A 255,876-nucleotide genomic window follows, 5' to 3' on the forward strand; every position below is an offset into this window, starting at 1 on the left:
TATTATTATTATTATTATTATTATTATTATTATTATTATTATTATTATTATTATTATTATTATTATTATTATTATTATGATTATTATTATTATGATTATTATTATGATTATTATTATTATTATTATTATGATTATTATTATTATTATTATTATTATTATTATTATGATTATTATTATTATTATTATTATTATTATTATTATTATTATTATTATTATTATTATTATTATTATTATTATTATTATTATTATTATTATTATTATTATTATTATTATTATTATTATTATTATTATTATTATTATTATTATTATTATTATTATTATTATTATGAATATAATTATAATTATAATTATTATTATTATTATTATTATTATTATTATTATTATTATTATTATTATTATTATTATTATTATTATTATTATTATTATTATTATTATTATTATTATTATTAAAAAATACTAAAATTTCAGTGCCACCCAAGTTATGGCTATAAATGTTGTGAGACTTTCAATTTTTGTTCTAACGGTTGGTTCAAACAAGGGACCTGTATGCCAAAAACCTCTGGAAAATTTAATGGATAGTAGTAGTAGGGGTGGGTGGGGCAGAGCGGCCCCCCTGAAATTTTGATCAAAAAATAAATTTTTTTTTTTTCGACTAATTACTATAAATCCGATATGTTTGCGCATTTTTACCCCTACGCATGACATTTGGGGCAAAATGGACAAGCCCAAAATTTTGAAAAAGTGATTTTTTCATATTTTTATCGTCAAATTAAAAAAAAATTATTATAATTCCACATTTCTAGCCCTACGCATAACACCTGGGGCAAAATGGACCAGCCGAAACTTCCGCAAAAATTATTTTTTCATATTTTTCGGCCGTTTCTCCATGTAAGAGACAAATTTGGTCACTAAACATTTATAAAAATAAAATTTTTTTTTTTAGTTGATAAATTTTAAAAATAAAGTAAAACTATAGAATTGTTTTTTTTTTTTTATTAAATAACAATTAGTAATTAAGGTAATCGAGAGTGAACGATTTATCGCACCTTAAAAAATTCTTTTCGAGTAATATAAAACCAAAAATACACTTATCCAAAAAATTAAAGGAACAAAAAAATTTTATAAATTTTTTAGTGATTTTTGGAAGGCTGTATTTTCGTGAAAAATGATCGTATCGCAAAAAAAAAAAAAAAGCAAATTGAAGCTTGAAATTTCTAGTTTGAAGATCTTTCAGCATAATATTTTTTCGAGCTACGGTTTTTGCGGAATCATAAAAAAAAGGTCGAGACAAAATTTTTCTAAATTTTTGGGTTTTGTTTTTAAGGCTTACGGGGCCGGGAAAAATTTTTTCAAAAAAACAAATTCATGGCTCGCTTAGGAAATTTATTCAGCTACAATTTGATTTTTTTGTTTCTCTGTACGTCAATTTGCTGCTGAGATATCAGCCTTCAAATGAAACAGGATCCTTTTGTCTTTGATGATTGATATCTCAGCAAATAATTGCCACACAGTAATTTAAAGGTCAGTTTGAGAAACTCGAATAAATTCCCTACAAGCTCCATTTTCGATTTTTTCAAAAAAAAATTTTTTTTCATCCTTGATATCCATTTGAATAAATGAAAATTTTTTATTATTTAAAATAATTATGTAATAAAATTGAATTTTAAATAAACAAAATTTTAATTTACGAAATAAATATTTATCTAATCGATTTTTATGCATCTGATGAAAATAAAAATTCGATTGTCAAAGTTCATGTTCACGTATTTTTCTATTCAATCTAAAAATCCTAAGGTCAATGTTAGCCGCTATTACAAAATACTGTTAACTCTATTAACAAGAGAATAATAGATTAGTTCAATAAAATGAGTTATCAGGAATTTTAAATTAAATTTATCTCGGATTATGCAAACGCTTTGTTTTTACTCTTCTTCATTATTATTATTCTCAAGCATAATAATACTCGAATAGATGGAAAAACACGGGATTTAATTTTCATATTTTTCTGATAGAAGAGTATAAGTATCCTCATCTTCAGCTGCATCTGTTAATAATCCAGTGGATTGCAATTGTTGTTAAAGACGATTTGTATTTTCTCTGATAACAAAATGTCGAAATTAATTCTATTGGTTTTTTTAATCGGATTTTTAGCCGTCACTACTGAAGCCTGTTCTGCTAAAGACTCATGGGTAAATTCACTATTATAATTATTATTATTATTATTATAAAGTTATAAATATTTGATTTATAGTGTCACCCAATTGCCGGCTACAGATGTTGCGACGATTTTTGGTTTTGTAACGAAGGTTGGTTCTACCAAGGAGTATGTAAAAGAAAAGACACTGGAATTTTCAATGGTTAATGATAATAATCTTCATATTTGTCTTCACAATCCCTGTCTACTTAACGATGGAAAATAAAATGCAATTTTGGTATAAAATTTTATTTTATCCGCACGAAAAAATGATTATTGAGATTTAAATAAAAAAAATATGTTCAGAAAATTTCAAACTCTTTTCTTATTTTTATTCACTAACTACGCAAATAATTATTATCCTTTTTTATTCCTATTTACGGCTTATCAATTATCATTTCCAGAGTAAAAACTTAATCATGATAACGAGACAAAAAAAATTTTGAACTGATCGTGATTTTGAGGTCGGAAAATTTTTATTTTTTGAAAAAACAGATTGAAAAAAAATTTTTTGTCATTTATGACCTTTCCCGCCATGAAAATTTCAAATTTTCAAAAAAAGAGAAGTGTTTGGTTTCGGTCTTTTTTTTTTTGTAATCAAAAAAATGCATCAGATTTTGATGGAAAATTAATGGAAATTTTTTGACATTCGTTATTAATTTTACTACATAATTTCGAGTTCTTGGATAAATATTTCGTTTATTAAAAGACTTAATTGTCAATTGATCTCATCGAGAGTAAAAATAAACCGCAAGTGGAAAAAAAACTAAATTTTTCTGTACAATTTTCCAGAGAAAAATTATTATCATTTTGGATTTGATAAAAATTTCAAAATTTCCGATCAAAAATTCGCACTCGGATTTCCTTGATGCCTCGAGTTCATTTAAATTCTTAAAAAAATATCCGACGAAAATAATTAAATTTTTAATTATTACTAAACTTACTTCACGGAGAGAAAGTTATGGCAGCGGTTCCCATAATTTTGTGAAATTTTTTCATATACCATCATAGGAATTACGACCATAAATTATGGGAGCGGTTCCTATAATTATAGAAATGTTTCCCATAATTGTAGGAATAGTTCCTATAATTATGGGAATAATATCCATAACACTATAGGAATGGTTCCTATAATTATAGGAATGGTTCCTATAATTATAGGAATGGTTCCTATAATTATAGGAATGGTTCCTATAATTATAGGAATGGTTCCTATAATTTATAGGAATACTTTCTATAATAATATGGGAATCATTCCTATAATTTATGGGAATGGTTCCTATAATTTATAGGAACCATTCCCATAAATTATAGGAACCATTCCCATCATATTATGGGAATGGTTCCTATAATAGTATGGGAACTATTCCCATAATATTATGGGAATGGTTCCCATATTATCATGAAAAAATTAATTTAAAGAAAAGTGTGTTAATCACTTCTACAATACACAGAAATATTATTAAACATAAAAACAAAAATTCAACCATTGAAAAAAAAATCGTATTTGGCAAAAAAACATTAAAATTTTTAACAACAATTTTTTGTCAGCACAAAACATTCAAGAAATTCAAATTTTGGGAAATTTCTACACTATTGTGCAAAAAAAAAATTTTATGATATTATAGGGATGGTTCCCATAACATTATGGGAATAGTTCCCATAATATTATAGGAATAGTTCCTATACCAATATGAGAACCATTCCCATAATAATATGGGAATGGTTCCCATAATGATATGGGAATGATTCTTATAATATTATGGGAACCATTCCCATAATGGTATGGGAACTATTCTAATACTATTATGGGGATGGTTCCCATAGTATATGGGAACCATCCCTATAGTAGTATAGGTACTATTCCCATACCATTATGGGAACCATTCCCATAATGCATAGCAAAACTTCCCATAATTTTCTTTCCGTGTTTTAAATTTACTTCTAATAAATATGAAAGGTCAACATCGAAGTCAACTTAATTTATTAAAATAATAAATCATAAAAAAAATTAGTATTTTAAAATCAGAGGTCGCTTTATCGCTTTGCTCTCCGCATATCGTTACTACACTCATCAAGTTTATCCAGATTGTGTAATAATCCAGATTGCATTGTCCGTGAGAAGCTAAATAGGTTAGAAAATAAATGAATTGATGTCTAAAAATTCATCAAATTTTTATATAAATATAGCAGATATAAATTATGCTGAAAATTGAAGCGTATTCCAGTTGACAATTTTCAACCGCACGAATTTAGAACTTGAATAATTAATTGAACGACTTATTGTTAATTTCTGAACTTGCAATGTCGAAAATAATTTTATTTATTTTTATTGTTGGATTTTTTGCAGTAGCAACTGATGCTTGTGCTGCCTATAGGGCATGGGTAAGTTTATTATTATTATTATTGGAATTATTGTTGTAAAATAAAAAATTTTCAGTGTCACCCAAGTTATGGATACAGTTGTTGTGATGCTCTCAATTATTGTTCAAACGGTTACTTCAGACAAGGACTCTGTTGGAGAAGAGCTGAAGTTATGGGATAGTAGAGGCAAAGTCTAAGCCCGGCTAATTTGATCACGAATCATAAAAAAAACTGGTGACTTAGAATGTCATTTTAAATTTCAAAATCTAAAATTGAACTTTATAATGTTTAAAATAAACTATTGTAGTTATAAAATTGAAGCAATAAATTTATATAAATAAGCAATAAAAATTTTAATTTAATAAATTATAGACAAATTTAAATCTTGTATCTTTTTAATGTATGGCGCCCACTCTTTTTAGAACAGTCTCGATATCGCTAGTTCGCGCCAATTTTGAATCTAGGCGGCTTTTGTTTATTCGTACTAGAGAACTTCAAATTATAAGATTGTAATATCTCATATTGTAGTCTGATAAATATATATATGAGTAGATATAGAGACCGGGGCACCACTGCCCCTTTAAGCCGCTAATTATCTTGTGTCGCTTTTTCAGCATTGGTATGAAATATTTTGGTCCTTCTCGAACAAAGTTATCGAAATATTCCCATAATTTACCAAAAAAAGATTTCCGGCCATGACCTTACCCAAAAAACGATGAAAACTACTTTTGTATTTTTTTTTTTAAGAACTCTAGAAATTTTGCCACTAATTTTGACTTTTTGTGTCTTCATGCCCATTGGGATTTTCCACAGGAAAAAAATTCCCGCGCTTTCAATATTTCAAAAATAATAAATTTGAAAAAAAAAATTTTTGGCGCCCAAAATTATTCAAAAATTTTCCATCATCAAATGTATGACTTTATATTCTTTATATTTTTTAATTGTCATTTTTTATAAGCGCCTCTAGTTCAAGATCTCAAAAGTCAATTGTGTTCTTGAAGATGTCAATTGCATCAAAAAGTCCATCAATGATACGAAATAACAAGAAGACGTATAATTTCATCCATCAAAAAGCGTTACAGTAAATCGATAACTAAAAGTTACCGTTTCGATTTATCAGGCGGTAATATTTTGAAGTCAAGTTAAAGATAAATAAATACGCTTATTTTTGCCGAACGAAATAAATTTTATTTTTCATCATAAAATGTTACAAATAAATTTTATAAAATCATAATATAGTTTAAATTCTGGTGTTTATTTTTACCACCAGGCGCATTTTTTCTCGGGATTAATTGGAGTGCCGGCGGGACACGCGAAGTCAGTAGAAATTTCCGGGATATTCGCAAGAACTTTCATCAACGTGAACTCCAGGAGTTTTAATGAAGTGCCCTCAACATTTTCGTCATCTTCCGTTTCAACGTTGGCGGAACAAAACGGTTCGACAAATGAAATCCAGAACAACTGCTCCGGAGTGTAGGGAACTTCGGGCAAGGGAAGTTCCGCGCCATTTTCGGCCACGTAATCTTTGTATGCATTGTAGGCGGCTCGGAATCCAATATATTGGGCAGCTATACCTGATGCGCCTTCATGGATTACCTGAAACATGATCGATTGATTAACAAACGATTGCTTCCATAAATATTAAAGATAAACAGGTCGGCACCTGGTAAATAAACTAATAACTCACCGGAATATGTGTTTCAGGGTCTGATATGTTTCCAAGTATGCTACTGAAACAGATGACCTGTTCAGTTAGGACCTTATCCTTCAAGACTCCTAGATCTTGAATGCTTTCAAACATTGCTCTGGCTATACTCATACCTGCAGCTGCGTAGTTCATGTACATTGGGCGCTCGTTATCGAAAATAAGACTGTCCAATATTTTAGTCGGAATGTCTGTAACATTTTTGAGGTTATCTTGATTACTCTAAACGAAAACATTGTGAACAGGAACATCGAGAGAAATTTGCGGTAATAATTACAATATTTCGAGGGAATGGTTTCCGTATCACACGGTAAGAGGTTTTTAAAAAATATAGATTGTAGGAATGGCGCCCGTACTAATTTTGGTAATAATTCCTACACTGTGAAAAATTCCCAATAAATTTTACTGTGGGTGTATAGTAACACTGAACCATAAGGAAACTGATACAAAATTTACAAGTGTCCCATAGTAAACGTATGCGCATAGGCCACAATCGTGTAGTCTGCGCATACGTTTACTATGCATTTACTATGTAAATTTTGTATCAGTTTCCTTATAGTTCAGTGTTCCTATGCACCCATAGTAAAATTTATTGGAAATTATATGATAATAATTACCATCATCTCATGGTAATAATTACCATTGTCTTACGGTAATTATTACCACGATAGTATAGTAATCATTACAATTATATTATGGAAAGGGTTAAGACAATAATATGGTAATAACTACCATAATATCGTGGTAATAATGACCATTACCTTACGGTAATTATTCCTACGATAATATAATAATCATTGCCATAATCTTACAGTAACGGTCATCACAATTATATGATAATAATTACCATCATCTCATGGTAATAATTACCATTGTCTTACGGTAATTATTACCACGATAGTATAGTAATCATTACGATATATTATGGAAAGGGTTGAGACAATAATATGGTAATAACTACCATAATATCGTGGTAATAATGACCATTACCTTACGGTAATTATTCCTACGATAATATAATAATCATTACCATAATCTTACAGTAACGGTCATCACAATTATATGATAATAATTACCATCATCTCATGGTAATAATTACCATTGTCTTACGGTAATTATTACCACGACAGTATAGTAATCATTACAATTATATTATGGAAAGGGTTAAGACAATAATATGGCAATAACTACCATAATATCGTGGTAATAATGACCATTACCTTACGGTAATTATTCTACGATAGTATAGTAATCATTACCATAATCTTACAGTAACGGTCATCACAATTATATGATAATAATTACCATCATCTCATGGTAATAATTACCATTGTCTTACGGTAATTATTACCACGACAGTATAGTAATCATTACAATTATATTATGGAAAGGGTTAAGACAATAATATGGCAATAACTACCATAATATCGTGGTAATAATGACCATTACCTTACGGTAATTATTCTACGATAGTATAGTAATCATTACCATAATCTTATAGTAACGGTCATCACAATTATATGACAATTATTACCATAATATCATTTTAATACTGACCATTATCTTACGGAATTGTTACCATGGTTGTATAGTAATCATTACCGTAATATTATGGGAAGAGTTACAACAATAATATAGTAATGATCACCATCATCTCATAGTAATAATTACGATCATCTCATGGTATTAATTACGATCATCTTACGGTTATTCTTACCACAGTAGTATAGTAATCGTTACCATAATATTGTGGTAAGGGCTACGATAGTTATATGGTAATAAATACCATGATTTTGTTAATAGTTACCATCATCTTACGGTAATTATTACCACGATAGTATAGTAATCATTACCATAGAATTATGGGAAGAGTTACGACAATAATATGGTAATGATTACCATCATCTTATAGTAATAATTACGATCATCTCATGGTATTAATTACGATCATCTTACGGTTATTCTTACCACGATAGTATAGTAATCGTTACCATAATATTGTGGTAAGGGCTACGATAGTTATATGGTAATAAATACCATGATATCGTTAATAGTTACCATCATCTTACGGTAATTATTACCACGATAGTATAGTAATCATTACCATAGAATTATGGTACGGGTTACGACAATAATATGGTAATATGTACCATAATTTCATGGTAGAAATTACCATTGTCTTACAGTAATTATTACTACAATAGTAAAGTAATCGGTACCATAATACAATGGTAAAGATTACGACAGTAATAAGGTAATAATTACCATCATCTCATGGTAATAATTATCAATATCTGATGACAAATATTACCATGGTAGTATAATAGTTGTTACTATAATATTATAGTAATAATTACCGTATTAGTTTCGAAACATTTACGTCCCTATGAACCGTTCTAAAGTGGATATAAGATTTATTACTATGGTGACTATGGGAACTATTCTCGTAAGTATGGTAATCATTACCATACAATATTGGCAGGGAGCGCGACGAAAACGACATCTGATGGTTACAAAAAATCATGCTCGAGAATTATAAAAGATATATAAAATCAGTGTAAAAAATAAAAATTCGTTACAAAATTAAGTATAAAAAATTTTAATAAATAATAAATACTATTATTTTAGAATAAAATAATGTTAACCGATAAAATCAAAACAAATAATACATGACAACTACAATAATAAAAGTTTAAAAAATAGTAGAATAGTAACTTGAGTTTTTTCACAAAATTGAAAAAAATAATTTTATTTTAATTCATGATAATTTGCTTGTGAATCGTAACTAAGAAAGCATAATGTTTTTTTAACCTTCCGTTACACGCGCTTTTTCTAGTGTCTTACTCGTATTCACGCCAACTCTATTAGGTTGAGTAGTGTTGTGCGGAAAATCGCCGTATAGCGCGAGTAACGAAGGGTTAAAAAATAATTTTTAGGCAATGATAAAAATCATTATTCAAACCGGATATGAATCAATAAATTTTAAAATATTGTTTTAACCTCAAACGATGAGCAAAGGCAAACATTAACGACACAATAACTATTACGAACTATTTTTAAACTTAATTTTCACGTGTTTATTTTCAATGAGAGCATGATTCAACGAAATTGTGCCCACAGCGAGCGCTGCGATCGATTCAGTTGTCCCCACCATATACTAGACTCCCTGCCAATAGGAATTAATACCATAATTATAGAAATCTTTCGCATACGAACGAAAACTTTTTTCAGAAATTATGGGCGTACATTCTTAACCTCCTCAAAACGGTCACCATAATTTTCGCTTCGAATGATTTTTTAAAAAACTTACATATCTGGTTCTCGAAATTATCTGGCTCTCCTATGTCTCCCCCCTGTTCTTCGCTTCTATAAAAGTTCTTATTAAAGTCATTACTGTAGTCCAGTGACAGTCTGAACGTATTCATTCTCAATAGCGTTTTTAGATAATTGTCGGGATAAATCTTAGCATTTTCATATAATTTTTCCAACTTTGACGGGTCATCGAATATTGCGGACGGTCCGATAGTCACTGGCATATCCGTAATGATTTTAACGCCCTTTTCTTTTTCTTCTGCAGTCAATGTTGTGGAATCTTTCATCATTTTGATCAGCTGATTCTTTATAGATTGCGCAATATTTATTAATACTTCTCTGTCTTCCTTGTATTGTTCCAAGAAAAAGTATTCAACCGCTTCATTCATGTAATGTTTAGCCAATTCCTCGCAATCCTTCTCATGTGGAGCTCCAACGTAACCTATTTCGTCCCAAAATTCTTTCTGTTTTTCTCTAATTTCGGTGGTCAAGTAAGGAGCTGAGTATTGAATCATTCTCCATATTATGTAGTTTGCTTGGACGCGTTTCGGGGTGTTCTTAATAAGGTCTATTAACTTTGTCAGGGTGTCAGGGTCTGAAGCTTCTATAACAGGCACATCATCGACATCCATAAAAGATGTCAAAGTATTGACGATGAAATCATCCCAATCAAAACTTGGTACTTTTTCTTTCAACGCTTCGATAGACTTGATTTCTTCCTTCTCATCATCATCGGAATTCGCTTCTTCAGTTAAATCAGATATTTTTTTCTCAAACTCGAAGACTTTGTTTAATTCCTCTGTGACGTCGCCTTCAACATCGAGAAGTTTTACTACTTCTGCCATGTATTTTTTGTAAGTCTGATGATCATCGTCTGAGGACATCATAAATTCAAAAAATGTCGGGGCCGTCTGGAAAAAAACACATTTAATGGATATAGCTTAATATATTACTGCAAAAAACCGGTGTAAGTCCATGCTATTCTGGTGTTAATTTTAACCCCGAAATTGGTGTTAAAATAAGTCCATTTTAACACCAATTTTTTACCGTGTACATCAATAGTACACGGAAAGAAAATTATGGCAGCGGTTCCCATAATTTTGTGAAATTTTTTCCTATACCATCATAGGAATTACGACCATAAATTATGGGAGCGGTTCCTATTATTATAGGAATGTTTCCCATAATTATAGAAATAGTTCCTATAATTATGGGAATAATACACATAACACTATAGGAATGATTCCTATAATTATAGGAATGGTTCCTATAATTTATAGTAATACTTTCTATAATATTATAGGAACCATTCCCATAATATTATGGGAATGGTTCCTATAATAGTATGGGAACTATTCCTATGATAGTATGGGAACTATTCCCATAATATTATGGGAATGATTCCCATAATGCAATTGGAATGGTTCCTATACCATTATGGGAATAGTTCTCATACTATTATAGGAACCATTTCTATAATATTATGGGAATGGTTCCCATATTATCATGAAAAAATTATTTTAAAGAAGTGTGGTAATCACTTCTACAATACACAGAAATATTATTAAACATAAAAACAAAAATTCAAACATTGAAAAAAAAAAATCGTATTTGGCAAAAAAACATTAAAATTTTTAACAAGAATTTTTTGTCAGCACAAAACATTCAAGAAAATTCAAATTTTGGGAAATTTCTACACTATTGTGCAAAAAAAAAATTTTATGATATTATAGGGATGGTTCCCATAACATTATGGGAATAGTTCCCATAATATTATAGGAATAGTTCCTATACCAATATGGGAACCATTCCCATAATGGTATGGGAACCATTCCCATATCATTATGGGAACCATTCCCATAATGGTATGGGAACTATTCTCATACTATTATGGGAACCATCCCTATAGTAGTATAGGTACTATTCCCATACCATTATGGGAACCATTCCCATAATGCATAGCAAAACTTCCCATAATTTTCTTTCCGTGTACGGAAAAAAACAGTAATTTTTCCTATGTTGGCATAGAAATTTTTTCGATGGAAACATAGAGAAATTCCCTATGGAAATTCCCCATGGAAAAGTTTCTATGTTAACATAGTAAAAGTTACTGTGCTACAACATAAGAATCATTTCTACATCAGCATAGAAATTATTCCTATGTTACCACAGTAATTTTTTCTCTGTAGCATAGGAATCGTTCTTATGTCAAACATAGGAATCTTTCCTTTGTTAACATAGTAATTATTATTTGTGTGTTGCAAAGTTATAAAAGAATGAGATATTTTTTTCTTTTCAAAAATTCTAATATTCAAAAATTCAAATTCAGACAAAGTTGGTATGACGTTCACGAATCGAAACGCGTTAAAATGAACCATTAATTTGATTAATCTGGTTTAGTTTTAATGAAGCTTTCAGAAGAAGGACCTAATTTTTTTTTGTATTATACCAATTATTACAAAAAAAATTATTTATAGGGGAAGGGGGGGCAATAGGGGGTAGGGTAGGCAAAACGGGGTACCCCCAAAATTTGATAAAAAAAATTTTATATTTGAAATGATTTTTAAACATTCGAAAATCACTTCTGTAAATATAATTAAGCGTTACTTTGAATTTTTTTTTGGTAAACTTTTTCAAAAATCAATTGTCAGTTGAAAAATATTAATGACGTTTGTTTTATGATAAAAACTATTAAAAATTTTGTTTCTTCTTTTGTATCCAATAAACACGTAAAATATAATTTTTCTTCATGTAAATTACTTTCAAAAAAATTCAACTTAATCAAATTCGTTTAAAATCCCGAAATTCTTTTTTTTTACCTTTTTTAGGGGGTACCCCACTTTGCCCGCAGAAATGAAAAATTTTTTTTTTTAACGGTAACTGAAAATTTCTTCTATTTACTTTGAATATCATTAAAAAAAATCGGTCTATAAGTTGACCCTGCGGGCCAGCCCCAAAACTTCTCGCTGTTTTCGAGCTCGTTGAGCTCGAAAGCACTATTGTGAATACATTTTCAAGCTCTTCGAGCTCGCAAATACTTTTTTATGCCATTGTTTTGTAAAAAACCATTTTTTAGCATTTCTTTCTCCCACGATATCTCGCGAACGAATTAACCGATTTCGATGGTTGAGGCGGCAATCGACGCGTTTTGTCAAGTTCTAAAGCTGGTCAAATTTTGAATTCGATTTATAGAGTCGTTTTTGTGATATTTCAGGAAAAATAAAAAAAATTTTTTTTTTTAATTCTTTTGACAACGGTTTCTCTTGAACGAATGAACCGATTTTGATGGTTGAGGTGGCATTCGACGCGGCTTATAAAGCTCTAGAGCCCAGTCCATTTTGGAATCAATCTATTGAGCACATTAAAAGTTATCAAAAAAAAACATTTTTCAAAAAACTTTATTTTTGGAATATCTCTGAACGAGCCCTACCGATCAAGCTCAATTTTCTCTCGGCTTCAAGATATTGTCAATCCGCGTCGAATGACACCTTAAAGTTCAAAATCGGTTCATCCGTTCAAAAGATACAGGTATTTACATAAATACATACATACACTCGGACATCATCGTGAAATTAGTCAGAATAGTTCCCTCGGACCTCAAAACGTCGACATCTGATGGAAATTCGATTTTCGTAAATCGGACCGAAACCAATAACTTCCCGAATTTTTGAAAATTTACAATTTTCTTAGCGGGAAGTTTAAAAAAAGATTTAGCGTATTTGAGTCCTCGAAAAATTGGTATTTCCTTAAGTACCCCCTTTTGCCCCTCCCTCCCCTATAATATAATACTGTGTAGTGATCTAATTAGTTAATTTAAATAAGTGTTGATTTGACTTACGCTAATCATTTATAAGTCAATATGCATTTTAATCTAGTAAATTACGTTTTTTTATCAACCATTAATTTCATGTCGCTAACTTTCAGGTTTAAAACTAAGTTTATCTTAAAAAATTTATATTTCTACAAGTCACATTGCTTTTACGGAGTAAACGTACTGTTATAAATCCATGATTTTTTGTAGTAAGCTAGCTAATATATATGTAAGGAAGTAAGCAAATTATCTGTTTTTAAATTTTATATGCATAGAAATTATTCCTATGTTAACACAGTAAATTTTCCTATGCTACATAGTAAATTTATCTGTGTTAGCATATTAAAAATTCCTATGCGAACATAGAAAATATTACTATGCTACATAGAACAATCACCTGTTTTTTTTATCCGTGTACTGACAGTTAAATCTGTAGTATATAATGATGACTGTAGTTGGCGATACTACACGAGTTGGCATATCTTTACTCCAACTTGTAGTAACCTCAACTAGAGCTACTGCTGCAGTAACCAAAAAATTTTTCTATATACCGTTAAATTTATTATAAATAAATAATAAATATATACAACTTACAAAAAGCTTGAATATAACATGTTGATGTTCACCATCAAATACAACTTCTGGGTTCCAGTCAAGCAAATAATTAATATTGTAACCAAGTAGTTTAGATTTCTTAACCATTTCCATCCAATCAAAATCATCTTCCTTCCATTTGTCACCTTCCGCAAGAGGCCAACCGCCCAACCAAAGTATAGATTCTTTCAATGTTCCAAGATCCTGTGGTCCACGAGCACCTAAACGTGATTTAGGTTTCAGAATTAACATGTATACACATACACGGAAAGAAAATTATGGCAGCGGTTCCCATAATTTTGTGAAATTTTTTCCTATACCATCATAGGAATTACGACCATAAATTATGGGAGCGGTTCCTATAATTATAGGAATGTTTCCCATAATTATAGGAATAGTTCCTATAATTATGGGAATGATACCCATAACACTATAGGAATGATTCTTATAATTATAGGAATTATTCCTATAATTATAGGAATGGTTCCTATCATTTATAGGAATACTTTCTATAATATTATAGGAACCATTCCCATAATATTATGGGAATGGTTCCTATAATAGTATGGGAACTATTCCCATAATGCAATTGGAATGGTATAGGAACCGCTCCCATAAATTATGGGAGCGGTTCCTATAATTATAGGAATGTTTCCCATAATTATAGGAATAGTTCCTATAATTATGGGAATGATACCCATAACACTATAGGAATGATTCCTATAATTATAGGAATTATTCCTATAATTATAGGAATGGTTCCTATCATTTATAGGAATACTTTCTATAATATTATAGGAACCATTCCCATAATATTATGGGAATAGTTCCTATAATAGTATGGGAACTATTCCCATAATGCAATTGGAATGGTATAGGAACCGCTCCCATAAATTATGGGAGCGGTTCCTATAATTATAGGAATGTTTCCCATAATTATAGGAATAGTTCCTATAATTATGGGAATGATACCCATAACACTATAGGAATGATTCCTATAATTATAGGAATTATTCCTATAATTATAGGAATGGTTCCTATCATTTATAGGAATACTTTCTATAATATTATAGGAACCATTCCCATAATATTATGGGAATGGTTCCTATAATAGTATGGGAACTATTCCCATAATATTATGGGAATGATTCCCATAATGCAATTGGAATGGTATAGGAATGTTTCCCATAATTATAGGAATAGTTCCTATAATTATGGGAATGATACCCATAACACTATAGGAATGATTCTTATAATTATAGGAATTATTCCTATAATTATAGGAATGGTTCCTATCATTTATAGGAATACTTTCTATAATATTATAGGAACCATTCCCATAATATTATGGGAATGGTTCCTATAATAGTATGGGAACTATTCCCATAATGCAATTGGAATGGTATAGGAACCGCTCCCATAAATTATGGGAGCGGTTCCTATAATTATAGGAATGTTTCCCATAATTATAGGAATAGTTCCTATAATTATGGGAATGATACCCATAACACTATAGGAATGATTCCTATAATTATAGGAATTATTCCTATAATTATAGGAATGGTTCCTATCATTTATAGGAATACTTTCTATAATATTATAGGAACCATTCCCATAATATTATGGGAATAGTTCCTATAATAGTATGGGAACTATTTCCATAATGCAATTGGAATGGTATAGGAACCGCTCCCATAAATTATGGGAGCGGTTCCTATAATTATAGGAATGTTTCCCATAATTATAGGAATAGTTCCTATAATTATGGGAATGATACCCATAACACTATAGGAATGATTCCTATAATTATAGGAATTATTCCTATAATTATAGGAATGGTTCCTATCATTTATAGGAATACTTTCTATAATATTATAGGAACCATTCCCATAATATTATGGGAATGGTTCCTATAATAGTATGGGAACTATTCCCATAATATTATGGGAATGATTCCCATAATGCAATTGGAATGGTATAGGAACCGCTCCCATAAATTATGGGAGCGGTTCCTATAATTATAGGAATGTTTCCCATAATTATAGGAATAGTTCCTATAATTATGGGAATGATACCCATAACACTATAGGAATGATTCCTATAATTATAGGAATTATTCCTATAATTATAGGAATGGTTCCTATCATTTATAGGAATACTTTCTATAATATTATAGGAACCATTCCCATAATATTATGGGAATGGTTCCTATAATAGTATGGGAACTATTCCCATAATATTATGGGAATGATTCCCATAATGCAATTGGAATGGTTCCTATACCATTATGGGAATCATTCCCATAATATTATGGGAATAGTTCCCATACTATTATAGGAACCATTTCTATAATATTATGGGAATGGTTCCCATATTATCATGAAAAAATTATTTTAAAGAAGTGTGGTAATCACTTCTACAATACACATAAATATTATTAAACATAAAAACAAAAATTCAAACATTGAAAAAAAAAATCGTATTTGGCAAAAAAACATTAAAATTTTTAACAAGAATTTTTTGTCAGCACAAAACATTCAAGAAAATTCAAATTTTGGGAAATTTCTACACTATTGTGCAAAAAAAAAATTTTATGATATTATAGGGATGGTTCCCATAACATTATGGGAATAGTTCCCATAATATTATAGGAATAGTTCCTATACCAATATGGGAACCATTCCCATAATAGTATGGGAATGATTCCCATACCATTATGGGAATGGTTCCCATAATATTATGGGACTCATTTCCATAATGGTATGGGCACCATTCCCATATCATTATGGGAACCATTCCCATAATGGTATGGGAACTATTCTCATACTATTATGGGAATGGTTCCCATAGTATATGGGAACCATCCCTATAGTAGTATAGGTACTATTCCCATACCATTATGGGAACCATTCCCATAATGCATGGCAAAACTTCCCATAATTTTCTTTCCGTGTATATTTATATATCTTATCATATCCCGGATCAAAAACTCTGATTGAAGCCGATTGGAAAATTCTACTTAGATTTAATCGGAGTTTATAATCAGATAATCCGTAAAAATAAAACTCACTGTCGTTCATGCAGGTATCGTGTAATTCTTCAATGAGTTGGAAGGGTTTGTACTCAGTAAACACTGCTTCAAGACCAATCATCGTATTTAATAGCATATCTTTTATTGCTTCAAGGTATTCTGGAGATGAACTGACCTCTGGTACTTCAAAATTACCGCAAACGTATCGGTAAAAATTGTCACAGGGGTTTATAGTCGTGTCGCGGTGCTTCATAATTTGTGCGGCTGTACCGTCGAAGAAAAAAAATCTCAAATTAGTGATAAAATAATTTTACCAACACAATAAGAAATGAATCAAAAACTCACCGCTTTCTAAGCGTCCAATTACGCAAGTGGCCTCATCACATTTGTGCGCAGGGGCTGTGTAATCAGGGTTCAAAAATTAATAATGGATATATTTGATGTAATAAAATTACTTACGTTTCGGAGGAGAAACAATACTGGCTCCGTTAATCGAACAAACGAACCCGATGGCGACTACGAATAGAGCCAAGGGCAATTTCTGCCAGAGAATCGTCATTCTTAAGTTTATTTCTCGTTACTGTTCTAGACTTTTCAGTCTTAGTAACAGATTCCGAAATTCTTAATCATTATATAGTCATCAAGTAAGACTAAAAAGTAATTATCCCCTTGTAAACAGATCGAGATATGATGCAAGTCAAGGGTAGAGATCACAGTCGCTCTTATCATTCGCTGGATTTATTATTGTAGAGTAAATTCAAATGTCGACGCAACCTTGTAGCTTTGAATTTGTTTGTCGATAATAACAGAATATATAATGCTGTTATATAATCGGATCATGGAATTATATGATAAATATTTTCAGATCAATAAGTCCAATTTTTTTTATTATTCCCGTTGCAAGGAAGGTCAAGACAAGATAAGTTTCTGACTCGTTGATTAAAAATTTATAAAAAATATGAATATGGCTGATTTGCGGCCGATCTTCGAAATTAGGGTTTTTATGAGTTATCGAAATTTTGAGGCCCTAAGAGGTTTTTTTGACCATTTTCAAAATTATGACTTTGGTCAGGTATGTACTTAAGATATTAAGAATTTTTTTTTAATTTTTTAGAGATCGATTCCAAAATCTGATCAAAATTTAGTGGGTCAATGGTCAAATTTTCTAATTTTCGGGTATTGTTTAAAATTTTTAAATATAGTTTTAACTTTCCCCTATGAAAATTGAAAATTTTCAAAAAAGGGAAGTTATTGGGTTTGGTCGGATTTTCGAAAATTGAATTTTCATCAGAAGTCGACGTTTTGAGATCCTAAGAAGTTATTCTGACTATTTTCGAAATTATGACAGTGGTCAAACGTCTGTACTTCAGAAATGGAGAGTTTTTTTTTTTCTTTGAATTTTTTTGAAAGATCGATTTCAAAATCTGATCAAAATTAAGTAAATCAATGGTCGAATTTTCTAATTTTAGGGTAGTAATTAAATGAATTATTTAAAATTTTTGATTATAGTTTTGATTTTCCCCTATGAAAATTGAAAATTTTCAAGAAAGGGAAGTTATTGGTTTTGGTCGGATTTTCGAAAATTAAATTTTCATCAGAAGTCCACGTTTTGAGATCCTAAGAAGTTATTCTGACTATTTTCGAAATTATGACAGTGGTCAAACGTCTGTACTTCAGAAATCGAGAGTTTTTTTTTTTCTTTGAATTTTTTTGAAAGATCGATTTCAAAATCTGATCAAAATTAAGTAAATCAATGGTCGAATTTTCTAATTTTAGGGTAGTAATTAAATGAATTATTTAAAATTTTTGATTATAGTTTTGATTTTCCCCTATGAAAATTGAAAATTTTCAAGAAAGGGAAGTTATTGGTTTTGGTCGGATTTTCGAAAATTAAATTTTCATCAGAAGTCCACGTTTTGAGATCCTAAGAAGTTATTCTGACTATTTTCGAAATTATGACAGTGGTCAAACGTCTGTACTTCAGAAATCGAGAGTTTTTTTTTTTCTTTGAATTTTTTTGAAAGATCGATTTCAAAATCTGATCAAAATTAAGTAAATCAATGGTCGAATTTTCTAATTTTAGGGTAGTAATTAAATGAATTATTTAAAATTTTTGATTATAGTTTTGATTTTCCCCTATGAAAATTGAAAATTTTCAAGAAAGGGAAGTTATTGGTTTTGGTCGGATTTTCGAAAATTAAATTTTCATCAGAAGTCCACGTTTTGAGATCCTAAGAAGTTATTCTGACTATTTTCGAAATTATGACAGTGGTCAAACGTCTGTACTTCAGAAATCGAGAGTTTTTTTTTTTCTTTGAATTTTTTTGAAAGATCGATTTCAAAATCTGATCAAAATTAAGTAAATCAATGGTCGAATTTTCTAATTTTAGGGTAGTAATTAAATGAATTATTTAAAATTTTTGATTATAGTTTTGATTTTCCCCTATGAAAATTGAAAATTTTCAAGAAAGGGAAGTTATTGGTTTTGGTCGGATTTTCGAAAATTAAATTTTCATCAGAAGTCCACGTTTTGAGATCCTAAGAAGTTATTCTGACTATTTTCGAAATTATGACAGTGGTCAAACGTCTGTACTTAAGAAATCGTGAGATTTTTTTTTTCTTTGAATTTTTTAGAAAGATCGATTTCAAAATCTGATCAAAATTAAGTAAATCAATGGTCGAATTTTGTAATTTTCGAGTAGTAATTTAATGAATTATTTAAAATTTTTAAGTATCGTTTTAACTTTTCCGCCCCGAAAATTGAAAGTTTTCAAAAAAGGGAAGCTATTGGTTTTGGTCCGGTTTTCAAAAATTGATTATTCATCACAAGTCAACGTTTTGAGGTATTAGGAAATTATGCTGGCCATTTTTAGATGAATATCCACGTGTGCTTGTGTGTGTGTGTGTGTGTGTGCGAACTAATTTTTGTCGTACGATATTTTTGGATATCGGCAATCAAAAGGGCTCATCAAGACTTAAAATTGATTAGACTTGAAGTCTACGTTATTTGAAAAATAATAAAAAAAATTTGTTTTCAAGTTTTAGTTGCATAACTCGTAAGCTCGACCGTCATTCAGATTTTTTATTCACATATTTATTTAAATAAATAATTGATAACATCTTTGCCATTTCAATCCTGAAATAGAATTTATTATTTTTAAATATTTATTAATTATCTCAAGAGTTTGTTTTCTCAATTATTGTCACGGGTAAAGATCATTGTCATCATAATAATTATTTATTTTTCTTATCCTTGTAAATTATATATCAAAACACGGCCATGATATTTTCACGCTCTATATTCAAAAGATCGAGTAAACTTCCGTATCTTAAATTTCATGGTGATTTACTTCGAGTCTCTCCCTATAATTTCAAGTACACAAACCAGGATCACCCTCCTCGCTATTAGATACCGAGTACTAAAGAGCTTTAAATTTGAAATCTACTGCCACTGTCACTGGTATAAATCCATGATCATTATCACCATGACGTGGTAACAAATCGTTTGAAATTTAAGCAGAGATGTTATAGATGCCTTTAAAATTCCCTATTCTCTATGTAGGGATCGGAACCATTTTGATCAGGGTTCGATTCCCATGATTACAAAATCTCTATTGCAAATAATATATTCGGCTATTCATCAAATCTCATTCCCTCTTTGCCTGGTTGTAGATCAACCAAACATCAAATCCATACTACGGAAGAAACCACTAATGCCTGCATCAGGAAACCAAGTGATTGGATTCCATGGAAATGGATTCGCAGATGGAATAACTGTTGGTTCGGTTCAACACGTAGTGGATCACTGATATTAGGAAAGTGCCGCCAATGACCAGCTGCCACAACAAAGACATTTCCGGCAAATTGAATATATTCCGGATTAATCGTTTCAGATAAGCTAGTATTTAGATAAATTTGATAGCAGATTTATTGTAATTATTACGAACACATGACATAATATTGCATTTTATCAGTGGCATCCACGTCGGGGTTATGAGTTCAAGTTCTTATCATCGTGCCAGCTGGGTGCCAAGGAATAATAAGCGGTAATAAAAGTTCACGATAACAAAGTTATCAGTCGGTCTACAAAAAACGTGGATTGAAAAACTGACCTTCATTGAAAAAACTAATACTATTTTATAGTCTTCGTAAGCAACCGCAGATGAAAAATAGGCATAGACTAGTTATAACTATGAATGAAATTTTCCATGACCGTGGAAAAAAACGTCCTATTGCTGAAGGGTGGAACTGAATAATGAATCAACAAGTTGTTTATTTGAGCCAAACACAGATTTTATTTATTCTCATAATAAGAAATACAATTTAAACAAAATTATCAGATTAACATTTCAGTGGTTGATGGTGTGATTTACCACCAGGTACATTTCTTCTCGGGATTCAATGGAGTGCCGACGGCGCACTGGAAATCGGCCGAAATTTCGGGTATATTTCTTAGAATTCTCATTACAGTCGTTTCGGGCAGCGATAGTGAATCTTCTTTGTCATCATCATCATCATCATCTTCTCCTTCATCTTTCTGATTTGAGGCGCAGAAAGATCCCGCGTAAGATATCCAGAATAATTGTTCAGGTGTGTAGGGAATTTCAGGCAATGGTTTTTCTGGTCCGATTTCAGCAATTAAGCTCTTGTAGGCACGATAAGCTGCTTTGAACGCAATGAATTGAGCACCCACCCCGTGCACTGTGGCCTCAGTGGTCTGAAAGATCAAGAAATTAACCAGTTTGTAGGGATACTAGTTTATGAAAGGAGTAAGATACTTACGACATTTTGCAATTCTGGATCTTTAAGGTCGTCGAATAGGTGACTGAAGCAATCAGCTTGGTCGCTAGTGTCAGCGAGAGCTGCTACTGCAGGGTAGATTTCATGAGCCAGAGTCATACCACCCGCTCCGAAATTCATGTACAATGGACGGCCTCCGTTGAATATTGAGCTTGATAACATTTTCGTTGGTACATCTGAAAAGGAATTTCCTTTGATAGAACAGTTCTATGGATGAATGATGTGACCAGATAAAAAACTTACATATATGACCATCATGATTCTCAGGCAATCCCGGATTTGAATCATCTTCTTCTTCTTCATCGAAATGGTAGTCGCTGTTTAGTTTGCTGCTGTAATCCAGGCGCAATCTCAATATATTGAAAGTTACGAGCGTTTTAAGAAAACTTTCTTTGTCAACTTCTACCCCTTCGTATAATTTCTCCAATGCCGTTGGGTCTGACAACTTCGCAGACGGGCCAATAGTTATGGGCAGGTTCATGATCAACTTAGAGGCTTCTTCTTTGGTCGTGTCGTTGAATTTCGTTGACTCTTTGACCATTTCGACCATCGTTTTCTTGATCGCTTCTGTCATGCCGTAAATTATTTCAGTTCCATCGCTATATTGGGACATGTAGAAGAAGGCAATAGCCTCTCCGACATATTCCTTAGTCATCTCATCGCAAACTAGTTCTCGATCAATTCCATCGTATTCTACTTCTTTGTAGAACTTATTTCTCGCTTCCCGGAATGCAGGCGTCAAGTATTCAACTGCGAATTGAACTATTTTCCATATGGCGTAGTTTGCTTGCACACGTTTAGGAGTACTGTCTATGAGCTTTATCATTTCTTGAACCGCGTCCGCATCCCAGATTTTTATGAAAGGCTTGTCATCGGCATCCATAAAGGGGGTCAGGGTTTTGCTGACAAGCTTTTCCCAATCCATACCGGGTATTCTTGTTTTCAACCCATCGACCGGCATAATTTGGTCCTCATCTGAATCTGGTATACCATCGATTTGATATAATTTTTCTTCAAACTCGACTATTTTTTTCACTTCCTCATCGACGTTGCCTTCCATACCAAGAAGCTTAACTACTTCAGCGATGTATGATTCGTAAACAGATTCTTGTCCCCCTGCGGACAATATGTGTTCGATGTCATTTGGAGTCTTCTGCAAAAAAAGTTACAAAAATAAGTATTCATGAAATGAGTCACATGAACTCATACGAAACGTACTTCAAGGTTGAATATCAGTTTATTTTCTGTTCCGTCGGGTAATAGTTCTGGTTCGAATCCCATGAAATAAATAAGATCGACACCAGCTGCCTTGGATTTACCAGTGAATTCTATCCAATCGAAGTCATCTTCCTTCCATTTGTCACCTTCCAAAATAGGCCAACCGCCCAGTGATTTGATACCTTCTTTCAAAGCAGTTAGATCTTGTTCTCCAGACAATTCTACCAATGATTCCGTCAGACGTTAGTATCAAAAATCGCTCCGTTTATAGATACCTCCAAAAAATATCAGCATTCGAGTGTCCTTACCTTCATTCATGCAGGTTTCATGGAAATCCTGAATGAGTTTGAAAGGCTTGAATTCACTCTTCACATCATCGTCACCAATCAGCCCGTTGATGGTAGCATCTCGCATCCACTCGTAGAATTGTGGGGTAGCAGTGATGTCCCCGTCATTGTAAAAACCGCAAACGAATCGGTAGAAATTGTCGCAAGGTTCGACAAAGGGGTTACGGTACTTCAACATACGCGCCGCTGTAATATTTAAGAAGACAAAGATCAGTCATTAGCTAGTGGGCTATCGACCAAAATCGAATACACCAATGACTGGTAGCAGACTCACCACTTTGTAGACGTTCTACGACGCACTCATCCTCCGTGCATTTATGTTCTGGCTCTGTGATCAACGAAATTAAATGAATATTGATTACAAACCAAAGCGCAGTGACAACTTACCCTTTGGTGGAGACACAAGACTGGCGGCTTCGGTTTGGATTATCGAACAAATCGTTCCAATGATCGCTACCACGAGCAACCCTTGCATCCGTGGCGTGTTTCGCCTGATTGGTTTCATCGTGAAATAGACTTAAGATCAGTCTCTTCGACTACTCGCTATTGACGACGAGTGGTCGAATCTCAGTTATTTAAATGATCATCAAGGCTGAAAAGTTTCGATCCCACTAGACCTAATGGAGATGTGACGCGAGTCAAGGGTAAATGTCAGTGTCATTCTAATCATTTATTTGCTTCATTTCTGTACAATATAGAGATCAAAACTTGGCGATATCTTATTGGATAATACGATTTAACACAATCAGTGACATTCAATTTTTATAGAATGTCGTCCATGATTATTTACACTTTACTTACGTAATTATACTGCTGAAGATTAAAAAATACGTAAATAGACAAACAGGCACTTGATTTGTTATTGAAAACTAATAAATTTCTACGACAAGGATATGTATTTTTTGTTACTGTCCACTTATTGTTGTTATCAGCGATCTAACATTTTGAACTTTGATTGAAAAACAATTCACAATCGTGTTATAAATGGAAAGATTGAATTTTCGGATTAAAATTAAATAATATGTTTTTTTTTAATATCGAAAAATTAAAAAAAAATTCACTGTAAGATTTCGAAATTTTTAAATTTATTTTGAAAATCAGCTCGAACATTTCGTTAATTAAGAAACGCATAAGTTTAATAGTATATAACAGGGTGTATCTCAACCTTGCCAAGTTTGGCCCCTTTATTAATTGATCTTAATAAGGGCGCCACTGGAAGATAAGACTCGGCCTTCCAGAACCGGAGATGTTAATATTATAAATCAGGGTCGTTGAAAAGTATAAGAGTGAGGGAATTGAGGGATTAAATTAATTGTTTTACACACAATTTTATCGTAATTAATTATAAATTTATTTTAACTAATAATATTACCCACTAGGTTTATCTCACTATAATTTCTTTACAATGTTTGTCCACCGGACTTTTATTCTTATTAATTACTTAACTAAATTTCGTCCACCGGACTTTTATTTCTTATGACTATTTAACCGAAACTTTTCTTATTATAAATGAGTCCCCTGGACTTTATATAAAGTGGCCCCCGGCCTGATCCCCTGGATCATATAAAATAAAATTTAGTCCCCTGGACTTTATCAACGAAATGGCAACCTGCCTGATCCCCTGGATCTTTTAATTGAATTAAAATCTAGTCCCCTGGACTTTATAACGAAATGGCAACTTGCCTGATCCCCTGGATCTTTTAATTAAATTAAAATCTAGTCCCCTGGACTTTATAACGAAATGGCAACTTGCCTGATCCCCAGGATCTATTATTTAAAACCGTTTCCACAGGAAACTTAATTTTCTCCCACACACACACACACGTTTTACACTCTAGTCCCCAGGACTGTATTGCACACACACACGCGTTACAAATTTATAATTTTTTTCGATTATATTTACATTCACTTTTAACTGCTCTCAAATTTTATTTATTCTAAAACTTTTACTTAATTTTTCATAAATATGATTTATTTTCTTTTAAAATTTCAACATTAAAATTTCTCCAACCAAAATTCATTTCTTTCAAAATTTTTATACTCAAAAATTCTACGACTATAATTTTATTTCTTTCCCCAGTATTTTCACGACTGTAAATTTTATTATTTTATATTCAAAATTTTCCGACTGTAAATTTTTATTTTTCATACTTTATACTTTCAGTTTTTCTAGTATCGAGTTGTTGAGTAAGAATTTACTGACACCGAAAAACTGACGCTGACGACTGATGCTACCCTTCTCTCTTTGTATCAACAAATTTTGATTTTACAATTTTAACTGACATCAATTTACTAATAAATTTTATTACTTATTTTAATTTATCTTTATCACTAGTTCACAGCACTTTTCTTTCTATCAGTCTTTTGGATTTTATAAATGTAAAATATCCTTACGAAATAAAATTATTAATTTACTAATTATATTTTCTTAATAACTAAAATTTATTATTAAAAATTTTTGGCCCTCTTGCCGAGAAATTTGGCTTTTATATTTAATTTTAATTGTTAATAAATTCTGGCTTTCTTGCCGAGAATTTATCCGACGGACCGCGTGTAAAATTAATTTTTTGAATTCTGGTCTTCCGGCCGAGAATTTGTAATTTATTTTAATTAACCGGAAATGGCGACTGCCGACGAGTCTCTTAATTACTAATTAATTAATAGATTAATAAATTGTGGCAACCGGCCGACGATTTATTTACCTCTTTGTAATCTTCTTTCCAAACTATCCAACTGCTCGTGGCTTCCCTCGTTTCTCCAGTCCTTCCGCCGATTTCCGCTGACACGTTCTTTTATAATAATTTCCTTTTTTTTCGATTTAATTTTCGCCTCAATTTATAGGTATCTGTGGATGATTCAATACAAGTAAGTAATGATAATTGTAGTGTATCGGCTGCCGGCCGGATACACGAGTTGTTAATTTATTTAAGTTATTGCTTCTAGAAGGTTCCACGGAAAAACTCTCCAGAATAATTATAATTACCTGAATTTTATATACTTGGATGTTCGTCTGACTGCAACGCCGGTCCGTCCAACTGTGTGTGTCTTTCACCTCGTGCACGCACTAATAAAAGTGTCAGTTCGTGACCTTTCGGCAATTATCGGGTGTATCCCCATTTGATTAATTCTAATTGGTTCTGGAGGGCGAGCCTCCGAAATTGGCGCTCCCGGTGACAAGTCGATAAACTAGATCACGGGGTCTATCGGTTATTGGGTCATTGACCAACCGCGGGAAATTTATTCAAATTTAAATTTTAAATTATTGTAATTTATTAAATTTACCCCGTTACAAGTAATTAAAGTTTGAAAGGAAATTTATTTTTTAATTTCAGTGGTCAATTGCTCTGTTTGTACAAATATACGTGTGTAAACACAATATCTAAGGAGACTCGATTAATCGACCCGATTCTTTTTCCAACGGCTATAGAATCTCACAATAGAAAAATCACAAAATTTCGCTCAGAAAATAAAATCCTGGGAAAATGAAATGAAATTGAAAAAATTTTCATTAATATTTTCATTGAATTATTTTTATAAAGAGTTTTTCAATGTGTAAAAAAATATATGATAATTCCAAATGTATGAGTTACTATTATTATTATTATTATTTATTCATTAAGGCCACGAAGTCGAGGCTCCTTGCGGCCCTCCAATGCAATACAAATTTTTTTTTTTTATAAGTGTATAGAATAATATTTAACAAAATATAATTAAAAATTATTAAATGACATTAGCTATAACATCTTATCATAAATTCACTCCAAATACTATTAAAAAACACTCTCTTCACTCAACGTGAACTCATAACAGACTTGACAGAAAGTTTGAAAATTATACTGTGACGTACAGTGTTCAGGTAACCGATTCCATGCTCTGACTGCACTAACTATGAAAGATTCATCATATTTCGTCCTATGACAACTTGGTAATTCAAGATAGTCCTGACGCACATCACCTCTTCGGAGAGGAGGCTCGCAAATACGTAAGACACTGCCAATTAGTGGCTTTTGATTTAAATACAAGGCTTTATAGATGAGGCACGACAAAAAGAAATCTCTTCGAGTCTTAAGTCTTAACCAGTGCAGGTTTGTATAATACGGGGTTACATGCTCATACTTTGATATTTTGAAAATATAGCGAACACAAGCATTTAATTTCCCCTGTAACCTAATTTGCTGTTGACACGTTATATTCATGTAAACTGCCGCTCAATAATCAAAAATAGGAAAGATCAAAGTTGTTACAAGTCTCTTTCTAACTGGCAAGCAGTTTGATGTAATTTATAAATTTCCCTCCATAAAAATATTTTTTAAAATTTTCCATATATGGGGTCCGTGCCCCAGTCTCCTCCTGTGATTTTACCGCAATGGTATAAAATAATTCTTATACAAGAACCCCTGGGATTAATTCCCCATGTCAATGACTTTAAATACAAATCCATAATCTCTATTTAAAAATCTGTAGGCATCCAGCCGAAAATATCATTGAGATCTAAAAAGACCCACGTACCCTAGACCGTGGTACAAAATTTTTTCATCGTTTGAATCCAAAGATCTTGATGGTCAGATCTGATTGGGTAAAAAAAAGTGACTTGTACTTTTCCACATGAGCTGATGAAGTTTGTGACGGAATTTTGTCAGGTGTCATAATCGATGTCAGAGAAATTAAAACCAAAATATTTTTTCAAATCTAAAGGCACCTCTAAATATTCCTACGAAATTCAGTCTATCAGTTATCAGTTGTCATTTAAGCGTTGGCGTATGTCTGCCAGATTGATTACAATCGTCCTCTTAATTACGAGTATTGATCCCGACAGTCACGGCTCGAACCCCATTTCCAGTATTTTTTTTTCCTTCCCTAAGGTCTCAGTAAATCTGCCAGACGAATTTACACTTAAACTCGTCTGCAAAGACGAATAGTAATTAAAGTACTAAAAGAAAATCAATAAATTTCATTCTTAAATTTTTCTACTGTTACTTATATGAAATATTTCCAAGTAATTGCCGTTGCCGTAGCTTAGGACTTACAGCTGATTGCTAATTGAATCGCAATCGTTACAATAAAAGTAAATGATGATTGCATTATTTATTGTCATGGGTAATAAGAGACAATTTCGTGCCATCTGCTGGATGCTGGATGAATCATGAGATGTATTGACTAGGGTTGGTTGGGGTGCGCAACGAAAGCTGCGCTTACTCGGAGCTTGTGATTTTATCCCTACGACTCTGCAGTCTGCAACAAAAAACCCGTGTGTCCACCCGGCAGCATTAAGCTCGCGTTTGATCTCAACTCGTCGTCCTCGTGCTTGAAACTCAGCCACAAAAAAGTTACGCTCTAACGGTCAATGAATATTAATTTCTTCGCTTAATTAAAACCGTCTAATCAATGGAATTATGATGATAATTGATAGTAAAAACATATCATATTAATTGAAAATATGTAATTAGAAACGGCCCGTGCAATGTGAGCTCGTTGATGCAGAGAATTACAATAAATTGAGGAAAAGTAAATAAAGCTATAAGTAGTAAATAAAAACTTTTAAAATGCGTCCGCGTTCGGTAGTGCTTTTATTTTTGTTTTTGAGCGTCAGTGTAATAATTGCGGAATCAAAGCTCCAGCAAGCGGGAACAGTGGACACGAATGACGAAGACGATGACGATGATCATGACGAAGATGACGATGATATTGACAATTCGCGTCCTGAAGTAGACGACGACGGAAGAATTTACAAGAATCCGCGGAACTCACCGTCGGCGATGTGTCCGCGGGATGAAAAACAAGCCGAGGTCTTGGAACAAAAGTGTCTGAGACGATGTTCGACGGACGAGGACTGCAAGAGTAAGAAGAAAAAATGCCGATGTGATGGACCTTGTGGTATGTCCTGCATAAAACCTGATCGTGAATGTCCAGTTCTGCAGCCGGAAATCGAGCATGGCAAGATGACAGTAACAGGAAATTTGTTTGGAGATGATGCTCATTATCAGTGTGATCACAACTACTTCATTGTTGGTCTGGCTGACAGGACTTGTCGAGCCGACGGACGATGGAGCGGCACCACACCGATATGCACCAAAGATCGTAACTCGTTTTGCACAGAGCCCCCGAAAATTAGCAACGCAAAACATTATGCTCCTGTGGATCAAAAGGGCTTCGAATTGAACTCGACCATTCAGTATTTCTGCGACTACGGTTTCGAGACAACGGGCTTTCAAAATGCGATGTGCTTTTTGATGGACGGCAAAGCCAGTTGGTTTGGTCCTGACATCATTTGCAAGCCGGTCAATTGCAAATTGCCGCCAGACATCGCCAATGGTTGGCACGGAGGTAGGCTTCAAAATTGTGACCCATTGTTCTTCCGATCGACAATTCGGTCGCAAACGATTTCTGCTAACAGCTGATTTTTTTCAGGTGAATGCTACACTTACGACTGTCGGATCACTTACCACTGTGTGGATGGATACAAACTCGTCGGCAAGCCGGAAAAAATATGTCTGGCTGACGGAACATGGTCACCAAAAGAAGTTCCTCAATGTCTTCATGTAAGACAATCGCGATCTCTTAATGTTTTAGAAATACAATCAAGGATTTTTTTGTTTCCAGGGAGGTCCTGCCCAGTGTCCGATACCAGAGAACCCTCGCTACGGAAAAGCCATCTATACATCTCACTCGTACAACGCGATCGTCTCGTACGAGTGTATCCATGGGTACATCTTGGTAGGAATGACTACTCGGAAATGCCAAGCGGATAGAAAATGGTCCGATCAAGCACCGATTTGCGAGGAAATAAATTGTGGATCCCCTGGAGTCCTCTACAATGGCTGGATTGAAAACATCGAACACGGTAAGTTAAAATAACAGGCTCTGAAGTAAAAATACTCGACACTAAGTAAACTTGACATTTTAATCGATTCGACCTTTCTTTATTTTATCTCCGTCACTTATTTCGTCTATACCGCTGTCTCTTCTAGACCCTCACGCGTCAGTGAACTCACCTAAAAGCTTCTTCACAATCACCCTGCCAATATTAATCAAGCCCATTTTGACACTTCAATCCCATCCTAAAAGACATCACTTTAAGTTTATAAAAATAAATGATTTTCTGTTCCGAAGGTACTGGATTGGGAGCCAGCATAATTTTCCGATGTAAAGAACACATGAAGCTTGAAGGCAACACGTCATCTGTCTGTGAGAACGACGGTAAATGGCGTTATCCCGTGCCTCACTGCCTAGCTCCCTGTATCATTCCGCAAATAGAAAAAGGTCACATTTCTGTGGACTCCCACGAGGCGGATCACATCAATAATGTCACAGTTGTCGAGCACGGCGAGCGTATTTACGTCCACTGTATCGAGAATTACGAATTTGCTGCTAATAATACTCCAGTGACCTGCAACAATGGCACCTGGACCATTATTCCATCATGCACACCAGCGCGTTGCAAGCAGATGCCCAAGTCACCGAAAAACGGGATGGTGATTGCGCCCAAGATGAATCACGGAATGCGTGCGATCTTCAAGTGCAAGGACGGTTTCAATCTCACTGGAGGTGGTCCAAATAACTCATCCAAACACGTCGAGTGTCATTATGGAACTTGGATCGGTGACATTCCTCACTGTGTTGAAGTTTACTGCGCGTTTCCTGGCTACGTGCCCAACGGGAAAGTTCTGCTTGTGGGCAACATGGGTGTTTACGATTATCGTCCGTACGTGAAGAAAGTTCCCAATAACAAACAAATCATGTACGACTGTGATAAAGGGTTTGTTTTGAATGAAGGACCAACTGGCGCTACGTGCATCGGTGGTCACTGGAGTCCTCGCCAGCTGCCTGCATGTCTTCCTGGTCAACACCCACGAATCCGCTGGAGTCGAAGACGCAGATCTATCGACGCTCTGGAAAAGTCCATCAGTCTCAATACCAACGCGACTTTAAACTTCAAGAAGTTCATCGACTACTTCCGTCGTGTTGGCAAGAAGCTCCTACATCTAGAACTTGAGAAGTCCCAATCTCGCGAGCTTCCAGATGTTGATCCAGTCAAAATAATAAACTTGACCATTGCTGACCGTAGCTCCAGGCGCAAAGACAATTCCAATCGCACTGTCGACAATTTGGTGGTACGGAAGAAACATTATCACAAGAAATCGCGGAACAAGGACGAGAAGATGATTGAGTTTCTCAGGAGTACTTACCGTAAATTAAAACGTATCGATTCTAAGCGATCTTCCAACTCGACAAACAATCATAATATGACTATGCACGATATTCTCAACTTGATGAGCAAAAACTTCTTCCATGTAGACCTAGCAGAAAGTCACCATCCCAATTCCTCGCGTCACGACAATCTGCAAGTCCACAATCAGCGCGAATTCACGAAATTGAAGCGCGAATTCGAAAAAATAATGCGATTCTACAACAAATCATTGCGTTGGAGTGAAAAGCATAACCGCAATGCTAAAAAACATCGAAATAACAGTGAAAACAATGACGAGAGTGATGACAATGGTGATAGTGATAGTGACCAATCAAAATCAAACAAAAAACGCAGCAAGGAAAAATCAAAAAATTATTACCGCGGTTTTTACGAATTTATTAACGGGTACGTTAACGAAAAACTGTCGATACTAGAATCTGCGCAGCAGAACACATCGAATGACTTGTTGTCGACAATCGATTTGGATAAATTGGATTTAAAAAACGGCACGACTTTCACCGTCGGTGAAATTTATGCCTTTTTCAAACATATCATTGAAAATAAATTAAATACCGAGAAAATTGATTACACGAGCGAATCAAAAGCTCCTGGGAATACTGTTGCGAAAAACAAAGTCGAAAATAATCAAACGAAGGGAAATTTGAGCTCAATTGTGGAATTCGTAAGCACGGTACAAACGGCTTTGAGAGTTACCAGCTCGCCGGTACCGACAACATTGCCGAGTACTTCAATCAAAATAGAAGCTATTAATGATATTCCTTTGACGGAAAATACCACCGAGATTGCTAAACACCGAAGCAAACGTATACGGAACGCTGCTGACGTCAAAGAGTCGGATTCTCGTAAGAATCGTAAGCTGCTTTCAATGAGTCCCGATCAGGAGAATTCAAATTACGAGGGTAGAAAATTATTCACCTTAAATGGATTAGACGCACAGCAACAGAGTCGCTCTAAACGTTTTTTACCCCACGCGGAATTAGATAATCAAATAATACTCAAAAATTTATACTTGAACGCTTATGAAGACGAATATCGCGCCAACGTCAGACGCTCTGTTATGACAAATGATACTGGAGATTTGAATTTAAACAGCACGAGACGTCGCAAAGGCAATCTTAGTTTGAGTAAGTGATAGAAATTATATTGTGTGATATTTAAAAAAATCATTTGTTGATTTATTTGTTCATTGGTTTTATTGAAATTATTTATGACATATGTCATAAGGATTTTAGACTGTATACGTATTACATATTTACATATTATATATAAAATTAAATATATATAATATAGTTGATTATCATTATTCCCTTTTCCATCCTTCCATTCGTACACGTTCATTGATGTGTAATCTGTAATCTTTAAAGCTTTTTTCAATAAAAATATAAATCTTTTTTCATATGAGTTTTCTTTCATTTCTTATTTATACTCATGAAATTTTTTAAATAGCGAAATTTTGCACAACTTTTTTTTCGATCCTTTATATTCCCGTATAAAAATAACATATATTTAAAAAGATATGATTAATATCAGATAATATATGTGGCCAATTTAACTATATTTTCTGATATATTTTTTTTTATATTAAAAAATATAATATTCATCATATACGAGTCCGTATATGCTTACCATATATAAAATATATATGTCAATCATATACAAAAAAAATATTTTTATCATACATAAAAATATATATTTCTATCTTATTCGAAAAATATCTTCTGATCATATATGAAAACATATATTTATATTCCCGTATGAAAATAACATATATTTAAAAATATATGATATATATCAGAAAATGTATGTGGCCAATTTAACTATATTTTTTTATATATTTTTTTTTATATCAAAAATATAATATTCATCATATACGAGTCCGTATATGTTTAGCATATATAAAATATATAAGTCAATCATATACAAAAAAAATATTTTTATCATATATGAAAATATATATATTCTTGTCATATACGACAACTATATTTTTATCATACATAAAAATATATATTTTTATCATATACGAAAAATATATTCTGATCTTATATAAAAACATATATTTATATTGTGTACGGAAAAAAAAAGTTTCTTATTCGTATGACCAACTCCAATCAAATTAGATCTAAATTTCAATATTCTCTTTAAATTGCAGTTAAAATTTTCAAAATTAGTTAATTAATTAACTTAATTAATTTGAATTTTTCTAACAGTAGGAAATTTCGATTGGTTCTAATTTCGAATACAATATTAGTATTCTGTGACAAAAAAATTTGTTCTATAAATTTGAATATGAACTTCAAAATTTAAGGCAATTCCGAATTTTGAGTTGATTATTTTTTGAACTTGAAATATATTCAAGACCTGGGTCAAAAAAAAATCAAATTTTACCTTTCTGAGTTAAATGGATACTAAGCAGATCAGAAAAGTCAAATTTGTTATTTATTTTGACCCGGGGAATAAAATGTTCCACTGACTAATTTTTCTCAAATTTTTAAGTAATAATTCGACTCAAAAATTTTGCTGTTTTAAAGAACAAAAAAAAAAAAAGACTTCAAGATCAATTATGAACTTTTTTTGAAAACTATCCGTTTTTTTCAAATTCCAAAAATGATTGGAATCGTCTCAAATTTTGAACAAACTTTTTTTACATGGGTCTATTTGATAAAAATAAATTGTTCAGATTATTTGCACACCCCTAGTGTATATGATGCGATTATTCGAAAAAAAAATTCAAGTAGACAGATAAAATGTTAATCAGCGTAATTCTGAAAGTTGAGATGCTGTCTACCGGCCGTCGAGTGTATCAACTATATCATTAATTGCTTTGAGGAATAATTCAGTACTAAAGCTTCTGAGGCTCAAAATGACTAAAGTATGGGCGTAAATATATACAATGTATAAGGTAAGTATGTATTTAAAGTGTGTGCGTAATGCGTAAAATAAATAGCAGACGATGCATGTAAATGAGATTTCATCTGTAGCAACGCTTGTTAAAACATCACTCGAGAACTGTCACACATTTTACCCTCTTTCATTTTTTATTTTTTATTTTTTTTTCATTTAAAATACAGAGGAGTCGAGCAGAGAATCAACGGAACGTTATTTCAACATGAGCTTTCGCTTAAAGCCTCCGAGTACTTGTTGTCAAGCAGAACAGCCAGTAGCGCATTTGTCATTCTACTCACGGATTAAAGTCCGTCACAAATCCGCGTCCGTACATGCGCTAAACAAAAATATTATTTATTCACAATAATATACGTTTTTTTTTCTACGTATTCATTAATCGCACGTACACAGGCGAACTTGATTGATTAAATTCGATTCAAATCTCATTGATTATTTTTTTTCTTTCGCTCCGTACTCTTTCAAACAAACCCGAGACTTTCAGTTTAATTAACACGTTTGCGGTTCAAACAAACTGAGAAAATAAAAAAAAAGTATAGACTCAATCACCAGTATTCAGTGCACTCTAATTTATTTAGCAGTATTATTCGTTGCCTTCTGTTGAGAAAATTCTATTTACTAATAATACTAATCAATGTGCTAAATATACTTCAGGTTAAACAAACTCCAGTCTCGTTAACTTAATTAGTATCTACAGATAAATATTTTAACTCTATTTTCTCTTGATCTATATTGATTTAAAAGGTATCAGTTTCTACGAATTCGTATTAACGTGAAAATTTCTATAGAAATTTTATGGCAAAGTATGAGGTGGAAAAAATAATTTAGATCTACAAAAGATCTACAGAGATCTGATTTATTCAAAAATTAAAATCTGCTGATATCATTAGAGATCTGAGATCTATTTGGAATTTTAAATCTAAGTAGATCTGAAGTAGTAGATCTACATAGATCTGCAGTGATCTACAATGATCTATAGTGATCTATAGTAGTAGATCTACAGTGATCTACAATGATCTATAGTAATAGATCTACAGCTATCTACAATAGTAGATCTACACAGATTTACAATGATATATAGTAGTAGATCTACAGTGATCTACAATAGTAGATCTACAATGATCTATAGTAATAGATCTACAGTGATCTACAATAATCTATGGTAGTAGATTTATAGAGATCTTTGTTATTAGATCTACATAGATTCACAGTGATCTTCAATAGTAGATCTACATAGATTTACAATGATCGATAATAATAGATCTACAGTGATCTACAATAATCTATGGTAGTAGATCTACAGTGATCCATGTTATTAGATCTACAGTGATCTACAATAGTAAATCGACATAGATCTACAATGATCTATAGTAATAGATCTACAGTGATCTACAATAATATATGGTAGTAGATCTACAGTGATTTATAGTAGATCTACAGTGATTTATAGTAGATCTACAGTGACCTACAATAGTAGATCTACAGTGACCTACAATCGTAGATCTACATAAATCTACAATGATCTATGTAAATCTACATAGATCTACATAGATCTACAATGATCTACGTAGATCTACAATGATCTATGTAGATCTACAATGATCTATGTAGATCTACAATGATCTATGTAGATCTACAATGATCAATGTAGATTTACTATTGTAGGTCAATGTAGATCTACAGTGATCTATAATAGTAGATCAACGTAAATCTACAGTAGTAGATCTACTTAAATTTATAGTAGTAGATCTACATAGATTTATAGTGATCTACACTAGTATAGATTTACAGTGATCTACAGTAGAAGATCTACATAGATCTAAATTATTTTTCCTCTCAGAGCAGCAAAAACTGATTATTTTTCTATTAAAAAATTCTAATCCTCTTTTTAAAAATTTTTATAATTGATACGAAAGAATGTGGGGGTAAAATAGGCACCCAAAATTTTTTTTACAATTATGCATTAAAATTACAAAGTTACCATGGGGTAATTTAGACCACCTACTCTATGAAATTTGTCACAAATAAAATTTAAAAATTCTTTTTACACAAAATAAAAAAAATTTCGCACTATAGAATTCCAAGAATATTCCAAATATTTACTATGTATATAAAGAAAAAGTTTAATTGGTTTGATCAGAGGATAAAAATATATTTTAGCCTATTTTAAGTGCCGCTTTTAAAGTTACGATGAACAAGGTGTTAAATAGATGGTTAAGACGAGATTAGCGACGTGATGTGTAAAGGACAGGTGTGTGAATTAAGAATGAACACAAATTGGTTGAATGAACGGTATTGAGTTGTATCTTGGTCAATGAAAAAAAAAAAAAAAAAACTTATGAATGAATGAATTAAGTCTGTATTAGTTCCAAGTCTTTTAAAATAGTCAATAATAGATAATCTTGCAAGAATTAGCTTCCTGTCCGCATTACTTCAAGGGTTACTTAAATACTGTCACCGAGGATAAGGAATAACAGCGGAAAATATTTTCGACAAGTCCGAGGCGCTGGCCATTGTCATTGGGGTCAATGGGCATCATGGCTACTTGCTGTAAATTTATAATGTACATGAATAATACTCGGCTCTGAATCGTTGAGCACAATGGAGCCTCAGCAGAAAAGAAAAAAAAATAAAAATAGTTAAAGCTAAAGTAAGTCGTCCGTCTTCTGCAAGACAGCCCGGATTTTCCGGAAGCACTTGTGAGTAGTCTTTTACTTGGAGTAAGAGATCTCGTTTCTTAGATTGCCATAAAAGGAGTAAAATAACGTTTGTAGAAGAGTAAAAGAACCAGAAATGAAAAAGATAGCCAGGTGCACTCAAAAGGTTACGGTCTAAGACCCACTAAAAATAACTATTCGCAAAAAAGCTATACCGCCATTGTTGAGTTTACTTATGAACCCTGGAATTACTTAACTTTTTGAATATTTCGAGACAAATTTAATGGATGGTTGGTTTACTGGAGGTGTCAATGTAGAAAAGAGGGCTTATAAAATTATTCAGTAGGATTTTGCCAGAATGCACTTATTCACTTCACGGAAAGAAAATTATGGCAGCGGTTCCCATAATTTTGTGAAATTTTTTCCTATACCATCATAGGAATTACGACCATAAATTATGGGAGCGGTTCCTATTATTATAGGAATGTTTCCCATAATTATAGAAATAGTTCCTATAATTATGGGAATAATACACATAACACTATAGGAATGGTTCCTATAATTATAGGAATGGTTCCTATAATTAATAGGAATACTTTCTATAATATTATAGGAACCATTCCCATAATATTATGGAAATGGTTCCTATAATAGTATGGGAACTATTCCCATAATATTATGGGAATGATTCCCATAATGCAATTGGAATGGTTCCTATACCATTATGGAAATCATTCCTATAATATTATGGGAATGGTTCCCATATTATCATGAAAAAATTAATTTAAAGAAGTGCGGTAATCACTTCTACAATACACATAAATATTATTAAACATAAAAACAAAAATTCAAACATTGAAAAAAAAAATCGTATTTGGCAAAAAAACATTAAAATTTTTAACAAGAATTTTTTGTCAGCACAAAACATTTAAGAAAATTCAAATTTTGGGAAATTTCGACACTATTGTGCAAAAAAAAAATTTAATGATATTATAGGGATGGTTCCCATAACATTATGGGAATAGTTCCCATAATATTATAGGAATAGTTCCTATACCAATATGGGAACCATTCCCATAATAGTATGGGAATGATTCCGATACCATTATGGGAATGGTTCCAATAATGATTTGGGAACCATTACCCATATCATTATGGGAACCATTCCCATAATGGTATGGGAACTATTCTCGTACTATTATGGGGATGGTTCCCATATATTATGGGAACCATTCCTATAGTAGTATAGGTACTATTCCCATACCATTATGGGAACCATTCCCATAATGCATAGCAAAACTTCCCATAATATTCTTTCCGTGTAGGTGGTCTGGGTTCCGAAGCATAGTTCCCGAAGGAATAATTCCCATAATATTATAGGAATAGTTCCAATACCAATATGGGAACCATTCCCATATCATTATGGGAACCATTCCCATAATGGTATGGGAACTATTCTCATACTATTATGGGGATGGTTCCCATAATATATGGGAACCATCCCTATAGTAGTATAGGTACTATTCCCATACCATTATGGGAACCATTCCCATAATGCATAGCAAAACTTCCCATAATATTCTTTCCGTGTAGGTGGTCTGGGTTCCGAAGCATAGTTCCCGAAGGAATAATTCCCATAATATTATAGGAATAGTTCCAATACCAATATGGGAACCATTCCCATATCATTATGGGAACCATTCCCATAATGGTATGGGAACTATTCTCATACTATTATGGGGATGGTTCCCATAATATATGGGAACCATCCCTATAGTAGTATAGGTACTATTCCCATACCATTATGGGAACCATTCCCATAATGCATAGCAAAACTTCCCATAATATTCTTTCCATGTAGGTGGTCTGGGTTCCGAAGCATAGTTCCCGAAGGAATAATTCCCATAATATTATAGGAATAGTTCCAATACCAATATGGGAACCATTCCCATAATGGTATGGGAACTATTCTCATACTATTATGGGGATGGTTCCCATAATATATGGGAACCATCCCTATAGTAGTATAGGTACTATTCCCATACCATTATGGGAACCATTCCCATAATGCATAGCAAAACTTCCCATAATATTCTTTCCGTGTAGGTGGTCTGGGTTCCGAAGCATAGCTTTTACCAGTTTCATGGTTTTTCGCAGTAACGCTACTATTTAAGCTACCTTTTTACCTATACTTTTGTCCGAAACAGGTATTTCCGTTTGCCGCTCTGTAATCAGCCGAGTGTTACACCCATTAACACCGTTCGCCGGCTTTTTAACCTCACGAATTTCAATAACTCTACCTGATGCGAGCGACCGGCAAGAAGCTCCGCTTTTTAATACTTTTACCTTTTATGCAGCCACGAGAATTCGTCTGCTCGAGAGACGCCTGGCAATTCGCGGACTTAATGACCTCTGGCGTAGGCTCTGGATTTGGTGATAAGTGGATCCATTTTGTTCATTTTTGGTCCGATGTTTTGTAAACATCTGAGGACTTTTGGGAAATGGATCCTGGTGATCGTGGGAACAATTGACAGAACTGCAACGAGTGACAATATTTCAGATATCGCTTTTGGAATTCACTTAAGCCAACGCACGAACGAATTAATTATTCAAATCAATGGGCGCTTATAAGAAATTATCTCCCCATTCCAGGATCTTTCCTTTTTGCGGGCATTCTTGTTGGATGTACTGATGAGCCTTAAATGGATTTGAAGCACCCGGTAAATCTGTCGCTTGTGGGACGACCGAGTCTTATATCGAACGTATTTTAAAGGAAACCACTCATCGGCAAGGTGCAGTCACCATATTTGGATAAGACACTTCTCTTCGCTTTCGATAAATCTGTGCGTGTGAATAAATTTTTATGGCACACGTTTTTGTATCCCCAGGCAATTTCATACCATGTGGTTCTGTTTGAAGAAACTCAATCATTGATCAATTAAATTTACCGGCAATTAACATAAATTTAATAAACCACTTAATTGATTGCGTAAAAATTCAATCAGCGTTAATTTAATTTCCTGTATATATTTAAAATCCATATAATAACAATAACAATAAATGATGTTCATGAATGGGGACAATAAATTATAAATGTACATAATAGTTTATAATTTAGATAGAAGATAATCCTTGAGAAATATCTCCCTATTGGTGCACAATAACGATGATAACAATAAAAATGATGTCAAGAAAGGAATCTATAACCCCATGAGACATAGGACACCCAAAAGATATCATCATGAATCACGGGATTTTAAGTTGAATTAAACTCTTCGGGCATTCGGGTTTCAATTCGTAACACACATTGCCGGTGGTCTTTTTTTACACCACAAACCCCTTGCGTTATTATATTATTTACCATCACCGTCACACAACTACGGTCAGGACTAAACACACTTAGTGCCTGCCGCAGCATGCCTTAGTGTCTCACTCACGATAACGCATTGTGAGTGGGATATTTCTCTCGTGTTTCTCATCGTTTCCATCATCAAGGATCTCCCCTATTCTAACCAGCTATTCATTTTTCTCATACTTTATCTTGCTCATTCCTTTCTCTTCTCTCTTTTTGTCCTGGATATAAACATCGTGGACATATACTATACTACTCTTTTAATATTTTTTACCCGGCACTTGAGACGGGCACAGGTGGCACTAAAATAGTTCCACGGGTACATTGTAAGCCTACTATTCAATAGATTATTATTTATTATTATTATTATTATTATTATTATTACTTTTTTTTTAACTCATTACAGATAAACGTGTCTTATTGTTTTGGAATGATTTTATAAGGATTTAAGCCTTGTAAAAAAAGTATCCTCGGTTATGAACTAAGAGTGAGACGAAATGAGGGGAATCGAAAATAGTTTTGATGCCCGAAGGCCACTCGAATGCTTTTTACGGTTCAGCGTGAGATTGGATCCAATTTCTTATGGATGAATAGACCTCGAGAGTGGGAAATAAAAGTTTTATCATTTCAAATAATGGGTTATTATGGAGTTATATTAGTAGTAAGTATTCTGTAATTGGAATCGATAATGTCACCAATTACCCAATTTTTTTTTATGATTATAATTTTTATAAAAAAACCTCAGCTACCAGACTCTGGCGGATGAATAGTTGCCTAACGACTTTCGCGCGTCACGGGGTCCTCATACCCGCGAGTAAAGAATATTACTTGCACCAAATAATAATAACGAGAGTCATGCTGTGAGCCCGGCATGATGTGGATACGGGATGTGTCTCTCGATAGATTACGATACGGCAACACAAATGAACACGATGTCCACCTACTCAGTTCTCACTTCGTTATAACAACACGTGATCCTTTAACCTTTTCAAAATCATAATTCTTCTCATTCAATTCACCGCCAGTCATACTTATAAAAATGAATAAATAAATAAATACATTTTATTGTGTTCATAACAAGCTTCTTTTGTACACATCATGAAGCTAAAGCTTTTTGAACGGTCAATAGACACATTTTCAACCCTTTTTCCCATAAAAACCGAAAAAATCCCGTGACCTTGAATTTCGTAACAAAGAAAACTTTTTTTCTAATTAAGATAATCGATCAGACTTTTTTTCTCGTGTCTGTGGTATCGAGAGACGTCTTTTGGGCGAGAAAAAACAGTTTCAAATTTCAATGGATCCATGCTGAAGGACAAAAGTGTATATAGAGCTAAGGGGACCTCACGTAGTGAACAAGTGTGCAATGGCGACAGGATGGCGCGCGCGTGACACTGCACATTGGCCTGGGCCTGGTCATTGTCCATCGAACGTCCGAAGTACAGAATGTCCCAAGACCAACTGTAGTGGGTAGTAGTAGGCAACCACGAAAAAAATGTATTCAAACATCCGCTGGTCATAATCATGGACCGAGACCTCACGCCGAGATCGAAGAGTTTGTTAAGCTCAGCATTGCAGCCTTCTGAGTCTAAAGTCGTGATCATTCTTCAATGAGGATCCTTTTTACACACTGACTTTTACAATATGTCTTATTTTTTATTTTTTCACCAGTCAACCTAGGTGGCTTTAGTTATTATTTTAGGACCAGCACAAAACTCAGACAAACTTGGTCACGACTCCACTAGACACTCTCGTGAGGATTTATTTTGTTATTATATTACTCTGCTTGTTTTTATTATTCCTGCTGAAATAAACTTGTCCACTCAGTGAATTCGTCAGTGAATAATATTTTCCGGAAATCCTTTTTTCTGAAGAGGGCCAGTATAAAAAAAATAAAATAAACTAAAGTGTATTCACGTGAGAGGCTGAATATATTTTTGTTTATCAAGAAGTATCTTTTCTCCATTGGTAGCAAAGTATGACAAAGATATAAGGAGTATGAATATGCAATTTTGAATGGCCAGTATTGAAGATCTGTGTATTCTAAACAGTTGATATGTCTGTAGTTAACATTCAAGAGCCAGCCAGCACACAATTTACTTGTGTGCCATTGAAATGTCGAAGATGATGAGACTTGGCGCTGGTTGGATTCCATTGGTTTCCTTAACGTACATCCAACTATATAATACACAAGGATGTCTTTTAAAATGACAAGACAACTTGGCGTTGTGCCCGCTGTTGAGAACTCTATGCTCTGTGTGCATTGGACACTGCTGAGTTGTGACAATACCTTGTATTCCCACGCCTCATACTCATTGAACCAGGAATAAGTTCTCACTGAGTGTGACAACAATACTTGCACATCTACAGCTATAACTATACATATCTTCCAGCAAGTGCTGCTGGAGATATTGGAATAACTTTTGGACAACTGTGTAAATCTAATTGTCTAGACGGTTTCCTTTACACAAATTCTTTATGTCAAGAACCCACGATACGTCTTTTTTTATTTTTTATTGTAAATACTTCTTTTGTGTTTATAAACGCGTATAAATATATCGATAAAAATTTTAAAATGGGATGCGCGTGCCGATTGAAGCGTTTAAGGAATAAAATTCCCTGTAGACTTAAAATATTTAACGTTTGCCATTTTTCATGCTGGCTGACTCAAGACCACCTAACAGTAGGATTACTTTTTTTAGTCATTTTTTTAAGAATCAGAGAATGAAAAGATCTTTTTCTCTGGTCAAGGTTATTTAGATGCTTTTAAAAAGATTTTAATAAAGCGGGAGTATTTATAAGATAGTTTTTAGTGATAAAAAAAATAAGAAAGTATAAAACATATTTTTACATTCGCGAATCCTGTTACGTAGGCGTCACCAGGTGGATGAAGAGGCTGTAGATGCTGTAGATGAGGATTTAAAAGTTTTCAGTATATAATAATAATGAAAAAAGATGGGAATAGTTTCGCCTAGGCCTCGACCACCTGTCTCTTAGATCTAAGAATAGAGTCGAGTTGTGGAGAAAGGAATAAAGCAAGAGTTGCGCTGGCAAGATGCCGCTAAGCCAGTAGTAATCTTTACCACTTTAACTACGCCAGCAGACTTACCATCGTCCATATTATATGTACATACTTATATATATGTATATATGAGGAGTAATACAACTCGTTTTGTTCTCTCTGGCGTGCTGATTATGTCTGAGGTCTTTGCGCACGTTTCGCACTTACGAGCTGCGAGTAGACGAGTAATGAGTTAATAATTGACGGTCTTGTCTATATACAATTTTATAATATTCCCTTTTCATGTCGGATAAATTATAATACATTTAATTGAGCCATAAAAAATAACGGAGACTTTTTTTTTAACGCGATGTCACTTTTTACAATGGGAATACTTTCGATGTGGATCGACCCACTTCTCAGGCTATAAAATTTCGGTGATAAACCGAAAAACACGGCTAATGACCGCTGAAGGTGTAAAAAATTAGTACGAGTGTGTAAAACCTTTTTATCAAAGAGTTTCTACCAAAATAATGAAAAATACGAATGACCTTGAATTTTCGTAACAAAGAAAAGTTTTTCTGTAATTAATTTAGGCGGCTGAAATTTTCCAGAGACTTTTTTGGTACCAAGGAGAGACACGTAGTGCAGTCAAAACGTTGAAATAATATTTATGGGCGTGTATGAGAGATAAATTGGTGCGAGGCGTGGAAATGGAAATGTGACATAAGACAAAAACATCGAGTTGTCTTGAGTGACACGCGAGATTGAAGGTAGATATCGTACGTGAGGTAGAGGTACGCGGAGAGGTATATACAGCAAATGAAGACGCCACCCAAGGTGTCAGATGAGACCAGATGGCAGTTGTAGATATGAAACCGTCTCCAACGCATTAGCCATTTTACGGTTCGGTCTGTAGTCTCATCTCAGTGTGTCTGGGTGTGTACGGAATAAGTGCAGCTGAAGATCTTGATGGACTAAAAAATAAATACAAAAACAGATAGAACGATGGAAAAGATTACCACAAGTGGGTGACAATAATACACCACCGTAGCAACAAAAACCAAACGACCACTTTAATTCTCGGTGGTCCGGGTGCTTCAGCTTGGATACAGATATATATTGTGTCAATCTATCTTTCTTCCCTTGCTTAAGCTGCAGATACACTTTCTGATTAAGGCTACACAAGATCGGATTGTGATATCGAGTGTTAAATTATTCATTGATTTAAATTCAATTTAAAACTTCCAATTTCGGAAAACGGAGGCGAAAAATACGTTAACTAATCGCTGAATAAATTTGACAAGAAAAACTGCCGCTGTATTAATTAAAACGTTTTTTCGCTCTGTAAAAAAAATATATATACATATATTCTGGAAATATGTTAAGATGTAGGGAAATTCTTTTGTCAAAAAAGTCTGGGGATTTATTATTTTTTTTCTTAAAAGAAATACCGTGAATAATGTGAGCGTAAAGTAGACGTGCAGCTGCTGCACCTTTGGAAAGGTAAAAGGTTTGACGTAGTGCTCGTGCCATAGAGAGTTGGCATGCTCTCGTGTGCTATGCGCCTTACCGTGATTGTTCCAAGAAGAGCACAGAGAGCTGAACCAAGTAGAGCCAGAGTAAAGTGAGCGAACGAGTGCGCGGTTATGTAGTATTATATAGAGAGCGGGGGAGAGAAAGGAGTATTTTCAGTCTCGCTGATGTGAAGTGCACTGAGATAAAAGAAGACCTAATGTAAGAAGACTCCCAGAGAGTAAGATCCGTGAGCATAGCAATTGCAACCGTGTCATGTCGAGCTCACATTATAATCCAGTCGTTTATATCTAGCTGGCAAAAAGAGTAGTAGTATATGAGTTGAGCCTTCAAGGGCCAGTCATATAAAGAGATAATCTTAATAATACATTTTGAATGACATTTTTCATCCTACGAAATCCTCGAGAGGTTGAAAAAATTTTTAACATTCTTTTGAAATTTTTCAAAAGGTTAATTTGTGGTAAGTAATTAGCCAGAGTCCATTAGGGCTCATATGTATGGCTAAAAAAATCTATATATAATGAAAGAATGAAAATAAAATAAAAAGATGGGATGAAGAAGACCTTGGACTACCAGATGGGAACAATGGACTCGATCTCTTGGGGGCAGACTGTGATGTATGCTCAGTCATGAGGGGAAGAGTTTCTTCTCAGCAACGAGATTAAGTCTGATTGCACTCCCGCGCACTCTGCATGCTCATTACAACTACTGTTAAGACTCCTGGCTGCTGGATATGCTACGGCAGTTTATTCAACGAGGAGATTTAGCAAGAGGGCTTCTTAATGCTGCCACGAGAATAAGATACTACATGATAAATTATAATGCATTTTATACTACGCAAGGTTATTTTGTATTTAATCAAACTCGCAGGGACATGCGAAATCTATAATACAATACTATTCCATTAAGTTTTCGTTTTTTACTCATTATTTGCTACTGACATCTTGTCTCCTGCTGTAAACTCACGTGAAAAAAATTTTCACGTCTTAATATTTGTTAGAAAAAAAGTTTTCTTTGTTACGTTTTTCAAGGTCATCATTTAAAATTTTTTTTTTCCAATTATTTTCAATTTTGCTGATTGTTTGTATATTTATATGACGTATTATTGGTTTCTTTATTGTGGAACTGAAGTTGGCATGCAAATACAGCCGGAGGAAGATGAAAAATGATTATTGTAGATTAATATAATTCATAAGATCAAAATCGAATCGTAATCGATAAAAAAAAACGACCATCCCTTATTCAAAAAAGCAATTCCTTCCTGGTCCTAATCCACTCCGGGCAAAAAAAATAATAACCGACGTATAGGTCCAGTTTGCCTTCATTACCATTTGGTAGAATAAAGACTACGTCTGGCCGACATCACATCACAGTACGGGTTCTCTATTATCTCGGCAAGTTTTCGATTGAAATCAGCCGGTGAATTAAACTAAAGAATTGATGATGGAAGCATAGAAATGAGACGATGAGTAACAAGAACAAAAAATATACGTCCATACAGATGAGATATTCCACCGGCTTTAAATCAGTGTCCGTGTGACAATTAAGAGCTGGGTTGTGTGTAAGTGAATACGTATGAGGTACACGCCAAGATTTCCAGTATAGCACACACGTAGAGAGAGTAAAGAAGATCCAAGTGAATCACGCGCACGCCACCTGCCGGAGCGTGACCTCTTAATGTGCACGCTCCAAGATATATACGTGCGGTTGAAGAGAGAACTCGCAGATATGCAGCATCTCCACGCACGATTCGCAGCATCTTCTCGAGTCTCCCATAGCATACCCGGCACACAACTCGTATCCTTTCTTGCTCGAACCCAAACAATTTATCCTTTTCTCCAACCTGCGCAGCATTACACCGAACATCAATTTCATCTTCGTCACACCGCATATACGCTCGGTTCTTTCACTTCCCATCGCCTCTACATACACTATCGTCTATCTGTATCTGTATATCTATATAGATGTGTGCTTTCTCTCTTGTGTGCCTGTACTGATGCCGAAGAACGTAATGACCCTGACAGGCTTACTCCCACTATCTGGTTGCCGTAAACATAAAGGAGAGACCGGGGGCATCATCCTTACCTTGATTCTACACGGCACGAGGCTTTCTGCGCCTTACGTTGCGTGATCACACAGCGGGTTATCGCAAAACTTGACGGGATTATATTCGTAACGGTGTATTATTACTGACTTTTTTTCATTTTTTTTTATGTACAACCAATCGCTGGCTATTAAAATATAAAATATTCCTAGAACGTAATTTAAATATCGTGACAACGTGGCATACTTTTGTTCCCTAATTTAAAAACGTTGTCGATATTCACAAGGATCCAGAAAATGTTTACTAAAATTATCGGTAAATTCGGCCGAAGGATGATTGATGAGTCCAATCAAATTTCCATGTACGCTATCGTGTTATTGATACATCAGGGCTTAATGAGGTCATGCTGATCGATACCATCATCCCGGAGTCCGTCAACGGTATTGACGCACACGGACACTAGCAACATGACTCAATTTACTGTGACATATCCGGGCTCCCTTTTCACAACATGCATCAAACTTACCCCAGATTAAATAGAGCCAAATTAAAGAGCCGCGAAGCAATAGACCGTCAGCGATTGGCTCTTGATCTACAACTTAAACGAGACATTATTCCTCTTATCCAAAGTTTCCCGATCCAAAAGCTGCTCTTCATTCCATTCGACGGATCGTAAACTTTAAAACTATCCGTCTTGAGAATTCTCATCCGTGAATTCCCTGGAAGTCGAGTGAGTATTTGAATGCTAGAACCACTCAGCCGAATTATAAGATTGCGAGTAATTGCCTAGTCGGGTGTTCTCTCCTCGTTGTTCTCAAACTACTAGCATTGTCACCCTTTCCCTCCATGCATGTACTTATACTTAAATACTAGTGTGATTATCACGGTGATTTGAGACGCTTTCGTAACGGATCGCATTAAATATAAGTACACGTTTAATGACAGTAATGACGAATGCAAGAGTGAACGAATTCATTCGGCAGGTGCTGAGTCCCAGTGATTTTAAAAGATTATAATTAAGACTCGTGAATCATTAATTACTTGATGACGATCACAATAATGATGCTGATTGCTGTTGAAAATAATGCGGCAGAAAGTTTTAAAAGCTTTTTTTTTTTATCAGCTTCCAGGGGAATATTGTTGTGCAGTAAAAAAACTCTCGAGATGATTGGCAAGCGTATTTAATACTAATTACTGCGTTGCCAGTTGTCATGACAGGTTGTTAAGTGTCATTGAGATTGCGGCGTTTAACCGAGTATGAGTTCCACACTCTCACATGCACAGATTCTCATGTACACATTTGCAGATTCTTGTGGATTGTATATATAATTATATTACCGAGGTATTGAACGTAATATGCAATGTTACTTTCACGCGCACGCGTTTAAAAGGGTACGCGTGCCTTGGTTTGCCATCAGCTCTTTCATATGTAATGTAATGTACGTTATATACTAAAGGACACCTGCATTTACCGAAGCGCCTACTCTCTACTCTGGGATTTAATGTACTTGGAGTCATTGCATATATCACTGCAATCCCACATGTTGTGGTCTTTCAGATGCCATCTCGCCCGAGTGAGAAAAAATAATGCAAAAAACACAGCAGATATACAAGACACCATGTGTTACGAAATTTATCGTGAGACCGAGTCGTAGATGTTGTTAGTCCTCGGACTCTTACATAAACACAAGTAAAAACACTGGCTGATAAAAGAGGGATAAAAAATATTAATTTTTTAAGAGCGTGAAAATTTTTAATCCAACAGAGTCCTGGTCTAAGTCCTGAGTCCTGATTCAAATATTGTTATTCTTGTGGGCAAAATATGATTGATGTTAGTTATAGAATTAACAGCAAATATATCACAAATGCGTTGGAGATAAAAAAAGAGAATGTATAAAGATGGTCGTTGAATGGCACAACGCTCGGGGCTAAATATTCGGACAGCATTATTCATCTCTCGGAATCCCAGGAGTGACTGTGCGCAAAGCCACGTCTGCAACGTTTATTCGCCTTGGGTGCAGTCTCAAGAGTCTATACAGCCTCGCCACACAAGTATCCACACACGCACACAAACCTTTACTGCAAGCAAATATGTATCAACGCCCCCTTTACTTTTCTTTCTTTATATTCCGAGTAGAACTGACTTCTCCGGTTGAGAAGGCATCAGGAGACGTTGGTTCTTAGGACGCCGCGAGGCCAAAGTGAGTTTAAGTTGAGGTAAAGGCGAATCCCCGAGTACGAGGATCTCTGTAGAGTACATAAGAGTAGGCTGATCAGTATAAGGCAGGTGTTTCTCAGTCACGGCCCCGAGAGATCGTTCTCTCGCGTTTATGCGCGCACGTGCTTTATTACTCGAGTCTTTAGGGCACACCCGGTGACTTTATGTCCGACGCATCCTCGTCTCGTCAATCAACAGCGAGTCTTGCTCCTCTGTCTCATGAGACCTCGGTTATGTGGCGTGTACTCACGATTTTGCAGTGGCTCGAAGGACCAACGCCGAGTTATTCCGTATGGGGCGTGGGCCCCCGAGGTCGTGGCCCCCCTCGAGCAGGTGTCTGATACTTGTATGTACTTACACTTAACTTCGCCAAACAGTTATTCCAATCTGTGGGCCGGTCGGTCGATCAACTAAATATTAGCTATTAGCTATCTAGCCGATGTTGTTGTGTTGGCTATTGTTGATGATGATGCTCAAGATTATGATGGATTACCGGGGCCGGGAGTTATTAGAAGGAGGTGACTAGAGCAGTGATTAGTTTGACTGACTAGTCTTATGACAAATGAGTATCCCGAACTCTTTTGACGCTTCGGGCGTTCAGAACTAAAACCTTACTTATTATTCTGTTCCTCTTGATGTAGATAATCAAGTGTGTTGATTAAAGTGGATGTGGGTTGATCGATGGTACTAGAAAATGATACCAGTTTGGATTTGCATCTGGGTACAGAAAGCATTTAGGCCAAAAACCGTCCGAATACTCGAGACAAACAGCAAAAAAATATTAGCCAGAGCGATAAAAGTTTATTCGATCCATCGATCACCTTCATCGTTGGATTCTTTCAGCTGCAATTCATTATCAACTTCACCCACTACCACCACAAGCTTATATACTGACTTTTACTGGATGTAGAATGGGCAAAGCCGGCACTTAAACTTTCAGACGTCTCGCTGACCATCACTCTCGAAACCCCAAAGTCATTTGTACTTCTGTAACGATTTGGGTTTTTGTTCACCACAACAACAGGGACCGCGCATTATTTGATCATTTGGTCATTTGATTGGTAAACCACCTGAAGGCTAAAAAATCACCTACTCGCCTTAGCTTTAATTTTTTTTCAGCTCAACAGCTCAACAAAAATTAAATGCACATTTAAATTCAAGCTTACCATATATTTTAGTTTGTCATTCCTCTGAATTACACACTAAGGACCAGCAGGAGCAGAAGCAGAAGCAAAAGAAAAATAAATTGCTCTGAGAATTTAATGCCTTAGATGCTGCTGTTGCTGTTGGATCCAAGTGGATGTTTGATACTTAATGGATCGTGATACACCAAATGACTCGGTCTTGATAGCCAGCAAGCTCTTGGGATCTCGAAGCTCGAATCTCGGTCTCAACACTTTACTTGGAGACTTTGATATGATGCAATGATCGTTTCTGGTTGATACCGAGCACAGGTTGGTGTTGATCGCAAGCTGTAGTTACTGCGAGACACCGCATGACGTCTGTACCCAGTTGGCGCATGTAAAGACGCTTATCCACCAGATGATCTCCAGCTAATAAAAACAGCCATACTACTGCTCAGTATCGTTCGGACAATTCACCATGCAGTTCCATCTCGCTTTAAGTAGAGACATTCAAAGTGAAACTCGTTAATGAGCTTGAATGTTGCCGACAATTCCAATCTTCGCCACTTTGTTCTCTTATACCACGGCATCAGTAACGCAACAGAAACAAAATAAATTAGCTAATCAATATTCATACAACTTGTTTGCTCCTTGTAATATAAGCGGTTATTGGAATTCCCGTGAGTTATATATTGGATCCATGACCTCGTCCAAACTTGACTCGGTTGTTTATATTGAGTTTCGCCGACCTACTGCTTGCTTATTGTTCTTTGCCAGAAGCTGCACTAGACTTTAACCCAAAGTACTTCGCTTTGAAGTTCCCCCATCACTATACCGCGCTATCAAAGCGGTTTCTGGCTGCCAGATAATGGGCTCTAGTCTCCATCAGCCAGTAATGGAACATTGCAACCAAAAATACTGTCTGATATTTCCAATGCTGCTGAGATCTAAACAAATAAAAACTAAAAAACCTATTTGTGATTTTTAAAAGCTTGTTTAGGCTAAAAGACAAAGACCGCGCATGGCAGGTGGATTTTTACCAAACGGTAACACGCGCAATTTGCTCTGGACCATCATCAAACATGCCAGGTAGGACTTTTTTTACTTTTTAAAACCGAAAATCCCGGGTATAATAGTCCGGTCGTCTTTTGTTCATCGCTCATCGTTCTTCGCGCTGACCTTTGGACTGTCATAATGGCGATCGTATAACCGGAAATGAGAGCTGAGAGTTTGGGGTGCAATTTGTAATTGTAGTTTTGTTTTTTTTGTTTGTTTTTTTCGGTCCACTGGAGATCACTGTTGCCAGATACAATTCTTTGAAGCAGCCTTATTTATTTTTAGATACCGGTTCTGTCGACGTAATATAGCTGGCGAAATTGGAAGGACATCAGTTACAATGGCGATGTCAAGTGGACGAGATGATAGGATTTTTTTAAACAAAATTAATGATAGCATTATCACAGTTGGTGGTACATCACAAAATCAATCTTATATAAGCCTTTATACCTCACATTCTCAGATGCTGGGCGATACAATATATATATATACATATATATAGATATATAAATTGCTGAAGGTGTTTTCTGATTGCAGAAGCGCCGCAATTATATCGATGCCGGACAGGAAATTGGCTTCGAATATATATATGAATACCAGAATTATTTACAATAAACCCGCATGAAAATACAATATATATGATAAATATATATGGAAAAATGTATAATCAATATGGGACCATATAAGTGGCCAAAAACGATATATATTTTCTTATATATAATATAGTAAGTTTTAATATAACTAATTATATACGTAAGTTTATAAGTTATTACATGTATTATATATATTTATAATCATATGTGTAAACTTATAAGTCAGCACATATATGTATTACATATATTGATAATTATATATGTAAATTTGTAAGCTAGCACACATTTATATATATATTCTGAACACATATATGGGGAGACTTATATGATTCTATACATCGAAAAATATTCAAAAATTATAAGTTTTCAAATATATAAATAATATATTGAAGTTATACGGAAATATATGAAATTATACAAGAGAAAATATATATAGAAATATAATAAAATCGGCCAAAATCTATATATAGTTCTATATAAGATTTCATGTATTGTCACATATATATATCTGTAACATACATTTTTTAATATATGTTTACCATATGATATTTCCATGCGAGTTAAAACTCCGGACTCCTTATAAGAAGTGATTTTTTTTTCAACTCCAGACTTTTCACATCGCATTGAAAAATATAAAGACGCGAATTCAAAAGTTCTGCAGAATACCTCAAGTTAAAAATGAACTATTTTTGATAGAAATACATCTCAATACACAGCTTTAATGACTCGTATTCGTGGAACGAGTTCTTGCACAATGATACCGAACAATCCCAGCTGGGCAAGATCAAGTCCAGATCAACAATACGAGAGGCAAAACCGGGAATCGAATCTATTGAATCGTCAAAAGGATTGTGCGGTTTATTCGTACGTAATATCTGTTAAAGTTGTCCGTCATAATAATAATATTTCTCATCGTTAATCGTAATGATTCTCATCGGCAACACAAAGCAATAAAAGAAACAGCACAAGTATCAAAATAAAGAATGGGCATGCGTTGAAAAGAGAACTGGAAGGCTTTTGAGATGAGTCTATCATTTTAACGAGCATCATGCTTTGTGTAGTGTTTCGTCCTATTAGCAACTGTCCGGTTTGTACGATTGATGATATATGTGTCCGAACATCAGGTTCAAAGGAACGGAAAACTATCATCAGTGTATCGTTAAATCATAATTACTCGAAGAAATTTATTTTTACGGATCGAAAAACAATTTCCGTCACTTTTAGTGTAAAGTTCTTTACAAATCTGTCATAATCGTCCTCTAATATACGTAATTATAGTTTTACAATTACACTATTTTTGACAGTTTATCTGCAGCCTCTAATTACGACCGAGCCGAGCTACTCGAGTAGTTCAAATTTTGGTTCCAATATAATTTTTAACCAACGGTTACCAAAACGATTTTTTCTGTCGGTCGTTTTTTAAACTGCCGACGTGATTGCTTTACATCTTGGGGGTGGAGCAGTCTGGGATTTCGAGGATCCATTTCCAAAAATTACGCGTCCGGGTGCCATATGCTCAATGATTTTGCAAAACCTCCCGTTACTTTTAACGAACGATTATCACCGCGCGCGTGAACTTTAGCGCGTAAAAAAAAAGTATCGCCCGGATCCCAAGGGCGGCGATCGGCAAACCGCAAGATTTTTAAAACCGCCCAGAAAAAATAAAAACGTACAGTCATTTTTCATCATTAAGAATTTACGCCCAAATTAAAATTTGGTTATGGCGAAAAAATAAATGGGTGTCGATAAAGTTTGAATTATTGCTAATTATAATAAAAAATATATATGATAGAATTGGAAATTTCCCACATAAAAATATCATAGATGGTAAAAATATATGTTACAGATATAAATATATATGTGACGATACATGAAATGTTATATAGAACTATATATAGATTTTTGCCGATTTTATTATATTTCTACATATGTTTTTTCTGATATGATTTCATATATTTTCGTATAATTTCAATATATTATTTATATATATGGAAACAAATAAGAATACATATATAATTCATCATTATATAGCACGATATATGTACCATGTATTTAACTTTATATATTTTTGTATATTTTTCGATATATAGAACCATATAAGTCTCCTCATATATGTAAGAATAAATAAAATCTATTCTTTTCTGTCTTCCTCTCTTTGTTGTAAGATTCAAACATTAATGTCATACACTGTAAAAAGAGCGGTGTTAAAAATGGACTCATTTTAACTCCGCCCGGTGTTAAAATAAAATTACACCGGTGTAGGAGGAGTAATTCACCGGTGTTAAAAATACCGGTGTTAAATCGGGGTAACCGGTGTAAAAGCGGAGTAATACAGGTGTAAAAGCAGGATAAACTGCGTCCGCTTGGAGTATTAACTTTAAAGATTATAAAACACAAAAAATGTCAGTTCTTTATCTACACCGGCGGCGGCGTTATTTTAACACCGGTCTAGAATATTTACACCGGCAGCGGCGTTATTTTAACACCGGAGATTTTTTTTTAACACCGGTACAGAATATTTACACCGGCGGCGGCGTTATTTTCACACCGCTTTCGGTGTTGAAGTTTAACACCGCTGATTTTAACACCTACACCGCTTGGACTTATCCCGGTGATTTTTTACAGTGTAGATAAATTTATATTTAATAGGAATAACTTCTTTATGAGAAATATTATTATTTTAATGAATAATTTATTCAAGTATGTATTAATAATTAACACATAATATATTATGCTTTTAATTTATAAAATTTTTTAGTAACTCACTAATTAATAATTTCATAAAATGCATAGTAAAAACATTTAATTATTTAATAGTTACAGTGTCATAGTTTTTATGGGAATATTTTATATTTCGGTAGAATATAAAATATTATTTCGTGGTAAGTCACGTGACATGTAAGTCATGTGACAGTTTGTGACTCAGTGAAAATATATTAATGTAAAATGGAAAATCTATTTCTTTAACTTCATTTGCGTGAAAGTTTTCATTTCCAGCAGCTTACAATTTTTGAAAATTATTTCGCGTGAATATAAATTTCAAAATATAAAAGACGTAACCTCACTATGCATCAATAATTTTTTCCGCGAATTTTTACTACGATTTCATTCTGGATGTTCCAAAACTCCTTTGGAAATTCACTCAAAATTTTTTACAGAAGTAATTGTCAGAAATATATATATATATATATTTCTCATATTAATTCATCCCAAAGAAACCGGAGCAAACATGAGTTAAATTTCACCCGAATCCTCGGATCCTAAATCTTTGGGTCACAAAAAACGTACAGCAAAAAGGTCTTACACACGTGGCTTAGCACTGGTAGTTAAATGAAGGTATTGACAGCGCCGGAAGTAGGCGGAACTGCAGCCTGCGCGGTACATTGTAAGGAAAACGTATTTTTTTTTCCTTTTTCCAAGATAAAGACCCAGGGACTATTTCCCAAATGCCCTTTCTATGGCATAAAAAAGTGCTCTGTATAAGCAGAGACGGGTAGTTGGTAAATGAGTTCAAAAAAGACATTCGATATCCGTAATTCCACATTGAGTGTCTGTGATCATCATAACGCTTGAGAAAATTCACGAAAGCACTTGAAGTGTAGGTGAGCTGAAGATGGAAAAGAAATTCAATGAGACATTGGGCTACTAGAGTTTTATTTTTAGAGTTGAGTGAATGCCGTGACGCAAGCGACGTAAGCAGAAAATCGAGAGCAATTTCGTTCGAGTATTTCATTTTTTTTTTCCACTGACGAACTCGACGTTCAAATTTTCCATTTGAATATTTAGAGCCACTTTATAATGTAAATATACGCACCCATTTTTTTTTTTGAATGTTGTGACTCTTTCCGTTGGAAAAAGATATTTACCATCTCGCTGAAGAATTGAATCTATCGAAAAGACGTTCAATCGAGAATTCAATGACTTGACAATCGGGAAAAGCGGAGCCATGGGTTTTTTTATCAGTTTCGAGAATTGTCACTCGAAACTTAACAGCTTCTGTTAACATCTGCCTTTTCTACTGTGGCACGTGTTCGAAAGATTTTTCTATCCGAAAAATTAATCTCCAATGACAAGCGTTAAGAAACAGAGCCCATAAATTAGCCGAGGGAAAGCTAATTAAAACTGAGGCCTAACTGAAAAAAAATAAATACCCTCTATTTACATGATTCCTAAAGTTTTAATGCCAGATAAGCAGGATCGAGTCTCAATGACATCAGCAAACAAACGGGAACCAAAAATCTATTTATTTACAATATGTATCAACTTCCCGCATGGAAAAGCTATATAGGGGAGGGTGGGGCAGAGCGGCCCCCCTGAAATTTTGATCAAAAAAAAAATTTTTTTTTTTTCGACTAATTACTATAAATCCGATATGTTTGCGCATTTTTACCCCTACGCATGACATTTGGGGCAAAATGGACAAGCCCAAAATTTTGAAAAAGTGATTTTTTCATATTTTTACCGTCAAATTAAAAAAAAATTATTATAATTCCACATTTCTAGCCCTACGCATAACACCTGGGGCAAAATGGACCAGCCGAAACTTCCGAAAAAATTATTTTTTCATATTTTTCGACCGTTTCTCTATGTAAGAGGCAAATTTAGTCACTAAAAATTTATAAAAATTAAATTTTTTTTTTTAGTTGATAAATTTTTGAAATAAAGTAAAATTATAGAATTGATTTTTTTTTTTTTTAAATAACAATTAGTAATTAAGGTAATCGAGAGTGAACGATTTTTTACGCTTTAAAAAATTTTTTTCGAGTAATATAAAACCAAAAATAGTTGTAAAGAGAAAGAAATACATTCTTAATGATGAAAACAATTTAAAAAAAAAAAAAAAAAAAAAAAAAATTTTTTTTATCACTTTTTGAAGGGGGGCCACTCTGCCCCACAAAAAAAAAAAAATTTTTTTCAGAATTTTGGCAAAATGTCCATAAATTTGTTCGAAATAGGACAAAAGTAAAGTGATCCTATGGTTGAAAGCCACAAAAAATAATAATTGGCTTAGGGGGGCCGCTCTGCCCCACCCTCCCCTATTGTTAAAAGTATATAAAAAAATATATGGTGAATATGTGATAAATATATAGCGGCAAAAATATCTATATTGAAAAATATATGTTTTTTACATATATTGGATTATATATTTATCATAATATATTTACTTGTATATAATGTTTTGTATTTTTCTATATATATTATCTCATATAATGCTCAATATATTCTTATCATATATGGATAGTATATATATATAATTTATAAGTATAATATAATAAACTTGATATATATATCCATATATTTTGACTCATATAATTAGTGGTATATGGTCTCTATATAATTGATTATATATGAAAGAATTTATATGATTAAATATATGGTTCGCGGTATATTGGAATTATATTTTTCCAGTATATCAAAACTTATATTTTTCGCAATATATTTAAAATTTTATTTTTTAATATACTTTTTCAATTTCTACACAATTCCACAAAAAAAAGTCAAATTTATTATTTTTTCTCCTTCTTTTCATTGACCTTATATTTACTGGCAATAACCTAAGAAAAGTAAAAAAAGTGTCATATATTTTACAATATATTGGAAACCATATATTTTGCAATACATTGGAAAACATATATAAAAAATAGAAAAAATACTATATATTAATTAACCCGTCAGCACTCCCGTTATGAGCATTTTGCTCACGCTCGATTTTAAACATGAATAACTTTTTTTTTTCAAATGGAACGAATAGTTGAAATTTTTTCTATCTTTGAATAGTTTTATCTATTTTCAGATTCCGCTTGAACAAAATTTGTTCGGTTGTCATAGAAATTATAAAAAAAATTTTTTTTATGCTCCTCAAAAAATGTGAGCATTTTCCTCATCACGGGCGTAAAGGCGTAAGTAAAAAAATTCTACGTTCGGTTACTCTCGTGACTGCTCGTCTACCTTCGGCACTCTGCGAAGTTATTCGGTTGAATTCATTAAAGTTTAAATTACGTTTATTAATCGTCAATAAATTACAATTATCATTTATTTATTATTTATTATTCTTATAATACATAGAGTGATTAATTTATGAAAAATATTTTCTTGCTTAAAATTTGAAAAAATTTGTTTGATGCCTAGGCGTTAAGCGTGAGCAAAACTCTCATCACGGGCGTAAAGTATACCGAAAAGCTGACGGGAGTGCTGACGGGTTAATATACTACTTTCAATATAATATATCAATATAAAAAAGATATATTAAAATATATATGTAAAACATACATAAAAAGTCATATATTGATAAATATATTGATAATATATTCTAGCAATATATTTTTTTTCAATATATTATCATATATTAATACGGCAAAAATATAAATATTATTTTATATATTGTACAATATATCATATTATAATATTCATATATTCTATCATATATGTTTTCACATATAAAGTTTTTTCATGCGGGTTATCACCGGAAGTCGACCAGATAATCTGGTAGTTTTACGAAACAGTACGAAAAGTGCATTTCTTTCATGGTTCGGAAAAAAGTAGGCCCGGATGGACGGAATTTTAAAAAAAGCGACATGCAAAAAAAATCATCTCGAATGCCTGCATTGAAAAGATCTGTTTGTAATTTGAATAGAGAACTAGGCTCCATTCGTCTGCCGTCTATGCGTCAATCGAGAGATTTTCACTTGAATCCTAAACAAACAAACAGCCACACGACCATTTCCCCCTCTCGGTCGCAAGGGATCGCTCGCACATGAGAACCCTGGAGACTGGGAAGGGGGACAGGGGGAACAGTAGGATTTACGGTCTGTCTGTATTTCTGTTTCTGGTTCTAGTTTGCCTAAGTCTGGTTCTGTAATTTTGGATCCCAATATTCTATAGTCGTATACATATGCATAGACAGCATCCAGATCAGCTCTTGAACAAACAGGGCGCAACAATAGCCATCATTGTATTGAAAAATAGTGTAGGAGGAAGGCTCTGTGCCCAAAATAGACAAGACATTACTATTTCATTTTAAATTTTTTAACGTCTCTCTTCATTTGTGTGAGAGCGTGTTTGTTGTGTTGTAAAAAGGATGAATTGAAGAAAGTAAAAGGCCCTACCCTGCCCTGCCCTGCCTAGTCTAGTCTGCATCAGTGATCACAGCATCAATGCTCGCCTTCTTTTACATTACAAGTTCATTCTCTACTGTTATGTCACGTACAAGTGACAAAACGGAAGCCTTAATTCCAGCAACGTCCTAATACGAACCCACGCATCGTTACAAACAACTCTCAGGCTTTTGATTGATTGCAATCCAGTTGATCAATTTGGTGATACTCAGCAGCAACTGTAGATCTTCCGTCTCTTTTTTAGGACAGCCAATTTGTGATCAAGTGTCAATGTCACGTTAAAGAAAGTCCGGCTTTAAGTATGAGTCTGTCATCCTGACAGGGATTTTTATTGGGCCAAAAAAGTGTGATACCGGAATTCAAAAGTTGATGGACATTATTGGTTATTACTCTTGTCAGAATTGAAGCAATTTGATCTCACCGAGAAAGGATTGCCGGCTTTCTATAAAAGGAACTGCAATTTATCCGGCAGGTATTGGGGAGAGCCTTAATTGAAGACTGGTACTCTCTAAACATGAATTAGTGGAAATGTCATTGATTACATTAGTGAAGCAGTATTCACTTCATAATCAGTGTATTTAAATAACGAATTAGTGAAATCTCACTAATAAATTTAGTACTATAATTTTCACTAGCAAATTAGTGATTTTCACTACTGAACTAGCGATATTTTCATAATTTCTACAAGTCAAACTGTTATTCACTTCTTAATTTATGAATTTCACAATTTCACTAGTAACTTTAACTAGCAAATAATTAAACATTTTACTAGATATAAATATAATTAATAATTATGGTACTATTTTTAAAAATTTTAATAAAAAACTTTCAAAATAAAAAAAAATAGAAGTACAGAACAATAATATATTTATATGAAGAGTACGTCAATCATAACATCACGGATTTTTTATTTCTTCATCAGTTATTGTTTGGTATCATAACGAATATACTATTTACACTCACGCGATCACATGCGTAGGTCAGCGCAGTGGATAGCATCAAAGACTTTGAATCGAAAGGATGCAGGTTCGAGCCCAGCAGTCACCGGGATTTTTTCATCAATCAAAATCATGTATACTTCCTCTAAGTAATGATTCTAATACATTAATCACATTCCGGATCTAATTACAAGTGTCTTATATTTTTTTTCGCAATATAATATTTTTTTTCACCGATGAAATCAGTGGATTCCCATATTCACTTTTTAATTTAGTGGATTCTCATATTCACTTATAAAATCAGTGAATTCCAATATTCACATATTCATTTAGTGAATATTCACTAATTCTGCGTGGTACGATTGTAGCATTGACAATTAGTGAATATTCACTTATCGAATCAGTGAATTCCAATATTCACATATTCATTTAGTGAATATTCACTAATTCTGCGTGGTACGATTGTAGCATTGACAATTAGTGAATATTCACTTATCAAATCAGTGAATTCCAATATTCACATATTCATTTAGTGAATATTCACTAATTCTGCGTGGTACGATTGTAGCATTGACAATTAGTGAATATTCACTTATCGAATCAGTGAATTCCAATATTCACATATTCATTTAGTGAATATTCACTAATTCTGCGTGGTACGATTGTAGCATTGACAATTAGTGAATATTCACTTATCAAATCAGTGAATTCCAATATTCACATATTCATTTAGTGAATATTCACTAATTCTGCGTGGTACGATTGTAGCATTGACAATTAGTGAATATTCACTTGAAATTAGTGAAAAATCACTAATTCATGTTTAGAGAGTATTGTGCCACGGTAGCAATCGGAGTCTCTTGTTTGGGCTGCTATTTATAAACTAAAACGAACCGGAAGTTGGTCTGCAATAGTATGATGGATAAAGAGAAACAAAGTCCTTTATGTCCAAATGTTTGTAGCTCTGTAGCAGCGAGCATTCAGGTGTAATGGTCAGTTGAAGATGCTCGTGATTGTCCAGTACCGGATGAATTGATTCATGTTACAGACTACCCGCTGGGCTTCCTTGTCCAGTATTCAGTCATAACTAAATGGCTACACGATAAATAACGTCTTCGTGGCTTATGGTAATATTTAACTGACGTTTAAAATGAAAAATCAATTTGCTGTGGGATTGAACCTATTGATTTAAAATACTGGTTAAAGTGGGCAAACTGTTAAATCTTTAAATCCTAAATCAACTGAGAGCTGAAATGGTTGAAAAAAGAGCGCAAGCAAACCGTCCATGACAACGTGCACAACCTGGCGAAAGTTAAATATTAGGCAAACAAACAGACGGGATTTTTTATTCCACTTGTGGATGCTCATCTCTAATAGCTGCGTTCTCTAGGGTGGTCCAGCCCGAGTCTTTTTTCGTAGCCCCATTTGTCGAGGGAAACTTTACTCTGGCTCTACTTGATACGGAAATTCGATTTACAATCGCATCCCGCATGAAAAAACTTTATATGTGAAAACATATATGATAGAATATATGAATATTATAATGTGATATATTGTACAATATATAAAATAATATTTATATTTTTGCCGTATTAATATATGATAATATATTGAAAAAAAATATATTGCTAGAATCCATTATCAATATATTTATCAATATATGACTTTTTATGTATGTTTTACATATATATTTTAATATATTTTTTTTATATTGATATATTATATTAAAAGTAGTATATTAATTAATGTATAGTATTTTTTATATTTTTTATATATGTTTTCCAATATATTGCAAAATATATGGTTTCCAATATATTGTAAAATATATGTCACTTTTTTTACGTTTCTTAGGTTATTGCCAGTAAATATAAGGTCAATGAAAAGAAGGAGAAAAAATAATAAATTTGACTTTTTTTTGTGGAATTGTGTAGAAATTGAAAAAGTATATTAAAAAATAAAATTTTCAATATATTACGAAAAATATAAGTTTTGATATACTGGAAAAATATAATTCCAATATACCGCGAACCATATATTTAATCATATAAATTCTTTCATATATAATCAATTATATAGAGACCATATACCACTAATTATATGAGTCAAAATATATGGATATATATATCAAGTTTATTATATTATACTTATAAATTATATATATACTATCCATATATGATAAGAATATATTGAGCATTATATGAGATAATATATATAAAAAAATACAAAACATTATATACAAGTAAATATATTATGATAAATATATAATCCAATATATGTAAAAAACATATATTTTTCAATATAGATATTTTTGCCGCTATATATTTATCACATATTCACCATATATTTTTTTATATATTTTTAACGATATATAGCTTTTCCATGCGTGATAGCAGTCAGACCTAACCTACAATTTTTGTTATTCGTATCATTGTTTAAATTTTTCGCGGGCTTATTATAAAAAACCAGCAGATGTTTTTCTAAATTCACTTTTTCTGAAGGGAAAAAAAATTTACTGATGATAGCTGAGTGATAAATTAGATCGTGGGAGTCAAATGAAAATTCGAGGTGGCCCGGATTGTAACCAGACCTAAAATCCGATGTTTTTAGTAAAAAAAAAAAAAGATGGTTTATAATATTATTCTAGGGCAACTATATGCACTTGTGTGCCTGCGGGGTAGTTGTCTAGTGAAAACATCCGTCTATAAATTTAAAAACTACCATGGGACTAAAATAACAAAATATTTGTACAGATGAGGATGAGCCGGAAACCCTTTTACTCTATTTGGTCGAATATGTATAAAATTAGTTTAAATTAACCATAAAATATATATTTGTGTATTTACACTAGCGGAAGCTGCAAAAATTATGGCCACTGTGGATACAGGTGCCCAAAATAAAAGTATATTTTTTTTAAAATTTCTCAAAATGTTTTATCGTTATTCAAATTAGTTAATTTATCAATATGCTGATCCAAACTAAACAACGCCTTCTTCTAATCGGTCAATCAGTAAAAAGTTTTAAAAAATTAAAACCGGAGTATTGAGTAAGAAAAAGTAAAAAAATTAGACGAAGAGGAATGAAGAGAGTTGAGAACAAACTGAAACGAAAGTCGGTCGGTTCCGCCCTCACACTCCACCCATCCATCTCGCGGAGAATATTTTCGGGCAGTTAGCTCGCTCTTTTATTTAACGTTTTTTTTTTTTAACCTCAAAGATTTATCACACATCGGTAAAGCTCGTTATGCTGCCCATAGACTCGTTCTCTCGCTCACTTGCTCACTCCCTTTCTTTTTTAGTACTCGGATGCACGAGTTGTGATCTCTGATCATGTATTTCTGTTTTTATGGACCATGATAATTAAGAGAAAGCATGAATAATAAAAATCGTATTTTTAAATAAATTTATAACGTTAAATTTTAATGGCATTCTTACAACTGACGTTAATTATTTTTTTATTTAAACGTATTTATTATTCGTTATTTAAATTCAATTCCGTTTGTTCGTAAGCTGACGTATAAATGATTCCTTTTATTTTATTTTATTAACTTTAAGCCTTTGAAAATTCAGTGGATTTTTTTTTTTTTTTTTTTTTGAGATCAACCCTATGATTACGAGCGATCTATCAAACTTTCTGTCGACACCTTTTTGTGGTGAAAAAAATTAAGTGTGATAATAAAATGACTAAATCTAAATTTCGATCCAAATTGCCCGTTTTATAAAAATTTTTAGATCCGTTTACGTTAATAATAATAATCAGTCTATCTCGGATGTTTTTAATCCAAAAAGGGATCTGTTGATTTACAGAAGCCTGAAATTTAATACTTTTTTTTTGTTGTTGTTTTAGTTTAAATATTTTTGCTAAGCTGAGTTCTAAAAAAATTATTTGCTTATATATTTTCTCATATTTCAAGGCTTAAATGTATACACGAACAGCTGACGTGAAAAAAGTAGAAAAAAAATTTTTGAAATGGTCAAAATTCTGGATTATCGAAATTAGGACCAAAACCGAAATTAGGTTATTTTAAAATGTTTGTTATTTTCTTTTAATCAAAACGTTATAAAAATCTTAAGAATAAGCAATTTTGAAAATTTTTATTATGATCATTTTTGACAAAATCTCGACATGTAGAAATTTCGTTGCTCGAAATTCGGATAAAAACAAAAATCAGGTTATTGTTAAAAATTTTACATTCTTTTACCGAGAGATCAGAAAAAAATTTTAGAAATAAGAAGTTTTCAAAATTTTGATAAAATTTCAGTCAAAATTTCGAGGAACAAAATTTTGATATAAATGAAAAATTGTTATTTAAAAAATTTTATATTTTTTCTGAGTAAAAGTCCAGAAAAACATTTTAAGAACTAGCAATTTTGAGAATTTTTATCATGATTATTTTTGTCAAAATTTCGACGTCGAAATTTCGTTCCTCGAAATTTAGATAAAAACAAAAATCAGGTTATTGTTAAAAATTTTACATTTTTTTAGCGAGAGATCAGAAAAAATTTTAAGAGTAAGCAATTTTCAAAATTTTGATAAAATCTCGATGTCAAAATTTCGAAGAACGAAATTTTGATAATAATGAAAAATTGTCTATTTAAAAATTTTATATTTATTCTTAACAAAAGTCCAGAAAAAAATTTTAAGCATAAGCAATTTTGAAAATTTTTATCATGATCATTTTTGTCAAAATCTCGACAAGTCGAAATTTCGTTTCACGAAATTTGGATAAAAACAAAAATTAGGTTGTTGTTACAAATTTTTCATTCCTTTAGGGAGATCAGAAAAAAATTTTAGAAATACGCATTTTCAAAATTTTGATGTCAAAATTTCGTTACTCGAAATTTTGATAGGAATGAAAACTTGTCTATTTAAAAAAATTTTAAATTTTTCTCCGTGGGAGATTAGAAAAAAAAATCCATCAATATTCAAATTTTTTTTAAAAATATAAAAAAATATCGTGACAGTATTGCGCCAACGGTTATTTGAATCATAAAGTATATTTACAAAGTTAAAATGTATAGCAGTGCATAAATTTAGTGGCAGAGTAGACGATAAAGAAGAGAAGAGAGTGAATACAGCCGAGTAGAAAATCGTTTATATAAATCGATTACTCAAGTGGTGCCTTTTTTTTAAATTAAACACTTGGGGCTACAAATATATAATAAAAGACAAACGCTATTTTACGCCCTATATATATACATATATATCCTATCGTATTTTATTCTTCAAATACGGCCCGATTATATTATACCAAATAGTTTCCAACACAATGTAAAAAAAAAAAAAAAAAAAAAAATTAAGACCTGGCGTGTGAGGATCACGCGTTTAGGGTGTGCATCATCAATGTAAATGGGAGATTTTGCGAGCTGTCTAGTTTAGCTGTAAGGCGTCTTAAGTAACTTTTAACAGGCGGTCGATCTCTCGAAATCGTGAGAAAATGGATTTTTAAAAATCATAGACAACATGTGTTAACCGCGGTTAGAAAATAACTTACGAAATTAATCTAAACCACTTTTTTGCAAAAATATTTCATTCTCTTAAAAAAAAAAAACGGACCGAAATTTGTTACGAAGCATAATTTTAGCAAAACTAACTGGGCAATTTAGTTTGAGTAAAAAAAAGCGTTGAAGTGACGAAGATTGAAGTTGGCAGTAATTCATAAAAGTTAATAACAAAGTGCGTTAAAATAAATCACAGCAAGTTTTAACATCTCTTGTGTTTTTGTTAACTCTGAGATAATGCATATATATTTTTCGGTCGGTTGTGGTTATGGTGACTTATGTCGCCAGCTGCAGCTTGGCTTGACGCCTCGTTAATTCATTTGTCCCATCAGTCGCCTTGCGCATCCTCGAAAAAGGACCAAGAAAATACTCTATATCTACAGACAACTGTTACAGTTGGGCTTAGAATAAAATAAATAAATGTAAATATCCTAACAGAGTCAGCTAAACAATGAAATTGCTTTGGTGATTTAGTAAAAAGCTAAATTTATAAATTTTACAACCTACATCCGGTGATAGTCGGCGGATTCCTATGCAAAGTAAGTGTGGAAGAGGGTGAATAAGAAACCGCTTGCTTACCAAAAATCTACATAAAAAAAACCAAACCCCTGGAGGCATGTAAAATTTTATTCGGGACGAGCTGGGGCATAAGAACACACGATACCCAAAAGAAGAGGAACGACTTGAGGGATTTCGGTTCCTGGGTTTGCCGAGTGTTCGTATGATTATATGTGTCTTTTTCAACACAAAAGGCTCGAAAACCAACACCGTAATACGTCGGGACCGAGCGCCCTGTAATCAATCGAAAATCTTCGGGACTGGGCGATTCTCGGTGGGACAGCCATTTTTTAAAACGATGTTCCAATAGAGCAGGGATTCAGATCATGAGTGTGTTTATTAGACTGATTCAAAAAAATCGACTAATTTTTTTTTCTTCATTATATCGAAAATATTGTTGGAAATGACGCAAAAAAAATACTGTGAAAGTTTGAGCTCTTAATATTAATATTAACAACTGCCGCGTCGCAATTTTCTATTTCCCGTTTAAATAACATGGGAAAATTTATTTTTTAAGCTTTGGAATTTTGTAACTCACAGTGGGGCCAATACTTTTAAATGTTCAAGACATATTCTTATGGGAAATTTGACGCTCTACAAAAAAGGTCTCTTATAATTTTTCGATATTTTTATTTCTTCAAAAGTTATTCAAAGTTAAAGTTAGATTGACGATAAATTTTTACATTTTTTAAATTTTTTGACGCAACCATCAGCTTTTTTGGAAAATTTTAGAGGACATTTTTTGTAGAGCATTTTATTTCCTACAACTTATCTCAGAGACAATTTTCGATATTTCTCATAGGTCGTAAGTTATGCGCAATTAACTGAAAATTTAATATAATTAATTTTAATCAACAAAATTTAGATTATTTACGAAAATTTTCAGTTAATTGCAAATAACATTCGACTTATGAGAAATATCGAAAATTTTCTCTGAGATAAGTTGCAGGAAATAAAATGCTCTACAAAAAATGTCCTCTAAAATTTTCGGATAAAGTTGATGGTTGCGTCAAAAAATTTAAAAAATGTAAAAATTTATCGTTAATTTAACTTTAACTTCGAATTACTTTTGAAGAAATAAAAATATCGAAAAATTATAAGAGACATTTTTTGTAGAGCATTTTATTTTCTACAACTTATCTCAGAGACAATTTTCGATATTTCTCATAAGTCGTATGTTATTTGCAATTAACTAAAAATTTTCTTAAATAATCTAAATTTTGTTGATTAAAATTAATTATATTAAATTTTCAGTTAATTGCGCATAACTTACGACCTATGAGAAATATCGAAAATTGTCTCTGAGATAAGTTGTAGGAAATAAAATGCTCTACAAAAAATGTCCTCTAAAATTTTCCAAAAAAGCTGATGGTTGCGTCAAAAAATTTAAAAAATGTAAAAATTTATCGTCAATCTAACTTTAACTTCGAATTACTTTTGAATAAATAAAAATATCGAAAAATTATAAGAGACCTTTTTTGTAGAGCGTCAAATTTCCCATAAGACTATGTCTTGAACATTCAAAAGTATTGGCCCCACTGTGAGTTACAAAATTCCAAACCTTAAAAAATAAATTTTCCCATATTATTTAAACGGGAAATAGAAAATTGCGATGCGACAGTTGTTAATATTAATATTAAGAGCTCAAACTTTCACAGTATTTTTTTTTGTCATTTCAACAATATTTTCGATATAATGAAGAAAAAAAAAATTAGTCGATTTTTTTGAATCAGTCTAGTGTTTATTGTAAACCGGTCTCTGATGGATTTTTTTCTCGCTGATCTGTTTGACAGAAAATTTCCTCAGGCTGGGTGCTAATAATTATTTGTTCAGAGTGATATTGGAAGATAGTTATCAACTGGGTGTCGGATACTTCAGCTGTCGTTTGTTTATTTTGCTACGTGTCCGGTGATTGTTACCTGCCGTGACAGAACCAATTCGTCGGTTGGTTGTTTGTTTATTTGAAATTGTAGCGGCATTGATGATTGCAATGGGCTCGCACGAATTTGTTATGATGAATGCTAAATTTATGAGGACCAATTGAATCTGACTGGCGAAATTAAAGTCACTACACTTTATTTTATCTTTTTTGATAAATATAATTGATGCCACCTGCCGTGTAAATGTTGCCTCGGTTCTTGAATTTCGTGGGTTAGAATCACGCTGTTCGCTGATAGGTTTATGTTTTTAAAACATGAGACGAAATGCAATTTCGAAACGGCTGCTGGCGAGATAATTACGTGTTGGTTTTAGAAAAGGGTACTGGTTAATTGTACACTACTGAAAAGAAGTAAGCCGCCGCTGGGTTTTATGATAAACGAGATGGGGATTAGATCAAATTTAACCGGATGCTGATACTCTGAAATAACAATTTTGGGCAAATGAAAATTTACTTGCACGAAATTAATATAAGAGCGAATAATTTTATATAAATTTATGAAGAGAATATAAATCGGCATTTTTGGTTTCAGTTTGGGAGATCATGTAGATCTGTGGAGATCTAAATTTGGAATAGGGCTCAGATCTCTGATGATTTCGGCAGATCATCAATGATTTTAGAGTTTTGGTGATCTCTGATGATCTTCGAAAATTCAAGATTTACGCAGATCGACCAATTATTTTTATGGGGGCTACAAAAGTCGGTGGAGATCTTAAAAATTGTCGTGAATTTCTAAAACTCGTATCTGCTAGCAGTAACAAAGATCTCATTTTTGAAAAAATCTGATCATAGATCTAAAATTTGAATTAGATCTCAGATCTCTGATGATTTCGGCAGATCGTCAATCATTTTAGATCTACGGTGATCTCTAATGATCTTCGAAAATTCAAGATCTACGCAGATCGTCGAATTATTCTTATGGAGGCTACAAAAGTTGCTGGAGATCTTCAAAGATTTTCGAGAATTTCCAAAAATCGAAGATCTGCTAGAAGTAACGTAGATCTAATTTTTGAAAAAATCTGATCGTAGATCTTAGATTTAAAATTTGAATTAGATCTTAGATCTCTGATGATTTCGGCAGATCGTTGATGATTTCAGAGTTATGGTGATCTCTAATGATCTTTGAAAATTGAAGATCTACGAATTGTTTTTATGGAGGCTACAAAAGTCGCCGGAGATCTTAAAGATTGTCGTGAATTTCCAAAGCTCGTAGATCTGCTAGCAGTAACATAGATCTAATTTTTTTAAAAATCTGATCGTAGAGCTTAGATTTAAAATTTGAATTAGATCTCAGATCTCTGATGATTTCGACAGATCGTCGATGATTTTAGAGTTATGGTGATCTCTGATGATCTTCGAAAATTCAAGATCTACGCAGATCGACGAATTGTTTTTATGGAAGCTACAAAAGTCGCCGGAGATCTTCAAAGATTTTCGTGAATTTCCAAAAATAGTAGATCTACTAGAAATAACGTAGATCTAATTTTTGAACAAATCTGATCGTAGATCTTAGATCTCAGATCTCTGATGATTTCGGCAGATCATCAATGATTTTAGATCTACAGTGATCTTAAAAATCTTCAATGATTTTGAATCCGATGATTTTAGATCTATGGAGATCTCCGTAGATCTCTCGGATAAAATTCCTGGCATCTGTGAGATCTACTTTGATTGTAAATCTGCTCAAAGTAACCTCGATTTCTTTTTGAAAAATCAGATCTCCCAAGACCTACTTCCCGGGAATTATGTTGGCATAAAGAACAGATCCAACGATTCCAGAAGGCGCCGACATGTAAAGTGGTAATTTAAAAAAAAAGAAGAGTTATTTTGTTGCGAGACGATCTGTATCAGTATCTTGATCTGGCTCTTCAACACCTCCCTTATCGATACATCCCCCTTTCCACGCGGCGTAATGACACGTTTTGTAGCCGTTACCTCCGGGGCGTATTGGTTTTAAAAAGCGCCAGTTTGCTTAGAGTAATCTGATACATGATGGACATAAAACAGCCTCCGGCATATATTTTCGGTTCATGTCATTTTTTACTCTTTACGCTGTTCAAATACGGGCAATAGCAATTACGGTGTCAAGCTTTTTAGTGGCTATGAATTTTAAAAAACCCTCCGAGCTTTGGCTCTTAACCAACCAGAAAAATCAACGAGAGGAAATCAGATAGGACGGGATGGGATTCTTCAAGTACCGATTGGCTAGATAACCACTTGGGCTTAATAGTGTTGCGTTTCTCACCTGAATCAAAATTAGATCTGAGCAATTAAACCCCTAGAAGATGAGGGTCCTCAATTTAATTCCACTCGTAGAACCCGTAATTAACAAACGATCACGAGTCGCGAGTCATCATTTTACTAAAATAATCATTCCCACTCATTGTCTACGGTTATTTTTAATTATTGAATCCGTTCGTTCTTTAACTAACCGTTTTTTGGTCCCTTTAGGTTTAAGGTCTTGGTTTTTGTTTCTTTTTTTTTTTTTTCTTTTTTTTTGAATACTGAAGGGGCGTAGAAGACTTTAGCACTCTCGTGCAGTAGATAAAATCGTCTGGCTGAAGATACAACACCAGCATCAGAGTATACTCTGTGTTAAAAACCAGAGGCGTTCACTCGACCTTTCAAGTAGAGCGATTTCAACGTTTGATTATTGAACATGCGGTTTTATTATTTTCGTTTGTAGATCGTTATTATGAGCATTTGTTTCTCTGTGAAAGTTTTAATGAGTTATTTTTTTTTATCACTGACGATTTATTAGTGTTATGGTAAAAATTAATTGTCTTCATAAATGGAAGTCATACAAATTTTTTTTTCAAATTTTTTAATCGGAGTATTGAGAAGAAAAAATGTTGGAAAATCCAAAATTGCACACCTCAATCGCTCATTTTATTTTTAATCATTACTTTTATTTTTTTTTTATGAATTTTTTTATTCAACTTCTAAATTTTTAATTTGATTTTTTTATTTCTTAATTCCAGTTTAATTTTTTTTTTTTATTTAAATTTTTTCTAAATATCCCGCATTTTTGTTGTAGATTTCGCTCTTTTTTTTTCAATCCTACTGTTTTACGCTAGTGCTGCTGCCAGTAGTTGATGGGGAGAAAAAAAGAAAAAAAAATTTACTTTTGTAATAATAACAATAGTAAAAATAAAAATGGCCGCTAAACTTTTCGTGAATAATCAGTCTTATTATTTTATTTAATTACAATTAAACTAAAAGGATTTAGACAGTAATTTTCAATAGGGTTCTTGTGATCAAAAATACAAAGATAATAAAAAAAAAGTTAGGCCGATTAATTGTGTCTATCGAGAATTATTTGGTTTACTACTCTCTAAACATGAATTAGTGGAAATTTCATTAATTACGTTAGTGAAGCAGTATTCACTTCGTAATCAGTGTATTTAAATAACAGATTAGTGAATTCTCGCTAATAAATTTAGCACTATAATTTTCACTAGCAAATTAGTGATTTTCACTACTGAACTAGCGATATTTTCATAATTTCTACAAGTCAAACTGTTATTCACTTCTTAATTTATGAATTTCACAATTTCACTAATAACTTTAACTAGCAAATAATTAAATATTTTACTAGATATAAATATAATCTATAATTATGGTGCTATTTTTAAAAATTTTAATAAAAAACTTTCAAAATAAAAAAAAATAGAAGTACAAAACAATAATATATTTATATGAAGAGTACGTCAATCATAACATCACGGATTTTTTATTTCTTCATCAGTTATTGTTTGGTATCATAACGAATATACTATTTACACTCACGCGATCACATGCGTAGGTCAGCGCAGTGGATAGCATCAAAGACTTTGAATCGGAAAGATGCAGGTTCGAGCCCAGCAGTCACCGGGATTTTTTCATCAATCAAAATCATGTATACTTCCTCTAAGTAATGATTCTAATACATTAATCACATTTTGGATCTAATTAGAAGTGTCTTATATTTTTTTTCGCAATATAATATTTTTTTTCACCGATGAAATCAGTGGATTCCCATATTCACTTTTCAATTTAGTGGATTCTCATATTCACTTATCAAATCAGTGAATTCCAATATTCACATATTCATTTAATGAATATTAACTAATTCTGCGTGGTACGATTGTAGCATTGACAATTAGTAAATATTCACTTGAAATTAGTGAAAAATCACTAACTCATATATTTAGAGAGTAAGTTTCATACAGGACAATTGACAACTCGTGTCACTGGGATTAAAATAATTTATATTTAATTAATGGAATAATTAATCGACTTAATATTGGGTCGAAGTTATTCTTTAATAAATTGTCTCTGTGTTGGTATAAAATTTGACCCATTTTAGTGTAATCGAAAAAGTCTAGAGATAATTTAATGTGAGTGAATGAGTCAAAAAATTTAGAGCGATCATAAAGCACACCAGCGCTTTCGCGCTATGTGCAAAAATTCAGTTTTTGTGCGCGAAATTTAAAAAACTATTTTTTCGAGGTTTCAGTAAAAAAAAATTTTAAGGATAAATAAATAGTTTTTGTAATAAATTAATTTACGATAAAGAGAAACTTAAATTTAAATAAAAAGAAATGAAATATTTATCTGTGAAACGGCATAAAAAAATTTCGAAAGTGTTAAAAATTCCATCTTATAAAATTTTTATTCGCCATAAAAAAAAAATTTTGTTTTTTAACTTTTAAGTAATCGTACAACGAGGAGTAAAATGAATCATCGATTGTATTTTATTATCTTCTGAAGCCGATCGATGGACTTTTAGCGTTTCTCGTGGTTCCGTTTAGTCTGCAAGCAGACTCTTTGCATTTACATTTAAACTTTACAGTTTATTCAGTAGAACCTGTACCAGAGAAGTTGTAGTAGTTGTTGTAGTTGTAGTTGTAGCTGTATAAACAGCGAAACTCGTATCGAAAATAAAGATGAGAAAGGAGAAAGATCTTTAGTATCAAACGACCCCTATAAATCTGCGTTCAATCGAACGATCGTGCCGATTTCCACGCGCCTCTAACTTATTTTTTACGACCATCTTTAGTTTTACCTTCTCACAATTACTCTGCAATTTTATATATAGATATATAAATATATACTTACGTAAGGGTGGATAAAACGGATCACCTGAAAAATTTGGTAAAGAATTTTTTTATGTTCAAAATAATTACTGATCGTAATCGACATCTTTTTTTATCAATTTTGTAAAATTTTGAGTCTCCAAATTTTTTTCAGGAATTTTTCAAAGAATCAACTTATTGTTGGCCAAAAAAAAATATAACCCGAGTTTTCTTCTCTATATTTAAATTTTATAAGAGTTATTTATCTTAAATAATTTTTTTTTGCACATATTTATTTACTGATGATCCTAAAGTTTGAAGATAATTATGATCCTGAAGTTAGCAGACATTCAAAAATTTTTGAATTTTCGTATTTCAAAAAATCAATTGTAAAAAAATAAAATAAAAATATACACATGTAGAAAATTTAAAAAACTACAGGTGCAATTTTTTCAAATATTTTTTTTTTATCTTCTATCGTCTAAAAAAAAAATTCAAAAATTATTAGACGTCTGCTAACTTCAGTATCTTAGATAATTTGCAATTTTCGTATTTTATTTTCAGCAAATCAACTCAAAAACAAAAAATAACTGAAAATATGCACAGCTAAAAAATTAAAAAAGCTACAGGTGAAATTATTTAAAATATTTATTTTTTTATAATTCACTGATTTAAAAAAAATCAAAAAATTATTAAACCTTAGCTAATTTCAGGCTCATTATTTACCAACAGTATTTCAAATGTTTTTTTAACTTCCCGCTAAGAAAATTGTAAATTTTCAAAAATTCGGGAAGTTATTGGTTTCGGTCCGATTTACGAAAATCGAATTTCCATCAGATGTCGACGTTTCGAGGTCCTAGGAAGCTATCCTGACTAATTTCACGATGATGTCCGAGTGTATGTATGTGTGTACGTACGTACGTACGTATGTATGTATGTAAATATTCATAACTCTTGAACGGATGAACCGATTTTGATCGTTGAGGTGTCATTCGACGCGGCTTGTTAATGTCTTGAGGCCGTAGAAATTTGAACTTAATCGGTAGGGTGCGTTCAGAGATATTTCAAAAATAAAATTTTTTTAAAAATGTTTTATTTGGATAACTTCCAATTTGCTCGATGGATTGATTCCAAAATCTAATCAGCTCTAAAACTCTATAAGCCGCGTCGAATGCCACCTCAACCATCGAAATCGGTTTATTCGTTCAAGAGAAACCGTTGACGAAAGAATTCAAAAAAAATTTTTTCCTTGGTTTTTTTGAAATTTCTCAAAAACGGCTGAATAAATCAATTTCAAAATTCGACCAGCTTTAGAACTTGATAAAACGCGTCGATTGCCACCTCAACCATCAAAATCGGTTAATTCGTTCGCGAGATATCGTGGAAGAAAGAAATGCTAAAAAATGGTTTTTTACAAAACAATGGCATACAAAAGTATTTGCGAGCTCGAAGAGCTCGAAAATATATTCACAATAATGTTTTCGAGCTCAGCGAGCTCGAAAACAGCGGGAAGTTTTGGGGCTGGCCCGCAGGGTCAACTGACAGACCGATTTTTTTACTTGGACTGGATATAAAAAATTTTACTAGTCACTTTTTTTAAACGAAAAAAAAATTTTTACATTTTTTGGGGGGTGGAAATTTTGAAAAATCACTCACAGATAATCTTTTGAAAAATGAAATTTATTCGCGGTATTATAAAAATAATTAAATAAATTTACAAACAAAATTATTTACACACTTTTTTTATTTATTATTTAATTTCATCGATAATATATACAAATAATAATATGACGGAATAGTTTTTTCCCTCCTCAGAGGTTTCTCGTTTTCATCAAGAGGTGCACCAGCAAAAGAATTCAAAAACACTCCCAGTACTACCGATTGCGATAAAAAAATAATAAGAACAGTCAACAACAAAATTTTTTTTTTTTTACTCATCATTCAGGCCAATTAATTTTTATCTAAAAAAAAACAATTTATCACAAGTTATATTTTGTTTCCATGTAAGTATTTTTTAAGCGATTCCAGTAAAAAATTATTTCTGAATTTGTCACTCAGCTGATAACGATAAAATGTTTCCGTTATTTCACAGCTTCTACTACAATATTTTTATTTTTTTTTTGTAATTTATTAATTAATCAGAATCCAAAACAATTTTTGAAATAAGCAGAAATATTACCTGTAGGAATTTTCCCTTGGGTTGAAAAATTGAATTAAAACGCAATGAAGTAAATAATCAATTAATGAGTGGTATCAAAAATAATTATTGTTTTATGTCCAATGGACTCAATGACTCTGACAATTTTTTCTTTTATTTTTTATTTATATAATTTTAAAATGCTTTACTGATACTTAGGTAGTTAAAAAATATTCCACTGTTATATATATTTATATATAGGGTGACCGGGACATGACGGCCCCCTTAAGCCGGTAATTATTTTTCATGGCTTTTAATCTATAGGTCAACTTAATTTAGTCGTTTCTTAAGCAAATCTATTAAGGTTTTACCAAAACTTGAAAAAAAAAAATTTTTTCTGGGGCACGACGGGACCCCTATAAAAAAAGCTTAAGAAAAAATTTATTTTCAATGAAAAAAAAAGATTTCAAACTCAAATAGACTATTTCCGTACCTTTAGAATCCAAAGGACTTCAAATTTATTAGAAAAAAATTTATTGAGCTGATATAACCACACAGAAAAAAAAGTTATCTTGAGTCAAGAAAATATTTTTGAAGACAAACGTTTTCGGAAAACCAAGTCAAGATTTTTTTGAGCCAAGAGAATTTGTCTTGGTTAAAAAAAAATCGTCTTGGTCGGAGAAAATTTCTACTTTATTTGAAAAAATTTAGGCCAAAAAAATTTTCATGAATCAAAAATTAAAAAAAAAAAAAAAAAAAAAAAAATTACCTTCAGTCGAGAATTTTTTTTTCTGGGCAGTTTAATTGAAATTTTTATTTTTTATTTTAACCACAATATAATCGATTGACCTAAAAGATCTTTAATCAATAAATTTTTCAAATTCATTTCAGTTTGGAAAAAAAAAAAAATTCCTGTAGCAAATTTTTTTGGGTGGTCCAATTTGCCCCAGATATCGCAGATCAGCTTAAAATATTTTTAAAACATCAGAGGTATCATGATTTGACCAAAAATGTAAAAAAAAAATTTTTGAAAAATTTTTGAGGGGGGCACGGTGGCCCCTCGGTCTCCCCTATTAGAGTTACATTCAAAGAGTTAAATATCATATTTTGTAAAAAAAAATCGCGAATAAAAGTAATTTTTCATTTTTAATTAATTTCGGCACTGAGAGTTGAAATTGAAAAAAAATTCACCGCAAGTACGAAGCAAACGGAGTTTTTATTAGCAGAGGGAATATGAACTGTTTAAGTATCAGAGCGCAAGTGCACAGAGAATAAAAAAAATTTTTATCCAATTTTTTTGCACCGCATCGACTAAAAAAATATGAATATTCCAGCTATGGCGGCTTTTTATGAAATTTTCAAAAATAAAAAGAATTGCTATGACTATTTTTGTACACTTTCGACAGAAATCGATTTTAAATAATTTATTGATCCATAAAAATTACATTTAAATAATTTAATTTAAGTAGACATGACTTCAAGTGCGATAATTTTTTATTTCATCAATGAAATTTTGGAAACCGATTATTGTTCGCAATGCAAATTTTCGGATACTGTCCACTCTGCCCCAATGGAGAAGGTCTCATCATCTTCGGGGGTTTGGACACGGATGTCCATCTTGTATTCGCCACATTTGAGAGGCTTGTCAAATATTAATGTTATGGGAAATTTTTTTTTTACCATAACGGAAGTTCCCTACAATGAGATAAAAAAATTAAAAAAACAAATGTTTATAACAATGATTAAGTAACTGACTTTTTTCATTGGACATCCCTGTCCATTTAGCACCACATTGTTAAGAATTTGCCACATGTTATCTTCGATGGAATTCAATGCAAAAGGCCCGCAAAAATTTTCTTTGGCATCCGGACCAATTTTATGGATTTCCTCACCGTCGACTGACACACTCCCAGATTCCTAGTTCAATTGATACTTACATATATATAGAGTTTATTAAGATAAGTGATTTCAGTTATCATAATTTTCTTACGATGTTCAATGGTTTTGTCCTAGTGATTGATTTTTTGTAACTTATTTTCGTTTGATCGTTATCTAAGTCGTCAATTTTGACGTATGAATTACTTTTCCCGCTGAAATCGGTGACTTCGATATTTAACATGTAAATTATTCGAGGATCTAATTCTATTTGCTCTCCACTTTCATCTTCGCACTCTAATCCGTCGATCTAATATCAAAATTAGGTACATTAGTACTTCTGTGTAATCATGCGCATGCGCACTGGCAGTGTTTTTTTTATTAGGTATAAAAACTACCATTTGCATGAGCATGCGTATTATTGTAAAAAAAAGCATTGACTGTAATTTTTTTATGTACGGGCAATCTGACAAATTATTCAAAAAATTGCCTTTACATGAATGGTCATGCAAAATCATGCGTACATGACCTTTCATTTCCTTTCATACATGCAATGCATGATGAGGCATGCCTCTACATGAACTATGCAAGATTAGACATAAATTTATATGAATTATGCATGTTCGTGCAAAATCAGGCATGTATCACGCATGGTCATGCAAACTCAGACATGAATCATACATGGTCATGGAAAAACAGACATGAATTTTCATGAATCATGCATGGTCGTGCAAAATCAGGCATGGTCATGCAAACTCAGACATGAATCATACGTGGTCATGCAAAAACAGACATTAATGTATATGAATCACACACGGTCATGCAAAATCAGACATGAATTTACATGAATCGTGCAAAACAGACATGAATGTATCTAAATCATGCATGGTCATGCAAAAACAGACATTAATGTATATGAATCACACATGGTCATGCAAAATCAGACATGAATTTACATGAATCATGCAAAACAGGCACGAATTTACATGAATCATGCAAAACAGACATGAATGTATCTAAATCATGCATGATCATGCAAAAACAGACATGAATGTATCTAAATCATGCATGGTCATGCAAAATCAGGCATGTATCATGCATGGTCATGCAAAAACAGACATTAACGTATATGAATCACACATGGTCATGCAAAATCAGACATGAATTTACATGAATCATGCAAAACAGGCACGAATTTACATGAATCATGCAAAACAGACATGAATGTATCTAAATCATGCATGATCATGCAAAAACAGACATGAATGTATCTAAATCATGCATGGTCATGCAAAATCAGGCATGTGTCATGCATGGTCATGCAAAAACAGACATTAACGTATATGAATCACACATAGTCATGCAAAATCAGACATGAATTTACATGAATCATGCATGGTCATGCAAAATCAGGCATGTATCACGCATGGTCATGCATAACCAGGCATGAATCATGCATGGCCATGCAAAATCATAAGTAGTCATGTATGACTTTTCATGCATAGCATTCATGATCAGGCATGTCTACACGGATCATGTATGGCCATGCATGATCATGTATGTTTATTTTCCCGGGTAGTAACTAATTAAGTTTAAAATTAATATTGTACACGTCGCAATTTTTTTCTGGATTAGTTAAAAAAAAATACCACTTACTGTTACAGAACCAGTAGGTATTATCAAATCATCATCACTAGAAATATAAGGAATTGCGTCATCGTCAGTAAAACCTTGAACATCACCTAAATACGGAATATCTGGTGGTCCGATAGCTAAATTACCAAAAATTGGAACTTTACGTAAACATTCACAAGTCGGGTAGTCAGTATCCTGCGGCCCGTCGATGCACAAAACTCCCATTTTTCCTTGAATGTCAGTATCAGTCTGTATTCCTATCCCCGTCGACGTGACACTCTAGTAAATAAAACTTGTACATCTTAATAAATTATTTTTATTCACCTCATATAATTTTTAAAATTTACTTACACCTAATCCAAGTGATAAAACAATTTTTATGAGTAAATATTTCATTTTTTCAAATAATACAAGCAATAACGTTAAAAAAAATTAACAATGCTATATCGGTTTGGACACTAGCCAACATACGTCAGTATTTCTAGATAATTATTATACTATCAATTTTTCAGAGCAATTATTTTTATCATTAGTTCGCTATTGTCAAGGTGAGGTAGCTTTTATACGTAATTTTTCTCTAATTATTTTTATCTATTGTTGAATTTTTTTAAATCCACTAACGGTAAGTTATTTTTACAATAAAAAAATATTATTATTTATGAGAAAACAGCGTGCGGGCTGGGAATGAAATTAGAAAACTTTTAACCAGAGGAACTGGGTTCGAGCCCATTAATGAGCAGGAGATAATATATGAGTATAGAACACCGACTTTATCGATTGATCACTTCTGTCATCGATTGTGCTCTTCTGTGAACCGATACTCAGTCTTCACTTCGGAAAAATATAAGAAATTTACAACAATAAAGGAAATTTATTAATGAGAGAGAAAAAAATTTGTAACAGTTATTTCTTCCTTGAATTTATGCCGTCAAATATTCAACGTAGTAATTAGTTATGTAGGGGAGGGTGGGGCAGAGCGGCCCCCCTAAGCCAATTATTACTTTTTGTGGCTTTCAATCATAATTTCCCTTTACTTTTGTCCTATTTCGAACAAATTTATGGACATTTTGCCAAAATTCTGAAAAAAAAATTTTTTTTTTGTGGGGCAGAGCGACCCCCTCCAAAAAGTGATAAAAAAATTTTTTTTTTCGTTTTTTTTTTTTTTAAATTGTTTTCATCATTAAGAATGTATTTCTTTCTCTTGACAACTATTTTTGGTTTTATATTACTCGAAAAAAATTTTTTAAGGTGTAATAAATCGTTCACTCTCGATTACCTTAATTACTAATTATTATTTAATAAAAAAAAAAACAATTCTATAGTTTTACTTTATTTCAAAAATTTATCAACTAAAAAAAAAATTTAATTTTTATAAATTTTTAGCGACCAAATTTGCATCTTACATAGAGAAACGGCCGAAAAATATGAAAAAATAATTTTTTCGGAAGTTTCGGCTGGTCCATTTTGCCCCAGGTGTTATGCGTAGGGCTAGAAATGTGGAATTATAATAATTTTTTTTTAATTTGACGATAAAAATATGAAAAAATCACTTTTTCAAAATTTTGGGCTTGTCCATTTTGCCCCAAATGTCATACGTGGGGTAAAAATGCGCAAACATATCGGATTTATAGTAATTAGTCGAAAAAAAAAAATTTATTTTTTGATCAAAATTTCAGGGGGGCCGTTCTGCCCCACCCTCGCCTATATATATTTTTTCTCAATAATTATACATATATATATTATTATTGAACCCTACGTCATTCATTATAAATTGAAAATGTGATTTTCTATATAAATAAATAATTCAAAAATATTTTTCATTCTTTTCTATTTTCATTTTGACAAATTTTTAATATGTATATTTTTTTAATATGTACATATATATTGAATACTCATTCATTTACATATTTAATATATGCCATATCAATGTAACTCTTCACAAAAGTAAGTAATACCTGGTAATGTATTCCATTTTATTTTACGGAACCATACGTATGAAAATTTGTGAAAATCAACTGAAAAGTCCATTAAATATTCATTACATTTAAGTGGTTTTTTTTCAACAACATCCAGTATATATTTATTTATCATGGAACTCGGAATAGAGATCTATAACTGCTGCATTCGTAAATAAATATAAATAATTATTATAAAAGTATAGATGTAAAGAATTACCGCTTTTAATTATTTCGATTCACTGATGAATTGCAGGAATATATTTTTTTCTGAAAGGAATCGAAATGGAATAAAAATATATAAGAGGGTGAAGCTTTAATGAACTCATTCACTTCGACTTAATTTTTATTTACTTCTTTGGGGTTATACCTTTTCAATTGATGATACTTATTCCTATGAATGCCTTCGAATAAGTAAATTTAAAATTTACTGAATAAGTAACGGCAATAATAATAACAATAATAATAGTAATAATAATAATAATAATAATAATAATAATAATAATAATAATAATAATAATAATGTAGATGATGAGAATTAAATAGAGGACAGCCGTAAAAAAACCGGGCTCTTCAATATCTATTTAAAATTTCCACTCGAAGTCGGGGATTAATTTATAATTATTCAATAATTAACCAGCAAAAATATATTAGGCTGGTGGTTAAAAATTTAATTTTCTCAGGCGCCCTATAAAAAGCTTCTTTTTAGTGAAAAAATACCTGGGGAATTTGGTTTTATCGTTTTGAGTAAAAAAAACACGTGCCGCAGGACGATCAAAGTTCACTTTTCGATACAATCGCGTTTTTTCGAAATATCTCATAAAATATGCAGATTAAAGGAAAAAATCATAGGAACAATTTTGTAGGAAATTAAATTTTTGACAAAAAAGGCTAAGTTCATTTTTTTTATAAAACGTGTATTTATGAAGATATTTTAAAAAAACGTTTATTAGATCTTATGAATTGGGCGTTTCAAGGATAACGAATGATCTAAAAATTGTTTTTTTTAAATAACTTCATAAATACACATTTTATAAAAAAAATGAACATGACCTTTTTTGTCAAGAATTTAATTTCCTACAAAATTGTTCCTATGATTTTTTCCTTTAATTTGCATATTTCATGAGATATTTCGAAAAAACGCGATTGTATCGAAAAGTGAACTTTGATCGTCCTGCGGCACGTGTTCTTTTTACTTAAAAAGTAAAAACCAAATTCCCCAGGTATTTTTTCACTAAAAAGAAGCTTTTTATGAGGCGCCTGAGAAAATTTAGTTTTTAACGACCGACCTAAAATATATAAATATATAAAAAGTAAGTGCGAGTATTAATTATCTATAGTTACATTCTCTGATAGAATAGACAGACACCTTTGACACTTTGCCGATTTATCAAGCACACGACCGCGTGTTAATTAAACTCTGGCATATGAAATGTAGTTGTGAGAAATCTTTCGTATACGTGGAGTTCTTTACTACTGAAGCATATATATATTTGTCTCGACATCAGCGATGAATTTATCAATAGATGTACAGACAGAGTAATCCTCCAGTATCATGGAACATATTTAGAAAGGTTGGGATTTTATGTCCAAACTTTTCTGACAAAAATTCTAAATGCAGAATTAAGAACGAGGTTCAATAATTACTCATTAATTTATACTGTAAGAAAATGGTGTGTCCGCTGAAAAAATGAATCAGACGCTCACGAAGATATTGTCAGACGATTTTTTTTATTAATTTTTATTACACTCAAGAATGTACTGTAGGGCGAATTAAAAAATTTTTATCTTGTTTTTGACTGTTTTTTAATTTTTAAATTCATGTGATCGTTCAAATTGTGGATCTCTATGCTGCGACTAACCAATCAGGTTCTAACAAGAAGCTTCACATTGTTCTCATTATTTTTATATTTTTGATATTCATATGACTAAACACAATTACTGCCAGGATATAAATTCCACCAAATGTAACCATACCAGTATAAATAAGATTCACCCGTATTTATTCTGAAGTATAGCTGATAATCACCACACTGCAGTGGCTCATCGAACGTTACTGCCAGTGGTACATTAATGGTGGGTTCAAATTCATGATCCTTTGAAAAGTAATTTCGTAAATTAATAAAAAATAATTTTCTGTAACGATGGATGGCATTGTGAGTACAGTGGAATAGAAAATTTTTGGATTGAATTTAAACTTTTTCTAGTGTAAAGGTTTCATGCACGGAGAGAAATGTCGAGTAAATATGCCTATGCAGAGTGATGATAACATTACTCTATAGTTTGTACAGGCAGTCACATAAGAGCTGCGTGACACAAATTATAGAGTAATGTAATTATTACTATGCTGCATAGGCATATTTACTTGACATTTCTTTCCGTGTGAAGAGAATTATGGTTACCGTTTGTAGTACGTTTATTAAAGACCAACTCATAATGTTATGGTACACGGAAAAAAAATAGGCAGTGCAACAGCATGCAGTCTTGTCGGAGCAAAAGGATTTTTCCTGTTGCCTCTACAGGAATACATCCTGTTGCAGCACCTAATTTTTTTTCATGCATAATTTTGCAGTAAAGACTTCGAAATCGTATAGGAATGAAATCCACATGGAGAAAAATAACAAGGTTTTGCAACATGAATCAGTCTAGGTGGGGCAACATAATTTTTCATGATTCGGTAACATCACGGTGAAAAATTTCCACTAAATTTTACTATGGGTGCATCGTAACGCTGGACTATAAGAAACTGGTACAAAATTTACAAGTGGCCCATAGTAAACGTATGCGCATAGGCCACAATCGTGTAATCTGCGCCTACGTTTACTATGGAACACTTGTAAATTTTGTACCAGTTTTCTTATAGTCCAGCGTTACGATGCGCCCATAGTAAAATTTAGTGGAAATTTTTCACCGTGATGACATTCATGTTGCACCAACATGAAACAATCATGTAATGTTACTACAACATGAGATCTTCATGTTACCGCGACATGATTTTTCATGGTGACCCATTTGGTTATGGTTCACATACATAGGAATGGTTTCCACAAACAGTATGGGTGCGATTTCTGTAATCGATGTTTCAGAAAAAAAAACCTGTTACTGTACAATATGGAAACCATTCTCACAATATACTGTAATTTTTACTGTAATTTTCTCTCCGCAATTATAAGTATCAATAAATATTTCGCGTGCTTAAAGGTAAAAGGGCTTATAACAATTTATGCGCCCTTTTACCTTTGTAAAGGTAAAAGGGCGCATACTTTTTTTTTTTATTGCCAATCGAGTAGTAGACACATTCTACGCTTAAAATTGAAAAAAAAAAATTGAAAGGTAAAAGGGCGTATGTCTTTAATTATACGCCCTTTTACTTTTAAGAATTCGAAATTTTGGTGATCTAAAGGTAAAAGGGCGTATCCTGTTTTTTCGATTTAGTATCAGTTATAGGTCAGAGTAAGACAAAAAATGCCACTCCAATCAAAATTACCACTCCACAATTTAATTTATAAGAACAAATATTTATTCAAGTGAAAAAACGAATGAAAAATGAAGAAAAAATAAATTCATCAGGGTATTGGTCCTATGCCATCGCCATCGTCAGAATCATCTGTACCTAAGATTATAAAAAAAAAAGATTTTTTATTTTTTTTTTAGAACATAACTTGATAATAATAAAAAAATTTATAAACTATTATCATCGCTGAAAATTGGACTTTGATAATACCGATGAAAAAAAAAAAAAAAAAAAAAACAGAAAATAGAAATGAAACCTTGATTGAAAAATGAAGAAATGCACCTTTGAAAAATTAAAAAATCTAAAAGTACATTTTATTAATTTGGTTGAATCAATTTTCACTGCACTCATAGAATTTAAAATTTTTTAAATGCATTTTTTTCATTCTCGAATTATACATATTTTTTACATCAATTGTTGAATTAAAAAAAATATAACAAACTTAAGATTCGATCAAAATTAAATAAAGAAATTTGGTTTTTTACTTAAATAAATATTTGTTCAGATAAATTAATTAATGGAGTGATAATTTTTATTACCCTTGCAATTTTTTCTCTTACTCTGACCTATAATTGATAACAACCGGAAAAACAGGATACGCCCTTATGACTTTAAAAAAATTTTTTCTTAAAACCAAAAGGGCGTATAATAAAAAAAATTTTTTTTTTGTTTTTTCCATAGATTTTAATGTTTCCTACATTTTTACATTGATTGGATCGAAAAAATTTTTTTTTATACGCCCTTTTGGTTCTAGTAACGCGTTATTTAACATTTGGTATAAAAAATACGATTTTTTTTTATGCGCCCTTTTACCTTTAAGTAGTACTTTTCTTAAAGGTGAAAGGGCGTATGTCTTGAGATACGCCCTTTCACCTTTAGGATACCAACTTTTTTTTTTTCACAGATTTTTACGTTTCAGACAATTTCAAACCGAATGGCAAAAAAAAATTTTTTTATACGCCCTTTTACCACAAATCCCTATTAACCCTTAGCTATAAGCCCTTTTACCTTTAAGCACGCGATTTTTCTAACCTTCGGAAAATTACAACCGTTGCCATGTAAATAAGTAAAATTAAATATGCTCCAAAGCGATTCTTCTACGGAACCTTTTTTCAATGACTCACCACACATTGTACCGAGATCTTTGTCGAATTCATACAATACGGTATTATTTACTTCTAATTTCAATTTGTTCTGTAAAAAAATACGAGAATTAATTTACTTTATTTAACGAGATATGCACAAAATATACACATATATTTGTATAGGGGAGCCTGGGGCACGAGGGCCCCCTCCTCCCAAAATTAGGTAAAAAATTTTTTTTTTACTTTTCGTCAAATAATGACCTCTACACGGAAAGAAAATTATGGGAAGTTTTGCTATGCATTATGGGAATGGTTCTCATAATGGTATGGGAATAGTACCTATACTACTATAGGGATGGTTCCCATATATTATTAGAACCATCCCCATAATAGTATGAGAATAGTTCCCATACCATTATGGGAATGGTTCCCATATTGGTATAGGAACTATTCCTATAATATTATGGGAACTATTCCCATAATGTTATGGGAACCATCCCTATAATGTCATAAAATTTTTTTTCTGCACAATAGTGTAGAAATTTCCCAAAATTTGAATTTTTTTGAATGTTTTGTGCTGACAAAAAATTCTTGTTAAAAATTTTAATGTTTTTTTGCCAAATACGATTTTTTTTTCAATGTTTGAATTTTTGTTTTTATGTTTAATAATATTTCTGTGTATTGTAGAAGTGATTACCACACTTCTTTACATTAATTTTTTCATGATAATATGGGAACCATTCCCACAATATTATAGGAATGGTTCCTATAATAGTATGGGAACTATTCCCATAATATTATGGGAATGATTCCCATAATGGTATAGGAACCATTCCAATTGCATTATGGGAATCATTCCCATAGTAGTATGGGAATAGTTCCCATACTATTATAGGAACCATTCCCATAATATTATAGAGAGTATTCCTATAAATTATAGGAACCATTCCTATAATTATAGGAACCATTCCTATAGTGTTATGGGTATCATTCCCATAATTATAGGAACTATTCCTATAATTATGGGAAACATTCCTATAATTATAGGAACCGCTCTCATAATTTATGGTCGTAATTCCTATGATGGTATAGGAAAAAATTTCACAAAATTATGGGAACCGCTGCCATAATTTTCTCTCCGTGTACAATGTTTTTATCATATTTTAGGCCAACATGTGACATGTGAGGTAAAGTGGGCCACACAAAAAAAACATTGTGACGAAAAAATTATTTTCATTTTTATGTTCCGTCAAATTAATTGTTTCGTTACCACTTTTTTTCAGGTGGTTTATTTTACCCCACATATCACTTATTCACATGAAATATGATAAAAACAATGTAGAGGTCATAATCTGACGGGAAATAAAAAAAATTTTTTTTTTCGATTTTGTGCAAAATTTCGACTGGTTCTTCCGAAATAGACGGAAAATAACCGAATTTGATGGTTAAAAGCCACAAAAAGAAAAATCGGCTCAAGGGGGTCTTTGTGCCCTAGGCTCCCCTATATAAGTACGCGTGAAGAATTATAATATTTACAAATGGTCGTGCGTTTTCAGAGTTTATATCTATTTTTGTTTTAGCAACCAAGTTCACATCGTTAACAACGTAAGTAAAATAATCGTTTGGTACAGTCCCTGTTGAAAACTGGCTACTGACATGAAATACTTGAGTCGTACGACTTTTTAGTTCTTTAGTTTCACCATTTTTGACACATTTCGCATTATTGAACTGAAAATAAAAAAACAGTTTTTCGCTCTCAATATATAGACATATTGAAACATCCAGGGGCGGAACAAAAATATTTATATTTTTTTCAGCTTTATTTCTGTCACAATCTTTCTATGCCGCTGCAATTATTTCCCTTGATTAATAATTAACAAATAAAAAAATTACTTTGAGCCGCGATCGGCCCCCAAGATATAAATCTGGTTCAGTTTGATGGATTGATGCATAACCAGTCAATGCAGCTGAATTATTCTCGTTGTAATTAGCAACATGGTGATATTTTCCCGCTTGCACTGTACTTGATACCGATAAACGGGCTAAGCAATCACAGGTTGCCAAATCATCCTCGTCATTAGACTCATCGACGCCGCAGAGACGGTTTAATGAACCCGAGAGATCTAGTCGCGTTGATACTTTTATATTTTTGTAAAAAAATCCCTTAAATAATAAGTAGAAGTATTCAATTGATGTCTTATTTGTTATTGAATCTATATAGCAATCGAATATTTACTTGTATTAGAATAATTTTAGCCAGTACACTAATACTTATCATCAAATATTTGGCCATTTTGCTGAATGATGATTGAAATTTTTTTTATCCTGCAACTGAATTATTTGCGACTGTTGTACGAAAGAAAGAAGTTTATTTAGCATACTAGGTTTTTTTTGCGAGTTTGTGTGTGTGGGAAAACTTAATTGCTGTAGATAATAAATTTTTATCGAAAATTATTAAAAATGATATCTGAAGGTTAACATGCACCGATGTATAAGTCTGCATTATAGATATAGATAGTTGTGAGCTTACTTACTATTGTCATATTTTTATTTAAATTCCCATTGCTCGAAAGCTTAATGACGTCAAGTTGTGTACCAATTATGATTATATCTATTTCTTTTTATTTTTGTGGTAAAATCTGATTTTTAGATAACTTTCAAAATATCAAAGTGGTGAGGGTGCGTCTATTAGTTTAATTAATGTATTATTTGTCATTATTATTGTTATTAAAGGAAGGGGGGGGGGGGCAAAACGGGATAGGCCGGCAAAATGGGATACCCTCAAAATTTCGTCAAAATTTTTTTTTCTCGATAAACTTTCGACATCTAGTGTCATTTTATACTATTAAAAGCTAAAAAAATACAATTTTTATATTTTTTGCGAAAAGTATAAATGAAAAAAATGTACAAATTTTATCGTACTACAAATTTATTTTCGTGAAGTATCACAAATTAAGAAATTTATTTCATTAATTAACTCAAGAACAATAACAACAATAATACTAATAAAAACTCTAAAACTGTAACATTGGTAATCATCATAATTTTAACTGTTACATTGTAACGTTCATAATTTTGTATTATTTTATAACTTTAGTGCTATAATATCACATTATTAACAGTTATGTTAATTTTCTAATATTCATTTTTGTGTCCACCATTTAAATATAGTGGAAACCTAAACATGCAAACATGCAAATAACCTTCTCAATAAGACAATTTATAGATAAATTGAGAAAAATATAGATAGCCCGAACTGGGAATCGAACCCAGACCAATTCGGTATCACGCCGAGTGCTCTACCAGTTGAGCACATTCTTTAAAAATATGTTGAGAGTAAATTTTATTACTTTCATCAATTTAGAAAGACATTATTACATCAATTTTATTCACTTAAAAAAAAAAAAAAATTTACTTTTTTTTGGGGTATCCCATTTTGCCCGCAGAAAATAAAAATTTTTTTTCTGATGGAAGTCTAAAATCCGTTATATTTATATCAAATAGAATCAAAATGAAGCCAATTTACGATATTTGACCCTAAAAACTAAATTTTTCGTTAAGTACCCCGTTTTGCCCCCCCCCCTCCTTCCCCTATAGAAACAATTTTGTAGGAAATTAAATTCTTGACAGAAAAGGTCATGTTCATTTTTTTTATAAAATGTGTATTTATGAAGATATTTTAAAAAAACGTTTTTTAGATCTTATGAATTGGGCGTTTCAAGGATAACGAATGATCTAAAAATTGTTTTTTCAAAATAACTTCATAAATACACATTTTATAAAAAAAATGGACATAACCTTTTTTGTCAAAAATTTAATTTCCTACAAAATTGTTCCTATGATTTTTTCCTTTAATTTGCATATTTCATGAGATATTCCGAAAAAACGCGATTGTGTCGAAAAATGAGCTGTAATCATCCTGAGGCACGTGTTCTTTTGACTTAAAAAGAAAAAACCAAATTCCCCAGGTATTTTTTCACTAGAAAGAAGCTTTTTATGAGGCGCCTGAGAAAATTTAGTTTTTAACGACCGACCTAAAATATATAAATATATAAAAAGTAAGTGCGAGTATTAATTATCTATAGTTACATTCTCTGATAGAATGGACAGACACCTTTGACACTTTGCCGATTTATCAAGCACACGACCGCGTGTTAATTAAACTCTGGCATATGAAATATAGTTGTGAGAAATCTTTCGTATACGTGGAGTTCTTTATTACTGAGGCATATATATATTTGTCTCGACATCAGCGATGAATTTATCAATAGATGTACAGACAGGGTAATCCTCCAGTATCATGGAACATATTTAGAAAGGTTGGGATTTTATGTCCAAACTTTTCTGATAAAAATTCTAAATGCAGAATTAAGAACGAGGATCAATAATTACTCATTAATCTATACTGTAAGAAAATGGTGTGTCCGCTGAAAAAATGAATCAGACGCTCACGAAGATATTGTCAGACGATTTTTTTTATTAATTTTTATTACACTCAAGAATGTACTGTAGGGCGAATTAAAAAATTTTTATTTTGTTTTTGACTGTTTTTTAAATTTTAAATTCATGTGATCGTTCAAATTGTGGATCTCTATGCTGCGACTGACCAATCAGGTTTTAACAAGAAGCTTCACATTGTTCTCATTATTTTTATACTTTTGATATTCATATGACTAAACACAATTACTGCCAGGATATAAATTCCACCAAATGTAACCATACCAGTATAAATAAGATTCACCCGTATTTATTCTGAAGTATAGCTGATAATCACCACACTGCAGTGGCTCATCGAACGTTACTGCCAGTGGTACATTAATGGTGGGTACAAATTCATGATCCTTTGAAAAGTAATTTCGTAAATTAATAAAAAATAATTATCTGTAAGGATGGATGGCATAGTAAGTACAGTGGAATAGAAAATTTTCGGATTGAATTAAAACTTTTTTTAGTGTAAATTAAGGTTTCATGCACGGAGAGAAATGCTGAGTCAATATGTCTATGCAGAGTAATGATAACATTACTCTATAGTTTGTATAGGCAGTCACATAAGAGCGGCGTGACACAAATTATGGAGTAATGTAATTATTACTATGCTGCATAGGCATATTTACTTGACATTTTTTTCCGTGTGAAGAGAATTATGGTTACCGTTTGTAGTACGTTCATTAAATACAAATCCATAATGTTATGCTGCACGGAAAAAAAAGGCGCTGCAACAGGATGCAGTCCTGTGGGAGCAACAGGATAAAATCTTGTTGCAGCAACAGAATTTTCATGTTACAGCAACAGGATAAATCCTGTGGGAGCAACAGGATTTTTCATGTTGCCTCCACAGGAATGCATCCTGTTGCAGCACCTGATTTTTTTTCCGTGCATACACAGTAAAAAATATTGTGTATTTGTGTCGAAAACGGTTTGTGTTAAAAATTGTAGTGTGTTAAGGGGTTAGGGGCAGTCAGAGACACGAAAAAATGAGAATTTTCAGTAATTTTTTTTTGCTATTAAATCATTTTATTTAACAAAAGTAATAATATGGCATTATTAAACAATGTTTTGACTTGAAGTTACGAAAATTTGAAAAAAAAAAATTTATAATTTTCAAAGTTATAGCTGTCTGTGTTGACCCAGTTTCAAAAAAAAGGTCCTTGTCGTGACTGTCATAAGTCCTTGGAGATTCATCTAAAATCAATCGGATGAAAAAAATTAGTTTTATAAATAAATAATCCTGGGTCTGATCGAAGCTTTTTTTTTTTTTTCAAAAATTAACAAAATGGCGGCCTCAGAAATTTTTTCTAGATTTTCAGGAAAAAATCAGCAGTTAATTAAGGCCGCCATTTTGTTAATTTTTGAAATAAAAAAAAAAGCTTCGATCAGGCCCAGGATTATTTATTTATAAAACTAATTTTTTTCATCCGATTGATTTTAGATGAATCTCCAAGGACTTATGACAGTCACGACAAGGACCTTTTTTTTGAAACTGGGTCAACACAGACAGCTATAACTTTGAAAATTATAAATTTTTTTTTTTCAAATTTTCATGACTTCAAGTCAAAACATTGTTTAATAATGCCATATTATTACTTTTGTTAAATAAAATGATTTAATAGCAAAAAAAAATTACTGGAAATTCTCATTTTTTCGTGTCTCTGACTGCCCCTAACCCCTTAAACTAACACAAAGTTTGTGTCACTTTATTTTGTAACATTAAAAATGTGTTATACACTCTTTATTAATACATTTTGGGGGTTACTGTAAAATTCTTTGCGCCCTCTTGTGGCGATATTTCAACATAATCTTTGTGTTAAAAAGAGGTTACACAAAGTTTGTGTCGAAATTTCAACACAAATTTTGTGTCAACCGTTTTTAACACACAAACTGTGTTGATTTTACACAATATTTTTTACTGTGTAATTTTACAGTAACGACTTCGAAATCGTATAGAAATGAAATCCACATGGAAAAAAATAACAAGGCTTTGCAACATGAATCAGTCTAGGTGGGGCAACATAATTTTTCATGATTCGGTAACATGACATTCATGTTGCACCAACATGAAACAATCATGTAATGTTACTACAACATGATTTTTTTATGTTACCGATGTTTCAGAAAAAAAACCTGTTACTGTACAATATGGAAACCATTCTCACAATATACTGTAATTTTTACTGTAATTTTATCTCCGCAATTATAAGTATCAATAAATATTTTTCTAACCTTCGGAAAATTGCAACCATTGCTATGTAAATAAGTAGAATTAACAATGCTCCAAAGCGATTCTTCTACGGAACCTTTTTTCAATGACTCACCACACATTGTACCGAGATCTTTGTCGAATTCATACAATACGGTATTATTTACTTCTAATTTCAATTTGTTCTGTAAAAAAAAACGAGAATTAATTTACTTTATTTAACGAGATATATTTATATAGGGGGAGCCTGGGGCACGAAGGCCCCCCTCCAAAATTAGGTAAAAAATTTTTTTTTTATTTTTCGTCAAGTTATGAGCTTTATAATGTTTTTATTGTATTTAAGGTGAATACGTGATATGTGGGGCAAAATGAACCACTCGAAAAAAACATTGTAACAAAAAAATTATTTTCATTTTTATTTTCCGTCGAATTAATTTTTTCGTTACATTTTTTTTTTTAGTGGACCATCTTCCCCCACATATCACATATTCACCTACAATATGATAAAAACAATGTAGAGGCCATAATCTGACGGGAAATAAATAATTTTTTTTTTTTCGATTTTTTGCAAAATTTCGACTGGTTCTCCCGAAATAGACGGAAAATAACCGAATTTGATGGTTAAAAGCCACAAAAAGAAAAATTCGGCTCAAGGGGGTCTTTGTGCCCCAGGCTCCCCTATATAAGTATGCGTGAAGAATTATAATATTTACAAATGGTCGTGCGTTTTCCGAGTTTATATCTATTTTTGTTTTAGTAACCAAGGTTACATTGTTAGAAACGTAAGTAAAATACTCGTTTGGTACAGTCCCTGTTGAAAACTGGTTACTGACATGAAATACTTGAGTCGTACGACTTTTTAGTTCTTTAGTTTCACCATTTTTGACACATTTCGCATTATTGAACTGAAAATAAAAAAAAACAGTTTTTCGCTATCAATATATAGACATATTGAAATATCCAGGGGCGGAACAAAAGTATTTATATTTTTTTCAGCTTTATTTCTGTCACAATTTTTCTATGCCGCTGCAATTATTTCCCTTAATTAATAATTAACAAATAAAAAAATTACTTTGAGCCGCGATCGGCCCCCAAGATATAAATCTGGTTCAGTTTGATGGATTGACGCATAACCAGTCAATGCAGCTGAATTATTCTGGTTGTAATTAGCAACATGGTGATATTTTCCCGCTTGCACTGTACTTGATACCGATAAACGGGCTAAGCAATCACAGGTTGCCAAATCATCCTCGTCATTAGACTCATCGACGCCGCAGAGACGGTTCAATGAACCCGAGAGATCTAGTCGCGTTGATACTTTTATATTTTTGTAAAAAAATCCCTTAAATAATAAGTAGAAGTATTCAATTGATGTCTTATTTGTTATTGAATCTATATAGCAATCGAATATTTACTTGTATTAGAATAATTTTAGCCAGTACACTAATACTTATCATCAAATATTTGGCCATTTTGCTGAATGATGATTGAAATTTTTTTTATCCTGCAACTGAATTATTTGCGACTGTTGTACGAAAGAAAGAAGTTTATTTAGCATACTAGGTTTTTTTTGCGAGTTTGTGTGTGTGGGAAAACTTAATTGCTGTAGATAATAAATTTTTATCGAAAATTATTAAAAATGATATCTGAAGGTTAACATGCACCGATGTATAAGTCTGCATTATAGATATAGATAGTTGTGAACTTACTTACTGTTGTTATATTTTTATTTAAATTCCGATTGGTCGAAAGCTTAATGACGTCAAGTTGTGTACCAATTATGATTATATGTATTTCTTTTTATTTTTGTGGTAAAATCTGACTTTTAGATAGCTTTCAAAATACCAAAGTGGTGAGGGTGCGTCTATTAGTTGAATTAATGTATTATTTGTAATTATCATTGTTATTATTTACAGATAAAAATTTAAATAAAACTAAGAAGCAAAGTTGGACAGATGTAAGCCCAACATGAATGAAAAACACATTTGATTTTGACTTGCCTATGGCAATCTTGGCCTACTTAGTATCCATCCAAGTCAAAAAAGTCAAATTTAAATAATTATTTTGACTCCGGTGTGGTGTTAAAATAATTTTACACTGGTGTAGGGGTGCTACTTAGTGGTGTTATCTAACCGGTGTACAAAAGGATTAAATTTACTCTGATCAGACTATGAAGGTGGGGGTAGAAATGTTACTAGATCAGCAAAGCAAAATAATATTCCGTTAAAAGTACGAAATTATACTACATATTTTTTTTTTATTTATAATTGTACTGCGGTATATAAATATTTATATTTATAAGTAATTATATATATAAAGAATCGATTATTGAAGGCCCTGTAAGCCGACGAAATGGTCAGACACCTTCAACACTTTAGCAATTTATCAAGTACGTGACCGCGTGTTAATTAAACTTGAACATATGGATAAAATCTGGAATCCGTAAAAGTTCAGTTCATTACCGGATTTATATTTTATCTCGTCCCACAAAATAATTATAAATTAATATCATCAATCTCAATTTGTAATTTTTCATTCGTTTATTGCAGATGAAAGTGAGTGCACTCGGTAATTGTGAACTGATTGAAAAAATAATGAAATCCAAACTGTTTTCTCGAGAGTTTGTTCAAAAAAAAATTCAGGCTCATTCCTGTGCCAAAGTTTGTTTGGTAAAAAATAAAAAATATAATTCAAGTCGTCTGAAGGTCGGGGAAGAATAGACTCGGATATTGAATGAATTGAAAAAGACGTGTCTTTGACTCTTTGTTGACGACTTTACCACCCGGAGATGCTGTTCTGCTAAATAAAGACTAGAACGTGATTCTAAAGATTTTTAGACTCACTCTGATTTTTATTTTTTATTCTTTTATCGACTATACAAGATGCACTTGATAACATTCAATATATTTTAGCAATTTTTTATGCTGCTGCATTATATTTTATTATTCTACAAATATATTGAAGAATTCAAAAATTTGTTTGGTAAAAAGTATTCGTCAGAAAAATAAGGCCTCGAAAAAAATGGACCAAAAATTATTTCTGGCTCTGTAATTTTTTAACTGTCCATTTTACCCCAGGTTTTGAACTTAAGTTCACAGAAATTAAACCAAACTTCTAGTTGCCAGAAAAAATTTTTTTTTTCTGGCGGAAACCGGCCAAAATTTTGAAAAAAAAAACTTCTTACCAAATTTTAGGGGTGGTCCGTTTTTTCCGCCCTTCGTTTAAATTTATGAGAATATTATTGCAGTAAAAATATGAATATTATTTTTTTCGAGCTTAGTATTGAAATATCCTTTTATCGTTTGCATTTATAACAGCATTACAGAAATTTTTATATCTCAGTATTCTCGCGTGTTTATGAAACGTAAAACCGTGAAAACTTTTAAAAGAGCTTATATATAAATATATAAAGGGATAGAGAGATAAAATATGAAAAAAAAATAAGTTCGCAATATTCCGCGGTATTGCATATCCATGAAAGTTTTTATTACAAACCCAAGTAGTGGTCTTGCATCAAAAGTATATACTACATTTTATATAAACATGTATTCACATATATATATAAGAATATGATATTATTAATCCAGGTTTTTATTGATTATCATGGTACATTTAATCCAATTGACGAAATTCAATATTGGGATTGGAAAAATCGGCGGATTGACTGGATGATTACCCCAGGGGACGTATAAGCTGCGCTTTCTATCTTAACAATATTATTTTTATTATTTAAATATAACATTGTCTTTTGTAAGGTAACAAACAGAGTAGAGCCTGAGGCATCTTTTTGATCCTCCTCCAATTGCCGATACACTTTAATCCGCAAATGGTCTCACGAGAAATTGGATAGCTCCGTTAGATTGAGGTTTATTCGGATTGAATTACTTATCGGTGTGTTAATCGAGGTCGAATATTTTATCGTCAGTTTATTTTTTATATTCGACAGCTCTGAGTTACACAGGTCCCAGAGAACGCCGATATTATATTTAATAACAATAAAAATAATAATAAAGACTCTGGAGACTATAATTTGAAAATTTTCTAGCTTCATTAAATTATATGACGTGTTTAGGATTTTTTCATGACATTCTGCTATAGAAATTACTGTTCCCTATACCCCAGACCACACTCAAAATAAATTTCAAACGAATCCATTCTTTGGTTCAAAAGTTATCCACTGAAATGTGAGTATAATGAAATTAATAATGATCAAAATTTGGTTTTTTCATTTTCTCGATTTCTGAGGCCTGTAATAATTTTTATGTGCAACTGAACTGATCCTAGGACTTCACAGGTATAGTACTAGTAGTATTTAACCAAAATTAATTATTTAGTCAATAAGAATCGCATTTGGATAACGAAAATTTTTAAAACTCAATTTCCGAGATCTCAAATTTTTTTTTTCTGCCTCTTTAGATTAAATATTTTTCTAATACCAATATATTTAATAACAATAAAAATAATAATAAAAACTCCTGAGACTATAATTTGAAAATTTTATAGTTTCGTTAAATTATATGACGTGTTTAGGATTTTTTCATGACATTCTGCTATAGAAATTACTGTTCCCTATACCCCAGACCATACTCAAAATAAATTTCAAACGAATCCATTCATTGGTTCAAAAGTTATCCACTGAAATGTGATTATAATGAAATTAATAATGATCAAAATTTGGTTTTTTGATTTTCTCGATTTCTAAGGCCTGTAATAATTTTTATGTGCAACTGAACTGATTCTAGGACTTCACAGATATAGGCCTAGTAGTATTTAACCAAAATTAATTATTTAGTCAATAAGAATTGCATTTGGATAACGAAAATTTTCAAAACTCAATTTCCGAGATCTCAAATTTTTTTTTCTGCCTCTTCAGATTAAATATTTTTTTAATACATCAGGATTTCTCTATCCTCGAATTATTACGTCTTAAATTTCGGCGATCGTTAAAAAATAAAGTCGGGAAATCGTTTTTGTTGTGATGATGTTAACAAAAAAAAACGAAATATTTACAAGTTTACGTTGATCTTTTATCAAAAAATCAGCACGGATGAAAGGTTGTCTATATATATGTACGTTTGCAGGAACATCTTTCGAGCCCTCGCAGCAGGGTGTCTTCGAATAAGAAGCATAGAAGCCAGTGGAGCGTTTTCTAACAGGATTATTCAGACGCGATTGTATACGCGTCAAAGAAATAGAGTGGCATTGTGGGTTCTACGTATAGGCATAACAACATCAAAATTTGGACATATATTCACATATATTTTTAATGATAACTTTTATTAATATTTTTAAAATCAGTTTTTACCAACAATTGGCATAAAAATATTCAGTGTTCTCTGAAAATGTATTGGGATTTACGTTCCTTTTTTACACTTTCCTTGTTGGAATGGCCAAGCGTTACACACATGACCATAGCAGCACCAATGACCGCATGAAGGATGACACTATTAATAAAAAAAAAAAAAATTACATAGAAACTGCCAAAACTTATTCATTGAAAAATTCAAATTTATAAAATAATTCAAATTTTGATTATTTAGTGGAAACTCTATTATAAATTTTGAACTTACCCATCTACCGACGCAACCCTCTTCAAGATATTCTGCAACGGCCATACCGAAAATTCCGAAAAATACCAGAATGGACAGTATCAAAATTTTAGACGACATCTTAGCTTCAAATTATAAAACCGAAATAAATTTGGGAACAAAATATGAATTAAGAATAAATATATAATTACATAATTTTGGCAATTAATTATATGACGATTATTAAAACTTACGGTCTTGAAACGTGAACCAGTCGATGGAAATAAAGTTGTTGTAAAAATTAAATGCAAATACTTACTTATTTAGTCACGTGTTTAAATGCTTATCGGATACTTTTAATTGACTTTCGCAATTATTTTAATTGTTTCGATAAGTATGCGCGTTACGTAAAAATTCATCGTTGGTATCTATAATTTATTTTAATTACTCTGTCCATGAGCATGAAAATTATATTTTTTCAGAGAAAATTTTACAAAGAAACTGCTGGTAAATATAATAATTACAGTCGTACCTCAAATATTTTTAATTGTCGAAAGAAAAAATGGATAATCGAAATTTTGATTTAAATTAAAAAAAAATTATTGTAATTTTTTTTACTTGCATGTGTGTGTAATTTACATACACAGTCGGTAGATAAAGACAATTACGTATAATTACAATAATTACTGCGGTCGATAAGAAATTTTCCTTGTATGTAAAATATTTTCTATATTAAATATGAGTAAAAAAAAATTTATGTATATAATTTAAGGCACTATTCAATTTATATATTTATAATAGGAAAAGAAGAGAGAAAATTGAAAATGTTTTTCTCTAGTATGGCTAGACACCAAACTGAGCACAGCTTAAAAAAAATATGAGATCACCTGCTTTGTTAAAGACGCATACCAAAGTAATTCAATCCTTTTATATTACAAAATAAAATAATTTTATTATTGTGATGTATTCTAAAAACCGGAGCTCCCAAGTAATCCGACAACAAATGATGGGTCTAAGGACGCATAATTTTTCCTTTTGACACCCGTAATTAATAACTTCGCGCCTCGAGTCGGGTATTATATATAAATCTATGTGGACTGAGTTTTTCGTAAACTTTTTAAAAAATCATTATCCCAAGGAGCGAACACTCACACAAAAAGTGGGGAAAATAAATGGGTTTGAGAATTGAAGAGTAGAATAAGAAGCCCAAAGTGGTTTTTCTTTGATCAACTTTTGAGATGATCGGGGCAGACTATTTTTCACAGGCTTCCTATTGATAGAAGATTCTTGTCACTGGCAGGTTGAATAATTGCCTTTTTAAACGGATCAATTTTTTTTATCTTACGCAATAATAAATAGCTTAGAAACTCATTTTTTTTCTTAAAGTATAATTTTGACTTTTCAAAAATTTTATAATCCTCGGCTTTTTTTTCAAAATTTTTTTCAGACATTTTCCTGTGGATATTCTCGTTCTACAGACCCTAGACTATGCTCACAACAAATTTCAAGTCAATCCATCAATTAGTTCCAAAGTTATCCACTAAAGAGTAACTATAATGAGATTAATAATGACCAAAATTTGATTTTTCATTCAGATCACTTTTAATGACATTTTTCACAGCTAAAAAATTTTTTTTGCTCTGCTAAGTGATTCTAGAAGTTGCCAACTATATTCCTTTAAATTTTAGACTGCGCAATTTATTTATTTGAGACTGTTAAAGTTCAAAAATATAGTTTTGAAAATATTTGTTTGGCTTTTACAGTTATTCAACCCTCTTTATACCATATAAATAAAATTTATTTTAGGCATTTTCCTGTGAATATTCTCGTTCTACAGACCTTAGACTATGCTCACAACAAATTTCAAGTGAATCTATCAATTAGTTCCAAAGTTATCCACTAAAGAGTAACTATAATGAGATTAATAATGACCAAAATTTGATTTTTCATTCAGATCACTTTTAATGACATTTTTCGCAGCTAAAAAATTTTTTTTGCTCTGCTAAGTGATTCTAGAAGTTGCCAACTACATTCCTATAAATTTTAGACTGCGCAATTTATTTATTTAAGACTGTTAAAGTTCAAAAATATAATTTTGAAAATATTTGTTTGGCTTTTACAGTTATTCAACCTTCTTTACACCATATAAATAAAATTTATTTTAGGCATTTTCCTGTGGATATTCTCGTTCTACAGACCCTAGACTATGCTCACAACAAATTTCAAGTGAATCTATCAATTAGTTCCAAAGTTATCCACTAAAGAGTAACTATAATGAGATTAATAATGACCAAAATTTGATTTTTCATTCAGATCACTTTTAATGACATTTTTCACAGCTAAAAAATTTTTTTTGCTCTGCTAAGTGATTCTAGAAGTTGCCAACTATATTCCTAGAAATTTTAGGCTGCGCAATTTATTTATTTGAGACTGTTAAAGTTCAAAAATGTAGTTTTGAAAATATTTGTTTGGCTTTTACAGTTATTCAACCCTCTTTATACCATATAAATAAAATTTATTACAGTTCATTACCGATCATCACGTCTCGTAGCACGTAATAACAAACCTAAAAGCTCAAACGATGTTTTATTTAAAAATAAATGGAGCGTTACACTTTTTATGTCTACATATAATAGACTTTGTTACATCAAGAGATATCTTCTGTCTGATTTGGTGGTCCAGTGATGTGAAAATAACCTTTGTGCTGCTATTTTCTCCTCTAAACAATATATATTTATCAAAATACAATTACAATTACACAAAATAATCAAAAATTTGCAGTTTTCGGGGTGAAAGTCACCGAAAACGCGTGTCTAGCTTCTCGGGATGGAAAAACGGGGCCCATGCACTCCAGTAACAGCAAATCTTTGTCGGTCACCGACTTGGAAAAATCAGACTCGCTTATATGACCGTCACGATCGATGTCCAAATTTTTCAAAATCATTTCCACGAAATCCTGAAATGAATTGATTGATTTTTTCTTTTTTTAACGATTTCCGGTACTCACTTTGAGAGACTCGGTATGATCTTCGTCACCCAATCCAATCAAGCAGCCTCTCATATTTGAAAATATTTGCTCCCGTCTTATTTTTCCCGTCATAAGCGAATCGTAAACATGAAAAGCCGATTTAATCCGTTGATCCAGAGTTCCTCGCAGCGAAATCGACAGAGCTTTTATCCACTGCTCTAAATTTAGGCCAAGCGAATTCTGGCTCGTCATCGTCGAAAAAATTCTGTCCATCAATAAATGACGTACATTTTCCGTGAAATCGAATCCTGCGTGTAAAATATCGCGGAATATTGATCTCGTTATCGGGCCGTATTCTTTACAAATTTTGTAGTGTATCAATGCAAGAGCTGATAAAAAATGAATGTGATAAATTTATACAGCAATAAATTAATCTCTTTAAACATGAATTAGTGGAAATTTCATTAATTACGTTAGTGAAGCAGTATTCACTTCATAATCAGTGTATTTAAATAACAAATTAGTGAATTCTCACTAATAAATTTAGTACTATAATTTTCACTAGGAAATTAGTGATTTTCACTACTGAACTAGCGATATTTTTGTAATTTCTATAAGTGAAACTGTTATTCACTTCTTAATTTATGAATTTCACAATTTCACTAGTAACTTTAACTAGCAAATAATTAAATATTTTACTAGATATAAATATAATTAATAATTATGGTGCTATTTTTAAAAATTTTAATAAAAAACTTTCAAAATAAAAAAAAATAGAAGTACAGAACAATAATATATTTATATGAAGAGTACGTCAATCATAACATCACGGATTTTTTATTTCTTCATCAGTTATTGTTTGGTATCATAACGAATATACTATTTACACTCACGCGATCACATGCGTAGGCCAGCGCAGTGGATAGCATCAAAGACTCTGAATCGGAAGGATGCAGGTTCGAGCCCAGCAGTCACCGGGATTTTTTCATCAATCAAAATCATGTATACTTCCTCTAAGTAATGATTCTAATACATTGATCACATTTTGGATCTAATTACAAGTGTCTTATATTTTTTTTCGCAATATAATATTTTTTTTCACCGATGAAATCAGTGGATTCCCATATTCACTTTTCAATTTAGTGGATTCTCATATTCACTTATCAAATCAGTGAATTCCAATATTCACATATTCATTTAGTGAATATTCACTAATTCTGCGTGGTACTATTGTAGCATTGACAATTAGTGAATATTCACTTATCAAATCAGTGAATTCTAATATTCACATATTCATTTAGTGAATATTCACTTATTCTGCGTGATACGATTGTAGCATTGACAATTAGTGAATATTCACTTATCAAATCAGTGAATTCTAATATTCACATATTCATTTAGTGAATATTCACTAATTCTGCGTGGTACAATTGTAGCATTGACAATTAGTGAATATTCACTTATCAAATCAGTGAATTCTAATATTCACATATTCATTTAGTGAATATTCACTAATTCTGCGTGGTACGATTGTAGTATTGACAATTAGTGAATATTCACTTAAAATTAGTGAAAAATCACTAATTCATATTTACAGAGATTGATTAATTTTTTAAAAATACCTTTGATCTCATCGAAGTCGAAATGAGTTTCTTTGACTAATTTTTTGAACAATCGGTTATTTTTTTTCAGATAAATTATTTCTTTCGAAGGATCATTCAACATGTCTGTCATTTTTACACAGAGATTTTAATTTTGTAGAGGTTGGAATTAAACAAATGACGTCAATAAATTTTGTTATTTAAATAACCGAAAAAAAAAAGAAATGTTGAAATTTAAAAATATCTAAACTAAAGAATAAGTTGTAAAGAAGCTTAAGAGTTTATATTTTTATAACCGCATTTGAATAAACCTTTTAAAGTATAATCTTGTGAAATGGTTGATTTGAGGTGTCGAGATTTAACACCACGCGCTAAATAAGGAACCAAAGTCACGGTTAATGCGAGAGTGTTATAAAAATTTATAAAATATTTTTTAGTGCCCATGAGTCTACGTGGAGAGACTTTAAATAATATTATTACTTTGACGTAACAGCCGTATAAAGACGAGTGATTATGGACCGGATTTAACAGAAGCTACGTTAGATGAATTAAAATTACAATAATGTCTTAAGTATATCTAATGATATTTTTTATTTAAACTGCTGGGTAAAAGGCTCACAGAAAACACGTTTTTTAAATCTCGCTGATCGTATTAAATAATAAAATTTAAGTGCTTGAGAAATATGACAGAAACTGGTGGGGGATGAGTCCGAGCTATGGCCAAATTTTTTTTTGAAAGTGTGTAATTTAAGGAAATCCCGTATGAAAAAACATATGCGGTCAAAGTATATGATAAATATCAGAAAATATATGTGGCCAATTTAACTATGTTTTCTGATATATTTTTTTTTATATTAAAAAATATAATATTCATCATATATGAGTCCGTATATGTTTAGCATATATAAAATATATATGTCAATCATATACAAAAAATATATTTTTATCATATACGAAAAATATGTTCTGATCATATATAAAGACATATATTTAATTTTTGACTTTTTTTCTACCCCATCAAAAACGTTTCTCATAATTTTTTCAAATTTTTTAACCCAACCGAAAAAAAGTTTTAATTTTTGAAAAAAATGGCTTTTTTTATTTCAAATAGCTATAACTTTTCCAAAATTCGACTGATTGGGACGTTTTTTTTTTTCAAAATTTTTGTTTTTAAATGTACTTTTTGAAAAAAAATAGAAAAAAGTTATTGCAACCTATCTCCATTGTTTTTTTGTAGATTTTTAGAAAAAATCAAAAATTTTTCGATGTTCACCATTTTTGATTTTTGATTTTTTTGTTTTATGTAAAACTTTGACATTTTCTACAGATCCTCAAATTTTTTCAGTCATTTTTTTTCGACTTATATTTTTTTTTGCAATTGAAAAAAAAATTTTCCTTCAACTAGCCTTATTTTTTATAACACTATGCTTAAAATTTTCGAGAGTGCTCAGAAAACTTTCAAATTTGGAAAAAAAAAATCAAAACAATAAATTTAAATGGTAATCATCGATATAATTTGAATTTTGTTCGAAAAATCAAGTTAAAAAATAGAAGGATTTTCTGGATAATTTTTTTGTATTTTTTTCTAAAAACTACACTCAAAAACGAAGAAAATGACAGATGCTGGCAATTAAAAAAAAATTCCTTCTACACTCATTCTTTTTGGTTGAAAGAATTTTTTTTTTAGTGCGGAACTTAATGAAATTTTTACACAATTTTTTATTTATGCGAAACTTTACTTCTAATAGTGCGAAATAACTAGTTCATTTTTCAAAAAAAAAAAAAAAAAACTTGATCCAAATTTTTTCCGAAGGACGAAAGTAAACGGACTGTAAATTTTAATACAATAAAGAATGTGATATTTAAAAACACTGAGTATTGAAAAGTTTTCTCCTTTCCACGCACGCCTGAAGCTGTCGAGGCCCACAAATCATCGGCCCTTACAACTCAGTATTCGAATATTGCCAAAAATTACAGTCGTCTGCAGATTGTGGATGATGGAAAATTGGGCTGTTAACTTGCATTTCTTTCTTCTGTCTCTTTTTTTATTTTATTTTCTCATAATGTTAAATAACTAAATGCCCGCAGTAAAGTTTTACTCTCTGGTACATGATTGCACAGAATGTGGACCGTATTGTTTGAGTTGCAACAGTATGTTAACTTTTAAAAGTACACCATAAACAATATACTGCGTTTATATATTTTTTACGTTAAGTAAATGTGTACCCAGGAACAATGTGGATACAACCTGTTTACTCTACTTACTCTCTATTATATTATCAGCGATATAACATCACGTGTAATTTATCTTTATCGTTTGTAATCAGTAGGTTTCTTTAAATAAATATCCAATAAGGTTTTATTTTTTCAGTAAAAGTTATCATTATTTAAATAAAGTCAAGTTATAATTTATTAATAAATTATATGTAGATATTTTTTTTCTAATAATTAATCATTATTTTTGTGAGTAAAAATTTTAAATAATTATCATGTATGAGTTTGAATCTAATCAGACAGGGTTATATATAATCATAACTGGTATCATGCACGATCACATCTGATATCATACATGATCATACCTGTTTTCATGCATGATCATATCTGATATCATGTATGACCATGGCATGTATAATTTTTCCTGATACCATACATGATCACATCTGATATCATGCGTAGTCATACCTGGTATCATGAATCGTCATTTCTGGAAATATGTATGATCATATCTGGTATCATGTATGATCATATCATGCATACTCTTTCCTGATATCAAGCATTATCATACCTGGCTTCATGCATGATCATATCTGATGTGGTACATCATCATATCATGCATACTTTTTCCTGATGTCATGCATGACCATATCTGATAACATGTATCATCATATTAAGTATGATCATTTCTGATATCATACCTGATCACACTAGTAGCAGGCATAATTTTACCTGATATTATGCATGATCATATCTGATAACATACATGACCATACCTGATACCATGTTTGTCCAGATCATGAATAATCTTTCCTGATATCATGCATGATTATACCTGGCTTTATGCATGATCATATCTGATATTCTGTATGGTCATACCATGCATATTTTTACTGATATCATGCATGGTCATATCATGCATACTTTTCCCTGATATTATGCATGATCACACTGATATCATGCATGATCATATCTAATATTCTGTACGACCATATCATGCATAGTTTTTCCTGATATCATGCATGATCATATCTGATATTCTGTATGGCCATACTATGCATATTTTTCCTGATATCATGCATGGTCATATCATGCATACTTTTCCCTGATATCATGTATAATTTTCCCTGATATCATGCATGATCACACTAATATCATGCATGATCATATTTAATATTCTGTACAACCATATCATGCATAGTTTTTCCTGATATCATACATGATCATATCTGATATTCTGTATGGTCATATCATGCATACTTTTCCCTGATATCATGTATAATTTTCCCTGATATCATGCATGATCACACTGATATCATGCATGATCATATCTAATATTCTGTACAACCATATCATGCATAGTTTTTCCTGATATCATGCATGATCATATCTGATATTCTGTATGGTCATACCATGCATATTTTTCCTGATATCATGTATAATTTTCCCTGATATTATGCATGATCACACTGATATCATGCATGATCATATCTAATATTCTGTACAACCATATCATGCATAATTTTTCCTGATATCATGCATGATCACATCTAATGCATATTTCTTAACTTTATTTATTCCTCACCGACTTAAATTACAATTTTCTCCTAAAGTAAGCAAAAATAAATATTTACCAACTTTTTTATCCTTAACCATAAGTGATTTTTTTTCTAACAATTAATTATTTACGTCACTGACAACCATCAGGACATTTAATTTTTTCAATTTTTTTTTAACCCCAAGCTGTCAATAAATAATTATTTTTATAACTGTGCCAAGAGTCCACAGTGTATAATAAATAAGCGTTATCTTTCCATCATGTTTATCTAACAGATAATTATTCGGATTATTTTTTGTGCGCAAAATGAAACGAGAACTAAACGGGCGATGAGGGGAACGAGGGACGCGACAGGGTGAGATGTGGGCTCTTCAAACAGAGATCAAAGATACACGCTAAAAATGTCCTCCAGCCTTTTGTTTAAAACATTTAACGGGCCAGCGATCGTGGTCAACAATTTTGATTTTATTTACGACTCGGTGGGTCCACTGCAGATTCGCGTGGGTGTTGATGCAAGGGTTGAGCTGCCATTATTTCACTTTTAGCCTCAGGGTAACCGGAATATCTCTCCCACATTGATTTTTTTAAACTCAAATTATTATTTTTTCTCTTAAAATCTTTTAAATATGAAAGGCTTTTTATTTTTTTACCTGCGAATGAAATTGTCATTTGAAATTCAGGATGCGCTAATGACTTCCGCGCTCTGGGTTGTAAAATTTTTTTTCTGTCTCACGGAAAATATAAATAGAGAGAAAAATAAACATGTAAAATAAATATATGCATGCATGGTTTTTTTTTTTTTTTTGTTGAAAATTAAAAAATGACTCGGGACTTTGGAGAAAGTGATTAATTGCGACGATATGTAAGCGACACGTTTTATTTTTTTAGGCATGCACTCGGTAAAAAATGTCTTTATTTATCGGTGACGCGGGTTTATTTGTTAGACTGTCATGTTGAAATTGTTTTTATTAATTATTTTCATGTTACTTTTTACCCATGAAATTATTTTCTATTTTTAAATTTAAATATTTTCAAAAAATCACCGAATTCTCATAATTAGACCAGAAATTTTTGTAGTCAACTTTCAAGTCTATACTTCTAGTATTTTTCACTTATTTCACTAAAAAAAAATTTTTCCACTCAAACTTTACAAATTCACTCAAAAATCAAAATTCAAAAATTTTTATTTTTGACTCATTCGAAAAAAAAAATTTTCAATTCAAAATAAAAATTTACCACCAAAAACTTCGAGTCAGACAAAAAAAAAATTTTCCGCGCTATCGGTCATCAAAAAAAAGTTTCAATTTTTTCTCAACTACGAATTTCAAAAAAAAATTGTCAAAAAAATTTTTTCAAATTCAAATTATCACAGACTACAAAAATAGAGATTCCAAGCATTGAAATCAATTTTTTTTCATCCCCACAAGTCAATTTATCACCAAGAAATCGAAGATCGAAATTAGGGGCAGAGTAGCTGGCGCCCAATTTTCGGAGCGAATGAATTTTTTTTGACAAACGTGTTACCAAAACACAATAAATATAAATAGCACATGAGTTTAGAGCAGCTATGACAACATATTAAGGGCAAGAAAGGAACAGAAAATATTTGTTAGCACGTGTGTGTTATTCCCTTCACACAGTGCCCCGTTTGTGATTATGATGCGACTATGATCATTATTGTTATTGTTGTAGTTATTGGTACCTGCACTTTGTAAAATGAGCTTAAGAATGTGAAGGATATTGTATACATATGAAGAAAGCATAATATCGTGCTCTCGAGAGTTTTTAAATAACCGTAGATGAAAAAATATGAGGTTTCTTTGTGGGTAGCCGACCGTGGCCAAAAAGGATCTTCCTCGAGGGGCTGGTGAAGATGTGGCGATTGCTACTCTGACATCAATGTAATGTAGTTTAACTCTGTATAGTAGGTAGTATAGTAGTTCCCGGCAGAGTGAGAGCCAGCGGAGTTGGTACTGAAGAGAGAAGACTGCAGCGTACACGTAAGGTTGGGCGCCAGCTGAGAAAACATGCCCTGGGCAATACTGTCCTCCGTCCTCAACTCGTCGTAGTGTGTCGACATTTGTGGGTGCGCAAGATGCCGAGAAAAATAATCCACTGCAATTTGTACGATCGATTTAACCTCAGGAATTTCATCGCTCTCAGCTCCGCGTTCTGCTCCACCGTATTTTAAACCTCTTATTTACACGTTTTTTTCCTTCATTTATTTTATTGTTTTTAATTAAAATTTCATTGGGTTCAATTATTTTTAATTTTTATGTCAGATTTTTTTTTACACACTAGAGTAATTGGGGGCAAAATGGAAATTACTGAAGAAATTATTTATTTAGGTCTGGGAGATAAGGGGCAAGTTGGCCATTACAGAAAATAGGGGGAGATTTTTCAATAAACAAATGAAACTGGGGTAAAATGGCTACGGGGCAAGTTGGTCATCACTAGGGAAAAGAATTTTGCTTTAATTTTGAAATGAACGGTTCAAATGTTTGATATTCCGGCGAAAATATCGGTCTTATAAAAATAATTTTGGAACAAAAGTTGTAGAAAATTAAATTTTCTAAAAAAATGTTCCTTATGGCTTTCTTATACGACCAATATTTTCACCGTAATTCCAAAATTAAGATTCATAATGAATGATTCAAATTTTTGTTAATTATGAAAATCTTAATTTTGAAATTACGGCGAAAATATTGGTCTTATAAAAAAAGTTTTCAAACAAAAGTTGTAGGAAATTTAATTTTCTAAAAAAATGTTACTTATGACTTTTTTATACGACCAATATTTTAACCGTAATTCCAAAATTAAGATTCATAATGAATGATTCAAATTTTTGTTAATTATGAAAATCTCAATTTTGAAATTACGGCGAAAATATTGGTCTTATGAAAAAAGTTTTTAAACAAAAGTTGTAGGAAATTTAATTTTCTAAAAAAATGTTCATTGTGACTTTTTTATACGACCAATATTTTCACCGTAATTCCAAAATTAAGATTCATAATGAATGATTCAAATTTTTGTTAATTATGAAAATCTTAATTTTGAAATTACCGCTTTCTTATTAATCCAAAGAAAAAATTATAAGAGACATGTTTTTTAGATAATTGAATTTTGAACAACTTTTACTAGAAAAATTTTTCTATACGATCAATATTTTTGCCATAATATCAAAAATTTGACATCATTAATTATTAATTGTCATGTTTTTTGAGGAAAATTTGGGGAACAAAACTTGGCCTTAGTCATCACAAATAATAGGGTGAAATTTTCCAAAAAAAAAAAAAATGAAACTGGGGTAAAATGAACCAGCATGAAAATTTTTTATCAAAATTTCGCAACGATCGCAATTTTCCAAACATCAACAATTACCTGCATTAAATTTTTGTGTATAATTCTGTATCTCAAAAACTGCTGGTACAGAAAAAGAAAATTACATCAAAGTCCAAAATTTGACTTTTTACAACGACCGTCATTCAAAAAAATTCTGATTTCAAAATAAATTCCAAAACCTTAAAATAGATCTAAAATAAAAAAAAAAATCATTATTTTTTCCGAGCTTAAAAATCTTCAAATTCCCCATGGGTCGAAAATAAAAAAATCTTTTTCCATCCATTAAAAACTGTTTATATATTAAATATTCATATTTAACCTCCATTAGCATTAATTCCTTTTACTTTATACCTCTTACTCTATAATTACCACCTTATTCGTCGGCCTTCGAATTTAACATTCAAATTTGTCAATCATATTTTAACTCGCATTTACATCAACCATCAACATTCTCATAACTTAACAACCAAACGCACTCGTCTAAATACCCCCCCCCTCCCCACCCACTTAATCCCTCAACTGAGAATCGAGAATCTAAAACGCATTGTAATAAATCCCACTTGCCTGAGGTTTCATATTCAAATCCAAGTATAAATATATATACAAATATGTAATTCTACAAAGTCATTATAATATATTTTATATAATATATATTATGAGATTGTAGTAAAATATAATGCGGTGTGTACATTATTATAATGCTAGTGGGATAAAGATTGTAAGATGAAGCGGCTAAGAAATCTGACTGGTGATACATAAATTGTAATCAGCTATAAGGCCATTTTCTACATATATTTATATATATGTAGATATATATACATATATAGACGTATAACAAGAGTATACACACCAAGTAAAAGGTTGATGTAGAGGAATACCAACGATTTCAAATGAAACGTGATGAAACGCAAGGCAATTCGATTTGTGTGCCCACGCACGCGCATCAAAGGCACCGGCCCTCCGCCAAAGGATTTACGGAATACGTTTGTTACGATAAAAAAAATATAAATAAATAAATAAAAATTATACATTTTATTTATTACTATCAACGGTTTGTCAAATTATAATCCAGCTTATATACATTTGTTAATCAATAAGTATAAGTAACACATAACAAATGTATATAGATATGTTTTGTATTGTGCGTGATATATATAATGAATGGAGTGAAGGCTGAGATTGTTTGGGGTCAAGATTCCGAGGGGTGGAAAATTTCAGTGGGTCAATGGGGAAGAGATTGAGGGATCGGGATGTAAATATATATAAATATATACATATATATGTTGTGGAGGTAACAATATATGAATAAAGTGACCGGATGTGGGCTGGGGTTCATGGAAGAATGGATGATTCTCGAGATGTTTTTTAGAGACGAGAAAAAAATATTAACGAGGGACAAGAGACTTTAGTTTTGATGTTTATTTGAATTTATATATGATATAGAATATTATATATACATGTATAATATTCACTTTGAGACTCATATTTATTGCGCGGGACTTTAGAGTACAATTATAAAAATTTTAAAAAATGCACACCCTGGCGCTAAGGGTGTGCACTTATTTCTTTTATCAATATCTCATAAGATATGAGTCCTACTCAAAAATTTTATTGGGAAATTTTATAGGAAATTAAATTCTCTACAAAAAAGCATTCATTACTTTTTTCCGTAAACTGAATAATTTATTGCGCAGGACTTTAGATTACAATTATAAAAATTTTTAAAAATGCACACCCAGGCGCTAAGGGTGTGCACTTATTTCTTTTATCAATATCTCATAAAATATGAGTCCTAGAAAAAAATTTTATTAGGAAATTTTATAGGAAATTCAATTCTCTACAAAAAAGTATTCATTACTTTTTTCCGTAAACTGAATAATTTATTGCGCAGGACTTTAGATTACAATTATAAAAATTTTAAAAAATGCACACCCAGGCGCTAAGGGTGTGCACTTATTTCTTTTATCAATATCTCATAAAATATGAGTCCTACTCAAAAATTTTATTAAGAAATTTTATAGGAAATTTAATTCTCTACAAAAAAGTATTCATTACTTTTTTCCGTAAACTGAATAATTTATTGCGCAGGACTTTAGAATACAATTATAAAAATTTTAAAAAATGCACACCCAGGCGCTAAGGGTGTGCACTTATTTCTTTTATCAATATCTCATAAAATATGAGTCCTAGAAAAAAATTTTATTAAGAAATTTTATAGGAAATTAAATTCTCTACAAAAAAGTATTCTTTACTTTTTTTCGTAAACTGAATAATTTTCAAGTTATTGCTGATTTAAAATGTAATCCAAAAAATTTTTATGGGAAATTAAAAGTAATGGAGATAAAATTAACACCCGACTTTTACTTTTATAGCGAATTGAATATTTAAGTAACAAGTGTTAAAAAAGTTAATAATATGTCAGTAGAATGTCATGAGCTGGTAAATTTAACAAGTCCAATTATATTTTTTGATTTACAAGATGTCGCGAATAAATTGAACGCGTAAAAAAAAAAATTAAAAACCACATGGATAAAAATAAACAAGACAAGTAAGACAGGTAGAGGACTAGTGGAGTTTTGCACTGATATACGTCTGTCTGTCATGTCGAGTCTTAAAGTTTCACGTATACAGCAACCACCGTACGCTGTATATAATACATCAGTTGAACTGGATACGTAATACTAAAACCTATACTGCATCCTACTTCTTAGCATGTCCATTTTTGCTGTCGGATAACAGAGATCAGAGCACGTGGCGCCATTACTCGTCTCTGAATCTGACAATTCTCCTATACATCAGCGAAATTAATTCAAAATTAAAATCATTTTTTCCTTTTTTACAACAAAAAACAACCTGTTTTCTATTTTAAAATAAATAAATAAGTAAATAGGAATCATACTTTCAGATAGGACGTGAATTTCAGTGTAAACATTAAAACTGAGTTCCAGTTTGTAAACATGGAGAAATTATTTCAGTCCGAGTTTTCACTTCAATAACTTTTGCATTATCTGCAATTCCAACGAGATAAAAATAACTTCTCGAGGAAAAAATACATGTATATATTATATATAATATATATAAAGAAGAAAAGTGTATAGTAAATTTAACAGTTGGACATTTGCTTCATGAATAAAAGGCTCAACTATAACAACTGGCACTTAGTGCAGTTATTTCTACTGATCACTCTCTTGGGATGAATAACAACCGTCTAATATGACTTACAAATTGGAAAAAATATATATATGTATGTGTTTATACGAAATAAAGTTTCATATACTCAGTTTACTTCATAACTAAATTTGAATTTTTTTTATAGATAAAAATTTCAAGTAAAATTTTTACTGTCGAGTTAACTTACATATTTTTTATTACTCACAATATTGTTGCTACAGAATACTTTAGAATCAAAATTTCATCGCTAACCTATCGAATTTTCAAAAAAAAAAATTCTAATTAGTTTGTGATCGAAACCAAAATTCATCGGAATTTTTTTGAACCCAAATAACTGAGAAACTATTGAATTTACGGAAAAAACTTAAGAGTATTTTTTTGTAGAGAATTAAATTTCCTATAAGATCAATTTTGAAAATTTTTCTGTGCGACTCATATTTTACGAGTTATCGATCAAATAAATAGGTGCACACCCCGAAGGTCGGGGTGTGCATTTATTTTTCATTATTATTAAAGAAAGCGAATGAAAAAAATGAAGAAAAATGTCTGACGTGATATATTTTGGATTGTAATTGAAGCAAAAAAATTCTAATTAGTTTTTGATAGAAACCAAAATTGATCGGAATTTTTTTGAACCCAAATAACTATGAAACTATTGAATTTACGGAAAAAATTTAAGAGTACTTTTTTGTAGTAAATTAAATTTCCTATAAAATCATCTTTAAAAATTTTTCTGTACGACTCATACTTTATGAGTTATCGATCAAATAAATAAGTGCACACCCTAAAGGTCAGGGTGTGCATTTATTTTTTTTTTTATTATTGAAGAAAGTGAATGAAAAAAATTGAGAAAAATATCTGACGTGATATATTTTGGATCGTAAGTAAAGAAAAAAATTTATTTAGGACAACATATTAACCTTTGACACAACGCGGGATTAAACCTCCAATCAGCTACTCAACCCGACAATTTGCTCTCAATTTAAAAAAAATAATAATAACACAGCAATCACAAGCTCTCTTTCTCACAAAAGCACACTTAAATATTTAAAAATTACACGTCTGTTAAATTACTCCAGTAGAATTACCCGAACATTCTTTTTTGATAGATGGATTTATTAAACACTTCTTAAAAAAGCGGGCTCGAGTTTTTAGTAAAAAAAAAAAAAAAAAGATAATAAGATGACGTAAAAATAAAGTTATCGGTCAAAATAATTGTCGAGTCGAGTTACTCAGTACAGTAATAAGTAATGGAGTATGTACGACTTTCTCATGTCTAATTGGCACAGCAGCTGACCAGTTGCTAAATTTCAATCTGGAACGGCTAAATAAAAATATATAAAGGATTATTGTTGAAGAAAGTGTTTATTTTCATTTTAACAAGATGACCATTCATATATTGTTTGAATTTTTTTTTGTCCACTAAAAAATATATCCAGACCTTTCAGATATTTTTGAATGAAAGGATTGAATAGACCAGTCTAGTGGATCAAATTACCTTTTAATGATTTCAATTTACATATTTATATTTTTAATATTTAAAATATTAAATAAATCACTTACTGCTTAAAGTACATGATTATTATGCCGTACATTCATAAATTTACCCATTAACTCAAAAAAACAAATTTTGATAATGACTAGATCTCCTTTGTTCCAAAAATTTTGATGTTAATATAAAAAAAATGGTCTGTGAATTTTCTCAAATTTTGGAAAATGATAATTTTCATTTTTTGGGGGATTTCCAAAAGCGAATCAATGAAATATACATCGGAAAATATTTTTTTTATAAGCTGTTTTAGTAAAAAAAAAAAAAAAAAAAAAGTATAATGACCAAAAATTTATTTATAATGATCAAAAATATTTGATAAAAAAATCCAAACTATTGTTGATAAAAAAAATGTGATTTATTAAACTAAGTATCTGCGTTACATTTTTGAATAAAAAATTATCAATTTGGTACATGAATCTTTATTTGGCCATTATCATTATTATTATTAATGCTGTCGTGAATTTTTTGATCATTATTGACATGTCTTGTTTTCTGTTCTTTGAATAAGTCGGCTACTAAAAATACCTGAAATAAAAAAAAGTCTTTATGAAGAACTCCAAGTAGAAGCGTAAGTTTTTTTTTACTGGGGCAAAATGAACCACAGTAAGAAAAAATAGAAAAACACAAATATCAGGAAATTTGATTTTTTGAACTTTTGACCTTTACCCCCTGTCCCAATTTCTCAGTAGTAATGACAAATAAATCGAAGATTACTTACAGTTACTAAAGCATTTATCAATCCTATTAAAATTCCTACTGTGACGTCACTCCAGTGGTGCCAATAATCAGCGATTCTTGTCATCGAAACGAACATCGTTATCGATATCGAAATAAACTGAAGTAAATATTTGAACAACTTAAGATTTTTGCAGGTGATCCTCAATTGTAAATAAAGCTACGGAAGTAGAGAATTTTATTAAAGTAATTACTTGTTTATTTATTTATAATAATAGATATTATTGAACTTACAATAAAGAAGACTGCAGAGTAAGTCGTCAGAGACGCATGACCCGACGGAAATGATAATCTGATAAATAAAATAATTTTATTATTTGTGGATATACACTGAAAAAATTAATCGGTAGCAGCTACCGATTGGCAATTGGTAGCCTCTACCAATTATTTTTGGGTAGCCGCTACCAATTATTTCAGTACCAGTTACCGAAATAATCGGTAGCAGCTACCGATTGGCAATTGGTAACCTCTACCAATTATTTTTGGGTAGCCGCTAGCAATTAATTCAGTACCAGTTACCAAAATAATCAGTAGCAGCTACCGATTGGCAATTGGTAGCCTCTACCAATTATTTTTGGGTAGCCGCTACCAATTATTTCAGTACCAGTTACCGAAATAATCGGTAGCAGCTACCGATTAGCAATTGGTAGCTTCATCCAATTATTTTTGGGTAGCCGCTACCAATTATTTCAGTACCAGTTACCAAAATAATCGGTAGCAGCTACCGATTGGCAATTGGTAGCCTCTACCAATTATTTTTGGGTAGCCGCTACCAATTATTTCAGTACCAGTTAGCGAAATAATCGGTAGCAGCTACCGATTAGCAATTGGTAGCTTCATCCAATTATTTTTGGGTAGCCGCTACCAATTATTTCAGTACCAGTTACCAAAATAATCGGTAGCAGCTACCGACTGGCAATTGGTAGCCTCTACCAATTATTTTTGGGTAGCCGCTTCCAATTATTTTAGTACCAGTTACCAAAATAATCGGTAGCAGCTACCGATTATTTCGGTAGTAACTACCGATTGAAATTGTGTGTGTGTACGTAACTGATACCAAAAAAATCGGGAATAGCTACCGAATCAATCGGTAACGGCTACCGATTATTTCAGTAGCTACTACCGATTGAAATTTGTAGCAGCTACCGAAATTATCGGTAGCTGTTACCGAAAATAAATCGGTAGTAGCTACCGATTATTTTTTTCAGTATACATCTATATTATTTATCACTCGGGAAAAGATAATTCAGATCTACGTTGATCTGCATTAGATCTATAGAGATCTGATTTTTCCAAAAATTAGATCTTCGGTACTTCTTGCAAATCTACGTAAATTTAATTGATCCTATGGCCTTTTTTTCAAAAGATCTACGATTTGTGAAAATTCACGGAAATCCTCGGAGATCGTCGATCTCTGTAGACCTAATAAGAAAAATTGATATTTATGACGTCGATCTTCAATCGAATCTTAATAGATCTCTATAGATCTTTGAAGATCTGCTGAGATCTTAGAGATCTTCTGAGATCGCTATCGATTTAAAATCATCAACGATCTGATAAAATCATCGGAGATCTTCTAAGATCTATTTTAAATTTTAAATTTCTGTAGATCTAAATTATTTTTTCGCGGGTATTATTAATTACCTGGCTTCTCTTAACACATCAGCAGTGATATTAGCTGTGCAATCAAACTCATCAGGATTAAAATATTTGTTATGATTAATAAGCAAACTGCAGTCGATGCTTGGCTTACAAAGGTCTATAAAATGTGGCCGCAGTCTTCCGATTGTTAATTTACAAACGTCTCCAATTAATACAGTCGTTATTGCACCGATCAAAAAGTATCCTCCCTTGAATAAAAATGATAATTTTTTATATTAATCATAAAATTAAAATCAACTAGTATAATTATAAATTTATTGAAAATTTGATTACCTTCTGATAAATTGATATTAACCAATTAGCAATATTTACATTTAATAATTTTAATGATGACGTTCTGATTATTTTCTTTGCGTAGATGACTTCGCCGATAGCAATCTTTGGTAATAAATTAAAAAATTTTAAAAAGGGGTGGGGGGACTACTCCCTATATACATATATATAATTATGATTATTTTTGACACTTACCAAAATGAAAAATGTGACTGTCATAATCATAAGAGCTGATGTCGGGATCGTTGCGTTATTGTAAGGATACATTATTGTTTCATCATTACAAAAAAAACCTCGGGCATGGGGCTGGATATACAATTCAGTCGCACTTAATCCACAAACCACTTGAGTAAAAATAATTAATTAATATTAATAACTTACACTTACGTGGAAAGAAATTTTCATTGACAATTACGATATATTATAGGAACGGTTTCCATATCGTATGGTAACAGTTTTTTTTTTCTCGATTACAAGAATGGCGCCCAGACGTAGGGAAAGTTGGGCAAAACGGGGTACTCGCAAAATTTTATAAAAAAAAAATTTATTTTTTAAATGTTTTTTAAAAATTCCAAAATCACTTTTGTAAAAATAATTGAGCATTATTTTGAATATTTTTTGTTGGACTTTTTCAAAAATCGAGTGTCAGTCGAAAAATGTTGATGGCTTTTGTTTTATAATAAAAACCAATAAAAATTTTTTTTTTTCTATCGCATCCAATAATTGTGTAGAATTTTAATTTTCTTTATGCAAATTACTTACAAAAATATTTAATTTGATAAAATTTATTTAATATCTACACGGAAAGAAAACTATGGCAGCGGTTCCCATAATTTTGTGAAATTTTTTCCTATACCATAATAGGAATTACGACCATAAATTATGGGAGCGGTTCCTATAATTATAGGAATGTTTCCCATAATTATAGGAATAGTTCCAATAATTATGGGAATGATACCCATAACACTATAGGAATGGTTCCTATAATTATAGGAATACTTTCTATAATATTATGGGAATCATTCCTATAATTTATGGGAATGGTTCCTATAATTTATAGGAACCATTCCCATAATATTATGGGAATGGTTCCCATACCATTATGGGAATAGTTCCCATAATGATATGGGAATGGTTCCTATACCATTATGGGAATCATTCCCATAATATTATGGGAATAGTTCCCATACTATTATAGGAACCATTCCCATAATATTATGGGAATGGTTCCCATATTATCATGAAAAAATTAATTTAAAGAAGTGCGGTAATCACTTCTACAATACACAGAAATATTATTAAACATAAAAACAAAAATTCAAACATTGAAAAAAAAAATCGTATTTGGCAAAAAAACATTAAAATTTTTAACAAGAATTTTTTGTCAGCACAAAACATTCAAGAAAATTCAAATTTTGGGAAATTTCTACACTATTGTGCAAAAAAAAAATTTAATGATATTATAGGGATGGTTCCCATAACATTATGGGAATAGTTCCCATAATATTATAGGAATAGTTCCTATACCAATATGGGAACCATTCCCATAATGGTATGGGAACTATTCTCATGCTATTGTGGGGATGGTTCCCATAATGGTATAGGAACCATTCCCATATCATTATGGGAACCATTCCCATAATGGTATGGGAACTATTCTCATGCTATTGTGGGGATGGTTCCCATAATATATGGGAACCATCCCTATAGTAGTATAGGTACTATTCCTATACCATTATGGTAACCATTCCCATAATGCATAGGAAAACTTCCCATAATTTTCTTTCCGTGCAGAAATTTTTTTCACCTTTTTTAGGGGATACCCCATTTTGCCCGCAAAATTTAAAATTATTTTGTTTTAACGGCAACTGAAAATTTTTTTTATTTACTTTGAATATCATTAAAAAAAAAAGATTCAGTGCCAGTTTTCAAAAACTTGGTATTTCCTTACGTACCCTGTTTGCCCCTCCCTCTCCTAATAATAATAATTTAATTTTTACTCACGTATTATCATACAAGTAATTTCTAATAATATTCGCACTATTCTCGACTTGAAAATTTTATTCATTTTTTTTCCTTTTCTTCTTCAAATTTTGAATTAATAATTACAGTAAACGAACTGTCAAATTTGAATATGTGTATGAAAAATGAAGTTTTTCACAAAAAATTTAAACTGTTTCTGTAAGAATTTCTTAGTGATTTTAACACCTTGCAAGCTCGTAATTCACTAAACATTACTTCAATTTCGTCTGAGTCATAACTAAATATTAAGAGATAAATTTTGATATACTGTGTATATTTAGTGAGTATTTATATTAATTCAATTATCATTATAATTTCGAGGTACAAATCAGATATGAAATTTCAAGGCTAAACATCATTGACGTGAATCAATTTTAATGACTCTAAGATAACTCGATGATGTTAAAATTAATATTAATACATACATTTAAAAGTGTGATAAGTAGTTTTATGTCTGATAAAATTGATGACAAGAAAATTAGTAATAGGTGATAAGATAATACTGTTCAAATATTTTTGTCTATTTAAAGATCTCTTACATTTTGGAAACGGAATACCGTCGAATTCCATTAAGTCGGAGTCCATTACCTCGGAACTTCCCCTCAATCCCCTCCCCCCCTCGGACTTCCACTTACGCTCTCTTATACTTTTGCAAAAAAAAGAAAATTCAGTGACAAAAATTTATGTTTTTTTGGGCTCCATCCTTCGGAAAATTTTAAACCGCGAATTTCAAAATTCCCAAGTGAAAAAATACAAATTTTGAAGTAAAAAAAAAAATCCGCACTAGTGATAAATTAAAAAATCGGTCTGTCAGTTGACCCTGCGGGCCAGCCCCAAAACTTCCCGCTGTTTTCGAGCACGTAGAGCTCGTTGAGCTTGTTGAGCTCGAAAACATTATTGTGAATACATTTTCGAGCTCTTCGAGCTCGCAAATACTTTTGTATGCCATTGTTTTGTAAAAAACCATTTTTTAGCATTTCCTTCTCCCACGATATCTCGCGAACGAATTAACTGATTTTGATGGTTGAGGTGGCAATTGACGCGTTTTATCAAGTTCTGAAGCTGATCAAATTTTGAAATTGATTTATTTAGCCGTTTTTGAGAAATTTCAAAAAAACCAAGGAAAATTTTTTTTTTGAATTCTTTCGTCAACGGTTTCTCTTGAACGAATGAACCGATTTTGATGGTTGAGGTGGCATTCGACGCGGCTTATAGAGTTTTAGAGCTGATTAGATTTTGGAATCAATCCATCGAGCAAATTAAAAGTTATCCAAATAAAACATTTTCGAAAAAATTTTATTTTTGAAATATCTCTGAACGCACCCTACCGATTAAGTTCAAATTTTTACGGCTTCAAGACATTAACAAGCCGCGTCGAATGACACCTCAACGATCAAAATCGGTTCATCCGTTCAAGAGTTATGAATATTTACATACATACATACGTACGTACGTACGTACACACATAGGGGAGGGTGGGGCAGAGCGGCCCCCCTGAAATTTTGACCAAAAAAAAAACTTTTTTTTTTCTACTAATTACTATAAATCTGATATTTTTGCGCATTTTTACCCCTACGCATGACATTTGGGGCAAAATGGACAAGCCCAAAATTTTGAAAAAGTGATTTTTTCATATTTTTATCGTCAAATTAAAAAAAAATTATTATAATTCCACATTTCTAGCCCCTCGCATAACACCTGGGGCAAAATGGACCAGCCAAAACTTCCGAAAAAATTATTTTTTCATATTTTTCGGCCGTTTCTCGATGTAAGAGGCAAATTTGGTCACTAAAAATTTATAAAAATTAAATTTTTTTTTTTAGTTGATAAATTTTTGAATTAAAGTAAAATTATAGAATTGATTTATTTTTTTAATAAATAACAATTAGTAATTAAGGTAATCGAGAGTGAACGATTTTTTACGCTTTAAAAAATTTTTTTCGAGTAATATAAAACCAAAAATAGTTGTCAAGAGAAAGAAATACATTCTTAATGATGAAAACAATTTAAAAAAAAAAAAAACAAAAAAAAAAATTTTTTTTATCACTTTTTGAAGGGGGGCCGCTCTGCCCCACAAAAAAAAAAAATTTTTTTCAGAATTTTGGCAAAATGTCCATAAATTTGTTCGAAATAGGACAAAAGTAAAGTGATCTTATGGTTGAAAGCCACAAAAAATAATAATTGGCTTAGGGGGCCGCTCTGCCCCACCCTCCCCTACATACACTCGGACATCATCGTGAAATTATTCAGGATAGCTTCCTAGGACCTCGAAACGTCGACATCTGATGGAAATTCGATTTTCGTAAATCGGACCGAAACCAATAACTTCCCGAATTTTTGAAAATTTACAATTTTCTTAGCGGGAAGTTAAAAAAAATATTTTTGTGACGTAACTTTTGGTTATTTAAAAATTTTTATTAAAAATTGCGGGATTTCAGTGACGCGGTTGGCAATTACCCGGAGCCGAACCGGTAAGTTGAGGCGGGACGACCCTCGACCCTTTGAGAGCTGCGTCCAGTGCATCCGCAGAGGCTCAAACTTCAATGTAATCATGTACTCTATACTACTATACTCCCTACAGTGAATTCTTTCTCATTTTTCCAGCTCTCACCCCCCTCCCCCACCCAGCGCTTTTATATTACTTTCGATCGTGCTCTCAAACTGCCTCCTCCACTCTCATCAAAAGTATGTAATTTTTTTCTGGACTCTCCGAAATACGTCTTCGTATTTTACTGACATGCTGGAATTTTATTATTATTAGATTAATTTTCAACGGACAATTACATTAAATAGACTGTATTTGAAACTCAACAATTATTTTAATTTATAAATTTTTGGTTCATTTAAAGTCGTTACGTATAATTGGCATAAATACTTCGAATTATAAGCAAAAAAATAATTTACGGTAATAATAATAATGAAAATGAAAAATAACTTCACTACATGAGAACTTTTATTACTTTGCGCGACTTGAAGTACATGTGAAATTGCTTCTTCAAGATCGCGATGGTACTGAAGACACTTTGGCCCAGTGCGCAAACAAAAAAACGTAAATTTCGACTGTACACTTCCGTAAACTGCTCAGTCATGTACACAAAATAATACGGACTCGCGAATTTCTTTGCCCGATTGCTGTAAATTATGACACTCGCTACTTCCGCACTGAGTTTTTTCTGACCCTCAAATGACACCAGGTGCGATTTTAACCCCAGACCATTTTTTAATTTTTTAATTAAAATATGATCAAAGTCGAGGATTTTTCGTAAAAGTAAGAAAAATATTCCAGAATTTAGGGGAGACCGGGGTGCTATGGCCCCCCTCAAAAATTAGGTAAAAAAATTTTTTTTGATTTCCGTCAAATTATGACCCCTGCAATGTTTTTATCACATTTTAAGTCAATATGTGATATGTGGGGTAAAATGGACCAACGAAAAAAAAATTACGACAAAAAAAATTTTTTTTTTAATTTTCCGTCAAGTTAATTTTTTCGTTACAATTTTTTTTTTCGAGTGGTCCATTTTACCCCGCATATCACATATTGGCCTAAAATGTGGAAACTTGACGGAAAATAAAGAAAAAATTTTTTTTATAATTTTTTGGGGAGGGGGTCTTTGTGCCCCATAAAAAAAAAAATTTTTTTCGATTTTTTGCAAAATTTCGACTGATTCTTCCGAAATAGACGGAATATAAACGAATTTGATGGTCAAAAGCCACAAGAAGAAAAAACCGGCTTATGGGGGCCTTCGTGCCCCGGTTTCCCCTATTAAGAGAAATTTTCAACTCGGTCATTTTTTCACACGGGGTCAAAATTTCACCGCATGATATAAGAAATTTTACAGACGGGGGACATTAAGGCGTTTAATTAGCAATTTTTTTTTTTTAATTAGCAATCACTAATTACCATTTTTTTTTTAGTGTTTTATTAGATGCAATTTTTTTTTTTTACTAAGAATTAGTTGAACGAAAACTACTAATTTTTAAAACTACATAAGTATTTTTTTTTAATTAATTTTTTTTTGAATAATTTTTTTTTTTTAGTCAAATAATTTATTTTTAAATTACACCAGATATATAAAAATATAATAACTTACGCTAATGACATTTATTTATAAAATAATATGTATATACCTATAAATAGATAAATATATAAGTAAGCGAGTAAAAAAAAATTTTTTTTCGAATTGGTAAAATTATTATTAAAGTACATATATATATATAATATATATATTAAAAAAAATGTAAAGAAAGGCATTTTCAGTGGTCGTGCTCGCTGGAGGCACTCAGAAGACTCAGAGGTCAGTATTACAATAATCCCCGACAGAAATAAAACCCGCATCATCCCACGTTCCCATTACAATAAATTGATAATATAAATCAAAACATTATGATATACATTCATATATATACATATATATATATTCTCTTATCTCATTTAAATTCAATCTCCGCCATTAAAAAAAAATTATTTATTTAAACTTAAACTTAATGATAAAAAAAATTTATAAATCATATTTAAATTAAAAAAAAAAAAAAAAAAAAATATGTAAGTAACGAAGCGTTACATCCGGGACTAATGTAATTTTGTAATGGAGATTAGTGAACAATTCGATTCGAACACCTGTGGATATAAAAATACTTTTAATTCCCTCTGTAATTTTAAAAATCGCCGATCGTCAACAAAACGCGGGTTTTTTTTTTTTTTTTTTTTATTTGCACAGTAAAATTTTAATATACATTTGGGCAAAAAATTTTAATTATTATATTTTTAAGGTCAATCAAAAATTTGTTACCGATAATATTTTATTATTATGGATTTTAATATCGCATTGGGCGTAAAAAATTATTAGCTATTAAAATTTAATTAATTCCCCGTTAAAACCCCCGAGAAACGGGAGGAGGATTATCAGAAATTTATACATAAAAAAAAAAAAAATTAATTTTTTAATGACAGTCTGCATTAAAAAAAAATTACGACTGTCATATTAAATTTAAATTGTAAATTTATAAGCGTTCATTAATTAAAATGAAATTTATAATTTTTTTATTTAACATATTTTTCACGTGACGTTAAATTAAATTATGACGTCAAAAGTTGGGGTTAAATTTATAACTTTAATGAAAGTATGAAATGTTTTAAATAAAAATAACTTCTCTGCGGGATTATTATCCCAACTTATTATGTCCCTGAAGTTCCGAACGTTCGTGCAACGAAAAATAGATTTTTTTTTTAAAGTTCTGTTTATTATTAGAACAATCTGGATTTTTGTGTAGAGTGTTTTTTTGGGACCACAAACACCCTCAAAAAAATTCATTTTAATATTACCGCCGGAACACCCCTCTACGAACTACCCCCATCACATATTAATTTTTCAAAACCGCATTTCGAATTAGAACAATCTGGATTTTTGTGTAGAGTGTTTTTTTGGGACCACAAACACCCTTAAAAAATTTTATTTTAATATTACCGCCGGAACACCCCTCTACGAACTACCCCCATCACTTATTAATTTTTAAAAACCGCATTTCGAATTAGAACAATCTGGATTTTTGTGTAGAGTGTTTTTTTGGGACCACAAACACCCTCAAAAAATTTCATTTTAATATCACTGCCGGAACAACCCTCTACGAACTACCCCCATCACTTATTAATTTTTTAAAACCGCATTTCGAATTAGAACAATCTGGATTTTTGTGTAGAGTGTTTTTTTGGGACCACAAACACCCTCAAAAAATTTCATTTTAATATCACTGCCGGAACAACCCTCTACGAACTACCCCCATCACTTATTAATTTTTTAAAACCGCATTTCGAATTAGAACAATCTGGATTTTTGTGTAAAGTGTTTTTTTGGGACCACAAACACCCTCAAAAAATTTCATTTTAATATCACTGCCGGAACAACCCTCTACGAACTACCCCCATCACTTATTAATTTTTTAAAACCGCATTTCGAATTAGAACAATCTGGATTTTTGTGTAGAGTGTTTTTTTGGGACCACAAACACCCTCAAAAAATTTCATTTTAATATCACTGCCGGAACAACCCTCTACGAACTACCCCCATCACTTATTAATTTTTAAAAACTGCATTTCGAATTAGAACAATCTGGATTTTTGTGTAGAGTGTTTTTTTGGGACCACAAACACCCTCAAAAAATTTCATTTTAATATCACTGCCGGAACAACCCTCTACGAACTACCCCCATCACTTATTAATTTTTTAAAACCGCATTTCGAATTAGAACAATCTGGATTTTTGTGTAAAGTGTTTTTTTGGGACCACAAACACCCTCAAAAAATTTCATTTTAATATTACCGCCGGAACACCCCTCTACGAACTACCCCCATCACTTATTAATTTTAAAAACCGCATTTCGAATTAGAACAATCTGGATTTTTGTGTAGAGTGTTTTTTTGGGACCACAAACACCCTCAAAAAATTTCATTTTAATATCACTGCCGGAACAACCCTCTACGAACTACCCCCATCACTTATTAATTTTTAAAAACCGCATTTCGAATTAGAACAATCTGGATTTTTGTGTAGAGTGTTTTTTTGGGACCACAAACACCTTCAAAAAAATTCATTTTAATATTACCGCCGGAACACCCCTCTACGAACTACCCCCATCACTTATTAATTTTAAAAACCGCATTTCGAATTAGAACAATCTGGATTTTTGTGTAGAGTGTTTTTTTGGGACCACAAACACCCTCAAAAAATTTCATTTTAATATCACTGCCGGAACAACCCTCTACGAACTACCCCCATCACTTATTAATTTTTTAAAACCGCATTTCGAATTAGAACAATCTGGATTTTTGTGTAAAGTGTTTTTTTGGGACCACAAACACCCTCAAAAAATTTCATTTTAATATTACCGCCGGAACACCCCTCTACGAACTACCCCCATCACTTATTAATTTTAAAAACCGCATTTCGAATTAGAACAATCTGGATTTTTGTGTAGAGTGTTTTTTTGGGACCACAAACACCCTCAAAAAATTTCATTTTAATATCACTGCCGGAACAACCCTCTACGAACTACCCCCATCACTTATTAATTTTTAAAAACCGCATTTCGAATTAGAACAATCTGGATTTTTGTGTAGAGTGTTTTTTTGGGACCACAAACACCTTCAAAAAAATTCATTTTAATATTACCGCCGGAACACCCCTCTACGAACTACCCCCATCACTTATTAATTTTAAAAACCGCATTTCGAATTAGAACAATCTGGATTTTTGTGTAGAGTGTTTTTTTGGGACCACAAACACCCTCAAAAAATTTCATTTTAATATCACTGCCGGAACAACCCTCTACGAACTACCCCCATCACTTATTAATTTTTTAAAACCGCATTTCGAATTAGAACAATCTGGATTTTTGTGTAAAGTGTTTTTTTGGGACCACAAACACCCTCAAAAAATTTCATTTTAATATCACTGCCGGAACAACCCTCTACGAACTACCCCCATCACTTATTAATTTTTTAAAACCGCATTTCGAATTAGAACAATCTGGATTTTTGTGTAGAGTGTTTTTTTGGGACCACAAACACCCTCAAAAAATTTCATTTTAATATCACTGCCGGAACAACCCTCTACGAACTACCCCCATCACTTATTAATTTTTAAAAACTGCATTTCGAATTAGAACAATCTGGATTTTTGTGTAGAGTGTTTTTTTGGGACCACAAACACCCTCAAAAAATTTCATTTTAATATCACTGCCGGAACAACCCTCTACGAACTACCCCCATCACTTATTAATTTTTTAAAACCGCATTTCGAATTAGAACAATCTGGATTTTTGTGTAAAGTGTTTTTTTGGGACCACAAACACCCTCAAAAAATTTCATTTTAATATTACCGCCGGAACACCCCTCTACGAACTACCCCCATCACTTATTAATTTTAAAAACCGCATTTCGAATTAGAACAATCTGGATTTTTGTGTAGAGTGTTTTTTTGGGACCACAAACACCCTCAAAAAATTTCATTTTAATATCACTGCCGGAACAACGCTCTACGAACTACCCCCATCACTTATTAATTTTTTAAAACCGCATTTCGAATTAGAACAATCTGGATTTTTGTGTAAAGTGTTTTTTTGGGACCACAAACACCCTCAAAAAATTTCATTTTAATATCACTGCCGGAACAACCCTCTACGAACTACCCCCATCACTTATTAATTTTTTAAAACCGCATTTCGAATTAGAACAATCTGGATTTTTGTGTAAAGTGTTTTTTTGGGACCACAAACACCCTCAAAAAATTTCATTTTAATATTACCGCCGGAACACCCCTCTACGAACTACCCCCATCACTTATTAATTTTAAAAACCGCATTTCGAATTAGAACAATCTGGATTTTTGTGTAGAGTGTTTTTTTGGGACCACAAACACCCTCAAAAAATTTCATTTTAATATCACTGCCGGAACAACCCTCTACGAACTACCCCCATCACTTATTAATTTTTAAAAACCGCATTTCGAATTAGAACAATCTGGATTTTTGTGTAGAGTGTTTTTTTGGGACCACAAACACCTTCAAAAAAATTCATTTTAATATTACCGCCGGAACACCCCTCTACGAACTACCCCCATCACTTATTAATTTTAAAAACCGCATTTCGAATTAGAACAATCTGGATTTTTGTGTAGAGTGTTTTTTTGGGACCACAAACACCCTCAAAAAATTTCATTTTAATATCACTGCCGGAACAACCCTCTACGAACTACCCCCATCACTTATTAATTTTTTAAAACCGCATTTCGAATTAGAACAATCTGGATTTTTGTGTAAAGTGTTTTTTTGGGACCACAAACACCCTCAAAAAATTTCATTTTAATATCACTGCCGGAACAACCCTCTACGAACTACCCCCATCACTTATTAATTTTTTAAAACCGCATTTCGAATTAGAACAATCTGGATTTTTGTGTAGAGTGTTTTTTTGGGACCACAAACACCCTCAAAAAATTTCATTTTAATATCACTGCCGGAACAACCCTCTACGAACTACCCCCATCACTTATTAATTTTTAAAAACTGCATTTCGAATTAGAACAATCTGGATTTTTGTGTAGAGTGTTTTTTTGGGACCACAAACACCCTCAAAAAATTTCATTTTAATATCACTGCCGGAACAACCCTCTACGAACTACCCCCATCACTTATTAATTTTTTAAAACCGCATTTCGAATTAGAACAATCTGGATTTTTGTGTAAAGTGTTTTTTTGGGACCACAAACACCCTCAAAAAATTTCATTTTAATATTACCGCCGGAACACCCCTCTACGAACTACCCCCATCACTTATTAATTTTAAAAACCGCATTTCGAATTAGAACAATCTGGATTTTTGTGTAGAGTGTTTTTTTGGGACCACAAACACCCTCAAAAAATTTCATTTTAATATCACTGCCGGAACAACCCTCTACGAACTACCCCCATCACTTATTAATTTTTTAAAACCGCATTTCGAATTAGAACAATCTGGATTTTTGTGTAAAGTGTTTTTTTGGGACCACAAACACCCTCAAAAAATTTCATTTTAATATCACTGCCGGAACAACCCTCTACGAACTACCCCCATCACTTATTAATTTTTTAAAACCGCATTTCGAATTAGAACAATCTGGATTTTTGTGTAGAGTGTTTTTTTGGGACCACAAACACCCTCAAAAAATTTCATTTTAATATCACTGCCGGAACAACCCTCTACGAACTACCCCCATCACTTATTAATTTTTTAAAACCGCATTTCGAATTAGAACAATCTGGATTTTTGTGTAGAGTGTTTTTTTGGGACCACAAACACCCTCAAAAAATTTCATTTTAATATCACTGCCGGAACAACCCTCTACGAACTACCCCCATCACTTATTAATTTTTTAAAACCGCATTTCGAATTAGAACAATCTGGATTTTTGTGTAAAGTGTTTTTTTGGGACCACAAACACCCTCAAAAAATTTCATTTTAATATTACCGCCGGAACACCCCTCTACGAACTACCCCCATCACTTATTAATTTTAAAAACCGCATTTCGAATTAGAACAATCTGGATTTTTGTGTAGAGTGTTTTTTTGGGACCACAAACACCCTCAAAAAATTTCATTTTAATATCACTGCCGGAACAACCCTCTACGAACTACCCCCATCACTTATTAATTTTTTAAAACCGCATTTCGAATTAGAACAATCTGGATTTTTGTGTAGAGTGTTTTTTTGGGACCACAAACACCCTCAAAAAATTTCATTTTAATATCACTGCCGGAACAACCCTCTACGAACTACCCCCATCACTTATTAATTTTTAAAAACTGCATTTCGAATTAGAACAATCTGGATTTTTGTGTAGAGTGTTTTTTTGGGACCACAAACACCCTCAAAAAATTTCATTTTAATATCACTGCCGGAACAACCCTCTACGAACTACCCCCATCACTTATTAATTTTTTAAAACCGCATTTCGAATTAGAACAATCTGGATTTTTGTGTAAAGTGTTTTTTTGGGACCACAAACACCCTCAAAAAATTTCATTTTAATATTACCGCCGGAACACCCCTCTACGAACTACCCCCATCACTTATTAATTTTAAAAACCGCATTTCGAATTAGAACAATCTGGATTTTTGTGTAGAGTGTTTTTTTGGGACCACAAACACCCTCAAAAAATTTCATTTTAATATCACTGCCGGAACAACCCTCTACGAACTACCCCCATCACTTATTAATTTTTAAAAACCGCATTTCGAATTAGAACAATCTGGATTTTTGTGTAGAGTGTTTTTTTGGGACCACAAACACCTTCAAAAAAATTCATTTTAATATTACCGCCGGAACACCCCTCTACGAACTACCCCCATCACTTATTAATTTTAAAAACCGCATTTCGAATTAGAACAATCTGGATTTTTGTGTAGAGTGTTTTTTTGGGACCACAAACACCCTCAAAAAATTTCATTTTAATATCACTGCCGGAACAACCCTCTACGAACTACCCCCATCACTTATTAATTTTTTAAAACCGCATTTCGAATTAGAACAATCTGGATTTTTGTGTAAAGTGTTTTTTTGGGACCACAAACACCCTCAAAAAATTTCATTTTAATATCACTGCCGGAACACCCCTCTACGAACTACCCCCATCACTTATTAATTTTTTAAAACCGCATTTCGAATTAGAACAATCTGGATTTTTGTGTAGAGTGTTTTTTTGGGACCACAAACACCCTCAAAAAATTTCATTTTAATATCACTGCCGGAACAACCCTCTACGAACTACCCCCATCACTTATTAATTTTTAAAAACTGCATTTCGAATTAGAACAATCTGGATTTTTGTGTAGAGTGTTTTTTTGGGACCACAAACACCCTCAAAAAATTTCATTTTAATATCACTGCCGGAACAACCCTCTACGAACTACCCCCATCACTTATTAATTTTTTAAAACCGCATTTCGAATTAGAACAATCTGGATTTTTGTGTAAAGTGTTTTTTTGGGACCACAAACACCCTCAAAAAATTTCATTTTAATATTACCGCCGGAACACCCCTCTACGAACTACCCCCATCACTTATTAATTTTAAAAACCGCATTTCGAATTAGAACAATCTGGATTTTTGTGTAGACTGTTTTCTTAACATCCTTAACGACCTTTAATAATTCGATTCCAATATGGCCGCGGGAACTACCGTCTACGACCACTATTAAACTTTAAAAAATTTTTTCCAAACTTGCTATTACAACATTAAGCTGTTTATAGCGACCTTAATATTTATATTGTATATGTTTTAACCAAATCACGTTCCGCAGCAATTAATTATATCGCGTTACAGTTGCCGTAAGGGCGTATAAATTTTTTCTTCATACCTCGGTCGAAAGTACGTACTTTCGTCCTTTATAGCAAGGATGAAAGTTCAACATTTGCCCCCTGTGAGACGTACACGCGCCCCTTCTGTATCAGCGGGAGGAAAGAATTCCTCTCGCGTAATCACACACGTAACTAGGACTATTTACTCTGTCGCTATAACAAATTGTTAACCACTTTCATTTCTGTTGCTAACTCTAACCTTAAAAATAATTATCAATGTTGTTTTGTTGTCTGTTAATTGAATGTTAAAGTATCATCAAACTCAATTCAGTAACCCAGTAAAATTATTATTTATTATTAATAATTGTGATCAGTTAAGTCAAAATGAAAACGATAAAAAAATCGCAATAAGTGTTTTTATCTTATAATACGTTTTGTTTCATAAATTTTATAATAAGTAATATAATTTGTTAAACTAATGAGGATCAATACATTTTTGACAAAATGAAATTCATTTATTTTTAAAAAATATGACCAGACTTGACTCTTTGAATGTATTTGATGCCTGCCCCCACGACCAGCAGCACTCGCTTTGCTCGTGCCGCAAATGTCGGGGCAGGCATCAACAACATAGTTATCAACATTTTTAGTTAAAATAAGTAAAATTAACAAAGTACTTTCGGCCGGCTATGAAGAAAAATCGTATACACTACACGGGCCAAAATTTCAATTCCCGGTCCTTCGCGTCATCATGCCCGAGGCGAAGCATCGGGCATGATGACGTGCAGGGCTGAAAATTTAACTTTCGGCCCTTGTATTGTAATATTCTATTTTCTGGGAATTCACTTTACTATATCCTATAAGTATAATGGAAACAAAATATTTCTTCTTCGAAAATCTACTTTTTTTTATTATGCAACAATTTTTTTCAATTCTTGAGCAAGTCTGCTCTTAAGATCGATAGGTGCTAGTGTTTTTTTCTACGTATGTGTCTTGCTACAGATACTTGTGACCAGATTTAATTGCAAGCTTAGTGCAAGCTTTACACAAGAAATTCGTGCCAGATTATAACTCACTTCTGGAGGAAGACTGTAGTTGAAAATAGTTACGCGTGGCTTGCTCAAGATCTGCTCAAGGCTCAAAATTAACCTTAAGTCATAAGCAGATCGTGAGCAAGCCATGCGTAAGCACTTACTGTAAGTTATACACGGAAATAATTTTTTAATAAAAATTACTCGATAATTTCAAGTAATCTTGGGCTGTTGCAAAAAATTGGTATTTTTTGTTTTAAATTTAATATTTTTTGTGTAAATATTAATGTTGCTATTCTATGTTTTACTCTATTATTGAGTATTTTTTTAACAGCAGACAAAGTGGTATGATTATATGATTTTATACCCTCTTTAAGTCCTATATTTAATCGATTATTGTGAATATCTCGTCTTAATCTATTAATTTTCACTCCATGCGATTAATTTTTACTCCCCAATATATCATTCTTTTAAACCCATTGATTTTATGATGAAAATCTGCTTATAACTTGAATAAATTTTTTTATCTATGGAAGTAATTTTTACTCTAAGCTGCAGAGTAATATTTCAGTAGTCTCCTTTGAGGGCATTCTCAGACAGGGCCCCCCACTTTTTAAAAATATGCAATTACTTTAAATTATTATAACCGTATTAAAATTTTAATTTTTAATTAAAAAAAAATTTTAACCTTAATTGAAAAAAGGACAACGTAGTCGTAATTTCGTTGAAATACAGAATTTAAAAAAAATTACTTACAATTGATATCAATTGGGAGCTAAACAAAATTTGTTGAATAAATTTTAGCTAACAAAATTTAAAAATTCGAATTATAAAATTGACATGGCGATTTTACTGAAATTTATTTAATGAATTTTGTTTAACTCTTGATTGGTATCAAGTGAAAATAATTTTTTTTTAAATCTATATATCGGCGAAATTACGACTACACGGAAAAAAATTCTAGTTTAATTTACAATGCTAACATCGTAATTTGTCCTATTAATTATTGTATTGGTGGACTAGACTTTTCACATCGTAATTTTTACGATGTAGGGTTGGAAATTTTATTTAAGAAATAATACTTCAGACAAACAATACGAAGTATTAAGCTCTGTAATATAAATTACGATGTAACATCGTAAAATTTGAAGAGAAATTTTAAATAAAAGATTAAAATAATAATCGTTCGGCAGTTGGATTCGAACCCGAGTCCTTTCGTGTGAAAAGTGTCCGACGCCTTGGACCACTCGGCCACTGAAGGGCCTACACTATATATTGTTTTTAAGATCCATATAAACGACTTGCGGAGGACCCAGTTACTATTTAAAAAGTACGATGTAACATCGTACTTTTTATAGCTTCCATCGTATTATAACAGAGGCAGCACTGTAATATTTATTTTGTTAAAAAGTAAATAGAAATATTACATGTACGAATAAATATAGTTTTTAAAGTGTAATTTTTATTTATTTTTTTTTACGATGTTAAATTGTAATTTTTGCAGTAATTTTTAATCCTAAAAGTCTTTGTTAAAATTACGACGTTAAATAGTAAAAAATATAACCCACATAATAAATTTTGAAATGAAACATTTAAAAATTGACATTAATAAAAGTCTAGTCCGAGATTACGATGTTAACATCGTAAATTTTGGTAGAATTTTTTTTCCGTGTACGTTGTCCTTTTTTCAATTAATGTTCAAATTTTTTTTTAATTAATGGATAAAAATTTGATACGCTTATGACAGTTGAAAATCATTGAAAATTTTTAAAAAGTGGGAGGCACTGTCTGAAAATGGCCTTAGTCTTCGGTTAATATCGGCTTCGATTAAATGTCTTTCATTTTGCTCGCAACAACTTACATGTTACACACACAAACGTCGGCTTAGAAAAAATGACAATCTCTGTATCTCTCTATAACTTAATATTTATTTTAAAATTAAAAAAAAAATTGCATTTTTTCGATTTCAACACAATAAGAGTAATTTTTTTTTTATTATTTTTCAAAATATTTATTTTAAGTCATATTCTAAGGCAATTAGATGGTTTTTAGATTTCTTATAGATATTTCAGCCTATTAATTGTAATTTTTATTGTAATTCAATATAAATTTTAGAAATTGAATCATTAACTTTTCATCATAACCTACGAGTAAAAATTAAATTAGAGCGAATTTATTAAGACAGACACTAGGGGTCATTTTTACTCGTAATTGTGAGTAAAAATTGATCTGATTGATTTTTACTCTCTGAAAGAGTAAAATTTCGTTATTCAAACGTAAAAAGTCGTAATGGCCCAAGATTACTCGATTTAGAGTTATTTTTAGAGTAAATAACATGGCAATATTTATACGAAAATTCTTTCCGTGTACTGGTGCAAGAAATGCGTCAAACACTTTTTCATTACACCGTGTTCAAGATATCTTTAATATTCTTGCGTACGATACCATGAGCAAGACATACACAAATCTTGACATAGGTTTCTTGATGCACGATCTTGCGACAGACACCTGCGCAGAAGAAGACACTAACAGCTAGGGGTCTTGCTCAAGATATTTACTCCTGAATCTTGCTCAAACTCGTGTTACTAGGGTATTCACTTCTGTATCATATATGATATCAAATCATATTTAATCGTAGAAATAATCTTTTGCAGAGATGTTAAAAAACAGTCAATTTTTTATAGATTTTTCATTTATAGAGATGTTGATTTTTACACAATTTTTTCATATACATGTTTAGTTATGCAACTGTTTGTTTTTAGAATTTTTTTATTTTTTCTTAGTAATTTTCTGTTACTTTTTTTTTTAAATTACATACTTTTATTTATTCAGTTTAAGAAAATATTTTAAATATATTTAAATGATTTTATACATTTATTATTAGAGTTTTTTTTTATTTATTTACGTTTTTATTTATTTAAATTAAACCTGATACAGTAATTTTTGGGGAGGAATATATTAATTTATAGTTTTTCCTTTCATATTAATTTTTGAGTTTACTTTTTTTTAGTTAACTATTTGAATAGTGACCATATTTTTTTTAGTGATTTATAAATCTAGAGATTTTTTTTTCCCGTTGCTATACTACCCGACAAGATCTAATGGCCAATATTGTATCTATGGTTCCAGGCCAGAATATCCAATGTAAAAATATTCAGTGCAAAAATATCCATGAAAAATATCCAATAGAACAATATCCAGTGGAAAAAATATCCATTAGTCATTAATGTTCAGAATAAATGGATAATTTTTTTAATGGATATTATTGCATTGGACATTTTTCATGGATATTTTTACGATGGATATCTTGACTGGTCACCTGTATATATATGAATAACGTGTTTAAATTACGACGCATGCGCACTATACTCGTCCATTCTACTCGACTCTTCTTAACTCCTCCTACTCTTCAAAATAAATAAGACAACGCAAGCAATTCTCCTTTCCGCTTATTCTGAAGTTTCACTTAATGTTTCTCCTCTTGCGCTACCTCCTCTTTTTCGCCTGAAAACGTCCAGTTTTAGCCTCCGTAAAGAAGTTTCACTTCAAAAATTTTTTTTCAATTATTGTAATTTTAGAACATACACTGTAGAAGTAACCGGGGTAAATCCAAGTGGTGTTGGTGTTAACCCTTCAGAACATACTTTTCCCGTATCACAGGTATTTGTCCAGTCGGCCTGGAAAAAAAGGGGTTTGTTGGCAACTTTTCGACAAAATGGTCCGATTTTGGATTTTTTTTTTTTAAATAGAAAAATATTCTAAACGTTTGTGTGTATGTGGAAAGTGTTGCTTTTTTTTTTTGTTTAAAAAATAGCGTTTTAGCGTTGAGTTTTAAATTAAAATATCTCAAGATTATGCAAAAGTAGTCGAGACATGCTGCGTATGAAATTTAGAAAATTGAATAACGAACAAAATGAGTCTAACCTGATGTCTCTACGACCAATAGCTTACGAGATATTAATTTTTTTAATGAAAAAAAACGCGGTTCCGCTCGAGCGCTCATAAACAAACAGCTGTAACTCCTCAAAAAATCATTCGATTTACTTTCTTTTTTTTTTTGAATTACAGCTATTGTTGTCTACTATAAGTAAAAAAATCAGCTAAGCTAAAAAAAATTTTTTTGAATTTATAAGAATTATTTTCAGTTTTTCGAATTTATGCATTAAAAAATAGTTAAAATTCGAAAAAAAATATTTTATTTGCATATAACACTTTGACCAGCACAATAGAATCTTCGTGAAAAAAAAAATTTTTTTTTTTTAATTTTTTTTATGCAAAAATTTAGTTTACAAGTTTAAAAAAATATGAGCTCTACGGGGACTTGAACTCAACTCTGAGACAGTGCGCGTGCGCCATTCCCCTCGAACCGTTGTCGACGAAAAATGGGGGAAATAATAATAATGTGAGGCATATAATAATAATAGCAAGCGGCCGCTCAGATACTCGGAGTAATTCGTTTTTTCATTCTTATTTATAATTTATTCTTTTTTTTTAAAGACTTGATTAACTTTCAAAAAATCGTTACGACAATATAGGTATCAATCGATTCCAAATTTTATGAATCGTCCAGAAAACTTGTCGATGACAGATCGATTTTTGAAATGTTAACTAACATTTCTTATAAACAAATAAGTTAATGAACTTTCAAAAATCGTTTTTTCAATGTAGGTATCAATCGATTCCAAATTTTATGAATCGTCCAGAAAATCTATCGATTAAAGATCGATTTTTGGAATGTTAACTAACATTTTTTTTAAACAAATAAGTTAATGAACTTTCAAAAATCGTTTTTTTAATATAGGTATCAATCGATTCCAAATTTTATGAATCGTCCAGAAAACCTATCGATGAAAGATCGATTTTTGAAATGTTAACTAACATTTTTTATAAACAAATAAGTTGATGAACTTTCAAAAAATCGTTACGATAATATTGGTATTAATCTTGCAGACAAATTAATATAGTTTTTCCGACATCCTTTTATAACACACCAGTTTATTCAGAAATTCCTGTCGATACGATTTTTTAAAAGTTCATTAACTTTTTTTTTATAAACAAAAATTAGTTAACATTTCAAAAATCGATCTTTCATCGATAGGTTTTCTGGACGATTCATAAAATTTGGAATCGATTGATACCTATATTAAAAAAACGATTTTTGAAAGTTCATTAACTTATTTGTTCATAAAAATTGTTATTTAACATTTCAAAAATCGATCTGTCATCGACAAGTTTTCTGGACGATTCATAAAATTTGGAATCGATTGATACCTATATTGTCGTAACGATTTTTTGAAAGTTAATCAAGTCTTTAAAAAAAAGAATAAATTATAAATAAGAATGAAAAAACGAATTACTCCGAGTATCTGAGCGGCCGCTTGCTATCATTATTATATCCCTCACATTATTATTATTTCCCCCATTTTTCGCCGACAACGGTTCGAGGGGAATGGCGCACGCGCACTGTCTCGGAGTTGAGTTCAAGTCCCCGTAGAGCTCATATTTTTTTAAACTTGTAAACTAAATTTTTGCATAAAAAAAATTTAAAAAAAAAAATTTTTTTTTTTCACATAGATTCTATTGTGCTGGTTAAAGTGTTATATGCAAATAAAATATTTTTTTTCGAATTTTAACTATTTTTTAATGCATAAATTCGAAAAACTGAAAATAATTCTTATAAATTCAAAAAAATTTTTTTTAGCTTAGCTGATTTTTTTACTTATAGTAGACAACAATAGCTGTAATTCAAAAAAAAAAAAAAGAAAGTAAATCGAATGATTTTTTGACGAGTTACAGCTGTTTGTTTATGAGCGCTCGAGCGGAACCGCGTTTTTTTTCATTAAAAAATTAATATATCGTAAACTATTGGTCGTAGAGACATCAGGTTGGGCTCATTTTGTTCGTTATTCAATTCTCTAAATTCCATACGCAGCATGTCTCGACAACTTTTGCGTAGTTTCTGAGATATTTTAATTTAAAACTCAACGCTATTTTTTAAACAAAAAAAAAACAACACTTCCCACATACACACAAATGTTTAGAATATATTTCTGAGTATTTAAAAAAAAAAAACTCCAAAATCGGACCATTTTGTCGAAAAGTTGCCAACGAACCCCTTTTTTCCAGGCCGACTGGACTAGTATGGAAAAAATATGAGGTGTAAAATCTACTCAACGAATGACCTCGTTACGACTTTCACTTTTCAGGGGTGAGTGTATAGGGTATCCTACGGGGCACCATACGAATGCATGGTATGTATACAATATACCTATATATATATTAGGGCGTTTCAAAAAAATCAAGAATTTTTTTTTTCTCGGAACCAGGCTTAAAAGTTTCGTTTAGATACCAAAATAGGCCTCTGAAAATATGAGCCCTTAATATTAATATTAAGGTAGTCCGCATTGCACTTTTTGATTTTCCATAAGAATAACACAGGAAAAAAAATTGTTTTTTTCTTCTGATTTTCGAAACTAATGAACCGTAAATTACATTGTAATGTCCATCACATATTTTTGTAGAGAATTGGACGCTCTACAAAAAAAGTCTCTTATCATTTTTTTAAAAATTCGTCTGCACGAAAGTTATTGAAGCTGGAAGTCAAATCTACAGGAAATTTCGAGATCTTTTTACTTTTCCAGCAAAACTATCAGACTTATCAAAAAATGTCATAGGACTTTTTTTGTAGACAACTTTATTCCCTACAAATTATTTTTAATAACGTTCATTCAAATTCCGCATTGTTTTTTAGTTATTTTCATTTTAACGTTAAGTTCTCAAAATCGATTAGATAACTATTATTTTTATGAGCTTGGCATTAAAATGAAAATAACTAAAAAACAATGCGGAATTTGAATAAACTTTATTAAAAATAATTTGTAGGGAATAAAGTTGTCTACAAAAAAAGTCCTATGACATTTTTTGATAAGTATGATAGTTTTGCTGGAAAAGTAAAAAGATCTCGAAATTTTCTGTAGATTTGACTTCCAGCTCCAATAACTTTCGTGCAGACAAATTTATTAAAAAAATGATAAGAGACTTTTTTTGTAGAGCGTTCAATTCTCTACAAAAATATGTGATGGACATTACATTGTAATTTACGGTTCATTAGTTTCAAAAATCAGAAGAAAAAAATTTTTTTTTTCCTGTGTTATTCTTATGGAAAATCAAAAAGTGCAATGCGGACTACCTTAATATTAATATCAAGGGCTCATATTTTCAGAGGTCTATTTAGGTATCTAAACGAAACTTTTGAGCCTGGTTCCGAGAAAAAAAAAAAAATTCTTGATTTTTTTGAAACGCCCTAATATATATATATATATATATATTAGGGTGTCCCAAAATAAAAAAATATTTTTTTTTAACGTCTTATGGGCTCAAAAGTTACTTCATATTATAAAAGGAATCCTCACAAAATTTCAGCCAGATATCTTTGAAATTGAGCTATCACAAAGGGGGGTCCCCTTTCCCATTTAAAACACTCGCGAAAATTTTTCATTCTAGTTTTCCGTTATAAAGACTATGAAAATAATTTTTTTTTTTTAATTTTGCCTAGTATGATTTTGTAGAAAATTAAATTTTCTACAAAAAAGTACGAATGCATTATGTACGTCAAACGAACTGGGAAAAAAGTTACGGGGCTTTAAAAATCAACAAAAATCTAGTTTATTCAGTGTTCAATTTTTTTTTTTAGTATTTTTCATTTTTATGGCATCAAAAAATTTTTTTTTCAAATTTTAACGACCACGTTCTTGTAGAATATTTAATTTCCTTCAAAAAATATCTAATATCATATATACGTCAAATGAATGAGAAAAAAGTTACAGGGCTTTAAATGTCAACGAAAAATGAAGTTTTCAAGAGGAAAACTCTTAAAAAATTAGACTTCTGATTGATTTTAAGAATTTGACATTAAAATGGAAATAACTTGTGAACAATGCGGAATTTCGAAAAACTTCATTTGCAATAATTTGTAGGGAATGAAACTATCTACAAAAAGTTTTCTTGATATTTTTTGATAAGACTAATAGTTTCACCGAAAAAGTAAGAAAATCTCGAAATTTACTATAAATTTGACTTAAAGCTTCAATAACTTTTGAAAAGTGGCATTTATCAAAAAATGAAACGAAACTTCTTTTGTAGAGCGTTCAATTTCCAACAAAAAAATTTATTGTGCATAAAAATTCGTTGATTGGTTCGTGAGCTAAAAAATTAAAAAAAAAAAAAAAAATTTCTTGTGTTATTTAAATGGACAACAGAAAAGTGGATTGAGGCAAACCCTAATATCATTATGAAGAGCTCGAATTGGTACCAGAATTTTTATTTTAAGATACACTTTGAAATTTTGGATACCTGAAAAAAAAATTTTTTTTGTTTTTTTTCAAACACCCTAATATATATGCAATATTGGCCATTAGATTTTGTCGAATAGTGTAGAGTCAAGAAAAACAAATCGGTCTATCGGTACATCACAGAAATCTAGATCCAGTAGATTTTTTACTTTTCATTTTGTTTTTTTATTTTCGTTTCGCGAGAAACGTTCCGATCTTCAGGTACATATCGGTATGTACCTGAAGATCAGAACGTTTTTCGCGCAATGAAAATGACAAAAATTTATGTAATTTGACTGCAGGTTCCGGTAATTCCGGAGGTCGGGGGTGGCTGCAATTCTCGGCTGACATACTAGCACCTGTGCAAAACATCACAGAAATCTAGATCCAGTAGATTTTTTACTTTTCATTTTGTTTTTTTATTTTCGTTCCGCGAGAAACGTTCCGATCTTCAGGTACATCTATCGGTTGACCCTGCAGGCCAGCCCTAAAACTTCCCGCTATTATCGAGCTCCTTGAAATCGAAAACATTGTTGTTAATACGCTTTCCAGCTCTTCGAGCTCGAAAAAACATTTGAATGCCGTAGTTTACGGAAAAAAACGTTTTTACCATTTTTTCTCCAACGATATCCCTCAAACAAATTGACCGATTAAAACGGTTGAGGTGGCAATCGACGCGTTTTATCAAGTTCTAAAGCTGATCAAATTCGAAAATTGATTGATCCAGTCGTTTTTGAGAAATTAAAAAAAAACTGAAAAATATTTTTTTTTAAGATTCTTTCGTCAACAGTTTCTTTTGAACGAATGAACCCATTTTGATAATTGAAGTAGCATCTGACGCGGCTTATAAAGTTTTAGAGCTAATTAGATTTTAGTAGCACTGCATCGAGTGAATGAAAAGTTATCCGAAAAAAGTGTTTTTGAGAAAATTTTATTTTTGAATATCTCCGAACCCACACTGCCGGTGAAGCTCAAATTTTTACAGCTTCTAAATATCAACAAGCAGCGTCGAATAAGACCACCGATCGAAATCGGTCTATCTGTTCTAGAGTTACAGACATTTACATACATGCGTACGTTCGTACGTAGGGGAGACCGGGGCAAGACGGCCCACCTGGGGCAAGAAGGCCCACCTCAAAAATTAACCAAAATTTTTTTTTTCTTGTTTTCTTTTGATTATCACAAATTTAGATTATTTACTCATTTTTAGCCCGATACGTGAAACTTGGGGCGAAATGAACCACTCAAAAATTCTAAAAGAAAATGTATTTCATAGTATTATAACCTAGTCATGATTAATTTAATAGAAATATCATTTTTTTGGTAATTATATGGATTTGGATTGGAATAGAGCATTTGAAAAAGTTAAAAAAACCAATAATCAATTTTCTACAGAAGTGAAAAAATGACTCGTATTATATCAAAAAAGGTTATTTCGAGTAATATTTTAGTAAATACAGTTGTTAAAAAGAAAAATATAAACATTTGTTACGCGGGAAATTTTTTTACAATTAAAAACAAAAAATTTTTTTTTTCATTTTTTTTCGGAGGGGGCCGTCTTGCCCCAAAAAAAAAAATTTTTTTTCACGAGCTTCACCAAAATTTTGTTGAATTGAGTTCAAGTTGGACAAGAGTAAATCGACTTGATGATTGAAAGCCACAAATACTAATAACCGGCTTAGGTGGGCCGTCTTGCCCCGGTCTCCCCTACACCCATACATACACTCGAAAATCATCTTGAAATGAGTCAGAGTAGTATCCTAGAACCTCAAAACGTCAAGATCTGACAGAAATTCGAATTAGTCCCTCGGCTGAAGAGGGAAGCCCGTATGCACTTTTGGGTCCCCGGATTCTGATCAATGATATTTACGTATTTTTTTCCGAGGATCACGAAAAACTAGGTTATTTTGCTCGCCGATGGTAGGTTTAATTGTTAATAACAATTAAATTGTTTATAACGATATAAATCAAGAAGGACTGATTTGACGGGGAAGTTTATTGAAAAAAAAAGTTTTAAAATTAAAAAACCAACAAAAAATGTCCTTATCATTTTTTTGATAGAATGAATATTTTCGGAGATAGCGCAAAAAACAAGTAGCGGTCGAACCTCTCTCTCGCGCGCACGCATCCCACGGACTCTAGCGACGAACGACAGGCACAGATAAATACAGGGACGAAAAAAAAATTCAATTCTCGGTGTCAACTAAAGATTAAGAAAAGAAACTCATAGATATCATCGAGAAGACTCCATGCAAGATTTCCAGACCCATAATCGATGGATCCACCCCATAGACACCGAGTAACAGCCCTATAAAAGGGGGTTTTTTAATTAAATTGACGGATTTTCGACTTTAGAAATTTCAATCCTCGATGTACACCTGAGATTAAGGAAGGAAACTCATGGGAATTTTTGAGGACACTATACAGAAGATTCCCAGACCCATAATTAAAAGATTAACCCCATAGACATCGAGTAACAGCCCCATAAATGGGATTTTTTTAATTAAATTGACGGATTTTCGACTTTAAAAAATTCAATCCTCGATGTACACCTGAGAGTAAGGAAGGAAACTCATGGGAATCTCCGAGGACACTATACAAAAGATTCCCAGACCCATAATCGATAGATTAACCCCATAGACACCGAGTAACAGCCCCATAAATGGGAGTTTTTTAATTAAATTGACGGATTTTCGACTTTAAAAAATTCAATCCTCGATGTACACCTGAGATTAAGGAAGAAAACTCATGGAAATTTTCTAGGACACTATACAAAAGATTCCCAGACCCACAATCGATAGATTAACCCCATAGACCCCGAGTAACAGCCCCATAAATGGGAGTTTTTTAATTAAATTGACGGATTTTCGACTTTAAAAAATTCAATCCTCGATGTACACCTGAGATTAAGGAAGGAAACTCATGGGAATTCTCTAGGACACTATTCAGAAGATTCCCAGACCCATAATTGAAAGATTAACCCCATAGACACCGAGTAACAGCCCCATAAATGGGAGTTTTTTAATTAAATTGACGGATTTTCGACTTTAAAAAATTCAATCCTCGATGTACACCTGAGATTAAGGAAGGAAACTCATGGGAATCTCCGAGGACACTATACAAAAGATTCCCAGACCCATAATCGATAGATTAACCCCATAGACACCGAGTAACAGCCCCATAAATGGGAGTTTTTTAATTAAATTGACGGATTTTCGACTTTAAAAAATTCAATCCTCGATGTACACCTGAGATTAAGGAAGGAAACTCATGGGAATCTTCTAGGACACTATACAGAAGATTCCCAGAGCCATAATTAAAATATTAACCCCATAGACACCGAGTAACAGCCCCATCTTTCCTTAATATACAGTGGTCACCGAGAACTGAATTTTATAACACTTAAATTCGCGACAAACAAGTCAAATAACGACTTTTATGGGGCTGTCACTCGGTGTCTATGGGGTAGATCGATTAATTATGGGTCAGGAAATCTTAAGTAGGGTCTACTATAAAAATTCTATAAGTTTCTTTTCTTAATCTCGAGTAGACACCGAGAACTTAAATTTTTAAAACTCAAATTCTCGAAAAAGAAGTTAAATAACGACTTTTATGGGGCTGTCAACCGGTGTCCCTGGGGGTAAATCTATTGATTATGGGTCTAGAAATCTTTTGTATAGTGTCCTAGAAGATTCCCATGAGTTTCCTTCTTTAATCTCAGGTGTACATCGAGGATTGAATTTTCTAAAGTCGAAAATCCGTCAATTTAATTAAAAAACTCCCATTTATGGGGCTGTTACTCGGTGTCTATGGGGTTAATCTATCGATTATTGGTCTGGGAATCTTTTGTATAGTGTCCTAGAAGATTCCCGTGAGTTTCCTTCTTTAATCTCAGGTGTACATCGAGGATTGAATTTTCTAAAGTCGAAAATCCGTCAATTTGATTAAAAAACTCCCATTCATGGGGCTGTTACTCGGTGTCTATGGGGCTAATCTATCGATTATGGGTCTGGGAATCTTCTGTATAGTGTCCTAGAAAATTCCCATGAGTTTCCTTCCTTAATCTCAGGTGTACATCGAGGATTGAATTTTTTAAAGTCGAAAATTCGACAATTTAATTAACAAACTCCCATTTATGGGGCTGTTACTCGATGTCCATGGGGTTAATCTATCGATTATGGGTCTGGGAATCTTTTGTATAGTGTCCTAGAAAATTCCCATGAGTTTCCTTCCTTAATCTCAGGTGTACATCGAGGATTGAAATTTCTAAAGTCGAAAATCCGTCAATTTAATTAAAAAACCCCCTTTTATATGGCTGTTACTCGGTGTCTATGGGGTGGATCCATCGATTATGGGTCTGGAAATCTTGCATAGAGTCTTCTCTATGATATCTATGAGTTTCTTTTCTTAATCTTTAGTTGACACCGAGAATTGAATTTTTTTTTCGTCCCTGTATTTTTCTGTGCCTGTCCTTCGTCGCTAGAGTCCGTGGGATGCGTGCGCGCGAGAAAGAGGTTCGACCGCTACTTGTTTTTTGCGCTATCTCCGAAAATATTTATTCTATCAAAAAAATGATAAGGACATTTTTTGTTGGTTTTTTCAATTTTAAAACTTTTTTTTTAAATAAACTTCCCCGTCAAATCAGTCCTTCTTGATTTATATCGTTATAAACAATTTAATTGTTATTAACAATTAAACCTACCATCGGCGAGCAAAATAACGTAGTTTTTCGGGATCCTCGGAAAAAAAAACGTAAATATCATTAATCAGAATCCGGGGACCTAAAAGTGCATACGGGCTTCCCTCTTCAGCCGAGAGACTAAATATCGGAAATCGATAACTTCCCTAACATATCGAAAATTTCAATTTCCAAGCGGAAAGTTAAATATCTATAGATTTTCAAAATTAATAAGTGATAGGGGTAAGACCTGAAAGGTTGTTCCAGCGGCCATATTGGAATAAACATTTTTGAGAGTGTTTGGTGTCTCAAGAAAACACTCGACACAAAAATCCAGATTGTTCTAAGTCGAAATGCGGTTTTTAAAAATTAATAAGTGATGGGGGTAGTTCGTAGAGGGGTGTTCCGGCGGTAATATTAAAATGAAATTTTTTGAGGGTGTTTGTGGTCCCAAAAAAACACTCTACACAAAAATCCAGATTGTTCTAAGTCGAAATGCGGTTTTTAAAAATTAATAAGTGATGGGGGTAGTTCGTAGAGGGTTGTTCCGGCAGTGATATTAAAATGAAATTTTTTTAGGGTGTTTGTGGTCCCAAAAAAACACTCTACACACAAATCCAGATTGTTCTAATTCGAAATGCGGTTTTTAAAAATTAATAAGTGATGGGGGTAGTTCGTAGAGGGTTGTTCCGGCAGTGATATTAAAATGAAATTTTTTTAGGGTGTTTGTGGTCCCAAAAAAACACTCTACACACAAATCCAGATTGTTCTAATTCGAAATGCGGTTTTTAAAAATTAATAAGTGATGGGGGTAGTTCGTAGAGGGTTGTTCCGGCAGTGATATTAAAATGAAATTTTTTTAGGGTGTTTGTGGTCCCAAAAAAACACTCTACACACAAATCCAGATTGTTCTAATTCGAAATGCGGTTTTTAAAAATTAATAAGTGATGGGGGTAGTTCGTAGAGGGTTGTTCCGGCAGTGATATTAAAATGAAATTTTTTTAGGGTGTTTGTGGTCCCAAAAAAACACTCTACACGCAAATCCAGATTGTTCTAATTCGAAATGCGGTTTTTAAAAATTAATAAGTGATGGGGGTAGTTCGTAGAGGGGTGTTCCGGCGGTAATATTAAAATGAAATTTTTTTAGGGTGTTTGTGGTCCCAAAAAAACACTCTACACACAAATACAGATTGTTCTAATTCGAAATGCGGTTTTTAAAAATTAATAAGTGATGGGGGTAGTTCGTAGAGGGTTGTTCCGGCAGTGATATTAAAATGAAATTTTTTTAGGATGTTTGTGGTCCCAAAAAAACACTCTACACAAAAATCCAGATTGTTCTAAGTCGAAATGCGGTTTTTAAAAATTAATAAGTGATGGGGGTAGTTCGTAGAGGGTTGTTCCGGCAGTGATATTAAAATGAAATTTTTTTAGGGTATTTGTGGTCCCAAAAAAACACTCTACACAAAAATCCAGATTGTTCTAAGTCGAAATGCGGTTTTTAAAAATTAATAAGTGATGGGGGTAGTTCGTAGAGGGGTGTTCCGGCGGTAATATTAAAATGAAATTTTTTGAGGGTGTTTGTGGTCCCAAAAAAACACTCTACACAAAAATCCAGATTGTTCTAAGTCGAAATGCGGTTTTTAAAAATTAATAAGTGATGGGGGTAGTTCGTAGAGGGGTGTTCCGGCGGTAATATTAAAATGAAATTTTTTGAGGGTGTTTGTGGTCCCAAAAAAACACTCTACACACAAATCCAGATTGTTCTAATTCGAAATGCGGTTATTAAAAATTAATAAGTGATGGGGGTAGTTCGTAGAGGGTTGTTCCGGCAGTGATATTAAAATGAAATTTTTTTAGGGTGTTTGTGGTCCCAAAAAAACACTCTACACAAAAATCCAGATTGTTCTAAGTCGAAATGCGGTTTTTAAAAATTAATAAGTGATGGGGGTAGTTCGTAGAGGGTTGTTCCGGCAGTGATATTAAAATGAAATTTTTTTAGGATGTTTGTGGTCCCAAAAAAACACTCTACACAAAAATCCAGATTGTTCTAAGTCGAAATGCGGTTTTTAAAAATTAATAAGTGATGGGGGTAGTTCGTAGAGGGGTGTTCCGGCGGTAATATTAAAATGAAATTTTTTGAGGGTGTTTGTGGTCCCAAAAAAACACTCTACACAAAAATCCAGATTGTTCTAAGTCGAAATGCGGTTTTTAAAAATTAATAAGTGATGGGGGTAGTTCGTAGAGGGGTGTTCCGGCGGTAATATTAAAATGAAATTTTTTGAGGGTGTTTGTGGTCCCAAAAAAACACTCTACACACAAATCCAGATTGTTCTAATTCGAAATGCGGTTTTTAAAAATTAATAAGTGATGGGGGTAGTTCGTAGCGGGTTGTTCCGGCAGTGATATTAAAATGAAATTTTTTTAGGGTGTTTGTGGTCCCAAAAAAACACTCTACACAAAAATCCAGATTGTTCTAAGTCGAAATGCGGTTTTTAAAAATTAATAAGTGATGGGGGTAGTTCGTAGAGGGGTGTTCCGGCGGTAATATTAAAATGAAATTTTTTGAGGGTGTTTGTGGTCCCAAAAAAACACTCTACACAAAAATCCAGATTGTTCTAAGTCGAAATGCGGTTTTTAAAAATTAATAAGTGATGGGGGTAGTTCGTAGAGGGGTGTTCCGGCGGTAATATTAAAATGAAATTTTTTGAGGGTGTTTGTGGTCCCAAAAAAACACTCTACACACAAATCCAGATTGTTCTAATTCGAAATGCGGTTATTAAAAATTAATAAGTGATGGGGGTAGTTCGTAGAGGGTTGTTCCGGCAGTGATATTAAAATGAAATTTTTTTAGGGTGTTTGTGGTCCCAAAAAAACACTCTACACAAAAATCCAGATTGTTCTAAGTCGAAATGCGGTTTTTAAAAATTAATAAGTGATGGGGGTAGTTCGTAGAGGGGTATTCCGGCGGTAATATTAAAATGAAATTTTTTGAGGGTGTTTGTGGTCCCAAAAAAACACTCTACACACAAATCCAGATTGTTCTAATTCGAAATGCGGTTTTTAAAAATTAATAAGTGATGGGGGTAGTTCGTAGAGGGTTGTTCCGGCAGTGATATTAAAATGAAATTTTTTGAGGGTGTTTGTGGTCCCAAAAAAACACTCTACACAAAAATCCAGATTGTTCTAAGTCGAAATGCGGTTTTTAAAAATTAATAAGTGATGGGGGTAGTTCGTAGAGGGGTGTTCCGGCGGTAATATTAAAATGAAATTTTTTGAGGGTGTTTGTGGTCCAAAAAAAACACTCTACACAAAAATCTAGATTGTTCTAATTCGAAATGCGGTTTTTAAAAATTAATAAGTGATGGGGGTAGTTCGTAGAGGGTTGTTCCGGCAGTGATATTAAAATGAAATTTTTTGAGGGTGTTTGTGGTCCCAAAAAAACACTCTACACAGAAATCCAGATTGTTCTAAGTCGAAATGCGGTTTTTAAAAATTAATAAGTGATGGGGGTAGTTCGTAGAGGGGTGTTCCGGCGGTAATATTAAAATTAAATTTTTTGAGGGTGTTTGTGGTCCCAAAAAAACACTCTACACAAAAATCCAGATTGTTCTAATTCGAAATGCGGTTTTTAAAAATTAATAAGTGATGGGGGTAGTTCGTAGAGGGTTGTTCCGGCAGTGATATTAAAATGAAATTTTTTGAGGGTGTTTGTGGTCCCAAAAAAACACTCTACACAAAAATCCAGATTGTTCTAAGTCGAAATGCGGTTTTTAAAAATTAATAAGTGATGGGGGTAGTTCGTAGAGGGGTGTTCCGGCGGTAATATTAAAATGAAATTTTTTGAGGGTGTTTGTGGTCCAAAAAAAACACTCTACACAAAAATCTAGATTGTTCTAATTCGAAATGCGGTTTTTAAAAATTAATAAGTGATGGGGGTAGTTCGTAGAGGGTTGTTCCGGCAGTGATATTAAAATAAAATTTTTTGAGGGTGTTTGTGGTCCCAAAAAACACTCTACACAGAAATCCAGATTGTTCTAAGTCGAAATGCGGTTTTTAAAAATTAATAAGTGATGGGGGTAGTTCGTAGAGGGGTGTTCCGGCGGTAATATTAAAATGAAATTTTTTGAGGGTGTTTGTGGTCCCAAAAAAACACTCTACACAAAAATCCAGATTGTTCTAATTCGAAATGCGGTTTTCAAAAATTAATAAGTGATGGGGGTAGTTCGTAGAGGGTTGTTCCGGCAGTGATATTAAAATGAAATTTTTTGAGGGTGTTTGTGGTCCCAAAAAAACACTCTACACAAAAATCCAGATTGTTCTAATTCGAAATGCGGTTATTAAAAATTAATAAGTGATGGGGGTAGTTCGTAGAGGGTTGTTCCGGCAGTGATATTAAAATGAAATTTTTTGAGGGTGTTTGTGGTCCTAAAAAAACACTCTACACAAAAATCCAGATTGTTCTAAGTCGAAATGCGGTTTTTAAAAATTAATAAGTGATGGGGGTAGTTCGTAGAGGGGTGTTCCGGCGGTAATATTAAAATGAAATTTTTTGAGGGTGTTTGTGGTCCCAAAAAAACACTCTACACAAAAATCCAGATTGTTCTAATTCGAAATGCGGTTTTTAAAAATTAATAAGTGATGGGGGTAGTTCGTAGAGGGTTGTTCCGGCAGTGATATTAAAATGAAATTTTTTTAGGGTGTTTGTGGTCCCAAAAAAACACTCTACACAAAAATCCAGATTGTTCTAAGTCGAAATGCGGTTTTTAAAAATTAATAAGTGATGGGGGTAGTTCGTAGAGGGGTGTTCCGGCGGTAATATTAAAATGAAATTTTTTGAGGGTGTTTGTGGTCCAAAAAAAACACTCTACACAAAAATCTAGATTGTTCTAATTCGAAATGCGGTTTTTAAAAATTAATAAGTGATGGGGGTAGTTCGTAGAGGGTTGTTCCGGCAGTGATATTAAAATGAAATTTTTTGAGGGTGTTTGTGGTCCCAAAAAAACACTCTACACAGAAATCCAGATTGTTCTAAGTCGAAATGCGGTTTTTAAAAATTAATAAGTGATGGGGGTAGTTCGTAGAGGGGTGTTCCGGCGGTAATATTAAAATGAAATTTTTTGAGGGTGTTTGTGGTCCCAAAAAAACACTCTACACAAAAATCCAGATTGTTCTAATTCGAAATGCGGTTTTCAAAAATTAATAAGTGATGGGGGTAGTTCGTAGAGGGTTGTTCCGGCAGTGATATTAAAATGAAATTTTTTGAGGGTGTTTGTGGTCCCAAAAAAACACTCTACACAAAAATCCAGATTGTTCTAAGTCGAAATGCGGTTTTTAAAAATTAATAAGTGATGGGGGTAGTTCGTAGAGGGTTGTTCCGGCAGTGATATTAAAATGAAATTTTTTGAGGGTGTTTGTGGTCCCAAAAAAACACTCTACACAGAAATCCAGATTGTTCTAAGTCGAAATGCGGTTTTTAAAAATTAATAAGTGATGGGGGTAGTCCGTAGAGGGGTGTTCCGGCGGTAATATTAAAATTAAATTTTTTGAGGGTGTTTGTGGTCCCAAAAAAACACTCTACACACAAATCCAGATTGTTCTAATTCGAAATGCGGTTTTTAAAAATTAATAAGTGATGGGGGTAGTTCGTAGAGGGGTGTTCCGGCGGTAATATTAAAATGAAATTTTTTGAGGGTGTTTGTGGTCCCAAAAAAACACTCTACACACAAATCCAGATTGTTCTAATTCGAAATGCGGTTTTTAAAAATTAATAAGTGATGGGGGTAGTTCGTAGAGGGTTGTTCCGGCAGTGATATTAAAATGAAATTTTTTGAGGGTGTTTGTGGTCCCAAAAAAACACTCTACACAGAAATCCAGATTGTTCTAAGTCGAAATGCGGTTTTTAAAAATTAATAAGTGATGGGGGTAGTTCGTAGAGGGGTGTTCCGGCGGTAATATTAAAATTAAATTTTTTGAGGGTGTTTGTGGTCCCAAAAAAACACTCTACACAAAAATCCAGATTGTTCTAATTCGAAATGCGGTTTTTAAAAATTAATAAGTGATGGGGGTAGTTCGTAGAGGGTTGTTCCGGCAGTGATATTAAAATGAAATTTTTTGAGGGTGTTTGTGGTCCCAAAAAAACACTCTACACAAAAATCCAGATTGTTCTAAGTCGAAATGCGGTTTTTAAAAATTAATAAGTGATGGGGGTAGTTCGTAGAGGGGTGTTCCGGCGGTAATATTAAAATGAAATTTTTTGAGGGTGTTTGTGGTCCAAAAAAAACACTCTACACAAAAATCTAGATTGTTCTAATTCGAAATGCGGTTTTTAAAAATTAATAAGTGATGGGGGTAGTTCGTAGAGGGTTGTTCCGGCAGTGATATTAAAATAAAATTTTTTGAGGGTGTTTGTGGTCCCAAAAAACACTCTACACAGAAATCCAGATTGTTCTAAGTCGAAATGCGGTTTTTAAAAATTAATAAGTGATGGGGGTAGTTCGTAGAGGGGTGTTCCGGCGGTAATATTAAAATGAAATTTTTTGAGGGTGTTTGTGGTCCCAAAAAAACACTCTACACAAAAATCCAGATTGTTCTAATTCGAAATGCGGTTTTCAAAAATTAATAAGTGATGGGGGTAGTTCGTAGAGGGTTGTTCCGGCAGTGATATTAAAATGAAATTTTTTGAGGGTGTTTGTGGTCCCAAAAAAACACTCTACACAAAAATCCAGATTGTTCTAATTCGAAATGCGGTTATTAAAAATTAATAAGTGATGGGGGTAGTTCGTAGAGGGTTGTTCCGGCAGTGATATTAAAATGAAATTTTTTGAGGGTGTTTGTGGTCCTAAAAAAACACTCTACACAAAAATCCAGATTGTTCTAAGTCGAAATGCGGTTTTTAAAAATTAATAAGTGATGGGGGTAGTTCGTAGAGGGGTGTTCCGGCGGTAATATTAAAATGAAATTTTTTGAGGGTGTTTGTGGTCCCAAAAAAACACTCTACACAAAAATCCAGATTGTTCTAATTCGAAATGCGGTTTTTAAAAATTAATAAGTGATGGGGGTAGTTCGTAGAGGGTTGTTCCGGCAGTGATATTAAAATGAAATTTTTTTAGGGTGTTTGTGGTCCCAAAAAAACACTCTACACAAAAATCCAGATTGTTCTAAGTCGAAATGCGGTTTTTAAAAATTAATAAGTGATGGGGGTAGTTCGTAGAGGGGTGTTCCGGCGGTAATATTAAAATGAAATTTTTTGAGGGTGTTTGTGGTCCAAAAAAAACACTCTACACAAAAATCTAGATTGTTCTAATTCGAAATGCGGTTTTTAAAAATTAATAAGTGATGGGGGTAGTTCGTAGAGGGTTGTTCCGGCAGTGATATTAAAATGAAATTTTTTGAGGGTGTTTGTGGTCCCAAAAAAACACTCTACACAGAAATCCAGATTGTTCTAAGTCGAAATGCGGTTTTTAAAAATTAATAAGTGATGGGGGTAGTTCGTAGAGGGGTGTTCCGGCGGTAATATTAAAATGAAATTTTTTGAGGGTGTTTGTGGTCCCAAAAAAACACTCTACACAAAAATCCAGATTGTTCTAATTCGAAATGCGGTTTTCAAAAATTAATAAGTGATGGGGGTAGTTCGTAGAGGGTTGTTCCGGCAGTGATATTAAAATGAAATTTTTTGAGGGTGTTTGTGGTCCCAAAAAAACACTCTACACAAAAATCCAGATTGTTCTAAGTCGAAATGCGGTTTTTAAAAATTAATAAGTGATGGGGGTAGTTCGTAGAGGGTTGTTCCGGCAGTGATATTAAAATGAAATTTTTTGAGGGTGTTTGTGGTCCCAAAAAAACACTCTACACAGAAATCCAGATTGTTCTAAGTCGAAATGCGGTTTTTAAAAATTAATAAGTGATGGGGGTAGTCCGTAGAGGGGTGTTCCGGCGGTAATATTAAAATTAAATTTTTTGAGGGTGTTTGTGGTCCCAAAAAAACACTCTACACAAAAATCCAGATTGTTCTAATTCGAAATGCGGTTTTCAAAAATTAATAAGTGATGGGGGTAGTTCGTAGAGGGTTGTTCCGGCAGTGATATTAAAATGAAATTTTTTGAGGGTGTTTGTGGTCCCAAAAAAACACTCTACACAAAAATCCAGATTGTTCTAAGTCGTAATGCGGTTTTTAAAAATTAATAAGTGATGGGGGTAGTTCGTAGAGGGGTGTTCCGGCGGTAATATTAAAATGAAATTTTTTGAGGGTGTTTGTGGTCCAAAAAAAACACTCTACACAAAAATCTAGATTGTTCTAATTCGAAATGCGGTTTTTAAAAATTAATAAGTGATGGGGGTAGTTCGTAGAGGGTTGTTCCGGCAGTGATATTAAAATGAAATTTTTTGAGGGTGTTTGTGGTCCCAAAAAAACACTCTACACAGAAATCCAGATTGTTCTAAGTCGAAATGCGGTTTTTAAAAATTAATAAGTGATGGGGGTAGTTCGTAGAGGGGTGTTCCGGCGGTAATATTAAAATGAAATTTTTTGAGGGTGTTTGTGGTCCCAAAAAAACACTCTACACAAAAATCCAGATTGTTCTAATTCGAAATGCGGTTTTCAAAAATTAATAAGTGATGGGGGTAGTTCGTAGAGGGTTGTTCCGGCAGTGATATTAAAATGAAATTTTTTGAGGGTGTTTGTGGTCCCAAAAAAACACTCTACACAAAAATCCAGATTGTTCTAAGTCGAAATGCGGTTTTTAAAAATTAATAAGTGATGGGGGTAGTTCGTAGAGGGTTGTTCCGGCAGTGATATTAAAATGAAATTTTTTGAGGGTGTTTGTGGTCCCAAAAAAACACTCTACACAGAAATCCAGATTGTTCTAAGTCGAAATGCGGTTTTTAAAAATTAATAAGTGATGGGGGTAGTCCGTAGAGGGGTGTTCCGGCGGTAATATTAAAATTAAATTTTTTGAGGGTGTTTGTGGTCCCAAAAAAACACTCTACACAAAAATCCAGATTGTTCTAATTCGAAATGCGGTTTTCAAAAATTAATAAGTGATGGGGGTAGTTCGTAGAGGGTTGTTCCGGCAGTGATATTAAAATGAAATTTTTTGAGGGTGTTTGTGGTCCCAAAAAAACACTCTACACAAAAATCCAGATTGTTCTAAGTCGTAATGCGGTTTTTAAAAATTAATAAGTGATGGGGGTAGTTCGTAGAGGGGTGTTCCGGCGGTAATATTAAAATGAAATTTTTTGAGGGTGTTTGTGGTCCAAAAAAAACACTCTACACAAAAATCTAGATTGTTCTAATTCGAAATGCGGTTTTTAAAAATTAATAAGTGATGGGGGTAGTTCGTAGAGGGTTGTTCCGGCAGTGATATTAAAATGAAATTTTTTGAGGGTGTTTGTGGTCCCAAAAAAACACTCTACACAAAAATCCAGATTGTTCTAATTCGAAATGCGGTTTTTAAAAATTAATAAGTGATGGGGGTAGTCCGTAGAGGGGTGTTCCGGCGGTAATATTAAAATGAAATTTTTTGAGGGTGTTTGTGGTCCCAAAAAAACACTCTACACAAAAATCCAGATTGTTCTAATTCGAAATGCGGTTTTTAAAAATTAATAAGTGATGGGGGTAGTCCGTAGAGGGGTGTTCCGGCGGTAATATTAAAATGAAATTTTTTGAGGGTGTTTGTGGTCCCAAAAAAACACTCTACACAAAAATCCAGATTGTTCTAATTCGAAATGCGGTTTTGAAAAATTAATAAGTGATGGGGGTAGTTCGTAGAGGGGTGTTCCGGCGGTAATATTAAAATGAATTTTTTTGAGGGTGTTTGTGGTCCCAAAAAAACACTCTACACAAAAATCCAGATTGTTCTAATAATAAACAGAACTTAAAAAAAAAAATATATTTTTCGTTGCACGAACGTTCGGAACTTCAGGGACATAACTTATTTAACTGAGCTCGCATATAATGAAACGTGAATTACAGTATATGTGTATAGAACAACTAATTTTCATGAAACGGAATTGTCTTGTGCAGAAATTCCGCATGTAAAATAGAACCGGCAAATGCAACATAAAACTTTTTCAGTGAAAGACGACATGGAAACGTTACTGCAAACCCTTTGATCACTTAACACGTTCTTTTGTATACTTTTGTACAGAAGAAGAGGGTCAACTACATTTGGATATAAAATAATAGTAATGTTGGAAAAAAAGGCACGACGGAAAACGATGGAAATTTTAATAAAACGAAAAATTATTACTTACTCGTATAAAGTTTTATTATATTGTTCATAAAAATACAAGACTTCATTTTAAATTTATTTTATCTTGTGTTTCTGGGGTCTGTCTAGTCCTTTGTTGTGAGCGCCGAGCCAAAGGCAGACCAACTCGACTGGGAGTAATTGGTTTATATTAAAAATATCTAGTGGAGTTTAAAATTTCCTGGAGTCTCTTTACAACGGACCTTTGACCCTTTTTTATATTTTTCAAATATTGAAATATTTTTATTTGTAAAAAACCGAAGGCGAGTTGGAAATTTTTTGTTCGTTTGAAATAAATTTGAGCGCGAAGTATTTGAATTTATAAATTATTGGGAATATTACAATTTTTGGTAAATTTTCGAATTATTGGTGAGGTTCGGAGTTTTTTGAAAAATCGACTTGTTAGAGAGTTTTTGAATAATTTTTACTTTACATTTGTCGCAGGATTTTTTAAATTTTAAATTATTCAAAAAATTTGAAAAAATCATAATTTTTGGGAAAATTCGAATTATTCGTGACTTTTTTTTAAAATTCAGACTTATTTGCGAGATTTTGAATTATTTTCGACTTTACATTTGTCGCAAGATTTTTTGAATTTTGAATTATTCAAAAAATTTGAAAAATTCATAATTTTTCGGAAAATTTGAATTATTCGTGAGTTTTTTTTTAAAATCAGACTTATTTGCGAGATTTTGAATTATTTTCGACTTTACATTTGTCGCAGGATTTTTTGAATTTTGAATTATTCAAAAAATTGGAAAAATTCATGATTTTTTGGAAAACTTGAATTGTTCGTAAGATTTAAAAAAAAATCTGACTTATTAGCGAGTTTTTGAATTATTTTCGACTTTACATTTGTCGTAGGATTTTTTGAATTTTGAATTATTTAAAAAATTCATAAATTCTCGGAAAATTCGAATTATTCGTGAGTTTCTTTAAAAAATCTGACTTATTTGCGAGTTTTTGAATTATTTTCGACTTTACATTTGTCGCAGGATTTTTTAAATTTTGAATTATTCAAAAAATTTGAAAAATTCATAATTTTTCGAAATACTCGAATTATTCGTGTTTTTTGAAAATCTGACGTATTTGCGAGTTTTTGAATTATTTTCAACTTCAAATTATTCGAAGGATTTAAAAAATTTCTAATAAATCGGAAAAATTTGAGAATTCAAAATTTTTCGAAAATTCAAATCCGTGAATTTTAGAAAAATCTGAATCATTTGCAACTTTTCGTATTCGAAAAATTTGAAGTATTCGTAAATTGATCGTCATAAATATTTTATAAGCTGTCATAAGTTTCATATAAATTTTACGTTCAAAATTTTAACCAAAAATTTTCAAATAATTCAAAAACTCACGTATAATTCAAAAATCGCCGAATTCTTCCATCCAAACACTATTTGCACACTCCAACAAAATGTTAAGCCGCCAAATCCACTAAAAATGTGCGCCAATAGTTGCCAGCTAAATTTTCAGTCCGAAAAATTCCCAGACAGTTGACGGCTCAAAATTCCCAATCAGTCGCGAAAATAAATTAACCTCCGGAATTCACTTTTTAGCCGAGCCACTGCAGAATGTGATCGAGTAAGCGTTGAAAAATTATCGGAATGTTCGAAAACAGTTGAGATAAATAATAAAATTCTCCGAGTATATAAGAAATTATTCAGGCAGTTAATTCGTAATTTAAACGCGAAAGTTGGTGTAGACTTATTATCCAATTACATCGATTTAAACGGGACAAACGAGCGGGACTTCCGAGTGCCAGATGTCTGAATCTCAAAGGAACTCGCCGTGACCAGGTTCGCTCGGCACGCGATCTTACTTTTCCAAATGATAAAATTTTTCCCTTCAAAGCCGCAATTATTCAAAATATTGATGCAAGTATTTGGTGATGGCTGGATGATTTCCTTCATCTGTCTGCTTTGGCTGGCATACAGCAAAGTGAATTAAATGAGCTGATGCATTTAATCTGGGCCCTAATGGCGCGGATGTTGACGAGTCACGCACACTCGAGTACCTGGATTTATAAAGTATGTGCCAAGACATGATTTATAATACCATGTCTTAATCGCGTCGCAAATTATCACTCGAGCCAGTTGGTTTTAAGCAACACAACACTCGCTGATTGATCTTATGGGCATGATCATGCTGCCAAATGATTACTTTTTAATAAAAATATTTTCACCTTAAGAAAAATATCAATTATTATATTAATAATCACTCATTCCTTTATCACTTGGCGGAATACTTAATGACATGTGAGACGATAAAAAAACCCATTTCACAAGTCAATTACATCGATATAAACCATAAACTCTGAGGTAGCTGCTCGCAAAAAAAAAATAAGCAAATCAGTAACGTTGTCATGTGTCAGTAGCAGTGAAATATTTGCGTATAAATTATTATTGAGTACATGTACGATGAGTTTATGACGAGTATATAACCCGAGTATGTGAGAGTTAACAACAAATAAAAAGCCACTTTGCTATCCAGCTCTGGAGAAAAGTCAATACAGGAGATATCTTGCGGTGGTTATTTTTAGGCTCGGGAAGAAACCTGGACTGGAGATTGTATGAGCATCAGTACTTAACTCAGTTCATTCTGCGTGTCATGGTTAATGAGAGGACGTAAAACAGAAGCGAATAAGTTTCAACGTTACCTGTGAGCATTAAGTGCAGACGGGCTCGATCAGGATTTAATGCTCCTGCAAACGAGACCGCAACATATTTATATGTGTATCTATATGAGGATGAACTATTGAGGCTGTAGAATAATCCGGTGGAAGCGTCGATACTCGGCCGGAGGCTGGAAAGAGGCATTATGATATTCCGAATGGATCGTATCTCTTTAGAATCAAAGATGCTGACCGACGCCCGGAGCGGTTATCACGGCCAACAAAACAACACTTTCTATCTCTCTTGGGCTCACTATCTCAGAGCAAAACCACTGGATTATGCAGCTACTCTATGCATACAGAGTACCTGCTACCATCCTACTACCTGCCCAGAAAGGGGAGCTCAAAATTTATTATATCAACTAATTTCGCTGGCTGATGATGTATGAACCTGTAAAAGTGCTTTCGTTGGGATCTGAGACCTTGGGATCTTTTAGCGAAATCAACTTGTAATTACTACGTGATAAAACTTTCATTTCTTTTGTCCGACCCGTTAAAAAAAAATACAAAAATTTTTGACATGCACGGAAAAAAATAGGTGCTGCTACAGGACATATCCTAAGGGATTAAAAGGATTTTTCCTGTGGGATCGATGAAATGAAGAACAAGTTTCATTACCAATTTTTTTTGTCAGTATAGTAAAATTTCAAATTTTGAAAAAAAAATTCAGTTTAAAAAAAATTCAAATTATGAAAAAAATTCAAATTTTGAAATTTTACTATACTGACAAAAAAAATTGGTACATAAAATTTGTTACTTATTTTACTGATTCCACAGGAATAATCTTTTTGCAGCGCCTATTTTTTTCCGTGTGTGGAACTTCTAAATTTGAGGCAAATTAGAACTTCCAGTGGAACTTTCGTAATTTTTATAGTAAAATAGTTTATCTAGGGCTTTAGATAAGCGAATTTTGAGTAAAGTAACGTTTTAAAAAAACATTTCTCAAAACGTATCTCTACTGCAATTTCACTCTCGTTTCGAAAATGCCCGTGTAAAAAAAATTCGTTCCAAAAAAATTCCAAAAAAGTTCCGCATGTGGAACTTCTAAACCTGAGACAGTTTAGAACTTCGAATGGAACTTTTTTGGAATGTTAGTAATTTTGATGGTAAAAAAAAAGTTTTATGAGCAAATTTAAAGTCAAAAAAGGACGTTCTTGGAACTTTTTTGGAATTTTTAATAGACGTTTTTTGAACTATTTTGGCATGTTTCTGGAACGTCTTTAGTCAACAGAAGATGCAAAAGTAGTGATTTTTGAATGTTTTCGAATGCCTTTTTTAGTCCATAAAAAATTCAAAAGTGGTGATTCTGGAACTTTTTTGGAATGTCCATATAAAATTCCAAAAAGTTTCCAAAAGCGTCTTTTTTTTTACTCTAAATTTGCTCATAAAAACTTTTTATTTACTATCAAAATTACTAACGTTCCAAATAAGTCTCATTCGAAGTTCTATCTCACATTCAGAAGTTCCACATGCGGAACTTTTTTGGAATCGTTTTGGAACGAATTTGTTTACACGGGTGTTCAAAAACCTCTGATTTGGATTTTTTTCGGAACAGAGGTAAAATGTAGTAAAAATACGTTTTGAAAACTGTTGGAATTGGAGAAGGATACTGTGTAATTGACGTAGGGGAGGGTGGGGCAGAGCAGCCCCCCTAAGCCAATTATTATTTTTTGTGGCTTTGAACCATAAGATCACTTTGCTTTTGTCCTATTTCGAACAAATTTATGGACATTTTGCCAAAATTCTGAAAAAAAAAATTTTGTTTTGTGGGGCAGAGCGGCCCCCCTCCAAAAAGTGATAAAAAAATTTTTTTTTTGTTAATTTTTTTTTAAAAATTGTTTTCATCATAAAGAATGTATTTCTCTCTCTTGACAACTATTTTTGGTTTTATATAACTCGAAAAAAATTTTTTAAAGTGTCATAAATCGTTCACTCTCGATTACCTTAATTACTAATTGTTATTTAATAAAAAAAAAAAATAATTCTATAGTTTTACTTTATTTCAAAATTTTATCAACTAAAAAAAAAAATTTTATTTTTATAAATTTTTAGTGACCAAATTTGCCTCTTACACAGAGAAACGGCCGAAAAATATGAAAAAATAATTTTTTCGGAAGTTTCGGCTTGTCCATTTTGCCCCAAATGTCATGCGTAGGGGTAAAAATGCGCAAACATGTCGGATTTATAGTAATTAGTCGAAAAAAAAAAAATTTTTTTTTTGATCAAATTTTCAGAGGGGCCGCTCTGCCCCACCCTCCCCTATATAGAGAATGTACAGTATACTGTAATTGTTTAAATAAGGTTGATAATAAATACAACACTGACACTTTATTGATACAGAAGCTAATAATAAATGAATACACTTTAGTAGCAAAATGGACTTGAATAATGACAAAACCTAATGTCCTTATGAATGTATATATGTATACGTTACACTGTAAGTATGACCCGAACTGACCGATACAAGGCTTAGATAGACAATGACTCCATTCATAAAAGAGGTACAGAGAGTACCTGAGGGCTGTAAAATTTCCCTTCTCTAGGTACACACTTTTTGGAAACTGTATATATGACACTGTGTGGGTGTCTGTATATAGTGTAAGTGCATAATGTATGAGTATCGTTGTAATACACCAACAAAAACGTTATTTTGTAATTCAAAATTACAAAAGTTAAAAGAAGCTCCACTCAAAGTTATTTGTAACGAATTTTTTAAATCGTGAACTTTGACTACCGCGGGGTCATGACTTCGCGGATTAAATGTCATAAAAAAGTAACCCATTAAGTAAACTCGCAAGTTATTAACCGAGTTTATAGTTTTTAGTCCGTAACCATTCCGCGGGATTTATGAACATGGAGCTCGAATCAGAGTATCTCAGCACAATACCCAGTAGGAATAGCAGCAGGGCTAAATTAGTTATAAAATGAAGCGAAACGAAGAATGTATGATAAAAATGTTTATTTACGAGGTAATCACTAGCGTGATACGCAGTAAAAGTATACACAGCATAACACAGTTGAATAATAATAACAATAATAATATGGATAAAAAAAGAAAGGTAATAGCCAGCGGAATGCAAGTACCAGCAGAAGCAGCAGCTGGCCTATAAGCCCGTCCAAGTGCTCCCGTTATTGATTTACGTTGATAGTTTCTTGCTTATATTCTCCTTCTCACTCACTTTTATTTTTCATTTTTCCATCACGTACACTACATACTCATACTCATCCTCATCTTCATCCCATCCTCATCCCCAAGCTCTGACTTGTCTTACAACCGGCAGAAATAATAATGCCACCAACAACCTCTGAAACAACCAAAAACATCCTGCACGGAAAGAATATTATGGAAAGATTTGCTATGCATTATGGGAACCATTACCATAATAGTATGAGAATAGTTCCCATACCATTATGGAAATGGTTCCCATAATGGTATGGAAACAGTTCCCATACCATTATGGGAATGGTTCCCATAATGGTATGGGAATGGTTCTGATAATGGTATGGGAATAGTACCTATACTACTACAGGGATGGTTCCCATATATTATGGGAACCATTCCCATAATAGTATGAGAATAGTTCCCATACCATTATGGAAATGGTTCCCATAATGGTATGGAAACGTTTCCCATACCATTATGGGAATGGTTCCCATAATGGTATGGGAATAGTACCTATACTACTACAGGGATGGTTCCCATATATTATGGGAACCATCCCCATAATAGTATGAGAATAGTTCCCATACCATTATGGAAATGGTTCCCATAATGGTATGGAAACGGTTCCCATACCATTATGGGAATGGTTCCCATAATATTATGGGAATGGTTCTGATAATGGTATGGGAATAGTACCTATACTACTACAGGGATGGTTCCCATATATTATGGGAACCATTCCCATAATAGTATAAGAATAGTTCCCATACCATTATGGGAATGGTTCCCATAATGATATGGGAATGGTTCTCATGCCATTATGGGAACCATTCCCATACTATTATGGGAATGGTTCCCATATTGGTATAGGAACTATTCCTATAATATTATGGGAACTATTCCCATAATGTTATGGGAACCATCCCTATAATATCATAAAATTTTTTTTTTTGCCAAATACGATTTTTTTTTTCAATGTTTGAATTTTGTTTTTATGTTTAATAATATTTCTGTGTATTGTAGAAGTGATTACCACACTTCTTTAAATTAATTTTTTCATGATAATATGAGAACCATTCCCATAATATTATAGCAATGGTTCCTATAATAGTATGGGAACTATTCCCATAATATTATGGAAATGATTCCCATAATGGTATACGAACCATTCCAACTGCATTATGGGAATAGTTCCCATACTATTATAGGAACCATTCCCATAAATTATAGAAATGATTCCCATAATATTATAGAAAGTATTCCTATAAATTATAGGAACCATTCCTATAATTATAGGAACCATTCCTATAATTATAGGAACCATTCCTATAATTATAGGAACCATTCCTATAATTATAGGAACCATTCCTATAATTATAGGAACCATTCCTATAGTGTTATGGGTATCATTTTCATAATTATAGGAACTATTCCTATAATTATGGGAAACATTCCTATAATTATAGGAACCGCTCCCATAATTTATGGTCGTAATTCCTATGATGGTATAGGAAAAAATTTTACAAAATTATGGGAACCACTGCCATAATTTTCTTTTCGTGTGCCGTTATTGACGTTTCGCGTCGGCCCGATCCGATGTATGCTAAAGTTTTTAAGCCTCGTTATTTTTTTCGGGTACCCACTTATTGGGTGGGGGCACGAAAAATGATTATATTCATTGGCGATGTTGTAACTGCTAATTGAACTTTTAAATATGTATGATGATCATTGTTATTTAGATTTGCATTTAAATTATTCACCTGCTAATGGAATTGTTGATATGGAGAATTTTAAATGGGGCTTTAATAAATTTAAGTTTGTCGTAATTGGGATCCAGGGGTGGAGTGGGAACAGAATCATAAAGCCACGTGTAATGGGAGAATTTATGTTAAGCCCTCTTGAATAGACAACTAGGCGGGTAACTAGAGCACCCAGTCAGATATAGACTAGATTCGCCACTACCGACACCAGGTATTAGCATGCATGCTATGAAATTTGTTTCTGGGGATTTTGCGGCTTCAAAGGGTTTACCAGCATCATTTGCTCAGGCGCATCAGCAATTATGCAGCTCTTGAATTAATGTACACGCTGTGTTATGTTGATGCTGGTTGCTTCCGTAGTTGGTAACTACACCGTGAATTTATTTCAAATTCCTTTGGAACGGATACTTAAATAGTTGATACAAATTCACGGAATTGGATTCTTCAAGCGCAATGTATGTACTTAAGAAAAGTATGAATTCATTCGAGATTCTCCAACAAATCAATAGCAATGGCGCCCAATTCCAACAATTCCTAGCTTAAGTTGAATCCAATACTTACTGGGATTGTTATCTCCGTTCATTGAAGCGTAATCGAAAATTCCCGGGCCGAAACTTTTCCGTCCAAGGTTCCGCTTCCTGGGATAGAGGATACAGTCAGCGAAACAAGTTATGCATAAGTTTAATGGATGGAATGATGACAGAAGACAGAGCACATGGAGACTGGGAAGTGATAGGTGTTGGTGTAGGTGGAACTGGTCCAGAGCTGGTCATGAGCCCGAGGCGAGTAGAGGATAGCCAGAGAACTAAAAGAAGGAGGCTGAAGAAGGCCAGAGAAAGACTCACGGGCTTAATTAATGAGACGTATGCGGCAGCTGCAGATACCAGCATGCATTGTAAATATTGGATGGAGAGAACCGGCATCAGTAACCAACCAAGTGCTGGGGAAAAACTATTGTCCTTCAGTGAGATTTATATTTACACCAATTACCCGGTCGACTGTCGCAAGATTATTATTTTTTGACTCGATTATCAATGCAGTCACGATTCCGCGGCACACGGGAGTCAATTTAACGGGCCGTCAATGTAGGTGTGATAAAGTTAAGAGGAGTTTTTTTACAAGGGACAACAGATGTCCTGCGTGGTTGCTCGAGAATGGCGTACGGCAGGAGTAGCACCAGATAAATAATGAAAAAAAAAACAAAGTCAACTCATAAAATGCACCCACGTATATTATTCACTCGTTCATTTGGTAAAAGTTATTGTGGATCGCGCTTCGTTACCCACAAGAGAAACCCATTAACGCATGATTTATCTCCTTGGATCCAATGAATATTGCGCAATGCTTATTATCCAGGGTACTGGATGTGTGTATCTACCCCCAATCTTACTTCAATTTCCTTCTGCAGGCGGCGAGCAATCGCGATATATATCACTGGCTCGCTATTCGACATCAGTCACATCGAAAAAAAAAACAAAGATGCGTTATCCGGGCATTGGATCGTCGACACTGCCCGGATGATTCAGAGTAATGATCGCCCGTTCGTCTTTTACTCTTGACGCCTCGTGGATCCACCAGCAGCAGCAGCAGCAGCGTCGTCAGAGCCCCTGACGAATCGTTCGCGATGCATCATTGTCACGGGTTCCATATAAGAGAAACGGCACTTGCGTATAATGAAAACAACGTCTTGATAATTAATTCCCGTGGATCCAAAACCTGATGGACAATACACTGTAAAAAATTCGCGGAGTGAATGTGGATTAAATCCGGAGTGCATGCGGAGTGAATGAATTTTTAATTATTCACTCCTCTCGGAGTGAAATTCACTCCGCAAGGGAGTTTTAAAAATATTATTAATAAAATATAACTCTACTCAATAAAATCGAAGTAAAAATTCGCGTATTACATTATTGATCAGCTGATATGCACACACATATGCACATACATATTCAGGCACACACGCGCACTCGCACACACACGCACGCACACATTTGCACACATGCACACATTTGCACATACGCAAACACACACACACACACACACACACACACACACACACACACACACACACACACACACACACACATACACACACACACATTGTTTAGCAGTTTCATATAAATTAATATAAATTTATTTAAGTGTTAAAACTCCGGACCGGAGTAAATTGGGAGTGAAATAAAATCCGCGTCACTCCGAGATCACTCCGCTAAAAAAATACTCGCAATTCACTCCGGATGCGGAGTGATTTTTTTTTTAAACTCCGGAACTCCGAGTGGCGGAGTGAATGTGGAGTGAATTCGGATTTAATTTCAATCCGATTCACTCCGGATTTTTTACAGTGTACTCTCTACACATGAATTAGTGGAAATTTCATTAATTACGTTAGTGAAGCAGTATTCACTTCATAATCAGTGTATTTAAATAACAAATTAGTGAATTCTCGCTAATAAATTTAGTACTATAACTTTCACTAGCAAATTAGTCATTTTCACTACTGAACTACCGATATTTTCATAATTTCTACAAGTGAAACTGTTATTCACTTCTTAATTTATGAATTTCACAATTTCACTAGTAACTTTAACTAGCAAATAATTAAACATTTTACTAGATATAAATATAATTAATAATTATGGTGCTATTTTTAAAAATTTTAATAAAAAACTTTCAAAATAAAAAAAAATAGAAGTACGGAACAATAATATATTTATATGAAGAGTACGTCAATCATAACATAGCGGATTTTTTATTTCTTCATCAGTTATTGTTTGGTATCATAACGAATATACTATTTACACTCACGCGATCACATGCGTAGGTCAGCGCAGTGGATAGCATCAAAGACTTTGAATCGGAAGGATGCAGGTTCGAGCCCAGCAGTCACCGGGATTTTTTCATCAATCAAAATCATGTATACTTCCTCTAAGTAATGATTCTAATACATTAATCACATTTCGGATCTAATTACAAGTGTCTTATATTTTTTTTCGCAATTTAATATTTTTTTTCACCGATGAAATCAGTGGATTCCCATATTCACTTTTTAATTTAGTGGATTCTCATATTCACTTATCAAATCAGTGAATTCCAATATTCACATATTCATTTAGTGAATATTCACTGATTCTGCGTGGTACGATTGTAGCATTGACAATTAGTGAATATTCACTTAAAATTAGTGAAAAATCACTAATTCATATTTAGAGAGTAAGGAATCACCGATCCTCGCCAGATACCTCTTTAAATTTATGTTTTTTTATCAGCAAATACTGATTGTTACGGTTTTTGGTTTTACATCTCATTAATGACGACGATAAGATTAATGAGGCTACTGTATCTAAATGTTGGAAGCCTAGCGCCTAAGGGAGATTTTATCGCGATGCGGGCAGCGAATAAAAAAAAACTCGTTAAGACAACTTTTAATGCCGTGAGGTAATTTTAGATTAAATTCATCAAAATCAGACGGTGGTGCCAAAGGGCTTGAATTTGTTGCTGATGAATAATTCATTACTTACAGCGACTTAAGTTGGATCATCTTGCCGGGCATTCACGCCACCCACAATTCACTATTCTATTTGAGATGGTTTTAATCCTAAGATACTGAGAGAGGACCAGTTCCAGCAGCTAAAACCGCCATCATCGGGTACGAGCTATTTGAGTTCTTATAATTAGATTCATGAGCGCGATTCATCAAGTGTCTAGATGACGAATGAACGGAGATGATGTTCAATTAGCTGCAAACGGTAGCAGATGCAGCCAACGGCACTCGTTACCCCACAGTCTAATGTGATAGATCGATCATTAAATCCTGATTGCGATCATCAAGGTCTTAAAAATTAATTTCTGCTGAGAAAGTTGCGAGTGTTCTTATTGGTGGACGACCAGGAGATTTCTACTGTCGAGTTCATCAAGATCTTTTGAGAAAATGTACAATAGTGGACTTGAGTTCTCGCGGAATGAAATCGCGTGTGAAGGAATTCGTCGAGAGCGGCTCGTTTGTTTGACGCTGAATGTCTGACGTTGCTTCTGTTCCTGTTTCCACATCACCAACTCAACAGCCATCTCTTTATCTTCGTATCTCACATGGTAAGACAAGAGGTGTCTCAAGACGTGTGACAGCGCGAAATTGCATCAACGCTGTCTATCCATCTCCGTTTTAAGGAACAAAACGAAATATTTTCTTAAGCTTTTTTGCGGAAATTATTCTGCCGAACATTCCTCCGGACAATTTCACACCAACGATACCCCAAAAATCAATTACCGCGGATGCTTTTGCCGACCCGTATGAAAATATCATATATGGTATATATATATGTATATATATATATATATATATATGTGACAATACATGAAATCTTATATGGAACTATATATAGATTTTGGCCGATTTTATTATATTTCTATATATATTTTCTCTTATATGATTTCATACATTTCCGTATAACTTCAATATATTATTTATATATTTGAAAACTTGAAATTTTAATATATTCAAAAATAAATGTTATTTGTACATGGGATCAAATAAGATACCCCCGGGAAAAAAAATTTAGATCTGTTCTGATGAAATTAGATCAGCTCAGATCAAATTTGATCATAATTTATACTGAACCCAGATCAAAGTTGATTTGATTTGATCAGATCAAACTAGATCTGATCAGATATGACATTTTTCTTTGGGGAAAAATAGTCCAGATCTACTCTGATCAAATCTAATCAAGTCAGATTAAGTTGGATCAACCTAGATCTAGTCAGATCATAATAGATCAACATTGATTAAATGTGTTTTCTTGAGAAAAAAAGTTCAGATCTGGTCTGATCAGATTAGATCTGTACAGAATATAAAGAAATTTTTCTTCACATTATATTATAATTATAAGATTAACTAGCTGAATTTTGTCACATTTACCTAAATTTTGATATTTCTAAAAAGTCTATCGTAATTGAAATAAATGGCTTCAATCCTATACATTTTATATTATTGTGATATTTTTAATGAGACATATCAATTTTTATGAAGATAGAGATAAAAAAACCGATTGATTTAGATCTAGCGAATTAGATCACATTTTATCTAAGCAGATCTAAGAGTGTTTTCTATTTACCTAGATCTGTTTAGATCTAAGCAGATCTATTCTGATCAGAGTAGATCTAATTTGATCTAAACAGATCTGGCCAAAATGCAGATCTGTTCAGATCTAATTTGATCTGAATAGATCTAAATTTTTTTTCCCAGGATATATAATTCATCATTATATGGCACGATATATGTACCATGTATTTAACTTTATAAATTTTTGTATATTTTTCGATATATACATATATAAGTCTTCCCATATATATAAGAATAAATAAAATCTATTCTTTTCTGTTTTTCTCTCTCTGTTATAAGATTCAAACATTGTGTTCAAAATATATATATACATGTGCGCTGCTTACAAATTTACATATATAATTATCAATATATGTAATACATATATATGCGAACTTATAAGTTTACATATATGATTATAAATATATATAATACATATATTAACTTATAAACTTACGTATATAATTAATTATATTAAAACTCACTATATTATATATAAGAAAATATATATCGTTTTTGGCCACTTATGGTCCCATATTGATTATATATTTTTCCATATATATTTATCATATATAGTATTTTCATGCGGACATAAAAAATAATCGTTTCCGATTCTGGTTCTAGCGGATTTTCACTGTCATATCGAAATAAAAAAATCAGCGCTCCAGTTTAGTTTAATTAATTAAACCAGGCAATTTCCGATATCGGAAACTATGCGGGATATTTAACTGAAATACTTTTTATGATAAAACGGTGAAAAAAAAAATTCAATAAATAGTTTTAAAATGTTAAAATGCCTGCAGGTAGTAGATGAGAGCACAGCAAATACTTTATTGAAAATCCCATCCGAGTAAAATTGAATTCCGATGAATAATTTAACTGAGAGACCAGAGAATATATTAACTATAAAATGAATATAATATACGCGGAAATAAATCCATACATATTATTCAGAAGCGAGAAAGTTATTTTGTAAAATTGGATGCTCTGGCATATGAGTAGAGATAAATCGTATTGGTCTTGGTCTTAGTCTTAGTCTTGGCTTCCGGATTTAATGGGCCCACTTTTCTCCTGTCCATTACCCGTCTCGCGGCATTACCGGTTTATTGGATTGCGTAAGATGAATATTAGGTACAAAGTATAAACATTTTCCGAGTTGGTTTGTTTTCACAAGAGCTCGGGAGTTGATCATGACATACTCCAACATAATAAATGGTTAGTGTCCGCCGGAGGGGTTCGTTCGAGGCGAATATGTGTCTAGATGAAAAAACCGCGGCGTGGAATTATTTAACCAGAGTCTGTGGATGGTAGCATCAACGTAATAACGACTAAGTAGGATCTTTATATTCTACGCCCCGAGGTACTGTGCATATATTTATATATATTTATACATATGATTCGCGATGAAGCCAAGTCAACAGCCAACAGACTGCCGGTCCGAGTGAGTGAGCACATGACTTAAGTGGAGAATACTCATTTTAATTAGCATCAGCTGGTAAGACGTATACTTAACAACTTTTGATGCTGAAACTGCTGCTGCAGCAGCATTAAATAACCCGAAGAACCTCGTGGGTATCTCACGGAGCTAAACTCCTTAAATTTCGAGCTAGATGTTTTATTCAAAGACAAAAGGCCCTTCTGGCCAAAATTACTCTCTGACTAACTTTTCATCCGCGAGCCTCAAACTACGGCTCTGGTAGCCGCTACCTTAATTTACATACAATTCAGACACGGTTAAGAGAATCCGTTTTAAGAAATTGACAAAAATTTCATTATTTTTTTTCCGGATACTTCTGACTTTTTGGTCCTAAGAAAAAATTCGGTGAAGCTGTCGGCGAAATTTGAATAATCGGTATTTCGAGGAAAATTGTCAGAGCGAATGAAAGGAAAGTTTCAGAGCCGAACATGAAAATTTTTCAAAATATTTAGAGGTAAAATTAGCCTAAAAAAAATAAATTATAAATTTGAATTCCACGAGGCAGAAAAAAATGACGATTTTCGTAAAATCGAAATTAGGCCTAAGTACTAATTTTGATAATTTGAAAATATGATCTTAATTTTATTTTCGTTCTTTATTTCTGGATACTTCAGTTTGACTTTTTGCTCCTGAGAAAAAATTTCGGTGAAGCTGTTGACGAAATTTGAATAATCGGGATTTCGGTAAAATAGTCAGAGCAAATGAAAAAAATTTTCAGAGCTAAACATGAAATTTTTTCGAAATTTTCAGGGGTACAATAGGCAAAAAAAAAATTTATTGTAAATTTGAATTGCAAGAGGCAGAAAAAAATGACGATTTTCGTTAAATCGAAATTAGGCCTAAGTAATAATTTTGATAATTTGAAAATTTAATTTTTATTTTATTTCCGGATACTTCTGACATTTTGATCCTGAGAAAAAATTTCGGTGAAGCTGTTGACGAAATTTGAATAATCGGTATTTCGGGGAAAATTGTCAGAGTGAATGAAAAAAAATTTCCAGAGCCGAACATGAAAATTTTCCGAAATTTTCAGGGGTAAAATAGGCAAAAAAAATTTATTGTAAATTTGAATTTCGAGAGGCAACAAAAATTACTTTTTTAGTAAAATCGAAATTAGACCCAAGTGATAATTTTGATAATTTGTTGAAAAACTCTGACATGTTTTTATATAAATTTATCTCACCCCAAAAAATATATATAAAATAAAAATTCCACAAATAACTTGCAACTTTTTCGAATTCTCAATTTACTTTAAAAGTTATTGCAACATCTAGGAAGTTGCTCAGCATTACCGAGCATTGAAAAGCTTTTTCCAGTCAAATAAATTTACTTTTACACATTTCTTGCTTCTCGATATTAAATCACTTGACCACATTCAAACTTTTATATATATTTATTTAACGAGTATACATATAAAAATATTATTTTGAGCTCCAGCACAGACCCGTCATAGAAACACGACGTGGCGCAGGCATCAAAGGGCTTTATGACTATGAGCTGTCTGTAATTACAGACACGAGGCGTGGCTCGATCCTCAAAGAACAATGGTACCGCTCAAGATCCGATCGGATCTAAAAACTCTTAGCTTTCGGCTCCTCTAAGATGAAAATCTCACCGTCTGATCGCGACTACGTACTCAATCGATCTTGTATTATCGATCTTCGATAAAAATAAATTTTACACGCCAAATACTTTTGCGCTCTTTTCCTACCCAGTCCCTTCCCTATCTCTCAGATAAATTTTTATATATTTTTTTTTGACGAACTTAAATGTAAGTAATGTCAGTTTGATTGATTTCATACGAAGACTGACGTAGCGTCAAATTTATTTCGCAATAAAAAATTTGCTAATTGAATTTTATATGACTCGGATTGATTTATATGTTTAATTCGAGAATATGCATCATTTATGCAATTATATCTATAAAAAAATTCATTCCTCAATTTTTTTTTTTTTTTTTTTTTTGAGTAATTAAATTTGATTGATACCGACGATGGATAAATTGATACTAAAATTTACAAGTCATCGATTAAAATTACTTTTACACTGAGTATTTTAAAAATAATTTTTATGAAGATCTGGGGTAGCATGGGGTAAAATGGTCACTTAAAAAATATTTAAAAAAATTTTATTAAGGTCTAGAGTAATGTGGGGTAAAATGGTCAATTTTAAAAAATATAAAAAAAATTTTTATTAAGATCTGGAGTATTGTGGGGTAAAATGGTGACTTTCCAAAAAATTTTATGAAATTTAGAGTAGCATGGGGTAAAATTTTAATTTTAAAAAAATATTTAATAAATTTTTAATCAGATCTAAGATAGCATGGGGTAAAATGGTCATTTTTAAAAAATATAAAAAAATTTTTTATAAGATCTAGAGTAATGTGGGGTAAAATGGTCAATTTTAAAAAATATAAAAAAAAATTTTTATTAAGATCTGATGTAGCATGGGGTAAAATGGTCACAAAAAATATTTAAAAATTTTTTATTAAGATCTAGAGCAATGTGGGGTAAAATGGTCAATTTTAAAAAATATAAAACAAATTTTTATTAAGATTTAGAGTATTGTGGGGTATAATGGTCACTTTCCAAAATTATAAAAAAAAATTTTATGAAATTTAGAGTAGCATGGGGTAAAATTTTAATTTTAAAAAAATTTTTAATAAGAACTGAGATAGCATGGGGTAAAATGGTCATTTTAAAAAAATATAAAAAAATTTTTAATAAGATCTAGAGTAATGTGGGGAAAAATGGTCAATTTTAAAAAGTATAAAAACAAATTTTTATTAAGATCTAGAGTACTGTGGGGTATAATGGTCACTTTCCAAAATTATAAAAAAAAATTTTATGAAATTTAGAGTAGCATGGGGTAAAATTTTAATTTTAAAAAAATTTTAATAAGAACTGAGATAGCATGGGGTAAAATGGTCATTTTAAAAAAATATTAAACATTTTTAATAAGATCTAGAGTAATGTGGGGAAAAATGATCAATTTTAAAAAGTATAAAAAAAAATTTTTATTAAGATCTAGAGTACTGTGGGGTATAATGGTCACTTTCTAAAATTATAAAAAAAAATTTTATGAAATTTAGAGTAGCATGGGGTAAAATTAAAATTTTTATTAAGATCTAGAGTATTGTGGGGTAAAATGGTCACTTTTAAAAAATATAAAAAAAAATTTTAATAAGATCTAGGGTAGCATGAGGTAAAATGGTCACTTAAAAAATATTAAAAAATTTTTTATTAAGATCTAGAGTATTGTGGGGCAAAATGGGCACTTTCAAAAACTACAAAAAAAATTTTCAATACGATCTAGGGTAAAATGGTTACTTGAAAAAAAATTTTAAATAGATTTGACGTTGAATATTTTTCCAAAAATTTGAAAATTTTTATTCGTAATTGGGGTTGAATGGTCACTCAGAAATTTCAAGTAAAAATATTTTAAATCACCAGAGCTATAAAAAAAATAGAGGCGGGAAAACTTTAGGATTTAAAAAATCTTTAATTGACGAAAGAAAATAATTACGAGACTTGTTTATAATATTTATTAGCCGGTAAATAAAATTCTGGGAAAAACACTAGCACACATTTTATTTTTTTAAATGACAATAAAAGATTTTTTTTTAAATTTATATTATTTTTTTTTTTACCGAAAGCAATATTGTTTCTGTACTTTATGTGACATTTAATCATTGTCCGAAGTATTTTAGTTTTTGTCGAGTATAACAATAGAAATGAAATAGACTTTAACGAGAAAAACGTACTGTAGCGAAACGTGATCATCCCGCCCTTTGAAAATAATTTCTTTGTGAGTTTACGAGGGCTATAAAGCAACAGCTAAATAGGAAATAAAGTTGTAGAAAAAAAACATTAATTTAAATTAAAATTTTTTATAATTAAATTTTATTTTTTTTATGTGAAATTTAAATTTTAGACGAAAAAAATTCTTGATATTTTTATTTTTAAATATTTAAATATTATTAGCTATCAAATTGCTATAACACCCGGTAACTAATAACCGGTAGCCGTTAAAGATTATCACCAAGACGAATTTCTATCCTGGAAAGCTATTCGTACCAATGAGTCTCGAGTTGCTTGGACGTATTGGCTTATATTCGACCACGTGGGCTAAAAAAAATTTAACAACCCCTTGGGTCTTTTGATCACGCGCCGCCATTTACTACATATATATATTGGTTATAATACCTATGCTATACAATATATACTAGGAGCAGTATGGTGTAAAATGCAGTGTGCAAGGTCGACTAGTAGACACGTCTCCAATTTCAGTCGATAGTTTTTTGCGATCGTAAACGTTAACAAAATTAACTTTACCGCTTCGTTGCGCTCTAAACTTAATTTAAATTTTTATTTATTTATTATTAATAATAATAAATTTTTTAAATATAAGAAAGGGGCAAGTTGACCAGTCGAAACATTAAAATTTAAAATTGTCGGAAAAAAAAATTTTTCTATCGAGGCCCATTTTACCTCAAGTGTCTTTTAATTCTCAAGAAAAAAATTGAGGCATTAGATATTTGAAAAAAAAATATTAATGTTGAGAATTTATAAAAGATGGGGGCAAGTTGACTCGTCCAGACATTTAAATTTTTAACTTAAAAAAAAAAAAAAAATTTTCTATAGTGACCCATTTTACCTCAAGTGTCTTTTAATTCTCAAGAAAAAAATTGAGGCATCAGATATTTGAAAAAAAAATATTAATGTTTAGAATTTATAAAAGATGGCGGCAAGTTGACCAGTCCAGAGATTAAAATTTAAAATTTTTATTAAAAAAAAAAATTTTCTATTGTGACCCATTTAACCTCAAGTGTCTTTTAGTTCTCAAAAAAAAAATTGAGGTATCAGAAATTTGAAAAAAAATATTAATGTTTAGAATTTATAAAAGATGGGGGCAAGTTGACCAGTCCAGATATTAAAATTTAAAATTTTTATTAAAAAAAAGATTTTCTATTGTGACCCATTTTACCTCAAGTGTCTTTTAGTTCTTAAGAAAAAAATTGAGGCATTAGATATTTGAAAAAAAAAAAAATATTAATGTTTAGAATTTATAAAAGATGGGGGCAAGTTGACCAGTCCAGACATTAAAATTTAAAATTTTTACTAATAAAAAAAATTTGTCTATAGTGACCCATTTTACCTCAAGTGAGTCTTTTAGTTCTCAAGAAAAAAATTGAGGCATCAGAAATTTGAAAAAAAATATTAATGTTTAGAATTTATAAAAGATGGGGACAAGTTGACCAGTCCAGACATTAAAATTTAAAATTTTTATTTAAAAAACAATTTTTTTATTGTGACCCATTTTACCTTAAAATAAATTTTCTTAATTTTTCTAGTTTTCCATAAAAAAAAAGTATCAATTAGAAAATAAAAATAAATGGAAATTTGTAATTTTAATTTTTCACTGATCAACTTACCCCATTTTTCATGACTATAACGGCGAGTTTAAAAAAAAAAATGTTTCCTTAAAAATGATCTCATTTTTCTCGCGATATTTTTGTTACTAAAAAAAATTTTTATAGAAAAAAAAACGGACTAAAAAAAAAAATTTTCTTGAAAAGCTACTAAAAAATTACTGTAGTAAAAACTTGAAGTTGCTCCTAGTTTTCCTATTCAGAAACAAAAGTACTCACACAAACTTAAAAAATATATTCCCCATTATTAAAAAAAAAAAAAAAAAAAAATTAGATCGCAAACTACCCAGTAGTGGGTCGAGTAGAAAAAAAAATTTCCAAGATATTTTTAATTACCTCCTTAAACATCAAATTTTCTCCATTACTTTTTTTTTTTTATTCGTAACAGTGTAAATATAATAGCCAATATATGTTTTAGCAGAAAATATCCAGTGAATATTGATAGTGTGTAAGAGGTTTTAAAAGTTCGCCGCATCAAAGAGGCGGCCCGAGATTGGTTATCAGCTTACACAAAGTATTGATAATATGTACACGCAAGTGCTCTTGGTAAATTCACATAAATCTTGTATACACGTGCGACAGAAAGGTGGGCAAGCTCACAAGGTGGGCAAGCTCACAAGGTGTCTCTTATGTGCGACGAAACTGGGGTCGGGGCCGGGATATTATGCCTCGAGTTTGTTATTTCGGAGAACCGCGCGAGTGATGAAAAAAATGATAAAATAATTTACTTAATGATAGCGAAGTTAAAACGGTACGAGGAGACAAAATATTGGCGATATTGGTCCTGTGGAGATTAAAAAAAAATACAAATATTTTTCACATGCCCGCTAATAGACGGCATTAATTTTGTAATTAAATCCTCGGTGGTAATAACAGTGGTTGGCTGGTGAATACCATTCTCGGGCAATTCCCCATATGACGAGATTATTAAGGACCAATTATTAGCCGTTTTATTGCCGCACATCCAACCACCCTATAGATTTATATAGATGTATGCTGAACGTTATCTACCGCCTTCTACTTATCGTAGACAGTGATTTATATTATAAAGTTATTTATTAAGAAATATCACATCATGGAAATCATATTTTCGTTTATGGACAAAATATATGTAGGGGAGATTAATTGATGGACTACTGGCTGGGCAATGGGAATTTTTGGGGAGCGAGGCCGAGATATTGGGAATCGTTTCTTTATGGATTTTTAATTTTTATTAAGAAATCAAATTACTGGGGGGAGAAAAAATTGTAGGGGAGGGTGGGGCAGAGCGGCCCCCCTAAGCCAATTATTACTTTTTGTGGCTTTTAACCATAAGATCACTTTACTTTTGTCCTATTTCGAACAAATTTATGGACATTTTGCCAAAATTCTGAAAAAAAAATTTTTTTGTGGGGCAGAGGCCCCCCTCCAAAAAATGATAAAAAATTTTTTTTTTTCGCTTTTTTTTTTTTTAAATTGTTTTCATCATTAAGAATGTATTTCTTTCTCTTGACAACTATTTTTGGTTTTATATTACTCGAAAAAAATTTTTTAAGGTGTAATAAATCGTTCACTCTCGATTACCTTAATTACTAATTGTTATTTAATAAAAAAAAAAAACAATTCTATAGTTTTACTTTATTTCAAAAATTTATCAACTAAAAAAAAAATTTTATTTTTATAAATTTTTAGTGACCAAATTTGCCTCTTACATCGAGAAACGGCCGAAAAATATGAAAAAATAATTTTTTCGGAAGTTTCGGCTGGTCCATTTTGCCCCAGGTGTTATGCGTAGGGCTAGAAATGTGGAATTATACTAATTTTTTTTTAATTTGACGATAAAAATATGAAAAAATCACTTTTTCAAAATTTTGGGCTTGTTCATTTTGCCCCAAATGTTATGCGTAGGGGTAAAAATGCGCAAACATATCGGATTTATAGTAATTAGTCGAAAAAAAAAAAAATTTTTTTTGATCAAAATTTCAGGGGGGCCGCTCTGCCCCACCCTCCCCTATTTGGTGACAAAAAGTTTTAATAAAAAGTGCGGGAAAAAAAAATTTGAGTCACGAAATTTGATTTTGGGAAAAAATTTTTTAGACCTAATTTCGATTAAAACTTTTTTTTTTTTTTAATGAATTTTTTGGTCATAATTTCGATAGAGTATTTTAATTTTTCTAACAAATTTCTCTCTGTATTCAGGAAATAAAACCCGTACTTTCAAAATACGCAATAAAAAATTTCATAATTTTCTAGCATCGAAATTTAAATAAATTTAATCTCGCAATAATTTAATGGTTAAAAATAAATGAATATCATAAATAATTGCATTTATATTTGTAATTTAATTTTTCTAATCTCGTAACTTTCTCCGATTTAATTTCCTCATTGAAGCATGATCATCTCGAGGCTCAAAATAAATATGGACTTATAATAATAATAATTTACAGTTCAAACTTGCTCAATACAACAATAACCCGTAATTAAAATTACCGAACGTGACTAGACAGGTCAAAAACTCAATACCTTTCATACAATCATCACACACATACACACACACACACTCACTATATATATATATTAAAACAGTCTATCAAAGCAGAGCCCAGAGTGTACACAGTAAAATCGTGAACTATAAATTCCACGGGTGGCTATATCTCCGCTGGCTAGATTAACCACGAACTGAACCAGCATACAGCAGGTTCCGCGATTAAATTTACGGCGTATCAAATGGACTACGGGTATCGGTGGTCATAAAACGCTACGGGGCTTCTGATAGCTTTCGTGTATCTAAATTTTATTCATCAACCATCACCATCATATTCATTTATACTTCAGCAATTAACTCTCTCTCCATAATGTTAATACCCAAAATACCACACACTTGTTTTTATTTTTCATTTCAAATTTTCCCGGGAAAATAATTTAGTGTAGATCTGAAATTTGGAATAGATCACAAAAAGTCTTTGATGATTTCGGCAGATCATCAATGATTTCAGATCTATGGTGATCTTTACTGATCTCAGCAGATCTTCAAAAATTTTACAAAAAGATCAGTAAAGATCTCTTCAGATTTATGGAGATCTCTGGAGCCAATTTTTCTCATTAGGGCTACAGGCCGCCGGAGATCGACGATTTCCGTGAACTTCTACAAATTTTCATAGATCTCTTGACAAAAAGCCCATCGATAAGATCTACTTTGATCATAGATCTGCTAAAAGGAACGTAGATTTAATTTCTGGAAAAATCAGATCTGAAATTCGGATTAGGTCTTAGAAGATCTCTAAAGATTTCTGCGGATCTTTAAAGATTTTACAATAAGATCAGTAAAGATCTATCCAGATTTATGGAGATCTTTGTAGCCAATTTTTCTCATTAGGGTTACAGAAGTCGCCAGAGATCGACGATTTCCGCGAACTTCAACAAATTTTCATAGATCTCTTAAAAAAAAGCCCATCAACAAGATCTACTTTGATCAAAGATCGGTTCAAACGAACGTAGATCTCATTTTTGGATAAATCAGATTTAAAATTCGGATTAGGTCTTAGAAGATCTCTGATGATTTCCACCGATCGTCAATAATTCTAAGCTTACGGTGATCTCTAAAAATTTCGAATGATCGTAGATCTTACAAGATTTCACAATGATATCAATGGAGATCTATTTAGATTTACGCAGATCTAAGATCGATGTTATAATCATCAATTTTTTCTATTCGGCCTGCAGAGGTCACCCATCTCGACAATTTCCAAAAATTTTCGTAGATCTCTCTAAAAAAAAGCTCTGGATCGTAGATCTGCTAGAAGTAAGGTTTAATTTTAGTAAAAATCCGATCCCTATCCCAACCTCAACCTTTTGTCTCAAGACTCGACTCGCGAATCAGCCGTTTAATTGATAACTTCTCGCTATTAAAAAAAAACAGTGAAACAGCTGTAACAATTAAACTTATTAGCGCAAACAATAGCTATTTTAATCATTTAAAATTTTTGATTGGCTGTCCGTATCCCCCGTCCCTCTCCCGTCCCAGTGACCGTCCACGCATGGGAACTAAAAATCTGTCTGAAATATTTTAGCGAAACATAAAAAGCCACTTTAAACTAATTGGATCCGAGTCTTCCATCGACATCTCGCAATCCAGGTTTTAATGTTCGACATCCACATCGACGTCCACATCCATATCCACCTTTCAGTGTCTGTCCATCCACAACACAGTTCATTATTATATTCTACTGTTACCTTACGAGGTATTCAGCAAAAGTATGCGCTTTTAATCCTGGGTAAACAGAGACTTGGAAATATTTAAAGACCGCGAGGTATGCCCGCGATCCAAATCGGCCACGCTCACGTTCTGTTCATCATTATCAAATTCACGTTTAATCCGACTCTCATTTAATAAAATTTATACCCGATCGTTCCGTCAAAACGCCCCGAAAAAAGTCAGACCATTTTTTTTTAAATAAAATTGATGATTTAAAAAAGCGCGGGAGTTTTGAAATTCAAAGGATTCAAAATTTATCGGACGTGTCGAATCATAAGTGTGCAGTTCAATATATGGTACAATAAACGGCTAATGGAGAGGTAGAATGTGTCGATAATACTGTTTTGTACACAAAGTTTTGTCACAATGGGCGCTTGGGGCGACGGTGAATTGAATAAAGAAAACCATCAGGATAAATATAAGTTGAAATAAAAATAAAAAATAGTTTCTGATATGAAAAGGTTAATGGTGACAGCAAAAAGGTTACGTACGTGAGGAAGTTGTGATGTGAAATGTAAGTTAAAGATTAGCTATCACGAAAATTGATGTCGTCGCTCAGATCTTGAGCTCTTTTAATTTATATTTATAATAAACGTCTCTATTTCTCCGAGGAAAATTTTTAAGCCGATTAGGGTCTTTGATAAATCTATTATTTTATATGAATTAAATATATAACTGATACGAAGTATTAGATATTTATTTTTATTGTGAAAATTCTGAAATAGTTTTATGAAAAAAAAAAAGTAAATATGAATTCTTATGCGTGGAAATAAAAATTGTAGAGTTTGTTTAGAAATAAATAATTGGTTTTGTCTCAAAAAAAATTTATTTAACCCCTAATTGTAAGTCTGGTGCGCATGTGTTCTAGCCCAAATTTTTATATACGTCGTACCCGTGTAAAAAAAATTTGTTCCAAAAAGGTTCCAAAAAAGTTCCACGTGTGGAACTTCTAAAAATGACACAGATTAGAACTTCGAATGGAACTTTTTTGGAACGTTAGTAATTTTTATGGTAAAAAAAGTTTTTATGAGCAAATTTAGCGTCAAAAAAGGACGTTCTTGGAACTTTTTTGGAATTTTTAATAGACGTTTTTTGAACTATTTTGGCATGTTTTTGGAACGTCTTTAGTCTACAAAAGATGCAAAAGTAGTGATTTTGGAATGTTTTCGAATGCCTTTTTTAGTCAATAAAAAAGTCAAAAGTGGTGATTCTGGAACTTTTTTGGAATGTTTATATAAAATCCCAAAAACGTCCTTTTTTGACGCTAAATTTACTCATAATAATTTTTTTTTACCATCAAAATTACTAACGTTCCAAAAAAGTTCCATTCGAAGTTCTAATCTATCTTATTTTTAGAAGTTCCACACGCGGAACTTTTTTGGAATCTTTTTGGAACGAATTTTTTTTACACGGGTAGTACGAAAAATTGATCATTTTTGGACATGAAAATACGGTGAACATTTTTTAACTTCCCGCTATGAAAATTGAAAATTTTCAAAAAAAGGGAAATTTTTGGTTTCGGCCCGATTTTCGAAAATCGAGTTTTTATCAGATGTCGGTCCTAGGAAGCTATTCTGACAGTTTCCGGGTGAACGTCCGCGTGGATGTGGAAAAAAAAAATAATTTCAAGAAAAAATTCTGAAAAAATAATTGACTCATAATTTGAAAAAAAAAATTTGACTTGAAATTTTGAAAAAAAAATTTGAGACCTAAAATTTTGTAAAATGATTATACACTTTTTTGTGATAGAGGGAAGGGTCTTTTTTACCCACCCGGTCCGGTTTAGAAAAAAAGAAATTTCTTTTAAATTTTTCCATCACGTCGTTGCGTAAATTACTAATAATAAATCATATATATTTACTCATATTCATCAGATCACCCTATAAAAATGATTATTTTTATTTTTACACTCACTTTGAAACTCTTATTTTTATTCTCTCACAGATTGCCCGGAATTTTTCGTCACGTGGACAGATAAGAAGTGTAATAAACTTATAAATTACAAGCTTTCAAACGAAATGATAGTAAGAGGTTTTATATAAATATGATAAAATTAAAAGAGTCTCATATTGACCGAGAGTTTCGGAGAGATACCGTCTGTTGAAAAATAAAATTTTAACTAAATAAAGATGTACAAATTGTTATTCGTTGTGTTGTTAATCACAGTGTCAATTGTTTTGGTTAATGGGTGGTGTGGCCAACACTTTAATTATGTAAATAATTAGCAATTTTGTTTTGAGAATTAGTGCAAGTTTCTAATTATTTATCGAAACTAATTATTTGTTTGTTTTAGTGCCAGAAAAATGAGGATTGTTGTGAAGGATTCTGTAACACGGGACTTCCTGAGCCGGTCTGCGATGACAAACGGGCAAGAGAGCATCGAAATTAACGCGGCAAAATTACAAATGTAAGATTTAGTAAAAAAAAAAAATCATTCAGATCTACGACCAGATTTTTCCTTAATCTAGATCTGAGTAGATCTATTTCAGATCTTTCAGATCTACAATTTTTAAATTTTTATAAGAAATTTTAAATTTTTGATAAAAATCAGAATTTTGAGGTTTTTTAAATTTAGTGATTTTCCGTTTTCTGTCTCGATCATCGCAGATCTAAAAAATTAAAAAACTATAGATCTCTGCAGATCTTCAGGGTATGCAGGATTTAGATTACCATGGATCTGAATTATTTTGTTTCGGGTTTAATTATTTCATAATAAAAAAAAAATTACGCGCTCTAAGTTTGAATATTTCCAAAAAAATTATTTAGATCAATCAGATCTACAGAGATCAATTTTTTTCTTAATTTAGATCTATTCTGATCAAAGTAGATCTATTTTTCATTATTTCAATTTTTTTTTTTTATCAGAAATTTTTTCGTTTTTTGTCTTTTACTCAGATCTTGAAAATGGAAAAAATAGATCTCTTAAGATCTTAACTGTATGCAGGATTGATTACCACAGATCTGAATTTTTTTTTTTCGGGTTCAATTGTTTCATAATAAAAAAAAAATTACGCGCACTGAGTTTGAATATTTCCAAAAAAACTTATTCAGTTCAATCAGATCTACAGAGATAATTTTTTTTTCTTAATGTAGATCTATTTTGATCAGACTAGATCTATTTCAAATTATTCCAACTCCTTAAGATCTACAGTTTTTTTTTTTATCAGAAATTTTTTCGTTTTTTGTCTTTCACTCAGATCTAGAAAATGGAAAAAAATAGTTCTCTTAAGATCTTAACTGTATGCAGGATTGATTACTACAGATCTGAATTTTTTTTTTCGCGTTCAATTGTTTCATAATAAAAAAAAAATTACGCGCACTGAGTTTGAATATTTCCAAAAAAACTTATTCAGTTCAATCAGATCTACAGAGATAATTTTTTTTTCTTAATGTAGATCTATTTTGATCAGACTAGATCTATTTCAAATTATTCCAACTCCTTAAGATCTACAGTTTTTTTTTTATCAGAAATTTTTTCGTTTTTTGTCTTTCACTCAGATCTAGAAAATGGAAAAAAATAGTTCTCTTAAGATCTTAACTGTATGCAGGATTGATTACCACAGATCTGAATTATTTTTTTCGGGTTTAATTGTTTTACGAAAAAAAAAAAAAATATATATATATATATATATATAAATATAATTTTGATGAATGAGTACAAAATATAACTGGTAAGACGTCTTGTAGTATGTGTCCATGTAATTAATAACCAGTTATATTGAAAACTACTTCGCTCGTGTAATTTTGTACCCAACACGCTTCAATATCGATTCGATCGCAATATTACACTATTATAAATCACATTTATTTTATTTATCATTATCCCATTATTCAAGAGCATCACATACTCTCATACACACGTCCACACAGACGAAAAATATATTTAATTCAATTTTGTATCTCATTTATATAACGCGTCTCGCAAATTGATTTTTATAATCACGGTATTTTTTATCAGTGATTTATATAAACTTTTTTTTTTTTACTTCTATTCAGTACAGGGTTTTAAAATCAACCGGAAATCAGAGAATACTCTGCACTGCATTTAAATTCTGTGTAAGATCATTGTTATTCATAAAGCATTAGCGTGACAGACATTTTTATTTTATCTAGATCGTACTTTTTTTTTTTTTTCCATTGAAGTCGAAGACTGAATTTGAAAAATTTTTCTCATTTATAAAAATAATCTAGATGACGAGTTTTTTAAAATTCAAGATCTACATCCATATCAAGAGATCAGTTTAAATTTCGTTACAAAGACCCATAGATCTTAAATTTTTTCCAATTTTTTTATGTCAAAATTTCAATGATTTTTTTTTTTAAGTAAATCCGTATCCGTTCCAAAAATAAATTTATTGCGTCTTTGGATTGGACTTGGGATGACTTCGATAGAAACTTTACTGAAGTTTTTATATTAAAGATTTTGTCAAATTAATCGATTCAGAAATTACTCATGAATTTCTTCTATCAATTACTTGGCTTACGTAAACCATTAATTTAGTGAATGAACTTGAGATCATTTGGATAAAAATACATGATACTGAAGTCAGATGACGTCTAATAATTTTTGGATTTTTTTAAAAAAGATAAATTATAAAAAAAAAAAATATTAAAAAAAAATGCACATGTAGTTTTTTTAATTTTCTACATGTGCATTTTTTTAGTTTTTTTTTTTTGTCATTAATTTGTTGCAAATTTTTAATTGTCATAATTTTATGATACTGAAGTCAGCTGACGTCTAATAATTTTTGGATTTTTTTAAAAAAGATAAATTATAAAAAAAAAAATATTAAAAAAAAATGCACTTGTAGTTTTTTTAATTTTCTACATGTGCATTTTTTCAGTTTTTTTTTTTTTGTCATTAATTTGGTGCAAATTTAGGTCTTAATTTCAGAACCATAATTTTATGATACTGAAGTCAGCCGTCTAATAATTTTTGGAATTTTTTAAAAACGCGAAATTATAAAAAAAAATATTTGAAAAAATTGCACTTGTAGTTTTTTTTATTTTCTACATGTGCATATTTTTAGTTTTTTTTTTTTGTCATTAATTTGTTGCAAATTTTTAATTGTCTTAATTTCAGAACCATAATTTTATGATACTGAAATCAGCGGACGTCTAATGATTTTCAGATTCTTTTAAAAACGATAAATTATAAAAAAAAAAATATTTTGAAAAATTGCACCTATAGTTTTTTCAATTTTCTACATGTGCATTTTTTTAGTTTTTTTTTTTGTCATTAATTTGTTGCAAATCTTTAATCGTCTTAATTCCAGAGTCATAATTTTCTGATACTGAAGTCAACTGACGTCTAATAATTTTTGGATTTTTTTTTAAATAATAAATTATAAAAAAAAAAATATTTTGAAAAATTGCACCCATACTTTTTTCAATTTTCTACATGTGCATTTTTTTTTTTTTTTTTTTTTCTAAATTGATTTGATGTCAAAAAAATCCAAAATTGCTGTCAAAATCAGGATCATAAAAATTTGACTGTCAAAATTTTGTGATTATCATTGATATAAATTTATGAGTCATATTTATGTCCCAATTTGAGATTTATGACAAAATTTAGATCCAAATTCACAAGTAAATGTTTTTTACACGCGAATTAGATCTATATAGTGCTCATTTTTTTTCTAAAATAAATTTTTTTCATATTAATAAAATTCATAAAAAAAAGTATAAGGCGGGTTATAAACTGCACGAAATAATTGTCAAAAAAAAGTAAATAATTTTTTTCGTATGCTAACTATAAAATGGTATCATGTATAATTGGATGTTCCCCGCTGATTTTATTAAAACCATGACACACGTCGAATCGTAACAAACGCCTTGATATAAACTCCGACAATAATAAGACGGCTTGCAGAGATACATCCTCATAAAGTTATCAGAGTGACAACTCACAGGCAATATTCTCAGCGGGTTTATTTTTTTTACAGCCTCTTCACTTCTATACCACGAGAAAGGAGAAGAGAAGAGATCGGACACATTTAAGTCCCACTGCAACGTCTACGTCTGTTGCCCAGTTTGATCGCGTGTCCCAGGAGTCCAAAATTTTAATTGGACCTGTGGTTCGTAATGAGCACGGTGACTGTGAGAAAAACGACCTGCGCATAGTACTATAACTCTTTTTAGATATTCAAATTTACTTCTCCGAAAAAATAAAAAAAATCATAAAAAAAACATTTTTTACCTGATTATTATCTCGTATTTTGACAAGTGTTTATTATTTTATTTAAAATAAAATATTGAGAATAAAAAAAAAAATACAAAATTATTATAATTTACTTTTTTTATTAATTTAAATTCCAAAACGCCTACTTGATAAAAGGTAATAGTGACAAGGGTTCTCTGATTTTTTTAGTGTTACCTGATACTGTAAGACACTTAATTATATGAAAAAAAAAATTTATATATATATATGAATATATATATATATTTTTTTTGAAATTGAAAAATTTTTAGTTTATTTTGACACCAGGACACAGGAGGTCTGATATGAGATACCGCTGGGAAATTTGTGGCAAGTCGCGTGTCTTAGATAAAAAAAAATTTTAATAAAAAATAACCAGATAATAAATTCATACATAATCTTTATATCTCGAGTTGCGTACAATAGTTAAAACAGGTTCGCTTACACTAAAATAATTCACACGCGATAACAATCAATTTTTTTTTTTTTTTTTTTGATTAATTATTTCCAAAAAAAAAATAAATGTTTTAAAAACTTCGCTAATGAGACATTTTTAAAATGACATTTGAATGTTCAATTAAAAACAGTCATTGTTTTTTTGAAAAAAAAAAAGTTATATAATTTTTGTCGTTAATTGTAAGCCAAAGGACACCGACACCAGAAAATAACGAACTGTCGAAAAGTTTGTAAAAAATTACGTTATTTATTTTCGTAATTAAGACCTGATTAAATTTAACCTACAAGTCAACGCGACTACATTAGTTTCATTAAAACTTGGAAGGAAATAAAAATCTCGAGAGAAATTAACTGAGGACTGGAGCAAAAAAGCCGCGTTTATTTCCGCGGGTTTTTTTGAATTTCAAAAAATCAGCCGAAATTATCGGGATCTCAGGTACTGGATATTAATTACTCGGTTATTAGCTGCCCCTCCTATCCCAATGATATATATTATTTACGAACTGGTTTTGTGGTTTGGTTACAGTACAGTAAATTACACCAAGTATTCAAACTACTGGCGAATGTGGTGAGAAAGGATCAGCGTATTGTGTAGTGCCTGCCATCCGAGTTAATTCATTCGAGTCAATTGACGCGTGCGAAAATAGAACTGGTATTTGCTCATTTGCAAACTCTTGTAACCGCCGCGGTTTGTAAATATAAATTTAACGATAATTAAATTGCTGTTGACTCCATCAACATTCCAATGATATGATTCGATAGAGACAATTCCATAATTGGCGCGAAATCCGCGACTTTACAAACTGGGGAAAGTTTTACCATAGAAAAATCTATGATCAACTCACCCCTCTTCCGTGCTGTCAGGTAAAAGGGGGGGGGGAATGGGCCCTCGAAAATTTTTGTTCAATTTAAATAGTTCAAGAATAAGGAACGTTTGCAAAGTGTTTGAGATCGTGGTTTACTTAGAGGGTCCATTTTGCCCCAAATTTTAATTTTTGGATCGTATTGACACGGACACATGGCAGAAGACTAGAAAAAGTACTCTTGAAACATGAATTAGTGGAAATTTCATTAATTACGTTAGTGAAGCAGTATTCACTTCATAATCAGTGTATTTAAATAACAAATTAGTGAATTCTGACTAATAAATTTAGTACTATAATTTTCACTAGCAAATTAGTGATTTTCACTACTGAACTAGCGATATTTTCATTATTTCTACAAGTCAAACTGTTATTCACTTCTTAATTTATGAATTTCACAATTTCACTAGTAACTGTAACTAGCAAATCATTTAATATTTTACTAGATATAAATATAATTAATAATTATGGTACTGTTTTTAAAAATTTTAATAAAAAACTTTCAAAATAAAAAAAAATAGAAGCACAGAACAATAATATATTTATATGAAGAGTACGTCAATCATAACATCACGGATTTTTTATTTCTTCATCAGTTATTGTTTGGTATCATAACGAATATACTATTTACACTCACGCGATCACATGCGTAGGTCAGCGCAGTGGATAGCATCAAAGACTTTGAATCGGAAGGACGCAGGTTCGAGCCCAGCAGTCACCGGGATTTTTTCATCAATCAAAATCATGTATACTTCCTCTAAGTAATGATTCTAATACATTAATCATGTAGATAAAATGGTGTATTACCGTAAGAAGGACGGTGTGGCTCAATAAGTTTTAGATCAAATTGAACGGAATATAGTATAGGGCCGGATAGCTCAACTGGTAGAGCACTCGGCGCGTTACCGAATTGGTCTGGGTTCGATTCCCAGTTCGGGCTTATCTATATTTTTCTCAATTTATCTATAAATTGTCTTATTGAGAGGTTTGCATGTTTTAGGTTTCCACTACATAAAATGGTGGAGTTTCCACTATATAAAATTAGTGAAAAATCACTAATTCATATTTACAGAGTAAAAAGGGTAAAAAAATTTGAATACTAAAAATTTTTTTGGGGGGCCCATATTCCCCCAAATTTTAATAATTTTCAATGCACGCGAAATATTGAGACCACGTACATGATAAAGGGCTAGAAAGAAGTAAAATCCCATTTTTGAAAAAAAAAAAAATTTTTGAATTTTTTACTGTATCCCATCTTACCCCAGGACTTAGTATACTAATTAAAAGAAAATTAACCGCGTGACAGCGTTCAAATAATTTATAATTAATTGCAGCATTAAAAGGGTAAAAAATTTTAATAACAAACGGAGAAAAATTTTCGGACAATAATTATATTTATGCGGCGTTAATTGGAAAAAGCATATTAAATAAGATTAAATTCAATTAAAGCTCGCGTACTTAGTGTACATAAAAAAGAGCCAAAAGCGAGAAAGAGAAAAAGAGAGAGAGAGAGAGATCCGAAGTAATTACGGCCGGGAGAGAGTGCTCGAGACACAGCCTGGGTCCAGCTTCGGTTCGCGACTCCCTCGTTGGACCGCCTGCCAGCCATAAATCCGCGTTTTTGCTCCAGGAACCCACCTCTGATTGGCTCCCGCGGGAAAAAGACCGTCGAGAGTACTCTCTATACTCGCTGGCAAGACAAGTACACAGACAAAACATTTAATTCACTCGTTCTCTCTCATTTTATTTGAACCTCGCACAAACACTCGCTCACTCACACGCACACGCATGCCCTACCGCAGCAGTATTATCTCAGTTCAATTAGTGTCACGGACAATTGGTAAAACTTGTCTGTGCATTATGGAAGTGGGATATTTGGCGCCCAACCACTTGCCAAATTAGTTCATTTTAAATCCTGGATTTTATTCTGGGTCATCAATTCCGTCTAATTAGCGGGAGTGTGCGCCATCCCTGAGTTATGATAAGTATAAAAAAAAAAAAAATAATGATAACAGTGAGAGCATTGCGGGCAAGTTTATTGGCCGATGAACATGGAAATTCAAATGTCCTTTGCAACAGAGCCTTCCGAACAATGGGCGCCGAATAAGAGCCGAATGCGAATCCGGACAATTTAAAACCTCGAGGTAAAACGGCTGAACCATCCGACCCACGAATAATTTTAATAAATTTCGGTTTGCGGTCTCGGTTCTCGTTTCTGTGTATCGAATCGACGGCATTCTCGAATAAAGAGGCATCGAAAGCTACTGCCGATACCTCGTGGATCGAATATATTTTTGATTTAATTCGAAATTTCATCTGACTTCCGTTGCCGATCGTTTAAAAAAAGCCGCTTAGTTTATGGGTTTTCATTAATTGTCACAATCAATCGTGATGGGCAATTTAAATTGATAATTTACGAGTTGCCTCTGGATAATGCCAAGGCTTGGAGATGATTGGATCCGTGGTTGTGCCAGGATTTAAGTTATGCCTTATGTGCAAATGTATTTGGATTGCAAAGTAAAGATGCAAAGTGTCTCATAATTCCTCAGTAGGATATAGTTTTCAGACGGAAATTCATTGACGGGATATAAGAGCTGTAACTCGGTTAACTTAAATGTATAATGCCTTGGAAGTTAAAACAGCTTGTAAGTATCATCCACCAGCAAGTGATCCTCACATCAGCCAGAAGCCTCGAGCTAAACGAATAAGCTCGTGCTGTGACTTTCGAATTTAAATCCTGGTGTCTTTATTCATACACCCAGTGTGCGAATGCTTCGCGCTAGAGACCCGTCAGGCATATCCCAATAATTTATTTTTGAAACCGTTACCTTCTGTACGTATACATCATAAATGGATAGAAGCGAGACGCTGGACGCCAGGGAACCTGCAGGTGCCTACAAAATTTTTTTATCCCAAATACCTCCATGTTTGCGTGATAATTACGATCTTGTAGATAACGCCCACGCATTTGTGTCCGTGGGTACCAGTCCAGGTATTTGCTGGGTCTTAGAGACAACTTAGAAAATGTCTCGTGTTACGTTAATTAATTGAGTATGCAAAAGTTCACTTGCATTTTCCCTTTTTTATTTTTTACGGTTAAATCCTTCTGCTGGAGTCTGGATAAGGACGCGGATGGTAGACTGAGTATAACTGGGGATTTATCTTTCACATCGGGTTGGATTTCCTGTTACTGCTGATATAACGACCTACGCAAAATTACGGAACATATTGCACGGGAAAGTTTTGTTTATATTCCTGCTCCCGGTTGATTGATTTACAATGCGCGGGTACTCGGTATAAGAGCCATTAGTCTCGAGTTAATAAAAAAAACTGGATAATTAATGGAATAGAAGATAACTTTGAATGCAGAAGTGTTTCGAGATAGCCAGCATCAATTTGGCTGGTGAGACAACACAAAGGGTTGGAGAACTTTCAGATAGGGTGGGTTTAAATTTTGCATCTGACAGTGGGCGTAATGAGGTGGAAGCCCGGGGCTGGATTTTGATCAAGAATCGATACATAACCCAGTGGAGAAAGAGAGACCAGAGACGATGGAGGCACCCAGCCAGAGGTAGATGATATTCTAAGGCTCCGGCTATTGTAGGCCGTTATACGTCTCGAGCTACCGCATGTAACACACAAACCATCGCGGTTAATAAGGCCACGTCTATTCAAGCTAAGCCTCAGGTGCACGAGATCAATTACTGCCTGGTATGAGCTGCCATTAGATAACGAGCTGGCAGATGTGTGGCCTCTGATACCTGACGCAGACTCTGATATTTCTGTCCTAAACTCACTGTTTATTATAAATTATTCGCTGGATCTCTGCAAGAGGAGCCGGGTCTGCATTAGGTTTATTGCCGGTTAATTCGATAAAATATTGATATTGCTGGACGGTTATTGGCCAACTTTTGTGACTTATTGACCAGCTTTTTCCCTGGGAAAATATTATATTGAGCTTATGGTTATGGCTGTAATCACACAAATATTTATTACTATCATTCGATAGTTTTATTTTAAGATATTTTATTTCCGGGAGCATTAGGAGTTAATTGCTGGTAATTTATATCGTTACTTAGCAGTGATTATCGTAAGTATCTCGGAATAACGAGTAAAAATATTTATAACTCTATAAATTAGTAATTTTTTTTTAATGCAGTTACGAAATTTGGATATAAATTTATTTGTAATTTTTCGCCGGATTTTTGAAGACGCGTGAGTCATTTTTTTTTGCCTTTTTTTAACTTCCTGCTAAGAAAATCGATGATTTTCAAAATTTCGGAAAGTTATTGTTTTTGATGCAGTTACAAAATTTGGATAAAAATTTGATTTTAATTTTTCGCGGGGCTTCTTAAGACACATGAGTAATTTTTTTTTTCTGAATTTTTTTTTAATGCAGTTACGAAATTTGGATAAAAATTTATTTGTAATTTTTCGCCGGATTTTTGAAGACGCGTGAGTCATTTTTTTTTTGCATTTTTTTTAACTTCCTGCTAAGAAAATCGATGATTTTTAAAATTTCGGAAAGTTATTGTTTTTGATGCAGTTACAAAATTTGGATAAAAATTTGATTTTAATTTCTCGCGAGGTTTCTTAAGACGCGTAAGTAATTTTTTTTTTTTTTAATGCAGTTACGAAATTCGAATTAAAATTTGGTTGTCTTTTTTCACAGGGTTTCTTAAGACGCGTGAGTAATTTTTTTTTTTTTTAATGCAGTTACGAAATTAGGATTAAAATTTGATTATAATTTTTCGCGGGGTTTTTTAAGACGCGTGAGTAATTTATTTTTCTATATGCATTTTTTTTTTTTTTAATGCAGTTACGAAATTTGGATAAAAATTTGATTGTAATTTTTCGCGGGGTTTCTTAAGACACGTGAGTAATTTTTTTTTTCTGCATTTTTTCTTTTTTTTAATGCAGTTACGAAATTCGGACAAAAATTTGATTGTAATTTTTCGCGGGTTTCTTAAGACGCGTGAGCCTGAAAATTTCCATGCGATTGAAAAATGTCCATTTTTTTGCGGCGTTCGAAATTAGGGAGGTGATCTACCAAAAAACGTCATTAGTGTCCATTTCACCCCCAATAATTTTGAAAAAGAAAAAACTTTAAGGAGCCCCGACTTCCACATGCAATTTTTAAAAAAACTTCAGCTCCGAGCTGGAAATTATTCGAGAATCAATTTGCTGATGATTTATGATGCAGCAACATGTTGACAGAAAATGAATAAATTTAATAATAAAAATGATCAAGAGGCTGAAAATTTTCTATAAGACTATTTTGGAGTATAACTACACTAATTTCGACTATAGACCATATACCGGACTCGAGTTGAAAGGCATAAAAAGTTAAGGTTTCAATAAAAAGTGCAACTCACTGGTCGGCTGGAGGAACGAAAAAAAGTCTTTGATGATGCATGATGCGTGAATACCAATGGATCATAACTAGTCTGGCCATTAGAAACCCATTCAGTTGGTTTAATAGTTGAGGGAAGAAAAAAAAATCTATATATATAAAAATCAATCAGACAAAACTGACGAAATAAAATACAAAGTCCTGAAAAGAACGTGACGTTACGAATCAATTTGTTTGGGATTTGGAGGAGTGCCAAAACACGATGTCGTGGCCAAAAAGCAATTTTAAACCCACCAATTTCGCTCTGTCCAATATATTTTACCTTTGAATTAAACGTCTCATTGTTGGTTAACTTTAAAATATAAAAAACTATTAAAAAATATCTAGTCATCACGAAATCACGCCTAGACCTTTAGGATGTCCTCAGCTGCAGTGGACTGGAGGTTCTTCTCGTGAGAAGGTTTGGAAAAAACAGAACCCAGAGGATTCCGTCGATCGAATAGACGACGAAAAATGAGTTAGGCATTTTAGCTATCGGGTTAAAAACCAGATAAAAATATTTATAAGCTAAAAATCTGACCAGCACCTGGTACATCAACGAGTCCGAGGCATCACACGGGTTTTAGTTAAATATTTGACTCTCTTTCAGAGCAGCCGACTGCATAAGCCTTATTGCCTTATTCGACGTCGCGTATAAGAGCAATAAATTAAACACTCTCTCTCTGCTTCTTGCATACGCATCTCGGCCCCAGACCTGGCAATTCGAGATGCGAGACTAGAAAAACATGTTATGGAATGCCGGCCGGTCGTTCCCTAGCCCCGCGCAATATTTTTAATTATTTAAAACTTCATATTTCAAATTATTATAATAAATATTCAATAATTCACCTTTTTAAATCATCATGATTGATTTAATCTGCTTATTGATTCGAATTTAAACCTTCAGACCGAAGCTCTGTTTGATGGCCAATTGATACCAATTCTACTCTCATGACATATCGCTCTTTGATTTATTAATATTTATTATTTATGCACAAATATCCCATTATTAATCATCAGTTAAATATCCGGACAAATTAAATCCTCTGGCACTTAAATTTATTTATATACTTTTTTTTTTATTACAAATTGATGTGCAATTTGAGATCAATTGGGTCAATAATGAAATATTGTACAATTTTTTACTTTAATTCAACCGCCATTTTGTACTTGTATTCAAATTCAGACGATGTTTGATTTTTATTTAAACCCGGGCGCCATTTTTTTCTAAAAACTCCACCTGCGATTTTTGAATCCGTCTAATTTATTAAATGAACGTCAGATAGTTATTGTCAAATTTTTTACAGGCTCTCTGAGAGTGAATTTGAAAAAATTGACGTTATTTTTTACGATTAGAAATTTTGAAAATTTATTACGAGCAAAAAATAGTTTTCACAAAATTTTGAGATCAGTAAAAAATTTTGCTATGAAGATTTGATGATTTTTAAATAATTCTGGTAACAATCATCAGTCAAATATCCGGACAAATTAAATCCTCTGGCACTTAAATTTATTTATATACTTCTTTTTATTACAAATTGATGTGCAATTTGAGATCAATTGGGTCAATAATGAATTAATGTGCAATTTTTTACTTTAATTCAACCGCCATTTTGTACTTGTATTCAAATTCAGACGATGTTTGATTTTTATTTAAACCCGAGCGCCATTTTTTTCTAAAAACTCCACCTGCGATTTTTGAATCCGTCTAATTTATTAAATAAACGTCAAATAATTATTTTCAAATTTTTTACAGACTCTCTGAGAGTGAATTTGAAAAAATTGACGTCATTTTTTACGATCAGAAATTTTGAAAATTTATTACGAGCAAAAAATAATTAAAAAAAAATTTTTTTATGAAGATTTGATGAATTTAAAATAATTCTAGTAACAATAAACGGTAATTTTAGTTATAAAATTAAATTATAATAAATAATTTATTATAATGAAACTTTGGCGGACTTTAGTCGCGTCGAATTTAGAGTTTTGGAGGTTGATTAATGTTTCTTCAGAGGCTGACACCTTGCAAACTTTAATTGCACCTTATTCTACATGAATATGGATGTATGCCTCCGGGACACATACATTATCCTTCGCAAAAAAGAAAAAAAAAAAACCTCATCTTAAAGTTCAAAAAGCAGAAAATATAAATTTATAATCTGAATTGCCGAATCCATTTATTCGATAGATTAGGGATTAGAGAAAGTGAAAGGAACAAAAATAAACATAAATAAAAAGGATGTAGGGTTTTATAAGCGAGACCGGTTTGGTGATAAATCGGTAACACGCATGTGCTACGTTAGTCGCACCTTGTTCACATATATTTTCTCTTAGTTTAAATTAATTGAAAATTAAGTTTGTCTGACGTCGCTCGCGTGCAAAAGGTCACTTTATGATGACATTCTTAAAGTCATTTGACCTATGAGAAATAGGATACAACTTATTTTATTTATTTACATGCCTTTACACACATAAATATATACAAGTATATATTTATTTATTTTTATTGGTCCTGAGACAATGATATTAGCAGTGATCACATTCTTAGTTATTTATCGCCGGTCGTAAACAATTATGTGAATTTCATCTTATAGGCTTATTACGTTTTATTACCGAGTAGTCAATGCAGTGAATGAATTATTTTATAATTGTAATGTTGGGTTTTAACACCCAGACGGACGGATAATCGGTCTTTGTGCTCAAAATTCGATTGAGTGTCTGAAGGTCTATTATTAAATGATACGTCGATCGAGTCTCTATGTAGCACAATTAAGGGTTTTATTGATGGATTTACTGTGTAGACGGTACCTTTTTTTCATTTCTTTAATTAGATGAGCTGATTACTGGGTCCGAGCCCTTTAAAATGGGTGATAATTCCTTCACCGTTTTTTATCACGTTTTTTTTTTTCGGTTTATCAATTCTCTCGACCAAAGCTTCGTAGAATTTCCCCTTCCAAAAAAATTTCAGTCACTCCTACTATTTAAAAATGCCGGTAATTGATTTGAACATCGGCCATTTTTCAAAAATCCCCACCTGCGATTTTTGATTACGTCTAATTAATGAACCAATAGGTCGAAAATTAATATCAATTTTTTTTTGGCTTTTCGGGGGGTGAACATTGCGATTATTACGTAAATTTTTTAAAATTGAACGGAAAAAAAAAATGCGGGAAAAAAACAATTTTTTAAAAAATTTCAAGGTTAAGAAGTAAAAGTTAGATGATTTAGAAAAATAATTAATTTTCTGAATAAAGAAATTATAAATATATGAGATATATCAACCATGCAATTTAAAAAATATATATTTTTAATGTAAGAATATTATCAAATTTTTTTTTTTTTTTTTTTTTTTTTGATTGATTAATTCTCTCAACCGAAGCTTCGTAGAATGTCCCCTTCCAAAAAAATTTCAATCACTCCTACTATTTAAAAATGCCGGTAATTGATTTGAACACCAGCCATTTTTCAAAAATCCCCACCTGCGATTTTTGATGACGTCTAATTAATGAACTAATAGGTCGAAAATTAAAATCAAATTTTATTTAGCTTCTCGGGGACTGAACATTGCGATTTTAACGTTAATTTTTTAAAATTGAAAAGGAAAAAAATAAAATGCGGAAAAAATAATTTTTTAAAAAATTTCGAGGTTAAGAAGTGAAAGTTCAAATGATTTAGATAAATTCTTATGTACGTGATTAATTTTCAGAATAAATAAATTATAAATATATGAGATATATCATCCATGCAATATAAAAAATATATATTTTTAATATAAGAATATTATCAATTTTTTTTTTTTGATTTATTAATTCTTTCGACCGGAGCTTCATAGAATTTCCCCTTCCAAAAAAATTTCAATCACTCCTACAATTTAAAAATGCCGGTGATTAATTTGAACATCAGCCATTTTTCCAAAATCCCCACCTGCGATTTTTGATTACGTCTAAGTAATGAACTACTAGGTTGATAATTAATATCAAATTTTTTTTGGCTCCTCGGGGAGTGAACATTGCGATTTTTACGTAAATTTTTTAAAATTGAAAAGGAAAAAAATAAAATGCGGGAAAAAAATAATTTTTCAAAAGTTTCGAGGTTAAGAAGTGAAAGTTCAGATGATTTAGATAAATTCTCATGTACGTGATTAATTTTCAGAATAAATAAATTATAAATATATGAGATATATCATCCATGCAATATAAAAAATATATATTTTTAATATAAGATTATTATCACGATGACATTATGTACGATTTTAGTCCTAAGAAAGGACACGTAATTAATTCACTGAATTAATTATATTTATACACGCATTCAAGACACCATTAAATATCATATTAAATGAATATTTATCTTCCAAGCCCATGCCTCAAAATTATTAAAGAAAAAAAAAAATGAAAATTTTATTTTTTACCGCAAACAAAATTTTGTTTACACGAAAAATATTAGAAAATATTATGCTAATAAAATCTCGTTAGCGAATTTAAAATAAAAACTCAGCCGCGTATCTGACGTAACTCCTTAGCAAAGATGCAAACGAGAAATGAAAGGATTCTGGCATTTTAAAACGAGTATCTTTATAAATATTCATTCGAGCGCTGCTATGGGTATTTTGTGCAGCTTTATCGTCAATAAATGTAAGTAACAAAATTTAAATTTTACTTTATCTCCGTTTTAATTTTTTCTTCAACAGAATTATTAATTTAATTTTAAATAATAATAATCATAGTTCAAATAATAATAAATAGTTATAGTTAATAGTCAATAAACATGCAACGCAGTTTTTTTTTGTATAGTCAATGCATTATGCAGATGTTTATTTATTAAAATTACTTTTAATGGAACTTTGAATAATTTAATCTAGTACATTTAAGTGCGATTGCATTTTAAATCTCACGTTTACTTGCTCCTTGGGATACTAAATGCTGCATTAGTAGCAATAGTTAATGTGGGGATAAATTACAATACATATATATATATATATATATAAATTGTTTAATTAACGTGTACTTGCAATTATCGAAAGTTGTACGATCCCATTACGCGAAATCAATCTTTATCTCATCGATATCGTAATACCAGGGGTATATCGATAATTAAATTTTCTAGATTGTTCAGTGATAATTTAAAACCAGTGATCGCCGAATCACCGATTATAATGATAATGTATTGATATACATAGAGGTCGGAAGGGCAACACAGACCACCCAAAAAATTGGACAAAATTTTTGTTTGAAAAATTGATTTCAAGAGCTACTTATTCTTATCGCCATTTTTCAACAATTTTAAATGTCCCAAAATTTTTTTTGAGAATTTTCCAGTGGGCTCAATGTATTGTTCGCAATAAAAGATATATATCGTTCCCTTTCTAGGTAAACCTCGTAAATGCAAAATTATAATTTTTCAGAAAACGGTCAAAAAAATCTATTCTGTTACACATGTGTTAATGAAAATATTAAAATTCAAAAGTCTCTCGAACATACTGTTTAAATTTGAAGCTTTTTTACGCAATAGCAGTACTAAAGAATGTTTTTCACTCATTATTTTAGTTATGAAAAAAAAAGTAGTTATGAGGTTTACCCAGAAAAGGGACGATATAGTTGTCGTCTTCAATGTATTTAAATTTTACATTGATTTAAGATCTTCAATAATTTTTTTCCACCATCTTTATTTGCTCATAGTATTGCAATTTTTTTTTTTTCAATTAGACTATAGTCTTTATAAATAAAAACAATTTTTTCGGAGGGTTATCTGTTTTGATGGGAAAAAAATTTTAATACTATGGCAACTGGAAATTCGGTTTTATTCGAACGTAAGTTAAAAAAAAAAAAATCACCGTATTATCATACACAAAAATGCATTATTTTCTTAGCGGCCCATTTCGTCCGCCCTTACCTCACTAGCTATTACTAATATTTTTTCATTGTCATCAATAATAATTCCAAAACTTAAATTAATATTTTATAAATAATATATATTTCCATAGATTTATTCAGCTACAGGCAAAATGTCTGCTCTGAGTGAGGCATTATCAAATTTAAGATTCGATATGCCCGAACCTTTATTGTTACTTTAAAACCTCTAGATAATCGCCGGCTTAGAAACTCATCTTTAGAGTAAGAATAATTTGGGCGCCATTATGCCCCTTTCGGAATTTTATTAATTACCGTTTTCACGGGAGTATTACATGAAAAAAAAAAAAATCAATGGCGTACTTTAGTTAGCGAATAGTAATTTTCTAATGAGTTTAGTTCGAGTGAATCCGATAGGTGGCGTACAGTAGAAATAATTTCTCGTACAGATAAAATTCTTGTCGTTATCATTTTCGACAACTTCATTTAAATTCATTATATATATACATATATAAAATATATATATAACTTCCATCAAAGTAAAATAAAACCTGCATTGATAATAATTATCAATACATTATTAATTACCTAATTACACTGAGTTAATTAATAAATTTAATTAAACTGTAAATTGTGGTAACATTTACAGCGAAAAAATTTTTATTAAAATGTCAATTAACTCGGATAATAAATATGAAAAATATGTAAATCACATGGTGAATTTCTGGCATAGTTCGCTTCCAGTGTATCTGTTATCGATTGGACATTAATTAATTGTTGCACGAGGTCATATTAAATGTCACTGCAATACATATACACACTTGTATGTATATGTACATATATATGTATATATATAATGCTGTCCAAGAGTAATACATTGATATCTGTATCCTGTGGGTGTTTAAACTCGGTACGCAGTACGACTGCGTGATTCAGAAGCAGCAAATGCTTATCACTTTAATGGATTACACTCACGAATCTCTCTCGCAGAGATATAGGATCATTATGCATAGTGTACAAAACAGATACATTAAGTATTACTTTATTCTACATCTGCGTTATTTATTATTTTATTTTTTTACCTCCGGTTTATTTATTAACCGGCTTTCAAAAGTAAACAATTATTTATATTTTTTTTAAGAATGAGGTAAATTTATATTTTATTATTTTTTATTTAAGGGAAAAAAATTTTGAAATCGGTGGAAAATTTTTTGAAAAAGTGGGGCAAAATGACACACAATTTTTGAGCAAAAAAAAATTTTTTTTATGTTAAACTACAGCTTAGAAAATTTGAAAATTTGAAAATTTTGAAAATTTGCCAAAAAAAATTTATCATCTGAGTTATTTTATTAAAAATCCGGAAAAGTTGACTGACTCGAGGGTAAAATGAAATTAAAAAAAAATTAATTTAATTTTTTATGACATCAAAGTTAGCGGACGTCTAATAATTTTTTGATTTTTTTTAAAATAATAAATTATAAAAAAAAAAAAATTTGAAAAAATTCCACGTATGGTTTTTTTAATTTTCTACACATGCAAATTTTTATTTTATTTTTTTTGCCAGTAATTTGTTGAAAAAAAAAAAATTAAAAAATTTTCAATCGTCTATGAATTTTAGGATTTTGACCATCGGCCAAAATTCCTACAAAATTTTTTTTTGCCCAAAATTTCGAAATGGTCGCACTACTCAGTGACCAACTTACCCCATATTTTTTCTAGTGTTGATAAAATTTAACAAAAAAAAAAATTTTTTTTATGTTAAACTACAGCTTAGAAAAAATATAGGGAGGCATCTAGAATCTCGAGACCATTTTGAAATTTTGCCAAAAAAAAATTTATTATGAGTTATTTTATTAAAAATCAGCAAAAGTTTACTGACTTGAGGGTAAAACAAAATTTAATTTAATTTTTGGGGATACTGAAGTTAGCGGACGTCTAAAAATTTTTTGATTTTTTTCAAAACAATAAATTCCAAAAAAAACAATATTTGAAAAAATTCCACATGTGGTTTGTAGATTTTCTACACATGCAAATTTTTTTTTCATTTCTTTTGTCATCAATTCGTTGAAAAAAAAAAATCCAAAAATTTTTAATCGTCTGGTGATTTCACAATTTTGACCATCGGCCAAAATTCCTACAAAATTTTTTTTTGCCCAAAATTTCAAAATGCTCGCACTACTCAGTGACCAACTTACCCCAAATTTTTTTCTAGTGTTGATAAAATTTAACAAAAAAATTAATTAAATGTTTTATGACATCAAAGTTAGCGGACGTCTAATAATTTTTTGATTTTTTTTAAAACAATAAATTATAAAAAAAAAAATATTTGAAAAAATTCCACATATGTTTTTTTTGATTTTCTACACATGCAAATTTTTATTTTATTTTTTTTGTCATCAAATCGTTGAAAAAAAAAATCCAAAAATTTTTAATCGTCTGGTGATTTCACAATTTTGACCATCGGCCAAAATTCCTACCAAATTTTTTTTTGCCCAAAATTTCAAAATGCTCGCACTACTCAGTGACCAACTTACCCCATATTTTTTTTTAGTGTTGATAAAATTCAACAAAAAAAAATAATAATTTTTTTCAAAAATTCTTTCCCATTTCGCGCCAAACTGCCCTTCTATATAAAGACACAAAATAAATTTCAAAAATAAATTTTACAGAAACTCATAAATCGTGAAAATCTATAAAAATAATTTAAAAATTCCCTCGGTCTCTAATCGATAAAATAATTCAAAAGTTAAGTAATAAATTTAAAAATTAATAATCTTTTTGCCTTGTTGCCTTTCGCAACAGAGGTGAGGAAAAAATGTTAAAAAAAAAATATAAAATAAAGACAGTGGGTCGGAGTTCACGCGTGAAATTTGCCGTTGGTTCGTAAAGCTTTCAAGTTTTTGCGATAAACCAATAAAGCAAGAAGATATCGAGGCAGGTGCAACGTGGGCGGTGAGTTACCGCTCAGGTCATGGGTCATTATAAACCCACCTCGACGAGCTCCTCCATTATCTTTTCTCCTTGCTCATGGCTTCTCCTTTTTTACCTCTTTCATTTTAATTTCATTTTAATCGCCATTTTTTTTTTTTTTTTTTTTTTATTAATCCGCCAAAGCCGGGTTATTCATTTAATTATTTTTGTAATGGCGAACATGAGGTAAGCCGGGAATTTATTTATTTAATTAAATTTAATTTGAATTACGATAATAGTTAATTATTTATTAAAAAAAAAAAAAAAAAAAAAACATTAAACTCGAGCTTAAATATTTACATACCGAGTTTATATAAAGAGGAGTTAATATTAATACCCAAGTTGTCGGAACTAATAAAATTCAGCAAAAAAATTAATAATCGCGTGTAAAAAAAAAATTTAATATTCAATGTAGAGCATCCGGGGTAAAAAAAAGTTGAGATACTGCCGAGTAAATTCACGCGCCGGTTTACAAACGAGGATAAATAATTTTTTATACCAACTAACCCTAAAAAAAAATCCCGAAACTGTGGACGAGGCGTCATGGCTGTTTAATCGTTTATAAGTTGCATCCAGAATCGGCTAATGAATTTAAAATGATAGGGTTGAAATAAAGTATTTTTTGCGACACTGGAGATCAGAGTGAACCCATACTCGAGCAACGCCCTTTCCGTGCTTTTTAGTTATAACAACTCCGCCTGCTACATATGTCTGCATATGCATGTAAATATTAAATTTATTAACGCGATTCAAAAATATCAATACTGGATTTTTTTCCCGCCATTTAAATGCAAGGCGCGTAAAATTTTTCGAAACTTTTCGTAAAGTTCTCGGTAACGAAATTTGTTTTTATTTATATTCAAATTAAAATCAACTGCTCGCGGGCACGCGTCTGATAGAGGAATTTTACACATGATTTGAGTTTGTTTTTTTTTTTTTTTTTGTAAAAATATTTTCGTGCTGGGGATGCGCGATGGCAAATTTCTTTTTAACGACCTCTACCTGCCTCCGCTCGGGTGGATGATAAAATTTTTTAGCTGAAACTTTGATGCGCTTTACTACACTGTATTTTACATCATCAATTTGCCCTTTTTTCTTGGCATTAAAATTGTTTTATATTTCTTTAAATCACTCGAGAATTATATGCTGCAGAGGACGATGCTAAATGATTTTATTTTTATAACAAAAATTTTCGGGTTTAGCGAATTAATTTTTTGCAGAAAGACCTGAAATTTAGAGAACTTTTTCCGAGCTCTAATGATTCAGATGCAAAAAATTATCATATCACCGGCATGGCGAAATTTATGTAAATTGGAGAAACTGGAATTTTATAGGCATCAAAAATTTTGAAAAAAATTTCTTTATAAATATTTGAAAATTTTTTTATTTCAAGGATTTAGTTTTGAAATAGGGGAGGGTGGGGCAAAGTGGGCCTTCTTAAAATTGCATGGAGGCCCACTTTGCCCCACCCTCCTCTATTGACGATCAATTAGTAGGACAGGTAGGGGGGACCTCAAAATTTTACAAAATTGTTTTTTAAAGTATTATTTTGAATTTTTTCTGTGAAACTTTTTCAAAAATTGTAAATGTCAGTCGAAAAATTTGAATGACTTTCCAATAATTACATGGAACGTACCCAGGTAGAAAATTGTCTTAGTCGGACAAGTTTGAAACTTAAAAATAGCTTTATTTTACTTAACATCTAAGTCTTGTTTTGTAAGCTTTATTCTAGGTTGTTATTAGAATGAATTCTATGACAAGTCTTTAGAGTGTGACTAACTTTCAAATATATCTTTCTGTTAGCTTTTTTTCCACGCGTATGGTAAGATTCGTTCTAAGCTTGGATTCTAAACTTAAAACTACCTTATCTGCTAACATAACTCCAAGCGTATTGAAAACTCAAGTTTGAGGTTAATTAGGAGTTTGTGTTATTGTTTATAAGTGATAAATGAGTTCAATTTTATTTGCATTATATATAAAGAAAAATATTTACTAAGTAAGTAAGTTTTAATTTTTTAAATTATTGAATCACAAGTTTTTAATGCTCATAATAAAAAAATTTGAATATTTTAGAACGTCGTTACATTACAAGCATAAAACTGATTACGTTATAAATTACTGTTAAAACGATAAATGACAACCATAAAAGAACATTTACTGTTTTATATTTCTAAAATATATATAACACTATACATTTAATGCCCAATATCTGATGTTTGTGTACAGAAAGAAAAAATAATAAAAAATTTTTCTCTTTAAACATGTTTTCAAACTTAAATTACCAAATCTATTATAGCTAAGAATAAGATATATTTTTAACCTTATAGTAAGCTGAATTGTCACTGCTTATGCAAGCTAAAATTGCAAGCTTTATGTTAGCAATCCAAAGCGTTACCACCTAACCTTGTGTTAACCATAGTTTGTTAGCTAATTTTAGGCTAAAACTGATAAAATTAGCTTTATACAAGCTAATTCCTTTGATTACTTTCTACCTGGGTATTTTTTTTTTATCAATTAATATTGATAAGAAAATTTAATTTCCTTAAATTCCAAAAATTTCTTTCTTTACTTTTTTGGGAAGCACCCAATTTCGCCCGCGAAAATTCAAATTTTTTTTTCCAGTTCAAAATTTTTCTATTTATTTGAAATCTCCTCCCCTTACCCTAATTTTAAACGTAAGAATAAAATGCTGTAGCAAACATTGTCATTAATTAGCTAATGAATCCAAGTGGTTGGTCCCGTTCAAGTGAACTGAAAATATTTTCTATAAATTGTGAATAATCGTCCAATTATCGGTATCTGCCGGTCCGATACAAAGCTATCGTTGCGAGAATCTATAAAATCAAACCGATCTGGGCCCTGGCTTAAAAGGATGAAAGCAAACCCGAGCGGTTGTCGTCATGTCTGACTTTGGATTAATTTAAAGCTGTGTATCAAAAATGGAGTCCACTTATTCTCCTTGGCTCCGTCGGACCGAATCCCCGATTTATATCGCATTAGATTGTTATCCTTGATGATTTAACCCATTTCAATCGAAATAACGCGGACTTAATTACTTAGCGACGTAATTCATTAAATTACTGCTCAAGACCGGAGACTGGAGACTGCAGACCGGTCATCCGATCTCTATCTAGACAATTGCTCGTTTACATAATTAATTGGATCGTTTAACTTCAATGGATGCTGGCATTTCGTTCGAAAAAAATCACCGAATGACAAACGATATTTTTTTAAATTCCCACAAGGGCCTTTTTTTTACAAACCCGGACCCAAACCATTCGATATTTTATAAGCCCGTAGATTTATTTCTGAAAATAAATTCGCCATTTTAATAACAACCCAGTGAATTAAATTTACGATCGTTAATTGCTCCTTTGGTGTTTAGAAATTATCTTTTATAAATATGTTGCTATTTCGGAATATATACATATATATATTATACATAGGTTAACACCTGCGGCCGGTTTCGTACCAAGTTAAAGGATATTTAATCACCAGCGTGACGATCCCGTGTCATTTTATCAAATTGATTGGCTCTACATAAATTCCCAAAAGTTAAATCAAACCCGGGTTAAAAAAAAAAAAAAACCAAATCCTTTCATTTTATCCCCGACTAAAAAACCGGCGAATATATAAATAATTTGGTACCTGCTCATTATCATTATTGAGGGTTTAAATTGGCTCTTAAACGATTAGTCATTTCTGATAGATAGTTAACTCGTTTCCAAACAACGTATATTGTTTGTGGTATGTAATTAAAAAATGGCATAACAATTATAAACGTATTTGTCGGGCGTTAATAGCCGGTTGCATGATGCCAGATGATGAGGAGAAGAGATTTTAGTAAATAGGTACGTCTCAATTAGCAGCCCAACTACCTTTTGTTTAATTGCCTTAGTTTGGATGGAATGTGTGCGCGGTTTGTTATTTATATGCTACAATCTGTGTCGAGGGATCTGCCCTACGTTCGGATACTGGGTACTTGTCTGATAAAAATAATAAAAGACTGGAGTATAAGTACTCGCAACAACCCACTGAAAAGAGTAATTACATTGGAATTAGAGCAGGCAACTCGAGGAAGCGAATTACGCGATAAAGAACCCATGTGGGGAATGTAAAGTACTTAATATTGCATTCCTGTCTTCAACTGTCTGAAGCGGGCCCGAGTTGGGGGCTGAAACTTTGGGAAATAACGCCGGTGTGACAGGACCCCGTCAGGCGACCTGGTTAAAATTGCGACCGGTTGATAGTCGGGAAAAAACGAAATTTTGAAGGGTTTTTGGTCTTGAGAATACAAAAGCGGGGCTCTCTAAACATGAATTAGTGGAAATTTCATTAATTACGTTAGTGAAGCAGTATTCACTTCATAATCAGTGTATTTAAATAACAAATTAGTGAATTCTCGCTAATAAATTTAGTACTATAATTTTCACTAGCAAATTAGTGATTTTCACTACTGAACTAGCGATATTTTCATAATTTCTACAAGTGAAACTTTTATTCACTTCTTAATTTATGAATTTCACAATTTCACTAGAAACTTTAACTAGCAAATAATTAAATATTTTACTAGATATAAATATAATTAATAATTATGGTGTTATTTTTAAAAATTTTAATAAAAAACTTTCAAAATAAAAAAAAATAGAAGTACAGAACAATAATATATTTATATGAAGAGTAAGTCAATCATAACATCACGGATTTTTTATTTCTTCATCAGTTATTGTTTGGTATCATAACGAATATACTATTTACACTCACGCGATCTCATGCGTAGGTCAGCGCAGTGGATAGCATCAAAGACTTTGAATCGGAAGGATGCAGGTTCGTGCCCAGCAGTCACCGGGATTTTTTCATCAATCAAAATCATGTATACTTCCTCTAAGTAATGATTCTAATACATTAATCACATTTCGGATCTAATTACAAGTGTCTTATATTTTTTTTCGCAATATAATATTTTTTTTCACCGATGAAATCAGTGGATTCCCATATTCACTTTTAAATTTAGTGGATTCTCATATTCACTTATCAAATCAGTGAATTCCAATATTCACATATTCATTTAGTGAATATTCACTAATTCTGCGTGGTACGATTGTAGCATTGACAATTAGTGAATATTCACTTGAAATTAGTGAAAAATCACTAATTCATATTTAGAGAGTGGATAATTATGTGGTGACGCGAGTGTCGAAATGGGGCTCTGGCGTGTTGGCCTGACAGAATGAAGAACCGACCGGGAAGAAGGGAGAATTCAGATGAGTCAGATGCAAAACGGATCATTACAGAGACATACGAGAGCTTAAGGAGTACCAGCAGCAAAACCGACGTGGAGGGCAATAAATACTTCAATCAGCGCCCTCTAAGGCGTCAGTTAGCATATCCAGAGCCTGTTAGTTCTTGCTGAGTTGGTTGACTGCGTTCTGGTGGACAGCCCCGGCGGCGAGTCCCAAAGACGTCACGAGTCTCGTCCACTTGGGCCCTTTTGCGGTAAAGTATGTTTGCCTTTGGTTGACAGCCACCTGCGTCTGTCCAAATGTACATTTACTTGATCTGCATATCTCCAAGCACGCTCTCTCGCCTCGCGAAATTCAAACTCGAGACATTCGAGTCCCCTTTTTTTTCGTTTCGTCACTGACGTAAATACTTTGGCCGAAAATAAGCTAACTAACCGACAACGTTCCAATCCAAGATGGAATTCGGACCCTGCAGTTGGTAAAACAACTAAATGGCCAACAAATAATTAGGTGATTAACTCGAATTTAGGTTTTTCAACGAGTTAACTTTTCATTCTGCACCTCGGATTCCGATCTTCGGAGGCTCACTATTACGGACGGGGCATAAATCAAACGAATTTTGACTTTTGGAAGAAATGACGCCACCACTTGGCAATAATTCAGTCCCTCTGAAAGGGGATTCCGGTCGTCCCTAAAGTGGGAAGAGCGAAGAATAGAACATAAGCATTTATTACAAAACAAAGCGAACGGTTCCCTCGGAACAATAAATCTGGTCAGGTCTTTTATTCCATTGGATAATTGGGTTCACTTGGGTTTCTGATCGACCCGATACTGTCGTCCACGTGTCTGTCCGTATTCCGACTCCGTTCGCGGAGGTTCCTCTGCTGCTGGTGACGAAAAAAATCCCCACATATCTGGTAGTAGCTCTTGGATTTCTCTCATCTACATTCACATTACGCTGCATATAACATGTCACAAGGACTCGCGCTCAGATCCCGTACCGAAGGCTGTGGCTGAGGCTAAGAGCTCAAGGCATTCTCCAGTATAAGACGCGGGAGATTGTCCAAGTCAGCGAACAGGTGGCCAGCAGGGATTTCACGGAAATTTAAAAACGCCGCTTACGCTTTTTATTTGCGGGCGGTTGATGGGCATCTTCAGCGAGTATTTCGTTTTTTTTTGCCGTCGGTGGGTTGTCCAGTTGATGCCGGGTTATATATTTAGTATGTAGCATACAGTATGCTGAGGGATTATAGCTCGAGAGTAAGGATGTAAAGGGAGACAAAGAATGAGCCAACGGTAACAATGATGGTTAAATTCATGGTGAATCGTGGTTCGGTGATGGCCGCGAGCCGAGTCGCGGGACCTCCGTCGAGGGCGGCTTGTTATGCCGGTTTCATTCAAATCGGGGCCAAGATCGTGTCGTATGCAAAACGTCGAATTTACTGAAGCTCAAGACGGCCCTTCTTGCCATGTCCGTGGTACGATTCTTCTTTCTCTATAATATCCTGGGATCAGATGCCCCTGCACACTTATCCCGCATCCATATATATATGTATGTATATATATATATATATATATATGAGTATATGTGTACAGCTCCTGCCCGAGAGTTGCAAAGACCTGCCGATCTGTGGGAGTCACTCCGAGCTGGGCTATAAATCTGAATAATAAATGAATCTCAATAGCCTCTAAGAAGTATCCGCCTCACTAATGTATATAAGAGACGTAGACGTTGCGCTGTGTTGAGCTGAAAGACGATCAGCTCGGCTTAAAAGATGAATTTACGATGGCGCAAATCTCGCCAACAGTCACTCGACTTGGATGGAAATAAAAATCCACTATTTCAACTCCTGGATTTCTGTTTATGTATTTATATACAATATACATATACATTTATATAACCCAGCCATTTTTACCATCCTATTTATACTTACGGATATTGTTTAACAGAGAAGGCTCAAGGTAAACGAATTTTTATTACAAATGTTATTTTAACCAGCAAATCGCTTTTTAATCTATTTCAAGATGTTTAGAGATTATCGCGTTCTTTATGAATTTTTTATTATGAAACGGACTACTCACGGTTTGAGGATTTCGTTCCAGGTTTAGCTGCTATGAATATAATTTAAATTGGATAGAATTAATTTATTTTAAGCTGCCCAGGTATTTATCAAAATTCCAATAACAGACTTTTCTACATTTCGGCCAGATTTGATTTCAGTTTTTCAAAATTCTCTACTTAATACCGAACTCCTTTGCAATAATCATCGATTCTACATTAAACTAGACACCTTTACGAAGAAAATGAGCCCTAGCAAATTGATTTTAAGCCACAAAGTCCCAAATATTGATCAAAATTCCAATTGCCGACTTTTCTACACTTCGGTTAAATTTGATTTCAGTTTTTCAAAATTCTCTACTTAATACCGAACTCCTTTGCAATAATCATCGATTCTACATTAAACTAGACACTTTTACGAAGAAAATGACCCCTAGCAATTGGATTTTAAGCCACTCAAAGTCCCAAATATTGATCAAAATTTCAATAGCCGACTTTTCGACATTTCGGTTAGATTTGACTCCAGTTTTTCAAAATTCTCTACTTAATACCGAACGCCTTTGTAATAATCATCGATTCTACATTAAACTAGACACTTTTGCGAAGAAAATGACCCCTAGCAATTTGATTTTAAGCCACTCAGTCCCAAATATCGATCAAAATTCTAATAGCAGACTTTTCTACATTTCGCTCAGATTTGATTTCAGTTTTTCAAAATTCTCTACTTAATACCGAACTCCTTTGCAATAATCATCGATTCTACATTAAACTAGACACTTCTACAAAGAAAATGACCCCTAGCAACTCGATTTTAAGCCACTCAGTCCCAAATATTGATCAAAATTCCAATAGCCGACTTTTCTACATTTCGGTCAAATTTGATTTCAGTTTTTCAAAATTCTCTACTTAATACCGAACTCTTTTGCAATAATCATCGATTCTACATTAAACAAGATACTTCTACAAAGAAAATGAGCCCCAGCAAATTGATTTTGAGCCACGCGTTCTAAAAAAATTATTGAATTTTTCATAACGTCTTCCATTTTGAATTCCTACATGTAGAATTTAATTGAACTCGCTAAATATTTTTAGCTCATGAATAAACCATTAAAACGCATATTCTGGCTGAAACCAGGCACAAAGACGGAGCCACAGACGTCTCGCGGAAGGCATTAAGAGAAAAAAAGTTATTACGATATCACATGTCGATTTTCTTGCAGCGACTTCCGTTTCTGCAACACATTTAATTTGTACTCGGCTCTGTATACAACCGTAGACAACATAAAACTTCTTGTTAATCGTATTTCCACATTACTCGTGTAAATTCATGACCCCATGGTGAAACATGAATGAAAACTTGATTTCCGAATACAAAATTACTCATTATCCTTTTATAGATCGTGACAAAAACACTCGGAATCAAATTCCTACTTTTATTATTTTATAATTTGCTTGTTGTTTTTTTGTGTCCGTCCTTAGGCTCAAAACATTAACGGCGGTTTGTTACAAAGCCAAAGAATATCCCGGTGTTGGTTAACGTGTTTTGCTCTTTAAGAATCATTAGGGCCTGCTTTCACGGCTAATTCAAATAGTAATTCCACTTTAAAGGATCGTCATTGTGTGTCGTTACTGTGATTGTAATTGTGAGCAACCAGCTTATAAGTTTGCGTCCTCATCAAAATACCGGACACATTGCCCTGTCAGACGTACGCCGTATTGTAGTGGGCTGGTAAAAAAAAGCCAAGAATTAACTTTTACTAGAGGAAAAAGCTTCAGACAAGGTCGCGGTTTTATTTGCTCCCGTCCGTCCAACTACATGTCGAGTCCGGTAAGTACTGATTCCATCTTGACGGGTTTTATTCTCAAAGCGTTTGCTCAACCGCCAGTTGTGTCGTCACAATTCTATGGAATTAAATAATTCCACAAATTTTTTTATAGTTTTCCGCAGTATTGTCATTACCGTCGCTGTTATACTCAACTTTTATAGCTACGGAATTTTTTGGTCAGAAAATTTTTCCTTCTTAGGTTAATTTTCTTTGTGTTATTGCCCTCGGCGAGCGACTTTTTAAAAATTTTGTCTTATGTCTCAATTCGCCGCGTAAATTCAAACAGTTTGAAAATTTGAGCGCTGAATTCAGATTTTTAAATGTCACTCAAAAATTTTTAGCATTGACTCAAAAAATGTGACTGGTACTTTTGAAAATTCGAAAATATACTGGGCAGTCTCAAAATATAAAATGGGGTAAAATTTGAAAACTAAAAAAACCGAAAAATTGAATTTAAAAAAAAAGGTGTAAGTATCAAAATTTATATGTGCGGGTTCTATTACCCATACGAAAAAAATATATATCCGGGAAAATATGCATATATGAGACATATATTTATATATATGTTGCATGTATGCAACATATTCCAGATTTGCCCGGATATATATTTTTTTCGTATGGGTAATTCGCTACGATACAAATTAATGGCGAAAAAATCGAAACATTTCAAATTCTTGAGCGATGTTTGAATATTCAAATATTTCGGCTGAAATTTTCAGCATACTCGTGATTCTACAGATACAAACTATTGCTGCCTCGATAAAAAAAAAAAAAAACAATTTAGAAAAAAAAAACGAATTTCAATCATTTTTGGAATTTTCCAAATTCTTGACCCCTTCAAAATTTTTTATCGATCTGATTTTTGAACGGGTTCATGAAACATTTGAAACTGAAAAATTTCCATGCGAGACTCGAAAAAAAGTAGTCGCTCTTGGGTCACCTTAATATATATATTAGGGTGAGCCAAAAAAACCAACCTATCGAATTTATGTCTTAAAAAGGATCTATATATCGAGAAAAAAATTCTCCCATTGGGCAAAATTTTTAGCTCAATTTTAAAAGGTGTCGGTAGCCATTTAAAATTTCCCATTTAAATAACATGCAAAAAAATCTTTTTTGATTAAAAATGTTATAACTTTTGAACCGTGTGAGATAAAAATCCGGCTCTAGAATATTCTTGTAGGGCATTAAATTTCTTAAAAGAAAGTCCTGGGAGTCGAATTTGTAAGCTTGATATTTCGTATACTAACAGGCCATCAAAGTCTAGAGTAAACAGAATCATACAAATTTAAGGCTTTATTTGGATTTTCCAAATACTTTTCTTTTATTGTGATCGATAACGAAATATTATTTGTTACAACGTGGATATTGTTGGTGATTTCATTGCACTACATGTAGAAAAAATTTTCTCGTAGTATTGATATTTTTAATAATAAAGCCTTAAATTTGTATAATTCTATTTACTCTAGACTTTGATGGCCTGTTAGTATATGAAATATCAAGTTTACAAATTCGACTCCCAGGACTTTTTTTAAAGAAATTTAATGCCATACAAGAATATTCTAGAGCCGAATTTTTATCTCACACGGTTCAAAAGTTATAACATTTTTAATAAAAAAAAATTTTTTTGCATGTTATTTAAATGGGAAATTTCAAATGGCTACCGACACTTTTTAAAATTGAGCTAAAAATTTTGCCAAATGGGAGAATTTTTTTCTCGATATATAGGTCCTTTTTAAGACGTAAATTCGATAGGTTGGTTTTTTTGGCTCACCCTAATATATATGCAACATATGATCAACTTATAGATGAGCATAATTTCGAGATCTAAATAATGATAAATTTAGATCTACATAAATTTTTTTCAGGTCAGAAAAAATAGAATTGAAATTTTTTACGATAGAAATAATATTCTAACCCCTACTCTATAATATAAGAAACCAGTCACGCGTGGCACGCTCTCCACACGTGGTTCACGCGTCAGTTACTCGGAAGATCTCGTAGAACTTCGGAGCGATTCGTGAGCCGATGCCTCCCACGTGTCCTACTCGAGCCGATCGTGTCTGGCGCACGACCTCTACATCAACTTTGCTCTACATCTAAAATCTATCATACAATATATATGTATATATATATATATATATACAAAATATATGAACCACCACAACCTCAACCCTGGAATTGCCTGAAAACAATTTCGGGCATTTTGCAACATAAACAAAACTAAAAAAAAAGTTTCTGCTATTTGATCATTAAAATTCAATTTACCTCTGGCTGTATAATTAAATAATCATTATTGGAATTAATTAAAAAATTTAAGCTTCTTTCGGGCAATAGAATTTAATTGACCGTAGGTTTAACCGGAGTTTAAACTAAAACGGTAATCTCTTAGAGAGGTCAGTTAATTTTAGCAATTAGGTTCCCAGCAACTTTGCCAACTAGAAAACCACTCGAGCTCCAGTTCCAGCTCCAGCTCCCTCTACTCTAAACGCTGGAAATTATTAAAAAAAAAAAGTTATAATAAATTTCATCATAAACTTTGCTAACAAGCAGCCTAATCCACATTTAATTTTACATTTTTTAATCCCATCATAATAATTACTTTTATTTAAGTGCCGCATTAATTTTTATCGCGATAATTTTGTTTCAATTTATATTTAATTATGAATTTACAAAATTACTGGGATTAAAGTAATTGCGGATTTGCATTCTGGTCCTAGTATTGATCAAAACTCGAGGGACTGGGTTCGATTCCATCTAACAGCTAATTTGTGAACCTCGAAAAAAACCGTTAGCTTACACAGAACTCTTACTTACCATCCCCGGCTATGGTAGAAATTTATCGACCCTCGGTAAAAAATTTCACTGTCGGTAACAGACCACAGTATTCCTAATTTATCATACATGAGTAGATGTGATAAATTTTTTTACCACAAGAGAGGTTAAAAATAAATTAAATCACGATAGAAAAAAAATCCCATTTTTGGAAAATGATTTATTGATACCGGAAGTAAAAAAAAATTATTAATTAATTCTCGACAAAACAATGACTGATTGATCGTAAAATAATATTCGAAATAGTATATTTATATATGTATGTATGTATATATATATGTATAAAAAATTATAGACATCTGTCACTAGACTCGATCCGCGTAGCGCGTGTGTGCGTGTGTGTGTTTATTTATACGCAGCCTCACCGGACGTAGCCATAATTGTAAAATTATTGTCCCCGTATAGTAACATCTACTACCCCTAACTTGCCAAGCCCGATTCATATTTTTTACTTCAATACTGTGTACACCGCAGGTACTGCTCGTGTGTGCCAGGTGTTGAGGCATCCATGGGAATTATGCTGATAACTCATCGCAATTCTCACGCTGGTCCAATATATATTTAAAGAATACCCATATATATCTATCATATATATACTATATTGTTTTCACAACCAAACACTTTCTTTGTTAAATTAATTTTGTAAAATATCAAAAATGGTTTTCTATTGGTCACCATCCCGACTCGTAAATTCGCTGTTTTGAAAGTGGAAGGGGAAATTATTTATCAGAAATTAATAAATTTTCCCACAGTATTTAATTAAACATATGTCGTCTTAGACACCTGTAATTTACTTGTATATAAAATTCATGGCCATTTTATACTTGTTTTAATTAATTATATGATGAAACGGTTAAATAAATAAATTAATAAAACGCATCTGTTGTAAAATCTCACGGCGGATAAATTTTATGAAAAAATACCCCCATAAGTGCCGATTACCCCAAATACCATGAGACAATAAATAAAAAAAAAATACCAGGGAACTCCCCCATGGCATCTTTTATAAATGAAAACATATGTAGGTAGAGATTCCCGCGCATTTAGCACCCCAGCGAAGAACACATGTGACGTCATGCCCAGGTGACGTAGCCACATGATCGACTCGTGGGACCCGAATTCCTATACAGGGGTACGAAAATAAGAGAATAGAAAGGGCTTATTGTTGGTATATATATATATATATATATATAGACATATATAAAGGATCTAAGATCCTCGTGGCGATCGTCTGCATTCGCAAAAGTTAAATAATAGGGGAATCTAGGCCGTGACGTCAAACACGTGGGAAAAGAATCGGCACGCGTAGATTTACACCTGGATAAAAGATTCTTTTATTACTTATTCTTATCCCATTTTTTATGTTTATTATAATCTGCAAGATTTTATACGAAACTTTTTGTGCACACCCTTGTGTAATGCACACCGGTTGCGGACGTGTGTGTTCTATTTACCAAATAATGTTATTTTTTAGGCTATTCATTGCATTTTGTAAAATTTTTAACATTTTACTGAATTTTTTCATGCACACCACGATGTCATGCACACCTCGACTAAAGTGTGTGCACTTATTATTAAATAATTAAATGTTTTTTTGATATTGACTGTAATTAGTACAGTCTAATAGATTTTGTCTGAGGTTCTAATGCACACCATCATGCCATGCACACCTCGACTAAAATGTGTGCACTAATTATTAAATAATTAAATTTTTTATCATATTGACTGTAACTAATACAGTCTAATAGATTCTGTTTGAGGTTCTAATGCACACCATCATGCCATGCACACCTCGACTAAATAAAGTGCACTAATTATTAAATAATTAAATTTTTTTCTATATTGACTGTAATTAGTACAGTCTCATAGATTTTGTCTGAGGTTCTAATGCACACCATCATCCCATGCACACCTCGACTAAAGTGTGTGCACTAATTATTCAATAATTAAATTTTTTTCATATTGACTGTAATTAGTACAGTCTAATAGATTTTGTCTGTGGGTCTTATGCACACCGAGGTGTCATGCACACCATTAGTAAAAAGGTGTGTAAAATTAATAGTGCAGATATTTTACACTAAAAACTGATAAATTTTCTTAAGTAGGCAAAGCAGAGAAATAAAAATCGTTTTTTAATTCCGGGGTGTGCATTTTGAGTGTTGAGTTAAAAAATCGGTTTAAAAAACGTTAAATAAAGGCATCCTGTGTAAAAGTGAAATCAAACTGAAAAGGAAGGCAGAGATTACAAGAAAACACTAAGAATGGTTAAGGAATCTCAACGTTTATGCCATATGTCTGATGTTAAACATTTAAAGGCGACGCGGATCGGTGACCGGGGCACTAACCATGACGTAGATGTAATGCAGCTGCATTTAGATGTACGTGGCAGTAAGAAAAATCGATAAAACGACCTTGGTTTGTTGTATTAAGTGTGTAGTATAAAAGTTGTGTACGGCAGGTGACGTTGGTCGCGTGCCGTCCCCTCTTTCTTTTAGATCGCAAGAAAACCGTCTAACGTAATCCATTGTCCTTTCTCTGCTCTCTATACCCTCTCTTCCTGCCACTATATTCCCCATCAGAGCCACACAATCGGATCCGGTCCCTTTAACACATCAGTATCTCTAGGGCCCAGCGTCACGCGTTCTTGTTTTTTTTATCCCCCACCCCATTGGGCATCAATCCAAAATTGATTTTTTCCCCCTTCGGAAATCGGCTGTTTTTACATTTCGTAGCTCAGACTCAAATCATCGTATCAGTAAATTTTTTTCGATTCGTCTTCGGACTAAAATTGTAGAAAATTTTTTTTTTGCCGTTTTGTGGTGACAGATTTAGAAAGTAGGCGTTAATTTGTTAAATTTTTTTTATCGATTTATGTGGATAATTTAAAAAGGCGTTAGATTTAATATTAAAACCGCGAAAGCCGACGAACACGTAAACTTTCACAATATTTATTTAAGACGAAAAGAAGAAAAAAAAAAGTTGTAAAAATGGGCATTAGCAAAAGAGTTCTCACACTATCCGTATCTATAAACTATTCACAGCTCGATTTTTTAAGCCGGTTTTAGTGAATGTTAACAAGACAAACCTAGTGACAAATTCCCAGCTATCAATAATAAATATGCATATGATATGCGTAATACTAACGATATTTCCTGTAACACGTTACATTAATTTACATAAAGCTACCTCACCACCAAAGTAATCAGCTGAGTCTCATTCCGGTATTCTCGCATTGCCGTGCCGTCGGTAATTTAAGTGACGAACAATCAACAGTACGGAAAAAAATTATCCAAACACTCAGCGATAGTTATTCGGCTAGATTTGTTAGTGGCCGCAGGACCGGAGTGGGAGTGGGGGTTCAAGGCCCAGGTCCCAGATGAGACCCAATACAGGCTGGACCCACTCGAAGCCCCCCTCCACGAGTTTTCTCGCTCACTCGGTCTGCTAAATTGGGGAGTGGAGCAGACGGGACCAAAACAACAGAGACAAAGAGAACTAGAGTATCGGCAGGCAGACGGGGACTCACGAAGGGCGACCGAAGATGACCGAGAGCTGGTGGGAACGCGTAGCGCCGACTGTTCTCACCAATATGTAATACGACGGCTCTAAGATGCAAGGTGTAGTGGCTATATTTGAGTTCGCTTCATATTTGCTTGGTATTGAACGATCATCAACTTAAACTATTGTCGGAATCTATAATTGTTACTACAGTCCAAAAATTTTAATAATTAATTAGAGCAGAACTGATTTTAACCATTTGCTCTATTTTACTATAGAGTAAAATTTAAAAAAAAAAAAATTCTACATCCATGCATTTTTTTGGACAAAAAAATTCTACATCCATGCATTTTTTTTGGACAAAAAATTCTACATCCATGCATTTTATTTGGAAAAAAATTCTACATCTATGCATTTTTTCTGGAAAAAAATTCTACATCTATGCATTTTTTCTGGAAAAAAAAATTTTACATCCATGCATTTTATTTGGAAAAAAATTCTACATCTATGCATTTTTTCTGGAAAAAAAAATTCTACATCCATGCATTTTATTTGGAAAAAAATTCTACATCTATGCATTTTTTCTGGAAAAAAAATTCTACATCCATGCATTTTTTCTGGAAGATAATTCTACATCTATCCATTTTTTGTGGAAAAAAATTCTACATCTATGCATTTTTTCTGGAAAAAAAATTCTCCATCTATGCATTTTTTTGGACAAAATATTCTACATCCATGCATTTTTTTCGACAAAAAATTCTACATCCATGCATTTTTTTTGGAAAAAAAAATATTTTACATCTATGCAGTTTTTTGGGAACAAAAATTCGGCATGCAAGCATTTTTATTTTTTGGAATAAAAAAAATTTTCCCTCCACTCCAAATTTTTTTCGTAATTTCGTTCAGAGTCAGTCTCTACCGACTTTATTTTTCTTTACTAATTTATTAGGTGACAAATTTTGAACTCGTAATTTTTATTTTCAACTAAGAAAAATATTCATCATTTAACCCTACAACATTTTCGTCACATAAATTTTCCTGAGCAATAAAGGAAATGAAGAAAAAACAAAGCCGATGGTAAACATATCGAATTACTTCTAAAGATCGCTTACATGAGAGCTGACTGCACAAAATTAAAATTTATTTCCACTAAATCCGCGATTTATTTAGTTTGTTATAAAAATAAAGTTAACAAATAGACCGAGAAAAAATTCCCACAGCCGAAACCTCCCACGAGCTCTGAAGAAAGTATATGAGAACTCTTTCCACTTTTCAACAAAGAAATTCATATGATCCGGAAAAAGTGTTCGGTTTTACCTGAGGAGTGACTCGGCAGCTTGGGAATTTTTAGAATTATTTTGATATTTAAATTTTTAGATGAATAAAAAAAGTGTCGGAATTTTGGATCGAGGGTCGCAAGTCTTACGTGTGTCAGCCACGCGTAAGTGGTCACATAATCGATGCACGAGGCGGTTTTTTGTCTTTTTCACTCTATGGTATATGAGATCCCATCCCTGTTATGTACGTAATGTACATCAGGACGTATTGTAAGCCGGTATATGGGGTATAAGGGTGATTGCAGAAACGTGGGAATAGTCGCCAGGTGATTTTTATTGCATCGGAACTGCAAGCTGAGGAAGGAAGGAAGGAAGGAAGTTAAGGAAATAGAGGATTAAAAAAAAATTTGCGTGATGAAATAATTTATCAAATAGAATATATATATAAATATATATATATATTGATCTATTTCCGGTCTCTTAAAATTTTTTTGAGGAAAATAAAAATTTCCAAAATTTTTAATTACAGTTTTTAGAAAAAAATGGGGCAAATTAGTCAGTCGCAATTTCCGAATTTTTGGTAAAAAAAAAATTCACCCCAACTTTTTCTAAAAATAAAAAATTTATTTGCCAAAAAAAAGTGGCTTATTTTACCCCATGTTCCCAAAAATATATATAAGATATATATTTGATCTTTTATGGACCGGAAGTATATCAGGTAAAAAAGTAAAATAGAGCATCTGAAAAAAATTCTCACGGATTATTTATATTTTTAATTACAGAGACAGAGAAAGAAAATGAGGTCTGGTTATTTTTGTTTATGGAATTGGGGCTGGTTTGTGGATTTAAAACATAACATATTTAAATGATAAAAATAGGATGAGAATTCGTCAAGTATGAAATGGAGGGTCTGTAGAATAAAAACGGAAGTGGAGATATTGAAGTAGATTCGGGATTTCCTTCCGACACTATCCCAGCAGGATAGCTGTAATAGAATCTTGGGTGCTCTGTATCTATAGTAGTATATATAGAAAAGCGTGGGTGCGAGGTGCAGGTGCATGCAGACGCTTTTACCAGGCAAAGTGAAAAGCAAGAGCAGATAGAGCGTAAAGGATGGGCGTTCCGAACCCGGAACCCTTGTATTGGTTTATTATATTTCTTCGTGGGATTTTCAGACGTGAGAGCTCAGACGGTCAAGCATCTCCGCTTTTTAATCTCGGGTTAATTAGGAGGTCGCCGTTTCAATGCCCAAAAATTAGTTCCTTGTTTCGAAAATCGGAAAACTTTCCCTGGCTCCGAAAAATTGTAAAATTAATTATTAAAAAATTTTTTTTTCTACAGAAAATTTCTTTCTAGTGTTAAGTTGCAGAAAAAAATCATCCCGTTAAAAAATATTCACATGATTCAATTTTCCAGCGAGTTAAAGTCTAGCCGCTTTGAAAATTTCATTTTCCGTCATCTTAATTCTTATGGCTACACGGAGAAAAAAGTATAGTAAAAATTACAATACTATAGTAAAATTTACTAACAGATATGAAAAAATACATTCTGGATTGTAATTATTACTAATCGTTTAGTAAAATTTACTAGTTAGTAATAATTACATAATAAGATATTAAAAATTACTATACGTAATGTATTTTTTGCTAAAACGATTATATTTTTTACTATTTGTATAGTAAATTTTACTATCAAGTACTATTAATAAATACAAATTTAAGAAAGTAAATTTTCTAATACAATATAGGATTTGTTACTATACAAAATATTAAAAATTACTACACGCAATGTATTTTTTGCTAACACGATTATATTTTTTTACTATCTGTATAGTAAATTCTACTATGTATAGATAAAATTAAAAGTTGGTGGGGATAGCATATACAAAGATGTATTACAAGTTCTGAAACTTTTGTTCAAAGGACACATCGGGCCGTCAGACTTTGGAAAGGACTCGCGCGCGGGAGATCAGGGTTCGAATCTCGGTTGAGTCAAGTGATTTTTTAAAAAACAAAAATCCACACCAACACCAATACAGATGACAGAAATAATAATAATAATAATCAATAATAATAAAAAGTTGAAAAACTATTAAAAATTTAATTTATTTTTTTTCCATTCTAATATAGTAAATTTTACTAAACGGGATAGTAAAATTTACTAAACGACTTGTAAAATATGCTAATCTGTTTATGAATTTTTCATATAAATCATAAGCGTTTCAAGATTACTATCCAAATTTAGTAATTATTCTCATATTTTTTAGTAAAATTTACTAATTTTTTTTTCCGTGTACAAATTCCTTAGAGTGAATGATTTTTTTTTTTAAGGGTATGGAGGGGGGCAAGTTGGGCCTGATTGAACAAATTTCAATTTAATTTTAACTGTTCAAAAATTTTTTCAAAAAAAAAATCAATTAATTTGTTTTATTTCGTGTTTACACTAGAATTTTTTTCTCTAAATATTTTTATTTCCGACCCAACAGATACCAGTTTCGAGGACAAAAATTTACTTTTAAGTACCTTATTATGAGTTTATTGTGTAGTATATATCGGTACCCTCAATAAAACCATAAACTTAAAGCTTACGGTAATTCATCCTTTTTCAAACATTTTTTTTTTCAAGGTAAGAATATTAATTCCCAAAAAAAAAATAAAAAAATTTGTACTTGAAAACACGTGCACGATTAATCCCGTGTAAAAAAAATTTGTTCCAAAAAGATTCAAAAAAAGTTCTGCATGTGGAACTTCTAAACATGAGACAGATTAGAACTTCGAATGGAACTTTTTTGGAACGTTAGTCATTTTGATGGTAAATAAAAAGTTTTTATAAGTGAATTTAGAGTCAAAAAAGAAAGTTCTTAGAAATTTTTGGAATTTTAAATGGACATTCAAAAAAAGTTCCATAATCACCACTTTTGGCCTTTTTCGAAAGCTAAAAAAGACGTTCCAAAAACATTCAAAAATGGTTCAAAAATCGTTACTTTACAACCTAATATAGAACTAAAGTAGATGTTCCAAAAACATTCCAAAAAAGTTCCAGAATCACCACTTTTGACTTTTTATGGACTAAAAAAGGCGTTCAAAAAACTTTCAAAAATCACTTCTTTTGCATCTTTTGTAGAATAAAGACGTTCCAGAAACATGCCAAAATAGTTCAAAAATCACTACTTTTGAATTTTTTATAGAACTAAAAAAAAACGTCCATAAAAAATTCCAAAAAAGTTCCAAGAACGTCCTTTTTTGACTCTAAATTTGCTCATAACAACTTTTTTTTTACCATCAAAATTACTAACGTTCCAAAAAAGTTCCATTCGAAGTTCTAATCTGTCTCATGTTTAGAAGTTCCATATGCGGAACTTTTTTGGAATCTTTTTGGAACGATTTTTTTTTACACGGGATGCATCTGCTCGACTTTCGTAAGCGATAATTGATAACTTCTATTGTACGAAAAAAACAAAATGATTTTATTGAGATATTAACAACAATAATAATAATTATAAAGGCGATAAAGTTGAGTGGAATTTTTTAAAAGATTATTTTCATTATTTCAATTAAATAAAAATCTATTTCAAAGATATCGTTTCATACAGCTGCAGGCTAGTGCACTAATTGTCCAAGTGTTTAAAAAAAATTAAGATCTACATCTACTGAAATTTATTTATAAAAAAAATTATAAATATTTTTTTTTATTAAAAAAAAAATAGATCATAGCGTGATGCAATAAATCAAAATACGACTCGTGTTCAAAAAAAAAGTGGTCGTAAAATCTTAAATGAAAACCAACAATACTATGAATGTCGTAGGTAAAAATTCTAGGATGGAATGGTGGTAAAAAAAATTTTATCTTGATTTTTATTACGGTGGGCTATAATGGACAGTGTTGAAAATAAGTAATAGGTAGTTACTGATTTTGTAAACAGTTTTACCGTCTTCATGTCCCAATACAACCAAAATGACCTTTAGACTCTACTGTTGAGATTATGGACTTTGGACTCTAGACTGAGTCTATAGACTTTAGACTTATGCTCTAGGGTCTAATATATATGGACTTTTATTATAATTGTACTCTAATATTTTTTTTGTTATCTGATAATTACTGTCGCAATGTTACGTGTGACATAAGTCTTTTTTTTTTTAATTAAATATTAATTAATTAATTTATTTTTTTTATCATAAAAAAAATTAAGATATGAGATCTTTGATGGAAAAGTATTGCGTTGATGTTAAATCATAATGCGCACGCTGGCCACACTTACGGCATGCGTATAGTTCATATATATATATTAATATATATATATGTATGTATATTAGGGTATGTATATTAGCAAAATCTCAATCTACATTGAAAGAAAAAAATTCTCACGAAATATGAGCTCTTAATTCCAATGCTAAGTACTTGCCATTTGATTTCAAAGATTTCCCATTTAAAATACACGTAAATTAAATTACTTTGTTTTTAACTTTCTAATACTCAGCTGCGTTCCATGATATCAACGCGGTTTTGGTCGCAAATCGTAGGGCATTTGGTGTTCTTCAAAAGTGCCCATAGTTACTTAGCTGTAATTCCAGCTGTTTCATTTGTGTCCGTTGCGGAACTCATTTTTCCTATGAAATTGATCTTTATTGGCTTGCAGAACGCAAGCCAATGAAAGTACATCAAAAATGTCAATAGAAATTTTATAGGAAATTTTATTCCCTTCAAAAAAAGTCCTATGAGTCAAATCGCTAAAGTCCATAGTTTCCGAGTTATAATCATTTTAATAATTTGAAAAATAAAATGTCAATTATAATTTTTTTTTTATATTATATTTTTCAAATTATTAAAATTACTATAACTCGGAAACTATGGACTTTAGCGACTTGACTCATAGGACTTTTTTTGAAGGGAATAAAATTTCCTATAAAATTTCTATTAACATTTTTGATGTACTTTCATTGGTTTACGTTCTGCAAGCCAATAAAGGTTAATTTCATAGAAAAAATGAGTTCCGCAATGGACACAAGTGAAACAGCTGGAATTACAGCTAAGTAACTATGGGCACTTTTGAAGAACACCAAATGCCCTACACTTTGCGACCAAAACCGCCTTGATATCATGAAACGCAGCTGAGTATTAGAAAGTTAAAAAAAAAGTAATTTAATTTACGTGTATTTTAAATGAGAAATCTTTGAAATCAAATGGCAAGTACTTAGCATTGGAATTGAGAGCTCATATTTCGTGAAAATTTTTTTTTTTCCATATAGATTGAGATTTTGCTTGAGGACTTAAAAAAAAAAAACTTTTAACATAAGTCTTTTTTTTAAATTAAATATTAATTAATTAATCTATTATTTTTTTTATCTTAAAAAAAAATTAAGATATGAGATCTTTGATGAAAAAGTACTGCGTTAATGTTAAATCATATTGCGCACGCTGGCCACACTTACGGCGTGCGTAGCTCATATATATATGTATATATATATATATGTGTGTGTGTGTATATGTAATGGCCTATAGAGATGGAGTTGAATAAAAAACGGGGAGTATTTGTAAAATAAGTTTGAAATGTTAATTTGTGTGTGTGGGTAAAAGCGATGTATTTATATATTTATATTTATGTGGATATGGAAGTGGAAGTTGATGTTGATGATGAGGTATATTGGTGTTATATATGTCTATCGCATGCTTTTACGCTCGCCGACATCCTGTCCACTCTATCGTACGATCCATCTGACTGCACGCATTTATTATTTTAACAAATTTATATATATATGTATATATGTGAACAAATATACTCAACTCTTTATACTTCTTCATTTTTTATGGGCTTATTGTAAATAAATGGACAGTACATTTAGTGAATATTTTATCATTAGATATATTTTTATTGCCCGCTTTTGAGAATTTCATATTTTATTTTTATTGAAATTTTATTTTATGCGGACAATTCGCTCCTTTATTTTAGTTTTTGATAATTTTTTATTTGAAAAAAATTTTAATTACCAACAAATTCTTCTGATAATTAATAACTAAATTTAATTACTCACAACTTCACTTAATTTTTTAATTTAAATTTTTAAAAAAATCTTTCCCGCGGTTTTTTAATCAGGCCTTGAAAACTTATGATACTAAAGTTAGTCGAGGTCTAATAATTTTTTGAATTTTTTAAAACTGATAAATTATAAAAAAAAAAAAATTCAAAAAAATGCGCATATAGTTTTTTTAATTTTCTACATGTGTATTTTTTTTTTTTTTTTTTTTTGTAATTTATTTAAAAAAAAAAATACGAAAATTTTTAATTATCCGTTAACTTTATGATCCAGAAGTTAACAGACAATCGGAAATTTTCGGATTTTTTTTTTTACTGGAAAATTACAAAAAAAAAAAACTAAAAATATGCACATGTAGAAAATTTAAAAAACTATAGGTGCAATTTTTTCAAATATTTTTTTTTTAATGATTTATATTTTAAAAAAAAATCCAAAAATTATCAGATGTCAGCCAACTTCCGCTTCATTTAACTTTAGGATCATGAAAACTTCCTCTAATCAAATTTATAATTAATAATAAACAGAGTAATTAATTAATAAATTAAAATTAAAAAAAAATCCACATTTAAAAAATTTTGTAATTAATAAGTGCATTTTTTCGAAATATTTTTTTTTAAATTCTTTCCTCTATTTATTTATAATTTTAAATTTGTCTAATGTTCGCAACATTCACACTCATTAAATTATTAATTAATTCATTGACAAAAAAAATTTCAATTAAAATTATTTGTAAAAATTTCATTAAAACATTTAATTACGTCCTTAAAAAATTAATATTCGATTTAATTGCATCCAGATCTATAAAAAAAAAAAATAATAATAATGTCTAATATAAATAGTATTAAAGTTCCCACAAGTAAAATATATATAGCGTGATCTACGTATGTCAAGGAATGTCCCATGTGTCGCCGCGTGAATTCCCACACATCAACAGGTCTCAGAGGGCTAAACTACTGTGCGCCCCCACCCCTCTCTTGCCCCTCCCTTTAAAATCGGTCTGAGCCCCCTCCCTTGCCTCGGATGCATTGGCATGCGGTCTTTGAGTCCGAAAACGTCAAACAGTTACTCGCCGACTCGGAACATCTCCGATCCTACGATCTCCTAATTTCGAATTTACTCCGAATCGCGACACTATCACTTGGATACCTCATCACTATCAGATAATTTGTCTGGTTGATAAGAAAAAATTTAATATTAAGCTAGTGTGTGTTGTGTTGACTTAGATCTGTCTCGACGTCTGTCAGTGTGTTTTTTATATTTAAATTTAAGTTATATTTTTATTTATTTGGTGTTGTTGCTCATCCGACAAATGGTGGATTACTGCAAGTACAAAATGTCAGGCAGCGATGAAGAATTTGACCCACAAGCCCAGTCTGGAATGTCCAAAGCGGAATTGCGTAGGGTAAATTTTTTTTATTTTTGCGTACTACGTAATTAAATTTTTTTTGGTCACTTAAATTTTTGATAAGTAATTAATTAATAATTTATTATCTAAGCTAATTAAGTATCGATATATTACAGAGTAATAAACCGATCATGGAAAAAAGAAGGCGAGCAAGAATAAATCAGTGTCTTGATGAACTAAAAAGTCTTATCTTGGAAGCCATGAAAAAAGACGTAAGTATTTTTTTTGAAAAAAATTTTTTTTATTCAAACCATGGGTCGATAGATCGGCAGCAAAATTCAGGGTCTTATGAAATAAGAAAATTTTTTTTTTGACCCATTTTACCCTGAGTTCATTCAAAATTTTTTTATCTAATTTTCTCTTTTTAAAAAGCCCGGGAATATTTAAATTTAAAATTTTCAAAATTTTTTCGAGTAAACGACAGAACGAAATATAAAAATTTTCGATGGCCGGTACAAATAATTTTTTCCGGAGATTAAAATTGTCTCTAGCAAACGGAAATGACCATTTACGTATTTGATTAGGTCCATGCTAGTAAATAATATTAGCCCTTAGCTAGAAAAAGCATCTAGTTGATTTAATAAACGATCGAATTAAATGATTAAACGGTGGGTTTTATCACAACAAAAACCCTTTATATAAACATATAATTGAATTGGCTTATAAACGTCTCCAAAGGCCTCAGGACATGCCCCTGCGTCCAGATGACTTCCGTTACCTGCTCGATTTCTGTTCACATCCACCCAGTATACTATCATGGGCACATATATATAATACATATATAGTGCCTGTCCATTCTGACCGGTCGGTTTGCACGTAACGCCCCCTCCGCCTCCGTGGGAACCGAGTAATTATTAAAAAAACTAAACTGAAAAATAATCCCTAAGAAATGAACCCAAGAAAAAAATAATAATACGAAAATATAAGAAGCGTAAAAAAATCATCTCACGTTTCAAGAGACCGCCCGAAATGGATTTTCACGCGATACGAGCAAACATCCGATTGTTATCGATTCCTTTATTCCCTAGATCAGCGGGAATATTTTTTCTAGTCGGACTTGGACTTATATTAAATATTAGACCCGTATGAAAAAACAATATATGGTTAAAATATATAAAATCACATATGTTTGCAACAAAAAAATATATGATATGTTATATTGTAATTTAAAAAAATCATATAGAGATTTTGGCCGATTTAATATAAAATTATGTACAGTAGTAAATATATGTATTCCATATATGTCTTATATGTTTTTTATATTAAGCTATATATACATTTAAATTTACCTTATAATATATTGTATTGATATATTTCCTTTTATATTCAAAAAATATAAAATTTTTATATGAAATGAAATATATGGTAGCATATAATTTATATTATATATGGCACCATATATTTTCTTTGTTATATTTAAGCATATATTTTATTCGGCGTATGTATATGTATATGGGTATATATATTCGCATCAAATTAACTAATTTTGAAAATTTTAACTGCAATTTAAAGAGTATATTAAAATTTATATCTAATTTAATTGGAGTTGGTCATACGAATAAGAAACTTTTTTTTTCCATACACAATATAAATATATGTTTTTATATATGATCAGAATATATTTTTCGTATATGATAGAAATATATATTTTTATGTATGATAAAAATATAGTTTTCGTATATGACAAGAATATATATTTTCATATATGATAAAAATATATTTTTTGTATATGATTGACATATATATTTTATATATGCTAAACATATACGGATTCATATATGATGAATATTAAATTTTTTAATATAAAAAAAAATATATCAGAAAATGTAGTTAAATTGGCCACATATATTTTCTGATATTTATCATATATTTTTACCTATATTTTGACCATATATGTTATTTTCATACGGTTTTATATATGATCAGAATATATTTTTTGTATATGATAGAAATATATATTTTTATGTATGATAAAAATATAGTTTTCGTATATGACAAGAATATATATTTTCATATATGATAAAAATATATTTTTTGTATATGATTGACATATATATTTTATATACGCTAAACATATACGGACTCGTATAAGATGAATATTATATTTTTTAATATAAATAAAAAATATATCAGAAAATATAGTTAAATTGGCCACGTATATTTTCTGATATTTATCATTTATTTTTACATATATTTTGACCATACATGTTATTTTCATACGGGGACAGACGTGGCCTCGGACTCGATCCTTCGAAAGACGGAGGTGGGAATAAGAATTGAGGGTAATGAAAATTTTAATTGAGTTATATTTAGCCGGATAGTAGTGGCGTAATAAGCGAATGAATGAATGAATGAAGTGTATTCTATTTCCGAGTGCCGAGAGCAGGTTCCCACACACAGTAACTCTTTAAACGACATGTGTAACCGAGCCCGAGCTACACGACTCCCACGCCTATTGTGTTGTCAAGGTGCCCGAGTTGGGCGCTAGAGAAAAACGAATATACATAAAGAAATATTGTTAAAAGTGAGCGAGAAATAGTCCAATACTAAGCCAACCATTAGAATTGTACCACGGATTTATAGGCATAGACACGGATCCCATCACACACACGACTGCTGAATCGCCTATTGGTGGCCAAAGGGCTGGGGGTTAAGGGAATTTAAAGAATAACCTGCTCTGGGTTCTTCCTTCCTTCTCTTTCCCAGTTCTCCTTCTTTTCCAATGGACCAGTTTCGGTCCCGAAGAAATCCTAAAATAAAAAAAAACCGAATAAAGAAAACGGCGATGGGTCCTCGAAAACTAACGGGTTCCCACGATGGATTCATCACATGGGATTTCATTCATCTCTTGTATGGATCGCCGCATCTTTAATAAAGGATATTGCGTGCGCTCACGTAATACGTAGTTTTTTTCCTGTCGTATTGTCAGATATTCATTTTATCGATACATGACCGTCTAACCACATTTAAATGTACTTGGCTTCCACGATCCTTTGGATGTCATTTCTCTTTACTTTGTTATGAATACTCAGGTCGTGTACACGGAGAAAAAAATATAGTAAATTTGACCAAATAATATGAGAATAATTACTAAATTTGGATAGTAATCTTGAAACACTTATGATTTATATGAAAAATTCATAAACAGATTAGCATATTTCACAAGTCGATTAGTAAATTTTACTATCCCGTTTAGTAAATTTTACTATATTAGAATAGAAAAAAATAAAATTAAATTTTTAATAGTTTTTCAACTTTTTATTATTATTGATTATTATTATTATTATTTCTGTCATCTGTATTGGTGTTGGTGTGGATTTTTGTTTTTTAAAAAATCACTTGACTCAACCGAGATTCGAACCCTGATCTCCCGCGTGCGAGTTCTTTCCAATGTCTGACGGCCCGATGTGTCCTTTGAACAAAAGTTTCAGAACTTGTAATACATCTTTGTATATGCTATCCCCACCAACTTTTAATTTTATCTATACATAGTAGAATTTACTATACAGATAGTAAAAAAATATAATCGTGTTAGCAAAAAATACATTGCGTATAGTAATTTTTAATATTTTGTATAGTAACAAATCCTATATTGTATTAGAAAATTAACTTTCTTAAATTTGTATTTATTAATAGTACTTGATAGTAAAATTTACTATACAAATAGTAAAAAATATAATCGTCTTAGCAAAAAATACATTACGTATAGTAATTTTTAATATCTTATTATGTAATTATTACTAACTAGTGAATTTTACTAAACGTTTAGTAATAATTACAATACAGAATGTATTTTTTCATATCTGTTAGTAAATTTTACTATAGTATTGTAATTTTTACTATACTTTTTTCTCCGTGTATTCAATTGAATTTAACTCATACATTTGTTTATGTTTTTTACAGCCGTCACGTCATTCCAAGCTGGAGAAGGCAGACATACTTGAGATGACAGTAAAGCACTTGCAGTCTGTACAGCGTCAGCAATTGAGCGCCGCTGTAGCAACTGATCCAGCCGTATTGACTAAATTCCGCACGGGATTCTCTGAATGCGCTGGTGAAGTCACTCGTTATGTCAATCATCTCGAGAACGTGGACACGTCGGTAAAACAGCGATTAGTCTCGCACCTCAACAACTGTGTCAGCAACCTTCAGCAGATGGCGCCCTTTTACGGCCACTACGTGCCCTATATGCCGGAGAGACTCTTCCCGGAGGTTAAGGTCGGATTCCAGGGAGACTTCCACAGTGGCGATGAGAATAACAACGCCAGTGCACGGATACAGATTCCAAGTGGCGTACAATTGATACCCAGCAGACTTCCAACCGGAGAATTGGCACTTCTGGTTCCGCAGTCAGCGGGAATTTCGGCAAATTTTCCCTTCTTTCCACCTGCTAATGAGTCTCGGGTTTCCAGAACCAGTTCCGCGTTTACTCCAGTCCAGCGATCACACAGTCCGCTGCTCAGTCCATCGACTTCGACATCCAGCTTTGGGGAGGAATGTCACGGCGAATTCCGTCAAACGGAATCGCCAGGTCGTTTTAAGATCCCAGCTGACCACAGCTCCACTTCCTCAAAGAGTTTCTCCTCCCCGGAGACCCAGAAGGCCCAGATCAGCTCGAGCAGTGACAGGAAATCACCCTCAGCTTTTGTGGACCCCAAGCATTTAGACGCTCCGAGAAGGGAAGAGGAAGTATCGAGAGTCCGTCAACCTCTTTCGGTCATCACCGACAAAACCTACAATCGAGCTGTTCAAAGAAAGGATCTGAAAAGACACAATTCCGATGGTCTTCTTGTCATTTCCGAAAAGAGGCCCAAGTACTCAGAAGCCTCCAGCTCATCGTCAGCCAATTCCGGGCTCCATTCGACCAGACAAGAGTTCGCTCATTCGGTCGAAGACTTGTCCGGAAGATCGAACCTCGCCACCAAAAATAGGAACGTAACAAACCCCCCCGCTGCAGCTTCTTCTCAAGCAAATGCCGACATGTGGCGACCCTGGTGATAACCAGACACTTCTCTACCACAAAATTAACCTAGAAAATTTATTATTACCTTATATTTTCTGTATGTCAACTAAAAGACCTTTTGGTTTGCGTGTACGGGTTTAGTTTTTAAGGTTTTCGTGATAATTTATTTGCCGAATTTAATTTAATCGGATCAAAAATGAAACTTGACTTAGACTTGGATTACCAAGTCGAAATTTGGAGCCGTTTTTCACAAGACAAACTCGACTTTTTTTTACGGAGGTATGAAATATATTAAGTTTTCGCCTTGGTTTAGACTTAACTGGCTTACTTAGTCACGATTTAAGACGAAAAAGTTTAAATCAAGTCGAAATTTACTTGGTTTAGACTTATTCGACTTAAATTTTAAGACGAAAAAGTCAAGATCAAGTCGAAATTGACTTGGTTTAGACTTATTCGACTTAAAATGTAAGGCGAAAAAGTCTAAATCAAGTCGAAACTGACTTGATGTAGACTTATTCGACTTAAATTATAAGTCGAAAAAGTCAGAACTAACGTGAAATAATTTTGATATATTAAGGCGAAAGTAAGGCGAATAAATGACTTTTTTTCGACTTGGTTTAGCAAGTCAAAAGTAATGTGAATGACTATCGTGCTCAAAGTAAAGACGAATAAGTTGAACCTAAGATGAAAAAAGTTGAAAAAAATTAAATTTAAGTCGAAAAAGTCGAGATCTTATCAAAAAATCGTCGGCAAATCGATAACTTCAAAAGAAAATAAGACGAAGCGAGCCTGAATCAAGTTTTATTTTTGACCCGGGGATCGATTTAAAAAAATACTGAAAGTGCTCTTATTAATTCCAGTGGAATTTAAAAAATACCCAAGCTTTAAACTGATGTACAATATTGTAAATATTAATTATAATATATAATAATAAATAATTATTCCAAGACTTCCATACTAATTTTTTTTAATGGTCAGTTTTTAAGCCAATTTTAGTATTAGCCAATGTGTTGTGATAAAATGTATGATTTATAATAAAAGACTTTATAAAAAAAAATAATAAAAATAAAATTGCGTAAATAGTATGAAGTTATTTGAAACCCCGTATCAAACGTTTTTATCCTTTTATGTTTTCTTTATTTTGTTCCCAGTTTTCCTCTTCTCCTTTTACCTTTTTTAGCTTTTTTGTCTATGATACGGAGCAGTCTTTTATGTAGTTCTCTTTTAAGAGGTGTTAAGCATACCCGACTTTGCGGTACCGCGGTCTTTTTCTTTTTACCCGATAATAAAGGAATAAAAAGATGCAGAGAACGAGAATTCCAACCACCTGTTACTCCTCAGAAAATAATATAGACTCTTATATATACATATATATATAATATTTATATACATATATATGTAACCTACTCTGATAAAATGTATGTACTAATTTATCGACCAAGCTTACGGTCTTGTCTTCGAGCGAAGGAAAACATCAAATTTTTTTTGAGGGAAAATTTCTTTGCGATCAAAATATGAGCAGTCGATAAATATATAGAATATAGTCGTTAAAAAAAATATTTATGGATTTTTGAAATAAAATATTGCAGATTCGAATATCGATGGTGGTAATAAATTTTGTGTGGAGGTTCGTCACGTCACCGCTAGACGGAGCCACGGGTTTGGAGGCTGAGAAAAAATTCCAATCGTAAATCTGCGATTTTTTCTTTTTTTTTTTTTGTGAAAAAAAAAAAATTAAGAGGATTGTGTTGAAGGTCAAGTGAATATGCGAAAAAATTAGGTAAATATTTTTTGGAAAAAAAAGTTTAAAGTTTTAATCTGAAGTCGGATGAAAACTTGTAGGTATTTTCGATAGAAACTTGGGGTCATACGATTTTAATACTGTAGGTTATCAAAGAAATTTAATTTAATGTGTAATTAAAAATTGAAAACTGTGTTGACTTTTGCGGATTATTATAAATAATACAGGTACATAAATTTTATAATGACGATAATGTAATTTTGAATTATTTATGAATAATCTGAGGACACAAAAAAAGGTAGGGGATGGACTTTACATAAGTTCATTAATTTATTAGACTAATTTAGAGACCCGAAAAAATGTACTTAGGCAAAAGATTATTGGATCTTTATATGAAATTTTTATAAGTTGTGATGTAGAATTAATTCTTAAAAAATCAAATTTAGGAATATTTTAAAATTATATCGATATTAGGCCTCATTTACTCGAATCTACTTCAATCAAATGTTGACTCGATTTAAAAAATTTTTTTTTCAAACTCAAACTATTTTTGTTGCCTTACTATGCAAATTTTTCCAAAGTACTAATTTCGAGTGTCAATGCTGCCAATTTTTGCAACATTTACTACCCTGCCCCAAAATACGGATGCGAAATTCCCCAAAACAACTCGGAAAGTTCCTTCAGAAAATCTGCACCCGAAAAAAAAAAAATAATTTTATTAAATCAAATTTAGGAATTTTGAAAAATTATGTCAATCCTTATTCACTTGAATTTACTCTACTCCAATATTTACTCAATTTAAAAATTATTTTCGTGTAATTCAAATTTTTTGCCGCCTCATAAAAATTTACCAAAAGTACTAATTTCGAGTGTCAATACAGTTGATTTTTGTAATTTTTACTACCTTGCCTCAAAATGCGGATGCGAAATTCCCAAAAAAAAACTCGAAAAGTTCCCTGAGAAAATCTTCACCCAATTTAAAAAAAAAAATTTTATTAAATTAAATTTCAAAATTAGATTTAGGAATTTTGAAAAATTATGTCAATGTCACTTTTATTCACTTGAATTTACACCACTCTAATATTTACTCGATTCAAAAATTATTTTCATGTGATTCCAGTTTTTTGCCGCCTAATGAAAATTTACCAAAAGTACTAATTTCGAGTGTCAATGCAGTCGATTTTTGCAATATTCGCCTGTTTGTCAAGAAATATGGCCTCAAAATTTTACACAAAATTCTTGGGTACTCTCCCCTCTCTTCTGACAAAGGGGAATAAAGTATATTGATATTTATTTAGTTATTAAACGCCTATATAGTTAAGATTGATGGACAGAGAGAACAGAAAGCTAGAAAAGCAGTAGCCATCCACAAAGCCTTAAACTAAATATCTCTCGTATAAATAATTACTATAGCTCGAAGCAATTACGATAAGTTATGGTTTGCCCGGTACAATTTGCAATGTCAAGACATAAACACTGCTACCGCTTACATTTGAATACATTAAACCGAGAGTCCGCTGATTGGTTAACTTTAAACCAGGTATACGCCCGTATTGGTACGTGACGTACGATCTGGTTGACGATTTTTATTGCTCAGCCTTGAACGATTTTTTTATCCATTATTTTTAATCCCGTCTGTTCGCTGGCAATCACAATTTAAATTAGAACAAAAAAAGTCATATTTTGCTAAATAAATTTCGATAAATTACCGATTATTAAAAACGCGAGGCGAAACCGCGAAAACCAAACTATTAGTTTCCAATAATAAATATATGATTTTTTTTCTGTTTCGCCATAACTGGAATGAAGTTCCATCAGAAAATCCGAAAATCAGAGAATCAGAGTAATAAAATATGTTGTTGGAAAATAAATCCGCGATTGTATAAGAGAATGAAGAACCGATGGACGTGTGGCGAGTAAGCTATTTACTCTGTGGTAAACTGATTCGACCAAGCAACCAAATTTTCATTTGTACTCATTCGATGTTTTAATGTGTTTTTGCGGTGTCAGTCATTCAAAGTTAATCACTGACCAGTTACCTACACTCTTGACCATCAGATCATCAGCGTAAAATAAACTACAGACCAGTTAATATTAAATATAAAATATCATTCCGGAGTATCTTTAAAAGACTGTAACTGAATATCGGTTGTTTTGGGATGTCACTGAGCACATTAATTATAAACTATGGTCGCTGGCAAGCAATATATGTGGACATGTATATGTGTATATATATAATATGATATGAAACAATTGTCGGTTTACCAACTCTCATTTACAACAAATCTACTCTACTATTTTTATTATTTATTTTAATCTTGTATCTTCTATTTAAAGTCTGCTATTTGTTGTACATCCGTCCGCATACGGGGCTGAGTCTTTTACTCGTCATTGTTCTTGACAAAATGTAATATAGTTTTAAATGTGTAAAATAAATTAAAACAAGTGTTTTTAAATCGACTATTGGCTTATGAATTTTTATTTTATTTTGCTTTTTAATTTTCTATGCTGCCAATTGGTATCGAGAGAAAACACAAGTTTTCAGTGAATAGGGTTTTGTATATGTAAAAATTGTTTTCTTATTTATTTGAACTTTTTTTGTAGTAAAAATGAAGAAATTTTGGATATGGGCGAACGCTATTGAAAAATTTTTATTTTAATAAGCGATATCTGGATAATTAATTGAGATAAGTAGTGACCTAAGATGGTCGTTGGAAAGGAAATTTGATTCTCTACAACTTTGGTCTCAAGAAAAAAAATCGTGGAGTTGATAGATTTTGAGATACCGCGATTTGAAATGATAAAAATATCGCGGGTTTTATACAAATTCGGTGTAAGGAATTTATATAAGCTATATCTTGGTGATTAATAAAAATAATTAAAAATCTGAGGTAAGTTCTGAAAAGGAAATTAAATTCTCTACAATTTTTGACTCATTAAAAATTTTGCTAGAGTTGATAGTTTAGAAGATATCGTGAATTGAATTTCGTATAAAAATAGTGAAGTTTGTAAAAATTCGGTGCTGGGTATCAAAGTGCTTAGACAGCCATATCTTGGAAACGCGTGGTCATAGGTCGTTTTTTGTGAGGACTAAACTTGTAGAGAATTGAATTTCCGATTCGGGGAGCAGGTTAGACGTTTAATTATTTCAATTTCTTGGGGAGAAATTAATAATTAAAGTTTGGGTTATTAATGATGTTTTAGAGCGTTTATTTATATTTTTATAAACAGAGGCAGTCGTTAATTGTTTTGGATAAGAAAAGTTGGATAATTTAATGGGGATGTAAAATGTAGGGGAGTTAATCGAGATCGATTGGGTGAAACGAGCGAGAAATACGAAAGACATTTATCTAGTTGTGTTCTCTGGTGAGTAGTTTGAAACTTTATAGAGTGGTTCGTGGTCGAGTAGGGTGGCTGCTCCTTTCTCACTTCAATCGCGTCTGCTTTCCCTCCCAACACCAAACGGTCAAGATAAAGACAAAGATAAAGATAAACGAGTTGCGCAAATTAATAACTCACGACTCATAAAAATAATTGCAGATTAATAAATTATATGTAGTATTTTGCGTCCTACATAGTTGCAATAATTGCCCGTCATGATTTCTTTTTTATTGACATGACATTTGAGCTCATTTATTTTTGCTTATTTATCAATCAAAGACGATGTAATAAATTAGGGTTTTTAATTACAATTTATGTAGTATATGAAATAAAAGATGTGCGGAAAAATAAGACTAAAAAAAATTTTTTTATGGGAAGTGGCAGAAGAGAAAACAACCGGGAAAATCAAGAAACTATAGAACGCCAGGAAAATCATGGAAATCATAGAAAATCATGACTTTTGACAGCTTCCAAGAAAATCTACAGAAAATCCGCCGTCAGAAAAATTCAATAGAAAATCTAAAGAAAATCTATCGTCTGAGAAATTCGAAAGAAAATCTAAAGGAAATCCATTGTCAAAGAAATGCGATAGAGAATCTAAAGAAAACTCGTCGTGAGAAAAATTCGATAGAAAATCTAAGAAAATCCATCGTCAGAGAAATTCGATAGAAAATCTAAAGAAAATCTATCGTCAGAGAAATTCGAAAGAAAATCTGAAGAAAATCCATTGTCAGAGGAATGCGATAGAGAATCTAAAGAAAACTCGTCGTGAGAAAAATTCGATAGAAAATCTAAGCAAATCCGCCGTCAGAAAAATTCAATAGAAAATCTAAAGAAAATCTATCGTCTGAGAAATTCGAAAGAAAATCTAAAGAAAATCCAATGTAAGAGAAATGCGATAGAGAATCTAAAGAAAACTCGTCGTGAGAAAAATTCGATAGAAAATCTAAGAAAATCCATCGTCAGAGAAATTCGATAGAAAATCTAAAGAAAATCTATCTTCAGAGAAATTCGAAAGAAAATCTAAAGAAAATCCATTGTCAGAGAAATGCGATAGAGAATCTAAAGAAAACTCGTCGTGAGAAAAATTCGATAGAAAATCTAAGAAAATCCATCGTCAGAGAAATTCGATAGAAAATCTAAAGAAAATCTATCGTCAGAGAAATTCGAAAGAAAATCTAAAGAAAATCCATTGTCAGAGAAATGCGATAGAGAATCTAAAGAAAACTCGTCGTGAGAAAAATTCGATAGAAAATCGAAGAAAATCCATCGTCAGAGAAATTCGATAGAAAATCTAAAGAAAAGCTATCGTCAGAGAAATTCGAAAGAAAATCTAGAGAAAATCCATCGTCACAGAAATTCGATAGAAAATCTAAAGAAAATCCATCGTCAGAAAAATTCGATGAAAAATTAAAAGAAAATCCATCGTGAGAAAAATTCTATAGAAAATTTATCAAATATCGAGACTCACGGGCTTGTGTTAAAATACAAAATTTTCACTTTCCACTTTCGGGTGCTAGAATTTTTCCCAACGACTTGTCTGACATCTAAAGACAAAAAACATCTAAACCAATGCCGGATTAACAATTTTCTTTCTAATTCACTCTATTTTCTCCTTAAAAAAAAAAATTACTAATACAATTTCCGCACTGAAATCTTTTTTCTACATCTTCCAAGTACTAAATAAATATGCAATCTTCTCAGAAAACTCTCAAACATATTTTTAATTTGTCAAGTATCAAAACAGATAGTGCTATCTGATAAATATTTTTTTTCCATCACTAAATATAATCCGTCGCAATTACAAATCTATTGCACAACTCCTTCATTGAGAAAACTGTTACATTGATCCAATAATCAATTCAATTAAAAATGTACAAGTTCGTTATTTATATTTTTTTTTTCATCTCATTAATTATTGCAACACTCGGGTCAGAAGAATGCATTGAATCAGGCTTGCAGGTGAGTAAAATTAAGAAGTAATTGATTAATAATTCGATTTTTAATTATGTTCGATATTACTATCAATTTTTTCTAGTGCTCGCCTATTTCGCCGCCATGTTGCAGCAATAATTGCGTTCTTCAAGGCAAAGTTTTTAGTATTTGTGCATAATATAGTAGATTCATATATATTTTAATTTATAATTATTTTCCATAAACAAGAGATAAATTGAATTTTAATAAAGAAGGCAATAGTTCAAGTTGATAATAAATTTCTCCGATAAAATTAAGTATAAATAAGCGTAAATTATTAATTTCTGTAACAATTTCTTAAGAAGGCCACTGAAGTAAGTAAACAATATTTGATTACTTATTTTTGTGAATTTAAAAAAAAAAATAATTAGTTTAATATAAAAATTTTTTCAGACAAAATTTGAATCATGTGGAAGCTGTGTCTTTGTTTTTTACTGATAGCGCTGATGGCTGTCATGACGGTCGGACAACAGTGTAAAAAAAAGGACGATCAGGTTAATTAGGACGATGATTATTTGTCATATTTAATTACTGGTTAGAAATTATTTACTGTTTTTTTTATTTTAGTGCTCGACTTTGTCACCGTTGTGCTGCAGCGGAATTTGTATTCCTACAGATAAAACATCTGGGAAATGCGCTTGATTTTTTTTTGTAACATGTCTCAAATTTTTGGAAGTTCCGAATTGTAAAAATTTAAAAATAAAAATATATTTGTCTGATAATTGAATTTGTAATTTTCTGTATTCATTCACTCTGAATTTTGTGATAATTTTTGAAATTGTAATTTTTTAAAATAATCAGGGGCCTTCTGACGAATCGAACCAAAACCTCTTTATGCACAGACTCCATATCAATCCTCTGACAAATGCCGGGAATTCAAAAAAAATTTCTGCCGACCATAAGACACGGAGTGTAAAAATTTTTTTTTTGAATGCCTGTCATTTGTCCAAAAATGGACCAAAAGACAACTTTTTTTTTTCATTTTCTCCGTCTTTGAATGCAGGTTATGAAAAAAAATACTAAAAAATTATTCAGAACGTTCTTCTATTTTTTAACTCAATATTTCGAAAAAAAAATCAAATTTTTTCGATGGGGTAAAAAAAGATAAAAAATTTTCAGCCAAATTAAAAGGGGTCGGGTTCTAGGGTGGTCGATTTGGCGTGGAATGCCCCAAATATATATTAAAATAATAAATTTATCAATGACCTATAGCCGAGATATTTTATTTCCGTGGAATAAATAAGATATATTATTACGATTGAATTATTTAAATAAATGCTCTAGATTTTCACTTGACTGATAATTATTTTTATACTTCAAATAAATATATAAAGACATGGCAAATAAATAACTTCACTTTATTTCTGATTAAACCGAGTGACTGAGTGACGATCACAGTGAGTAATTTTTTATTTTTATTTATATTTATATCTATTTTGATACTTCAATGGGATAATTAATTGTTATTTTACTATTTATTAAGGGTTGTTGAAAAACAAGTGGACCAAGATGTCAAAATTATTGGTTTTTATTTTGCTAGTGGCATTACTGGCCTTCGTTTCAACGGTAGCTGAAGCTGCGTGTGCTGCCAAAGGTCAAAATGTATGTTTTATATTTTCTATATCATTTATTTATACTTTTTGGTTTTTTTAATAAGAAACTAAAATTTTTTTGCTATTGTGTTTTTTAAAAAAAATAATTGACTGATTTAAAATTTTTTTCTAATTGTTTAAAGTCCAATTACTTGATTATTATTTTTTTCGTTCTAGTGTATTGTTGGTAAATCAAACTGTTGTGCCGGCACGTGCATAATTAAAGAAGGCGTACTAGGAACTTGTGAATAACTAAAAATTATTGAAGGAAAAAAATAATCGACTGCCTGCCTAATGGAAAATAAAAAATAAATTTTTTCAATCTAAATTGACTAATTTTTTAAACTTCATTTTTAAAAAACTCATATATTTAATTCACAACACCATCAATATATATATCGCGATAAAACAGACATTCCCAAAAAAGGAGGCCATCCAAAATTAAAAATAAATTTTCATTTCCAATTTTCATAATTTTTCAAATTTTATCACTGATGACCATTCTGCCCCACATCAAATTTTTTTTACTCATATTCCCATCAAATATCCCGTAAAAAATTATAATTTTTTAGTAATTTGAAAATTAAAATTTTTCAATTCTAGTTCGCATTTAAAAATTGAGATTTTCCGGGTGCTCATACAATTTTTATGATTTCCAGTCTAATCGCAATATTTTTTTATAAGGGGGAAGGGGGGGGATATATTCTAGAGAACGAAAAATAATCTAAGAGGATTTTTTTTTTTTTAAATCATTATCAAAATATGTTCAGTATAAATAGATGTAAGTACTGAATTAAAATTCATTGCTAGAAAAACTAGTCGCGTAATTTTTCACTAAAGTACTAGAGTAAAACTTTTTATTAATTACGATAAGATTCAAAATCCAGAGATTAATTAATAAAATAAATTGCAAGATGTTTAAATTCTTCGTCTATATTTTACTGATCACATTAGCGGTTGTATCACTCGCACAAGGGCAATGTGTACCATCTGGTCATAGTGTGAGTAAATTATTCATAATAATAATAATAATAATAATAATAATAATAATAATAATAATAATAATAATAATAATAATAATAATAATAATCATACATTTGTATTTTAAAAATTCTAGTGCAACAAAAACACTTACCCCTGTTGTAACGGTCAAGCTTGCAACATCGGTTGGGCTGCGCGATGGGGCTCCTGTCCATAAAAAAATATATGACATTAATACTTTGTCAAAAAATAAATATAAATAATTATTATTCCATCTAAATTATGTTTCCAAAGTGATTAATAAATATATGATGCACATTTATTTATTTATGATCAGGAAAATCGGTATCAGGTGTCTTGATCCCCCGACAAAATATCCCAAAAAAAAAATCCCCGGACAAAATGTCCCCGAAAAAATATTCCTATGACAAAAAAACCCCGACAAGTTATTCTTCGAATTCGTTATAGTTTTTGAAAATTTAAATTAAAAAAAAAATTATTAAGAGGCACAACACGGTAACAAGCGTATGTGTTGGTCTAACGCCTGTGTAAAAAAAAATCGTTCCAAAAAGATTCCAAAATAGTTCCGCATGTGGAACTTCTAAAACTGAGACAGATTAGAACTTCGAATGGAACTTTTTTGGAACGTTAGTTATTTTGACGGTAAACAAAAAGTTTTTATGAGCAAATTTAGAGTCAAAAAAAGACGTTTTTGGAACTTTTTTGGGATTTTATATGGACATTCCAAAAAAGTTCCAGAATCATCACTTTTGACTTTTTTATGGAATAAAAAAAAAAAAAAAAGAAAATAAAAGATGCAAAATCACTACTTTTGCATCTTTTGTAGACTAAAGACGTTCTAGAAACATGCCACAATAGTTCAAAAATCACTACTTTTGAATTTTTTATAGAACTAAAAAAAAACATCCAAAAAAAATTCCAAAAAGGTTCCAAGAACGTACTTTTTTGACTCTAAATTTGCTCATAAAAACTTTTTTTTACCATCAAAATTACTAACGTTCCAAAAAAGTTCCATTCGAAGTTCTAATCTATCTCAGGTTTAGAAGTTCCACATGCGGAACTTTTTTGGAATCTTTTTGGAACGAATTTTTTTACACGGCCCGCGTAAAAAAAATTCGTTCCAAAAAGATTCCAAAAAAGTTTCTTGTGTGGAACTTCTAAACATGAGACAGATTAGAACTTCGAATGGAACTTTTTTGGAACGTTAGTAATTTTGATGGTAAAAAAAAGTTTTTATGAGCGAATTTAGAGTCAAAAAAGGACGTTCTTGAAAATTTTTTTGGATTTTATATGGACATTCCAAAAAAGTTCCATAATCACCACTTTTGACATTTTTCAGAAGCTGAAAAAGACGTTCCAAAAACATTCAAAAATGGTCCAAAAATCGTTACTTTACAACCTAATATAGAACTAAAGTAGACGTTTCAAAAACATTCCAAAAAAGTTCCAGAATCACCACTTTTAACTTTTTTATGGACTAAAGAAGGCGTTCCAAAAACTTTCTAAAATCACTTCTGTTGCATCTTTTGTAGAATAAAGGCGTTCCAGAAACGTGCCAAAATAGTTCAAAAATCACTACTTTTGAATTTTTTATAGAACTAAAAAAAACGTCCAAAAAAAATTCCAAAAAGGTTCCAAGAACGTCCTTTTTTGACTCTAAATTTGCTCATAAAAACTTTTTTTTACCATCAAAATTACTAACGTTCCAAAAAAGTTCCATTGGAAGTTCTAATCTGTCTCATTTTTAGAAGTTCCACATGCGGAACTTTTTTGGAATCTTTTTGGAACGAATTTTTTTACACGGGCGTCGAATAAACACACACAAAAACCATGTTAAAACGGCGCAACACCATTACCTTGATTAAAAATTTAAATGAAATTTTTCGAAAAATTTTTTTTGCCATAACTTGTAAAAAAAAATAAAAAAGTTATTGCACAACATTGTATATTAATTCAAAAATCTTTAGAATTTAATGATTAATGATTATTATTTTTTGGCTTGTTGACATCAAGAGATCATGTTATATTTTGATCCCTTATCCTCTGTCTTTATATAAAAATAAATTTTTCATTATCATCATAGTTCAATTTCATCACTCGCGACCATGACACTGAATATTGATAAAAATGTATTTTTAATTCAATATTCTCTTACGTGAAAAACAAAATGGCTTTCATATAGATCTTGTATAAATTCCACTGCAAGAACGTTGCTATGAACATTCTGAATTAAGATTCAATTAGAAATCATTACAAGATGAAATTTATAATATTTATTTTCGTGGTTGCAATGCTGGCAATTGTCCTGTCTGTGGCCGAGGATTGCATACCTGCTCGTCAATTAGTAAGTTGTTTATTTATTTTTCCGTAAAAATGCAGAAATCGAGAATTATCTAATTTGTCTATAATTTTTTTTCCGAAAATTTATCGTCGATTCAATAAAAAAAAATTAGGAAATTTCAAATATTTCAATGGGTTAAAAAATTAAAAATTGCTCTACTAGAGTAGGCTGCAATTATAATAATTATTTATTATTTTTTGATCAATGACTAAAAAAAAATTATGGGCCTGGAAAAACTGAAACCCGATTTCTGCACACTGACTTATCGTTAGCATAATTAGTCATTTTTTTTACATGTAATTTAATTAATTTGAGTATAAATAAAATATTTTATATTATTTCAGTGTTCCGTTCCATCAGATTGTTGTTCCGGAGTATGTGCGAGAACTCCAAGATTAATGATGAGCACCTGTGCTTAATCGAAAAAAATTTTTCATCCTACTACTGGACGCACTTATATATAATCATGTCTATGTTTTTAGAGTTATTGGTATAAAAATATAATTATTCGTAATAAAAACACTATACAGTAATAATTAGGCGTTAATTTATTTGCCTGCTCTCTAAGAAAAAAATTGACCCAAATTCGAATTTTTGACGTAAATGGATACTAAGTAAGTCAAGTTGGCCGAAACAAAATGTTGACCGCTATTATGACGTCGCTTCAGAAAATCTCTATGCACAGACTCCATAACAATTCTCTATCTAAAATATGTCTATCGTAAAATAAAACTATCCTTGAATTATGAAACTATCCAAGACTTTTCTTCTACTCAATGACAAGACAATTTCCATGTTAACTGACATGTTTTCTTACTCTGATAACCATTTTGATCCCAAATTGACGTAAATCTCTAATTGGAATAAGATGTCAAGTTGACTGCAAAAAATTGATGGTGCAAAGAGTTGATGTTAACTTCAGTCAATTTGGAAGTATAATTTTGCTGATTCAAATTTTTTTCCGCACCTTGAAGGCAACTTTTTGAGTCAACGCATTTCTATTGTGGCAGTAGATTTACGTCAACTTGTAGTTCATGTACTCATATTGCTGTCAAAACTCAAAACACCAGAACTTGGCGTAAACTTGACTTAAATTTGAGTCAAAGAAGTTATTTTTTTGACCTGAGCTATTCTAGAAAATTTTTATTGATAAGATTTGGGATCTCAATAAAAAAAATATATATTTTATATCAACAATTTGAAAAAATATATGAATGTCAATTTTACTAAATGTCGTTATCAAAATTGTTTCTCGCGAATAATAAAAATATTTTTGTTGCATCAGCATCCGATGCACTTTTGGACTTGAAATTTTTTTGAATAACAAATCTCTGGCATTGAACTGTTTATTTTTCATGTCCACCAGTTGATGATAGTAAAAATTTTTTGAAAAATTTATTTGCTACACAGGCCACAAGATCAACACGTCACGTAATTTTTATACTTAGAGATTATATATAAGTGCGTAATAAATAACAAATAAATATTCCAGTTGATAAACGTATAACTATAACTATATACAGTTATCTCAAGATGTCCAAACTTTTGATTCTTATACTTTTGGCCGCGATGGTATTTGTCGCTGAAGCCATGGACTGTTTACCTAGTGGCTCAATGGTAAATATATACATATTATATATTTTATTGCAAAAGATAAAAAATTTGAATTATAGTCTGATGTTAATAATTTCTATTTTAGTGTGGCAATGGAATTGTGACAAAATGTTGCACTGCATGTGTTGCTGATCCAAACATACAACTGATGAATACATGTGTTTAATTATTTATCACGATATATTTATTATCAATTATTGGTACTACTGGAAATAATTATATATATATGTATATAAATTTTTGAATAATTGAAATCGTATGTAAATTTGAATAAAAAAAAATAAATAAATATTCTGGTTTTCAAAATTTATTTTAAATGGGAGAAGGGCGGGCCGGTCGGGGGGGGGGGGGGCAAAACAGATCACCCTTAAAATTTTGTTCTAAAATTGTTTTATCGTCATTTTGATTCTTATCAAATTTTGGTAAAATTTTGAGTACCCGCAAAATTTTTTTTAAAAATTTGGCGCTGAAGAAAATTGCTGTAAAGATTGTGTGAGTGTTTTTTTTCAAACGAGTACACAAATAATTTACGTTCAATAAACGGAAAAATAACTGAATAATTTTTAAAAATAGTTGACATCAATTTTTATTTATTTGTGGTACTCAAAAATATATATGAAGTTTTGTTAATAATAAAAAAATAATTTTGAGGTTTAAAAATATTTTATCGATACTCTAATATATATATATTAAAAAAAATAAATTTATCAATGACCTATAATCGAGATATTTTATTTCCGTGGAATAAATAAGATATATTATTACGATTGAATTATTTAAATAAATGCTCTAGTTTTCCACTCGACTGATAATTTTTTTTATACTTTAAATAAATATATAAAGACATGGCAAATAAATAACTTCACTTTATTTCTGATTAAACCGAGTGACTGAGTGACGATCACAGTGAGTAATTTTTTATTTTTATTTATATTTATATATATTTTGATACTTCAATGGGATAATTAATTGTTATTTTACTATTTATTAAGGGTTGTTGAAAAACAAGTGGACCAAGATGTCAAAATTATTGGTTTTTATTTTGCTAGTGGCATTACTGGCTTTCGTTTCAACGGTAGCTGAAGCTGCGTGTTCTGCCAAAGGTCAAAATGTATGTTTTATATTTTCTATATCATTTATTTATACTTTTTGGTTTCTTTAATAAGAAACAAAAATTTTTTGGCTATTGTGTTTTTTTAAAAAAATAATTGACTGATTTAAAATTTTTTTCTAATTGTTCAAAGTCCAATTACTTGATTATTATTTTTTTTGTTCTAGTGTATTGTTGGTACATCAAACTGTTGTGCCGGCACGTGCATAATTAAAGAAGGCGTACTAGGAACTTGTGAATAACTAAAAATTATTGAAGGAAAAAAATAATCGACTGCCTGCCTAATGGAAAATAAAAAATAAATTTTTTCAATCTAAATTGACTAATTTTTTAAACTTCATTTTTAAAAAACTCATATATTTAATTTACAACACCATCAATATATATATATATAGCGATAGAACAGACATTCCCAAAAAAGGAGGCCATCCAAAATTTAAAAAAAAAATTCATTTCCAATTTTCATAATTTTTTTAATTTTATCACTGATGCCCATTATGCCCCACTTCAAATTTTTTTTACCCATATTCCCATAAAATATTTTTTGAAAAATCAAAAAATGAAAACAAAGAAAATTCACCAAATTTTTTTTTAGGCGGCCCATGTTACCCCACTTTTATTGCAATGAAAAAAAAAACCCATAATTGTTTTTCCATCTATTAAAAATTTTTTTAAACCAAAAATTTTTTCCCGCCAAATTTCAGAATAATTATCAAGTCAATTAATTATTTCACTTTCAAAATCCACAGTAACGAATTCTGTGTCCTAAATTCTTGCATGTAAGTGATAAAAAAATCATATACACGGAAAGAAAATTATAGCAGCGGTTCCCATAATTTTGTGAAATTTTTTCCTATACCATCATAGGAATTACGACCATAAATTATGGGAACGGTTCCTATAATTATAGGAATGTTTCCCATAATTATAGGAATAGTTCCTATAATTATGGGAATGATACCCATAACACTATAGGAATGGTTCCTATAATTATAGGAATGGTTCCTATAATTTATAGGAATACTTTCTATAATATTATGGGAATCATTCCTATAATTTATGGGAATGGTTCCTATAATTTATAGGAACTATTCCCATAAATTATAGGAACCATTCCCATAATATTATGAAAATGATTCCCATAATGCAATTGGAATAGTTCCCATACCATTATGGGAACCATTCCTATAATATTATGGGAATGGTTCCCATATTATCATGAAAAAATTAATTTAAAGAAAAGTGTGTTAATCACTTCTACAATACACAGAAATATTATTAAACATAAAAACAAAAATTCAAACATTGAAAAAAAAATCGTATTTGGCAAAAAACATTAAAATTTTTAACAAGAATTTTTTGTCAGCACAAAACATTCAAGAAAATTCAAATTTTGGGAAATTTCTACACTATTGTGCAAAAAAAAAATTTTATGATATTATAGGGATGGTTCCCATAACATTATGGGAATAGTTCCCATAATATTATAGGAATAGTTCCTATACCAATATGGGAACCATTCCCATACTATTATGGGAATGGTTCCCATAATATATGGGAACCATCCCTATAGTAGTATAGGTACTGTTCCCATACCATTATGGGAACCATTCCCATAATGCATAGGAAAACTTTCCATAATTTTCTTTCCGTGTACAGAAAACCAGTGCAACTTCTTGATAAAAAAAAATCCAGACAATCGACAATTTTATCTCCCTCTCTTTCCTTCACTCCTCCAAAAAACTCACCCCGAACGCACCCGTCAATTTTTCCCTCCCTCGTCCTCAATTCTCTATATCGTTAGCCTGTACAAGCAGCACAGTGGATATGTGGATCGTCCACATGCCCACTGCGAGTACACTCACAGCGAGTACACAGCAGGACGCAAAATGAAAATACCATAGGACAATGGAAATACTAATGATTGATTGGATACGAAAAAGAATTATAATTGAAAAAAACCCGGCAGTGGTGAGAAAAAAAACATTTATAATCATAATAACAATAATAATAATGATAATAATAATAATGAAAAAATAAAAAATAAAAAGGAACACACCAACTATTGGGAATAATATATCAATACCCATCGAATCCACGCATACGAATGGGGTGCATGTAGAGTAGTGTGTACAGGAGCCCAGGGATGGGGGCGGGGGAGGCTGAGGGGGAGGCTGAGGAGGGTGGGGGGCTAAATTGCTCGGTGGATAAAAAGAGACGGTAAATGTGTACTATACATTTTTTATTTTTTAGCGAGAATGAGAGGGTTAACTGTAGGCGCGAGAGTCGCTCTGAGACCGCGAGTTGTTGGGGGGGGGACTAGGGGGGGCTACTATGCATACAGCTCGTAGAGGACCGGGGCGCCGTTTGGAAAGAGTAAAAAATATTACACCCTCACATTGACGCCGAGGATGAAACACGGCACCAATACCAATCACTGGCTTTTACACAAAAGAATGGCCGATTCGTGCGTGAAAAAAAAATTAAAATATATACATATATATTTTAGAGTAAAAAAAAAATTATTTTTTTTTTATTATTTTAAATAAAATATAAAATGTTACGTGGATATTGTAATGGCTATGGAGAGTTTATGATGCAGTTTTATTATTATTTAGTACTTTTTTTTATGGAGCTAAAAGCTTACGTTGGTTTTATCGACTCGTACAAGTAGCAGTTAATTATTTGCTTTTATTGTTATTTATTGCTTTTTTTATTATTGTTATTATTTTTTTCTTTTAATGACATGGGGGTGGACTGTTGGCAAGGGAAGCTGCTGACTGACAGAGGGAAAGTGCCATCGTGATCGGAAATATTTTTTTTGAGAACGTGAGCTGGAATGGAAAAATTATGGGAGAAAAATACGGGGCCGGGTGACAAATTTTTAGCCGGGGTTAAATTTTAATTAAAATGATCGTTTTATTTTTTATTGGATTATTTTTTTAAATAACTCAAGGCTTGAGATGAAAATTTAGAAAATTTTGGAGCTCAGTACAGAATTTTTTTTTAATTGAGGTAATGATAAATTTAAAAAAAATTTATAAAAATATTTTTTTTTAAGTGGCCCAATTTACCCCAAGTACTTTAATTTATTTTGAAATTAATAATAAATGAAAAAAAAAATTTTTAAGCGGCCCATTTCACGTACAGGGCTTTAATTTACGTTGAAATTTATAATAAATTTTCTAAGTAACTCATTTTACCCCTAGGACTTTAATTTACTTTGAAATCAATAATAAATAAAAAATTAAAATTTTTAGTGGCCCATCTTACCCCGAAGGCTTTAATTAATTTTAAAATTAATAAAAAATAAAGAAAATTTTTTCTAAGTGGCCCATTTTACCCCAAGTACTTTAATTTACGGTAAAATTAATAATGAATAATAAATAAAAAATTTTAAGTGGCCCATCTTACCCCAAAGACTTTAATTAACTTTGAAATTAATAAAAAATAAAAAATGATTTTTTTAAGTGGCCGATTTTACCCCAAGGGCTTTAATTTACGTTAAAATTAATCATGAATAAAAAATTAAAATTTTAAGTGGCCCATCTTACCTCAAAGACTTGAATTAATTTTGAAATTAATAAAAAATAAAGAAATTTTTTCTAAGTGGCCCATTTTACCCCAAGTACTTTAATTTACTTTGAAATTAATAATAAATAAAAAATAAAAATTTTTAAGTGGCCCATCTTACCCCAAAGACTAATTTACTTTGAAATTAATAATAAATGAAAAAAAAAATTTTTTTTAATGGCCCACTTCACCCTCAGGCTTTTAGTTTGCGTTGATATTAATCATAAATTTTGTAAGTGGCCCATCTTACCTCAAATACTTTAATTAACTTTGAAATTAATAAAAAATAAAATACAATTTTTTTAAGTGGCCTATTTTACCCCAAGAGTTTTTTTTAATTTACGTTGAAATTTATAAGAAATTTTTGTAAGTGGCCCATTTTACCCCAAGGACTTTAATTTCATTTGAAATTAATAAAAAAAAAAAAAAAAAAAAGTTGTAAAAATCAACAGAAATCGGGTGTAAAAAAAACGCGAGCTCTAATTTTCCGCGCGTATATATTTAACTTTAAAAATAAAATATATTTATTGTCCTCTTTAATTTCGCGGGTATGATTGGCCGTCTAGTCAAAGCTAAAAAAAAAGTAATAGGGCTCTAAAGTAAAAAAAGTAAAGAGCAAGTTAATAATTTGAGTAGTAGACGACAACTACACCGAGTACTACAGTAATGCTAATACTTAATTTGCAATTCTTTTAGTGGGTTTTCTTGAGCCACAAGTTAAGTTTGTAGATAGTGGTGGCTGATATAAAGGACACCGGGAGTAGAGGACCGGCAAAGTGAATAAGAACAAAAAGAAGGAGTGAGAACTGAGGAAAGAGGAATGGGGCAGAAGTGAGAAGTGGAAAAGGCGGTTAGAAGAGACGCGAACACGAGTAGTCGCGGACTCGATCCTCGGGCTCAACTTGTATTGAGGTTCTCGGTAACGCAGCCCACTCCTTGATTACAAATTGCATATTATTATTATTATCATTATTATTTTGAATGAATATAAAAGGAGTGGATTTGGGTGTCGGTAATTTTCGATGCATAATTTACGAGGTTTAATGAGCAGATTAAAAAATATTTTCTTCGCGAGTTAATGAATTTTTTTAAATAAAATATAACGGCTAATTATTTTTAATTATCAGTAGCATATATTAGGGTGATCCAAAAAATAAGAAATTTTTTTTTTCTCGCAAACAGGTTCAAAAGTTTCATTTAGATAAAAAAAGACGCCCGTGAAAATTAGAGCTCTTAATATTAACATTAAGAATTTCCTCGTCGCACTTTTCTATTTTCCATAAGAATGACATGGAAAAATTTTTTTTACGTCTTCTGATTTTTATGAGTAGCTAACGATGCGTCATAGGAATAATTGACAGGCATATTTTTGTAGGGAATTGAATGCTCTACAAAAAAAGATTCTTATCATTTTTTGATAAATCTATTTGTTCAAAAGTTATTTGAGGTTGAAGTAAAATTCATATTAAATTTTGAGATTTTCTTACTTTTCCGGCGAAACTATCAGACCTATTACAAAATATCATTGGACCTTTTTTGTAGACAATTTTATTCCCTACAAGTTTTTATCAGTAAAGTTTTTTCAAATTCCGCATTGTTTTCTAGATATTTTTATTTTAATGTCAAGCTCTTAAAATCGATCAAAAGACTATTTTTTTATGAGCATGACATTAAAATAAAAATAACTAGAAAACAATGCGGAATTCGAAAAAACTTTATCAGACATAACTTGTAGGGAATAAAATTGTCTACAAAAAAGGTCCAATGATGTTTTGTAATAGGTCTGATAGTTTCGCCGGAAAAGTAAGAAAATCTCAAAATTTAATATGAATTCTACTTCAACCTCAAATAACTTTTGAACAAATAGATTTATCAAAAAATGATAAGAATCTTTTTTTGTAGAGCATTCAATTCCCTACAAAAATATGCCTGCCAATTATTCCTTCGTCGCATCGTTAGCTACTTATAAAAATCAGAAGGCGTAAAAAAAATTTTTTCCATGTCATTCTTATGGAAAATAGAAAAGTGGGACGAGGAAACTCTTAATGTTAATATTAAGAGCTCTAATTTTCACGGGCGTCTTTTTTTATCTAAATGAAACTTTTGAACCCGTTTGCGACAAAAAAAAAAAATTGTTATTTTTTGGATCACCCTAATATATACTCTCTAAAACTAAATAAGTGAAAATTTCACTAATTGAAATAGTGATCTTAAAATTCACTACAAAATTAGTGATTTTGAATTAGATTCACTAATTCATTAGTGATTCTCCGGATTCTACAATGATTACTAGTGGCGCCTCGCTTAAGGACTTTTTATTCTATCGTTGAATTATCAAATTCAGGGCAAAATTAATTACGATAATTTTTAAATACAACTGAACAGTATTAATTAAAGTAAGTTAATTAGATAAAACCTAATTTAGTTGCTAAATAATACATCTTGTTATTTTTTAATAGCTTTATATTTTTACTCCAACTTTTTTTACCGAACCTTAATCAAAACCATCATTGACAATAGATTCAGGTTATGAGTTATAATTATGATATAAATATTTACCGTATGAAAGTAATTTTAATTGTTAATTTAGTCGATCAAGTTGCTAAAAAAATTTTATAATCAATCACAAATAATAATCATAATAATAATAATATTTTGATACAATATTATTAGCAACGATACAATATTTTTCCAAATAAATCCTCGTCAACAAGTGAATTAGTACATTTTTGACTAATTCAATCAGTGAAATTTTCACTAATTCTATATGTTGTTTTTTTTACTAATTCAAAAAGTGAATAGTCACTAATTCATAGTCGTATACTTTGGACAATTTAGATTAGTGAATATTCACAAGTAATTAGTGGTTTTTCACTAATTTAGTTTTAGAGAGTATATATGTATATAACGTTGAGAGAAATGAGATAAGGGGCTTGTTCGTGGTATCGCCGTTTACCCTCGGCTTTTTTTAAAAATGTTTGCTGGTTGTTGTTACTCCCGAGGAACACCAGTTCACCCTCCAATCATCTTGTCATTCTAAAGGATCCCGGAGATTCATTGCCTGCGGCCATTTTTTTTTTCGGCTCCTTCGTGATCGATTTTACGCATTATTAACTTTACAACTTTTATTTGGTATTTATTAATTGCTGAGGGTACTGAGACACTAAATATTTATTATTTTACTTTTTAATTACGAATTAATTTTTTTTAGGGAGGGGATAAAAAATTCATTAAAATTTTTGTAATTAAGCGGACGAAAAAATTATCTGGTAATTTTAATGTTGATCGTAAACATTTGGTCGGTAGTTTAAAGGGACTTGTAGGAGAGTTGGGTAACAATATAGTACTGGGTATTCTAGTAGTATTGCGAGTACAGAGTGTAGGGAGTAAAAGAGAGTAAAGACCCGAGAGCTGGCAAAATGGACGACCCAAGTGTATTTGCATATTTTAATGAGACACAGGGAGGACAACACACACTGTGGGTTGAAATGGATGAATTTAGACAGTTGACAGTCGGCTTAGTCAAGGGCTTACGCCCAAAAGTGTAAGCAATAATACACTTTTTTTTTTTTTTCATCCGAATGGTCTAGGCCCGAAAATTTCATTCATTTGCTGGTTCGTACAAAAAACCTTCGAGAAATTGTTTGACAAAGCGGAGGGGGAGGTAAATTGAGCATTATTTTGATTTTTTTATGTTATACTTTTTCAAAAATCGAGTTTCAGTCGAAAAATGTCAATGACTCATTTTACGATAAAAAATATTTAAAAAAATTTTTTTTCTGATTTTTTAAACTAATGAACCATAAATTGCATTGTAATGTCCATCAAATAATTTTGTAGAGAATTGAACGCTCTACAAAAAAAGTCTCTTATCATTTTTTGATAAATCCGTCTGTTCGAAAGTTATTGGAGCTAGAAGTCAAATCTACAGTAAATTTTGGGATTTTTTTACTTTTCCAGCAAAACTATTAGACTTATCAAAAAATGTCATGAGACCTTTTTTGGAGACAATTTTATTCCCTACAAATTATTTTCAGTAAAGTTTATTCGAGTTCCGCATTTTTTTCTAGTTATTTTCATTTTAATGCCAAGCTCATAAAAATAATAATAGTCTTCTAATCAATTCTGAGAACTTGACGTTAAAATACAAATAACTAGAAAACAATGCGGAATTTTGAAAAACTTTATCAAAGATAATTTGTAGAAAATAAAATTTTCTACAAAAAAGGTCCTATGACATTTTTTGATAAGTCTGATAGTTTCGCTGGAAAAGTAAAAAGATCCCGAAATTTACCAATAACTTTCGAACAGGCGAATTTATCAAAAAATGATAAGAGACTTTTTTTGTAGAGCGTTCAATTCTCTACAAAATTAGTTGATAGACATCACAATGCAATTTATGGTTCATTAGTTTAAAAAATCAGTAGAAAAAAAAAATTTTTTTCTGTTATTCTTATGGGAAATCGAAAAGTCCGATGCCTACTTTGGCATCTAAACAAAAATTTTGAGCCTAGTTCCGAAAAAAAAAATTTTTTTGTTTTTTTTGAAACGCCTCAATATATATTTATATTTATTTATTTTTTCAATTATCTATAAACTTTAAGAGCACATTGTTCTTATATATTTTACTCACATGACCGTTTTATGTTAATTATAATTAGAAGTGGGGAGATTAGTAATTAACACCAGAGGTCGATTGCTTTTGCAGTTTTATATATATATGGATGTGGATATATATTTCTGAGTCGCGATACAATTAAACGTGGGTGTAAAGTATCAAATATATATATGAGACTTTTGAGTGTGGTCTGTAATAAGTGAGTATATATGTGAGTGTGTGAATGTATAAGGGGAATAATAACGCATAGAGAAAGGCCAGGTAGTGAGAAGGCCGTCGAGGCACCGAGTCACTCCGATTTATAACCCAGATAATAATTGCAGACCGAACTTAATATTCATGAGCCAATCGGATTTGCGTTTCGTGCGACGGGAATTCAACTCCACCTCATCCTTACAGAGACCCGCAGGGATTCAACTCTAGTGTGTATGCAACTCCCGGATACAGAAGCACTTACACACACGACTACTGATCTACTGTGTAGCTTTTTTAGCCGAATTTAAGATAATGAGTTTTTAAGTAATCGTTTTAATTTTTTTTTTTTTTATGGAAAAAAATTTGTGTCAGTGGGGATTTAATTTGAGATTTTTTTATTTTTGTCAATTAAAGAATCGTGAAAAATTTTTTTGTTCTAATATCGAATTGTAAATTAATGATAGGAGAGGGTGGGGTAGAGCGGCCCCCCTGAAATTTTGATCAAAATAAAATTTTTTTTTTTGACTAATTACTATAAATCCGATATGTTTGCGCATTTTTACCCCTACGCATGACATTTGGGGCAAAATGGACAAGCCCAAAATTTTGAAAAAGTGATTATTTCATATTTTTATCGTCAAATTAAAAAAAAATTATTATAATTCCACATTTCTAGCCCTACGTATAACACCTGGGGCAAAATGGACCAGCTGAAACTTCCGAAAAAATTATTTTTTCATATTTTTCGGCCGTTTCTCTACGTAAGAGGCAAATTTGGTCACTAAAAATTTATAAAAATAAAATTTTTTTTTTTAGTTGATAAATTTTTGAAATAAAGTAAAACTATAGAATTGTTTTTTTTTTTTTATTAAATAACAATTAGTAATTAAGGTAATCGAGAGTGAACGATTTATTACACCTTAAAAAATTTTTTTCGAGTAATATAAAACCAAAAATAGTTGTCAAGAAAAAGAAATACATTCTTAATGATGAAAACAATTTAAAAAAAAAAAAAACGAAAAAAAAAATTTTTTATCATTTTTTGGAGGGGGGCCGCTCTGCCCCACAAAAAAAATTTTTTTTTTCAGAATTTTTGTAAAATGTCCATAAATTTGTTCGAAATAGGACAAAAGTAAAGTGATCTTATGGTTGAAAGCCACAAAAAGTAATAATTGGCTTAGGGGGGCCACCCTCCCCTACAAAATTTTTTATTTACTATAGAAAAATTTTTTGATAAAAATCTTAGAGCTGAAAAAAATTTGAAAAAAAATTGTCGAGGGAAACAAATAAAAACAAGTTATTCTAATTCATACAACATGAAACAAATGACAGCCCTAAAGTACAAGGCAGCGAAAATACTGTACATAAAAAAAAAAAGAGATAAATAGAACGAGAAAAATAGGGGGTGGGGAGCGGGCGGGGGTGGAAGCCATCAGTCGTGCCCGAAATGCAGACAAATGAGTTAAAAAACGCGGCCACCACGTCCTCTACGATTTGACATTGTCGAAAGTTAATCAATGCCGTAGAGCTGGTGCTGGTGCTTGCAACAGTACCTCAACCCTGCTCTTGCTCTAACTGCTGCCGGTGTATCGGGCCGTTTCGTTCGAACGCCGTTTCGTCAATTTTTTAAAATTAAATCACTATCTGTCCTTGTTAAATGCATTTTCCTACTTCACCCCTGTCCCCTTACCCCCGACATCGCCCTGCCGCCCTCACCTCTTGCCTGCTGCCTCCATTGCAGTAGCAGTAGCAGTAGATTTTACCTCCCATTTTGAACAACTAAAAAAAGCCTTGCCTGTAACGCCTAATGACAGACAGCCCTGTGTGTAAATCTGTGTGAGTAGAGTGGAAACGTTATATTATATTATAAAATATACGTACCTACACTCATCCGACCCATCATCCACGTTGTTAGATTTTAAAATACTCAAATAAAAAATAATCGGCCAATCATTTTTTTGTATTAACGTTAAATGGAAACTTTAAATAAAATATTTCGCTATTCCGCGGATTCCGGTGAATACTAACTGAGATATCAACTCTGGCTAATGCGATTTTTTTGGAATTATTGGGGCAACTTGGACACTTGGACTCGTAAGAAATTAATTTTTCGTAAATTTTTGAGACCCGTTTGACCCCAGATTTAAAATCAGAGGTCATGTGACCCTAGAAGAATTACAGCATCTTGAGACACCAAATTTGACATCGGACTCGATATTACGGTGTAAAAAAAAGGGGGTAAGTCGATGTTAAATTTTTCCCGGTGTTAAAAAAAAGTAGATTTTTCAAGGATCAGAAGTCGAATTGGACTTCAAATACTGAGGCACCGAAAATCCAATGGACGCCCTAATTTAGGGCAGGATCGCCGTCTAAGAAATTCTATACACGGAGAAAAAAGTATAGTAAAAATTACAATACTATAGTAAAATTTACTAACAGATATGAAAAAATACATTCTGTATTGTAATTATTACTAATCGTTTAGTAAAATTTACTAGTTAGTAATAATTACATAATAAGATATTAATAATTACTATGCGTAATGTATTTTTTGCTAAGACGATTATATTTTTTACTATTTGTATAGTAAATTTTACTATCAAGTACTATTAATAAATACAAATTTAAGAAAGTAAATTTTCTAATACAATATAGGATTTGTTACTATACAAAATATTAAAAATTACTATACGCAATGTATTTTTTGCTAACACGATTATATTTTTTTACTATCTGTATAGTAAATTCTACTATGTATAGATAAAATTAAAAGTTGGTGGGGATAGCATATACAAAAATGTATTACAAGTTCTGAAACTTTTGTTCAAAGGACACATCGGACCGTCAGACATTGGAAAGGACTTGCGCGCGGGAGATCAGGGTTCGAATCTCGGTTGAGTCAATTGATTTTTTAAAAGACAAAAATCCACACCAACACTAATACAGATGACAGAAATAATAATAATAATTATCAATAATAATAAAAAGTTGAAAAACTATTAAAAATTTAATTTAATTTTTTTCCATTCTAATATAGTAAAATTTACTAAACGGGATAGTAAAATTTACTAAACGACTTGTAAAATATGCTAATCTGTTTATGAATTTTTCATATAAATCATAAGCGTTTCAAGATTACTATCCTAACTTAGTAATTATTCTCATATATTTTTTTAGTAAAATTTACTATATTTTTTTCTCCGTGTAGGAAATAAA

General features: G+C 31.8%; 9 protein-coding genes and 6 long non-coding RNA genes across 16 annotated transcripts in view; 7 read left to right on the forward strand and 8 right to left on the reverse strand.

Annotated features, from left to right (window-relative positions):
* The window catches only part of LOC130674392 (uncharacterized), a 3,211-nt gene extending 707 nt beyond the window's left edge, over positions 1 to 2,504 (forward strand). The window contains exons 2-4 of the long non-coding RNA XR_008991037.1: positions 469 to 888; positions 2,013 to 2,189; positions 2,252 to 2,504. This is a non-coding gene — a long non-coding RNA (uncharacterized LOC130674392). The remainder of the gene's footprint in view (positions 1 to 468; positions 889 to 2,012; positions 2,190 to 2,251) is intronic.
* A 1,403-nt stretch (positions 2,505 to 3,907) lies between these two features.
* Positions 3,908 to 4,941, forward strand: LOC130674705 (uncharacterized). The gene is made up of 2 exons (XR_008991105.1): positions 3,908 to 4,579; positions 4,635 to 4,941. It is a non-coding gene; the product is annotated as an uncharacterized LOC130674705 (long non-coding RNA).
* Positions 4,942 to 5,720: 779 nt separating this feature from the next.
* Positions 5,721 to 17,632, reverse strand: LOC130674787 (neprilysin-2-like). The gene is made up of 7 exons (XM_057480203.1): positions 17,471 to 17,632; positions 17,357 to 17,410; positions 17,051 to 17,275; positions 13,981 to 14,201; positions 9,574 to 10,486; positions 6,246 to 6,454; positions 5,721 to 6,154 (listed from the first exon to the last, which is right to left on the reverse strand). Exons 1-7 carry the CDS (start codon positions 17,568 to 17,570, stop codon positions 5,819 to 5,821), a joined length of 2,058 nt encoding a protein of 685 aa, XP_057336186.1. The 5' UTR covers positions 17,571 to 17,632; the 3' UTR covers positions 5,721 to 5,818.
* Positions 17,633 to 21,279: 3,647 nt separating this feature from the next.
* On the reverse strand, positions 21,280 to 23,934 carry LOC130674809 (neprilysin-2-like). Its single transcript, XM_057480233.1, has 7 exons — positions 23,764 to 23,934; positions 23,651 to 23,704; positions 23,338 to 23,562; positions 23,030 to 23,250; positions 22,055 to 22,964; positions 21,794 to 21,987; positions 21,280 to 21,728 (listed from the first exon to the last, which is right to left on the reverse strand). Exons 1-7 carry the CDS (start codon positions 23,879 to 23,881, stop codon positions 21,381 to 21,383), a joined length of 2,070 nt encoding a protein of 689 aa, XP_057336216.1. The 5' UTR covers positions 23,882 to 23,934; the 3' UTR covers positions 21,280 to 21,380.
* A 4,655-nt stretch (positions 23,935 to 28,589) lies between these two features.
* On the forward strand, positions 28,590 to 32,969 carry LOC130674702 (uncharacterized). Its single transcript, XM_057480113.1, has 4 exons — positions 28,590 to 29,700; positions 29,785 to 29,915; positions 29,977 to 30,217; positions 30,487 to 32,969. Exons 1-4 carry the CDS (start codon positions 28,920 to 28,922, stop codon positions 32,715 to 32,717), a joined length of 3,384 nt encoding a protein of 1,127 aa, XP_057336096.1. The 5' UTR covers positions 28,590 to 28,919; the 3' UTR covers positions 32,718 to 32,969.
* Positions 32,970 to 76,718: 43,749 nt separating this feature from the next.
* Positions 76,719 to 79,330, reverse strand: LOC130674351 (uncharacterized). The gene is made up of 5 exons (XM_057479653.1): positions 79,171 to 79,330; positions 78,841 to 79,098; positions 77,300 to 77,494; positions 77,065 to 77,226; positions 76,719 to 77,004 (listed from the first exon to the last, which is right to left on the reverse strand). Exons 1-5 carry the CDS (start codon positions 79,213 to 79,215, stop codon positions 76,834 to 76,836), a joined length of 831 nt encoding a protein of 276 aa, XP_057335636.1. The 5' UTR covers positions 79,216 to 79,330; the 3' UTR covers positions 76,719 to 76,833.
* A 3,123-nt stretch (positions 79,331 to 82,453) lies between these two features.
* On the reverse strand, positions 82,454 to 87,763 carry LOC130674395 (uncharacterized). The gene is made up of 5 exons (XM_057479711.1): positions 87,610 to 87,763; positions 87,267 to 87,536; positions 86,910 to 87,101; positions 85,321 to 85,482; positions 82,454 to 82,870 (listed from the first exon to the last, which is right to left on the reverse strand). Exons 1-5 carry the CDS (start codon positions 87,664 to 87,666, stop codon positions 82,703 to 82,705), a joined length of 849 nt encoding a protein of 282 aa, XP_057335694.1. The 5' UTR covers positions 87,667 to 87,763; the 3' UTR covers positions 82,454 to 82,702.
* Positions 87,764 to 89,830: 2,067 nt separating this feature from the next.
* LOC130674933 (uncharacterized) lies at positions 89,831 to 93,640 on the reverse strand. Its single transcript, XM_057480384.1, has 5 exons — positions 93,486 to 93,640; positions 93,143 to 93,412; positions 92,784 to 92,975; positions 92,094 to 92,255; positions 89,831 to 90,214 (listed from the first exon to the last, which is right to left on the reverse strand). The coding sequence occupies exons 1-5, from the start codon at positions 93,540 to 93,542 to the stop codon at positions 90,047 to 90,049; spliced, it is 849 nt and encodes a 282-aa protein (XP_057336367.1). The 5' UTR covers positions 93,543 to 93,640; the 3' UTR covers positions 89,831 to 90,046.
* Positions 93,641 to 93,754: 114 nt separating this feature from the next.
* Positions 93,755 to 96,334, forward strand: LOC130674935 (uncharacterized). 2 transcript variants are annotated; one of them, XR_008991176.1, is made up of 3 exons: positions 93,755 to 93,928; positions 93,987 to 94,299; positions 94,620 to 96,334. It is a non-coding gene; the product is annotated as an uncharacterized LOC130674935 (long non-coding RNA). The 2 variants fall into 2 exon arrangements; XR_008991177.1 differs by having other exon boundaries at positions 93,755 to 93,922.
* A 992-nt stretch (positions 96,335 to 97,326) lies between these two features.
* LOC130674934 (uncharacterized) lies at positions 97,327 to 97,927 on the reverse strand. Its single transcript, XR_008991175.1, has 3 exons — positions 97,853 to 97,927; positions 97,641 to 97,744; positions 97,327 to 97,514 (listed from the first exon to the last, which is right to left on the reverse strand). It is a non-coding gene; the product is annotated as an uncharacterized LOC130674934 (long non-coding RNA).
* A 2,244-nt stretch (positions 97,928 to 100,171) lies between these two features.
* Positions 100,172 to 102,312, reverse strand: LOC130674788 (calaxin-like). Its single transcript, XM_057480204.1, has 3 exons — positions 102,189 to 102,312; positions 100,606 to 100,955; positions 100,172 to 100,554 (listed from the first exon to the last, which is right to left on the reverse strand). The coding sequence occupies exons 1-3, from the start codon at positions 102,298 to 102,300 to the stop codon at positions 100,366 to 100,368; spliced, it is 651 nt and encodes a 216-aa protein (XP_057336187.1). The 5' UTR covers positions 102,301 to 102,312; the 3' UTR covers positions 100,172 to 100,365.
* Positions 102,313 to 114,359: 12,047 nt separating this feature from the next.
* On the reverse strand, positions 114,360 to 242,457 carry LOC130674600 (putative phosphatidate phosphatase). The gene is made up of 8 exons (XM_057479974.1): positions 242,367 to 242,457; positions 239,342 to 239,394; positions 116,870 to 117,018; positions 116,675 to 116,779; positions 116,384 to 116,589; positions 114,974 to 115,031; positions 114,723 to 114,899; positions 114,360 to 114,529 (listed from the first exon to the last, which is right to left on the reverse strand). The coding sequence occupies exons 3-8, from the start codon at positions 116,939 to 116,941 to the stop codon at positions 114,404 to 114,406; spliced, it is 744 nt and encodes a 247-aa protein (XP_057335957.1). The 5' UTR covers positions 116,942 to 117,018; positions 239,342 to 239,394; positions 242,367 to 242,457; the 3' UTR covers positions 114,360 to 114,403.
* LOC130674601 (uncharacterized) lies at positions 180,706 to 184,934 on the forward strand. Its single transcript, XR_008991079.1, has 3 exons — positions 180,706 to 180,864; positions 180,945 to 181,058; positions 184,597 to 184,934. It is a non-coding gene; the product is annotated as an uncharacterized LOC130674601 (long non-coding RNA).
* LOC130674599 (transcription factor HES-1-A-like) lies at positions 223,969 to 230,576 on the forward strand. Its single transcript, XM_057479971.1, has 3 exons — positions 223,969 to 224,552; positions 224,672 to 224,767; positions 228,459 to 230,576. Exons 1-3 carry the CDS (start codon positions 224,460 to 224,462, stop codon positions 229,551 to 229,553), a joined length of 1,284 nt encoding a protein of 427 aa, XP_057335954.1. The 5' UTR covers positions 223,969 to 224,459; the 3' UTR covers positions 229,554 to 230,576.
* Positions 236,442 to 237,336, forward strand: LOC130674602 (uncharacterized). The gene is made up of 4 exons (XR_008991080.1): positions 236,442 to 236,602; positions 236,679 to 236,928; positions 237,008 to 237,108; positions 237,182 to 237,336. It is a non-coding gene; the product is annotated as an uncharacterized LOC130674602 (long non-coding RNA).
* Positions 242,458 to 255,876: the final 13,419 nt, after the last annotated feature.

The sequence above is a fragment of the Microplitis mediator genome, chromosome 9 (assembly GCF_029852145.1).
Source record: "Microplitis mediator isolate UGA2020A chromosome 9, iyMicMedi2.1, whole genome shotgun sequence".
Lineage (NCBI taxonomy): Eukaryota > Metazoa > Arthropoda > Insecta > Hymenoptera > Braconidae > Microplitis > Microplitis mediator.

Excerpts from the sequence above, each read along its gene's own strand:
- LOC130674702 (XM_057480113.1), top strand. The coding sequence starts at position 28,920 with ATGCGTCCGCGTTCGGTAGTGCTTTTATTTTTGTTTTTGAGCGTCAGT. Across the intron at positions 29,916-29,976 it reads AAGTTCCTCAATGTCTTCAT|GGAGGTCCTGCCCAGTGTCC; the intron begins GTAAGACAATCG and ends TTTTGTTTCCAG. Across the intron at positions 30,218-30,486 it reads GATTGAAAACATCGAACACG|GTACTGGATTGGGAGCCAGC; the intron begins GTAAGTTAAAAT and ends TCTGTTCCGAAG.
- LOC130674395 (XM_057479711.1), bottom strand. The coding sequence starts at position 87,666 with ATGGCCAAATATTTGATGATAAGTATTAGTGTACTGGCTAAAATTATT. Across the intron at positions 87,102-87,266 it reads GGGGCCGATCGCGGCTCAAA|TTCAATAATGCGAAATGTGT; the intron begins GTAATTTTTTTA and ends TTTTATTTTCAG. Across the intron at positions 85,483-86,909 it reads CTGAAAACGCACGACCATTT|AACAAATTGAAATTAGAAGT; the intron begins GTAAATATTATA and ends ATTTTTTTACAG.
- LOC130674351 (XM_057479653.1), bottom strand. The coding sequence starts at position 79,215 with ATGAAATATTTACTCATAAAAATTGTTTTATCACTTGGATTAGGT. Across the intron at positions 79,099-79,170 it reads TTTTATCACTTGGATTAGGT|AGTGTCACGTCGACGGGGAT; the intron begins GTAAGTAAATTT and ends TTTATTTACTAG. Across the intron at positions 77,495-78,840 it reads TACCTACTGGTTCTGTAACA|ATCGACGGATTAGAGTGCGA; the intron begins GTAAGTGGTATT and ends TTTTGATATTAG.
- LOC130674809 (XM_057480233.1), bottom strand. The coding sequence starts at position 23,881 with ATGAAACCAATCAGGCGAAACACGCCACGGATGCAAGGGTTGCTCGTG. Across the intron at positions 23,563-23,650 it reads CGTAGAACGTCTACAAAGTG|CGGCGCGTATGTTGAAGTAC; the intron begins GTGAGTCTGCTA and ends TAAATATTACAG. Across the intron at positions 21,729-21,793 it reads ATCCAGAATTGCAAAATGTC|ACCACTGAGGCCACAGTGCA; the intron begins GTAAGTATCTTA and ends TTGATCTTTCAG.
- LOC130674600 (XM_057479974.1), bottom strand. The coding sequence starts at position 116,941 with ATGTATCCTTACAATAACGCAACGATCCCGACATCAGCTCTTATGATT. Across the intron at positions 116,590-116,674 it reads TAATATCAATTTATCAGAAG|GGAGGATACTTTTTGATCGG; the intron begins GTAATCAAATTT and ends TTTTTATTCAAG. Across the intron at positions 115,032-116,383 it reads GATGTGTTAAGAGAAGCCAG|ATTATCATTTCCGTCGGGTC; the intron begins GTAATTAATAAT and ends TTTATTTATCAG.
- LOC130674599 (XM_057479971.1), top strand. The coding sequence starts at position 224,460 with ATGGTGGATTACTGCAAGTACAAAATGTCAGGCAGCGATGAAGAATTT. Across the intron at positions 224,553-224,671 it reads CCAAAGCGGAATTGCGTAGG|AGTAATAAACCGATCATGGA; the intron begins GTAAATTTTTTT and ends GATATATTACAG. Across the intron at positions 224,768-228,458 it reads TGGAAGCCATGAAAAAAGAC|CCGTCACGTCATTCCAAGCT; the intron begins GTAAGTATTTTT and ends TGTTTTTTACAG.
- LOC130674933 (XM_057480384.1), bottom strand. The coding sequence starts at position 93,542 with ATGGCCAAATATTTGATGATAAGTATTAGTGTACTGGCTAAAATTATT. Across the intron at positions 93,413-93,485 it reads CTAAAATTATTCTAATACAA|GGATTTTTTTACAAAAATAT; the intron begins GTAAATATTCGA and ends TTATTATTTAAG. Across the intron at positions 92,256-92,783 it reads CGGAAAACGCACGACCATTT|AACAAATTGAAATTAGAAGT; the intron begins GTAAATATTATA and ends TTTTTTTTACAG.
- LOC130674788 (XM_057480204.1), bottom strand. The coding sequence starts at position 102,300 with ATGACAGACATGTTGAATGATCCTTCGAAAGAAATAATTTATCTGAAA. Across the intron at positions 100,956-102,188 it reads CGACTTCGATGAGATCAAAG|CTCTTGCATTGATACACTAC; the intron begins GTATTTTTAAAA and ends ATTTTTTATCAG. Across the intron at positions 100,555-100,605 it reads ATCATACCGAGTCTCTCAAA|GATTTCGTGGAAATGATTTT; the intron begins GTGAGTACCGGA and ends AATTCATTTCAG.
- LOC130674787 (XM_057480203.1), bottom strand. The coding sequence starts at position 17,570 with ATGACGATTCTCTGGCAGAAATTGCCCTTGGCTCTATTCGTAGTCGCC. Across the intron at positions 17,411-17,470 it reads TATTGTTTCTCCTCCGAAAC|CCCCTGCGCACAAATGTGAT; the intron begins GTAAGTAATTTT and ends CTGATTACACAG. Across the intron at positions 6,155-6,245 it reads ACCCTGAAACACATATTCCG|GTAATCCATGAAGGCGCATC; the intron begins GTGAGTTATTAG and ends ATCATGTTTCAG.